The sequence below is a fragment of the Ipomoea nil genome, unplaced genomic scaffold (genome assembly GCF_001879475.1).
Source record: "Ipomoea nil cultivar Tokyo-kokei standard unplaced genomic scaffold, Asagao_1.1 scaffold2826, whole genome shotgun sequence".
Taxonomy (NCBI): domain Eukaryota; kingdom Viridiplantae; phylum Streptophyta; class Magnoliopsida; order Solanales; family Convolvulaceae; genus Ipomoea; species Ipomoea nil.
Window position 1 is genome coordinate 1333798 of NW_017619254.1, and position 275355 is coordinate 1609152.

Consider the following 275355-nt stretch of genomic DNA (forward strand, 5'->3'; position numbering starts at 1 on the left):
TGAATAATTATGGAAAGTAATTTTGTATTGTTGAGTCTGAGTACAAGATTTTTCACTTTGTCCCCCCTCTTGCTAAATGGGGTCAGTTTTATAATAGGCATTAGCTAACGGTTACAAGGCTACCTAATAACTACAACGACTCCTCTCAATATGTCCATGCTCCATAGTAATTGAGGCGCTCTCATCCATAAGTGTGCTGGCCCTACATACCTCTTATTATTTTATGAAGCAATGCTCTTAATAATTAAATGCATGAGCTCTCCTTTAAGTGTATTATATTGTTGCACCTCCTTTGACTATGATCGCCTTCATTGCTCTAACGTCTTAAACCAATAGCGTCGGATCAGGTCAGGTGCATTGTCCAAGTATCATGTCAATTAGTGTTTGGAGAATACTTATACTATTGACCATAGTTTGCGTAGGAAGATGGGCTCTTAATACATTATCAGTTGTAGTAGAGTCTCATGTATTATTCAATTGCAATACGCGCCTTCACAACAATGCGTCCGCATCTGTAAAATTGCACATAAATTTAGGATCAAAAAATAAATTAACATTTAGAACTGAATAGACTGAATTGCCATTATATTTAACGCACTTTAAATATGTTTGTTGACAATATACAAAAAGTGATTATGTCACAATGGTAATAGAATCAATATGAGATGTTTTGAAAAAAAAAAGACTAAAAATGAAATATCATATATAAATGTAGGACAAAAATAAAATTAACTATTTATTTTAACATATAATCTACTAAAAATAACACATGTAATACAACCTTTGCATGTCGTGGCATGTTGTATGTGGTCTAATTATTCAACTTGCAATTTCTATTTTTATATGAATAAAATATTTAAACTTGAACATATTCTTGATTGAAAAATAAAAATAGGATTTAAAAATTTAAAACAATTTATTGTTACTAAACAAACCTTACACATGCAATTTACAAGAAGCGCCAATACGAACTGTTCGGCTGTTCGTTTTTTTTTTTTTTTTTTTTTAAATAATAATAAAATTTAGGCGCCAATGAATATATCCGGCGCGCGAAAACGTACGCTCGAGCACCCACAACACTTTCCCATTTTTGAAACTCTCTTTCTCTCAGGGTGAGGTGAAGAGCATAGTAGCAGAGAGCGATACCCGTAATTCAATTTCATGGGAAGCTTGTTAGGGTTTCGTCCCCCTCAATTCTCAGAGGTAAGACCGTTTCTTTCTCCATTAATTTGATACAATGTGCCTGGAGATCAATGCAACCGAATGCCCTCCGTTGAAACAAAATATTCTTAAATTATTGTTTAATTGGTGCGGAAAGCTGATTTTCAAGTTTTGGAATTTTATAATTACTTCGCGTATCATTGAGAAGTTGATAGGAGTTGATCAGACAAAAAAAAAAAAGTAGAAGAGAGGAGAAATTTGGGTATTCTAGTAACTGCAACTAATGAAGTATTGAAGTTTTGTGAATGTCTGGTACAGGATGGCGCTTGGCTACCTTGTTGGCTTCAACCAGAGGACAATGGAGTTGAAACATCTGATGAGGGGTCCGAGGGAGGGCAATCTTCCTCTGAGCAATGTGTTGAGGTAGCACTTTGAACCATTTATTTTGTAAGCTGAATGTTATGCTTATTATTTTTTGAGGTAAGTGTTGAAAAAAGAGAGAGAACTAATAGCATTATAGGATTTTTGGTTTGATAAATGATATGAAGGGTGCTATTTCAGTATGTTTTGTTGCCTCAAAGTCAGAAAATAGGGATCCTCTGAATGCTCAAGTTATAAATATATTGCAATTTATAATCTAAATACATCAGGAATGCATCAACATCTTGTCAAGGTTCCCTATAGGTCTTGACTCCCAAAATTGCAGGATGGTTGCATCTTGTGCCCTGTAGTATCATTTAATCACCTTTTGATAACTTCTCTTTACATATTTTATTATAAAGGCTATATGCTAGGGTTACTCCTTGTTGTATTTATGCTTAAATAAAAATAACTCTTAGCTGAGTTAGCTCCTATCTGATTTAAAAATGTGTTCCTTTCCTCCCTAGATCTATGGCAAGAGGTACTTATATGGTAATACTTCTATGTTATACAGGAATATCATAATTTTCGGAAAAATATCAGCAATGTCAGTGCTGGTCAACTGTCAGGGGAGGAAGTTGGATATAAGAGTTGCCATTTATACTTATCTGGAGATGACAGTTCACTGCTTAGTTTCACTCCATCCATTGATAATGTAAGTCTGTACTTGCTTTATGGACAAGATTATCCTTGAATTGCATTGAACATATTGTGTCCTTTTTCAATGCATATTATATCTTGACTGTAGATTTATGGTTGATAATGTATTGGGTGTGATGTAGCTCTGGACTAGTCCGAACACTAAAATAATGTTGATAGGGGCTGCTTTAGAGTTTTTAGGAGCTTAAACAAATTTGGTCTTTCTTTATTCTTACATCAACATTTCTCTTGTAAAAGGAACTGGACTTTTATTTATTTGTGTCAGACTGTCAGACTGTTTGGTAACTAACCATTCTCTGAGTCTAACAGTCTGGTTTCCCCATGTGTTTACCATCAACTAGGATTTATCTTTAGATTGCTTGAGAAAGTGAGATCTTAGTAATGCTTCTAATGTTTCTTGAAAAAAAGTTGTTCGTTAATTATGCTTGGTCCTCTACCATAATAATTGCTATAGAAATGCTTCTAAAATGTTTTATCATTAATACACTTAAGGTTTCTACAAATCCATTGCCAGGACTAATTGATTGCTCTATAGGATTCTCTGGTGAAAGATCATGATCCATCATGGACAATGGCAGATGCCTAAGTAGCCATAGCAACAACCATTGACTCATTGAAACTGAATTTATGGTTAGAACAGCCTTAAGCTTCTCTTATAGAGTTATAGTTAGGAAAGTTCGGGGAGAGGATGGATCTTTTATCTTGAAGCTAGTAGAAAAGAAGATTAAAATTTTACCTGTAAAGAAACCTTCTTAGATTGGATGACCATATCTGGACAAACAGCTAATTCTGGGAAGATCAGGAATGATCTAAAAATTCAAATTTGGCATCAAAAGTTTGGTCTTACCTTAAGAAGCCATATCCTTCTTTGGGGGCATTAGGGTGGGAACTGGGAATAGAGAGTAACATTTCTTTATTGCACACTTGTATACTAGATTGTTATGTTTTTCATCAGTCTGTTCTATTTTAACATGTGTGACCTCTTTTTTGAAGGTGGTTCAATTTCATCTTCATCTATCACTGGGTTGTAATTCAGAGGACATGCCAAATTCATCTAATGATACATCCCAGGTGGAGAGAAATGAAATAAACTGTAATATAAATGTGCAACGTTTTGAAGTTTCAGGAGAACCAGAAGTAAAGGCCAGTCAATTATATATGGATCACAACATCGATGTAATTAACTGTTCTCTAATTCCTGAACTTGGAGGAACAGATGAAGATAAGAGATTAAAGGGGCTTGAAGAAAATGCCAGACCATTAGATGTTGAACAAATGTTTGAAGCTAGTCAATTAAATGTGGACCAAAATATTGATGTAATTAACTGTTCTTTAGTTCCTGAATGTGCTGGAACAGATAAAGATAAGAACTCAAAGGTTCTTGAGAAAAATACCAGACTATTAGAAGTTGAGCAAATGAATGATGCAGTTGAAATGTCTATCTCAGCTTCTGAAGCACTGGTAATTCATGAAGTTTTGAGAACTATGTCCTGTTCAAAATCTTTGCCAGCTGCAGCTGTGTTGGAAGCTGCACTTCAGGTGAAACAAGCTCGTTTAGAAGTCTGGAAAGAGTCTGATGAGACCTACTGCAATTGGTTAACTAAGGAAATTAGTGAAACTGATTTTCAGTCTCAGTCAGAAGATCTAAATATGGAAGATACAGATCATGATGTGGGCATATCTGCCTCTCAATATAGTTTACAAGGTGATCACTTAAGTGTTTCTCAAGTTAAAGACACTCTTGACTCTGAAAACTGTGGATGTGATGGAAAATCAAAATCTGAGGAAGTTCTGCCACCTAATATTAGCCATCCTCAATGTATTGATAATTTTGTAAACCAAGAGAATGATCTGCAGTTGGAACAGAGCATCATAATTGAATCTTCTCATACTGACTGGCAAAATAAAGTGATCAAGGAGTCATCTATGGGGCTGGATACCACCAGCATATTATGTGACAACAATCCCATGCTGCATCTTTTAGGGAAAGTAAGTCCTAATGTTTCAGCTAAATTAGAAGTTAGATTGCTGGTGATTTTGATTGAATTAACCACAGAACATATTTGCTACTCAATCTACTTAGCTTTCTCAGGAATAAATAGTTATAACACTTCATCTGCCATTATGTCATTTAAATGATTGCATTATCCATTGAAGAAATTATAGTTTGTCTTTTGTGTGTGTGTGTGTGTGTTTTTTTTTTTTTTAATTTATATATATTTGCAACAACAATGTAACTAATTCCACTTCCTTTCCTATATAGACAGTAGAACATAATCCTGAGGAACATCATTCTTTGCAAGCTACAGTTGAGTCTCCTATTGCAAAGAGTTTTGAAATTGCTGGTGATGCTGCAATCTCTATGCCCAATATTTCTTTAGCATCCTTTATTGAAAGAATGTTAGCATGATTCTCTCTTCACTTTCTTTCCTTAGGACAATTGTATGGAGTATCAAATACAGTTCCAAACAGATTTCAGAGTCGCTGGTTTGGAGGTTGGACTGGCGTAAGTACTGCACTTTTATCTTTCCTATCACCGTGTTCCATGTTATTTACAATGACTGCATATTTCATTAGAAATGTGAAATCAATAATTTGAAGATGAAGAAAGCTACTTATACTGCATGATATTTCTATGATTTTATTTTTTTGCCTTCTTTTTAAAAGATAATTAGAACTTGATTTTGCTCTGATAGAAATATGAATTTTCCTCCCCCTTCTCCTATATGTATATTGTAGTTCATAATCTTCAATTGCATTTCAATTATTAAATTCAATTGTCTAAACATTAATACCAGATGTAATTTTCTTAGGAAATTGGAGAGATGTTTCTAAGTATTTATTGAATTAATATACTAATTTTCATGAACTTAGGATTTTGGCTTTGAAGGCTGTATGCCACTTGCTTTTATCTTAAGTGCACATGCTTGTATATTGCTTGTTCACTTCTCTTAATTTGACCAATATATTACTAACAGCTTACTCGGATATTATTTTCATAAAGTGTGAAAGAAATTTTTTTTAGGCTTCATATGGTATGGTAGAAACACAAAAACATGGGAGTGGAATGTGGAATGAACCTTGGGAAGGATTGCCAAAGGATACTGACACACACACACACACACACGATCCACAAAAAAAAGAAGAAAAGTCTTAATCCCGTTATGTGGCAGCCACTATTTCTTCAATCTAGTAAAAGAAGAAATTTGCATAGAATGGAGTGGGAATTCCGCAAGAATCACGAGTAGATGAACATATACACAGGAAAGGAACTGGAGTTTTGGACCACATTTATGATTCCAACCTGATTCTTGTGTACAATAGACGGCCTTTAGCTTTTATTTCTTCAGTTTTGCATTAGTTATTGTGAATAGACTGTGGTGAATGTTTAATATAAAAATCAGTTTGTCTACCTATTTTTAGTTGATGGTCCTCATTTATTTATTTTATGAAGTTATTCCTCCACTTTCCAGGACACAAGCTTCTCCATTCCAATGGGACACAATAATAATAAAATCATAGGTGAACCTTTTGTTCGCGAGACAAGCTATTTGTCCGAATCAGCAGATATTGCTCCAGATGAAAACTCCTTTGTGGGACCAAAACAGGACGATAGGGCCAATTTTGCTTCTCAATCAACCATACCTTCTGAAGGTTTATATATGGCGGGGAATAACAGAGTATTTCCCTCTCAGGATGTCTTTATATCTTCAAGTCCATCCTTTGTTGATCCACTTTGCTCTGTTGTTCCTTGCAGTATTCCATCCCAAAATATGCCTTCTCCTTTAGCATTGTGTGATGAACAGGTTAATATGGAAAAGTGCTTCATTCCTGGTACTGAAAATGTTATAGAAAGTGCTTCATTACTGGAAAAGTGCATTCTGGACAACAAGGCTCTTCCGGCACAACTTTCCATTTCAGAGGCTAGTGCTGATAGATCAGAGCATCCTGTTCGTAGGAAATTGACCTCACTTAGAAGTTTTAGCATGATACTGCCTGGAAATGGGTCATTATTAGAGAAAGGAAGTCGCAATAAAACATTTCTTCTGGAAAGGAGTGATACATTGCAATATTTGCCACAGCAAAACCTATATGGTTCAGCAAACAATGCGCATGAATTACCATCTGGCCGTCAAGAAGAAACAAATTCACACCTTATGTTGAAGTCCAAGACAAAAGGACCTATGCAGCATTCAAATTGTTTTCCATCTGACTATACTGCAGAAGCAAATAGAAAACAGATGGAAGGAGGTGAAACTTTAGCAGGGATTGCACCAAACCTGAACCTCCTGAAGCTACATTCTATACATGAACATCAAAATACTGCTTCACTAGGAACAAGAAAGCGTGTTCGGTTTGCGGAAACTGAAACTAAGGCTCCACACAGAGAAAAACGACAAAAGCAACAGATAACATCCTACACTCGTAACACTCGTAAGAGTTACAAACATGTTTTTGGTTTTTAAGTACAAAACATAAAGAAGGATGTACATTTCATTGTTTATATACTTGCAGGCCATACTATGACAGCTGCCAAATGTTTGAGACTTTCAAATTCAGAGTCAAGAGCTCAAAATCTTAAAGGGTGTCTAACTAATTGTCAAGGCAAGTTTGAGAAGAAATTGTTATTCCAATCTATGAAGTTCTTGCTTACTGGATTTCCAAAGCAGAAGGAAAAAAGAATTGAAGACCTGATTAGGAAGTATGGTGGAACAGTGCTCTCTGATATCCCTTCTTCAGAAAACCAGAGAAAGAGGAGTTCAAGACTTAGAGCTCAGGGGCTTCCTGTTGTTTTGTGTTCAAAGAAGGTTAGTCATGGGGAACTGAACAAACTTCCTTATGATGATTACAATTTGGATGGTCTTAAATTGATCTTAGATGATTGTTTGATGTTGTATCAGTTACAAACATTGAAGTTCTTATACGGCTGTGCAGTAAGTGCCATGATGGTAAAAGCTAAATGGCTCACTGATTCAATTGTAGCAAGCTCCCTCTTACCACCTGAACGGTATGTCCTATTAATGTGTAAATCTATGTTTGATATTAATGAGTTTTTGCTCAGAGTAAAGTCCTGAATTCATAATCTCAGGTATAAGTTTGGACTCCTATTAAATTTGAGCTGAAAAATTTAATCCTTTGAAGAAAGAGTGATGAAATTAAAATAGAAGGGATTTGAGAATTTCTGCCATATAGCTTCTTTAAACAAGGTATCAACCTTCTGACCTACTGTGTAAGAAGTCAGTGACTTAAACTTCATGGAACTTAATGGCTTTTTCTATCAGTTTTAAATATGAACCTTGTTTTCATAAATTTCGATTTTGGCATTTTCCCTCTCTTGTACTCACAGAGGATACTTTTCCCCATGAAATTTGCCACTGGGTATTCAAACATGAGAGGCAATAAAGTTGGGTTGTCCACTGCAAACTTATTTCCATGTGATATAATGAATCTGCTTCTGTTGGAAATGCAGTTTATGTATAGATATCACATTCTTGATGGCTTCTAAAGTTTAGATGAACTTTACCAGATATAAGTAAAAGTTTAGGATATTTTTCGACAATTGTTTATCAGAAAGTCTTTAATGCACTCAAAATATTAATGGCTGTCTGGCTGGTTAACTATTCATTTAAGATAAGTTTTATATGGATTTTATTTTGCTTGTCATAGTACTTGTTGTTCAACTTCATACAGCAGAAGAAGCATTGATAATGGTGCTTTTCATGCATATTTCTTGACACATTCTCCACCTTCTTATAACTAGTTTATTTCACTGCCATTTTGACCCTATGCTAATTTTGTTTTCAGATATATGATTCTACAAAAATATATTGGTGAAGGGTCTATGCAAACTGAAATTCCTGTCAAACACAGTAGCTCTAACTCTATCTTTGATGGTGTTGGCATTATGCTTCATGGTGCAAAAATTTTTTGCGCTGAAATGGCAAAAATAGTCAAGGTAATGACCTGCTTTCTTTATCTTTATTTGAAGGATGACTTTTATTTATGTATACTATTTTTTTTTTTTCCAGATGCTAATTTCTCTCAGTCGACTATTCTCATGGTTTTAATATCTAAAGTGGGGGGGTTTGTCTTTTTTATAAAACTTGTGGTAATGTAAACAATTCCCGCAGCAAAGTACTTAGCTACACCTTTTACATTGGAGTCTATTGACTCCATATAATTCCAATATTGTGATATATGTAATAGAGAGCTTAAACAGATCTTCGAAAGTAGCTCAGCGATGTTGTAGGATTGGTTATTAATAGCTTCTGGTTAGCTTGCACCAAAGATGTCAGTAGTTTATTTCCTTTGATAAAGCTGATAGGGATCCCCCCATGCTCTTCCCTCCCCCCCCCCCAAACACACACCTTACGTGCTGCTCTTGCTTTAGTAAGAAAGGTAGTTCAGATCAAATTTGTATTTTTTGAAACTTGAAAGGTCATTTACTGATATGTTAACCAACTAAAATTTCATCGTGGTGACAAATTGTATTTTCTTCTCATCAAGCTTTTTAATGGTTCCAATGTTTTTGGTGCACTTGTATTTGCTGCAAAAATTTTGAGTATTTTTAGCTAAAAGTTGTTTCTAATAGTGCCTCACTAAGCACTCATCAGGATATACATTTGTCAGGAAGTTATGAAAACTGCCATAATTTATGTTCAACTGCATGCAGCTGTATATTCTGTTGCTTTATTTTATGATAGCAAAGTTGAATATATTGATTTGGAACTTCCTTTATCCTTCTCAACTGGTCAGCATGGTGGTGCAAGAGTTTTCAAAACGCTCCAGAACTTAGTGTTAAGTCTTGATGCTGCAAAGATTACCATTGGGGTTGTTGTGACTGAAGATGGCAGCTGGGAGTCAAGACACTTGAAGAAGTGCACCTTAGAGAAGAAAATACCTATCATGGTCAGTAGTTTGATTTTCTAATTTGGTTCTTTTGTTAAGGATCAAGTTATTAAGATCTGTTTGATAAAAGTGATATCTCGACCTACTGATAATTATGAAATTTCTGATGCAGCCAGTTAACTGGATAGTAAATAGTTTACATGCACAGAAGCTTCTTCCCTTTACAGAAAAGGACAATACTTTCTATTCACATTCCGTTGAGCTTCCAGATACTTCTGGTTCAATTGAATGTAGTCAAGAAATTTAAGTGTTCTTGTTGCATATCCACTAATGAAGAGCTTCGTTGTAAGTATTTCTTGTATGAAGTTGTTAAATGCAAAGAAAAATTGACACAATATTTTAAGTCATTTATACAGTGTCATGAATATGACCTCAGGTACCATCTTTGAGGCCCTTCTGAGCTCCTTAATTGCACCATTGTTTGGTAACCTCAAGAGCAATCTTTGGAGACTGCACTTTAGTTGTGGCGAACAAGCTACATCAACGTGAAATGATAGTTCATGTTCTTCTGGTAAGTTAAACACGACGTTCCTCTTTTCTATGTTTGGTTCATTCACAACCCCAGTTACTGCAATTTGAGTAATGAATCCGGTACATCTCAGTACAATATTCGAGTGCAGATTCAACTGCAGAAACCGAACCTGCTGTAGCATAAGATTGTGCAAAAGGAAGGAATTTGGATCAAGAAATTAACAATTTTCAATTGGCAAAACATGCCTGGAATAACGAGTGTTGGTTCTTTGGTTTTGATACCGATAGAGAAGCTTGAGCATTCTGGTAAGGGTTGCTTATTTAAAAAGCTGAATACAGGGTGTCCGCACAACACAAATGAAGTTGGCACAACTACATTCCCCTCCCTGTATAGGTTGCCCCGTTAAATAGCCGGATTCAAAAAATTATTATTATAGTTGATTGATAGATAGTGGTTTTAAATAATTTATAGTTGTAACTATGATTCTTTTTTATTTTTATTTTATTTATTTTATTTTTATTGTATTGTATTCATTATTGAGTAAGGTTTTAATAAATATATTTCTCTTCATTAAAAAAAAAAAAAAAGCACAAGACATCTCCTATTCATATTTAGAAGAATGCTTCACTTTTGTTTTAAAAAGGGTGGTTAAGTGGGTGAAATTAGTTGTGGAATTAAAATTTCACAATAAATTACAATTTTATTATTATTATACAAGTGTATTTTAATTTTTATTCACTTCTTTTCTTTCAATCATGACAATTTTATTCCTACTTACCAAAAAATAGAATTTGAATTTTCATGTTATTTTATTATTATTATTATTATTATTATTATTATTATTATTATTATTATTATTATTTTTACAGAATTACAATTTTTTTTTCTTTTAATTTTCTCATTCCAATCAAATGCCACAAGTGGGAGAAACTTTGAAGTTTGTGGGGTACGTAGAGCTAACTAGCTAAGGTTTTATGTATTTATTTATTTATTTTACAAGAGTTTAAAGATTTTGTTATAGACCATAAAGACTAAAGATACTGTAAATGGTAAAGCTCGGGAAGCTTGCTAAACTTTTAAGTTTTTGCTAAAAAGTAGAATTATTTATTTAAAATATTAGCCAATCTTCCAAAAACCAATAATAAAATAAAATTGATATGTAGGAGAGAAATACCCTCACTTATAGCTTTTAAACTTTATATCTAAAGCTTAAAATAACAAAGTATGTTCATATTTTTATAGGTTGTTTTACATGCAATAAATTAAAGGCAAAAAATTGTGTGAGATCATTTCACGGATCATTGTTAGTGAGACGGGTCATGTCAAAATCAAATGTAATACTTATATTAGAAAATATGATACTAATAAGGAATACAATTTTTATTATGAGAAAATGCAATAATACTTTTGAAGAAAAAATGTAATACTTTTACATTTTGATTTAAAAGTATTACATTTTCTCTTATAACAAATACTTACCAACATTCGGATCTATTCGGATTGTCAGAAGTTGGCGATCTATTTGGATTGTCAATTGGTTTGCAAGATGTTGGAGAACTCTTCACTGAATTATTCTTATATTGGATGTGTTCTCCATGACTGTTATAATCTAAAACGACACTTTATTAATGTGTCGTTTCATTACGTTTCTAGATCAGCGAATACGTTAGCTCATGTGTTAGTTAGAGTAGCGACTTCTCAGTCTGGTCCTAGTACTTGGTTTTTTTCTTATCCTGATGAACTTGATTGTATTCAACATTTACGTTTGAGTGATTAATAAATCTCGTTTTCCTTGATTTTCAAAAAAAAAAAAAAAAATACTTACCAACGTTATTTATAAGGAAAAATGTAATACTTTTACATCAAAATATAAATATATTACATTTGTCATAAAAAATATTACATTTTCTCTTATAAGTAACAAACATTTTATTCTTAATTAAATGTTTGTTACTCCTTGTGCGCAGTGAGCACCGGTCTAGCCTCTATGGTTCATGTTCAGTTGAGTCACCATGATTTACATCCTCCCAAATGGCAATTTATATCCTACACCATGGCGCGGCGCGCATTGCACTATGCGCCCAGATGCAAAACGACGTCGTTTTTTTTTTTTTTTGAAATTTCCCGCCCCAGTGAATGGCAGTAGTTTTTTCTTTAAAAAAAAAAAAACCGCTGTTCAAGAATGTACATAATGTTATACTAGAATACACATAATTGTATACATGAATGTACATAATTATATAACAAAATATACATACTCTTTTTAAAAGATAATACACATAATCTAACATAATACATAATAAACATAAACTTTTAACATAATACACATCAACTATTAACATAATACACACAAATTTTCTGATTCGGATGTACATAATTGTATAAAAAATGTACATAACTGTATGAACCAATACACATAACTGTATGAACAAATACACATAACTGTGTGAATAAATACACATAATCCCAGCAACTTCCTACCGCGCCTCCCAAAACGACCCCAAAACGACGTCGTTTTGGGAGGCGTGCGGCGCATAGTACTATATGCGCCGTGGCGTAGGGTATAACGATTGCTCCCAAATGCTCTGCCGGGTCGGGGTGTGGGGGGCCCTAAGGGTTGGGGTTCAGCCTTGGAAGAATAATTACGTACGGAATCAATTTGCTAAGTTTTAACTAATACAATTTCAGTACTACTAAGATAATTATAATATGCATTATGAGCTGCCCTATTAATTGCAGTCAATTTTCCCCCCTTGAATTTGCTCTTCCCTGCAAACTCACCATTCACATAGACATCATGAATCTCTCCAGTCTCCTCCCACACATCCCCATTCCACCCCTCCTTCTGTGTTGAGCATATAATACATAAAGTAAATGTGCAATTCAACTATCGACTTAAACTTTTAGTTGAGATGGATCACATGTTTTAATTTGATATAATAGTCAGTCTCATGTGAAAGGTCATGATTTCAAATCTCCGCGTCACCCGATAAAAAAGAAACTATATATGATCCATGTGTTTCCACCCCTTCTTTTGTGTTGAACATATAATATATAAAGTCAAGGTTGAAAAATCCGCTAGGCGCTCAGGGGCGCCTAGGGCACCCGTTTTTATTTTTATTTTTAAAATTTTAATTTAAAATATTTTTTTTTAAAAAAAATTATTTAAGACTTTGTAATTATAACTATTTAATTGTAAATTATATAAATATTTAAAGAATCAAAACACAACACAAAGTCACAACTCAAGTTATTATTAGAGTAACTGATTCCAAATAATTTTGTATTACATTTTTTTGGGTTTGCGACCGATTTAAACAATTTAGAGTTATTTCACTAAAAAAGGCGTTTGTTTGAGTGAAATAATCCATTTAAAAAATACAGAAAAATAACGTATCAGCAACCTAAACTCCCGCCTAGTCTGCGGCGACCTAGGGCGGCCGACCGCCTAGAACGACGATTTTGCCGAATTTCTAGGCGGCGGGCCGCCACCTAGCGCCTAGACGCGATTTTTGTAACCTTAATAAAATAAATGTGCAATTGAATATATAATATATAAAGTAAATATGCAATTCAACTATTAATTTAGACTTTTAGTTTAGATGCATCACATGCTTCAATTTTCTGGTATATGTGGTAGGCACTTTTATTCTAACTTGAGAGTCGCCCCAATGCCAATTTTTGCCAAAATTTTCAACCTCCAAAACCTTAGAACGAAACTTCTATTCTAACGTGAAAGTCGCCCCAAATTAGTCAACTAGTTCACATATTTATTTTTTCTTGTATATTATTTAAATTGATGAGAGGATGAACAATAGGCCACTAATATAAGCCCCTCTTGAATTATTAAGGTTTGATTTTTCTTAATATAATTGTGATGGCATTTTCCTTTCCTGTTCAAGTAATTAAGGTCGTGATGCATAGCATTTTCCTTATATTTTTTTAGGAGTGTTGCTAAATATCATTGTTAAGTATATCAAATCATTAATTATGATTAATAATTGTTGTGTATTAATTAGTGAATTTGTTATAATTAATTGGATACTCATTATTACCAGCCCAAAAGGTCATTACATTATTATTACATGCGATAACATTGTTACGTTGATATGTATATTATGATGTATGTGGCAAATGACCATAGGCAAACGGTGCAATACAACTATTTATTCCGTGAGTATTTGTTTTATACTTTTTCTATCTTACAGATCATGGGAGTTTGATACTATAACTTTCCCTTAAGGAAAGTCACAAAAGTGTTAACTGAGCATAAAATGCTTGATAAATTATAGAGAGAATTAGGATTATAATACTCCGTAATATATAAAAGCCAAAGAATCTGTGTACATGCATGTCTCATCATACTCACATACATACATAGCTAGATACAATATTTGAGAAGGTGTTTACTCTTTGTTACCATTTTCCAAACTCAACTTCTCCATAAGATAATTATAATAAGCATTATGAGCTGCCCTATTATGTGCAGTCAATTTTTTCCCCTTGAATTTGCTCTTTCCTGCAAACTCACCATTCACATAGACATGAATCTCTCCAGTCTCCTCCCACACATCCACTGTTTCCACTTTCCACCCTCTCTTCTGGCATATCTCGTAGAACTTGGACACCGGATGCTGTTCAAGATTCGTCGGGGTAATCATAGGCTGCAACAAACTCTTCACTATCTGTATATATATGTCATCAAACAAATAAAAAAACCAGACATTATATTAAGAACACTTGCTGTTTAGAACATCATGGTAATGACAGCCTAGGATCGAGAAGAGCAGAACGAACCGGCCATGTTGTGTCCGTTGAGCAGCCTGAGTCGATGTATACTGCTCCCAACAATGACTCAACTATGTCTGCTAGGGCCTTGGGAGGATCGATTAGCCCTGCTGAATGAAAGGGGTACTCTGATGCAGCCTTTTTAAAGGTGTTAACCTATAATGATTCAATATTTAGAGTTAGAGAAGATGAAGTTGGGATTCATAACCCCAGGCCAGGCTGCCATCCATGAATCAATGACATAATTAAGTGTTGTTTCTGGAAGATGGTACATGATAAATTTTCTGGTGGCCTGGGATTCATGCATATAACCCCATCTAGCTAGGATTCAATCAAAAGTTCATGACATTTTGGTCTTTTGGAAGATCATACATTATATACATGTGGGGTTCATAACCCCATCTAAGATTCCATGACATCTGATCTTGTTTTGGGAAGATCTATCATACACACAGGCCAGGTGATTAGATTGTGAACCTAAATTACTTAATTAAAACATTAATTAATATCTTAACAAATTAAACAAGCAAAAACCCAAGGTGTTATTATGCCTAAAGGCTATACATCCATAACCCAAAAATTGTATCTAGCTATTTTCAGATGCACAATACATTTACACACACACAAAGATAAATATGAAGAAAAATGATTGGATATCTCGTGATAAGTGTTATGTATAGTACTATTTAGATACCCATAACTTTGTCAAGCTTATCTCAATCAAATTTTTTTCATTGAAGTCTTAATCAATATGAAATACCTAACTATAGAATAAACACATAATATTTTTAAAACACCTATAATTTTTACTTAGCCTACAACATGCACTATCCGTGAGATATGCATTGCATAAACCCTGCCTTATAACTACAAAGTGTTAAATTCATAAGTCCACGGTTACGTTGCAGGTTTGATCAATGATCAATGGGTGATAATAATGAAATTACAAGAGGGCAAGTCCAAACCTTAGACTTTGTGACTTTGTCTATGTGGAGTGTAGACCTAGAAAATTATAATATTATTCTTACGTTGTAGCTTTGTGTTGGAATATTTTAAGGACAAATTAAATTGAATAAACAAGAAAGAAGCAATTAAGTAGACAATGAAAAATTAAATTGACAAATTAATTAAAATGGACTTACTTGACCCTCAAGAAGGGGCTTCCTATGGCGTAAATACTTGTGCAAATTATATTTGATAGCCACGCGCGCTAACTTCTCGGTATCGACGTTAAAGGCGCGTAGGGGAGTCAACTTCCCCGGCGGGAGCTCCGGGTAGAGAAAATAATGCTCCTTCGTGATCAACATATTCAACACCGAATCTCCCATGTATTCCAACCTCTCGTACGACCACGAACACTCGCTCCGGTACGATGAATGCGTGAAGGCTTGTCGCAGCAACTTCGGATCGTTGAATTTGTAACCTATGATTTCCTCCACCTCTTCTAGATTGTTCTTCCAAGCCTCCTCCTCCTCCTCGTCTTTCTCGCCGCCGCCGCGGCTTGCGGCGGAGGCGGCTACTTGTAGCTTCTCTTCGGCGACTACTGTTTCGTCTTCACCGGATGATTGAAGCCCTAGAGAAGAGTCGTCGACGGGAGCTTCTTCTCGTTTGAGTTCTTGTGCCTCCATGGAAGACAACCTCGTTCTCGCAGAAAGACTGTAGAAGACTAGAGAAGTTACGTTGAGTTTTCAGGATTCTGGTTTCGGGTATTGTCGTGAACGAACTTCTCATGTCATATAGAGTTTATTTATAGGGTAGGCGGCGAGCATGGGGACAAATTTATATAATTAAACATTGATTATTTGCAATTTGCTAAATTTTCCAAAAAGGAAAGCGTGTATATATAATTTGCAATTTTTCAAATTTCAAATAATAATTATTATGTTAACTTTTTTACTGTGATTAAATTTAAGAAAATCTAAAACAATAAATAAAATTTTAAAATACTTGGGGATCGGATGTTTGGTAATATTGAAATCATAATTATGATTGGAGTAGGTTTTAAGAACAACAATCTTTTTGTTTGATTTGATAGTAAATCCAAAGCTAAAACATAAAGACTAAAATCCTAAATAGTAAAAAGTAAATTTTTGGACCAAATTTAAAAAATTAAATTACAAATTTTAAAAGGTGAAATCCCTGAGTGCAATTAACGTTCACATTCCGTGCAATTAATGATATCGTTAGGTGCATTTTCGTGCAATTAGTGATATCATTAGGTGCATTTTTATACTATTGTTGGGTATACTTTTTATAATTATTAAAAAAATTTAAAGCAGAGTTCATTTGATAAGAGGAGGTGTTTTAGGGTTAATGACAGAAATAGGTAAAAAATAAAAAAAAAAATTGACAAAAATAAAAAGCTTTCGAAAGTTGGACAAAAATAGGTAAAATTGACTTGCCAAATGCATTTCTTGTAATCTAGGTATGTATACACTACGAGACATGCAAGTCCCACTTGCGTGTCTCCTTTACCGACAAACTGTCGTTGGTTAGGAGAGACGCAAGTGAGACTTGCGTGACTCAGTACAGCAGGGAGGGACTCTCATTTGCCTTATAAAAAAAACACTCTGCCCAGGAGGATTGTAGAAGCATATCCCCAAGCTTTGCAACCAAAGGGGAGGGCTATGTGAAGGTTTGAATCAAAATATATTATTGAAAGAAAAATACAGCAGAATATATAGAGCTATACACCAAAATTTTAAGGGGACTAAGGGGTGCTGGAATAATAATTTCTTCGTCTTTATCATTGGGTATTAGTTGGGTGTCGACTACGTCGGGTGTGCCCGGCTTCTTCTCCCATTTGAATGGAACTTTGTCCTTCGACTCTCCAGCAGTAAACGTTGGACGACCGCCCTGCACCTGACTCTGCCGCCTCAAGTAGTACAACTCCTCTCCTTTCCTTGCTTTATTTTGGTAATCATCACCTTCTGGACCATTTTTGACATCCATTATCTAAAAACATAATAAGCTTCAATCCAAGTTATACCCCTGGTTTATGTCCGTTATTTCTGTTAAATTTTTTTGTACCTTATGCTATAAAAGTTGTACTACATAAATTTTTGGACAAAAATATCCCTACAGTTATAACTTCTGTTATCTTTCTACATTATTATTACCATGTACATGCATACATAATATTATTTCTTACACATCCTTCCATGGTAAGTTGTAATTCATTTAGGTTTTAATTAAAATGTTACCATAGTTATATTTAATAATTTATCATTTCTATAATTTTTACCTAAAAAATATTAATATGAATTATACAATTATACACACACACACACACACACACACACACACACACACACAATTATTTTTTAATATAACTAAGATTTTAATATTTAGTTTTAATATTGGGCATATATTTTTTGCGCATCGCGGATATAAAATACTAGTATTATATATATTTTTCAATTCCCGCTCGTTATGACTTGTGGCAGTGGCCAGCATCTGGCGATGCCCACTTCAGCCCTTGCTTGGTTGTGCACATCCAAAAATTCTTGGGCAGATTGTTTTTTTTTTTTTTTTTTCCAAAAGGCAAAGGAGAGACGCAAGTGGGACTTGCGTCTCTCCTGCCATACTGAGAGACATAGGTCTCACTTGCATCTCTCCTGACCGGCGAAAGTTTGCCGTACGTAGACTACAAGAAACGCATTTGGCAAATGAATTTTAACTATTTTTGTCCAATTTTTAAAAGTTTTCTATCTTTATCAAAAAAAAAAAAAAAAAATTTAATCTATTTCTGTCATTAACCCGGTGTTTTCATTTTGGGTGTGAATGTGTCTCCAAAGATTACAATTGGGTGTTGCTATTTGCACCACCCTTTGACTAAAATGAAGTATAAAGTACATTGAAAGTATAAAAAGGTGGTAATTTATAATAAATACATAGGTGGTGCAATTGGGTGTTGCTATTTGCACCACCCATTTGGCTATTTGCACCACCTTAATAAAACTGCATTTATTGGATTTAAGTAATAATTAATTAATTCAAAATGTAATTCATTAAAATTAAAAAAAAAAAAAAAACAATGAAACGTCGCCTTCTCCGGTGAGAAGGCAGCCCAGTGGTCGCCTTCTCACTGGAGAAGGCGACCCAGGTAGGCTTCTACCTGGGTTGCCACAGTTGGTTGCCTTCTCGTCGGAGAAGGCAACCTAGGTAGAAGCCTACCTGGGTGGCAAATTATGCTGTGCATCCGTATGCACCATGCATGGTGCATACGGATGCAAAAACGACGTCGTTTTAATAAAACGCGCATCTCTCCTTAAAAAAAAAAATCAGGTTCGATTCCCAGCAACAACATATGAACTAAAATTCCATAATCGATGAACTATAATTCCATAATCTAATCTATGAACTAAAAATTCCAGAATGAATGAACTAAAATTCCATAATCTATAAACTAAAATTTCAGAATCGATGAACTACAATTCCATAATCGATGAACTATAATTCCATAATCAATGAACTATAATTCCATAATCTATGAACTAAAATTTCAGAATGAATGAACAATAAAATGTTGTTGCTGGGAATCGAACCTGAATTTTTTTTAAAGGGGAGACGCGCGTTTTTTAATAAAACGACGTCGTTTTGGCATCCATATGCACCATGCATGGTGCATACAGATGCACAGCATAACGATTGTACTTGGGTCGCCTTCTCCAGTGAGAAGGCAGTTCGTCGCCTTCTCACCGGAGAAGGTGACAGATCTCTTTTTTTTTTTTTTTTTTTAAATATGTTGATTTCTTTAAAAAAAATAATAAATATTACTTTTTGACCACATTTATTAATGGTGGTCAAATAGCACTTTGATATTTGCACCACCTGTAAAGTTATTTGACCTATTATATAAGTGGTGTGAATTGAATTTTCCTTACAATTATATTCCACTTTTTGACGAGATCAAGACACAAGGGAGTAATATTTTTTGTTTTCAAAAAAAAAGGGAGTAATATTTTTGAAAGTGCATGCATTATGCATTTATGCATCGCATTTTTTCCAGAAATGAAGTACTTTCTTTCTTCTTTATGGGGATGTCGATCTGCGTGTTTGGAAAACGGTGAATGACTGTGACTTGAGTGTAAAGAAACAGATAGTCTGTCTTCAAATCTGCCGTATCTTGTGCACCAACAACAAATAGTCAATCGTCATCAATGTACAATGAACAATGCTCCTGCAGGTTGCGTTGGAAACAGGAAAGGTTCCGTCCTTGGCTGCTAACATAATCATCTTAATATTGACAATTCTTGTTAACTCTGTATTCAGCTGAGTTATCATGATTTATATTCTCCCAGATACTCTGTCAGATTGGAACGTGAGTGTCCTTGGCATTGGAGATTCAACCTTTTAGGAACAAATCTTAATATTAACAATCACAAGAGTGTAAAGTTCACTTTCCTGCCGAGTGCAAGAGTATATAATAACCTAATGTACAAGAATTTTTGAAAAACTTGTAAGTTGTTGAAAGACAATTTACCAACAAGAAAAGACTCACTCTCTCTTTCATGCATGGCTTGTTAGTGAACTCCCAAAGAATTACCATTGCCAAATGCCAAATACATTTTGATCATAAGGTCCAATCTTCAGGATATGCAGTAACTTTGTTAGATTTTGACTAATACACATGCGAATCGTTCTATTTAGTTTCATGTTACACTCCATTAATCTGATAGAAAATTCGAGACAGATCAGGACTTGATACCTAGAACATTAACAACTTCATTGTACACCTCGCTTGCTGCTCTATTCAGAGCAACTTCTTTCTTTTGAAGGCACTTCCCTCTTCCTCTAAACTGATTGTCAACAACTACTTCACAAGTTTTGTTTTGTGCCCATAGATCTATGAGCTGTACTTTAAGCTTGTGCTTCTGGCAGATTTCAAACAGCTTTCTCACAGGATTTGCTTCAAGCATCTCTGGGGTAATTATTGGCTCCAACAGTGTCTTTGTTACCTGTGAGCCCAAAAATGGTTCAACATCAGTGGTTGTACACTGGATATTTATAGCAATCTCCATCCCATAGGCCACACCCATGCTTTCACCATAAAGGGAATAGTATCTTCTTTAGTCAAAATTGGAATCTTCCTATTTTTGTCATTCAGATTCATATTAAAGCTATTTATGAATATATTCAGACAGATATCATCATGGCAATGCTGGCACAGCTAGGCGGTCTTTTCCCTTTATCGAGGAGAAATAAGGAAACAGAAGATTCATTTGCTTAGATTGCCACCCAGGACAAGAGTTTATGTGCAGTTATATTATCTCAAAGAAAATGAAAATAAAGAGTCCAGAGAAAGGAAAGACCTCCCAGGTTTTATCAAGTGAAGCATTGCTGTCAATGAACACAGCTCCAACTGTTGATTCAACAACATCGGCAAGCACCTTTGGAGCAGCGATCATGCCATGGGAGTGCAAAGGGTAGTTTGGAAGAACATCAATAAAAATATTAATCTGGGATTACAAAACAATTGCAGGTTAAAAAAAGGGAATCAAGATTCAAGACCTAATATAAGGGGGAAAAAAAGTAAAAAACAGAAAAACTAATTGAAGGAATGCAGAAACAAGTGATAAATACTTTTTTTTTTCCTTATTATATCAACCTGTAATATTTAGCTTTTGGTTTGCAGTTGAGAAGGAAATTACTTAATATTACATTATTGACATGTTTGGTCAACCCAACTCAAGTAAGCATGAAACAAATGGGACACATGAACTGTTCAAAATGATATTTCAACAACCGCCCATTTCCTCACGAAAACCAGATAGAAGAAGAAATCATAGAATCGCAGTTCAAACTATCTTCTCAACTGAATGGAGTCTTCTTCCTCCATTACATGCAATCTAGGGTAAAATACTAAAATCATACTTGTACTACAAGTTATTATGTCAAGAGACTAAACATTCTTGTCTGTAAAGTGTAAGCATTTCCTAAATAAAATGTGAGCTGTGAGCAACTGTAGGGGAAGACTGTGGTTGCCTACTCTAATCTTCTGTAACAGAATTTTAGTGGGACAACTACAGCAGCAATAAAAGGCATTTAAACTCTTGAATACCAATTTCAAAAGCAATAAGCCAATAACAGGGAGAAGTAAATTAAGTAACCAAAAGTGCTACCAATTTCATTAATGCAGCAAATTAGATGCTTATACAATGCTAACACAGGTTGCCTACTCTAATTTTCCGTAACAAAACTGTGGTGGAACATCTACAGAAAAAGACGTTAAAACTCTCATATACCAATTTCAAAAGCAATAAGCCAATAACAGGGAGAAGTGATGAGTAAAAGTGCTACCAATTTTTATGGACATAGAATACCTAGCTAGTAACTCTATTTTCTAAATACTGAATAGAAATGAGCATTCCCTAATCCTCCATAGAGAAATATAATTATAAAGAGATAAACATACATAGAGCTACGCCTGACACTGGATAAATCCAGGATATGGAAATTGTGACAGAGTTACATGCATACATGAGCTACAGATGATACTGATGGAATAGAATCAACTGATACAACGCTGCTTCTTTGCGGCATAATATCTTACCAACAGTATGCAAACAGTACTGATAAAACATGGGGACTTACCCGTTTCTTTATATTTGGCTGTTTATAACGTAAAAATTTATGGAATTTATGTTTCACAGCAACACGTGCAAGCTTCTCTGTGTCAACATTGGCAGCACGTAGAGGTGACAACAGCCCTGGTGGGAGATCGGGGTACGTTGAAATTTGTTGTTTTGTGATCATGAAGTTGAGTACTGAGTCACCCAAATACTCAAGCCGTTCATATGATACACAGTTAGGATGATAAGATAAATGTGTAAATGCTTGGCATAGTAAACTCTTATCGTTGAAATTGTATCCTATAATCTTCTCTACTTCTTCAATATTTGGTATTGACTCTCCTGGCTCCTGTAATGATTCTTCGAGTTCCCATCGATTTCCTTTAGTACCGAGGAAATCATTGAAAATGGAACCTAGCCAAGATAGAGCCAAGTCAAACCAGATCTTCAGATCAAATGCATACACTCACATTAATACTAATTTGTGTGTTCCAATAGATCACTTACGAACACAATGTACGTCCTCAAATGTTTTAATAGTAACGACAGATTTAGCAAATAGAAGTAGCATTTCTCCTATTTCAATCAAGGCAACCCTAAACTTCAACCAGGTTTGTAAACGCTAAGTAAAGCCTGCCACAGAATGCGGAGAACGACATAGTTGTTCATCCGCTGGGTGCTCTTTCTCATTCCCATGAATCAGTATCACATCTTAACAGAACATCGGATTTCGAAATTAAATACAAGCTGGTATCAAATTCTGATAGAACAGAAAATAGCGATTTCACATTGGATGGTCAGTGAATAGAAATTTTGCATTTCTTGCATAAACGCTTGTGCTTCAATTCCCTAATCCTCATAAGTTACCATAGCATAGAGACAGCTGACACACACACACATATATAGAGAGAGAAAGAGGGGGAGAGAGGGAGAGAGAGAGAGAGAGAGTTAACCATAAGAGGCGAGCCACTTCTTGGCTGGAGACCAGCAGGACTGTAACCAAGACGCCCTTCGTATTTGGGAAGACGACATCTATGAATTTTAGGCCGATACAGGACGTACATTTCTAAAAGTAGGAAGTAATTAGCCCAAAAAAATATTGGCAAGTTGGGTTTGTAACTTTCCATACGGGCCCGGCCCACAAAAAATACTGATACCAGCATATACCTCCAACTCAAATTATATTGTAGGCCAAGTGGTCCGCATTATAAAATGAAGGAATAAGGGTCAAATAGGTAATTTAATTACGCACCAAATTGAAATTAGATTATTAAACTAAACAAGAATACAATTGAATCATTAAACAACACAAAAACATATAATTTAGCCCAAAATAACTTGTTTACCTGATGTAACAAGTTACCAATTTTAAAATTAATTTTAATAAATAATTAATTAAAATATTTAAAAAAAAAAAAAAAAAAAAAAACAGAAACTCCCGGCTGGAGATGAACCTCCATCTCCAGCCACGGAGACGAGGTCCCTTCGTCTCCGTAGCCATGGAGACGAAGACCCTTCATCTCCGGCGACGAAGGTCTCTTCCTTTCCATGGCCAGAGATGAAGGGTCTTTGTCTCCGGCCATGGAGACGAAGAGACCTTCGTCTCCAAGGCCAGGGAGACGAATATCCGGCCGCAGTTTTTTTTTTTTAATATTTTAATTATTTATTTATTAAAAATTATTTTAAAAAATTAATTTTAAAATCAGTAACTTGCAACATCAGGTAAATAAGTCATTTTGGGCTAAATTGCATGTTTTTGTGTTGTTCAATGGCTCAATTGCATTCTTTTTTAGTTCAATGGCCTAATTGCAATTTGGTGTGCAGTTGAGTGGCTTATTTAACCCTTATTCCTAAAATGAATCACATATAAATATAATTTTTATAAAATTATCAAAAAATATATACTAATTATTAAATCTCGGAAAAAGGGGTTAAATAAGCCTCTAAATTTTACTCAATAAGTCAATTAAACACTTAAACTTTCAAAAGTTGTAATTAAATTCACAAATATGTTATTTTCGAGCAATGAAATCCACAAATCTATTGGTGACCTGTAATTGCAGGTCAACTAGGATTCTGATTGGTGCAAAACACTTCTTCTTAGCTGATACCAACGAAGTTGGGACGACTAGAATTAGATAAGGCGCTTACGGCTTAAGCGCCTTAAATGTAGCAAAAGAAAATATAATCGAATAAAGATGAATTATTTAATTAGATATTGAAATCTATTGATTATGACAATTGAAGAAAGCGATTAATTCATGCGCTCGTTAGTCAAAGAAAGAGGATTTGTGGGTGAGCTTCTTCTTCAAAACTGTTAATAATTGCGTTTGAACAATATTTCGAATTCTTCAAATCTTCAATTTACTAAAATAAACACTTCATCATAATAATATTAAAATTTTGTATGATACATTAAAATATTATATTATTGTATAGTTTATACTGAATAAATAAAGTTATATAAATATATCAATGTGGCAAACAATATAATTATATAAAACTTTTTACGAGGTTGATAGTGTTAAATATCACGTTGGAAAAACCAATAATAATTATTATAACAAAAAATAACATATATAATTATATCTGGTATTATCGTGGACTTTTTATATAATTATAATATTATACTTTGTATAACACTTCAATTTTAAATTATTTGTATACTTTATTCGTTGTATAAGGCAATGTATTAAGTTGTCAAAATAATACTACGACAAAATGTTAGAAGAACATCTAGAATATACATATGAGATCCCAATAAAGAGAAAGCTACATCTTATATGGTGGTCACGTCTTGAAAAATTGTTGGTAGTAGTCTAGAAGCTGAGTTTTTCGTAAACTATATCACATTTTCCTGTATATAGAAGTGCATCATACTATTTAAAAAGAAAATATATATATATCTAATTTAATAATTACTGGATCAAGATTTGACAATCATAATATAAAAGTTACACCTAATGTGGTGGACACCTTGTGGATACAAGGCATTAGTCCTATCACCTAAAGGCTAAGAGCTCATTGAGTCACCACTATGCCGGCCTGGATGTGAGATCATATCCTTGGAGTCAGGGAATAATGAGGGATCATCTCACCTTTTGTGGAGAAAATATCTAAGTTTTTTTTAATGTTACTAGCTCTATTACAAGTTAATAATCACAAAAATTTTAAAACAATAATTTAATGTTGTAATTAATAGCAACGGGGAGGTATTATTGTGGCATGACCATTTTAGTCCTCAATTAATAAAATCGTTGAAATGTTGTTAAATATAAAAATATTTCAATCTTTTTATACAAAGTATGTTGAATCGTTATATTTTTTATAATTTTTTTTGAATAAATCTATAATTGAAGACTGAAATATCAGTGTATTTAACAATATTTAAACTATTTTATTGATAAAAATAGTCATGCCACAATAATATTATGGTCGGAAGTAAATATTTTGATCAAAAAAAAATCCTTAAATAAACTACCACTTATAAATCTAAGACAAACAACGGAATTAACTCGAAAAATAAACGAAAATAAAAAATATCGTGGTCTATCGCTTGTGCGCCTATGAGACTCTTCTTGTATTTACATAGTCACATGACTAATGAGTGCGTCGGCATTTGACTTTGACTTTATCCTATGACGGTGATACCCTCAGTATGCGTTTGGTCATTTAACGCACTAAACTAACCCAATCGGCCAATCCTAAACACGGCTTAATATTCAGAGTTGAATGGCATTTTGGTCCTTTCAGGAGTTCAAAGTCTCATTGGTTCACTTCCACTCCAAGTTAATAAGCTGTGTCTCCCTTTCATTGTCAAATGTCACCGTCCCAATTAAATTGTGATTCCCACCACCACTCCCAACCGTCCCAATTACTCCCCCTATATAATGTTTCTATATAATTTTTTTTAAAAAAAATTAGCCCATTTAAATGGGTTGAGATCCAACCGATGTCCTTGTAGTCTAATGTCATGAAATAATTCTCCTAAATGGAAGATTATTGGTTTGAGTCTCAGTGTCGGCGATATTAACTCTTTGTGCTTGAACAGATTTTTATTCAAAGTAAATGTCGAATAAAAGTGACATCCACTGAGGCAGTCACTACATGTCATCTGAGTATAATGTGTTATTGTTTCGTTGGTTTACCTCATTCAGCATAATGTGTTATTGTTTTCGTTGGTTTACTTCATTGTGATCATTTACCGTCCTGCCGACTCCACAAGACAAGATTCACCGAGAATATATAGTAGTGATTGTGAACTTTCTCATAAATCAAAGTATAATAGCCATCCATTGATAAGAACTTGATATATATACACATCATCACCATGGATCCCATGGTGCCAAAAAAAAAAAAAGTAATATATGCTAGCTCCCCATTTCCCACAAGGGCGGGGGAGTGAGATCCAATGGGCGAAGATTTGAAAAATGTTGTGATGATAGCAGGCGGAGACTATGACCAAAGTACAACATTAACAACAACAACACAAGACATTAGACCCATGGACCAACCAATATACATAACATGTCCATATAAAACCATAGTAAATGCCCACCACCTTTATTTGCCTAAATAACATAATATTCTCTTCACATCATTCTACACATACATACAACCCAAAACATGCATCGCTTTCACATCTCCTTCCTCATTGCTCTCCTCCTAACCAGCTCCCCCGGAATCCATGCCGCCCGTCACCCGCCGCCCCTCGCCGGCGGCCCTTCCCCTGGGAGCGCGCAGCTCTTTCGTCCTCGTGCTAGTGCTCCGGCGGCCAGAGATTTCGAGTCCGATAAGAGAAGAGTCCCCACCGGCTCTAATCCACTCCACAACAAGAGATAATATAATAGTCTACTATACGCGCTTGGAATCATGTTTATTTTGTCGTAGGTAACAGGCCGGAAGATTCGTTGTACATTTGATTGGTTTTGTTGTATGTTGTTTAATTGATCGAGATACTAGAATGTTAGAATTGGTGACTCAAAATTTGTTTCAAGATAAGTTTTGTTTCACCATCTTCATCTTTTTTCTTTTTTTTTTTTTTCTTCTCAAAACTCGAGTTACTATTTGAAAGTATACGGTGGGTAAACTACCATCATCTTTATTAGTAGAGATATTGTACAGATCGAAAGTTGGTAAAATCAAACCAACCTTAATTTACTTAGCTTGTGTCTACATGACTACATATATATTTCTAGAGGAAAGCAAGCTAAGCTAAGTCTGATCTGCCGTATTTTTATTTTTATTTTTATATATTTTTTGTTTGATTATTCTCATGTATTTGATCGAGATTTGATCATGATTTATATTGTAGCTAGTATAGACTTGAGATATATATGATGTAATGCATTTAATTAAGAATTTTTGTATTATACTTTGCTTTAATATAATGTTGTAGTAAAATAATATGTTCAAACTACTAATTTCACTTTGTGAGAAATGATTTTCTTCGTTTGCAGTATTTACCTATTGTATTCTTTAATAGGTATTCGTTTCTTAAGATTTTTGGAGTGTTCGTGTTTGTTTGTTAAGATTTTTGAAAATCGATGTTCGTTTTCGTTTGTTAAGCGTTCATTAGTGTTGGTTAATGTTTGCGAACACTTGTTATTAAATGAACATTAAACGAACTTGTTCATGAACACGAACACAAACGAGTTTGTTCACGAGCTCTTAACAAACGAGTCTACAAATGTTCAAACTTTGTTCATTTATGTTCGTTTACCTTAATAAACGAACATTTATCAAACACGAACATGAATAGTTACTTATCAAACACGAACACGAGTAGTTTATGAAAAACTTGTCCGCTAATCTTTATGTTCTTTAAAGATAAATAGCACCCGTATCATATATGCTGTTCTTTAAAGATAAATAGCACCCGTATCATATATGCGAAAGTCTTCATTATTTATTTATTTTTATTATTATGATTTTGCATAAGTTTTTGGTGGTTAAAAAAAAAAACGAAGTGAAAAGGAAAAAGTTAAGTTTATTTAGTTTGTGCTCCATTTCTGCTCGATCAACATACAGTCCATTATATTGAGTGGGAAAACCTCTATTCCCACTTACGGTTTGATCCTGCAGAGATATATCCAACTGAAGTTTGTAATAATTAGTCTCTGAAAAAATTAATGAAATTTAATTTATTTATTTAAAAAAAAAAGAAAGATAGAAATATTAGTGTGTAATTTTCTTTTCCCGGACGAAACATTTGAGAGGATGTAAATCACGATGACTCAATAACTCAGCAGACAAGACCAAATGTCGGTGCGCACAAAAGATCTGTCCACTTTGAGCATAATTCCCACATTGGCACTATCACTGCTGAGATTAAAATATTAATCTCTTCTTCTAAATACTGTCTATAAAGTATTGGGAGTGGAATAAATAGGTGATATTAGCTGTAATAAGGAATGTACAGAGGGAGTTGATTGAGGCTGCAGCGAGGCATTATCGGCAGGGACCCAAAGTTTAAATGGGTGTAAATACCCATTACTTCATGCAACCACCATGCACTTAAAGAATATATCCCACCACCTTAGCTAGCTTTCACACACACCTGCAAATTAATTAAAGAATGAATAATTATATGATTGCTGATTTGGGAGCCTTATTGGCCCTCACTCCCTTCACTGCTTCACACACCTTTTCTTCCCAGTTGTAGTTGCACTGATGCCTACGTGTGCTTTGTTTTACTCGATCTCTCAAATCGAGATCCACAAATATTCATTGAGAAGTAAATTTGTATAAATTGGTTTAATTTGTGGCATGCCAATGCACCATATATAGTTAAGTGTATGAAAATTAGGATCTGATCGGTGAGTTAATTATACTACTAACTATTTATCTTTGCAATAACTTTAAGAGTGAGGTTTTTGGGACAAAGTTAAAGAGATATGGAATAACTCATTTTAACTTGACTTGATTTTAAAATTTAACAATTTTAATTTCAAATTGATTGTCCAACAAAATGACTTGATCTTTGTTATGATGACTTGTGAATCCCAAAGCCATGTTTAGAACTGAACTTGGAGGGTTACTCCCACAAAATGACAAAGGGTTGCTATATGTGTGTTATACCAATTATCAAGTGATATAGTGTTGTAATTAGAATTTACCTATTAAAAATATTGTGTTTAGACATTAGCTAGTTTATCAAGGCTTTGAAATTATATTAAGCTAAGATATGAGGTTTTCGTCCAATTGAATTGAAAAATAATTTTTTTAATGATCTTATTGATAGAATAATTACGAATAGATATGGAACGGAATAATATATAGCAAATCAAACCTGAGACACCGGACAAACCCACACCGAGATCGGCCGAGCAGACCATGGGATGGTCTTCCACCCTATGGTTTGCCATGCCACAGTCGGCCGCGCCTGAGTGTCGGGCACCCCGAAGGTCGGCCACCTCAAGGGTCGCCAGGTAAGCCACCTCGTGGTCGGCCACCCCACCAAGAGGGTCGCCCACTTGGCCGTGCTCTATGCTCGGCCAAGGGGCAGGGTCTCCGCGTTACCCGAGTCTCGTGGTGCGTGCTACGGTTCAAGACGTTGAGGGAACCTCCATTGATTTCTCCAGGGTTGTAGGGGCGACATACACGGGGTATAAAAACCCTCATTTGTGTGTCTTGTTCAGACATCTCTTGTCCTAATTCCGTACTTGTCTTGTTATTACATATATAATTCTTACCTTTGTAATAACACTTTATACACAATTAATGCAATATTCGTCCACGTGACTTATAATTGTATCAATATTCGTCCTTAATTCGTTTAATCCTATACTTGTCACGTTCATTTATATATTCGGGTTAATAAATTCGGACCACCGTACCGGGTTATTAGTGCGTCATGGTCTAGATTCATATAAATTTATTTTGTTATTTGATTCATTGTAGGATTAAAAAAAAAAAATACTTAGCATAATACATATTTTTAACATTTGACATTGTTTTAATGAAATAATATTTTAAATGAGTCATATTTATGTTCCTATTATACAATATAGTTAAGATTTTATAATTGTAATATAATAGTTTACAAGTAAGAGCAAAATGAATAACATCTATTCATTTTCAATGAACCAAAAAATATAGACACAAGTGTTAAATAGGTTCATCTATTACTTCGAAGTGCTCAATTCCACCCATCAATTAAAACATAATGTAATTAGACACGCTTACCTCTAAAAATTTGTCGATTAGCATTTTCTGCAGGTTACCTCCGGCTTGCCACTTCACACTGCTGACATGTAATTATATTTATATAAAAATGGTGATGATGTAGAAAAAGCCAATAACCTTAGTCCAAGCCAAAAACATTCGTCGACATCTTCACATCGACACTGCTGACATCCGTTCATTCTTTTTAATTAAATAACTGCTATTATATGGGTTCAATTATATCATATTGTTGGAATTACTCTGACAATAATTCCTTAAAAGTGGATTTCACTTTCAATGGCTTCATTGTGCAGAGACGTTCTTCTTTGGAGGAATGGATGACAAAATTACTATCTGATATTGATTAATCAAGGAGTGTTGCAACAGCATCCTTTCTTGAACTCGAAGCAGCTGCTAGATCTTGTATGTCTCACAAGTGTGGGAATTTATTTTTAACTCTGTTTCATCAGTGATAAGTTATGAGAATGAACGGATGTCAGCAGTGTCTATATGAAGATGTCGACGAATATTTTTGGCTTGGAACAGGGCTCGGCTTCTCGTTGGAGATTTAGAAGTGAATTCCACATTATCACCATTTTTATTTAAATACAATTACATGTCAGCAGTGTAGAGTGGTAACCCGTAGGTAACGTGTAAAAAATGCTAATTGACAAATTTTTAGAGGTAAGTGTGTCTAATTACATTATGTTTTAGTTGAGGGGTGGAATTGAGCACTTCGAAGTAGTAGATGAGCCTATTTGACACTTGTGTCAAAAATATATATAGAGAGAGTATATTAGTAGTCAAAAATGTTACACAATTAACGAATTCGTTGGCTCACGCTTTAGTCAATGTCGCGAGTTCTCAACCTTATTCGATATAGTGAACGCATTCACCAGTCTCATGTATTGTTCAATTTCGTTAATGCAGTTTGATTAGTTTTTGACTTTCAAAATATACAGAGAGCATATTAAATATTTAATTATTTATTCAAAAAGTGAAATGTGAAATTATACAAAAATTCATATAATAATTTTTGTTTTGTTTTATTTTGTTGGAGAAAACAATTCTATAAATAAATAAAATAGAGAGAATTTTATCGCTGGCAGTAGCCAGTAGGCACCAAAGAGGTTATTTTATCAACTCACGCTTCCTGTAGGCTGTAGATAAACCTCTGCAAGTCTCAGGGTTTAAGACCCGTATTTCACTCGGGTCTGCTCAAAAGCTGAAGCCATTTCATCAAGAATTGAAAGGGGTAAGCAATTCTACTTCTTCGTACATGTTCTCGTGTAAGAGTTTAGAATTTCGTACCAGTTTTCTTTGTATTGAATTGAACATCTGCTCTGCTCGAGATACTTCTGCTTATGGGACTAAGTTTGGATTGAAATTAGGTGCAAATTCTGGTGTAATCTACAAATATTTGTACAAATTCTTGAATGCGTTGATGAATCCTTCTGTTAAAATGGTTAGGGCTCTCTGAAGGATTCAAAATAGCATAAAATGGGTTGGTTTCTAAAGAGGTAGAAAGCACACTTGGTTAGAGGAAACAATTTTCACACTTCTGAATTTCTTTCGAAGTGTTCTTTAAAGCATTCATGCGGTTACTATCTCATAGTTTGAGCACATTTATGTATATATTATATGCCTAACACGCCCCCCTCGTGTGCCTTTTTGACGGGCTCCAAGCAACCCATGGACTATCGTCTATTTGAACCCATAACCTCTTGTACGAGGTTGGGTCGTATGTGCTCTGTCTCAATTAAAAGCATAAGCTCACATTTATGTTTATATATTATATGCTCAACAACTACTGTCTTTGCTTTCATACATACTTCTGTAGTGAGATTATTGTCAGGAAGGCACATGAAAGTTCCTCTCTTGTGGTTCAAAATATGTACCGTGCCAACTCAAAAGAATGTTTCTAAACAGATGATGTATTTGCAATGGAAGAATATAATTGGGGACTTCAATGTATGATCTTTCCTTTGATTACTTAGTATCATATGGAGCCAAATGGATAATTTGATAGAGAATGCTTCAAACAAGAGTAAATTAGAACACTAGGTGAAAATCCTGTCCTTGGGGGAGTAGCATCATGGCATTGGTTAAGGTGAAGTAGTTTCTGCTAAATTTCTTTTGGGAGGAGAATCAGAAAACTTTAAAGAACATGAGTAATATTTGTTTTGGTTCTGTTTATGAATGATGGATCATATCCTAAAAGCGTGCATTTGTGTTTTTGTTCTATGATCTTGCATTCAACTGGACCAATTGTATATCTGGGGTTCTTATGTTCTTATTCTATGATGATCTTGCATGGTATTGGACCAATAGAAATATTTGTCTGCTGAAGAAATTGTGTGGGTGAATCTCTGTTTTTTCTCGTGCTAGCTAGGCAGATCAAACTGCAAGAGATGGCAAGTTTTGTGATAAATCCAACTTTGAGTAGCTTCAATACCCTTAACTGCCGCAACCCAAATCATAAATCCTCTAGAAGATCCCTAGGTGTTCGGGCAATGAGGATAGAGAAACCAATGGAAGAGTTGTACAATATCAGTGTCGAGAGGAATGTGTCAAAAGAAAGATTGCAGGAGCTTGGTGTTTCACGATGGTCAATGTGGAAGACGGGCGAATGCAAGCTTCCTTGGGACTGGCATGTGGATCAGTTGGTCTATATCGAAGAAGGAGAGGTAAAAGTGGTGCCAGATGGGAGTGAACGCCATATGCGTTTTGTTGCTGGTGACTTGGTTCGCTATCCCAAATGGTTCGAGGCTGATCTCTACTTCGACGGCTTCTACCAAGAACGCTATAGCTTTCGAGCATATGGCGATGACTAGTGAACGCCATATGCGTTTTGTCTTATTTATTCTCATGTAAGACTTTATATTACTGTTAATGTTACTCTTAGGTGCTAGATATTGTCTCTCCAAATATGATTTGGAACTTGGGAATCTTGTGCATTCAGTTGTGAACTTTTACTTACCATCTTGTGCAGCAGAGCTTTTGTTAAGAATGGGCTTGGATGTAAAAAACTGGCATAATTAGAATAGTTCTGTGGATCGAAATTTGAACCGGATCAATGTTAAATATATTTATAAATGTAGGGGGCAAAAATTAAACTAATTATAAAGTGAGGGTCGTGAACATCATTTGGATAGTCAAAAGTCAAAAGTTGCGTGTTTATAAGGTGATTAGTCTATTCCTTCAGCGAACCAAGCGATAGAATATAATTCATGTTCTATTCTTTACTTATTTTATCCCTTATGGAATAATATTCATATTTTTTCCAAATTCATTCTGTGAACTAAACGTGTTGTAAATGTAATTTTTATAATTTGCTTTACGGTTTACGGTTTGCTCATCGAATATAATAATGATATTAATTAAATTGATTGTGCAATATAATGCAACTGTATATTCAATGTATTGAGCAAAAGAAACAAAAATCTTTATAATTTGTAAAGCATTTTCACATATCTGGGAATAAATTCTTTCGAATCTTGTTTTTTAAATGCACTAATATGCTTTTTATTTTCCTTTTTCAATGAAATATTTCTCTAAAATCTCAAGTCAAGTACAAATAATTGTGCATTGAGATATACATTTTTTACATAAATTAAAAAAAAAAAAAAAAAAAAAAAAAAAAAAAAACTACTCTAGTTAGATCTATGCCGAATCTATCGGCAATGCCCTCAACTAAAAGTCTAAGCTTACACATTTATGTTTAAGCCCATCAAATGTTCAGGCCGATTACTTTTTTATGTGCTCTAAGCAACAGGTGGAACATAATCTCTTTTATTTGGGACTTTTGGCATGGGGTTGGCTACCAAATTGAAGCACGCTACATCTCAACTAAAAGCTTAAGTTGATAATCGGATTGCACATTTATGTTTATATATTATATATATATATATATATGGATAGAGACCATATGAGAGATGGTGCTTTAAGTTCTAAATAATGTTCTTTCTACAATTCATATTACATAGATGATGACAATATATCTATGTGTGTATGTGCAAAAATTTCTTATAATTAAAATTATAGGGGAATGTTTAACCCTACCAATCATATATATTCAAATTATATAAGTTGTGCAAATGCCTATATGTGCCACTTTATATTATAGACAAGTTTCTTAACGGTATACAAAGCTATATATATCATATATATTCAAATTATTAGCCGATATTATTTATCTTTTTATCATAATAATATATCGAAAGAGAAAAAAGAGGTAACTATTTAAGTTTGATCTTTTGCATGAGCAGATAATGGAGTAGATAAATTTCTTCCCCATAGAAATGAAATAAAGCTGAAATACAGAAAGGAATATTTGGTTTTGTCACAAAACCGAATAATATTTATCAAGATAGAGGTCACAAGAGAAATTATCTCTGCAACCAAGGATTGTTTTTTTATGGTACAGAAGAAGCCCATGGCCGGCGATGAAAAGATGATCCAGCCCCCACCCTCCCCCAACCCAAAATATAAATCAGACAAGCAACTTGGTATCAACAGAAGCTGACCTTAATCTCCATTCTTCATTATCCCTCCATCTGTCTGTTTCCGGGGATGTTGGCGCCAAGTAACGCATTACGGTTCTTGGGGTCAAAATCTCCGGTTCTACAACTCGCGCTGGAAATGGCTTTAATTTGGAGAAGTCAGTGGGACGTGCTGTCCTCGGGTGCCACAGGTGTCCGTGGATTAGTGCTGGTGGCAATGGCGACGGAAGAGGCAAACCGAGCAACGAGGACACCTTCGTGGCTCACGGCAGCATTGGACGCTGCTACGTTTTCTAATTGGTTCCAGATTGATTCCCGCCTCTTCTGTCTCTCCTCCTTTCGGTTTTCGTCCTCTTCAAAACATGATAAACACTGTTCAAACAGCATCGGATCGGCATCTGCGAAGATCTTCCTTACATTCAAAGTCAGGCTTTGAACAGCTTGATTCCAATGACCCCTGGTGTTTTTCTCCAAGTATGGAAAAACAATGGGTAATATCACTTCACGGTTCTGAAGAATCAGATTTCTTATATGATCATTATTCCATATGAACAATGCACGTTCTGCCACCTGCATGTTTCAAATGCCTTGACTATCTGAGAGAGGGAAATAAAAAAAACGAGCAAAAACAAAGTATCAAAGAATACAACAGTACTTATCACAACAAGCAAGTTTCAACAAAGTTCAAACTAATTACAACTTGGCTTTTGAAATTCATGTTGAAATCGATTGGGAAAGAAGGATGAAATATGGGACGTAGGCACGTAGCTGCTTGTTTTGGCTGATCTGGAAGGAAAGAAATCATTGTTTTTTGATGGTTTAAAGATGTCCCTAGTGAATATCAATGACCTTTATTTATGAAATTTTTTTAATCACTTCATAATGAAGAAATTTTGACAAAAATCCAAACAAACTACAAAACCAGCCTTTGACATACATGTTGATATTGATAAAAACGAAAAACACTTCACACACACACACACAAATTATGTATGGATGTATGTGTATTAGTCTCCCCAAACTTAAGGCTCAACTTATCTGAAGAGAAGAATTATGGATTCACCTTTTTTGTGTGTGCAAGAAAAAAAACCCATTAACTTAGTTATTATCTGCTAGTTGATTATTTTCTATTGGCCTAGCATATGAAACTCATGCTTCTTCGAGGTTTGGACACCCAGTTAAATACATGGATCAGCCTCATCTAAAGAAGCTGTTAGATGTGATGGAGCTACAAAGCAAGATGGTGATAATTTAACTAATCTATAGTCTATCTTTGAAAAGGAAATTTCACTTTCAGAAATTTAGCCGCCAAAAGGAACTAAACCACATGGATGCAGCTGAATAAAAGTACTGATAAAGACATGGGACAAGAGAACCCTAAAACCAGACAAAAGCCTAATACTAAACCAACGCAGAAATTTTGATCTCATTAAATACTCCAAACCATTCAATTCCAAACTACAATGAAATGCAACTTCCTCCCAGGTTCTGCAGCATCCATTAATCCTTGGAGTAGAATGAGTAGCCAATGAAACTAGAGAAATTGTGGTAGATAAGAGAAAATAATCATGGTTGCAAAAATCGCGCCTAGGCGCCGGTCGGCAGCCTAGATTTTCACTGTAATCGGTGTTCTAGGCAGCCTAGGTGCCGACTAGGCCGTGGTGGACTAGGCAGCCGATTAGCTATTGTTCCATTTCTTTTAATGGGTTATTCCGCTCAAACAACATCGGTTTGAGCAAAATAACCCTAAATCGTTCAAATCAATCGCAAACCCAAAAATTGTAATTTAAAAAAAAAAAAAAAAAATTGAAATCAACTACTCTAATATTGATACTTTGTGAGTTGTGACTTTGTGAAATTGTGTTTTGATTCTTTAAATCTTTATACAATTTACAATTCTAAATGTTTTTAGGTTAATATTTAATATTTTAGTATTAAATATTAAAGTATTAAATAGTCTACAATTATCAAGTCTCAAAAAAAAAAAAAGGGCGCCTAGGCGTCCAAGGAACGCCTAGCGATTTTTGCAACCTTGGAAATAATACAGAGAGGCAACAAGAGAGCTGGTCAGAATGAAGGTGGCACTGGATTTTGCAACAAGTGGTGACAAGGAAAGTGAGTGTGGGGTTCCTCAAAATGCCTCAAATAATGGCAATCAGTGAAGGTGGTGCAGCACTGGCCTCCGTAGGCAGTTGTGAAGGCTAAATTACATTTTTATAACTAAAGATTCCTTCACAACTGTCAAAATATTATTCCAGTTACCGGTTACCATTGATAATAAAAAGTCTCACGAGTTAATAGGTGATGAGAATTGGGATGCCAGTAACCACTTATGACTTACCACAAAAGCTAATATTAATGGGTTCGGTGATGGAAATCTAACGTTTTTTTTTTTTCCTTCTTTTAATAGTTAATCTTTTTTTTTCCTTTTGACCTATCCCCGAAAAGTATTGATTTTTTTTTTTATAGAAATTGTGAAACATACAAAATAGACTATAAAAGCACAGATGATAATTATTTTTCTAACTTGAAACAAAGAACTCAGAATTCAGAAATTATAGACAGGCAAGTTACTTCTAAAGCGAACACAATACTCAGGTCCATATAAATTTATAAGATGTGTACACAGCGCAATGCCTTTCTGGTTTATTATTAACTGATTTACAATTATCATTTCTCCCACCACTGTTCACAGAAAAACTCCAAGTAAAGGGTAAGTATAATTAACTAAAAGGGACAAGAGAAAGGAGAGAGAGAGACTGTCCTCATTGTTAGGTGCGGGAAGTTGATAGGTTAGATTGGAGAATATAAGTTCAGGCTGGAACTAAGGATCAAACTGAGGAATGAAGCTAGAATAAATGGGACAAGCAATGGGTGAAGGTTGTACCTGAAAATGTGAGCTGCTGAGGCAGCGACCAATCTGTCGTGTGAGAGGGACCATGCAACGTTGAAATTCAGCAGCCTGGGTTGCTTCAAGAACTTCCTCCAACTCACCAAGAAACATTACCTCCTTGCCACTATTAGTTAAAGGCCAATACTTCAAAAGACCTCTAATCACAGTGTCAGCCAACTTGTAGTCTTTCTCCACGAACTGGGTAATGCAATAAGAAAGTTGTGGGTGGTAGATGGATACGCATTTAGGTTTGTGAAGAGGAATTAATGCTCGCACAAGGAAGAGTTTGTGCTCTTCCTTGAGGGGCAAGGCAAATCCATTGATTATACTGCCCAAAATTTCCAGTAGCTCTGCAATCCCATTATGTTTCTCAGTCTCAAAAATAAAGCGGTAAAAGATATGATTGATAGCTTTCCTGATAAAAGGCCTATGCACCATGAACTTCCCATATATACGGTGAAGAATTGTCTTCAAGTACTCCCTCTCTCTTTGGTCTTCTGAGTCAAAGAGGTCAAGCAATCTCAAAACAAATGAATGGTCAATGTATCTTTTTGCAAGCTTAGCATCCATCTCAGGTGAAGCCACGAATCTCAAAAGTATCTCGTAGACAATCTGAATATGGGGCCACATGGGTTCCATAGCAGGTTCCTCCTCTTCTGGGTCAAACAAATCTGGCAGCTTATTATCAAGATTAGGTGAGTGAAACGTCCTAAATAAATTGACAGCCACCATCTTCGTAATTTCCTGCATTGTAACCTCATTGAACTTTGAATTTACAGATGAGATATAGTCAACCAGTTCAAGCAATGTCTGCCTCTTTACATCCTTCTCCTTCAGATTCTTTGTAGGGTCACTGAAATCGAATACCACACAACACATATTCAACTTCTTAACCAGAAGATTCTGCTTTTCAGAGTTGGGAACATCTCTAAAGCTTGGAAGGGCCTCATAAGGAGACACTAAGTTCATAGCAACAGGACCCATTTGAGCATCATGCCCCGTCTTCTTCCCCTGATTTGACTTCAATGGGGCATAATTCCCATTACTAGCAGACCGAGCCGGAGCAGAACTACTCGAATTTGCCGATTTACCCAAATTTGCATTACCCTTTGAGTTGTTTCCATTTGCAACAATACCATAGCTATTTGAATTCACATTAGCTGATGATAATGCTGAAACCTCACTGTTATTCGAGTCACCATAAGACGATGATTTAGACGAGGGCTTCCTTGGAAGCTTGCCGAATATCTGCTTAATCATATCCGACAAAACCCAGCCTAAACCTGACTAACAGAATCACAGAAACCCTAAATTACAACACAGACCAGAGTGACTAAAAGTTTCCACCTTTCAACTTGAAATAGGAACCCAGAACGAATACATTCTCAAGGGGAGTCCAGCTATGGCGACACAAGAAAGTATGAAATTAGAACAAAGCAAGATTACAAGGCCATACCTCGAAGAAGCACTGTAAATTCAAACTTTGGGTCAGAAGAATTACGGTTTTCGCTACTTGGTTTTCTCCCGTTTCAGCGATAAGAGACGATTGATAAATTGGGCCTTGGGAATTTGTCCAAAAAAACCCTAATTTAATAATTTTATTAAAAAAATATTTCATAGTAAGATTTCAACATGTAACTTTTCATTTGAAATGACCACCGTTTAACCATAAAGTCTTTTACTTATTATAAGTTTTTTTTTTTTTTTTTTTAAACTACTTATTATAAGTTTGGAGAGGGAAAAGAATCAAAAGTTGTAGCCTAAAAGGGAAAGTTTCCTTTGTTATGTTTGAGCATAAAATATTAGATAAATTTTTAATTATCCACCATAGTCCATAACCCCCCATATATTTTATATTTTTATTTTTATTTTATTTTATGCGGATATAATGAGATATTCATATTTGACTTGTGTATTCTTAGGGGGTGTTTGGTTGGATGGAAAATTTTTTCTATGGAAAATGTTTTCCTAAAAGTGAAGGAAAATGATGTTTTATGTTGTTTGGTTGGATGGAAAACATTTTCCATAGGAAAAAGTTTTCCTTAAGAACAAGGAAAACAAATTCCTAGCTTAGGCTAGGTATTTTGTTTTTCATGGAAAACCTTTTCCATTGAAAACTAATATGACAATTTTACCCTCACCATTCTTTATTAATTACTCTTATTATTATATTATTATTGTTGTGTAAGGTTATATTTGTCATTATACTCATTATTCCTTACCATTCCAAACTCAACCAAACAATGGAATTCATATTCCCAGTAATTTCTTTTCCACCAACCAAACAATGGAATTTGTTTTCTTGGAATTTATTTTCCATGAAATTCTAATTCCATTTCCCTTCAAATATTTTCCATCGAACCAAACGAGCTGTTATATCTTTTTATTTGAAAATTGTGCACAAATAACATCTTGTTTAGTTACAAATTTCTGATTTTTCTATTTTTATCTTTAATTTTTCAAATTTCATTTATTTATTTATTTTATATGGAAAGTATAAAATGTGTTCATGTGCAATCATTTTTCAATTTATAAAGTACGCAATTATTTGAAATTTAATTATCGATTTCTTTATATAAATAAATAAAGGGAAAATGGTGCTTTTTCCCCCTGAGTTATATACTTATAGCACTTTTCCCCCCTGAATTATTTAAGTGACTTTTTCCCCCCCTAAAATGTTAAATGGACATATTTACCCTTAAAATAAATATTTAAAATAAATATTTCATTTATTTTTCTTCTCCAATAAATTATTACTATAATTTGGTTCAAACCAAACAGATACGATAGCAACCAAACCAAAATATTCCAATTACAATTTAGAACCAAAACGCGATATTTAGAGTTTATTAAAATCGCAAATCGAAATGGCCGGTTCATGTTCCGAACTGAAAAAATAAAATACATTTATTGTTGAATTTAGACTATTTTAAAATAAAAATAAAATAAAATTTAAAATAAAGACGATTCAAAATCGCGAACCGGATCCGGAACTGCCGGTTCACGGTTCATGATCCAGTTTTTTTGGTTCATAAATTTAATAAATTGAAATCTAAATATTGGATTCTAGATCTGAATCATAACCGAAAATTTTTAATTCGATTGCTATAGTGTCCGGTTCAGTTCGAATCGAACCGTGGTCATTGCTACATATACACAATAATTTGTTGGAGAAGTAAAATAAATAAAATGTTTATTTTAAGGGTAGAAATGTCAATTTAATATATCAGGGGGAAAAACCACCACTTTTAAAATAATTGAGGGGGCTAATGTGCTTACATAAATAATTGAGGGGGAAAAAGTACTATAAGTATATAACTTAGGGGAAAAAAGTGCCATTTTCCCATAAATAAATGTAAGAAGCTAATATTAAATTGTGATGAGATACTAAAGTTGTTGAAGGAACAAATGTTCCTTGTGGTAAGACTATTGACAAAGAATGTTGGATAAAGCAAATGATAATTGTGATGAATGTAGATTCGGTAACCGGGCCAAGCACATTGTGCTCCGAAGACATGTCACTCTCCGACAGAGCCTCAGTGGAGATGTTGTTGACTCAGATAGGTTGATAAAGTATATTTAAACAGATATTACAATGTAATAGAGTCATAATTAGAGTTAATCTATTTTTTGTAATAAATGTATAGGTGACAGTCCACTTTTAGTTTTTTTTTTTATCATAACATACATTTTTTTATCTTATTATTATTGTGACATGACTAATTTTGGTCCTCTATCAAAAATATCATTGAAATTGCGTTAAATACAAGAGCATTTCGCTCTTCAATTATAAAATTTTTTAATAAATAAACATAAAATATATAACGGGTCAACACACTTTGTATTATAAAGATCAAAATGTCATTCTATTTAACGAAATTTCAACGATTTTATTGATAGAGAACTAAAATTGGTCATGTCACGATAATACTATGATCAAAAAGAGATATTTTGATTTTAAAAAAAATGACTAAAAGTAAACTGTCACCTATAAATCTATGACAAAAAATGAAACTAACTCATATAATTATTGTAAAGCGATTCAAATATGTGTGGACATCCAACTTTGCTATTGTCCTCAGATGGTGAAGCATGTGTGGCAATAATGAAGGTGAATAGGTGATGGTGAATATTTCAATGATCGTTATTACAATTAAAATTGGTACATGGATTGAAGTAGCAGCACATGATGGATAAAATTGAAGAGAATGTGGTGTTTGAGGGGAAAAAAAAGTAAGGAAATTAATTATTAATGTCAACTTTCATATAACAATTTATTATATCGCAATATGTCACCTAAATCAATTAACTATATATTATTACGCATAACTGCAATTTGAAGAGTTGCAAAATATTGTATATTTGATGGGTCATTTATTATTATTTTTTTTAATGAATTCAGTGGTATAATTGTATTATATCAAGTAATTAAGGCTAACCATATTAGTGTTTTTTTTTTTTTTTTTTTTTTTTACAAATTTTTAGGTAAACAATGCTGGTGTGGATGAGAGTGAAATTTTGAGCTCCTCATACAAATAGTGATTTTTTTTTTTGGAATTCGCAAGAGAGAGAAAGGGGAAGGGAAAGGCGCGGTGGCTTGCGTGGGGCGCACATATCACACCCAACTGCACGTGCCCGCTGGCACGTCATGCCCTTTGTTTTTTTATTTTCTTTGGTGTCAGCTGTCAAATATGTCTTTTTTCCTTTTTTATATTTTTCCTTACTCTCTCCCTCCTAATTAGCATCTCAAAAATCATTCCAGAAAACTGATTATTGATGATGCCCTAATAGACCTCCTTGATAATTTTCTCATAATATAATAATATATAAATTAAGTTTTTATTAAAAATATAGTTGTAGAAAATACATTAATCAACATCAATGAACCTTATTGCATATGTGGCGAATGTTTCCTTTATAATAATCACTTAAAGCATCCCTAAAAAAAAAAAAAAAAAAAAAAGAAAAAAAAGAGAGAGAGAGAATATAGTGTCAAGAAAAAAAAATGAATGATTTACGCGCCGATGCCCACATACGAATGATATTATATATATATCTTTCTTCTCCACTCTCACCTCAAGGCACTTTCTCTCTCATCTAACAATGCAACAACTCAAAAGACGACCCCTTTTGAAGTTTTGGGTTGCTCTTACATACGTAGTCTATATCGCTATTGGTGTTGGTATTATTATAATTGTTTTTTTAATTATCACTATCACTTGTGTAATTATGTACTCCGTAATAATTATCCATTTATTCTTATTATTGCATTTAATTTCAATGGAAATTATGTGTGATTTAAATGTGATACTTATATATATGATTGGTAAAACGGTTCAACATGTGAGGACCTATAATGATATTGGCGAGATATAAGAGTTGTGTGTTGTGCTTCTTGCAATGTATTCTGGTGATGCACAAATAATTATTGTCATGGTTTATCCCTCCTTATGATATATATATATATATATATATATATATATATATATATATATATATATATATATATATTGTGTGTGTGTGTGTGTGTGTTTATAGATGTATTCAATTCAATTACTTATTTGTCATTAATTATTACTGTATTTTTTATATATTAGGTATCCTAGCTTATGATAGACTAATCATAAATTATCGAGTCCTGTCCAAAAGTCGTTGGATGAGGTAAAGCATGGAACGCCCCGTCAATCCTCAAGTTTTAATGGATCTTTATCTCCTCTGATTGGTCAAGTTATCTTAATAACCTCCAAATTTATAATAGACTGATGAATAAGTCTTTAAGGTGATTAGTCGAACCAAATGAGATAACCCGTGATCGAAAATCAAGATGGAGGATTAAATGTGATAAGATTCAAATACTCATGATTCTTTACAATGTAGTATCTAATCTATATTTTAAAAAATCTAAACCTCCACCATTGAAGTTTAAATTTATGACCACCATTTAGAATGGTAACCGGAATTACATTAAACTACATGGTAATAATTGGCTACTATGAAAATAATATAATAATCCAGAAACAAAAATGAAACAAATTCAAATGATATATATTGAGTAAAGTTTTGCTACATGTACTCCTTATTTATACTCATTCATGTTTTATTTTTATGTGACTATTGATGGTTAGTTATCTTTATCACCTGAATAATAATGAAAATGTTAAAATTAAAATGTTGTGAACAAAGTAAAATTGACAGTAAAATTTGAGAGTATAATTAGTATTTTCGAGCAATAACGTGAAAAAGAAATTTCCAGATGGTCTCAACTTATCCGAATAGAGGTATAATATAAATATACGGAGTACTATACGCTACACTAGTACACTCAGCTTCTTCTTCACTGTCCCCTGTATACGGACGGGCGAAACCCTCTCCTCCCTAACCTTCTCTCTCCCCATTTCTCCAGCTAGGTATTCTGCTTCTCTGCGCCCAATTGGAAGTTCTATTCTTCATTTCCGTTCCGTCTTACTGTACTCTCATTCCATCACCTGATAGCTTTCTCTCTCTAGAAATTCCAGCTCCCATTCTCTCCCTAGATGTATATATATGTACCTCTAACGAGTTGTTTTGGGATTTTCTTTCAGTGCTGAGACCGAGCTACTGCCCAGAAAGTGTAGGAGGTTTGATGGCGAAGACCAAACCCGGGAAGAAGGATCTCGATTCGTACACAATCAAGGGCACCAACAAAGTCGTCAGGCGTAATGAGAATTTCTTCTCTCCTCTTTTTATCTCTCTCCGTGATGTGATAAATTTTGAATTTTGGTCTTAAAAGCTATCTGCGATTTCTTTTACAGATTTGGTGTACCTAAAATTTGATTTAAAAAATGCTACTTGGACTCTAGGTCATTTGCTTTCTCCTCAAGCGTCGAAAATTTTGTCGAATTTCTGGTTGTGAATGCTTGATTTTTAGGTTCAGCAGTGAATTTTCCTGTTGTTGTGCTAGAATTTATTGTGTTGTTTATTTAGTTACCCGAGTCGAGCTATATGGATATGTGTGCACTTGAGCTATGTTTACACATATTAGTCCATGTGTTAGTTAGTGTGTTAACACACTGATATGTTTGTACCTAAAGATGACAAGCTTCCTTTTTTAAAAAGAAAGTTATTTAGGTGATCTTAGTTACTCAAGGCATTAATGGGAAAGCTATGGATAAATATAAGTATGCTATGTGCATACATATGATCCATATGTATGCTTGCATTTGCTTCTTGTTTCCAGTAATGAATCTTATTTTCCATATGCATCATGTGTTGTTGCTTGGTATGTAAGCTGGCATGGCTTCTTTTGCATATATTGTAGATAAGTAGACTGTATTTTACTCCAAATGACTTTTGAATATTATTAGCTAAAATACTTCTTTGCAGCCGGTGATTGTGTCTTAATGAGACCATCAGATTCAAATAATCTCCCATACGTGGCAAGAGTTGAGAAGTTTGAAGCTGACCACCGGAACAATGTGAAGGTACGAGTGCGGTGGTATTACCGACCTGAGGAATCAAAGGGTGGCCGCAGACAGTTTCATGGGGCCAAGGAACTATTCTTGTCAGACCACTATGATATACAAAGTGCACAAACAATTGAAGGAAAGTGCATTGTGCATTCTTTTAAGAACTATACCAAGCTGGATAATGTGGGCGCTGAGGATTACTTCAGTCGATTTGAGTACAAAACTGCCACTGGAGGGTTTACTCCTGACCGTGTTGCTGTGTGAGTTTCTCTTCCTTTTTCTATATAACTATTTAGAATTAGTTACAATAATTGGAATTTGAGCAATATTAAGTTATTACTTGCCTACTGCAGTGACTAATCTTTTGTCTTTCTGAAGGTATTGCAAGTGTGAGATGCCCTATAATCCTGATGATCTCATGGTTCAGTGTGAAGGATGCACAGATTGGTATGTGCTTTGTCTCTATTATTTTATCTCTTTACATGTTTGAATTCCAGTTGCTCCTTTACCTATGGGCTTACAGGTTGGATTGGTTAAGCAATTCTGATAGCTAGGCATTCGTTGCTTGTGAGAGGAATTAGGGAAAAATTGATAGTGCAATGTCAAACCATTCTAAGAACAAAATGCAGTTTAATTAATTAAAAATAAAGAGGAAGCTTATCGTGTCATGCCTAATGGTGCTGAATGAGCCGGTTGTCTCTAGGTGAGTTGAGTAATAATTAGGGCCATCCATTTAATTAATGGCTTAATCAAGTTTAATGATAGATAGGTTTATGCGGGGTTTATGGTGTAGCTTGATGGCTAGTGATATATTAATGACCTAATAATATTTAAATGGATGTATCTATTTGTTACTCAACCTATCTTGGCTAGTCCATAACCAAGCCAATTGACCCATTAAGCACCTATGATCATACCCACTAACTCTAAATGGTCATAAAAATTAGAAGAACCTAGGAAAGTTCACCCCCCTCTTTACCACTTATTATTCTTTGAATTGACAGTTTCTGCTTTAAACACATGCTGAAGATTTCCTGAAATAAGTTATGGGGGATTGAGAGTATTCATGGAACTGTGTGACTATCTTTTTTGTTATAATAATGATTAGAAATTAATTGTTGTTTACCTTAATTGCATCAATGATTAATACAACTAACCAATTTATCAGAATGAAAGTTTTCCTTTCACAGTAGTGTGTTTTTAGATCCCCATCTTCTTCCATAAGAATCTTAGAACGTTGTATCATATGGAAGAGCAATATCCATAGCTACTTGTAGTTCTTAATGTGGCTAAAAGGAAATAGCTTTTCTGTGTCAACCATGTAGAAAATTACTACTCATCCTAAAATATAGGTAGGTCTTATGTTTGTTTGAACATTGAGTTCTACAATTATATGAATAGAAATAGACTTAAGTTGAGCCATGTACTGCCCCTAGTGTATATTATATAGCCTAAAAACGGTTATGTACATGTGAGATCTTTCAGCACGTATTCTCAATTATTACCTAAGCTATATCAGTGAAGTGCCACCATGAGAACTGTTATGGATCAATACATGCTGTTTAACTGATGAAAACTAAAGCTTGTAGGCATCCTAATTTTGAGGTGAATGGAAAACAAGAATTAACTTGGAAAAAAATCAAGTGTGTTTAAAACCAAATAAGAGCCCTGGTGCTAAATGTCATGCTTCTGACTTAGTTTATCTTGATATGTGGGATAAAATTCTTCTTAGATTTCCAATATTATATTACATAACTAAATTGTTGCTTGCAATTACATAATGCTATGATTCTTTAAAGATACTGTCATCTACTCACTTAGATTGTCCTGCTGTATGGGGTTACAGTCTTATTAGGTTTCCAGTGCTATATCACTTAACCAGATTTTGCATTGCGATTACCAATTTAATAGTCTACATTTATGCTAACAAATTTATTGGTAGACAATTGGTCAAACTATTTTCTCCATCCTCCCAAAGTCTCTAGGTCAAATTTAAAAATGAGAAACTTCTAATGCCTGAGATGCTTTGGAGCAGATACGCTAGGTGGGGACTGCTGGTTTTAAGGGATCCTAATTCAGAAATGAATTGCATATCCATTAGGCATCCGTTAGAAATACATGACACCTTTACCAAGTTAAAAGAACAGAATAGGAGACTGTACCTTTTCTGGAAAGAAGATATGAGATCTCATGCGAATTTTATTTTTGTTTTGGAAAGTTAGAATGTATTGCAATTTTATTACAGAGTAATATATTGTATCTTTAAATTCCAAGTTTCATGACTATAGAGTTCTTTTCTACCTAATTGTGCAGAATAGCAGATGCACTTTTTTTTTTTCTCCTCACATTTGATTTAGTACAATTAATAAAATTGCAGGTTTCATCCTTCCTGTATGGGGATGACCATTGATGAAATAAAGAAGTTAGAGCATTTTGTGTGTTCAGACTGCTCAGGTGAAGAGGAGGCTAAAGTGCAAATGGACTCATTTCGTGTACCTCGGGAGGTGAGTGCAGTTTTCCCTTATGTTCATCATCATCTCTTTTGAGAAGCCAAAACTTACAATAAAATTTTAATTTAATTGGTGAAATAATGGTAATTTTCGTATTCATTTTTTGACTACCTTGTGCTGTTTGTCAAGTCCTATCCCTACTCCCTAGTGCTGTTTCAGTAATGAGCCAAGCCCACATATATATAAATAGGGTGTCCTAAGTGTATTCGAGACACAAATAGCTATAAACTATAAAGCATTTCTTTTGTTGAGAATGAGAGAGCTGAAACAGTGGAGATAAAATCATACGCCACTGTTTGCTTGCTTGCACCGACTGGACTTGAGTTAAAAAAGTGAATGAGAAACTAAATTTGTTGAGACTCATGCTTCTAACTCTTCATTATTTGTGTTCTTTATTCCATCTATTGTTTCATGCTAGGGGGAGACAAAGCGCCGAAAGAGAACTGGTTGAGCTTTGTGCAGCGGTGGGGGTGCCGGGAGGGAAGGTTTTTCTCTTGGCCAAAGCTCAGCATTGTTGTTGTGTTGTAAAATTGTACAGTGCTGATGATGCTGAGCTTTTCAACCAACTAGTAACTATTGCTTAATTTTGTGTACTAGTTTTGTAATTATGTATGTTATGTGTGTACTAGACTGAGATGGTAGCAAACTGATAAACTCCAGTTCTCTGCCATGTTGTGACCTAAAAAGGATAATATAATAGCTGGAGACTTTAGAATCCATTTCAAAATAAATTTTTAAAAAAAATGGAAACCACTGACCGGACTTAATTGTGGGTTCCGGGTGGTAGATTGTGGAAGACATAGGATCGAGTTTCGTTTTTTTTTTTTTTTTTTTTTGGTGGGTATCGGACATTGGTTTTCTCACTTAATGGATCAGTGAGTTACCTTTATTTATTCATGTTGGGGGTGTGGAGGTTCTAGGGGTGAGGAAACTTGCCTTTTGTAGGCAAAAAATAGAAATCACACTAAATCTGACTATAATATGTGGGTCAATAGCACTCTTTTGACAACTGAGTGAAGATCAACATTAATATAATATAATATAAATGTGATATAGCATTAGATTGTGATCACAATATTGCACCTTCACTGCACAAACAGTGCACGCACTACAAATCAAATTCTAAAAAGTTGTATAATTTGCACACGGGATACAAAAATCAATTTTGAACTCTGTAATTTACACGCAAAATAGAAAAATAAAAAATAAAAACATATTTGTTATTTACTGAGCAACTAAACCCACACCTCACGCGTTTAGCGTCACTGGCTTTCATTTGTTTTCACTTTCAACCCTCTCTGTTGGCTTTCTAAATTAATTATAAATTCTGTAATTTTAAAAAATAAATATATTTGTCCATTATAAAATTTGATTGAATTTTAAAATATTTTTCTTTTTTTAATATTTGCTTTCCTTAGTAGATTGCATTTGATATTTATATCACCAATACAGATTCTCAAAAAACAATGTATATATTAACAGTTTTCAAAAAAAAAAAAAAAGTTTTCAAAAAAAAAAAAAACAATTAACAATCAATACAAATTTAATAATGGTATCGGGAATAAAAAGAGTTGGTACACAACTTACTGCCATTGTTACTTCACTATTAATTGTAATTATTAATACAGTGTGAATGCAATTAGATTCAAAGCTAACTCATGGCATTAACACCTTGGTTAATAATAAATAATCAATGCATCAATGCACAACGGAAATGACAATATCGGCTATAATCCAAAATGACGTCGCGTGATTTGGGCGGGAAAATGTAATGATTTCATTGGTCAAAAGTTATGACTTTATTATATAGAAAGGAGTTAATACTCAAAATGGTCCCTCGACTATGCCATAATTACCAATTTGGTCCTCAACTACCATTCTTACTCAATTAAGTCCTCAACTATGTAACTTTTACTCAATTAAGTCCTCAACTATACAATTCTTACCCAATTTAGTCCTCAACTATACAATTCTTATCCAATTTAGTCCTCTGTATTAATTTGACTGTTTGTTGACTGTCAAAAGTCGGGATAAAATTATAATTTTACAAGATTTCTCCTTTCTCTCCATTTAGCAGCGCCAAACCATGCAGCAATACACTCCGATTAGATTTCGATCGTCAAAAAATCGTTGGAAATCAAATTCATAGGCTATCCGATGCATAACCACTACTTCGATACTGACAGGTTTAGAACCCAACCAGAGCTTATTGCTACATGGTTTGGCGCTGCTAAATGAGGAGGAAGGAGAAAACTTATAAAATTACAACTTTATTTTCACTTTTGACAGTCAACAAACAGTCAAATTGACAAAGGACTAAATTAGGTAAAAATTGTATAGTTGAGGACTTAATTGGGTAAGAATGATAGTCGATGACCAAATTGGTAATTATGACATAGTCGAGGGATTATTTTGGGTATTAACTCTATAGAAAGATAGTAAGATGTCTCAAGTTTTGTCAATATAGGTTCTTCATGTATATATGTGCAGAATATGTGCAACAAGTAGCATTTTTCATTAATATGTATATGAACTGAAATTGAATGATTGAATTGCATATATACAAATGCAACAGACAATGGGTTTTGGAATTTTGGCACTTCATCTACCCGAAAGCAATGAATCTGCAGAGATAGAAGTGTCGATCGCCTGCTACAAGAAGAAAACACAGAAGGAAAGGAATACCTCACAAACCTCCACATACATGAATTGATAATGAAAAGAGTCTGTTTGCCTGTGTTGTTAGATTGTGAATGTATATAAACCCGATTTTTTGTGTTGTTAAACAAATTTGGAGAGTATAAATTAGGATATGTTTGAGCTTTTATCTTCACACTAAACATGTTTAGTGTGACAGTGCTCTAAGCTGAAGCTCGTCATCGCTGCTCTGGTTTGTGGTTGTTGTTTAGCTAGGTTGCCTCGCCGGCGAGATTTGTGAAGACGAAGCTCATCGCCGCGGCTCTAGTTTGTGTTTGCTCTTTACCTAGGTCGCTGGTGGTGAACACAAATTAAAAGCTACTCCGTATTATTTTTTAATTCATACTTGGGGCTTGTTTGGTTATCAGCGGTAGCGGGTTGTGTTAGCGGTTATCAGATAGCGGATTGTATTAGCAGGTTTGACCAGCAGATTGTATTAGCGATTTATAAAAAAGTATTTAGTAAAATTATCTATTTAGATTAGCGGTTAACATGTAAAATGACCATAAGGATATACATTATAATTTATAATTTATAATTCATAATAATAATTAAAAAAAAAAAAGAACGAAAGAAGGGAGCAGCACAAGCTGCTCCCCTCTTGTATTCCCACTTTTCCTACCGTCCCACATCGGTGGGAAAAGTGAGAATGGAGCCTTGAGGCGCCTCAAGGCTCCACAAATTTGTTGCCCATCCCAGATGGGCAACATTGAGGAGCTGTTTTGGCTCCTCAAATTAAGGAGCCATTTCGGCTCCTCATTAAGTTTTAAGTTTTTTTTTTTTTTTTTTTAAAAATATATATATATATATATAAACAGGGGCGTTTTGGAGAAAATTTAATTTTTTCCAAAATGCCAACTGCAAACGCTGCAAAGTGCAGCGTTTGCAAAAGTAGCGGTTTGGAGCAAACCGCTGCTAACCAAATGATTTTTTTTGGCGGTTTGACCATGTCAAACTGCCAAAAACGGCGGATCCGTCAAAAAATGACGGATCCGCCAATAACCAAACATGGCCTTGGATTGGGAAAATAATTCTAGATATTACTGTCCATGCTAATTTTGAACAAATAAGCAAGTTTTACAGTGGAGAAGAGAGTAAAATATAGAAAAGTTGAAGAAAATAAGGTGAAATATGCATGTGAAAGCTTAAATATTTTAATTTCCGTCCAGCAACAACAATGTTGGACGGTATTTAATACTACCTACCATTTTGCTATTCACCTACTAGTCAATTCTGTTTTCCGTCCAACGAGTAACCGTTGGGTGGAACGTTTAGCGTCAGTCGAAACTTCCATCCAACGTTTAGCGTTGGATGAAAATACCGTCCAACTTTTCGTTCATTCCTTTTTTGTGATTAAAAATTGTAATATTTTACAAATTACCGATCAATATGATTATTGGACGAAAATAGTGAAATTTACATCAATGTAACTTCTTCTAACCATTCAGGGTTGTGAAAGTTCATTCACATTTGAAATTTCTAAAATGTTATATGAACTATTTGTTTTTGGCACAATTGCGTAAAAATTGTGTAGAAATCACAATCTCACGTTGTTTATTAAATATGGTGACAGAAAGCATATATTTGACAGGTTCCCAACCATCTACACATTCTATGGTGGAAAGATGATCTCATCCCATCGCATCGGTGATTGCATTACTGATTGAGCCACTTTTCAAGATTTTATTCACATGCCTATTGGCTTCCCCACCGACACAACCACCACCCTCCCCAACTACATGTGTTATATGCCTTTGTACTACTTAAAAAAATATAACATAAACCACACAAATTTAGCTTAATAGTTCAGTAGACAGTATTTGAAAGAAGGGATCAAAGTTCGAATTTCAACAACAACAAAGTAAGAATTATGTTTAAAGTGGACAAATCTTCTATGCGCACTAACATTTGGCACTATTTGCTGAGTCATTATGCTTCCTAAATGTTTTATCGAGTTGAATGTGGAACCTTTGGGGTTGAGAATTTAATCTTTTAGAAGAAGACAAATATAACATATCAATTCATATCAAAGTATTAAAAGTGCTTTTAACTTTTCTATGATACATTAGACATCTTAATTTTAAGTTTTCAATGTTAATGGGATAGAAAGTGATGGAAAATGTTATATTTTATAATGATAAGTTGAAATCTTGAATATTGATTTGATCTATTGCCATAATTCCATCCATATTCGAGTATTTTTATAAGTATATTGGCTTTTTCTGTTTTTAGATTGAGGCGATTAAGCTATGATTGTTTAAGAAAATCAGCTTTGCAAAAACGCCGACGAGCGGTGCGGTGTTGTATGTACACGCCTCAGTCTGCATATAATTCCCTCTCCGATCATCAAAGTTATCTCGTCGGCCTGGTCCTCCGACAAGCGCCCCGTAAAGCACGTTCGGGTTGGGCGCGTTGCGGCCGTACCAATTATCATACCCCTGAGTGCACCCGATAAAACCCTGGTTCTCCCTGAACGACACGATGGAGGCGGATCTGTGGTGGACCCGCTTTGGGTAATTTGGGCCGAAGCCCACAAGATAGCTCATGTTATTCGGGTTGGAGCCCAATATGTAGTCCACTTGCGATCTCACGAACCCGAGAATCTCTTCGCCGTCGGCCTCTCCGGCGGGACACCTCAGCTTTTCGCCGGAGCTCCTGAGGAGATCCGAGTACAATGTTAGCAGGAACGACGCCGACGAGACGTACTGCATGTTGTTCCATTGGCGGACGTATAGGAGGCCGGCCGGCGTCCGCTCGACGTTGCCGCCGGCGCCGTTCTTGTTCAGGCACGAACACACGTAGTGTTCGGCTTTGGACCGGTACTGCTCCAGAACGTCACGGTGGTGGTGGTTCCGGTGCCTTCCTTCTTGGAGCATCTGTACTTGCCAAACATGTAACAAAACCAAAAAAAAAAAAAAAAACAATAAGAATAACTATAACATTTATACCAACGATCGTGTAGTGTGATAGCATCCTATTACTATTCCAATTAGATGATCATAAATTCAAACTTCGGTGGTTGAACTTAGATTTTTTAGACTGAAATAGTTTAAAAAAGTATAGAACACATATTACCTTGTAAAGAATCACGAGTATTTCAAAAACTATAATATTTATCCCTTGCCACAACGTTGGAGAACATATAGTGTGAGTAATGTTAATTCCCAAAATATTGGGGGTCCCCTTATGAACGTACCATGTGGTTCTAGCGACTGGCTTGTCATATCAATTAAGACACTGCTCCCTCTAGATCTACTTATATTTTTTAAAATCTATCAATAATATCATAACTTACAAAAACTAAGTACAAGAAAATTTCATACAAGTTGCTCATACAGTCAGACATTGACTTGAGAGTTATAAAATTATAAATTCATTTTTTTTAGTTTAAATTGATTAACAGACAATTTAGACTAGTTTAATTTATGATGATCTTTCACCGACTAAATTTAACATACACACTATCAATGATTGTGCATTTTTTCTTGTCACTAAATATTGAATGCAAATTTTTTGGTAATCCAAAAAAATATTGGGTTTAATGGTATGGAGAATTTGATGGGTCTCTTTTAAAGGCTGTCATGGTACGGTATGAAAGCACGTGCCTGGTTGCAGCCATGCAGTGTGATTTTATGCAAATTCGATACCTTAATTTACGCATACTTCATCAGCCACGTTAGACTACAGCCTTAATTATTTTTTATATTTTATAACATAATAAAGTGGGATTATAATTTCGAATTTGACTGAAAGAGAAAAAGCAGATTTGACGGAGACCAACGTCGGCATTACCTTTTATTTTTTATTTTTGGAGGGAGGGGAACAAAACGCCCTTTGATCACGGTTTTATTTTACTTAATTCATTTTCAAACTTCTAATCCCTAATTTCACTCTTACTCTCATCTAAAGAAACGAAAAGTATTACCCTAATTCTAGACATATCAATCAATCAAAAAAGGTGACCGACGAAACATGATTATCCTAAATGAAAGTCCAAAATTTTTCATACACAATTTTCTTAATGTGATTTATCTCTCTTATATGATGATAAGAACAGTAATCACATTTGCCCCCTAATTACACTATTCACTCGAACAACTAAGGCCTTGTTTGGTAAATGACTGGTATCTGTTAGCTGATTTAGTTAATTAGAAAATATAACTAATTGATAACATTAGCTGATTGTAGAGAGGTGTTTGGTAAACTAGCGGTTAACTGATAGCTGTTTGGTATAATTTCTATTTATATGCAAACAGTTATACTACTCACTCAAGTCAACAACTAATTTAAACTTTTCCAGTTTCACGATACTGCCATGCCGCAGTCATATTTGAAAATGAACACCATAATAGAGAGAGAGAGAGATTGATAATTTAAAAATAAAAAAATATAATTTGAATTTACCTGGGAAGCAATAATTTGAAGGCCAGCATATTTAACGTCCCAGCTGAACTCAGTAATGGCCCAGGTGGTGCCACCAAAGGAGTGACCCTGCTTTATTGCATAATCCAAATACTCTTCATTGTCGGTGGCTCTGTATAGCCACATCGCTGCCCACAATAACTCGTCCCCATACCCACTCAACGATGCATAATAGTTTTTCGCCACTCCCACGCTGCTATCATACTTCCCCCTATACTTCTCCCCAAACTCGAACAACTGCGCGTCCACATACACACACATTAATATCTCACAATACCCTAGCCCGACTTGACAGAACATGCGAAATGACAGTAACTCAATAACTAAACAGATAAGAGTTAAATATGCCGATATGCACAAAGGATCTACTCACTTTAAGTATAATCCTCACACTGTCAGTGTCGAGTTTCAGATTTTAAATTTTCTCGTAAATACTACCTACTGGTTACTAAGTTAAACTAATCTCGGTATGACATTGACTCTCTGTGTTGATATATTACTTCATTGAAATAGAGTCAATAGTATTAAACAAAAAAAGGTTTAATTATTTTCTCATGATTAATAAAATTATTAATTTTGATTTAATTTATAATCTTGACAACTACAAGTCAACAATTTTTCCACGAAGGAGCTAACAATCGGTGGACTCGTGTACGAGTAAGACCAGTCGATAATGTTGCGATGATTGTGGTCGTAAAAGGTTTTCTTATCATGCGGATTTACGGGGCAATTAGATTTCATGTCGGTTACCAATCTTGTCATTGAATGACATAATTATGGCTTAATTCAACTTTTCACAGATCTTAAATATTTTTAGCATGGGGAATATATTTAAATAGAAAATTAGAGGAAAATATCAATTTTCAATAGGAAATTGTTTTTTGTCAGTTTTGGTAGTACTTTGTAGTTTGTGATAATGAAATTAAAATGTTTTAATTTAGTGCGTACCTGCTGGGCATGGTGCAACAAGAGGTGAGAATAATGCGGATTAGTTTTGCGGAACACGATCGAGGCGGCGGCCATGGCGGCGGCTGTCTCTCCGGCGAGATCCGACCCGGGATTATTCTCGTCGATCTTGAAAGCTCGCCGGGACGTCGTCATGTCCTCCGCCCGCTGCCAGCAGTAGTGATCGGTGTCGCCATCGCCGACCTGCAAAAATCTCGGCATTTTATCGCCTGCAAAAAAGTATGTATAAAAGGGAAGAGAAAGCGAAATTACGGAAATGTTCGTTAATCGTTATACCTCAGCCCATAACACATTGGGGCTAGTATGGGCTTTGATGAAGTAATCAGTGCCCCATTTTATGGCCTCAAAGGCGTGCTCCAGTTCCCCTGCACCCGCAATCTCCGCGCCGTACTCTATCACTCCCCATGACAGCATTGTCGCCGTGAACGCCATCGGCAGCCCAAACTTCACATGGTCGCCGGCGTCGTAGTACCCGCCGACCAAGTCCACCTTCTGTTCCAGGCCGTCGGTCAGGCCGGAATGGTGCCGCCACGTCACTCTCTGGTTGTACGGCAGCCGGCCGGACCTCTGCGCCTCGAAGTACAGGAGAGACTTGGAGAGGGCGTCGGCGTAGTCGAAATTGGGCTCGCCGGCGGCGAGAACTGGGGAGAGAGACAGGAAAACAGAGAAGAGTCTGAGAAATTCGGAGAAATGGAGATAATGTGGGGCCTGATTCCTCTCCTTTCTCTTCCTCTTCACCATCGCCATAGCCATTCGCCTTCTTCTCCTAAAGACGTTTTAGGAGTGAATTTGAATCGAAGGACTAAAAGTACAGAGAGAGAGAGGGAAGAGCAATGGACAGGCTTGTTTTCATAAAGTTTATTAAAGAGACCTCACTCTCGTACCCATATTTTAAATTTGGACAGTCTATCATTCTTGATTAGGAAAAAATGATATTAACATTGATTACAAGTTTATTTGTGATTAAATTGTTATAATCTCAACCTAATAATTTGGAGGCAGTTTGGTCAAGGAGAGAATTAGGAAAAAAATTACTGTGAGAACAAAGTAATAATCAAATTTTATTGTTTGGTAAGCATGGATATAATTACTAAAATTTTCGTCCCTTTTTTGCATGTTACCATATTATCAGTTTCTTTTCGTCCCTTTTTTGCAGGTGTGAGCGTGACAGGTCTCTTGATTTAGCACCAATTGCTGAGGACAAGAAATTATCCAGAATTGAGTTTCTTAGCCTTACACGAAGAGCCTCCAGTGAGAAAGTTAAGAAAGCGGTGTTTGGCATAAAGAAGTTTGGTAGTCCGGGGCCCGATGGGATTCCGGCAGCCTTTTATCAACACTTCTGGGAAGACATGGGACTGGCCCTAACGACTATGGTCAATCATGCTTTTAATTCCGGAGAAGTTCATAAATCTCTTTTGCAGGCATTCGTGTCTCTTATACCTAAGAAAGAAGCTCCCGAATCGGCTGCGGATTTTAGACCGATTACTCTGCTAAATGTGGCTTTCAAAATTATTTCCAAAACGTTGGTAAATAGGATGAGACCTATTATGTGCAGGATCATCGGCCCTCATCAGAATAATTTCTTACCTGGACGTTCGACGCTGGACAACGTGGTTCTCACCCAGGAAGTTATTCATTCCATGAACAAGAAACAGGGAAAAAAAGGTCTCATGATTGTCAAAGTTGACCTGCATAAAGCTTATGACAGCGTGGACTGGGGTTTCCTTGAGGACACGTTAGAGAAGTTTGGATTCCCGGGAAATCTTATCAACCTAATTCTTTTTGCTTTACGTGAGAGTGATATCTCCATTCTTTGGAACGGTGGCCGGCTTCCGTCCTTCGCACCGGGGCGGGGCATCCGTCAAGGTGACCCGCTTGCCCCCTACTTATTTAATCTCATCATGGAGCGTCTGGCTTACGATATTCAGGACATGGTAACTGTAAAAACTTGGAAGCCGTTACATGTGACCCGAGGAGGGATTGGTCTCTCTCATATCTTCTTTGCGGATGACTTGCTGCTCTTTGGAGAAGCTTCGGATAACCAAGCAGAGGCAGTTATGAGCTGTCTTGACAAGTTTAGTAAGGTCTCTGGCCTCAAGGTAAATTACTCTAAATCCTTTATCTTCTGCTCTCCAAACACTTCTGCAGGTGTAAAAAGAAGGATCGACGAAAAGACAGGTATTCCAGTGGGAGATCATCTAGGCACTTATCTGGGTATTCCCATGCTTCATAAGCGTGTCTCTAAACACACTTTCTCTTCTGTCATCGATAAAATGAGGAAAAAGCTATCAATGTGAAAAGCAAGTGCGCTAAGTATGGCAGGTAGGAGAACTTTGGTCCAAGCTTCTCTTGCCACGGTCCCAACGTACACCATGCAATCTTTGGCCATCCCGGCAAGTACTACTAAGGATATTGACAAGCTTTGCAGGAATTTTCTCTGGGGACATGCCAAAGACACGAGGAAAATCCACACAATCAACTGGGGGGAAATCTGTAAACCCCGGGACGCTGGGGGCCTTGGTATTCGAAGATCTATTGATTTCAACATGGCGTTTCTCACCAAATTGGCCTGGCAAGTCTCGACCAATCAAAGCAAACTTTGGGCTAAAGTCATACGCGAGAAGTATATTAAAAATGGGGACTTCTGGACTGCCTCCAACACTGGCAATCCCTCTTGGGGCTGGCGTAGCATCTTGAAAGGCAGACAAATTCTTAAAGATGGGGTGCGTTGGAAGATTGGCACTGGTTCCTCAATTAGCTTTTGGCATGACCAGTGGATGGGAGATAAAGAGCTTTCGTCTCTTATTCCCCTCCCCATACCTGATACAGAATATCATAAAACGGTTAGTCACTTCATCTCAGATAGCAACGATTGGAAGGTGGCTGAATTGGAGATACTTCTACCGGCTTCTATGGTGGACTGCATTCGCGCTATCCCCATCCCCGTCTCAAGCGGCTCTGACGACATAATCTTTTGGCCTCACTCAGGTACTGGCATTGTCACCGTTAGTTCTGCTTTTTCCTTTATTTCAGGTACAGGGGACGAGTCAGACTCCTATGATTGGCTATGGCGCATCAAGTGTCCGGAGAAGATAAAAATTTTCATGTGGAAGATTGCTAAGGATGGTCTCCTAGTGAACAGCGAACGGGTAAGGCGTGGCCTCGCAGTTGACGGAATCTGCCCGATTTGTGGCACTGGTGACGAGTCTCTTGACCACCTTTTTAGACAGTGTGAAAGGACGATCGACTGTTGGCACCTTGTTGCTTCTCCACCTGGGTTCAACACCATCAACCATCTTCCTCTCTTCAACTGGATGAGGTTGGCCTGTACGGATGGTCTCCAAGGTGCTACTAATGACCCCTGGCGGCATCTCTTCCCCTTCATCTTGTGGCATATTTGGAAGGCTAGGAATACAGCTATATTCAACAACCTTTGGGCGTCCGCTTTGGACATTCTCAACTCAGCAAAAGCAGAAGCGGAAGGATACCAATGCGCCCTCAGGAAATTCAATGGCCCGTTGGTAGCTAAGCAAACATGGGTTCACTGGCTACCACCACAACCGGGGATAGTGAAACTGAATACAGATGGGGCGAAACGTTCCTCCACTGGCGTCGCTAGCGCGGGGGGCGTCCTACGAGATCACCAGGGTAGATGGATCACGGGTTTCACTACTAAAATTGGTAATACAGATAGCTTCGTTGCTGAGTTATGGGGTCTCCGGCAAGGTCTTTGCCTCGCAAAAGATCTTGGTTTACACTCTTTGTTGGCAGAAGTGGACTCTTTGGCAGTTGTGCAAGTTCTAAAGGGAGATACAAGTTCTTCTCCGGAGGCGGACACGCTTATTTCTGATTGTAAAACGCTTATGCGGTTCTTCCCAGTCTTTGACATTGTTCACACTCTCCGAGAAGGCAACCAGTGTGCGGATTTTCTAGCGAACTTAGGATAAAGTTTTCCGTGGGGGGTTACTATCCTTCCCCATCCTCCCGACGGGCTCACCCACATCCTGGATCGCGATGCGAATGGCGTAGCTACGAGACGTGTTATTTAGTTCCCTTGGGGCCTTGGCCCCTTCCCTCTACCAAAAAATAATAATAATAATTACTAAAATTTTTGATTATAGTACTTCAATTATAGTCCATGAAAAAAGGCAACCAGTGGTCGTTCTCTCTAGTTGGGTCACCTTTTCCGACAAGATGCGACCTTTGGTCGTATTATCTGACGAGATGCGACCTAGATGTGGTTGTTTGCTTCTGAAGTCGTCGGGGTGCCGGAATTTGAATGACCTGCAAGTAACCTACTATTGTAGCTCATTAATCAATTTTAGGGTTTCATTGCATTAAAATAGTTAGTTGAAGTGTTTAATTGCAATTTTTAGAAGTTTAGGGAGCCAATTACACTTTCATGTAAAGTTTTATGGCTTATTTCACCATTTTCCCAAAGAAATAAGTAGTATTAATATCAAAATGCTCATGCAATTTCAATTCCTAAGAAAAGATGTAGACTGGAGGACAATTTAATCCTTACACTCTAATCTTTATTCCCCATGCATTATGGGATTTGCAATTTCTCAAATTTGATGAATTGCAATTTCATAGAATTGACGCAATTCCTCCTAACTACTTCTAAAATTGTCCAGTTTTCGGAATCAAGTGAAAATGAATTGCAATATCTTTACACCAAACACCTCATAAGGTCACAAATTAAATTCTATAAGCGTGACCTGCATCAAATTTTAATTAATCTCATGTTATATTCTTAAAATAAAAAATTAGACTTTGAATCTGACTATTGAATCCACATTATTTCTCTTTCCTCAATGGTAAAAAAAAGAAAAAAAAAAAAAAGGGAGGAAATAAAGATGTATAAGTATAGTTAAGTACGTAAAGTAGTTAAACATGCATTATTTTCTATATTAAAAATATGATGTTTTTTGTTTTTACTAATAACTAGTATTTGCGCCCGTGCGATGCACGGAATGAATTTGTTGTAATATATTAAGAATATTTAGATTGATATATAATTATTTAAATTAGAATATCAAATATTATTTTGTGCAATTAAAAATATGATTTGGATCGTTTATATGTTTTGATGTTATCATTGCTTGAATTTGAGCAAATAATTGTTCAAATTAATAGCTAATGTGTAGATGTACGCATGCGGTGCTGTAACTTTGAAGATTTTATTTATCATTGATTAGTATTTTTATAAATTAGGCAAACGTGCTCATTCTTTAACAACTCAGTTATAGGAATGAATTGCTATCCTAATTCATTTGTATGGAAAATATTTTTTTTTGTCTATATATATATATATATATATATATATATATATATATATATATATATATATATATATATATATATATATATATATATATATATATATATATATATATATATAGCAATTTTGTCATTTAAAAAAATATAATATCATCGATTGTATTTAAACATTATTGAAACCTCATTGTATACGACATTGGTAGTAGCAAAAAATCTTGCCAATCCTCGTCTATAGTTAACATCTTCAGTCCATTACAATGGGTGACTCGGGCGAAAATATATATTCATAGAATATCAGTCAATTAGTGATCCTTTTATATTTTCAGTCAATTAGTAATATCATATTCATTTTCAGCCAATTATTCTTTCTTTTTTTTTTTTAAAAAATTTTCTGTCAATTAGTCAATTAGAATATCAGATGTAGTGATATTTTTACCTAATTTTCGTTCTATTTTTAATTGATGATGTAGAATATTATTGTTGAAATATTTCTATTCCATTTTTAATTTACCTTTACTATAATTTAAAATATGCATTTACTATTGATGATGTAGAATATTATTATTGAAATATTTCCGTCCAATTTTTAGTTAAAATGCAATGATCTGACCATTTTTAAAATTTTTTTTTTCACTTTAGTCAATTATGAATAATTTTTATTTGTAGTCAATCTTTTTATATTTTCAGTCAATTAGTAATATCATATTCATTTTCAGCCAATTATTTTTTCTTTTTCAGTCAATGAGTCAATTAGAAATCAGATGCAGTAATATTTTTACATAATTTTCATTCCATTTTTAACTGATGATGTAAAATATTATTATTGAAATATTTTTGTATGCCATGTAATACTAAAGTTGTTAGGTAAAATTTTTATAATTAAGGTATAATATTATTAAATCGAAATTATTAAAAATATATAGATCCACATTAAGAAAAATCTTATTAATTTCGGATATTAAAACTATATATTAGGATTAAAGTTGAAGTTATAAATAATTAAGTTTTAATAAATTTATTTATTTCTTAAGTTATATATGGTTAATAATAAATATTTTTTTATATTAGATTATGCTTATATATGGTTAATAATGAATATTTTTCTATATTAGATTATGCTTATATATGGTTTACCGTATTAACCATTACTATATTAGATTAATATATAATTTATTTAATATAATATGTTATTAAATCTAAACATATGATTAATATTTATTCAATATTATTATGAAAGTATTACAATTATAAATTTTATTATATTTTAAATGACTTAGCATATCAAAGCAAACATGGTAAGTCAATAACATTATTTCACATTAGAAAAGTGATTTGAATAAGAGAAGTCAGCTAAAGAATAAAATCAAAATAATACTCTATTCAAACTAAGCTACAGTACTTCATAATTTTTTTGTCCCCAAAAAAAAGTTTAAATGGCAAGAAAAACCTCTTGAAGGGAAAGACAAAGGCCCTGTTTGGTAAAAAGTTGGCCTATAGGCCAATTTGGCTTATTTGACCACAATTAATTGTTTGATTTAGTTAAAATATCAATATAAATGTTTGGTTAATTAGCTTTTTACAGCTTCAAAAGGCTAAAATTGAAAAAGCTACCCCAAGCAACTTTTTCAATTAGCTTTTTGAGAAAAGAAATTATACCAAACAGCTAATAGCTAATTTACCAAACACTTTTCTACAATCAGCTAATGTTATCAATCATTTATACCCTCTAATTAACACAATCAGCTAACAACTAACAGCTATCAGCTAACAACCATTTTACCAAACAGGGCCAAAGTACTCTCTTATTACAAAAAAAAATGCACACTTTAAAGACGAAGAGATTGAATTGAAACAAAGCTCAAAACTTTGATATATTGAAAACTAAAAAATGCTTTGAATTTCATTTTGGTTTTACTGTATTCTTATCAGGCTTCCCTCTATATCTCTTTACATATACACAGAATCCGTCCCTTCTCAAACCTTATCCACTTGATGAGCAACGAACTCTAGTGCTTCCCGATCAATCTTTCTAGATCGATCTGTATCTTCTCCACAAAAAAAAAAAAAAAAAAAAAAAAAAAAAAAAGAAGAATATATCAACATTTTTTTTTTATTACAAACCACTTTTCTTATTTAAATATCAGAAACCCAAAAAAAAAAAAAAAAACAAAACAAATTATCTATGTGACGTGTGGACGAATTCAAAGAACCAATATATGAAAACAGTTCCTGCATGCACACAACCAGATTATCTATGTGTATGAATAAATTTGAAATAAGAATTAAAAAAATACACCGGAGAGAATGTGCAAAAATATTGTTGTTCGAAACTTCATTCCCAAGTTGGATACATAAAGCTTTGTCCAACGTCATGAGAAAATTTCTATTTGCTTTTGAAATGTCTGCACATGAAAGACATGTTGATAAACATACACATACATGTAGAAAACTCAGAAATTGAAAAAAAAAAAATCGAGAGAGAATACATACGAAAGGAAATCCACCATTCTTGAAAAACCCTTAGAGAGAGAATCTGATTCTTGAATCTCTAATCCAGTAGTACAGGGAGAGGCAAATCCTATTATTTTATAGCCACAAAAAATTGACCATATATAAAATTAATACTCTGTAAATATTTTACAATTAAAATTAAAATTAAAAAATATAAACGGATACTGATTTTATATATATACACTGTCTTGATTATGGTATTGCATAGGATTCACATAGGGTGTTATTATATTTCCAACTTTTACACCAACTTCACACCACCACCAACATCATCAACACCATACCACCACCACCTCACTACCACCATCACCATCACTACTGCAACCGCCACCACTACTATACCACCGCAACTACCGCCACCACACCACCACAACTACCACCACCAACACCATACCACCGCAACCACCAACACCATACCACCGCCACCATCACTACCACCACCGTTGTCGCCACTACCACCACCTTACCACCGCAACCACCGCCGTCGCCACCACCACCATCACCGCCATATCACCGCCACCACTACCACCATCACACCACCATACCACTGCCACCACACCACCGCTACCACCACCACCCCCATACCACCGCCACTACCACCACCATACCACCCCAACCACCGCCACCACCACCATCTCACCGCCGCCGCCGCCACCACCACCATACCACCGCTACCACACCACCACCACTACCACCATCGCCGCCGCCATACCACCGCAACCACCGTCACCGCCACCACCACCATACCACCGCAACCACCGTCACCACCACCATACCACCGCAACCATCGCCGCCACCACCACCATCACACCACCGACGCTGCCACCACCACGACCATACCACCGCAACCACCGTCGCCACCACCACCACCATACCACCGCAACCACCGCCACCACACCATCACCACCACCACTACTACCACCGTCATACCACCACCAGTTATTATTATTATTATTATTATTATTATTATTATTATTATTATTATTATTATATAACAAATAACACCACCACCACCATAATATTTTTGATATATTATTAGTTATTTTTTTTAATATATTTAAAATTATTATTATTATCTAATCTAAAAACATAATAAGTGTGAATGAAAGTTATACCCCTGATTTATGTCCGTTTTTTCCGTTAAGTTTTTTTGTACATTATACTCTAAAGGTTGTACATTAAAATATTTTGGACAAACATACCCCGACCGTTATAACTTCCGTTATCTTTTCCACTGTTGTTACCATGCACATGCATCCACCATATATTTTCTTATCTTCTTCATTAATAATAATATATACACATTAAGTATTTGAGTTATATGTTAATTATTACATAAATATAAATATCAAATTTATAAAAATAATTTACATTATTATTATTATTTAGAATAATTTAAATATCTAAAATCTAAATAAATTTAAAATTTTAATATAATGTATTAATATTGGGCACCTATTTTTTGCGCATCGCACATAAAAAATATTAGTATTATTATACATGTTGTAATATTCTAAATAAAATAATAAAAATATTTAATTATACAATTCTACTCATTTTTAAGAAAATGAATTAAACACACAAAAACAGTTTTCAGAATACAACCAAACACGAAAAAGAAAAATATTTTCCAAAAAATAACTCATTTTTCAGAAGTCATTTTCCTGCTTTCCAAACGGACCATTAGTTTAGCGTTCATCTAATATTTGCTATTGGCTCAGTGTCAAGAACAAAAGTTTGATTTGTATTGAGGTGTCGGTGGAGTTAAATGTCGTTAGTCGAAGAAAATACCCGAACCCGTCGGGTGGGGAAAGTTAAGTGCGACATCTTACGCGCTGACCCGACTGCTAAAATGTCCCCCATACATTCTAACGATATTTTTAAAAAAATATTATATATTATATTATTTCTAATCAATCCCTGAGAAAAAGAAAAAAGAAAAAAGAAAAAAGAAAAAGAAGAGAAGCTGGCCAGAAGTCTCATCACTTTCGTTGGTGGATCGCATGCCATTGTTGACGCCGTCTGGGAGAGGAAATTATAATCGAATTATCGATAATTAGGCTTAGGAATAAGCACAATGACGGCAGGGGAGTCGATGAACGGCGGGATCGTCGCCGGAGGGGACGGAGACATCGAGGGCGGGCAGTTGGTGGAGCTGGTGGAGACGTCCATGTTGCCTACTGACGCAACATCTGATCCTCCTTCCGATGCCGAGGCTCCCGCAGATGATGCTCCGGTTGCCATTACCGATGACCAAATCACTCCATTATTGCCCAAAACGGAGAGGCCGAAGATCAACATCTTCACTATCTCGTATCCTAGGCGAAAGTCTAATAAGGTGATTTTTTATTTTATTTAATTTCAAACTGGAAATATCGTTTTGAAACAATTGTTATTGAAATAAGATATATACAATAATGTAATTTGAAGTCCAATGGTCATTTGATGCTGAAATTGTTGAAGACGTCATAATTGGAGAATATCACGCAGGATTTTTTTAATCATATACTGCTCTTATGTGGTGGGATCACTTTTAGTGCGACTAGTTTTGAATTGGATTTCTTTAAGCAGAGCCTTGCTATATTAATTCATAGTTTGTCTAACATATTAAGAGAAAAATGAGCAACATTGCTTTCTTGCCAAACTTTACTACTGATATATCTTCTATTAACCAGTTAAACAAAGTTTACTTCACCATGCTGTATCAGTAAGAAAACTTCTCTATATATCCTCTGCCTGTTACAATATATTTTACATTTCTTTTTGGAATATTCTTAAATGAATTAGTCATTCTATTAGATTTGGACCTCACAGGAGCAAGTAATAAGAACATCAGAATCCGATACATCACCATTTACGCAGTTTATAATATGGGCATGGAGTGGATCAAGGTACTCTGGTCTGGTATGCATGGCCATCTCATCTGTAATCTATTGTACTATGGATGTTGTTTCAGAATTTTTTACAGGTCAGTAATTCTCAATCCATATATGTATATACAAGTAATGTAAACTGTTGCTATATGTCCATGCCTCTTCAGTATTCCTCTCTTTTTGCTAGATAGCTGCTAAATAAATTTTAGCCTGCATCAATTCTTTATATTTCTTCTCATATTTCTTAACGTTATTTTATTTCTTTTGTTATTTATACTTGCAGGTCAATCAATTCCTCTTTTTGAGATGGTGTTTACAAGATGTACATTGCTCTTGATTCTGTCATTTGTGTGGTTGAAGAGAACTGGACAGCCAATTTTTGGCCCAAAGAATGTCAATACACTTATGGCTTTAAGAGCTGTGATTGGATATTTCTCATTATTAAGTTTCATTTACTGGTAAGAGGTGCTACCTTGGATAAACCCAACCCACACACGCACACACAAAACAATAAGAATAAGGAAAGATTTGTACATGCTACAAATTAAGTATTGGTTTTAAGGTTTACCATTCTGGAACATGATTTACTAGTGACAATGAGACAGTTGATTCTTTCAGCATTCAAAGATTGCCATTGTCCCAGGCTATTGTATTGAGTTTTACCACTCCAATCATGGCTTCAATTGTTGCTCGATTTATATTGCATGAAAAGTTGAAAATCACAGAAATTGGAGGTATATTCCTTTGTGTCATTACAATCTGTAGTATACTTCCATGAAAAAATTATGGTCAAGATGTACTGTGTGCATGTAGGAACTAACATTATATGGCAAGCATAACTAGAAATGAGGCATTCCAAGCATATACTAGTGGCCAAATTTGTGTGTCTTTAAATTTTGAACCTTAGATCAATGCTAGAAAAACACATGTTTCTTTTTCTCATTGAGAATGTAAGTGTACTTAGTGCTTGTTTGGCTTGGTTTTAGTTTATTGAAAATCAGGCTTTTTTGAAAAGTCTCAAACTCTAGCTTCTTGAAAAAGTGACTTTTACCTATTTAGCTGCAAAAGGCTTTCTCCTCTCAGTGTTTTTGCTTTTTAGAGTAGATAGGCTCTGAAATAACTTGGGTCAAACAAACACATAATGTTTACCTATAAAGAGAAGCCATGAAGTTATTGGCTTGAAAATATTTAGATTTTCTTTGTGACTTTGTTACATATGTTGCTTGACCTTGGAGTAATGTTGTGAATTCATATCAATAAAGATCTTTCTTCCCATCTTCTTTTTTTTTTTTTTTTTTTTTTTCAATATTAGCATTATATATTTGTGATACCGGAGGTGCACTTTACCTTCTCTGTTTGTCATCATTGTTTTGTCACCTATGCAGGTCTAGCCACCAGTTTCTTTGGTGTGCTCTTTCTTTTTCAACCAATGGTCATCACAAAAGGTACATAAATTTGTTAAAGAATTACACATAATGCTATATGGGCCTGACACCTTCAACTTTTGGGGCCCATTATTCCCATAAAAGTTGGAAATATATCGAGCAAAAATACTGAAATTCACAATCAGTGTTTAAAGACTCATAAATTTCATAGAGTTGTAGGTTCAAATTTAATTATGCTGAGAAAATCATGTATGCTTCTGGGATCATAACTAATTTTCCTAACCAATCTTCCACATTCCTGATTTATCTTTTTTATTTTTATTTTTTAAATATGACTTTGCTATGTAATCATACTGGAATATGGAATGATTATGTTAACACTCTGCTTCTAATACAGGCAGTCACCCTTCTGTTGAGGGGAATGAAAGGAAATGGTTAGATTAGAAGTAGAAGACAAAAAAGGATTGTAAAAACATGAAACGTTGGCATTTATGGTCTGTTAAAGTAAAACACTGAAATAAAATTGTCTTTGGTTTGTAGAATGTAGCCATGTAGGTCTGTTAAAGACTTTCATGTCTTTTTTGCCAAGGGAAATATGGTTCATCACTTCATCCGCATTCCAATCACACAGTTATTTTATGTGAATTCTTGTGCATATTACATACTTAATTATGTACTTCCAGGAGCTGTGCCAAATGCTGTAGGCAATAATGAATATCTCCGTGGAAGCCATCATATTTATGCAGTTTTGGTTGGTCTATGTTCATCTATTTTTGGTGGAGTTAGCTACTGTCTTACAAAGGCAGGAGCCAAGACAACTGATCAACCAGTGTAAGATAACTGGCTATCTTCTCTGATACTATACACTGCTTGGTCATGTGTTTTGATTCTTTGATCTGGAGTTTTCCATATATTAAGACTAGCACCATCAGCTTGCTTCCTGCATAGTTAAAACATGTTTCTTTTTAGCTTTTAATGTGCTTTACATTTCCTAAAACATTCATGTTTATAGAAATATTTGTTACCTAGTAATCAGGTTTTTCTTCAATATATTCGACTCAATAGCCTGAGAGCTCCTTTACGGCTGTTTCCTCAATAGTCAATATACATCAATCATCACACATTGAAAGAGAGTGAAAATCTTATGTCTGAGTCTCTGTTTAACTGTTTGTAGTTTAACACGCTTGGTTAACAGTGGTGTTTTTTTAAAACAACTGCTTGTTTCTGTTTCTGGATATTAAATTTCAGGCTCACAGTTTTTGCATTTGGTCTATTTGCAAGTCCTGCTGCTGGAATATGTACCTTTGCTTTCCAGGTAAGATCTTTGTTTTACCCTGTGCTACCATGTAATATGCTGACTGTAAAACAAAATTAACAATTTTTAGTTAACTGCTTTGAAGAAAAGGTGAAAAAGGTGCATTTGCATGCATATGAATCTTGTAGTGAACATGTCATTAATTTCGTTATATGATCTCGGTTTTGACTAAAGCCTTCCACTGTTATGAATATATTTAAGAAACTTTAGTTTATCTGATGTTATTTTGTACACTGAAGCTCAATGAAGTATACTGCGTCATGTATCTTTACTACTTAATCTGATTTAGGAAAAAGATTGTCACGTTATCTTAATACGGAGTATTAGTTTGAGTTCCTAGATTTCCATGAATGACAACTAGGCCATCTATGCTTAGAGTGTACAAGATACTGTGTTAGTTTGTACTTGGGAATTTATCTTCTTCTCCCTAAATTGGCTCTCATTTAGCATATTCAATAGCTTACAATGGAAAGCCATAATTTATTACATTTGCGAAAAACAAGGTGGTTGTAACTATGGGCTGCTTGCTGTTAGAACTTTTTGCCCCTTTTCACCCGGCCTTTTGTATTAGCATGTTGATGCCGCTGCTTCTTTCTTAATTCCTTTAATTATTCCATGCAGAACTTTGTACTTCCCAGTTTCTATTCTCTGCTTCTTATGATTGTCCTTGGGGTACTGGCTTTCTTCGCAGAGGTTCTAACCTGACCTTGTCCTCTGATCTACGCATTTATGTAACCCAACAATTTCTATCCGAATATGGACTTACAACTCTTTGTGTTCACAGATAACTCTAGCAAGAGGGCTTCAGCTTGAGAAAACAAGCAGAGTTGCCAATGTCCTGTATCTTGAGGTACGGAGCTCATGTAATTTATTGCATCAAGTATACAAATTTCAATAACTTGCAAATAAATAGAGAATTATCATTGGCATGACCATGAAACTAAAATGTATGTATAAAACTAAAAAGCTTCCATAAAATATGCATGGCATGAAATGGTCTTTTCTGCGTGTGAAAGCTAAAGGAGATCCACAGGATATTCTGAGAACACAAATGTTGATTGTACCATACAATTAAAATCGCCCAAAATGCCCCTATCATTGATATTAGGGAAAATTGCACTCGGGTAATTGTAAGATGTGTTCTTGTTGGTTTTGCTCACTTCTCATCCATAAAATATAATTGACGTTGCAAATTTCATCATTTTTCTAACAAAACATTAGTGACAAAATTTGTAACTTCAATTATAGCTTAGAGACGAAAAGTAAGCACGACCTGGTAGAATGTTACAACGTTAGGGAAGATGAGAAGTGAGCATGACCAACGTTGTGACAGTATTATAGAAGAGAGTGGTGATATGTTTGCCTTCCCATTTCAGGCAGCCCTATCTCAGTTGTTGAGAATGGGTACTTCAAGAATCGCATCCTTTAGTAGGTTAGTGGGATGTTCACTAATTTTAATTTCAGCAAGTTGCACAATGTATTTTGGACATGAAAGAGATTGAAGGACAGCAGGCAAGTTCACCTTTGGTGCTACTAATCATTGGGTTGATTCCTGAAGTGAGATACAGAACTTACGCGATGCTTGTTTTGGTAGCATTAATTTGATGAATCTGCTTCTGTACTGTACATTCTGTCCAATTTTTGAGTTGTGAAGTGTGTAAATATTGAGGCCAAAGTTTATTTTGTTCAAAACAGCATCCATCCAAAGGGAAAATAAATTAAATCAGCAAATGGCAAACCTACACTGCCGCGTTTTCAGATCCTAGAAAAAAAAAAAAAACAAAACCCTACTGGCTACTATGTGTTCACAGATAACTCTGTTTCTTCGGAAAAAAAAATGAATTTTCACTTTAGTTCCGATTCTTTGTTCAAATTAATCTGTGCAGATTTTGTTCAGTACATCAGATATGCATTTAGGCCATCGCCACTGCCAAATTTCTCTACCATAATTAAAATAGACTCACGCCAATTACACCAAACATTCTACACTAAAATAATTTGAGTCCGTATAAAATTAGTTTAAAATTAATTAGTTGAATACTCCGTATAAAGCATAATTTGTGACAAAAATAAATTCAGTTAGTAACATTATTATAAAACGAATTTAAGTAAAATATATATATATATATATATTCAATATTAGTCTATAATAGAAAAAAAACTTAAGAATACAAATTCAGTATTTTATTTAAGTAAATAAAATAATACAAATATAAAACAAATAAATGATACATTTGACATTATATACAAATATAGACAAGGGCAAAAAGGGAAAAAAAACCCCCACTGGCGCCACATTATTCATTTCCGCTATTTCTTTTCGCATTCGATGCTCCATTTACCGCAGGAAAACATGAAGGAATGGTGATTTGATGATGCCATTTGCCTTTATCCCTTGGAGACGCTTTTATAACATTCAAAGTCTACTCTGCTGAAAATGTATCTTCAACCCATAAGGATACAAGAGAAAAAAGAATATAATTTGACCCCCATCTATCAGAACAAATAGCCTCTGTTGAACCACTTTTATATAAAAACATTCTCAACAAGAATATTTTAGACAAGTTTATCAGCAAAAGATTAAACACGCTTTTTCAGAAGGATTGGGGGGTGGGGGGCGGAGATTTTAGTTGGTATTTATTCTAGCAAATTCAGAACTGTTATGTCATTAATGCAAATTAAACGACTAGCAAATGATGTGTTATTGGGTAATTAGAGTGAAGCCTCAGATAGTCGATCTGACATCAGGGTGAATTCAGACGGTAATTCCAAATATGTTAATTACAATCCTCATCGGCAAATCTTAATTAAAAGTCTACTCCGCTCAAACCTTCAACCCATTATAAGATACATGATAAATAAGAAAATTATAAAACAGTAATGGGGTCATTAATGCAAATTAAAGGACTAGCAATTGATGTGTTATTGGGTAAAATTAGAGAGAAGCCTCAGATAGTCGATTTGACATCAGGGTGAATTCAGACGGTAATTCCAAATATGTTAATTACAATCCTCATCGGCATTCTCAAAATAAATAAAAAATCAAAAAAAAAAAACTTTTTTTAAAAATGTAATCGCACAAAACGGCTCTATGAAGGAATGGAGAATCCATACATAGGTTCCTATATAATGCGAAATTGAATCGATTTCGGTTCAATCATAGCATCGCCGGTCACTGCTACAATATGCTATCGGCGACGTGGCATCGAACCTTTCCCCTACAATCTTAAAAGATATAAAATCATCAAAATTCAAAAAATCAAATTGAAGAAAGACCTCAGAGACCCGTTCCAAATCACACACACAGCCGTGGTGACAAAGCCAACGAGCCGCCCAAACTTTCCCGACCAGATGAACCAATTCTCGCCGTGAAACGGCGAAAACATGGGCAAAAGGTGGATGGGAAAAGATGGACGGAGCGGAGCCACACCACCACCGCTGCTGTTTAGAGCGTCATACGGCACTTCCTATTCTTTGGGAATTCTTCCTCATCGGCAACAATCAAACAACTACGATAGAAATAATCAATCAAAACCATAAAACCTTAAAAACAGAGAATGTTAGCCACAGCGCGGATAGCCTCCCCTGAGATAATTACAGGAGACTCGAAAGACGAGGTGGCTAATCAATATAGCTTATGAATTAATGTTAAGTGCTGCTGTATGTTAAGCTGAGCGGCACTTGACCGTCCATAAGCACAACCTAATTAGCTCAAAATCTGCAACACGAAATAAAGAACATTAAAAATTCAAATCACAGCAAAATCGAACCACGAATTCAGATATATTTTGCTCTTAAACTAGAAAAACAAAGATAAAATAAGGCCTCAGAATTGCAGAATGACAGCAAGGCCTTTCGGCCATTCAGTCCCGAAAGATGGTGTATTTTAATGAATATTTCCTCACAGGCCAAATCAGAAATGAATTTCAAATTTCTAGGGACAAAATGCACATATATAGATGTTTTGAAGAACGTATGTATTTCTCATGGCCAAGCCCAAGAGGTCACCGCAGAGACTCCGCTCTCCAAGACGATAGGATATGAGATCGCTCCCTTCGGACTGTAGAAGAGGATGAAACGGTACGAACCGCCTCATCCACTCCCCCTCAAAGAGGCATCAACAAAGGAAGCTCGATCTGTGACAATTTTTACACACACGGGTTATACAAGCACTCCGATTGCTCGCCCCAATAACAGTGAATCGTCACTTCTATGCAGAGAAAAAACAATTGCAATACATCATGATTACACAAAACTAAAAAGAGAGAATCCTCAGATAGTCGATCTAACATCAATGGTAAATTCAGACGGTAATTCCAGATATTTTAATTACAATCCTCATTGGCATTCTCAAAATAAATAAATAAAAAGTTCAAAATGTAATCACACAAAACGGCTCTATGAAGGAATGGAGAATCCATCCATAGGTTCCTATATAATGCGAAATTGAATCGATATCGGTTCAATCATAGCATCGCCGGTCACTGCTACGATATGCTATCGGCGACGTGGCATCGAACCTTTACCCTACATTCCCTAATGATACAATGAATCATCGAAATTGAAAAGCGTAATTGAAGAAATACCTCAGAGTCCCGTTCCAAATCACACACACAGCAGTGGTGCGAAAGCTGAGCAGCCCAAACTTTCCCGACCAGTTGAACCAAGGCTCGCCGTGAAACGGCGAAAACATGGGCAAAAGGTGGATGGGAAAAGATGGACGGAGCGGAGCAGCACAACCACCGCTGCTGTTTAGAGTGTCATACGGCACTTCCTATTCTTTGGGAATTCTTCCTCATCGGCATCAATCAAACAACTAACCAATTAAACCCATAAACCCATAAACCCATAAACCCATAAACCCATAAACCCAGAGCCGTTCTCCATATTGTATTGATATTGTATTGATATAAGAAAAGATGCCTATAGGAGTTTATATAGATATGAGGATAATGTGAAACCCTAATTTTGCGCCCACAGAGTTGTTGTTGGGCTTTTTCTTGGGCCCTTCTTCAAGAATGGGTCAGCTATAAAATTGGTCGCGGCAAGCAACCTCGCATTTCTAGGATTCTACACTATTAAATTATAATTAATTTTAACCAGCTTAGTTGGCCTTAAAGACCGTTCACTCTCGTTCCTTGAGATATCGAGAGTTTAATCTGATTAACATATTGTTCCTTAATGGGTCGGGCAAGTGCTAACGGGGATTAATATGAGAATTTAATATGATTAACATATTGTTCTTTAATGGGCCGGGTAGGTGCTAACGAGGATTAATCTGAGTATGAGAGTATGGTACAAGCTTAAATGTGTCTCCTACAATTAGGGTCATGCTCAGGACACATTTAAATGTGTCTTCTATAGTTAGGGTCCTACTCAGGACACATCGTGGTTTGACTCCAAAAAATTAGAATTAATTTGACAAAATATATTGAAAACAGGGATTCACATGGGGCCAAAGACTTTATGGTCAAGCTGGCGTAGGTTGAGAAAGTAAATATTAACAAAAACTACATGTAAACAGGGTGAATAATACTACAAAAAAAAAAAAAAAAAAAAAAAAAACTCAACATGATAATTTAGATGTAGGTCTCGATATATATATATATATATATATATATATATATATATATATATATATATATATATAATTATAATAAGAGCCAATAATGTTAGGCCCTTAACTGGAATAAAAAAAAAATGTCGGTACTACTTGTTTCTTAAAGTGAATGGTTCATAGTATTTTGATTTTAGTATTTTTAATGATTTTCCTTATTTACCCTTTATTATATTATTTTCTTTCCTTAAATTCCGTTAGTATAAACTTTATTAACGGAATATTCCGTTAACTATTTATTATTCTTAACTTACTCATTATAATTTCTATAAGAAAGGTCTTAGGTTCGAACCTCATTCCAATTAGAGTTAGCATAATTGTTAAACATATACTACGAATATGTTAAAATGTATTAAAAAAATAAAATATAAAATTTAACATAAACTTTGGTCAAATAATTAGCCCGACTAAATACATAGCATTCAATGATTATAAATCAGAAACTTTGATAATCATTTGATTTTATTTCATTAAAAAATAATAAATTTAAGTTCAATTTCTTTTTTGGTTTAATTAATCTTCTTTTGATTATTGAGAACAAAACTTAATATTTCAATTATGCTTTTATCAATGCATGAAAACTTCTAAAGAAATTTGTAAGTTAATTTTTACTATATTATTATAACAATATCTATTGTAACCTTATATTTTGAATTATTTATTATCATCATCTATTGACAGCAATTGTCATTGACAAACTCTCAAAACAATTTGTGTCACAAACAAATGAAAATTTAAAAAAAAAATCAATAATTTCATTATTGTGAATGAAAAGTATGTACGCCACTTTATTCAATCGTTATGCCGTGGAACTGTGTCCACCTTGCAATGTGGACACAGTTCTATGTTCATAATTACTGAACTATATGTTCATAATTATAAAGCTATATATTCATAATTTTTTAACTTCATATTCATAATTATTGAACTCTATATTCACAATTACAGAACTCTATGTTCATAATTATTGAACTATATGTTCATAATTATAAAGCTATATATTCATAATTTTTTAACTTCATATTCACAATTATTGAATCTTTATATTCATAATTACAGAACTATATGTTCATAATTATGTTCACAACTTTATGTTCATAATTTTTGAACGATATATTCATAATTATGAACAATTTTGGAACCGTGTCCACCTTTATCCACCTTGCAAGGTGGACACGGTTCCACATCATAATTTTCCCACTTTATTGCTCTTATTACTTAAATTAAAAAATAAATTGGTAGCTACAACAAAAAATAATATATATATATATATATATATATATATATATATGTGTGTGTGTGTGTGTGTGTGTGTGTGTGTGTGTGTGTGTGTGCATTTAATTAATTTAGAATTAGATGTCTCACAACACATGAAACATGTAGGGAAAACTACCACTACCAAATATCAACATGTGCTTGTAAGATAAAGAGTTCATAGCACAACTAAGATCTCAATCATATACACGACAAGACAAATCTAAAACTTCATACACCATAATCTCATTGCATGATGAATCCCTCTATGATACTACCAATAAACCAATTGCACATGACACACTCCTAATAACACACAAAAAAAAAAAAAAAAAAGACATGTACTAAAAATGAAAACAATAACATGCTACCTAAAAGAGAATTAGAAACATTTAAACCAAAAATAGTATTTATTTAGACTATCGCTTTTAGACTTAGTACTTAGATTAACGTTATTACAAAGTTGTAAACATTTATTTTTGTGACAGTTATATATAATCAATCCCTCATATATTATCTTGCATTTATATACTTTAAATTACTGATTTAAGTAAACAAATTCAACATTTATTTACATATGCATGAACATCTTCTATACAATATTACATTGATATACTTTGAAATATTTATTTAAAAGTAAGTATTGGGCATTATCCTATTCGCGCAAAGCGCGCAGAGAAACTAGTATATATATATATATATATATATATATATATATATATATATATATATATATATATATATATATACTAATAAGAGCTCAAGAGAGTTAGGCCTATAATGGGTAGAAAAAATGGCGGTCATTTTTTTTAATCAAATGAATGGCTCAGATTGATCAGATTTAAATTTTTCCTTAAGATTTCCTAATTTATCATTAATGAATATGATTTTCTGTTAACTTTTCCGTTAAATATTATGTTTTCCGTTAATTTCTGTTAGTTCACCGTTAACTTACTCATTGATTTCAGTAAGAAAGGTCTTAGGTTCGAACCTCATGCCAATTAAAGTTGACATAATTAGTACTCTATTTTACTCTTATTAAATTTAAATAATAATTTATTAGTTACAACAAAAATTAATACATATGCATTTGTTTAATTTAGAATTATGTGTCTACAATGTCTTTATTCAAAAATTTTTATTCATGATCAATAAATTAAATAAGAGAAATAATTTCATTAGTTATATTGTCTTTGTTTTTCTCCAATATAAAAATTCTTTACATTCAATTTCATCAATTGATTATATTCGCTACATTATCCCTACAATGTATTTATTAAAAAAAAAATCATTATCAATAAATTAATTAAGTGAAATAATTTTATTAGTTATATTGTCTTTATATTTCTCCAATGTAAAAATTCTTTACATTCAAATTCATCAATTGATTATATTGACAAATGACAACATTGTCTATTATATTTTTGTGCACTATTTTTTAATTAAATATCAAAGTTATAATACAAAATAATGCTATATATTTATTTACCAAGTATTTTATTAATACCATGAAAAAATTAAAAAAAAATTAATTAATAAAGTCAATCATATTAACTACTTGAGAGATTTGTTGACAAAGAGGGTATTCAAATCACACAACAAAAAGTGAGAACTACCTCGCAATGTCTTTGTTTGACAATCAGCAGATAGCGGTTAGCGTTAGCGGATTATATTAGCGGATTTGACCAGCGAATTATATCAACGATTGGTAAAAAGATATTTGAAAAAATTAGCTGTTTAGATTAACATGTAAAATGACCTAATGGTATACATATATTTAATAATAATAATAATAATAATAATAATAATAATAATAGTTTTAAAAAATAAACAAATTTAAAAAATATAATTAAGCCAATCATATTAACTACTTTTGAGATTTATTGACAAAAAAAAAAAAAAGTATTCAAATCACACACCAAATTAAAGTGGGAAATTATCTCGCAATGTCCTTGTTTGGCAATCAGCAGTTAGCTCTTCAATATTAGTATATATTTAATATTTTATGCCTTAATTTTTATTTCCTCTCCCTTATGTCCCGTATTTAGTTCCAATCATACCTATACAATTATTTTATTGACAATTATAATCAATCTTGACTATATTTTGTTGCATTTGTAAACTTTGAATTACCTATTTAAATATGCAAATTCAACATTCAATTATCTATGCATGAACAATCCAATATAATCTTGCATTTATATACTTTAAAGTACTCATTTAAAAAAATATTGGGCATTATCCCAATCGCGCAATGCGCGTCAAAAACTAGTATATATATATATACACACACAAATAAAACATACCAGCTTATATATATATTAATAAGAATCAAATGACGAATATAAATTTGTACGAGAGAAAACCAAATACAATAAAAACCAGTATGAGAAAACATGCCTAATTAGGGCTTGACAGTGAGATATGATGCATCCTACATATGAGATATTATAAGATGATTTGTTGAGAAGATTGCAAACTTTGAGACAATTCATCTCAATCTTGAAATGTTTCGTCTTAACTAAAAGTCTAAGTCAATAGTTAGACTACAAATATATATTAGATGCTCAACACATTTTATTACGTGCACATGTTGGTCACTTCGTAAACATGGCATTTTGAATAAGTTAATACCAAATCAAAATATGTGTTACATTTAATTACAACTTTGATTACATAATTATGTTTATATTAGAGTAAATACCCAAAATGGTCCCTCGACTATACTTAAATTCACAAATTGGTCCTCAACTTTTAATTTCAACCAATTAAGTCTTTAACTTTGTCATTTTAACACAATTTGGTCCTCTGTATATTTGACCGTTTGTTGACTGTGATTTTTTAGGATATATATATGTAATTTCATGGTCCATCGTCGGTTTTTTAAGGTTCCGACTGCATTTCCAGACCGCACTGTTACATTTGAATCCACTGCTGAAAGCAATCTACCAACTCCGGTTGCCTTTCTTCATCCTCCATTTGGATTCAATGTAGTTGAATTCGTACCAGAGTGAAGAAGACGACGTGTTTCCGAACCGGTGCAACGTCATCCTGGAGGCCTCCACGTGAGCTTGAGCTTTGCACGTAAAATTACATATATATCCTCAAAGATCACGATCAACAAACGGTCAAATAGATGGGGGACCAAATCGTGTCAAAATTACAAAGTTAAGGACTTAATTAGTTGAAATTGAAAGTCGAAGACCAATTTGTGAATTTAGCTATAGTCGATGGACCATTTTGAGTATTTACTCTTTATATTATATAACATATATAATATGATATATAATATTGTCCAAAAAGATATTGAAAAAATCAAATTAAAAACCTTTATGTACATAAATTATGTTCCACCCCTTTCAAGGCGTCTCAAAATTTATTTGAATATCTATATGCCCTTGTTACAATAATAAGTATTTTACGCCAAAGTCGCACACAAGACTTGTTTATCCATGAATGCATAACATAGACATATACTCTATTTAATATGATTTATTTTAAGATGTGTAATTTTACACACATTCTCATTTTATACTCTATATATATGATGTGTCATGCTTTGATTGTTTAATAAAAATAAGATGAATCATGATTTATATTATTTTTTTTCATCATTCAATAAAACTGGAACATTTGGTTAGAGATAGAGTATATTTATCATTTTCGTTTTAAGACATTATTAAGATATAAGTTTTGCATGATTAAATATGAAAAAGCCTTCCTTCCAATAATAATAAAAAAATATGAAAAAGTTTTTAAACTAGCTTAATTGGTATAAGTGATCACACATTATGGTCCAACAAAAAAAAAGAAAAATTTTAAATAATATTTGATTGAATCAGTAGCATTTTGTGGCAGTAACCATAAGGATAACCTCCATGCAAAATTGAGTGACGCACGCTTCTTTTCTCTTCTCCTCCATTCCCACCTTGCATCAACTTCAATTACCAATTTATTGACCTCGTAAATCTCTGCAACCAAAAACAACAAATCTTCTTACGACCTCACTCACATACATGCCGTAGTTGCTTCATTCTCCGATGCAATCGCCGCCCGATAACGACATATGATCACCGTCGGTTACTCTCCGATCCCTCTCTTCTCCTTCTTCTTCTCGCGGTATTGAATGCAGGAGTTTCGCGCCGTATCAATCGTCTCATCTCCTCTTCTTCTCAAGTCTTATGGAATTCCCTTGATCGCGAATTTTCGGTTTCAGGTAATGCTAATAATAATAATAATAATAATAATAATAATAAGAAATATTAGTGCACGTTCCGTGTTCGTTTAATTGTGCCGGATAAATATTCATAATATGTTTGTTTGGATTTTGATGGAGCAGTGGTCGGTGGCGAGAATTTGAGAGTCCATCAAGGATTAGTGTCATTTTGACGTTGATGGAGAACTGCGACAATGGCCGCTGCGTCTTCCCCTTGACAAGTTTGCAAATTGGGTAAGATATTTATTGTACGTGTCTGCAGTTATGCTTTGAATGTGAATAAAATTTGCAAGATTTTTTTAGCCTAGAAAATGTTCTTTTATTTGTTACCGAGTAAAGCTCATATTTTCCTTCCTTTTCATAGAAAAGGAAAATTGAACCATTGCCCTGCAAAAAGGGATTCATTGTTAATTTGCAATTTTTGATTCTTTATAATTCGTAGTAGTTGAATGCATGCAGCTTAAAGGGAATAGTACGTGAATGGAGATCACTAAATACTGGGATCATCATGCAACATTATCAGTAGCTTTAATTTGATATATATAGAGCCCCTTGACTGATGAGATAGTATTTAGCCTAGCATGAAATAAATCCACATAAAGATTTTGCCTGTTTTAGGCAACAGGATGAAGGGCTGGCTTTAATCACATATGCTCTGTGTCTTATCTTAGATTATGCTTTCATCCTTTACAGGGATTTGCAGTCCTATCTATCACACTGGTCCATTTACCTAGCCCCTGAGAGTAAGAAATTCTATATCTTAGTGGACAACCGGCCATGGTTGCAAGATCTCATCTCCCACCCGGCACACTTATGGCAATTGATGGTCACTAAGGTAGCTAAACATATATTCTGTGTTTCATTTAAGTGTTGCAACTGATTTAGTGAGTCCAAGAAAGCAGTCATGTGTTTGATTGGTACTATCTTTAAACATAATAGTCCAGAATGTCCCCCTTTGCAAATACCAGAGGGCAGAAGGATAAAAGAGAGGCTGAAGATATCCAAACTAAAGCAGAACCAAATTCAAGTAATTCAGAAGCAGTCAAAAAATGGTTTTCTCTGGTTGATGCTGCAACCTCATCTAGTACAAGCGCCTTATCACCTGTGAAGAAATTTAGGATTTCTTTTTTAAATAGCAACCTGAATAGGACGTTATATGGCTTCATTGTATTTGAAGTTGCATGGAGTGATGTTCGTGGTATAAACTATTTTAATGAACTTCAGGTACCTTTTTTTACCATACCCTTCCTCTGTTAATTTTTAATGAATTTGCATGGAGTGATGTTCATGGTATAAACTATTTTAATGGACAGACAGATACCACATTTGCTTTAGAGGCTAAATTCATGAGAAGATGGGAATTTGATAGTATGGCACAAGCAGCTAGATGTATAAGTTCATGGTTCTCTGGAACAGATGATGAGAGGAGTACTTTGCTAGAATATTTGGACCCTACAATTGGTAAGCCTTTGTTCAAATGGTCTGTCTTTGTGAAAGAAAGTAATCTGTATTTATATACTATTTATTTTCTTGAGCCCAAGCATTGTTCAGCTCTTCTAGTGATTGAAAAGTTATTACACATAAAGACTCAGAAATTACATTGAGCAAAAGCAAAACTATATTCCTCTGTGTTTCGTATGTCCTAAACTCCATAAGTGTATGGGATTTCTTTCCTGTGTGTCTATAGCAGAGGCAAACTAATAAGAAGAAACAAGAAAAGAAAAATCCTACTTCCATCTTTAGCTTTATGCCATATGCAGATACACAAAAATAAGCATGTGTGGATATTTGCTAGATTCTTTATTTTCATGCAGGAAGCTTGCTGTTTAATTTATTCTAGTTTCATTTACTTATTCAGTGAATTGTTTTTCAAGATGTCAGCATACTTAGAAACACTTTCAATTTCTGAATTCTGGGCAAATAAAGGTTATCAAGGATGTCAGTCTCCTAATACCCTAATTTGCTGTAGTGATTGAATTGAGTTTCTATACTACCTATGCAAAGCCTTATTCCTTGTGTTTGTTATTGAGATTTCTGCAGGAGAGGCATTTTTTGATGCTGAAGTAAAATTTTCAAGTACTAGTGTTGCAGATGGCAATGATCCTACTATTGATGATTTATTATATAATGATAATAAATATGCTGCTCTCACTCCAAGTAAAAGTTTCCGCAGTATGCACCCAGAAACCATAACAACCAGCAAAACTTCAAGTTGTAGACCATATATAGGTAGTGGACTTTATAAGAGAAGAAAGTCTATTAGCAACGGGGACATGTTTTCTGAAGATTCTTGCAGTAGTACAACTGGAGAACCACAACATTCTCCGAAGTCCTGCTCATCTGAGTGTGAGAATGATGTAGTTGAAGCTACCAAGCTCAAGGATATTTTGATTTTGTTTCGGTTTAATGATCGTGATCTCCCCTTTAAATTAAGGGACACTATTATGTCTGATCTGCGGTTGCTTACACTGTTGGAATGTGGGCTGCCAGCATGGGTGATCTTCCTTCAGTCCTACCCAGGACTTTGCCATATTTATCGCCCATGGATGTGCCCCCTAGCCAGATTTTTATATGTACTTATCTCAATCGTTACTGTCCTTATAGGATTTTACGATCTGTACAAAAATGTACCACTCGTCAAAGCAACTGCATCTCATTTGTTTGGACCCTTCTTTGATTGGATAGAAACATGGGAAATGATATCAAGAATTAGGTACCTGGGGACAATGTTATTTCTTCACAATTTTCAGAAGGCACTTAAGTGTTTCCTATCAGCAACACGTGCTATTCGGTCATGTTTGTCATTTGTCACACAGCCATTTGCAGGACCATTTTTTGAGTTAATGGAATTATTCCTTCCTCTCTGGAGCTTGTGTGCACAGTTAGCAGAGAGTTTATTTTCAATAATATGGTTAATTTTGGAGACTTCTTGGAATCTGGCAGGAGACTTTATTGAGATTCTGCTATTGCCATTGTGGTGTCTCCTTTCAGTTTTCATGAGAATTGGTAAGTATAGTTGATACAGCATTTAAATATATTGATTTCTATTTGATTACACTGCATAAAATCTGTACTGTGGTTCACATTGGTAATGGCTTTTCCTTCCACCAAATCCTTGATTGCAGTGACATCTGTATTATACCCTATATTTTGGATATTCTGGGGAACACTCTATACTCCCATTCGCTTGGTCATGGGTTGCTCTGGTGTTATTGCCCGTGTATTCAGCGCTATATCTGAAGTGATTCATGACACGTGGGAATTTTCAAGTGGCATTCTCCGACTCACTTCAGAGGTGGAGTCAACAGTAACTGCAGCTGAGGTTTCCATGTGGCGTGCTCTTTGGAATGACCTTTTCTCCCAGGTTGATTAGCTCCTTTCCATTTACTTCTCTTACTAGGTTTCCAATTAGACTTCTTTCTCATCTTGTTTCCCTTGCCTCTTTCCCAACCCCTATTTGGTTAACAGGTTTTTCGTGCTCTTCGAAGCATACTTAATGGTTTAGTTGCCTTCTTCATGGCCTGCAACAGGCATCGCCTAAGGTATGGTTGTCGACTTGTTATTTTGCCAAATTATTTGTCATATATACCTTGCAATTCTGCTCTGTCTGCTCACACTTTGCATTTGCAGTATATATAATCATACAAAAGAGTTCATTCAAAAGCTATTTCAACCCGCTGAGAGGGGCCAGCTTACAGTCTACACTGGCAGTGAACAACTATCAGTAATACAGAAGAAGGTGAGTCTCATTTGATTGTAGTACAGTGTTAATTACTTCAAGTTTCTACTGCTACTAAATGCACTTTTTGTCAGTGGGATTTAATGTTTGATAGTCATCTCTTTAAGTGTTTAGCAGAGAAAGCAAGCAATTGTTTAGTTAATGACATATTTTGGATGTTCTTTTAATGGGGGAATGTTTGCTGGACTGCAGTTGGAAGACGAGTATGAATATCACCGCCAAAGAAAGCTCAAAAAAGTCACCCCATTGATGTGAAAACGTGCAATGGATCTTCAAAGTAGTAAGCAGGGAGTTTTGATCACATTGTCTGACTTGTAGGAGACACGGTTGAAGTCCATAATGAAGAAATTGTACACCAAATTTCTTCACTGTCTACCCTAGAACCCAGGGTTTTAGACTGCTCTCTTGTAACATATGTAAATGATGTAAATAGTCATCTTCTAAGTGGATAAATGCATATATTTCTTTCCATTCCTTTTGTCATCAGTTATAGTTTCTTCAACTCTCTTTGGAATGGTTGGATGTTTTTTCTTTAGTGACGAAAGAAACTTGTAGTCACTGCTCGAGGGTCTGCAATAAATAAACATCACCTTGTAATCAACTCAAACCAAGAAAACCAATTAGGAGCTGGGAGTCAAACTTGTAACTTAGGAGTGGTTTGATTTACGGAATGTTAGATTACCATAGGAAATGTCATATTGTTAAAAATGTTATATTTCTATGTTTGATTAAAATTGAGGTATTGTAATATAAACCTGTTTGGTTGAAGAGTTGTTTATGTTATACGGGGTAATGATTATTTTACTTTAATACCTTTAACATATATCATGTATATGAAGTTCAAAAGGCGTTATTTTAATTCCTTTGTCCACTGATTTAAGATGACAAAGTAAAAACGTCAAGGAAATCTCACATTGCGAAGGAAGATGAGGAAAAATCTAACGTGGAAGCTATCTTTGATTTGGTTTATTTGCGTGGCCCCCGATGGATGCTATTTTCACTGACACAGTTGAATTTGAATATGCAAAAAGAAGTGCAACATAGGATACCTTTGAGGATATCTTATATCTAAAAGTTTTATCCATAGAAGAAGCTTATGATGCATCCACATAATGGATTATAAATTGGGATAATCGCATTAAAAGTGCTGTTTAAGTTTAATTGAGCAGAAGCAAGTTGAGCATACAGTATCTATCATATGTTCAAAAAAAAAACTCTATGATCACAACTTAATAGTTCATTGATGTCCACCGAACTTGGAAGGTTAAAACCGTGGTATCTTTCCATGGAATAGAAAGAGCTTAAATACTTGCTCCTCCAGTTTGGTGTAGCATTGCATCAATCTCATCACCATCTTCCATCTCTAGCTGAAAATCGCCAAAAAGGGGAGCGGGGAATGGGAAGGTGGTAAGATGTCAATAAGTAGACAAGGCAAGTAAGCGTAGATATTTTTCTCGTATGTCTTTGTGTGTGCGAGGGTGTTTAGCAGAGAGAGAGAAAGAGAGAGACCTCATCTGGAGTCTGCTCCCCTCGAAGACGGCGACCATCAAACAGGAAAGCTATTGAATTAAGATCCACTGATTGGCGATCACAGTATGCATTCATGAGTTTCTTCAGTTGGGTGCTTCTTTTGATCCTGAAAAACACTTCATTGCCATCCTGCATTATATTAATATTTCAAACAACCTAAGTCATTTGCTCCCAACATCGTTCCTCTCCAATGGAAAGGATGTTTTAGAATCAATAGCTCACACAGAAATATATATTCACTTTCTAAAGAACTTGAAGGAAGTATCAAAAGGACTCCACAGAAATAAGGGCACGTAAAAAGGCAGAGCTAATACAAACAGCATTTCCAAACCTACTTGATGCAATACCTATACGGACAGAAAATATATGCACATTTTAAAGTATCATCTCCTAACTTTGCAATAAAAAAAGGGATCAAAACACACAACTAAGGTTCAACTCAAAGTTGCTATTAAGTTAATTGGGCAAAAGAAAAACGCTCTATTGAATTACAAACTCACATCACAATCAGTTTACCAAAGAAAAAAATAGTACACATCTTATATTGTGTAGAATTTATAAATAGGTCAACTTCCATTACCAGCTCAATGTAAACCACTTACATCACATCACTTTTAGAGACCATTGGTAACTAGGAAAGTTTAAAGTTTAAACGTTAAACTTTCGTGGCTGGCAATTTAAAAAGATAGAACTACAACCCAGGGAAAGCTTGGGTCAAGAATGTAATTCCTCGAAAAGTTGAGAAGTTATACCAAGCTAGGGGTGGCATAATTTTCCCAGGTTAGAAATAACCTTCTTATATTTATAGGATAAAACAAAACATGTTAACTAATTTTCAAAAACATCCCAAAGTACCAAAGGATTCTTAGTATTATATGTTTTTTATTTTAAAAGTAATAGAGCGAATGGTTATGAAATTTTTCACCAATTGAGGGTTTCTCAGATTCTCTATAGGCCAACACTAATGGAGACTCCAAATTAGTAAGCAACAGAGCAGTAAATAATCAATTAACCGAACAACATACAATCATTAACTTCAATTTCATTAACATCAAACCCTACTCCTAGACAAGTATATATATATATACACACACTCGTATATACAGACGCACATGTATACGCATACAAATAGAGATAGATAGAGAGAGAGAAGCGAGGAGAAACCTGTCCTTTGACTTTAAGGTTGATATGAGCGCCCTGATCGCCGCCGACGGGCTTCTTGTCTTCCTCTGCTCCGGCTGACATCTCTCTTTTGTCTTCGTGCACAATAAAGGTCGCTGCGAATCTGCAAAGCCGATTAATTGATTTGATTCTCTTTTTGTGCTTAAAAGCCACCCTACTTTTTAGATTTCATCATTTCACCCCGGGAATTTTTAATTTTTACACACTTGATCAAATCTTGAAACATTGTTGGCCCATTTTGATTTTTGGATCAAAATTTATCCAATCAATCAATGATCGATAGTGTTGAGGATTGCTCGACAAATTTAAGCTTGTAATTTTACAATTTTATCAAAATTAAATTACAAAATGTATATTGATGGGCTGGTTACTAGTTGTTAACCGTTCATTCTTGTCTTAATTGGTTAGTTTAAATTCAATTCAACTTAAAATGGGGGATTACTTTTTTTTTTTCCTGGTAATTAATTTGTAATTAACAACGTGTAATTTGTGAGATTTATCTTCCTAATTTAAGCGGAGTACATTAGACGATTGGTCAGCTTTATAAATGGTTTTGATGTAGTAAATACGAGGATTTCTACTAATCCGTAAGATACTGTGATCGGTTTCGATTTTGGTGGTTTAAGAGTTTATGCTCAGTTAATGGCGTGTGGCTAGACGTTCCTGAGCTAAATAAAGCTGTATAGGAAGCGTGATGGGCACATGCTGGGTTCTCGACATTAATGACATGTGGAGTGCATGCATAAAGGTAGCTCAACGGCACAACTAATCCCTCCACGTGCTGTGAGATTCTTGACTCCTAGGGACCCACAATTGTGACATTTCATTGAAGGAACTAGGTTTGAGTCTCCAAATATTTCAAGTCGAATGGTCGAGCTGGGTCTTGTATTTATTTTGACATTAATTTATAAAATTTATAATCATTGAGAGATCCAATATAGATAGAACTCTATTACACTGTATGATTTTAAAATATATATTTTTACTAAGATCACTTCTTAATTATTTTTGGAATAAAGGTGAACTGTACACCAAACCGAAATTAGGCCATCGAATTCAAACAAACAAAAAAAAAAAGAGTAATTGAATCCCTGACAACACAAACTCATGCAATTTAATCCAAAATGACTTATTTACCTAAACATATGTTGACGTGGCAGTTATCAAATTGATTTTTTTTAAAAAAAGAAAAAAGGTACAAATATGCTATTAAACTATTTGGATTGCATGTTATGAATGTTCTTTTAATGGGGAATGTTTGCTCAACTGCAGTTGGAAGACGAGTATGAATATCACCGCCAAAGAAAACTAAAAAAAAGTCCCCCATTAATGTGAAGACGTGCACCTGGACATACTTCGCCAACATGACTTTTATTTCCGAGGCAATCTCAGATAGAATGGTTTGTGCAAATGTGCAATAGATTTACCATCTATGATCTATGACGGTGGCTTGATGATCTGATCCTGATGACATTGCTGCTGCTCAAAGTACTTGGTAAATGAGAGAAATTGGGATTGTTGAACAGAAAATTAACATAATCATCAATCTCACATAAGAACATACATACTGAAAAGTGAAAACAATCAAAACATGAATATGCAAGCACAAAGATCTAACACATCCAGTACATATATATTTCCAACCTTAAGCTACACATTACTTACAGGTCTAACCTCTGTGGTTCAGCTGAGTTACCACGATTTACATCCTCCCAGATGCTCTGTTGGGCCGAGGTGTGGGAACCCTTAGGTTAGGGATTCAACCTTTCGGGAAGAATATTTATCTTAAAATGACGAAAAAGTCACCACATAAATAATTTAGAAAAGATCAATAAATCATTGGATCAGATTCGATGTGGTGTGCTCTTTATAATGACCTTTTCTCCCAGGCTGGTTAGCACCTTTCCGTTTACTTCTCTAACCAGGTTTCCAATTAGACTTCTTTATCATATCGTTTCCCTTGCCTCTTTCCCAACCCCTATTTGGTTGGCAGGTTTTCCGTGCTCTTCGAAGCATACTTAATGGTTTTGTTGCCTTCTTCACGGCCTGCAACAGGCATAGCCTAAGGTATGGTTGTCGACTTGTTATTTTGGCAAATTATTTGTCATATATACCTTGCAATTCTACTTTGTCTGCTCACACTTTGCATTTGCAGTATATATAATCATACAAAAGAGTTCATTCAAAAGCAATTTCAACCCGCTGAGAGGGGACAGCTTACAGTCTACACTGGCAGTGAACAACTATCAGTAATACAGAAGAAGGTGAGTCTCATGGTTTTAGACAGCATTTCATACCTGCTCTCTTGTAACATATGTAAATGATGTAAATAGTCATCTTCTCAGTGGATAAATGCATATATTCCTTTCCATTCTCAGTGGATTTTTTTTGGTAACATTGTATCAATCTCATCACCATCTTCCATCTCTAGCTGAAAATCGCAAAAAAGGGGAGCGGGGGATGGGAAGGTGGTAAGATGTCAATAAGTAGACAAGGCAAGCAAGCTTAGATATTTTTATCCTATGTCTGTGTGTGCAAGGGTGTGTCTGTGTGTGCAAGGGTGTTTTGCACACACACACACACAGAGAGAGAGAGAGAGAGAGAGAGAGAGAGAGAGAGAGAGAGACCTCATCTGGAGTCTGCTCCCATCGAAGAAAGCGACCATGAAACAGGAAAGCTGTTGAATTAAGATCCATTGATTTGTGATCACAGTATGATTTCATGAGTCTCTTCAGTCGGGTGCTTCTTTTCATCCGAAAATCAGTTCCTCCCTTCGTCGTTTCTTTCCAACAGAAAGGAGGTGTTAGAATCAATAGCTCACACAGAAATATATATTCACTTTCTAAAGAACTAGAAGGAAGTATCAAAAGGACTCCACATAGACCACAGAAATAAGGGCACGTGAAAAGGCAGAGCTAATACATACAAACCACATTTCCAACCTACGTGATGCAATACCTATACGGACAGAAAATATATGCACATTTTAAAGTATCATCTCCTAACTTTGCAATAAAAAGGGGATCAAAACACACATTTGCATTTGGCGGAATCAAAAAATGCATTGATTATTCAAAGAGAGAGCAAGTCACAAGAATCCAACTCCACAAGGTTTTATTAACTTCAAATGTAACCATACAACTAACATTCAAATCAAAGTTGCAACTAAGTTAATTGGACAGAAGAAAAATGCTCCATTGAATTACAAACTCACAACACAATCAGTTTAGCAAAGAAAAAAAAAAAAAAAAACACATCTTATATTCTTAAGCAGAATTTATAAATAGGTCAACTTCCATTACCAGCTTAATATAAACCACTTACATCAAATTACTTTTAGAGACCATTTGGTAACTAGGAAGTTTAAAGTTTAAAAGTTTAAACTTTTGTGGATGGCAACTTAAAAAGATAGAACTACAACCCAGGGAAAGCTTGCTTGGGTCAACAATGTAATTCCTCGAAAAGTTGAGAAGTTATACCAAGCTAGGGGTGGCATAAGTTTCCAAGGTAGCTGTTTACAAACCAAATGTTAGAAATAACTTTCTTATGTTTATAGGATAACCCAAAACATGTTAGCTAATTTTCAAGAACATCCCAAAGTACCAAAGGATTCTTACTATTACACAGTTCTTTTTATAGTAATAGAGTGAATGGTTATCAAGTTTTTCACCAGTTGAGGGTTTCTCAGCTTCTCTATAGGCCAAAACTAATGGAGAATCCAAATTAATAATCAAAAGAGCAGTAAATAATCAATTAACCGAACAACATACAATCATCAAATTTAACTTCAATTTCATGAACATCAAACCCTACTCCTAGGCAAGTATATACATAAACATGCACATATATACATACATACATACATACACGTATATATAAAGGCACATGTATACACATTCAAATAGAGATAGATAAAGAGAGAGAAGCGAGGAGAAACCTGTCCTTTGACTTTAAGGTTGATATGAGCGGCCTGGTCGCCGCAGACGGGCATCTTGTCTTCCTCTGCTCCGGCCGACATCTCTCTTCTGTCTTTGTGCACAATAAATTGCTTATGCACAGTTTGGTGTAGCATTGCATCAATCTCATCACCATCTTCCATCTCCAGCTGAAAATCGCCAAAAAGGGGAGCGGGGGATGGGAAGGTGGTAAGATGTCAATAAGTAGACAAGGCAAGCGAGATTAGATATTTTTATCCTATGTCTTTGTGTGTGCAAGGGTGTTTTGCACAGAGAGAGAGAGAGAGAGAGAGAGAGAGACCTCATCCGGAGTCTGCTCCCATCGAAGACGGCGACCATGAAACAGGAAAGCTGTTGAATTAAGATCCACTGATTTGTGATCACAGTATGATTTCATGAGTTTCTTCAGTCGGGTGCTTCTTCTCATCCTGAAAATCAGTTCCTCCCTTCGTCGTTTCTTTCCAACGGAAAGGAGGTGTTAGAATCAATAGCTCACACAAAAATATATATTCACTTTCTAAAGAACTTGAAGGAAGTATCAAAAGGACTCCACATGGGCACGTGAAAAGGCAGAGCTAATACAAACCACATTTCCAACCTACTTGATGCAATACCTATACGGACAGAAAATATATGCACATTTTAAAGTATCATCTCCTAACTTTGCAATAAAAAAGGGATCAAAACACACATTTGCATTTGACGGAATCAAAAACTGCATTGATTATTCAAAGAGAGAGTAAGCTTCACAAGAATCCAACTCCACCATGTTATATGAACTTCAAATATAACCATACAACTAAGGTTCAACTCAAAGTTGCAACTAAGTTAATTGGAGAAAAGAAAAATGCTCCATTGAATTACAAACTCACAACACAATCGGTTTAGCAAAGAAAAAAAATAGAACAAACACCTTATATTCTTAAGCAGAATTTATAAATAGGTCAACTTCCATTACAAGCTTAATATAAACCACTTACATCACATTACTTTTAGAGACCATTGGGTAACTAGGAAGTTTAAAGTTTTAACGTTAAACTTTTGTGGATGGCAATTTAAAAAGATAGAACTACAACCCAGGGAAAGCTTGGGTCAAGAATGTAATTCCTCGAAAAGTTGAGAAGTTAAACCAAGCTAGGGGTGGCATAAGTTTCCAAGGTAACTGTTTACAAACCAAATGTTAGAAATAACTTTCTTATGTTTTTAGGATAACCCAAACCATATTAACTAGATTTCAAGAACATCCCAAAGTACCAAAGGATTCATAGTATTATATGTTTTTTTTTTTTTAGTAATAGAATGAATGGTTATCAAGTTTTTCACCAATTAAGGGTTTCTCAGCTTCTCTATAGGCCAAAACTAATGGAGAATCCAAATTAGTAAGCAACAGAGTAGTAAATAATCAATTAACCGAACAACATACAATCATCAAATTTAACTTCAATTTCATTAACATCAAACCCTACTCCTAGGCAAGTATATATATAAACATGCACATATATACATACTTACACACACGTATATATAGAGGCACATGTACACACATTCAAATAGAGATAGATAGAGAGAGAGAAGCGGGGAGAAACCTGTCCTTTGACTTTAAGGTTGATATGAGTGGCCTGGTTGCTGCAGACAGACATCTTGTCTTCCTCTGCTCCGGCCGACATCTCTCTTCTGAATTGCTTATGCACAGTTTGGTGTAGCATTGCATCAATCTCATCACCATCTTCCATCTCCAGCTGAAAATCCCCAAAAAGGGGAACGGGGGATGGGAAGGTGGTAAGATGTCAATAAGTAGACAAGGCAAGCAAGCTTAGATATTTTTATCCTATGTCTTTGTGTGTGCAAGGGTGTTTTGCACAGAGAGAGAGAGAGAGAGAGACCTCATCTGGAGTCTGCTCCCATCGAAGACGGCGACCATGAAACAGGAAAGCTGTTGAATTAAGATCCATTGATTTGCGATCGCAGTATGATTTCATGAGTCTCTTCAGTCGGGTGCTTCTTTTCATCCTGAAAATCAGTTCCTCCCTTCGTCGTTTCTTTCCAATGGAAAGGAGGTGTTAGAATCAATAGCTCACACCGAAATATATATATTCACTTTCTAAAGAACTTGAAGGAAGTATCAAAAGGACTCCACATAGACCACATAAATAAGGGCACGTTAAAAGGCAGAGCTAATACATACAAACCACATTTCCAACCTACTTGATGCAATACCTATACGGACAGAAAATATATGCACATTTTAAAGTATCATCTCCTAACTTTGCAATAAAAAGGGGATCAAAACACACTTTTGCATTTTACGGAATCAGAAACTGCATTGATTATTCAAAGATAGAGTAAGCTTCACAAGAATCCAACTCCACAAGGTTTTATGAACTTCAAATGTAACCATACAACTAAGGTTCAACTCAAAGATGCAACTAAGTTAATTGGACAAAAGAAAAATGCTCCATAGAATTACAAACTCACAACACAATCAGTTTAGCAAAGAAAAAAAAAATTAGCACACATCTTATATTCTTATGTAGAATTTATAAATAGGTCAGCTTCCATTACCAGCTTAATATAAACCACTTACATCACATTACTTCTAGAGACCATTTGGTAACTCGGAAAGTTTAAAGTTTAAACTTTAAACTATTGTGGCTGGCAATTTAAAAAGATAGAACTACAACCCAGGGAAAGCTTGGGTCAACAATGTAATTCCTCGAAAAGTTGAGAAGTTATACCAAGCTAGGGGAGGAATAAGTTTACAAGGCAACTGTTTACAAACCAAATGTTAGAAATAACTTTCTTATGTTTATAGGATAACCCAAAACATATTAACTAATTTTCAAGAACATCCCAACGTACCAAAGGATTCATAGTATTATATGTTTTTTTTATAGTAATAGAGTGAATGGTTATCAAGTTTTTAACCAATTGAGGGTTTCTCAGCTTCTCTATAGGCCAAAACTAATGGAGAATCCAAATTAGTAAGCAACAGAGCAGTAAATAATCAATTAACCGAACAACATACAATCATCAAATTTAACATCAAACCCTACTCCTAGGCAAGTATATATATAAACATGCACATATATACATACTTACACACACGTATATATAGAGGCACGTGTACACACATTCAAATAGAGATAGATAGAGAGAGAGAAGCGGGGAGAAACCTGTCCTTTGACTTTAAGGTTGATATGAGTGGCCTGGTTGCTGCAGACGGACATCTTGTCTTCCTCTGCTCTGGCCGACATCTCTCTTCTGTCTTCGTGCACAATAAATTGCTTATGCACAGTTTGGTGTAGCATTGCATCAATCTCATCACCATCTTCCATCTCCAGCTGAAAATCCCCCAAAAGGGGAACGGGGGATGGGAAGGTGGTAAGATGTCAATAAGTAGACAAGGCAAGCAAGCTTAGATATTTTTATCCTATGTCTTTGTGTGTGCAAGGGTGTTTTGCACAGAGAGAGAGAGAGAGACCTCATCTGGAGTCTGCTCCCATCGAAGACGGCGACCATGAAACAGGAAAGCTGTTGAATTAAGATCCATTGATTTGCGATCACAGTACGATTTCATGAGTCTCTTCAGTCGGGTGCTTCTTTTCATCCTGAAAATCAGTTCCTCCCTTCGTCGTTTCTTTCCAATGGAAAGGAGGTGTTAGAATCAATAGCTCACACAGAAATATATATATTCACTTTCTAAAGAACTTGAAGGAAGTATCAAAAGGACTCCACATAGACCACATAAATAAGGGCACGTGAAAAGGCAGAGCTAATACATACAAACCACATTTCCAACCTACTTGATGCAATACCTATACGGACAGAAAATATATGCACATTTTAAAGTATCATCTCCTAACTTTGCAATAAAAAGGGGATCAAAATACACTTTTGTATTTTATAGAATCAGAAACTGCATTGATTATTCAAAGAGAGAGTAAGCTTCACAAGAATCCAACTCCACAAGGTTTTATGAACTTCAAATGTAACCATACAACTAAGGTTCAACTCAAAGATGCAACTAAGTTAATTGGACAAAAGAAAAATGCTCCATAGAATTACAAACTCACAACACAATCAGTTTAGCAAAGAAAAAAAAATTTAGTACACATCTTATATTCTTATGTAGAATTTATAAATAGGTCAGCTTCCATTACCAGCTTAATATAAACCACTTACATCACATTACTTCTAGAGACCATTTGGTAACTAGGAAAGTTTAAACTTTAAACTTTAAACTTTTGTGGCTGGCAATTTAAAAAGATAGAACTATAACCCTGGGAAAGCTTGGGTTCCTCGAAAAGTTGATAAGTTATACCAAGCTAGGGGTGGCATAATTTTCCCAGGTAACAGTTCACAAACCAAATGTTAGAAATAACTTTCTTATGTTTATAGGATAACCCAAAACATATTAACTAATTTTCAAAGAACATCCCAAAGTACCAAAGGATTCATAGTATTATATGTTTTTTTTATAGTAATAGAGTGAATGGTTATCAAGTTTTTCACCAATTGAGGGTTTCTCAGCTTCTCTATAGGCCAAAACTAATGGAGAATCCAAATTAGTAAGCAACAGAGCAGTAAATAATCAATTAACCGAACAACATACAATCATCAAATTTAACTTCAATTTCATTAACATCAAACCCTACTCCTAGGCAATTATATATATAAACATGCACATACATACATACATACATACACACACGTATATATAGAGGCACATGTATACACATTCAAATAGAGAGAGATAGAGAGAGAGAGAGAAGCAAGGAGAAACCTGTCCTCTGACTTTAAGGTTGATATGAGCGGCCAGATCGCCGCCGACGGGCATCTTGTCTTCCTCTGCTCCGGCCGACATCTCACTTCTGTCTTCGTGCACAATAATGGCGGCTGCGAATCTGCAAAGCCGATTAATTGATTTAATTTTCTTTTTGTGCTTAAAAGCCACCCTACTTTTTAGATTTCATCATTTCACCCCGGGGATCTTTAATTTTTACACACTTGATCGAATCTTGAAACATTGTTACAATTATGCCCATTTTGATTTTTGGATCAAAATTTATCCAATGAATCAATGATTGATAGTGTTGAGGATTGCTCGACAAGTTTAAGCTTGTAATTTTACAATTTTTTTTTCAAAAATACAAAATGTATATTGGTGGGTTGGTTACTAGTTATCAACTATTTTATGTGGTTAGTTTAGACTCAATTCAACTTATAAGGTTGAGATTATCCCAATAAAAATAACATTGACAAACTGATGTGAAAATTTAAAAAAGTATTGTTTATTTTGTTGAGTTGTCTATGTGTCTAGTAAATTGCTATGCAGCCTTTGCAGCCAAAATGACAGCAAAAGCTGTCGCCACAATACTTTTTTTAAATAATTTTTTATTATTATTTTTTTATTATATTTATAATATAAAAATGGAATTCTTTTTAGAGCGAGAGAGATTTGCAGGATATAGAACAAATTGTGAAAATTTTGTAAAATTAATGATGTGAGAGTGTACCCAATTTTCAAAGTTAGAGAGATTTGTATGGATAATAATAGCCTAGCTAACTGTGGGATTACTTTTTTTCCCTTTAGACAATTTTTTTTTTTTTTTTGAAAACATTAATTTGTAATTAATAACATGTGATTCTAGAGATTACCTTCCTAATTTAGGTTGAGTACAGTAGTTGATTGTTGAGCTTTATAAATGGTTCAAAAATACTTTTTGCTCTAGTAAATAATACATTTACTACAATTCTTTTGATTTTCTTAATAAATTCTTTATTTTAATTTGTAGTGCTGGTCAATCATATATTGCTTAGGTTGTAAAACCAACACGTATATTAAATTCCTTATAATTGATGGGCATTTTATATCTACCATACAAGGTGTCATTACATGTTTTTTATACAATGTGCTATTCAAAATTTACAAATTGCATTAGACACATTATAGGAAGGGAGATTATATTTGATAAAATCATACAAACTAATGCCAAAATATGGCAACTATTTATCAATGAATAAATATAAAAATAAAATAAAAACCCACTAAAGTTGACCACTAACCATACTATTAACTCAGTAGTATTGGCAATATTAACTTGGGGAAGCAAACATAAAGATCAATGGTAATTTAGTTGGCGACTTGTTGTATATGACTGAGAATTTGATACTTATTATTATTATGTTTATTTGCCTACTGTTATCATCTTAATATTTGATTCAAATTTTATAGTTAGTAGTCAAGTAGTCATAAAACACATTATCATTTTTCTTCCTTACTTTTAAACAATGTGGTCAAAATGATGAAGAAAAAAAAAACAAATAAAAATGTCATTGTTTGTCTTTTGATTACAATGTCTATTTACTACCCCACACACACACCAAAAAAACAAAAACAACAAAAAACAAAAACAAAAAAAAAAAAAAAAACAAAAACAAAAACAAAAACAAAAACAAAAAAAAAAAAACAAAAACAAAAACAAAAAAGAAATAAAACTTTAACTCATTACAATTATAAAAATTTGATTCTAGTTCTAATGTTTGAACCAAACACCCCCAAGTGCTCTCAAACTTTAAAAATACAACAAATTAAGAGTTAAATCCACTTTTGGTCCTACATTTATTGTGCATGGGACACATTTTGCCCGCTTTTATTAATTTTGCCACATATTGCCTAGACTTTCTAAAAGTTGGACAATTTTAGTCCGTTGTTACATTTAGAGTTTAACAGCCGTGAAGTAGGAGGACATTTATGTCCTTTCATGTCCATTTCGTTTTATATTTGTTTGGATGGGGAGAGAAGAATGGGTTATTGATTTTTTACCTGGGAAGAAGCTTTGGTTTTCAGGATGGATGTTTGTAATCTCTGCATTGACTATTCTTCATGATTTTTCAGATTTTCTGCCCATCTGAGCCGAGTGGATTGTTTTCTTTAGCATGGAAAAGCATTGGAATCTTGAGTCTGCCGTACACCATTGTTGATAATCTTGTTGTCTGCATAGAAATTTGTTGAGGAGAACAAAAATGGCGACTACCCAGGTCCAAACTTCTCCCTCTAAGAGTGTGCTGAGAAAGAAGAGCCATTTTCACAAGAATCTCAAGGTTTTGGTGAGTTCTTGTGGTTCCGATCGGCGGGGGGAACGATTCAGATTCCAATGAAAACGGTATTGTGATTGACATTACAGACCTTTGGGTTCATAAACCCCAATATCTGGACAAAACGCGTAGGAATGATGAGAGGAATACGAGTATTGAGGATTCTGGTAATTGGGATAAAGTCGGAGAAATTGTGTTTTCTAGGGAGGGGAAAAACGCAGGCGAGAATAAATCGGAGAACTTGCCGTCTAGGTCGGATGCCTCGGCGGTGAGGTTTCTAATTTCGGCGGCGTCTCCTCCCTCGTGCGGCAGTGGAGAAAATTCGGAGTGGTTGCAAAAATCGTCAATTCCGATGTCGCCGCCGCCAACACCAATAACAACTCGTCTATCAACATCTCCATAAGCTATTCCACCGCCTCTACACTGTGCGATGATTCTTCAATCGAAGGAAGGCGCGTGCAATCGTCCTCCAGTGACGGGGAATCCGACAGGACGACGCCTCCTTTGCACGACAAAGACTCCGATGCATCGGAGAGAGAGAGAGGCTAAAGGTCGTCGGTATCATAAAAAAACTTACCTGCAACATCAGCGAAGAAAATCACAGTGATCACGGAGGCATTGAATCCCCATCGCCGCGAGTTAGAACTCCGTCCGATCACTCCCCGCTGCTGTGAAATTGCCTCGCTTCATCAGAGGCCGCAAGGCATTTGTTGATTTGCTTATGTAAATGGAGCGCGAGAGGGTTAGGAAGATTGAAGCACTTATGAAACGCAAAACTGTCTCAAAGTTCTAGCACAAAGGGCGCATGGACATGAAAGGACATAAATGTCCTTATACTTCACGGTTGTTTAACGCCAAATATAACGGTGGACTAAAATTGTCCAACTTTTATAAAGTCTAGGCAAAATGTGACAAAATTAATAAAAGCGGACAAAATATGTCCAATGTGCAATAAATGTAGGATCAAAAGTGGATTTAACAACATGCAATTTAAATTAAAAAAAAAAGGAATTTGATATCTTTTAAAAATTAGCTTTACGATGCTTGTGTAATTAAATTAACCTTTGCATTTATGACCCTCATGCAACTTTTTTTTTTTTTTTTAAATCAAAATTATTGAAGCTATGCAATGAAAATAGATAGTTATACAACAATTGCAGTTTTATAGTAAGTTGGAAGATATTTATGTCATTTTATTCACACTTATAAGTTTAAAATATATAATTAAGAATATATGAATAATATTTACTCAAAATGTGCAGTTATTCTCTACTTGTAATCTGTATTATCTTTTATTGAAAAAAACAAACTATCTTGGGTATGACACCAAGAAGACTTCAAAGATTAGATGTTTTAAATTAAATGAAAATATTAGATTGGGAAATTAAAAATAAATGCATTAAAAAATCAATTACAATTTTATTATATTAGAAAAGGCCTATGATCGGCTCTCGTGGAATTTTAGTAATGACATTTTTTTTATGCAGGTTTCAATGAAGCTACTTCACACATTATAATGGAATGTGTACAAACGACGTCTATGTCTATCACATAGAATAGGGAACGCTTAGCACAGTTTAAACCGGGAAGGGGAATTCGGCAGGGCGACGCTATGTCACCCGCTCTGTTTGTCCTATGCATGGAGCGGTTAAGCCAAAACATCATAACGGAAGTAGCGAATGGAAGATGGACGGGAATCAAGTTATCACAGGCTGGTCCATCTTTGTCACATTTGTGCTTCGCGGATGACATGTCATTTTCTCAGAAGCGTCTTTGGACCAGGTAAGGGTGATACAACAATGTCTGACGCAGTTCTGCGAGGCGTCTGGGTAAAACATCAGCCTGAGTAAATCCCATGTGTTCTTTTCGGGCAATACAAGCATAGATGTTGCGAATGAGATTCCGCAAAGCCTAAACATCCCAGCGACCAAGGACTTGGGCAGGTACTTGGGGATGCCGTCCGTGCATGGTAGAGTTACCCAGGCAACTTTCTCAGGGTTAATTGATCGCGTGACGGCAAGACTCGAAGGGTGGCGCAACAAACTTCTGTCTTTCGCAGGTAGAGTCACCTTGGCCAAGTCTGTTCTCGGCGTGATACCCACGTACTCGATGCAAACTGCGTACTTGCCGAAGGGGGTGTGCAATAAACTGGAGATGATTACTAGACGCTTCATTTGGGGAGGCAACGAGGACTCGCGGAAGATTAGCCTTGTCAGGTGGGATACAGTGACTGCCCCTAAGGAAGTAGGGGGCCTAGGAATGCGGAACCTTCAACATGTGAATTCGGCGTTTATGGCAAAGCTTGGGTGGCGGCTTCTCACGGAGCGGAATAGCCTGTGGGCACAGGTTTTGCGAACCAAGTATAGCCTCGGAGAGGGCCGTTGGAGAGCTACTAGCAACAGGAACGCGTCGAATACTTGGTGAGGGATTAGTAGTGCTTCCGACCTGTTGAAGAGGGGTCTGACAAGAGTGGTGCGCAATGGATGGGAGACTCAGTTTTGGATGGATCGATGGGTACAGGGGCAACGGCTTTATGACTTTATGCAAAAACCAGTCTCTCTACCGGAGCTATATGCTCCGGTAGCTGATTATTGGGAGACGGGGCGGGGCTGGAAGTGGGAAATGATGGATGGCGTTTTGGATGAAGATTGGAGACGGAAGTTGCATGTGTACGCCGTTCTGGACGGAGATGAGGCGAGGGATGATTGGGGATGGAGTATGGAGTTGAGTGGCAGCTTCTCTATCAAATCAGCTTATGCTGCCCTGCGCGGAACAAATAGCGAAGAATCTGGAAGCTGAGAGTCCCTAACAAAATCAATCACTTTTTGTGGCTGGTCAAACAAGGGAGGCTTATGTCTAATGTTGAACGTACTAAACGGGGCTTTACAACTGATTCTTTTTGCTCATCTTGTGTAGGAATACCAGAGAATTTGGAGCATATTTTCAGATCATGCACGGAAGTGACGCGGTTATGGGAGGTGCTAATGCCCCACAATGCTAGACGGATGCTCCGCGGAAGTGACTGGCGAACCTGGCTGTCCAAAAACCTCCAGTCTGATCAGCGTTTTGGCTTTGATGAGGACTGGCCAGAGTTGTTTGGGCTAGCTATGTGGTGGTGTTGGAGGTGGAGAAACGCCAGAGTCTTTGATGAGAACCATCTGAGCACGGAGCAAAAGGTGGCGTGGACTCGGACTCAACAGAGCCAAACGAATGCGGCCTTCAAGACAGCATGGGTGGTTAACGCTGGACCTCGAAATGACACGGCCTGTATCGCCTGGACGAAGCCTCCAACGGGGTGGTTGAAATTGAATGTCGATGGGTGCTGCAAAGGTGTCGAGCAACGGGCAGGGTGTGGGGGGTGTTTTGCGTGATCACATGGGAAGATGGATCCACGGAGTGACGCACAATATCGACTCCTGTACAGCTGAAGAGGCAGAGGCGTGGGTAGTGCTTGTGGGGATCCGTATGGCGTTAGGTTGCCGTGCTCGGAGAGTCCTGGTGGAGAGCGATTCGCTAGCCACTATTAAGAACATCACCGCATGTTTCGACACAGGCATGGGAAGCAATGTCGTGCGACTTTGTGTGCGGGAGGCACGTGCGTTCCAAGATGTGCAATTCGCCCATGTGGTGAGCGGAGGAAACAAAGTGGCAAATAGGCTAGCATTGATCGCTTTAGATCATGAACTTGGGACTCGGCTCACGGTTAATCACCCTCAATGCATAGAGGATATCCTATGGGAGGACAGGGTCGGGGCTTACGCGGTCCGTAGGGTACCCCCACAATGATAAGAAGAAGCTGTTTTTTTAGTGTTCTTACCCTGGCTTAAACCCTCTTATTGTAACCCAAAAAAAAAAAAAATGGTTGGAAGATAAAATATGAGATTTAATATAAAATAATTTATATGTATGTTTGCACTAATTTAATAAAATAATTTATGTATATTGTTCATATGAGAGATTTGAGGAAATAAGAGAGGTAAATCAATATAGGAATTTGAACTTATAGCTTTTGTAATTACTAAGACCCTAACAAACTTTGTTAGAGTTGTCCCTATAACAACATTAATTGTTATACACTATTATTGTAAAAATTTTTTTTAAAAAAAAAACACTTTGTTTACAATCACAACAAATGCAAATAAATAAAGAATTAAGACCTTACAACTTCTTCAATAAATCAAGACGATTCCTCATTATATTTATTTTAAAATGATGAAAAAGTCACCTCATAAATAATTTAATTAGAAATAAAAATAAAAAATAAGAATAAAGATCAAATAAATCATTGAACCAGATTCGAAAAATATGATTATGCTATCAAACTATAAAAATACAACTAAACATTTGGTTGGGTATTCAAAATCATAGAATATGTCTCAATACAACTAAACGTTTGGGTATTCAAAATCATAGAATATGTCTCAAATAACGGATTGTCATGTAGAAATGTCTATGAAAAGTTAACATGACATATTATGCAAAAACAAAATATTAGAAAAATTAGAAAAACAAAAAATTTAAATGGTTATTGACTACTTCCAAAGATCTACATATAGAAACCATTGACATTCGCCTCCAAGCGGAGACAAAGATTTTCTTTTATAGAATCATCATTTTTGTAGGCAAATGTCTCCATACCATTATACCAATAGTCTTCAGTCGAGGATTGGGTCTTGAATTCGTGATCGAAGACCTTCAACGATTAGTTAATTTTGAAAATTTATTTATTTATTTTTTTGAAAGGGAATTTATTTTTTAAAAATTTTAAAAAATAGTAATATAAAGTATCATATCGTGTTTATTGGCATTTTATGGTTCAAAAATACACTCTTATATACAGTACAAAATAAGGACCAAAAATGTTGTTTTCGTTGATTTGTATTGAAATTGTGCAATACCAAAAAGGTTGTTTTCCCTCATTTGTATTCAAATTGCGCAATACCAAAAATGTAGTTTTCGTTCATTTGTGTTGAAATTGTGCAATACCATTATACCAAAAATGTTGTTTTCCGTCATTTGTATTCAAATTGTTCAAACCCTTTTTTTTTTTCGAAAATTTAGTGAAGTTCAAAATATGGAATATGCGACAGCAGTGAAATAAATGTGAACTGCATGTGCTCCCCTATGCAACCAAAACTCCAAAAGCTTTTTCCTTTTGTCGTCAACTTCTGATCAACGGGCCCCACGCACCCACCACCACCTCCTCGTTCTCCTCAACGTCCTCACATACTCACCACTCATTCTTCCATTTATTTATTTTTTATAAATTTAGTACTCTTCTCAAAAGGTTGAATCCCTAATTCCGAAGCCTCCTAATAACATACCGGGCACAATGAATCCCTCATTTTGAAAGATAGCTCTAGTGAAACTCAATTTCTTATCAATCTTTATAAATTTTACCCAATAACTAATTGAGCTGTCCATACGGACTCTGTAAATTTATTATTGAGTATATGATAGACTAAGCTTAAGTCCTTATAACCTTGTTCATGATTCTTATTAACTTTGTGACCCAATCAATAGAGTGATAACTTTAAATAAAGTGTTATACCACATGAACTCGTCCCTTTATTTATTTACTTTTATAAGTCAAGATTTTCAAATTCATCATTTTTTTTTTTTTTTTTTTGGAGAAAAAGTACCATTTCATTAACTCAAATCATGATACATATTATTGACAATAAAAGGAAGATACTATCAATCATCCACACCTTAGGTACATACATAGAACATGCTTCCCTAGCTAATAAATGAGCAACTATGTTCGTAGTACATTTAACATGAGAGATAATTACATGTAACAAATAAGCTAACATATCTTTAATATCTAAACCTAAGAGACTAAAAGAAGAAACACCTTCATTCTCACTACGCCTTTTATCAATTATATCTTAGATCGCATGCATGAATCAATCTCCAGGCCTATGACTCCATGAGAAGTTAAATAAAGTCAAATTAATTTGTAAACTCAACATTAAATTATACACAAACAATAAAGAAAAGTTAATTCAAATCCATATCATATATTCCATCTGTCCTATTTTATCTGTCTTATTTATTATTCATTAGTCAAATCAATTATTTATACTTTGTTTATTTTCTTTAATATAGTTTTTAAATATATATTTTGTATATTAATACTAAAGAGTAAATACCCAAAATGGTCCATCGACTATAGCTAAATTCACAAATTGGTCATCAACTTTCAATTTCAACCAATTAAGTCCTTAACTTTGTAATTTTGACACGATTTGGTCCTTCATTTATTTCACCGTTTGTTGACCGTGATCGACGATCTCCAGAAGAACCTTCAGCTATTGTCGGAGCACGTGGAAGCCTCCAGGATGACATTGCACTGGTTGGGAAACATGTCGTCTTCTTTACTCTGGTACAAACTCAACTACATTGAATCCAAAGGGATGATGAAGAAAGGCGACCAGATTTGGTAGATTGCTTTCGGCAGTGGATTCAAATGTAACAGTGTGGTCTGGAAATGCAACCAGAACCTTAAAAAATCGACGATGGACCATGAAATTACACATATATCTTCAAAAATCACAGTCAACAAACGGTCAAATAGACAGAGGACCAAATTGTGTTAAAATAACAAAGTTAAGGACTTAATTGGTTGAAATTGAAAATTGAGGACCAATTTATGAATTTAGCTATAGTCGAGGGACCATTTTAGGTATTTACTCAATACTAAACTTTAATATTAAGAAGGGTTGAAGTGATATTTCTCCACCACAACCTAAGTCCCGGTACACTACTCCATTTATTAACTTCACTCCCTTCTCCCACTATTTCTGCTCTGTAATTCTCTCTCTTTTTCGTGCTCTGCTTCTGTGTCTGTAGAACCAGAGCGCGCATGGAGTACTTCTCCTTCCTCCCTCTCCTCCTCATTTCCGTTTCCGCCGTTACTTTTGCAGACGGTGGCTCGATAGGAGTGAACTACGGCAGGGTTGCTAACAACCTGCCGTCGGCTGTGAAGGTGGTGGAGCTTCTTAAGTCGCAGGGGTTGGATCGGGTCAAGGTTTACGACACCGACCCGGCTGTTCTCAAGGCGTTTTCCGGATCCGGTATAAAGCTCACCGTCAACCTCCCCAACGAGCAGCTCTACAATGCGGCTAAACGGGAGTCGTTTGCGTACGCCTGGGTCCAGCGTAATGTCGCCGCCCACCACCCGGATACCAGGATCGAGGCCATCGCCGTCGGGAATGAGGTGTTTGTTGACCCGCATAATACGACCCGGTTTCTTATCCCCGCCATGAAAAACATCCACGAAGCTCTTGTCAAGTTCAATCTCCATGGAGATATTAAGGTTTCATCCCCAATCGCGCTCAGTGCGTTGCATAACTCGTACCCCTCCTCAGCCGGGTCGTTTCGGCCGGAGTTTGTTGAATCCGTGATGAAACCCTTGCTGGACTTCCTCCGTCAAACCGGGTCGTACATGATGGTGAACTGTTACCCGTTCTTCGCCTACGAGTCGAACTCCGACGTCATCCCGCTCGATTACGCGCTCTTCAGGGAGAATCCCGGCGTCGTAGACGCCGGAAACGGCCTCCGTTACTTCAACCTCTTCGACGCCCAAATTGACGCCGTTTTCGCGGCCATGACGGCGTTGAAGTACGACGACATCAAATTGGTCGTCACCGAAACCGGATGGCCATCCAAAGGAGATTCCAACGAGCTCGGCGCCAGTATAGAAAATGCAGCGGCGTACAACGGCAACATGGTCCGGAGAATCCTCACCGGCGGCGGGACCCCACTGAGACCCAACGAGGACCTCACGGTGTACCTTTTCGCCCTCTTCAACGAGAACAAGAAATTCGGCCCAACCTCGGAGAGAAACTTCGGACTATTCTACCCCGACCAACGGAAAGTCTACGACATTCCGTTCACAACGGAAGGTCTGAAGACCTACCGGGAAGTCCGGCCGCCGGTCGCCGGAAATCAGAGGATTTCAAAGCGGGGAAAGGGTAACGCATCGGGAAACGTTTCAGGACAGACGTGGTGCGTGGCGAACGGGGAAGCGGGAAAAGAAAGGCTGCAGGCGGGTCTAGACTACGCTTGCGGTGAGGGCGGGGCGGACTGCCGTTCGATCCAGCCGGGATCCACGTGCTACAATCCTAACACTCTAGAGGCGCACGCTTCGTTCGCTTTCAACAGTTACTATCAGAGGAAGGGGCGTGCCGGCGGCACGTGCTACTTCGGCGGGGCCGCCTACGTTGTCATGCAACAACCTAGTATGCACTCTGATTCCTTCTTAATCCCCTCGTTTTACCTTACCACAGTAAATTTTGTTTTAACCCTGAACTTAATTATGCCTAAATTAGCTTAATTGTTGACTTTAGTCAGAAACATAAATTTCTGGGATATCCCGATATCCCACGCCAGTTTATATCGGCGTATTTTACGGGGTAAAACGGCGCTCTAGCTAACGTGCGCGGGAATCAAATGGCTTCATGGGCCACACAAGTATGGAAAGTGGGTGGACTGTAGGCAACCAGCCAATTAGGTGATTGGGTAGCACGTGATTGACGGAGACATGCTCAGTTTGTCCCCATTAATTAGTGAAAAATGAAAAATACTATATGAATTTTCATTTTTAACTCATAATTTTTATTTTTATACACAAAATCTTGATGCATATATTTTTATTATAATGAAAACGTGTGCTCTATCTCAACTAAAAGTTTGATTACTTTTTGAGGTCTCTTTTTTGAATTCTAATATCAAATTGAAGCATGTGCTCCATTTCAACTAGAAGGTTAAGCTGATAGTTGAATTGCACATTAATGGTTATATGCTCAACCATTAAGACTTGATAAAAGTAGCCGCACCCACCACATCAGAAAGTAAAATTTAATAAGTAAAATTTGAGAATCCATATAGTGAAACTCTTAATTAGTAGTATTGTTTTTGTGCCTGGATATTTATGCCTTCGATTTAGAATTTGTTACATAAAGTAATTATCTTAAGTTATTTATAGATGATCGGCTCAAAATAAAGAAGATCAATAAAATTAGAGGTTAAAACTTATAATTTAGTGATTATCAAATTAATAATCTAATTGGGTGGGTTGCTTTTTGGTCTGTTCATAGGGTCATAGCTTGATTTCATTCTTCTTTTTCTAATTCCTTGGTAATTTTGCTTTTTGTCTTTTCAGAATTTGGGAACTGTGAATTACCCACTGAAGATTGAACACCCCCATAGGCCATAGCAGACTTTGATGACCAAAAAGTCCAAAACTTTATTGGATTTTGAATGAAGTGTAGTGCATAGATGCTACTACTAGAGTGTCTATGGAAATTACTGCGCTTATCTATCCAGGAATCACCATAGTTACTGTTGGGTTTAGTGAATTCATTTTTGTGATTGTGGGGGGGAAAACTAATGTAATGTGTATTAAGTTGTTACATAGTACTCTGTAATTTCTTTTCCCTTTTCATTGTCTACTGCTAGTACTACTTACAGCTTATAATGTTGATTAATCTCTGTAGTGCATTCAGTTGATGAAAGCTAATGGGAATAATATAGTACCACTTCAAAATTATCTCTCATGTCTTTCTGTTTTTTCGTACTTGTTTGGTTTAGGTTGTGTATATTTTACAGGGTAAAAGAATTTGCGTTATATTAGTTTTTAAGAATCTCTTTCCACAATTTAACATTTTGAGGACTTTCTAAAGGCAAATTTAAGAGTACCAAAAGGGTTCAAAAGTTCCATAGGATCCTTCACTGCACAACCTTTAGTACTTGCCTTTGTTTGGAGATATAGAGGGAATATGTACTGTGCAATGGGTATCCATTATCCATATGGACCATGTCCAACTTTCCAACTCTTTGGCCTAACATTGTTCCCAAAAAGTTGAAATTTCACCTTTGTGATCAATTGAGCTGTCCATGCGGGCAACTCTCCGACTTAACATGTCTTTGAATTATATGATGTCATCCAAAACCAATATTAACCACTATTCTTGTAGCAAAACTTTAAACTAATCAGTCGAATTAACTGAACTAACTCTGCAGAGCCAAGTAAATCTTATTTTAGGTACTATTTCATACTAATTAGGAATTTTTTTCAAGTTGAAAATCAAACTTGTGATCAGATTTATAAAGTTGAACCACAAGGTATTTAGCATTACTAAGCTTCATGCTTTGATGCTTGACTTGTCAGACTTGTATTGGTATTTATATCATACAGACATCATATCTAATCATCTATGTTTATTTATATTCAGAATAATGGTTGAAATGATTAATGTAGGACATTTTAATCTAGATCTTACATGTTATGATTTCTAATTTAAAAAAAGTGGAAAATTATTACTCCTACCACAATAAAGGATACATGTACTACAACCCCACAAAGAGAGAGAGAGAGAGATGAGGTATAAAGAAAGGAGGATGTAGTGGTTAAAGTAAAGAGGGTGAACCAACCACCACATGTTGCAATGTAGATCTGATCTATAAGAAATTAATTTTTTTCTTAGGAAATTGAATGGTGTAGTGGAAATTTGAGTGTGGGAGTGTGGGACTCCTTGCCCCTTCTTCCCCCATATGATCATCTATCTGTCTATCATCTTCTGCTTCTGCTCACCAGCTCACATGGTCGCTACTGTATATAAAATTGCGTCATTCATCTGTTTATGAGATTGTTGTCCATTTCGCTTTCGCCAAACGTACTCATTGGAGTCGGTTCTGACTTATGTTCTGCTACTGTCTCTACATAATTGACTAATCACAGAGATTTGTGTGATGTTCTACACACTGGACCTCAGGTGAATTTTTAAAGTTCATCAGACTTAATTTTTAAGTGTCCCAATTCCACAATGCAATAGTTATGCTGTGCAACCGAATGTACCATGCGCATGGTGCATACGGTTCAAAACGACGTCGTTTTGATTAAAAACGCGCGTCCCACTTTAAAAAAAAAAATCAGGTTCGACTCTCAGCAATAGCATTATTGTGGATATATAGTTATGAAATTGTGGTTATATAGTTATGAATTTATGGATATTTAGTTCATTCATTGTGGATATTTAGTTCAATCATATATTGTGGATATTTAGTTCATTCATTGTGGATTTTTACTTCATTCATTCATTCATTGTGGATTTTTACTTCATTCATTCACTGTGGATATATAGTTATGAAATTGTGGATATATAGTTATGAAATTGTGGTTATATAGTTATGAATTTCTGGATATATAAAAATGCTATTGTCGGGAATCGAACCTGATTTCTTCTTTAAGTGGGACGCGCGTTTTTTTAACCAAAACGGCACCGTTTTGCAACCGTATGCACCTTGCAAGGTGCATTCGGTTGCACAGCATAATTTGCGTCCACAATCTTGTCCGGCTAAGTTTTAGGGCCTTTTGGGCCAGAAATTTCATCTTTTATGGCTCATTCTTAAGTTATGAGGAAAACTTATATTATTTATGTGAAGGTCTGCATCGAGTAAACTTCATATTCTGATTTTAGCGGACAAAAGATCACAATAAATTATTCTAGTCTCCTAAAGTCTTAGATTATTCATAACTAACTTGCTCAAACTAAGAAAACTTGTATTATGACTCTAGGCAGCAAAAGGACCACATCGAAGTAAACCAACCTAGGTTGTTCATAATTGGCCGACTAAAATCAAGAAGGATAATAGGCAGATCTCGCTAAGAGTCGAACTTTTTAGAAAATTAATTAGTTAAAAGTGACATGTAAAATGATTATTTGAGTTCTTCCAAATGATAAGTTTAATTCGATATATTATTCACTCAAAACAAATAATAAGTAAATAAAAAATTAATTCTCAAAGTGTACAAACCTGAGTTTTGGAAAAATGAAACTAAAAAGACTTATGAGGAACATTTGTCTCAAATTGGAAAATGGGATTGTGTTTGCAATATTATATACATTCTTCATTTCTTTAAAGGCCCCTCACACCCCGATCCGATAGAACAAGTTGAACTGCCGCTAGTGAGACTTAATCCATAGTCATTCTTTCAAACTTTCACCTATGTGATCAGTTGAGTTGTCAATGCGGGTGCAATACTATATACATAATTATATATTATAGAGTTTCCCTTTTAGGTATAAAGAATGCAAATCAAATAGCAAAATAAGCCATAAATCATTAGTCTAACCAATTTGGTTAATTTTAAATTTTTAAATAAATAATTATTGCAATAACATTTCTAAAGTATATTTTTTTCACTCAACCAAACAATAGAATATAATTTTTATTCTTTTTATTCCGGGAACCAACGTGCTTTAAAAGAAGAAGAAAAGCTTAATGTGCGGTAGACGGTAGTATTGAATTTGCGTGTTTAATGCGAAACCTGAGATTAGAAGAAAAACATCCTAGTCTCATGTTCTGATCTGATGGTACGCTACAATTTCAAACTAACAACATTCTCAGAGCGAGGGGCGTAACTCTAGGCTTCTCTCTCATTCTACATAATCAACGACAAAAGCAAATTTCACAACAAAATAACATGCAAACCAACCCTCAAATTCATTCAGACATTTTCACAAACACATAATGCCCAGCAAGTTGAAGAAGGCTATCGGGGCAGTGAAGGACCAAACCAGCATCGGCATCGCCAAGGTCGCCAGCAACAACTCCTCCAACCTCGAGGTCGCCGTCCTCAAAGCCACCACCCATGACGATCTCCCCATGGAGGACCGCTACGTCCAGGAGGTCCTCCAGCTGGTGTCCTCCGACAAGGCGTACGCCGCCGCCTGCGCCCGCGCCATTAGCAAGCGGATTGGGCGGACGCGGAACTGGATCGTGACCTTGAAGTCTCTGGTCCTGGTGCTCCGGATTTTCCAGGACGGCGATCCTTATTTCCCGCGGGAAGTCCTGCACGCCATGAAACGCGGCGCCAAGATCCTCAACCTCTCCAGCTTCCGAGACGACTCCAATTCCAGCCCCTGGGATTTCACCGCCTTCGTCCGGACGTTCGCGCTCTACTTGGACGAGCGTTTGGATTGCTTCCTCACCGGGAAGCTGCAGCGGCGGTTCACGCACAACGCGGCTCACCTGACCCGGCGCCCCGACGAGCCGGTCCGGGAAATGAAACCGGTGATGTTGCTGGACCGGATCGGGCACTGGCAACGGTTGTTGGAGAGGGCGATGGCCACCAGGCCGACGGGGGCGGCGAAGACTGACCGCCTCGTGCAAATCGCGCTCTACGCGGTGGTGGAAGAGAGTTTCGATCTGTACAAAGATATCTCCGACGGACTTTCTCTCATCCTCGATAATTTCTTCCACTTAGAGCACCAATCCGGCGTGGTTGCCTTCCAAACCTGCATGAGAGCGGCGAAACAGTACGAGGAGCTATCGGAATATTATGATCTCTGTAAGAGCATGGGAGTCGGGAGATCGCCGGAGTATCCAAGCATTCAGAAATTCTCCGAGGAGCTGATTGAAACCCTACAGGAGTTCCTCAAAGATCAATCGTCGTTTCCGGTCCACGCAAAGTCGCCTAACAATCACCCCTCGTTTCTTCTCCTCCCTTCACCGACCACTCCCCACCGCACACGCCACAATAGCTTCGACGCACTATACGATCAAATCTGCGCTTCTCGTAGCTCGAGGCGCGGTAGCTATGGCGGACAATCCGAATTTTCCGTTGCAACTGACGGATCCTCGGAAACCGGGTCGGAAATCGGGGTAGATGATCTTCTCAGCGCTACTCTAACCACCGGGAAAAACCCTGCCATTAATGACTTGGAGACGTGTTCAGAAAGAGACGATAACTACATGCTGAGTGAATCGGGATCGGCGAAGTCATTGCCGGCTTCAAATTCATTCGCCGATCTTTTATCATTGGACGATTGGAACGGAGACGACGAATACGGAGACGGAGAAGAGGCGGCGACGCCGCCTAGTTCTTCCAAAGCCGCAACTACAAACAATTTTGCCGAGTTTGAACTAAATAATGATGCAGCCGCCGCCGGCTGGGACCTTGTGTTATTCGAAACACCGCCGCAAGAGGCGGCGGCGACACCACCGTCGAAATTTGATTTCGAAAGCTTGTTTGATCCGGTTTCCTTGCCATTACCGCCGGCTAATAAAAGTCTAGACTCATCATCGTTAGACGCGTTGTACAATCAAAGCCAAGTTGGCCAACCAATGTCGGCACCTCCTCCTCATCGTCACTATAATCCTTTTCTTCAAGAAGAATTTCCGACGACCACAGCACCTCTGGACATGTTTTCCGTGGCTCCGACGACATTCCCAGCCACGCCGGAAACTTCATCGCAAAATCAATCCATCGCACCGACGTTTTCTGCACCAAGTCCACCCGCAACCGCCGGACATAATACCGATTTTTCATCACCGCCTACCTTCCATGCAACTTCGACATTGCAAAACGACGAATTTTCTCCGGCGCCTACCTTCCATGCAACTCCGGTCTTCTCTGCACAAAGCCAGGAATCGTCGGCAATGCATAGTGCCTATTCTCCGGCGCCTACCTTCCAAACTCCGACATTTCCGGCACAAAGTCCAACATCTAGGGCATTGCATAATGACTTCTCTCCGGCGCCGGCGCCGGCGCAAAGTCCAACATTTCAGGCATCCCTAGCGGAAACAGCAACAATGCAGATGCAGATGCAGAAGGAGATGGACCCTTTGGCGTCACTGATCGACGACCAAATGTTTAGTAGTTCAAACATGAGTACGCAGAACATGGTGCAAGAACAACAACTTTGGTTGCAGAACCAAAACAAGATCATTGCAAAGCATATGTCCTAAACTAAACATACTAACATAACATATACAGTATATATATATTTATATGATATGATTCGTGTTTACTTTTTGTTTTTTGTTTTTTAAATTTCTTTTTGGGTTATGATGATTAGCTAGCAGTGCAGGACTAGCTGTTTTGTTTAATCAACATTTTTGAAGCCAAAACTATCACATTATTATTTCAGTATAAATATTTATAATTCATTACAGTTAATTGAACAAAATATTCTCAAAATCCATGGTTTTGTGTAGCACAACTAGCTTACAAGCTAAGTAGCTATAAACTCAACCAATTTCATGATATTGTGGTTATAAATTTGTTTCTTAGTTATTCTGGCTGGGTTACCTGAAGGTTGAATTATTGATTGAATACAATGAACCATGGGATCCAAAAATCTCTGAGCTAGGCTTGTAGTTGCTCTGGGCCATAAAGGAATTTAATTTGCATGTGATTGGGCCTTTTGCTGCACATTCCAAACTGAATTGTCCAGTGTAAGCCCAATAACCTTGTAGGAAGGCTTTGTGTGGGTGAATTATATTGCAATAGTAGTTGAAGGGCTTGAGGTTCCAAGAACTCGTTTACGGGCTTATGAGAAGGTAAATGAGTCAATTTAATTTTGAGATTTAATACTGAATTGTACATTTTTATATGAGTTAATACCCAAAATCGTCCTCGACTATAGTGGTTTTTCTCAATTTCGTCCTAAACGACTTTGGTGACCTAATATCGTCCTAGACTTTTGTGTTTCGCTCAATTTAGTCCTCCATTTGTTATTCCGTCAAATTGGTGTTAAATAAAGGGACAATTCAGTAATGTCAATATTGATCTCTCTTTACTTTCAACTTGTGAAGTGCGAAATTCATCTTTCTTGTACGAATTACACCCAGAATTACTCCCGGACATGCAAATCAAATTTTATATTCGCAGTTTTAGGAGTAATTTGTAAAAAAAAAAAAAAATCGCAGTTCACATGTCTATGAGTAAAGAGATGCCAATATTAAAATTACGGAATTGTCTATTTATTTAACACCAAATGGACAGAATAACAAATGAGGGACTAAATTGAGCGAAATACAAAAGTCTGGGACGATATTAGGTCACCAAAGTCGTTTAGGACGAAATTGAGAAAAACCACTATAGTTGAGGACGATTTTGGGTATTAACTCATTTTTATACACAACGAATCAAATCCAAATCCAAACTTTAAATGTCTGTGGTTGGAATTGAACTCTTACTTTGCTGTTGCAAGTAAGTTTTAAATAAAAAATTTCATCAATTATACCAAGGTCTTGGATGCATCTTTTGCTTTTTTAATGCTACTAACTCAATTACATTGTAGTATCTGTTCAAATATATTTTTTCAACCCAATGAAGCACACAGAGTCAACAACGCATCCACTGAGGCTCGATCTCATGACCTCCAACATGGGAGAAGTCACTACATGCCATCTGAGTACAAGGTGCCTGGTGTTGGTTTTTGGGTTTTTGGGCCCAGGGAGGTCCAACACAACCTTGGTCGGTGGATTCACCTTTCACGTGCGGCTTATAGAAAAATAAGTAGAACAAATATAACTCAATGTTTTTTGTACGTGGAAACCGAAAGGAAAACCACGAACCTTTTTGGGCGGTGCCGAGTCTAACTCCACTATGCATTTTGTAGGTGTCTTTGTACATATTGTAGAGCTATTTTGTACATGTAGTATGAAAATATTGTGTAGTGAAAGAGCTATACTTTGTATATAGAGATGAGGTATGCTTCTTTGTGGTAGAATGGAGTCTTCTTGATAGTCTTCTTGTTGTGTATGTGAATTGCCTTCTCTTGGGAGAGTGGTGTCGGAAGAGTGCTTGTATGTATGAATGAATGATATGTCTCTTTGAGGAGAAAGAATAGTGAGTGGGAGAATAGTACTTGGGAGAGTCCTCCCATATGTAGATGAATGAATGGAATCCCCATCCTTGTGCTCTTCTTCTCCTTCTTATAGCTAGCCCATCCCAAAAGTGTCTGTTGGACCATTAGTGGGGTATTGATGGGTGATAATTAGGGGGTTAAAGATAATAATAATAATTGGGTAATAAGTGGGAGGTTAGGAATTGTGGGGTAGATTAATAGGGTAGTAAATAGAACTTTAAGGGTAGATAATTAGGAGTTTAATAGGGGCTAACGGCTAGTTTTAAGCCGACCTTCTACCCGTGCCGATTCCACACCCGCGCCGACTCCTGGGCCAAGCCGACTCCTGCGTATCTCTTTTGGGCTTACTCCATTTTCCTCTTGGGCTTCTCTTCTTCTTCTTGGGCTTGATCTAATTTCTTCTTGGGCCCCGAGCCAACGGGGTACACACCCCATCACTTGGCACTAAGGCTGTATTTGGAAACCCATAAAATGATTTTTGGAAATCGTTTTTCGGATTTCTAGTGTTTGGATGTAATTGAAAAATCCAGTCAACGGAAAATATTTTTCCATTGACTGGGCAAAATCAAGTCATTTTGGCAGAAAACGACTTATGTCAAAATTTGGTGAAAGTCATTTTTTGCAACACTCGGAACAAGGTTTTCGATGGAAACAAGTGTTTTTTTTTTTTTTTTTTAAATATTTGATAAATAATATTATTTTTAATATTATTAAAAATATTTTTATATTATAAATTAAATATTTGAAATGTTTAAGTATACAAATCTATTCATTTTTTCCAAAAATGAACCAAACACACAAAAATAGTTTTCTGTTGTGTAGCCAAACACGAAAATATTTTTTTGGAAAATGAGTCATTTTCCAGAAAACATTTTCTGTAAGTTATTCTTCTGCTTTTCAAACGGATCCTAAATTAAAATGCATGATAACCAACTATCATGTAATCTGACAATATATCAATTACTATTCTAAATGAATGGTCATATATTCAAACTTCCATCGTTCCAGATGTTTCATTACTCGGGATATGTAGGGGTGTTAGCGAACAGAGCTTTCGGCAAACTACTCGTGTTCGTGTTCGGTAAGCGTTCGTTTATGTTCGTTTGTTAAGGTAAACGAACATTAACAAACAAAATTTAGAACTCGGTTAATAAACGAACAGAGCTTGAACAGTTGTAAGCTCGTTTTCTAAGAGATCGTGAACAAGCTCATTTGTGTTCGTGAACAAGCTTGTTTATGTTCGTTTAATAATGTTCGTGAACAAACTCGTTTGTGTTCGTTTAATAATGTTCACGAACATGTTCACAAACATATATATTATATTATATTAGTTATGTAGTTGTATTGTTTGTTTGATAATTGTTCGTGAACGTAGATTATTTATTGTTCACGAACGAATTGTGATCATGAACATGTGCATGTGTTTGTTTATTAAGTGTTCATGAATGTAAATAAATACGTTCATAAATGTGTTTGTTAATGAACATGTTTGTGAACGTGTTTGCTAACGTTAACGAACACGTTTGCAAATGCGTTCACGAACGTTAACAAATACGTTCGCGAACATGTTCGTTAACGTTAACGAACACGTTCGTGAACGTGTTCGCGAACGTTAACAAACACTAACGAACGCTTAATAAACGAACACGAACAGGATTTTCAAAAACCTTAACAAACGAACACGAACACGAACACTCCAAATTCCTTAACAAACGAACACGAACAACCTCCGCTCGTTTATGTTCGGTTCGTTAACAGCCCTAGGGATATGGGAGGTCATTTGGATAGGGGATTCAATCTTTATAAAGAAGAAAATTTATGAGTATCTCAAAAAGAAAGTGCATGATATAAATATTAGTTGAAGGGCTTGAGGTTCCAAGAAAATGAGTGTCTGTCTCTTAACTTTCATTGATAATGGATGAATTAAATGAACCAATGGACCATATTTTGGGTACTGTGAGAGTGTGAGATGGCGACAGCCTTGCAAGCACCAAGAAAAATAATCTCTTCTAGAGGAATACATATATAATCTCATTAATGTAGCTGTCTGTGGCAACGGGCTTGGGGTTCACAAAAACTACAAAAATCTTTCCTAAATTTCACCATATTACGATTTATTTACTCCGTATTTATTTATTTTTTGGTGGGGGTTTACCTTGGTTTTTTTTTTTTTTTTTTTTTTTTTTTTTTTTTTTTTTTTTTTTTTGTCTAACATGCATATTAATATCACAATAAAAGAATAATTCCGCTAGAGTAGTTCAAGTGGTGTCCTGTTGAAGTAGCTTAAGTGGTCGTCCAATTAACGTTTAACTAGTGGTGATGTTATAAACTTAAAGTGAAGTGATACGTAGTCTTGGTTAAAAAAAAAAAAAAAATTTACCGGAAACAAAGAATTGGTCCTCGTCTCCATGCAAATGAGGTTCTTTATTTATTTATTTATTTAAAATTTTTTTGTCATCCATCGAACAACTGGTACCACATCTCACTTTAGGTTGAATTGCATAATTTTTTATTGTTTAGGGACTTAATTGCATAAAATTGTGACATTATCTATTTTAAAGCTACATATTTTGTTTATAAATGTTTGTTATTATAACCCTCCAATATTTGACAATAAATTCAAAAATTTAGAGCTTATGTGCTATTAGATATAATTTCAAGAAAGAAACTAATTCATTATATCATAATTTAAAACGTTTACAATGAAGTTGGTGGAATGGTAAGCCATTCCGTACAGCTTGGCACATAAACAACTTCCTTAGCATTCTAGCAATGCTAAAGGCAACTTGATTCCCAAACTGTTTTACAAATTGGAAGCTAAGATCATTGAAGTAACTTTCTTTAGAGCTATGTGCTATTGGATGTAATTTTGAAAAGGTGTTTCGATAATTGCAGCATAAGGATTGAACCCAAAAATATATATATACTGAATTCTTTGTATGATGAGCTGCACATCTGTTAAAGTGATATAAATGTAGATATGGTGCTAAATATAATGCTGCATTTCCACATTTTAATTAGTCAAACTAGTCTAGTTTGAATGAAAGGATAAGGATGAGTGTAAGTAGAGATTATGGAAGATTAGAAGATATAGTTGAATTGAATAGAATAGAATGAAAGACAGAGCATGTGAGTATGTATGTAGACTAACGATATTATGTTTGATTTAGAGAAAAAAAAAAAACATTAAAAAAAGTCGCCTTGTAATCTTGTATCCATCTGTCATCCCAACATCCACAAGGAATAAATGAATAATGCAGGTTCGAAAAAAGTGATCAAATGAAGAGAACATAATTCTTGTGCTTAAATAATTACGAGTTTAATTTTTATTAACATTCTCTCAATTAAGCCCGCTGCACAAGATATGATTTTTTTTTTTTTTTTGTACAGTTTACTTATTTTGTGTGATTTACTTGATGTAAATTTTTGAGTAGTAATTGTGGAAGGGTTTCCCTGCCTAATATACCCAAAAAAAAAAAAAGAAAAGAAATGGAACATTTTTCCAAAATGCCAAGTGGTGCCAGTTTGCTGTGATTCTGGGCATGCTTGAAAAGAAGATTCCGGGCAGCAAATGTGAGCAGGAATTTATGTTCATTCTTGAATTTGAAGTTAGCCTAGTAAGCTAGCTTTTTACCCCATAAAAGTTGCAAGTCAACAAAATTGTCATTCTTACCCTGCAAGTTTTAGCGGGAAGGGAGGGTGGGAGCACAGGTGGGGAAACCATTCTGAGAAGAATCATGACTACTCACCATAGCCTATGCAACTTTACAGCTTGCTATTGCATGCACACCCCCAAAAGTTCCTCCCTTTTTCCTCTCTTTACCACCATCACCTTCATTCACTATAAAGAAAGAGAGATGGGGTAGGAGGGGGTGGCAGAGTGGGTTGGAAGTGTTCGATTTTTGTCAACACCTTCTAATGGATATCAGCAATGCACTACCTATCATGTGACTATTGTAAATTAAGTACGCTTTTAAGTACAGAGTTCTTGGGCTATCTAGTTGTCAAATCCTATTTAAAACTGATCGGTGATAAATAAGTGGACATTAACCATTTAACTACATCCCTCTATTATATGTCACAACACCACGTCTCGAATCGAGCAAAGATTGAACTCAACCAACTCGACCGACGCCCAACACCTTCTCAATTAAACCTGTCTCATGAGGTCTAGTTTATCCCTATATGTCATCTCGATGAAATCCCCAAAGGGTTGGTTTAGTTTAATTTATCCAGTGCACACCATCATTTAGTAGTTAGATTTTTAATATTGATTTGACCCAAATGTATGATGACACAATTTGTTCATATACATAATTCTTGCTTCTTGGACATATTCTCAATTCTAGCGTAGACTAGTGTCAATGAGACATAAACAGGGAGGCATGTGAAGTGGTATTGTGACCCGGAGAGGAGAATGAAATAAGACCTACCACTTTATGTACAATCTAACCACATAATATACGACCCACCAAATACATATATCTAACCTAACAACCTTTCGCAGCATGTGATGTCGCTATAAACGCACCCTCACCAGCACCAAACTAGGCCCCCTACCCTATTAACTTTATTTCTACTGTCCTTTGCTTCCCAACATCATCCTTCCCCCCACCCCTGCTGCTTCCTCTTCACTTTTTTACTTTTCATCTTTCCAGATTCTCACCATTTCCTTCCATCCCCAAATATCAACTTCATAACAATCATGTTCACAACTCATCCTATGGTTCATCGCAAGACCAAAACAATTTTAAGGTGTTGATTAGGGTTCAACATAAGCCCAAAACAACTTTAAGGTGTCGATCAGCACGGGTGCCTCTTGCGAATACAACTATGTATGTTTTTGGAGTTGTACCGGATACTGTGGGAACAGGAGTTTATAGTATCCGGTTCAACTCCAAAAACATACCTGGTAATTGACATCTCCATAAATAAGTCAAACCAATTTTAAGGTGTCGATCAACACTGGTGCCTCTTGTGAATACAACTATGTATGTTTATGGAGTTGTACCGGATACTGTGGGAACACGAGTTTATAGTATCTGGTTCAACTCCAAAAACATACCTGGTTGTACCGGTGCAAAAGACATGATTGACATCTCCACGAATAAGACATTCATTAAAGTGAAGACCTTCAGCTTGATATTAAAGCTTATGCCCTAGCTTACCTCAAGGTGGAGCTCAGCACATGGAAACTGCTTCCAATTATGAATGACAGACTGAAGAAGGACCCCACCCACCATTAGCTAAATTGCTGATAACAGTGTGTTATAGTCAGTACTCAATAGTGCTCAATTCTCCTCTAATCATTGGAATCAATTCCTGTTACCAGCTAACACTAGTTTGGTATCTAAAGAAAAACCAACAAAGAGCCAACTGGGCCTTTAATATTTTAGATTCTTGGAGGCTGCTATGCTACCCCTTCAGCCTAGCCATTATTATATTATATAATATAAAAATCAAACACAATCATTTGAAAGTCGTCACCAGAAATTGGCTAGAAATAGAATAATAATATGACTAGATGAATGTGCATTAGAGGTATAAGCATATATTTCACCACAATATAGACAAAAAGAGAGAGATTTTAGAAGAGAGTTGCACACATCTAATTAGAGCTTGGTTATTACATTAGAAAGAAAGCAACAGTGGATGTACATTATCAAACAAGACTAGAGAATTAAAAGTGGGGGAAAACCCCAGCATCACTCACTTACACGCTTCACATAATTTAATAATTTAAACATTACATAATAAAGTAATAAAGGTAAAAAAGAAAATAAACAAGGATACTCCCTAAAAACCGCATCCATGCCATTATCATGTGATTTAGAATAAATTAATTTTTTAAAATTATTTTTCTAATTTTATAATATAGTACTGTATAAGGTAAAATTTAGTGTATACCAAGTGTGTATTTCATCTGCTTGTGCAGGAAAAGTGGTGGTTTCCTAGTAGAGAGTTAGGAAATCCAAATGAACCCCTGCACATAATACCGTGGTAACACTAATGTTAGGAGAGAAGAGTTCTGTAAAAAATATGAAACCAAAAGCAAAAAAGAAAGGGAAAACATTGAATGAAATGAGTACAAACTGTAATGCGCATCATGTGTAATTTTGTCAGTTAATCAATCAATACTATACCTAACAAAAAGGTATGTTAAGATCATGAGTTATCAATCTATACCATGGTTGGTAGTTACAGTTTTGCTTAACAGTAACTTTTCCAAAAAAAAGTTGAGTTAAAGTAGGACTCTAAAGTCATGCATCCTATGCAAAATCTTGACCAAATTATAAGCATTAATCTTCAAGACTTCTTCAGAAAGATAGATATGGTACCTTTTTAGGACACAGCCTTCAACTTTAAGGGTAGTTTAGTTATAGATATATAAATAATGGACTGCCCTACTTTACTTAATATGAACGGATTGGAAGAGTTGTCACTCTTCTATTAGTCTAACAAGGTAGCATTTGGATACTTAAGATTGCCCTCAGCAAATTCCATTACTAGTAACTGCATCATTGCAACAACACATAGAACTAATTATCTCATGCTCCTTAAAATTATAGATGAAATACACTCCTTTTATGTAATTTTTGCTTCTTAAAGACAAGTTATTGTGTTAATAACAGCTGGTTCAAAGGAAACGAAAACTAAAACATCATCTTATTGTTTTCAAGGTTAGAGGAGAAAATAACAAGGATGGCATCTCACTAAACGTTTGAAGAAACAGGCTATAGAATCATAAAAGAAGAACTATTTGTTTGTTTGTTTTGATCGGGAAGAACTCAGCAGCTGGAATGTAACAGTAATTTCTAATGAAAATATCATTATATAAAGAATTAATTACCTTCAATGGTGGTTGTTAGATGCATTATTATCATTCACTCCTCCATGTCCGGGTGAGTATGCTCTTCAGCCGACTCATGGAGAGTCTCTGCAAGGCCTTTTTGGCCCCAACAACCTCCATCTCTGTCAGAGTTTGCAAATGTCCATTAACTCCAGCTGCCACAAGCAGCTTGCGGCAGCCCTTGCTCCCTCCAGCCATGATTGCCACCACCACTGCCACCGGGAACTTCTTTGAAACCAAATCGTTCTTTGGATCCAGCATCTGGGAAAGCTTCATTACACTCTTCTCATCCCTCACCAAGTCCTTACGATTGGACTTCACAGTCAACAAGGAAACCAAGGCATTTGCTGCCACCTCCTGCAGCCCATCAGGCTTTGCAGACTCCATTAACTTCACCAAAGCACCCATACACGGGGCAATTGCCCTCTTATCACTCTCACTTATGGATAAATTCGCGAGCAATGAAGCAGAAATGTACTGTATCATCGTGTTTCCATGCTTTATAATCTCTGCTAACTGGATAATAAAAGTGGTGGATGATGAAAGATGTTTTGAAGTTAACTCACAGGTAGAAAGCGAATGAATTGCCCTCAAAACATGCTCTAATGTATCAGAGCTGCCAGATTCATGTAGCAACTGAAGCAACCTCTGCAACCCCTTTTCCTTAAGTAACAAATCACGGTAATATTTGCCGGAAGAAGCTAGTATTGCTATGCAGTTTGCCGCCTTTTCTTGGGCTGAGGCCTTGCCTGATACCAGTAATTGCACTAGAACAGGAATAGCCCCTTCATCTGCTAATGCAATCCGAACATCTTCGTTGACTGATACGTTTCGAATTGCCCCGACACCATGAATTTGAGCTGAAGCGGACCCGGATTTACAGAGTTCAACTAGGACAGGGACACCTCCATAGGCAGAGATTGCCCAGGCATTTTCGGGATCAGTCGTGATGCATTCCACAGCCATGGCGGCTCTTTCCTTGACGGTGACCGAACCGGACTCGATTACCCTCAGTAGCGGCCCCAGCCCGCCCTCTTCAAACACGCACTTCCTCGCCTGATCGCTAGTCGAAACAAGCATCGACACGGCCAGAACAGCCAGCTCGCGAGTTGCGGGATCCGCGTTAAGGTCCAGAAGATTGATTAAGTAGCCGACATGCCCTTCTTTACCCACGAGCCCCGCCGATTTCTCGTCCTCAGCGAGAAGCTGAACGAGCGACTCCAAGGCCTTCTTCTTAAACTCGACGCCGCCGATCTGGAGGCGCGTGAAGAGGTCTCTGATGAAGAGGATTAAATCCTCTTTGGTGGAGGTGGAGGTAGGGTGTGAAAGGACAATAGCCGTGGACTGCCGGAGGACGCCGGAGCGGCAGAGGAGGTCAAGGTGGTTAATCTGCTTGGAGAGCCAGCCGGAGGCCATGTCGAGGTCGGACTGCATCAGAAGCTTGCCGGGAGTAAAAGAAGGATCTCCGCACTGGCGGCAGAGCGTATCCACCCGGAGGAGAGTCGAAAGCAGGTCAGGAAGAAGCGTAGGGAGGAGCGCATTGTCAGACCAGTGCGGCGACTCGGAGATTTCACTGAGAAGTGACTTTATACTACCGAGCTTCGACCGGAGAACCTGCCAGCGCGAGGTGAACGACTTAATCGACAGAGAAGACGGCAGCAGTTGCGAAAGAAGGACGTTGATTCGGTCAAGGGTTTCCGCCGGAGACGGCGACTGCTCGGTGCCGGAGTGCTGCATTTGCTCTTCTTTTCTTACCGAACAATCACAGACTATTCCTCAAGCTCTTCAACAATCAATCTCCATAAAAGAAAGACGAAGCTCTTGGCTATGGAGATCGGTTAAGCAAGAAGAGATTGCGTAGAGTGAAAGGTAAAGAGGGAAAATGGCCCGGCAACGACGGCTTGGGAACTTGGAACCGATACAAAAAGCGGTGAAAACTGGGAAATGATATCAAGAGATCGTTAGATAGCGGTGAGCATTAACCGGTAAAGCCAACCGAATTTTATTCAACTTTAAAAACAGATGGATGTACTCTCACAATTTTATATTAGAAAAAAAAATAAATAAATTATTTATATTTGTAAATTTTAAATATAAATTTGGCCCGACTTGATATAATAATACTTTTTCGACTTGATATAATAATACTTTTTTAAAACTCATTTTTTTATAGGTCGTTATCATATAAAATTTGTATTTCTAAAAAGCAAGAAGTACCCTTCTTAAAATTAAGGGAAAACGATCAAATAGGCCCTCAAATTTACCTAGAAAGTCAATTAGACCCTCAAACTTTTTAAAGTAGCAATTAGGTATATAAACATATTAATTTAATTCATCAAGCCCCAATTACCTGTTAGTAACCTGTAATACCAGGTTACTGAAATTCCGACGATTGTCCGGCAATAAAAATGAACGGAAAACGACCGCCGAAATAAAAATCAACGGAAAACAAGGCGTCTCTCGACGGAGACGGAAAAGCGACCATTTTGGCTGTCAGTTCGTGGATCTTGAATCTTACTTTTTTTTTTTTTTTTTTTTTTTTTAGTTTCATGCTGGTGATTATAATTGCTTGGTAGATCTCCCTTGTCATTTGGTGTTGTTTGCTCGGATTCTGTGTTTTGAGCAATGGAGCTCTCCTCGGCGGCCGCGGCAGCCGTCTGAGTCTCCAGTTTCTCTTGCTCGTATTCCTATGCAACTGCGTCGTCTCCGCCGTCCCTTTCACGCTCCTGCTTGGCTTCTCCACTGCCATGTCTTCTATTTTTGGTTTCTTAATACTACTAATCCTACTACTAGTACTCTCCAAATCGCCGCTCTCTTGCTCTGCCAACGATGCCGCTTCTTTGTTCCTACGGTCGTCGTTTTGTGTCTCAAGATCCTTCACGTTGGACGGTGATTCGTCTTTTTCCTCTCCGGAGGCTTCTCTTCCTCGTTATAGCAGTCCATTGGCTTGATGGCATTGTCCAGGAGGTCGCCCGAGTGGTCATCTAACGACGCCCCCCTTAGGATTTGTGGCGGTTGAACTGGGAGATGGCTATTTTCTGTCCATTTTTATTTCAACGGTTATTTTCCGTTCATTTTTATTGCCGGACAATCGCCGGAATTTCAGTGACTTGGTATTGCAGGTCATTAACAGGTAATTTGGGGCTTGATGAACTAAATTAATATGTTTGTGTACCTAATTGCAACTTTAAAAAGTTTGAGGGCCTAATTGACTTTCTAGATAAAGTTCAAGGGTCTATTTGACCCTTTTCCCTAAAATTAATATCATCAGTCAAGTTGATCAGGTTGTTAACTTAATAACTACAATATTATAAGTTTCCTTGAATAGTGACTGCGAATTTCTATTGTCACTCAAGTTAAAAACATTTGGAAAGATGATATTTGTGTTCAGTGATATATGGCCTGATAACTTATTTAGATTTTAAATTATTTGCATAGGATTTTTCGTCCTTAAATTGTTACTATGATAAATATTTTCACTCAATATTTGATAGAATTCTTAAAACGTCATAAAAATTTTATAAAACTTAAAATAAGAGAGATACTTATAACTTTACTGTTGTTCACCGCCATGGACCACCGTTAACCTTTGTTGACTGCCGCTAAATCGCCACAATTCAAACAACAACAAAAATGATTGGTGGTCGCCTTCGCTAGAGAAGCGACCGAATGGTAGCCTTCTTCTTCAATAGCGAACGTCGTTCACCGGAATTGTTGATGGAATCTTAATGATTGATTATTCCAGGTGAATAACTAACTATTGAGTTTATTAAATACATCTAAATGATAAGTTCAAACATTTAATTGCATATTTTTAAAGTTCATGAGCTTAATTACACTTTCGGGTAAAATTCAATTACATATTTGACCATTTTGCCTCTAATTTTTGCCATCAAACCTAAATACATGACACGAACTTTTTATTTAATACTCCGTACTACTTATCTATCGTATTTCTTTATTTACATGTTATATAGTTATGTAACACCAAGCAATGTAGTACTGTAAAGTTTTATTATTTCATAAATTTATATTATTAAAATTAAAAATAAAGATATACAATGGTTTATATAAATATTTATGATATCCATTAATATTTATGGTGGGAGGTTGGGCTTGTGAACCGTGAACGGTGACTGGATGCAAGTCATGCAGCCCACCTCTCAATAAAGGCATATAAGTGCATAGCCCATACAGAGTCAAAAAAATATTTTAACCTAACCTTTATAAAATAAAATAAAATCAAGTAATATTGTTATTGTTAAAATTGTACACAAGATTTAATACACTTTGCATTTTAACCTCAAATCCTCAAGTAATATTATATTTACCTTATTTCTCACTTTTTTTATTTGTATTTTTTGCTACGATGTGTACTAATTGATCGAATTATAAATTTAACATTAACTCATTTGATTCACGAGAAACAATACAATATATAATAAATGAAATTTCAATTTCATGAAAAATAATATAATAAAATTCCATACTCTATTAGTTGGTATGTGTGATAACAATAAGTTGGTTGGGGTTATATTAGATAACCAGGGTTATATTAGGTTAGTTATATAACATGCCTTTGTTTGGTTGAGGTTATACCACATTCCCTTGGAATCTAACATCACCTCCACGTCAGATTTTTTTCTTTTTATGAGGGAATGTGATTCCCTTGTAAATCTTAGGTTATCTTGGATTCCCTTGGCCATTTTACATTGTTTGCCCTCAACATCATCGCACCCTCCACGCTCCACTCTGTCTCAGCGACTTTGTCTTCATCTTTCTTCTACGGGATTTCAGTCTACGAACCAGAGTAATCACCTTTCATTTTCATTTCTAGATCCATCAACAAATCAATTTTCAGTTTTTAATTCTAGATTCCCTTGCAAAAAGCCAGAAACGCAGACAACTCGCACTCTTCATATTCTCCAAGTCTCAATTTAGGGTTCCGATTTTCTCAATCTCACAGGTAATACTCACATCTCTTTCATCTTTTGTTTCTTATTTCTTCATAAATTTGCCTGAGGGAGAGGCTTTCTTCAATTTTCAATTTCTTCATTTGATTTCTATTGGAATCTTGTATTTATATTTGTGTTTAGTTATCATCTTTTTCATTCGTCTTCTTGCACTGTTCGTGTTTTTTTTTTTTTTTTTTTTTGGGTTTATCTTTCATTGGTTGAGTCGGCCTATCTAATTGTGATTGAGTCCAGGACGACCATTTTTATCTGGCTTGGTTGAGTCTAGCATGTCCAAACAATTGTTTTGCAGGTTTCTCTATAGTTGTAGGTAAATTTTCTCCGACGAGGTTTTTTGTTTGTTCTACGGCAGAATAAGAAGTAGCACATGGGAGAAAGAAGAAGGACACATTTTTAGGAATCTAAAATGAAAATTCAATTACTGCCCTACATCACTTAATAAGTATAGAAAAATAAGTATAGAAAATAGGAGGAGAAAAGCTATAGAAGAACTAGTATGCATAGTTATGTAGGGATACAATTGTATCAAAATGTGATGGTCAAAATCAATATTCAAGATACAATGCTATATAATTCTATATAGTAATACACTCTTGCTTGTTGCCATTTATATGTTCAATTTCTATATGAAAGCATGCTGACATAAATATAAAAAAAAAAAAAAAGCAGTGAAGTTATTCCCAGAAATTGAACTTTTTTTCTTAGGTTAAAAACAATGTTCTTACTTTTCCCATTGAATTCTCTATTTTGTGCTCTTACGCATCAAATTATTTCTCCAACTTTGTGCCTAAAGTTTCAATTGATTTTACTATTAAATTTGTGATTTACTTGGGGGTTAATATATAAAAAAATTGAGGGTGATTTACTAGAAATATTTCAATGGTTTTTAAGTTGTCTGCTTGCTGCCATTTATATGTTTAAATTCTGTATTGATATTAGTTGAAGTTATTATTTGTATTTGATTTTCTTCCAACTATATGTTGCACGGTAATGAACTTACAATAATGAAATTATTTGATTTTTTTAATGAAATTATTTACAGCAACTAAATATTAGTTTAATTTGTTACACATTTCATTCTTATAGGGTGGGTGATATGGCTCGGTTGCCATTAAGGCAAAAGATGAGATTGCAAGCTGTTGTCCTTATTTTGCGCATAAGGATCATGGAAAGCATGTTTAATATGCTTATGTTTCTTGCTATGACATTAGTACTTAGACGAAGAAAGTTTAGGATAACTATGACATCGATCAAACAGCATCTAGACATAATATTAGATCTTTGAATTTACAAAAGATGGTCTTTGAAAGTGATGTGCAATGTGTTGATAATTGTAGAATGGATAGGAGAGCTTTAGCTAAATTATGTGATTTGCTAAGGACTCATGGTAACTTGAAAGATAGTAGGAATGCAACAATCGATGAGATGGTGATTTCTTTTCTTCATATAGTTGCACATAATATAAAGAACAGAGTACTTAAACGTCAAACAGCTAGATCTGGTGAGATTATTAGTAGACAATTTCATGCTGTTTTGAATTCTATTTTGAGACTACACAACATGTTGCTTAGAAAACCAGAACCGATACCAGATAATTCAACCGATGAGAGGTGGAAGTGGTTTAAGGTACTCCTATACTCTTTTAAAAAAAGAGTAAATTTATTATCTAATTATAACTAAATCATTTATTAACAAATGTTTATATTTCGTTGGGATTTAGGGTTGCTTGGGTGCATTAGATGGAACCTTTATAAAAGTGAATGTTGAAACAGTTGACAGACCTAGGTATCGAACCAGAAAAGGTGAAATTGCTACAAATGTCTTAGGTGCTTGCACACCAGATATGCAATTCATCTATGTATTGCCAGGTTGGGAAGGATCTGCAGCAGATGGTAGAATTTTGAGGGATGCTATTAGTAGAAGGAATGGTTTAAAGGTTCCTCAAGGTAATAATTTTTAAAAATATAAATATCATAAGATTTTAATTCGATTTGTTGTTATTGTTTGGTTTTATTTTCACAGTGGTAATGGAAGGGAAAAATACTGCAATAAGAAAAAGGAACTCTACAACTAAGAGACAATGGACAAAACAATAAGATGCAGCACTAGTCGATTGCCTTGTTGAAATAGCAAATGACCCCACGTTAAAGGGAGAAAATGGATTCAAGACGGGATATTTGTTGCGCTTGGAAAAGATGCTACATCTAAGGTGTCCAGGAACAAATATCAAGGCAACCCCCCACATTGAATCTAGGTATAAGCTATTGAGGAAGCATTTCCTTGCCATTCAAGAGATGCTTAACAAAGGTAGTGGATTCGGCTGGAATGATGTTGAGAAATGTGTTACTGTCAGCAAAGATGTCTTTGATGAATGGGTTAAAGTTAAGTGAAATCTAAATCATTTTAATTTGCTTACCTAAAATTGCTTACATTGAGAAATGTGGTACAATTGCTGTTAACTAATTTATCTTTCCTTTTTATTTTATTTTAGAGTCACCCTACTGCAGCTGGTTTAAGAAACAAAGAATTTCCTCACCTTGATAGCTTGATGCATGTTTGGGGAAGTGATTATGCAACAGGAACTGCTGCAGAAACTCCAGCGGATGCAGTGGAGGAAATAGAGAAAGAAAAAGATGATGAAGTTGATCTTACTGATGGTAATCATGAGGAATGGGAGGAGGAAAGAGGAGAAAAAGAAGTTGATCAAACTGAGTCATCTGTTTGCCCATCTACTAAAATCAATCAAGGCAAAAAACAAGCTAGTAACAGGAAAAGGTCTAGAAGTGAAGATGGATTGAATGACTTAGTAGCTGAGATGCATGAGTATGTAGGTGCTTACAAGGAAGCTAATGAGCAAATCAAAGACATAGCAACCTACTTTAAGAAAGAAGCTGAGAACACAGATAGAAAGATGAAGATATTTGAAGAAATCATCAAACTACCTGGATTTTCAAGGCAAGAAGTCATAGAAGATGGTGAGCATATTTTAAAGGATGCACACAAGATTGATACCTTCTTTGCTTTGCCTAATGAGTTCAGGAGGGATTATGTAATGAAGCAGTTGTATGAGGTTAGTCCATACACACCAAGCTTTGACTTTCATGGTGGAAACAATGCATAAGAAGTACGATGAAGGTTGTTTGGGGTTTTTTTGACTCGATGCATGACTTTGATGGTGGCATTGTTATTTTTGGGAATTGGCTACCATTAGAATGTTGATATTATCTAATGTAAATGGTTGGAAGTTAGGCTTGTTTTGTGACTGAAAAACAGGGCTGCCAATTATATTTTTGGTTTAGCATTGGTAGCAATATATGTATAGAAAACATGGGACTATATGAGTCCATCTTTTGAAACTCATCCCTACTATAAAAATGGTATTTAGCTGTTAATGGGAATATGTGTTTTTTGGGTTTAGTGATAGTTTTGTTTTAAACAGGCAATAATAACAATTGCAGATGAGGATGAAAATTACTTAGAGGATGCATGGGAACATATATTCACATGTGCTTCTCGGTTTGAGCATTTGCATCTCATATGGGAGGGTGGTGCTCCAGATGCCATATTATTTGCACTTCCTCAGAATGATATTGACCAGTCGAAACAAGGCAAATCAGTTTTTATATATATATATATATATATATATATATATATATATATATATATATATATATATATATATATATATATATATGATCAGTTTTGCTTTTGCTTAAATTGTAGATTTCTTTCTTTGATTTAATGTACTTGTTGCATGAAGCTTAGCTGTGTTTTTTAATTTTATTTCATATTCTCTTTTCAAAAATTTTAATGCAGTATTTGTGACTTGTGAGAAATGCAAACATTTTTGTCAATTATTTCATCATCAATGCAATTTGAATAAGTTGTTTCTACTCTAGTATCATCAAATCAATTTGGCACATTTTCTTGTTTGTAAGGTAATTTGCAATAGGAGGGTATTATGGTAAATCAACCATTATAACCTAATCAATAATTCATCAACCAAACAGGTTTATATTACATAACCCTGTTTTTATCAAACACAGTAATCTAACATTCACAGCAATCTAACATTCTCTAAGGTAATCTGACATTCCGTGAACCAAACGGCCCCTTAGGCTTTAGACATCTAAAACTACTCAGAGGACTTTCTTTTCCTCTGTTATATGAATTGAAATTTTAAAGAAGTATCATAGTCTCCCACTAATTAAATATAACAATTCATAGTATTTGAGTTATTATTTATACAGAGTAACGCTAATTTTTGGTGTGACTTATCATTCAAGCTTGACTATGTAATCTATTGTATATAAGTCATTTAGTTATTATAAATGGTTAAAATTATAATATATAAGTTGGCTATGCGGGGTCTTGCTAGTAAGAATACAGTTCAAATAAACACAAGCTAACCAAAAAAAAAAAAAAAAATCACTTAAGCAAGCGAGCAATACATACAAAGATAGTGGGCACAAGTGCCAAGCGCACGAGTCGAAAGTCGTGTTTGGCTATGTTGCTCCGAAGTTATAACATTCTTTTGACTTTAGTGTTGTTAAGAAGTACAATCTAACAAAAAAAAAAAAGACACGTGTCACATAAGCAACTGAGCAATACGCACAAATGTAGTGGGTGCAAGACCCAAGTGCACATAGGGCATGCTTGGCTATGTCGTCCCAAAATTATAACATTCCTTTAACTTTTAGCGTTGCCAAAAAAATACAATTAAACAACTCCCACGAAAAGTCAAATTTAAAATGTTATGATTACCAAACTAATTATCTAACAAATACTATACATAATTTTCTAACCAAAAACACAAAGTGCACTAGTATTTCCTTTAGCATTGTTGAGAGTTAATTACATAAATGGTCTATTGACTATAGCGAAATTACCGATTTGATTATTAACTATTTTTACAAATTAAGTTCCTCAACTTTAAAAATCTTAACTAATATGATCCTCCGTTTGTTTTGTCATTAGACATCCGTTAACTCACAATCAAATTGATAATTTTGCTATAGTCAATGAACCATTTCGATAATTAACTTTTGAAAAGAATGGTGCATATGATGACTGAAATAGTCCAATGATTATAATAAAATTACCAATTTGGTCTGAGTGAACGAATGTCTAATGACAAAATAAACAAAAAATCAAATTGATTAAGATTTTTAAAGTTGAGGGACTTAATTGATAAAAAAATAATTAAGAGCTAAATCAATAATTTCGTTATAATCAGGGATGATTTCGTCAATTAACTCTATTTTTGATGTCCCTGTGTTTGTCCCGCCACGTGAATGAGTATTTTCCGTTAAAGATATCACAACTCCGTCGGTCATCGACCGTCTTTGCTCTAGCCTCTAGATTCTTCTTCGGTTACGCCAGCGCATGCGTGTCACGCATCCCCTCATCTTCAATTCTTCAAATCAAATGCCCCGCTTCTGCAAAATTTCAACTTTTCGATTAAATTAGCTGTTCCGGAGATCATTCAAACCTATTCTTTTCAGTCGATCACCCAAAGTCAAGGTAAAGTTATCTTAATTTCCCTAATTTCAACAACCATTTGCTGAATTTTGAACCGGGAAATTAACTTTTTGGGCTCTAGGTATGGGGTGTGAATTTATGTTTTCCCGTGAAATTAAGGTCTCGTTTCTTCTAAACTTGCTATGAGGGTTATAGAACTGGATACGGGATTGATCGTTATTACTAATGAAGTTGAAAGTGATTAACAGTCCACGTTGAGGTAGCATTTATCGGAAATAAGAAGGAATTGCCTCTGAAAATTGTGGTGTCTGAATTGAATTTGTAATGATATTATTGAATTATCAGTTGAAGTGAAAGGTTCGCACCATATTGTGGAAAAAGGGGCAACTTTCCTTGTCACATTGACAATTTTAAAGGGAAAAAATGGTTTGGTGTAGTGATCATATTGTTATATTGTATCAGAACTGACCTAGATGTCTGAAATCCTGAAAGAACTAACACAGCACAGAGTCCATTCCCCACCCCAGGCGAATTATTAGATATTAATGCTGTTGGTGCAAAATTTATTACTAAATTGAAAGGCAATCTAGATCAGTAAAATTATTGTTGATATTACTATACCTTTTTGGGAACAGCAATTTATTTATTTTTCATTTCCATAGCTGTTCTGTTTATGTGTTACTATTTAATTTAATGAAGCAGGCTATGGATCAGCAACAACAAGTGCTTAATTTCTCTGTTACATGGAGAGGCAAGAAGTTCACTCTGGAAATGGAGCCTGGAACTACACTTAAAGCATTGGGTGATGAGTTGCGGAAGCTTACCAATGTTGAGGATGATACCATGCGACTAATTGTGCCCATCAATAAAAGTTCAAAGCTGATATATCCTTTCTCTAAGGAGCACTCCTACTTGAAATTGGACGAGGCATCTATTCTTCAGGTGCTGGGTTTTGTTTCCTACCTTAGTTAATTAATCGTATGAATAATGTCTCTCAAATTTTCTAGTTTATATGAAATGTTGGGGGGAGCATGGTTTGGACTATGCATTATAAATTTATGTTTCTATGTGCCTTGTGGAATTTCTTTTTCTGGGTATTATCGGTTTTCACTTGTCAAATAAGTTTGTGCCTTTTTCATATTTTTTAAATTATAAAAAGACTTCCTTTCCTATAAGCCGGTGCAGTGGTTATATCAACCATGAGTCAGCTTCTCCTTATTCTGTTATTCACACAGTTTAAAATTGTCTGCATTACTTTTCTGTATTTTTTGATTTAATGATTTTATGACTTTTTGAAACTTACATCAGCTGGTAACTTTGTCTGTTTGTAGACATCATATTTTCACAAGTAATTTTCTATTGATTCTGTTGTCTTGCCATAGCATCATATATGAGTTACTTAATAATGCTGTCAAATCTTTTGAACATTAGGATATTATTTCATTAATATATATTTGTGAATATATTTCAAATCCAGATAACTTCTTAAAAGCAAAAGTAAGATTGTATATGTTTTAGTTCATTAGACATTGCATGGTGCTGGCATCTTGAGCACAGGGTCTGACCTTTATTCTTGTTCATGATAGAATAAGTGTCCTTCATTCACAGAAAGCTGCTTTCATCATAGTATAAGTTTCCTTCCCTCAGAAGAATCAATTTCGACTTGTTCATTCATTTCCCTTATTGCACAATGCAGAGTGAGCCTCAGTGAATACACTAAAATGGGCCTTTCAGGGTTGCTTACAATATTGTTATCTGGAAATCCTTTATTTCAGGGAAAATCTCTTAGGATGTTGGGAGTTCCCAGAGATGAGGTGGATGAAGTCCTAGAAAGAGCAAATGAAGACCTCAGAATTGCTGGTTTTGAAGAAGAAGAAAAAAGGCAGAGGCAGAGAATACCTGATAGGCTTGGGACCTCACTAAAACTTCCACAGGGGCCTTATATCTTCTGTGATTTTAGAACACTCCATCTTCCAGGAATAGAGGTATTTCTCAGTCGAATATTAGTTCTATTACCTCCTTTCTTCATTATAATGAACTTGGTGTGCTTGTTTGATTACTGATTTATGAACCTCAATTAATGTCATTGTTCCTTTTCTCCCTTCTTTTCTGATGTGTGCTCATGTATCAAATGAATAGATCATAGATTGTCAGATTGATATGAATGAATTCATGATCATAGAAAACATGGCATTTTACAGTAATTCATACTTCTATACAATTTTGACTACATGCTTTCTCTGCTTATTTAGAATCCCTTAAATCAGCCTTCATTTTTACTCTGATTTCTCAACTTCCTTTCTGAACTTGAGCAAATATTTGAAGGGGACTTTTGAGGTTAAAATCATGTATTGTATTTGTACTTATGACTTATGAGGGTTTCATAGAACTGTCACCATCCAGAAGGAAGGAATAGATGGGCAGCATATTTATAGATAACTGATGATTGACCTAGTCATGACTTGTTTGCAGCTGAACCCTCCCACTTCTGAAGCTCTAAAACTAATGCATAAGCTTGCTGCAGATCCAGGAATTGTTGCAATTATGAATAAGGTAACATTATATGAGATTATTTTTCCGCTTAAATGGCTTTACATAGCTTATAGAATATGCTACATCAGTAGTGGTAAATTATAGTTTTGGGCTTTTAAAGCATCGTTGGCGTGTCGGACTCATGTCAGAGATGGCTCCTGTCGGATATGTAGGGGTGAGCCCAAAATGTCTCCTTGGTTTAAACAAGGTAAGAACATACCTTTACTAGCTTTTGTCCACAAGGTTCTTGTTCTTTTCTTTTTGAAAATATCTTTGTTCTGTTGTGAAAAATCATATATAGAATCAAGGAGAAGAGATATCGTTACGTCTACGCACAGATGACCTTAAGGGTTTCAGGAAGTATCAGAGCATCAAGAAGACTCTCTTGCATGAACTGGTAAGTTCCTCTTTCAATTTAGTTGGCTGTCGACATGTCAAATTCAAAACGAAGCGAAGCAAAACTATTTGTTTGACCTTGCAAGTGCCTGCCTCAATGCATTTCTCTATCCAACCATATAATGAACACAATGTCTAAAAGGAATGTATATGGTTGTATTTTAGTACTTAAGTTCTGTGCAAGGAAATTCTAACTTCAACTTTATATTCCTTTTCAGGCTCACATGATATATTCTGATCATGACGCAAACTTTTATGCTTTGGATAAGCAGGTACTCATCTGCCCATTTATTGATTTGTCTCTTCTTTATGTGTTGGGTAGGGTCTATTGGATTATGAAATCAAACACTTAGGGGTGCTGCTTTCTTTGGGCCATAAATTAGTGTATCCACTTAAACCTTATGCGGATCATTTACTATTTGTCTCTGTTGTGCAACCCCATCAGGGGTTTTAATGACATTTTGCTTACTTTGATGAGAGAGGAGATTTTTGAGTTAAGGTTAAGAGTGGGGGTTTTCCTCCTTTTTCACCAAAAAAAAAAAAAAAAAAAAAAAAAAAAGAGCTGGTTTGGCAGCCACCCTGACCACATGTTCCTGATAAAAGCCCAAAATTGTCAGCAACAATTGTGGTTGCTCTTAGTCAGATAAGATTTTGATGTAAAATCTTTTATTGCAGCTCAATGAAGAAGCTGCTACACTAGATTGGACTAAATCAAGAAGCCACACTTTAAGTGGCTTGCAACATTTGGAAAATAATGAAGATGATGTCTTTGATAATTATGTTTCTTCATCACAAAAACTTGGTGGGAAATCATCGTTTTCCAGTGCTCGTGTCTCTTCAGTGGCTGCTGCCTATCGTCGTTTTGCGGACACATCTGCCAACCACTATAGAGAAACTGAGTTGCATCAGGAACCTGATCCTGATGATCATGAGCTTTTAATTCATCACATGGATGTTGATCAAGAGAATGACCTGACCAATACAAAATTAGACTCTCTGCAGGAATACACTGGGATGCTGGATATTACCGAGTCTTGTGATCAGAACTGCTGTGAACCCGATCCTGATGAGGCAACTTCCATGAAGTCTGAGGCTTCTATAGAATCAAACTCGAAAATTGTCACTGCACATAAAAACTCTGATTATCATGAGACAATAAGTTCTTTACCTCCATTGGAAGCTATGGAACATGAAGAACCTGATCCTGATGATTCTGAAAAAGTTACAGTAAAAACAGATTTCGCTGAAGCAAGGGAAGAGAATCAGATCTGCAGGATCTCTGATTCAGATGAACCTCTACAGAAAAGTGATAGTTTGACAGCACTAGATCTCAATGATAAAGATGCAACTTTAAAAACAATTTCATGCACTCACATTGATGAGCCAGATCCTGATGACCAGGAATTGCGGAGGATACAAGATCCTGTGGTCACTCTTTGCAGCAATTTGCAAAGAACAGTTGAACTGCTGAAAGCTCAAGCTAGTCCCTTGGATGCTGCTAGAGTACTGCAAACTCTGATCAAAATCATCAAGTAAACTATCAAATAACTTCATTTTGTTTCCTTTTACGTATCAAATGAAAAGAAAACGAAAACTGTTCTTGATGAATTCTTAACCCAGGCTTCTGATCCTACTGCTTGCAGGAATGTGATTGAACATCCGGATGAAGTAAAATTCAAAAAGCTAAAAAAGGTGCATAATTTTTGTATGTAAACTAATAATAATGATTGTGTTTTTTTCAGAGATATTTCTTATCCTCTTAAATTAATTATGTGATGTGCAGGCCAATCCTATAATTAAGAGAGATGTATTGAACTATAAAGGTACGCTGTTTACATGGTTTTCTAGATTTGAGTCAACCATCATTCACTGTTTTGCTTTTGTTCCTTGGTTGTGTGTATTTTATCCAAGTTTACATCTTGATCAAAGGTATTCAATGATGGGTCCTATTTTAGTATATTTTCCCAAAGCAGTAGACCTCATTTCGTGAACTCTGCCTTTTTGGTCTCTAACACCATTAATCCATTATTGCCTGCTAGTCAAGATAAAAGTATGAAACTTCATAATTTTATGGGTTTACCCCCGTAAGTTGTGGAATCTTTTGTCTACCAAGACTTATCCTGTCTCATTTTTGCTTTCCCCCGTGGCTGCAGCTGCAATGGATGTCCTAGCTTTGATTGGATTCAGCGAGGACGTTTTGTTTGATGAAACAGGGAGAACAGAGAATTACTTGGTCCTGAAAAGAAACGACCCGGGCCTGCTGTGGCTTGCCAAGTCGTCGCTTGAAACATACATTGCATAGTGGAAACAATTGTACTGTTGTGTGTATTGGACTATACCTTACACACGACAAGAACTAATGAAGTCTGCAATTTGGCGAAATGTGCATTCTATTTGTGCCGTATGTATGTAAATGTAAAAAGTATAAGCAAGCGTGTATCAAGATATTGTTAAAACATGTAATAATTGAGTCATTCAAAAGGTAAAGTTTTCATCTTTTAAAATCTCTTGTCATCTGAATTCCTGCATTTAGTTGATCTAGATTCTTGGAAAGGTTGGGAACTTAACAAACTTTGTTGGACAATTAATTTAGGAGTAAATACCCAAAATGTCCCTTAATTATAGCTAAATTCACAAATTGGTCCTTGACTTTTAATTTCAACAAATTAAGTCCTTAACTTTGCAATTTTGACACGATTTAGTCCTCCATCTATTTGACTGTTTGTTGACCGTGATCTTTGAGGATATATATGTAATTTCACTTGCAAAGCTCAAGCTCACGTGGAGCCCTCCAGGAATAACGTTGCACCGGTTCGGAAACACGTCGCCTTCTTCACTCTGGTACGAACTCAACTACATTGAATCCAAAGAGAGGATGAATAAAGGCGACCGGAGTTTTCTTCACTCTGGTACGAACTCAACTACATTGAATCCAAAGAGAGGATGAATAAAGGCGACCGGAGTTGGTAGATTGCTTTCGACAGTGGATTCAAATGTAACTGTGCGGTCTGAAAATGCAGCCGGAACCTAAAAAAAAACAGACGATGGACCATGAAATTACATATATATCGTCAAAAAATCACAGTCAACAAACGATCAAATAGACAGAGGACTAAATTGTGTTTAAATGGCAAAGTTAAGGACTTAATTGGTTGAAATTGAAAGTCGAGGACCAATTTGTGAATTTAGCTATAGTCGAGGGACCATTTTGGGTATTTCCTCTTAATTTAGTAACCACAAAGTTTAATGTTTGATTTTCTAGGAACTGCCTATTAGCTTTTGGTTTAAGCCATTTAAAAATGTTGTCATCTGAATTCCTAATTCCTAAAGACCGATACTGCATTGTAACAAAGTCAGTAGTACTCAAAAAAAAGATTTTTGGAAAGACCCAAACAAAATTGGTCAGGTAGCACAATAAGTTTAGTAACTACAAGGTTAAGTTTGATTCTTTGTGAACATTGTCTATTAGCGGTTTTAAGTTTGATTCTTTGTGAAAATTGTCTTATTAGCTTTTGGTTTAAGCCAATCAATTATTGGATAATTTAAATTGGTTTACCTTGTAATTTTTTGTTAACTGAGGACGCATTGACTATTTGAGTTGCAACGATTGTGAATTTTTCTGCAAATTATAACTCTTGAAAAGGTAACGTTTGAGTGTAAAAAGAAATAATTCTCTCTTATTTTTAAGCAAAAAAAGTTAATTACACCACAAAATGTTGGTTGGGCTCAATTCTTAGTTTAAATACAATGTATTTTGATAACACTTTTAGATGGTTAATGGTTTATTTCATTGGTCTTGTACTAATTGATCATTAAATTTATATTCTAATTACAAAAGCATAAATACAATTACATTAAACATAATGTTACTTTCCTACCCATTTAAAGAGCTGAGATATGGTTATACATGATATATATATTATCAATATTGATGATGGTAAAATTTACCTTATAATTTCTATATATTGTATGGAGGATAGTTACGTTCCAATTACAAAATAGAAGTAACATATAAAAAAAAAAAAAAAAAAGGCAAATGAGACCTAAGAGTTGTTTTTGGCCATCTTTATTATGAAACATGAATACAATAATTTATTTCATTTCAAATGAACAACTCTTTTTAATAAACTTAATTATTGTAATAAATAAGGAATTAAGAGTAAAGATGAATAATATAATGGCAAATTGAAGCAGATAAATGATTTAGTGTCCTTGAACAAAGACATCCGACGAGAAATCTGACATCTCCTCCCCTCCCGACGAATCATTGTCACCGTCGTCGACGTCCTTGGCGATGATGGGGGCATCTGCAACCTGAGACGCTGATGGCGGTGCTCCCGGTATCGGAATAGCTTCCTGGGCGTTGACCAAGACACTGGTGCAGATGAGAAGTGTGACGATAAAAGTTAAAAGAATTGAAGATGATGATGTTCTGGAGATGCCCATTTTCAATTCGTGGTTAGTTATTGAGCCTGAGAAAAGTATTATATATATATGTGTGTGTGTTTTCTGGGATAATATAAATATATATGTACCCTTCTAGTAGTGGGATATTTATATATAGAGAGGAATTTGCATGGGATTGTTTTAGGGAAGTGAATTTAAAGGGAATGTGAAAGCACCCTGCAGGAAGGATTGTGCGTTCATGGAGGATGCAGAAATGAAATTTTTTGATGAGCTAGTCTTGAGGCGATAGTTTAGGGTTGTGTATGGATATTATTAAGCATTCTTTAATTTGATTTAGGGTCACAAATTAATTAACATGCACCACATATATATGTCTGCTTCACATAAATTCATTATCAAATATGTCAATAATATATATATATCACTATTGAAAATTATGAAATTTTCGACCACCTGAAAGTGATCTTAAATCAAGTCGAAAGCAAAAAGTGGTCGGAAATAACAATAAAGATTTTTTCGAATACCAAAAGTGGTCGGAATAAGGCTTTCGACTTGATTATTTAAGATCATTTTCGGTGATCGGAATGAGAACAACCTCATATAAAAATTGATAACTGACTAATCTAATGGTTAATCAATAGTTGAGGAATTTAATAAAATAAATATTTGGTGAATTTTATGAATATTGTAAATTTAATTACAGTAATTATAAAATTAACCCTGATTTCACCTTTTGTCTCTTTATTTTCCAGCAACAATCAACCATTTATTTACTCAAATGGACGGATCATATTAAATTATCAATTTTACCTAGAGCATGTTCTTACTTGAACCCTCCAATATAAATAACAAGGGATCTGACCACTTTGGGTATAATCCCCTCATTATTGTTGCTATCAAGATTCAAACTTTGATCTCTTCTCAGAATAATATCTACTGAACCAGTAAGTTAAGTCTGTGTGGGCTATACTTATATTTATATTTATTGTTGTTGTTCCCTATATTTATATTTATTTATGAGATAGTTGGGTGAGAGGCAAATTGGGTACTAAGAAGTAAGAATACAACAAAGTCAGTGTTAGTAAATGGGAATAGATCCGATGAGATTCGGTAGTTGCAAACTTTGAGATTGTGTTGCCAACTTTGTTAGTTGCAAGTCAGATTCTCACACACCCTATTCCATGCATCCTATTAATATGCACCAAAATGTCAGTACGGTGTCACATTTGGATATTATTGATTAGGTTTTTAATCTTATCCCACTTCAAACTTGAATACATTTAAAATTATCTGAATACGAATGAATAATAGACAAAAATTAGTATGAGATCGTACCATTTTATAAATCTTTATATGTAAGATAGATCAAATCTAAATAAAAATATATGTAGTATTTAGTATTACATTTGCATATTGATCTAACCTTTCTCACGAATAAAGATTCATTAGACCGTCTCACACAAGTGTGACGATCCATATTATTTATACCGATCATAAATTTATTTGACACATTTCATATGGTCCCTGAGCGTACGCATCCCAAAATTCATTATACACACACAAAAGCAAAATCATATATGTAGGAGTTTTTAGTATTACATGCAGACACAAAAACAAAATTATCTAAGTTGCATCGAGAGTTAAAAATTAAAAATAAAAAACATTTTTGTAATTGCGTAAATATGGAAATGCTTGATAGTGCTTTGTTGAACCAATATAATAGTACACAAATGTGAGTGTATTAATATAGATCCTTATTGCACTGTGATCAGTTTCATAACATGTGACATTAGTCCACACGTTTTCACGTGGTTATTAATTCTCATCGGGTCATATGTGTGTGTGTTCTGGTGAGAACATCTCCCCCGTCAAATGTGTGGACACACACACACCATCTATCTTAAAAAATCAAATACTAAGATCTTATCGTTACTAAACTTTCAAGTTTACAATAATTATAGAAGAATCCCGTTTTAAAAAGTTTTCAATAATTATAAAATTAACCCTGTATTTTTTTTTACTAAAACTTTCAATTAACCATTAATGATCCATGATGGACGGCTGAGATCAGTAATCACTTTTTACAAGAAGACCTTATATGCACACCATCTATCCTGGAATAAATGGTGTACATTCATGTTGGTTCTCACGTTCTTACCTAAGAGGTTGTTCTTATTTTATTCTTATTTAAATGCATATATATATATATATATATATATATATATATATATATATATATATATAGAGAGAGAGAGAGAGAGAGAGAGAGAGAGAGAGAGAGACATACATGCATGCATGTCGTTGAGTTATTACTTATTAGAGGAAGAAATTGGTTGGAGAGATAGGATGATGGGAATTGAGAGTAATAAATAAAAGTGTGTAGCACCTCCATTTTTGGTCATCAAAGGTTACACAAGAATTAATGGCCGACCGGCCGGAAACCTTCTTTCGGTCAGTGGTCGGTCGTATGTATATATTTCACTTGTCATTTCTCATGCCACACGTTAATATTGTGAATGTAATTAGGAATATATATGTGGTTAGTATTGTTTGACTTAATCTGTAACCTATTGTATAGGATAGTCTACGTTACTTGTATTAGGTAACTATCTATTGTAATATTGGATATTGAATCAATAACAAATTCCCTCTCATCAATATTAGCCTTTTTTACTCTGCATATATAATTCCTCTTAAAAATTATATTGTATATATAAATATTGATAGCCATATTATATTTTACAAAAACATTGTGATTTTTGTCTTTCGAACAATGAAATCGTGAACTTTTGTCATGATTTATCTCGTATTTTATGTCTAATTAACATGTAATTTATATAAATTCCAAATTTTCAGGTTTTCTTTTGGCTAATTAAAATTTTGAAATTTTAAATTTAAGTTGGTTTCTACCTTTGTCATGGTTGATGGCAAATGAATTAGCATTGCTCGAAATCGCTAGTTGTTAGTGTTGATTAAATTGTCAAAAAAATTTGATAACTTTTGTAGGTGATCGATATGTATTACCATATACTTTTTTAAATGGTTAGTATTACTAAGGGTGAATCAACGATTTGGTCCCTCAGTTATTTACGACTTGTCAATGTTGCCCCTCAATCGCGTATTCATCGATTTAGTCCCCGAAAATAATTGTTTTTCGTCAATTTAGTCCCTATGGCCGTATTCCGTCAAGACTCAGGTGAGAGCTCCGATTTGCCCTGGGCATTTTGGTCTTTTCACGCCTTCCTCTTCATTAACTCTGACCAAGCTTCGCCGGAGAAGCTCAAGCTCGCCGGAGGGAGCTCCATCAGCTTTAGTCATTTCATGTCTTTAGTCTCTTCCATCAGCTTCATCTCTCTCTTTTGCCCTCTTCGTGTGTCAGCAACCGTTACTCCTCCCTCCCTCTTTGTCAACAACGGCTAGGCAGTAGTTGCGGTGCACCAACGGCAACACCGGCGGACTTGCGAACTTCTGTTAGCAAGAAACTCCGACGGAGCAGCAGCGGGACCAACAACAGTGTCATCCATCTCCAGTGAACAGAACAACGACTGGGCAGTAGCAGATCAAAGTGGCGACGAGGTCCGGTGGTGGCTCTCCCTCTCATCAATAATGGCGGTTGCGAGCGGGGTGGGAGCTTCGACGGTGGACTTTTTTAGTGGCACGGCGGTGGCAGAACAGAGACCTTCATCTCCTTCGTCCCCTATTTCTCCAGCGTGATAGAGGTCAAAGGTGGTGGTTCGGTGGCTGTGCTCGGTGGCGGTTTCTGCAATGGCAAACAAGAACAACAGCTACAGGTCGTGGTCCATCCTTCTCGTCTGACCGCAACGAGGAGCAGCAAGTCAGCAGCGACGAACCTTCCCTCCGGCGAGCTTGAGCTTCTCCGATCCGGCGAAGCTTGGTCAGAGTTAATGAAGAAGAAGGCGTGAAAAGACCAAAATGCTCAGGGCAAATCGGAGCTCTCGCCTGAGTCTTGACGGAATACGGCCATAGGGACTAAATTGACGAAAAACAATTATTTTCGGGGACTAAATCGATGAATATGCGATTGAGGGGCAACATTGACCAATCGCAAATAACTGAGGGACCAAATCGTTGATTCACCCTATTACTAATGAATTTCTATTTTTTATTTTTTGAATTTTAAAAGTGATCAAAAAATTTTCATTTTCAATAGTGAATCTTAAATTTTCAACTATTTTAGGTGATTTAAAGATAGCGACCGTTGCGATGAATTGTTTTAGTTTTTCATAATTCATAAAGAATAAAAGACAGGAATCATAAAACATTATATTGGTGTATGAGTGTGAAAGAGTGCATGAGAAATTGGGTGCAAATGCCAAATTAAATGATATGTTTGTGAGTAGGATATATATGAGTACGGTGGGATCAAGCTCAGAATATATGATGCTGTACTGGACTGGTATAAAAAATTAATTATGGACATATATATTTGGAATTTAATTGGAATGAACAACTTGATAGATCATTTAATATCCATGTGCCTAAGCTCAAGAGTTTGACTTCTATGGATGTTGAGTCACAACACACAAATCTAGATTTAATTTATTTTATTAATTTCATTTTGTGATTAAGAAAATTCGTGATCACTATTTATTTGAAAGTATGTATATAGTAAACTCCGTTCATATGCGACATAGGAGAGATATGTAAACCACATATTAAGAAGACTCAGTATAAGAAGCTCGAATAGAATTTATAACCATCAGATACGAGAATCATGAGAAGAGACTCAGAAAACGATAATAAATATGAAATTTTAAATAAATGTAATAACGATGAGCAGAAAAACTACCACATTTAAAACAATTGAGGAAATTAAATAATGTGCCTTCAATAATAATTGAAGCATGAGTTAATTATTAACATACAAATTAGAGAGAAAGTGTCATTTTCTCTAAAAGTAATGATTGTTTTTTTTTTTTTTTTTTGAGTGTAAAAGTAATGATTGTTTAATTATATAAGTATCATAATATTTTCATGATTATCTCAATTTATTTGTTACTATAACATCACTAACAAAATGAATATGAGTTCCAATATCATCATCTAAAAGTTTATACTACTATTGGAGAAATGACACTTTTTTCCTCTGAGTTATATACTTATAGTATTTTTTCCCCTAAATTATTTAAGTGGCTGTTTTTCCCCTAAAATGTTAAATAAACATATTTACCCTTAAAATAACTATTTCATTTATTTTTCTTCTCCAACAACTTATAATCACAATTTGGTTCAAACCAAACAGAAATATTCTAATTACAATTTAGAATTGAAACCCGATATTTAGAGTTTATTAAAATCGTGAACCGGGACGGCTGGTTCATGTTCCGAACTGAAAAAAATGAAATACATTTATTGTTGAATTTAGACTATTATAAAATAAAAAAATAAAATTTTAAAATAAAGACGGTTCAAAATCGCGAACCGGATCCTGAACCGCCGGTTCACGGTTCAGGATTAAGTTTTTTCGATTCATGATTTTAATAAACTGAAATCCAAATATTGGATTCTGGATCTAAATCATAACCGGAAACTTTTTATTCGATTGCTATAATGTTCGGTTCAATTCAAATCGAACCGTGGTCATCCCTACGTATACACAATAATTTGTTGGAGAAGAAAAATAAATAAAATATTTATTTTAAGGGTCAATGTCAATTTAATATATCAAGGTGAAAAATTACCACTTTTAAAATAATTGAGAGGGCTAATATGCTTACATGAATAATTCAGAAAAAAAAAAGTACTATAAATATATAACACTGAGAAAAAAAGTGTAATTTTCTCTACTACTATAATATATTTTTATTAGGTTTTAGTTGGCTATTAAATGCAAATGCAACCATATTTAAAAATGACACTGACAACAACGTAACATAAACATAGGTCATAGTTCCTACTTCCTAGTATCCTACACCCACCTCTGCGGTGCAATTAACTGGTTTAGAGAGAAAAGAAAAAAAAAAGAAAGATTTAAAAAAAAAGAGTAAAATATTCATACTTCTTAATTCATACTTAAACAAAAGATTACTTATTTGCCAAGTATGATTTTGTGGTCTAGTGACACCAAGTTGCTCTTTTATATGAGAGGTTACGGATTCGAGTCTCAATATGTTGAGAAAGTAGTTATGAATCGAGCCAGTACTTTGATTCCTAGTGAGAGCAGCCTATTGACCTTTTTTATTGGAGTCAATCAATTATAAATAACATAGAACTCTAGAAAATTAATTTAATAATTTACCCTTTAAAGTATAAAATATGATTTATTTAGTGTACACTTTCAAATAGTGATTAGTGATGGAGAGTTTTATCCTTAACAAAAAAAAAAAAAAGGCGCTTCTAGAAGAAAAATGCATGCATGATGCATGGTTGGAGTTGGATCCATGCATTTTGGGTTATTCAAAAAGTCGCTCTTAATTTATTGTTACCAACTATAACCATAACAGAAAGTTGTGTCATTTATTTTGCCCAAAAAATCCCATTGCAACCCCCCTCCCTCCACACAAAATGTGATATGATATTTAATGTTTTTAAGTTTAAAAAAAAAAATACACTATAAAAAATTTAATATATTTTCCTTCAACACTGTTTACTTAAGTTCAATTCCTTGGCTGTCTCTCACTATATATATTTATGACAGACACTTATATTGTTCCCATACTCGCAAGAAAATGTATGACTATAGGGTATGGCTCTTCACAGCACCATTATTATTTCTTCTGGTGCAACTATTTTCAGGCGTCCAAGCTAAAGTTCCGGCCATAATTGTGTTCGGAGACTCGTCGGTGGACGCCGGGAATAACAACCAGATCCCGACGGTGGCACGGAGCAACTTCGGGCCGTACGGTCGAGATTTCGAGGGAGGGCGGGCCACCGGGCGGTTCTCCAACGGCAGGATTCCGACGGACTTCATCTCCGAGTCGTTTGGTTTGAGGCCCACCGTTCCGGCGTATTTGGATCCAAGCTATAACATTTCTGATTTTGCCGTCGGAGTTAGTTTTGCTTCCGCTGGGTCTGGCTACGATAATGCTACCTCTGATGTTCTTGTAAGTCACCTTTTCTACTTTGCAATAAGTATTGCATAATAGCGGAGTGCGTTTAGGAGTGTTGCAAAAATTCCGTCTATGCACTGATTAATTGACACCTAAGCACTAGACAGTGACCGCCTAGTGTATCACCATAATTGATGGTTGCATAGTGTATCACCATAATTGGTGGTTTAGACGGTCGGCGATCGATTAGATAGCTTAATCGCTACCTAGGGCGTTGACCGTCTAGACCTCTTAGGAGCTGACTAGGTCACCTAATTGGCTGATTACCTATTGTTTCATTCTTTTTTTAAATGAGTTATTTTACTCAAAATCATATCATTTTGAGGCGGAATAACCCTAAATTGTTCCAACTCTATGTTTTTTAAGTTAATATTTAATATTTTAGTATTAAATAGCTTATAATTATTGAGTCTTAAAAAATTTTAAAAATTTTAAAAAATAAAAAATATACAGGCGCATGATTAATCGACGCCTAGGCGCCCCTAGTGATTTTTTCAACAATAGGTGGAGCAGAACTCTTGTAACTAAAATGTCAGGATTTAGAAGTTTGATTCTTAATATCACCTTCTTAATTGGTTGATATATAATACCTTTCCATTTAAGAGAGTTACAGTTATGCCGTTTGACCAAAAGGTTTTTTACTAATATAGATTATGATTACTTATTAAATTGACAGCGCGTGATTCCGTTGTGGAAAGAGTTGGAATACTACAAACAGTATCAAAAGAAGCTAAGAGAGTACTTAGGCGACGAAAAAGCGGAGGAAATTATAGAGGAAGCACTATACGTGACGAGTATGGGAACCAACGACTTCCTGGAGAACTACTACGCCATCCCCGGCGGGAGGCAGTCGCAGTTCACGATCGACGAGTACCAGGATTTCCTCGCCGGAATAGCCAGGAAATTCGTCACGGATCTGTACGGCCTGGGGGCCAGAAAGATCTCCCTCGGCGGCGTCCCTCCGATGGGGTGCATGCCCTTGGAGAGGACCACCAACTTCGCCGACGGCCAGCGCTGCATCAAGAGCTACAACGACATCGCCTTCAGCTTTAATGGCAAGCTGAAATCGCTGACGGTGGAGCTCAACAATCAACTCCCAGGGCTGCAACTCGTGAACTCCAATCCCTATGGCATTCTCATGCAAATCATCCGCAAGCCTTCCTTATATGGTATGTTCATTTATAACTCTCATACTTTCTTGTGACATAAAGGTGGAATTACCCACCCGAGACGCCCCCCACATCCCGACTTGACAGCTTGTGGAGGGATAAATCACGGTGACTTACACATACAAATCTGACCATTAATTTATTATTGCATCCCTTTTATTAAGTGTGGGGATCCTCTTTAGGAGTCACTTCGTAGCCCTAAGGGTCCAGTGGCCGAGCACTCTCTCCAAAACCTGCCAAGTGCTAACCGGGCTAACCCGTCTAATACCTGATCCATCACTTATATACACATACAAATAAAACAGTTTAAGAGAACATATATGAAAATAATCTCTTTGGCTCTTTGCATTAAAAAGTGTCATAAAATTCATATCACATTATCGGACTTGACTTGGCTCGATTGCTCATAGGTTTCGAGGCGGTAGGAGTGGCGTGTTGTGCGACAGGGATGTTCGAGATGGGATATGGGTGCGACCAATACAATCCACTCACATGCAAGGACGCTAAGAAGTATGTATTCTGGGATGCTTTTCATCCCACTGAGAAAACCAATCAAATAATCGTAGATCATTTGATGAAGACTACCTTACTCAAGTTTCTCTAGGCATCATGTCCCAGGGATGATTATATTGTATGATATGATGTAATGGATGTTGCACGTGCTTAAATATTTATATATATGTAATGTTTGTACTGCCTTCGTTACTAGTTATCATTGTGTATAAATATTCATTGTATGTTGTTGGCCCTACAAATGCAATTATCTATTTCCTACATGAGCTAGTACAGCTAATGCATTTGAACAAATTTTTTTTTTTTTTCTTTTTTAGTTCCGTCGACTCTATTATAAGGTAATATCTATTCAATATACTTTCTCTATTTGTTGTAACCTCACCATCAGAGTTTGATTTTGTGACCTTCCGTGAAGGAGAATCACAGAAGTGCCAACAGAGCACAAGGTGCTTGGCAAAAGAGAAAAATATTTTTTATCCTTCAATCATTTATGATGTTTTCTGTCTATAAAATACGCTAAACTCAAATATTTTACCATAATCTAATAAACGAAAAATAATATAAGGACCAAAAGTGTCATTTTCTCTTTAAAATAAGTTGATTTGATGAACCAAAATAGTTTAAGAGATTTTAGAGAATTTATAATGTAACCCGGTTCCTAACATGAAATCACATGTAGAATTTATTTAAGCTTTACATGATAGAATGAAAAGCAATGTAATAGTAATGTTGAATAGTAATGTTGAAGAAGAAAATGCCTTGAGTAGTTTGGAGCTCTCAAAGCTAAGAATGAAAATGTATTCAAATTGTTTTCCCTTTGTCAGGTTACAAAAAATAATATTTATACTAAGGTAACTTATATGTGTCCTCTTTCCCCTCATGCTTTCGGCGATCCTCTTCGATATAGCATCAAAGCAAAATCCTCTAAGCACAATTATCTCTAACGTCATCATGACCATTAGATATATTTAGACAGAGCCGAGCTACTAGTTTGGCTATTCACCCTTTCTTGATATTAGTTTAGTCAAGCTCCTAGATCAGTTGCCAATGGTCATTTCCCTCAACACCAGTAAAATATGCAGAATGGCCTCACAATAAGTATGCAACTATGTATGAATAGACCAATTTACATTCCTCTTAACTGGCATCTAGGTCCATATGAAAAAATATTTTGTGCTTCACAACCTAATATTTCCAGTTGTTAGAATAGCTAAGAATGTTTTGCAATGGTTGCCTATAGTCAAGTTAGAAATCTTATAAGTATTGGGAATTTACTTGAGTACTATACTAGGCCAGTAAGTGGCATGGCATCTTGGTAAAGCCACCGCCATCTTTGGATCTGCATACTGCCTAGGCTGATGTCTCTGGAGCCTTAGCAGCACTTCCTTGCAGCTTTAGCCTGGATATGGATAGCGGTAATCTAAGAGGCCACCTTCTAGGTTTTACTTGTCCCAACAGTTTCATCTGTTCCCTTTTGAACTTTTTGTTTGCATACCACTTTCCACCTCGCCAACCTAAGCCATAGCTACAAATAAAAGGTTTTTTCCAGTTCATTACAGAGAATATATACAAAAGCCAAATGTAAACGGGTCAATAGCTAAGACACAAGTGAGGAATTAAATTATGAAAAACAAGTATAGCATGTGGACCACAATGGTTTTCACTGGACATATATATAGTGTACTATGGGAATTTTTGTATCCAAATATATATATATACATCAGGATAGAGATGAGCAGATACCTCCTACTAAAACCATTGAAATCAACTAATGAAATTATGTTCCAAAACTACCTGGGCTTTAGCATTCAATTTCAACATAATTAAAAAAAATTGCATAAAAGTAAATTGTAAGTCTAGATGCAAGTCAAGTTTGATATCCAAATCCTAAAGAAAAATATAGAAATGTGATATGGTTCAGCAACAATGCCTTTTTCCTATTCTTATCCTTTTTTATTATCAATTTAACATCTTCCCCTTTCCTTCACCACCTATCCTTCCCTTTTAGGGCTTATCATTGGGAGAATGTTTATTATTAGAAAACTATTTCGATCTTATTAATGAGTTTTTTTTTTTTTTGGTATTGTTTGATGGTATATGTATATATACATGACAAGGACAACAGAACCACATTAAATATGAAACGTAAACCATTAAGTAAAAAAAAAAAAACATATAGTGGGATTCTAAATACACAAACCCAATAAGCAAAGTAGTTCCAGCAGTTGCAACACAAGCTGGCATGCTTATGCCACCTGAAACAAGCTTCTTAAACTCAGGATCTTCAACATCATACTTCTTATTCATCTGTAATAAATAAAATAACGTTACATTTTATAATGTAAAAAGCCCAATATTTCAGTACTTATCAAGAAAAATAACATAATTCAGAGTGTATAAACACAGTCAATTCCTCTTATTTAGAGGACTACATCAATTTACAGTTCACCAAAAATGTATTCTCTTGAAGCATCCTAAAAATAACGTAGGACATTGAGATTATGAAGGAGCACTACTAAGCATGATATGCTGCCTTTTCTTTTTTAATAGTTATAAAGATCTCTTCCTTTATATCATCTTTTGGGGAAGATGCATGCCTTCAAATTTTAAATATCAGAAATAGTGGGAAATGGCATGCAATTGTGAGGCAAAGTGATGCCCTTATGGAAAGAAAAGACTCTTTTTTATTTTGCCCTTCTTGTGCTTTATTCTGTTTCTTCCATCTTGGATAGGACTGCAGCAATAGGGAGGCTATTTAAGACTTAAGTAGGATGAAACCTATGTCAGTGAACATTGCCAAAAGAGATTCTGACTGGTTTACTATAGCTGTCTGTACTCTTCCAACTACGAAAACAAATGTTTCCTCCGTTCTTCCATACAAACAAGAGATGACAAAGCATAAAACGCCTTGCACTTTCCAGCAAAACAAATATAGAAAATGAAAGGAGCCAAAAAAAATTTCCATATGTTCACTAGCAAGAATAATGAAGTAACGACTAGAACTGGTATTCCCTCAATTCAATCTGTATTTTAAATTTGACATGTTCTTTTTTCATCTAAGCAATATTCAGCTTCAAGTTTAGAAATGGAAGCATACATGGCAATGGATTATTAATTCAGGCAATGCACAAGCATGTTTACATGGATTCTAGCATTAGCACAGCCATTTTCAGAATAATTTATTTAGGCCAATATTTAATTGGGTGCTTCACAAGAGCAAACAGATACTATCAGGCTGCTACAGATACTTACAGCTTTTTCTATTGATTCAAGCCGTTGGTCAACTCTTGATTCATGATGGTGCCGTAATAAATAACCTGTGCATAAGCTCAAAATATCTTCAGTATCTCAACCCAGAAGACAAAAGAAAATAAAAAATAACAGGATAAAATAATACAAAATAATATTTATAAAACACACAAAGTGAGCTAGGCAAATTGTTTTATCCCACATGCATGGCATACAATAGAAGTAGAGCACAAGTTTTATCAAGCAAATTGTAGATTTATTTGGTCTTGACCACAAAAGGAGATGAGATAAAGAAACAAAAAATATAAAATGAATCTACAATGAGTAAGATGCATTATCAATTCAGAAGGCAGGGTGTACAACAAAACAAAGAGACAAACTAAGACTATAGTAATTTGTAGTATCCTATCTTTTGATTGCCACCTTGACTTAACCAAACAATACCTATAAAGATTCTCCAAAAAAAAAAAAAAAAAAAAAAAGATGAACGTGTGGCTTGTTAATATCAATTTAATAGATAGATCAAATGTACCTTAGCAAAAGGCAAAAGGAAGTTCATTTATGCTCCATAAAAAGTTTGACCTAGTTATCACAAATTTACAGTGGCACCAATAAGGGCGCTTATCCTTTTGAAAACTAGATTATCTTCTCACCTATAACAAATCCTGATATGTTTATACTCCAATAGGACCAAGGCAAGAACTATTTCAAAATGATGCAGAATTTTCACCAAGGATGAGACAACTCATGATCTCGAAACAAATTTGGAGAATACCATAATAAATCGGTAGTCTGTGATATACATACCACCCCACGCCGTTGCAACGGATGCGATCGAAGTCGATAACGTAAACACCACTCTGTGCCTCTCAAATATGTCCTAAGCAACAATAACATCAACAGAAACATTTTAAGGAATTCCTTCACTGCAAACTACCTGACTTAAATTCGGGAAAAAACAAAGCCTAACTTGTTCCAGTGTGGGAAAAAGAATGCATATTTAAAATCAGTATTTATAGTAGCAGCACCTTGGTAGAATAGAAGGTATCCTGAACAGCAGACCATGAATTCTGAGCTTTTCTTCTCAGCTGAGGAGCTGCCAAATAGCTTAGAATCGAGGAGCCCGTGGTCCTGAACCGCTGCGGCAAACGCAAACTTCGGTATATCGGAATTCGATTATACATAATGTTTTGGTTTATTTGATTATGGATCAATATCGAATGAAGGATCTGATCGATATCGATGATGGCAGTATTGTTTGCGATTGAACCTCCGCGGGTGCGGGGGATTTTGTGCGGTGAAAGCGGTTTCAGTTATCTCAATTTAAGCCTTTCCAGGGTTCAGATGAAAATGGAATTTTACGTTGAACACTTGTCCCCCTAGGTGAAAGCGGTTTCAGTAATATGACCCAATTTATAATAAGGGGAATTTTATAGGTGGTGAGCTTTACAAATTTGTAATTTGCAATTCTACCCTTTAGCTACCTACTTCTTAACAAAACATGGTATTGTATATCACAACTCTCTTGTGTAATTTGTGAGATAGTACACATAAATAAAGCTTATTTAGATCAAGTATTTTGTGCTTAGATGACATGTAGTGACTTCTCCCATTTGAAAGGTCATGAGATCAAGCTTCAGTATTACAATCTAATAGAGTTAGTAACATTGTACAGTGTACACATTTAAATAATAATTATGTATTTTATTGTCATTAAAAATGATATTGTATATTATAACGTACAATATTATAATTATTATTTTTTATTTTCTTTGGATTTTTGAGGCAACAATGTAAATTAGCTTGTAGGTTAATGACAAGTCTTGACATTTGTTGAGTTTGGTTTTGAACCAAAGATAGTTTTAGAACCAAGATTTATCCATCAATGCCAATTACCATGACGGGTTTTGTAGAGTCGAGTCACACTATTTAGAATTAGTATTGATTGCTCGTTCACGGGTTCAATAGGTAGTAATTGCGGGAAGAAGATTTAGTATTGATTTCCTATGTGGATTGCACATTGAAAAACTAATGTGTGTGGCTATATATATAGTTATATACATGAGCTTATAATGCTAGGCATTTAATTAATTAATTAGTTGAATTTAGCGTTTTAGTTTTAATTTAATTGAAATGCATTATGGTAAATTTACACGAAATTAGTTTACGATGATAGAGTTATATTAGCCAATTTTTTGTATTGGTTAAAATTGCTTTGTTTAATATTATTATTATTACTTTAATATATTTTGTAAACGTATGAATTATAACTGCTAACAATGAATTAATTAGTATAAAATTAAACTTGAATTAGAAACACGTTGCATTGTTGAGCCATTCCGATAACCAAAGAAAACGAGAAGTTTGATATTATGAAATGTTAATACAATAGTTTTTAACTCATTTAGTTATAAATAATTTGGACGGATAATAAATAATTTACAATACATAATTATATATAAATGAAGATTACCGCGCATATGACTGTACATGCTTCATTGTAGGATTCAACACCTTTTAAACTATATAAGAAATTTTGCCTAATTACAATATGTTATAATAGAATATATATATGATCTTTCACATGCCTTCTTTTACTGCCACTGTCCATTGGTTATTCTTCTTCTTGGTGAATATGTTTGTCCATTATAAAGGTTAGTGCCACTTTCCAACAACGAATCCAAACGCGCCACATCAGCGGATTAAAAGTTAATGCTTCTGTCTATATTATATATATATAATACCTCATCAGATGGTTTGATCTTGCAACCCTGATTTTTCATCTCCAGCCTCAGAAGGCTGATCATTGCCATCCTCTACAGACATGGTGGACATTTCAGCTGCCACCACAGTTTCGCCTGCAGTACTGCTTGCACTACTGCTTGCCGGGGATAAATCCTCTGGTTCAACACCTTTGTTCTGCAAACACCAGTACATGATGCTTGCCGTCAGAGTGAGCATCATCTTCTGGTTCACCTGTAGTGCCCAGTTGGGAGCAAGATAATACATGGAATGTAATGAAGTCAGTTTAAAGTGATAAGGCAATCAAGGTTTTAAAAGGCAAAGGCCCTGTTTGTTAAAATAGTTAGTCTATAAGCCAATTTTGACTTATTTGACCACTATTAGTTGTTTGACTTGGTTTAAAAATTAATATAAGTGTTTGGTTAATTAGCTTTTTGTACTCCAAAATGCTAAAATTCAAAAAGTTACTCAAAGCAACTTTTTCAATTAGTTTTTTGAAAAAAGAAATTATACCAAACAGCTATCAGCTATCAGCTAATTTACCAAACACTTTTTCTACAATCAGCTAATGTTATCAACTAGTTATGCTCTCTAATTGACCCAATCAGCTAACAGCTAGCAGCCATTTACCAAACAGGGCCAAAAGCTTCATGATCAAGAGCACAAGGTGGGTGGGGGTTATAATATTCATGCTGTTAATATCCAAATATATTGTCATTCTTCATTGAGGAAGCTAGCTTCCATTTAACAGGATAGAAGATAATGAAGTGTAAAGAAAATAATGACAGAGGGCTTCAATTAGTTGAGTTTGCTTTGATGGAAATGTGAGAACAGATCAAAGGGCTTAAATTAGTTCTCCTTGTCAGCTTTTGTAGTTTTGATGTCTTACCTCCATTATGTCCTCGGGCAATAAAAAAACTGAGCACCCAAGTTTGCGAGCAACACTGATTATGTAAGTTGCATTTAGCTTCTTATTATCATCTGCAATGGCAATCAGGAAGGTCATCATTTATAGCATTACCAAATGTTCAGTGGCAATCAAATTTGTTTTTAGAAGCACCACAGAGAAGTGGAATTATAACTAAAATATTCCACCTACATTACAATTACAAACTCACAGTATGCGTCTCTTCACAGTTGAGATGAGTGTGAATTGTGAAATTAGAGGAAACAAATTCTAATATATACCCTAAGAGGATGAAAACCCTAAAGAGCCTTACCTGTTTCCCCTTTGGTCACTATGCTCCAATTTACAAGCCTTGGTTCGACAGCACTCAGAAGTTCAAGAAAGAAAGTTCCTTTTGAAATGCTTTTATCCTGAAACCATAATGAAAATACAACACCTTCAGGTAATGGAATCATAATTCTAACATAGAAACCACGGTAAAAAAATTGCATAGAACCTTGAAGCTCTCAATCTGAGATTTTCTGTCAGCACTTCTCACTTTCTTGTTTGCCCAATTTAGTATGTCAGTATCTGATATCTCCCTTCCATGGGAATGAAATCTCAAGTGTTTCAACAATTTGATCATAGAAAACCTCATCAACTGCCACAAAAAAGCTGGAAGAAAGAAATTTGAATACTTCCTCAAGAATACTGTCACTAGGAGCGAGATAAGGTAAACTTACCTAATATGAGCTTTTTGTTTCCTTGCATAATATCATTTCCATCCACATTCACAAGTGAGAAATTTAATTCTTTTCCAATTTCTACAATTTGGTTGCAATTCTCAACTTTTCGAAAAGGCATCTTAATTGGAGGTTTTGTAGCTTGCTTCCAATTTACTATTCCAGGGGAAACTTTGTCAAGGGCTTCCAAGAGAACCCACCTGTGCACAAGATGGTCATCATTGAGTAGCATTTAGAAAGTCAAAATATCTCCAGAAAATATCCAACCTTACCCAGTACGAACATCCTCAAATAAATTGTTGACATATGTATCAATTCCAAGGCTGTTAAGCCACAATCGGAAGCATCTTTCTTCTTTACAAGTTTGAGCATCATAAGCTATCATCTCTGCGAAAGATAACTTTTTGTTGTCAACGGATAATCCAATCCTGTAATACAAGCGCATGTCACCTATTGGAGGGGCATTAAGTAAAAAACAAACTGTGACAAGCACAAGAGTTATAAATACATGTCAGCAATCAAGTGATGTCAAAAGGGTAAAGCCCGTATCATTTCCATATGTATGATCATCAAAACAGGTGAAAGACATATTGCTCCATGACAGAAATATCACTTATTAACAGCCTCCTTTCATTCATTTTTCTATTCTCTTTTTTCCCCTACTTATGCATTTATTTAGAACATTGTCAACAACATAATGGAAATTAAAATTGTATCTAAAGCAAAATGGCAACAATAAAATAATAAACATTTGTAGCAGATCCTAGTTAAGTAAATCATTTGTTGCCAGGCACTGTCAGAAGGATGTAGTTTGTAGCAATTTAATGTTTTGCCTTGTTATATCAAGACTGAGATATTTCTAAGTGATATGAAAGTTCAATAAGATACAATCAACTCTTGGTTGAAGAAAGGATTAACATGCTGCATCTGACCTCTGTTGGAATATTAGGGCAACAAATGCAAGATTGAGATTTGGTGACCCCTCGACAATGTCCTTTGGAGTGATATATCTTTTACAGCCTATTTTCACTGCATGCTCAAGAATCAAATTTGCTCTTTCCATAAGATCTTTTGTGTCAAGTGTGCTAGTTGAACCATATTCTGGTGCAAGAGTATTGAGCAAGTAGGCATAGGCCTCTCCATCCTGTAGGTAAAAGAGTTCATGATATTACCAGGACAGTATTTAGTGCTCCAACAATATAAGTTGAATAGCGGAACTTTAATCATGGATGCTAAACTTAAATATTCATTCATTTTCCTCTTAAGGTTGGACTTGGAGCAGGGTGCTTGATCATCTTGTGCTGACTGTTATGCCAGGGGTCCATACCCTGGAAACAAATCTAAGCTATATACATCATTTTTATACTTTGCATGATAGCATGATGTGATACTTTGCACACAGGTCCAACTTTTCCTTTAATTTATAGAATGATAGGTTGAAAATCTTAATGACTCTCTTAATTGCATTTTTTCCCTCAAAAAGTTTTTATTCCAATGTGGTGTTAACAAAAGTATCGAAAAGAGTTTGTTTATTCCACTTTTGGTCCTTGACTCTGATTTGTTTAACTTTTAGTTCTTGACTTTAAAAGACGTTTCACTTTTTGTCCAAAATGCCTCACAAAGTGAGAGCATTTAAAGTAAAAGTAGAACATTTTTTAAAAATTGAGGCCCAAAAGTGGACATTCCACTATAATCAAGGGACAAAAAGTGGGATAAACATTATCCGAAATTATCACAAAAAAATATGGGTAAAATCTTCTCTACAAGTAAAATTAGGAGCCACCCATTAATAAACAGTAGCTGTCTTGATTTTGGAGAGTTTCAAGGCCATGAAGTCCTGGAGTTAGATTTTCAGGGAAAAAACAGAAATACACACTCTGCATCTAAATTTTGCAATCGATGTTTAGGGATAATGTGTGTTCTACAAGTTAAAATAGGAAGCATTTATGCTTTTCCAATTACTAACCTGAGGATAAGAGAGATATTAAGACCAGGAAGCTCTGAAGTAAGATTTAAACAGACATTATGTGTATCAAACTATCCATACTACATGTAAAATTTTTTCCAATAAACAAAATACAAGGTCAGGATCAGTGTGCAAGGCATTGTGAAAACCTCACCTTCACATCAGTAGAAAAATTTGTAACCTGCTTCTTGTATCCTGCTCTTTTAAGATGAAAATTCATCCATTTCAGCAGAATCTTTTCAGGAGATAAGCTAATGAGCTCCTCCATGTCCTGCAAATTTCATTACAAAAATTTAGATTTAGCACGACAGCAATGTGTTATCAAACTAGTTGTACTATAAACCACAGGAAAATCAATCAGGGTCCACTAACCTTACTATCATCCACCAGTTCAATAAGTTGAGGAGTTTTCTTCAGGTTGAGGTCAGCTAACAATTGTATCTGATTGCCAACAAAGAAAATCAGCATTATTGACAAAACACATCTTAAGTTAATTTTTTTTCCTGAAACAATTAGGAGGAGGAAAATACCTTGATAATTTGAGAAATCAACCCAAGGATGAGATGTGGCTGATAAGGACAAAAAAACAGTAAAAAAAAAAAAAAAATTAAAGGGGGAAATTTAGCAACTTCCATATTGATGATGTACTCCGTAAATTATAACACAACTCTAATGGATAAATTACATAGACTACTAAACATACTCTTCCTTCAACTAGATCTTCTGTACCAATGTTGACCACTGTGCAGCCAATAGCCTTTGCGGAATTAAGGCAAAGTGTATGATTCTCATTTCTTTCCCAAGGATTAAGAACTTTCTTGGTATTAATAGCTCGCTCATCTATTGTTCCAGAGACAGCAACATTAATGAGTTTACTGCATGACACCAAAATATGAAGTGATCAAAACATGCATGCTATGAGGTAGTAAGGATGGGATGGGATGTTAAAATGGCACATTGTCTAAGAAACCAAATGATTGCAAAATCATTTATGCTCACCACAGAAGAACACCATCCCTTGCTAGATCAAATAATGCATTTGAATATGGATCTATAGGAAGAAATTGCTTCAAGAATTTATCATCTCTTAGAAAGGTGTTGATATGTGAAACATAAGAAGCCTTTTCTGATTCGATAATCGTATCGCGAAGGTTTGAAGCGGTAGCCTTGAGAAAAGGAGAGGAACTTTTAATTTTTGTACTATCAGAATTCGCAGGGGCCTGTGATTGTAGATTGAGAAATGCCTACACAAAAAGAGTCATTCTTATGTTACCTCACAGCCTCAGGTTAACTAAATATGGAAGCACATGGAAAGATGCCTAAATTAAAATGACATTGTAGCATACAAACCACTCATAAAACATTAAAGTGATTCAAGGTGATGGCACTACATATGACCAGAGTAAATATAATTATTGTTTTTTGGTACATAATATAGCTACAGTGATGACCAAATAAAAAAGCTTTTTATATCAAGTATATCAAAGTATAGAGGGAGGGAGAAAGAAGGTAAAATCAAAAGTCGATGCTATACTCACCCGCAGGAAGGATTCAAAATCAATTTCTTCATTCAAGTCAGAAGATGACTCACTCAATATGGCCTTAATCTCATCTTCACTCAAAACCCCATTGAATGCCTTCAGTTGCGACATAACCCGTGGCAAATCTCCCAACTTGACATTTCCAGATTGATTTCTTGCAGAAAGAAACTGTGACAACAAATGTAGCCTACTACGTTGCAATCAATAATAACCAACACGTATACAGAATGCTTTACATGTCATCTATTGCAATCATTAGGACTATAACACAAAACCATGCTCAAAACACGACGACTAGAGAAATGTAATCCTGAGAAATGAACAGAACAGTAAACAAAACATCAATGCAGTTGACATACTCTCGTGTTGAGGCCACGCAACTCGAGTTGAGTAAATTGAGCACGAAGCTCCGGATCGGAAACCATAACACCATCAAAGCCAGACATGTTTCTCCCCCTTCGTCCTTCTCCCAACGAATATTAATCAATGTATCAAACTATATATCAATAAGCCCCTATTATGAGAAGGAGACATTACATCTCATGTAGACTTGGATCAAACACAATCTGCCCAGATTCAAAGATCCTATCATTGCAAAAACAAGCAAATACTCCGTAAATAACAACACCAAATTATAACAGCAATTTACACCTCTCTAGCTCCTAATCCTGCTATTCATAAAAACTCTGTTACGTTCTAACTTCAACACTACTTTATACAATTGAGCCACATGATATCATCTCAGGAACAAAAACACATTCAACATAATCACAGATAACGTTCAAATGGAAAATTATCATCAGAGAATCGTAAATTCATATCGTTCGTACATGATAATATGAACAGCACAGCAAACTTACCTCAAAGGAATCATCATTGTGGGCGGGGATTATGGCGGATCATCTCCTCTTCCGCTAAGAGAGATGGAAATGAGAGAGAGAACGAAAAAGGAAGAGAGAAAGGGAGCAAGGGAGAAAGGAGAAAAACGGTTTTGCCGATCAGACCCGCGAAATACCGGCATGATATATATGAAATATCGGTGGTTTTCAGCTTCACGATGGTTAGTTTTCCAACCTTACAAAATATGTATTCCCTATTTGGCTATTTCCCTCCCGTCTCGTCATGCCATCTTGGCATCTTCTTTTACTCCGTATATGAAAATAGGAAAAAAAAAAAAACAATTTATTTTTATATATGAATTAATTTCGTACTCCGTATTATTTAATATACTACATCATTTATACGGAGTGTCGGAGTATATATTTAAAAACTAATTTGGTACGTGTAGAATTTAAAATTTAAAATTGACTGGAAAAAAAAAGTGTTTTAATTGTGATGGTGTAAATTAGACTGAGTTAGGCTCACGTATAATGAGATTGGGAAATTGGTTGAAATGGAAGAAGTATGATATGGTAGAATAGAGTCCATATGTAGTGAATTTATCTTGTATATGCCATGATAATATCTTACAATTTGCCTACCTCGTATCATTTGATTGTGGTTTTCAAAAGGTTGAATTTTCAACTCCAATAATCTCCCACGATATTTACGTTTCAACCTGACAGAGTATATGAGAATATGTAAATTATGGTAACCCCGAGTCATTGTTCCTAAACTTCACTTCTGTAATCAATTGAGTTGTCTATGCGGATATGATATCATTTGATTAGTAGTGGTGATTGGCCGATTAGGTCACACAATAATACACATATAACAACATATGTCAATAGTGTTACCGATGTATATTAGCAACTCAATAACTGTCTAAACTCGTCGATTACGCTCAAATAAATCCTTTAAAAAACTCAACTGGATTGCATTATCTACAAACTTAACCAATAAAGTTGGGCCTCTAAACGGGAACAAAAAAAATGTTGTTTTAATTGTTAGTTGGAATGAATTGTTCATATTATTTTGATTTTAGTATTTTATTATTATTTTTCCTACTTGACCATCTATTATATCATTTACTTTTCTTAAGTATTCCTGCATTATGTTAGTGTAAACTTTAGTAACGAAATATTCCATTAACTATTTATTATTATTGACTTACCTATTGATTTTCATAAGGAAGGTCTTACGTTCGAACCTCATCCTAATTAGAATTGGCATATAACTATGAATATGTTAAAGTTTATTAAAGAAATACAATATAAAATTTAACATGAACTTTGGTTAATTAATCAAGAATTCATTTTTGTCGGGAGTGACAACAAGAGAAAACATTGATCATGCCAAACTAGTAAAATTAATAGAGTTATGTGTTGTAAAAACAATGCTTGGGTACTATCCAATGAAGACATTTCCCTCTAAACCTGCTATTGCACCCGTTAATCAAACATTTCTGTCACATGTTATATTTATGGATTCTTGAAATATTTATTTTTATAAAATTTTTGATAATATTGAATTCATATATGATAGGATACTGAATGATTCTTTGGTAAATTTTGAAACATTATTTAATAATACACATTGAACATTAAATTATTCGCACAATGCACGTCTCGTAACTAATAATTTTATAAAATGAAGCTCAAATAAAAAATATGACGGTTGTTGAAAAGGATCCTATATGATTTTGACCCAACATATCAATTCAGAAAAATACTAGTGTAACATTTAAACTATTGTGCTATCATGTTATATTTTTCTTTCAAAATTATCTATTAATTTGTAAAAGGTGTTATTATTATAGTAGACTTTTTAACATTTGATTATTGTGTAAATATTTTAATTATATTTTTATTTAATTAACTTATATTAGTTATATATGATATAATAATGAGGTAATTCATGGGTACTTTAAAAAAAATGATGGTTGTTAAAAAGAGGTCTATATAATTTTGACGACCCAACCTAACCAATTCTAAAAATACTAGTGTAGCATTAATAAACTATTGAGTTATCATGCCATTTTTTTTTTTTCAAAATTATCTTTCATTTCTTATGTCTCCATGTGTTATTATTATATAAGTTTTTAAATATTTGATTATTATGTAGATATTTTAATCTATTTGTTTTACTTAATTAACTTATATGATATAATGAAGTGATTCATAGAATCATGGGTAGTACTTAATAAAATAAATATACAAGGTAAATTTAAAAAAAAAAAAGTATTTCTTTTAAAAACTATATATTTAGGGAGCAACTATTATATGCTTTATTTTCAATTGCAACCTTGTTGAGTAGAGATAATCCCTCAACTTTGATACAATCATCACAACTCAATAATAATGTAGTAAAAATATTTAAATTGTTTTCATTTATAAGTAAATCTATATAATCTATATAATAGCATTATTACATAGATTCTAAAGTGGCGGGACAATAACTAAAATAAAAAATAAAAAATAAAAAATGGCGGGACAATAGGCCAGCCTTTGTTGGTTATACGTACGACTAGTAGGCCCCAACAGTTATTTATTTATACAGTACAGTACTGATACCGGCCGGTATTTTCTACTTATGGACAGAGCAAGCCGCTGGGACGACTTTTCCGATGATGGAAGGCTTGACGTTGGTGCATTTAGAGACTGCCGATCCATCCTTTCCCTTGTAAATCAAATTGATATCGTTCATCACTACACCCTGGCACGGTACCGCCGGGCTGCAATCTATCTTCATCGCCATCTTGCTCGACGACGTCCCCTTTATGTTCTTGAATCCGATGCCGCTCAGCTTCACTTTCGACGCAAGCTTCACAAAGCAAAAACAAGTTTCAGTCCATACTGCTAAATAGCTGATAGCTGATTGGGTCAAATTAATAAGATCAGTTGGGACCTGAAATTCAAGTTTCAGTCTATACTACTAAAAAACTGATAGCTGTCAAATCAATAAAATAAGTTGGGGCCTGAAATTCAAGTTTCAGTCTATATTGTTAAATACCTGATAGCTGATTGGGTCAAATCAATAAGACCAGTTGAGGCCTCTCTGATTGAAATTGTAACGTTTATAGTTATCAAGTTAACAGTCTAAGTGATACGTACCCCGGCTTTGCATTGATTCCATGGGCAATATTGTTGATCGATGAGGATAGGATTGGAGACGTTGTTCATGATGATGTCTTCGAAGTGCATGTTGGTGGCGCTGCCGACCGGGGAGCCGGGCCACGTCTTGATCCGGGCGCCGTTCAGTGTATTGGTGAGGGTGCAGTTCTTGACGGTGACTCCCAAGACGGGTTTCTCGTTGGGGTACTTGCCCAGGCTTCCGATGGCCAGCCCGTGGCCGGGACCGCAGGTCACCTTCTCCACGTGCACATCCTGGACGCCGTCGCCCAAGGACACGCAGTCATCGCCGGTTTTTATGGTGGCGCCGATGATGCTTACTTTGCTGGTTTGCCCGATGTGGACTCCGTCCGTGTTCGGGCTGTTCCCCGGCGCGTCGACGGTGTAGCGCTCTATTGTCACGTCCTTGGAAGACCCAATCCTCAAGTGGAATTGCTTGCTGTTCCGATTCGTGAGTCCGATGAGTCTCAGACCCGTCACCGCATTAAATTGCAGATTCTGCATGCATGTAGTATCAAATGAAATGAAGAAAGTAATTAATAATGATAAGTTTATAAATACAGATTTTTCATTAGTTTACTTACAGCGGGAAGAGGACAGATATGGCCATTTTTGCCGCAGTCGGGTAGGTTCCAGGTGGTGGCGCCATTGCCGTCGAAAATGCCGCCGTTGATAGTCACTCCGATGACCTGGGAGAAGGTGACCCATCCGCCGTGCCCTTTGAACGCAAAGGGATCCGGTAAAGCCAACAGATTCATCTTTTGAGCATCAATGGTGATGGGACCTTTGCAAGGTCCCTGAAACCAAATCGGCCCGGCCATGAATTTGCCGGCCGCCGTAATCGTGTTCGCCCCCGGTGCTTTGCATGCCGCGCCCCACGCACCCGTAAACGCCTACGTTTGACAAAACCAGTAAACCACCTTAAACATTTTAGTTGACCGACAAGTAAACCAAGAAAGACAATAAATCTTCTACTTAGAATTGAACTTGTAAACTAGTCTTGAATTGTCCCACAACCTTAAACATTTCAAATTATATACAAAATTTTTTAAAAATTCATCACACTATTGTCTATATATCGTCACAACTAAAAAGATAAATTAATTCAGAAGTGTACCTTACTATCATCTGCTTTTCCATCGCCCTTGGCGCCAAATTTCATAACGTCGAAAAAGGCGGCATGCAAGCCTGTTACAAAAGACGCCAGCAAAATGCAGAACCATGCAGCTTGAATCAGTATGGATTTCATGTCTTCTCTTTATTGGTTAGAAGTATTTCCCCTTTTGTTTTTGTTTTTTTTTTTTTTGGGTTTTTACTGTTTTTTGTTTCTTCTATGTTTTGGTGTTGTGAATGGATGCGTTGTTGGATTTTATAGTGTGAGAGGTGAAGTTGGAGACGACATTTACATTCAATCAGTTATTCTGCCTAAACTTTTTTAGCTAATTGTCTCTTCCGATTGAGACTTTTAATTTATTGCCTAATTTGAGTTAGTTAATCGTTTAGTTTGAAATTTATGCTGGTTTAATTTTGTTTTCACCCAACTCAACATTTATTATTTTCACTTTTAATTTTTACCTATATATTTTGATCATTCTGGCAAAAAGAAAATAAAATTTTTATGGTTGTGGAAGTGGAATACTTAGAATGGATAATTTGGAGTTGAGTTATGCTACATGTATTTTTAATTTTTACTCTTAATGGAGACAATCTCAGTCAAGTTGGTCAGGTTATTGACTTGGTAATTATAAGATTACAAATGCGAGTCTTAACATTAATTAGCAGCTTATTGGCATATTCTTGGTTTGAGTCGATGCAACTAGGCTAGTTTAATTATTTGTGATCATTTGTCGACTAGGCTCACAAGATAATGCTTCTTGATTTGAATCGGTCAATAATTCATACAAAATTTGAGAGTATATAATAAAGTGTTTTACCAATTACGTACTAACCTATGTTTTTTATAAACCATCGTCTCGACTAGGTCACTACAACTCCTTTCGTAAAGAGATACCCCTTCTCCCAAAGTTATAGGACTATTTTTTGAGTTTCTTAGAGAAAGTTATCTCTAAGTATTTTCTATGAAAAATACTACTTGTACTTTCAAATTATACCCCAAATCTTTTACCCCCACTCAATAATCTTGTATGTAGACAACTTTTTTTAAATCCACCAAATAAAAATATCTTATCGATATTTACCATTAAAAAATATAATTAATAAAGTAAAATTTAAGAATCCCCATAATAGAACTCATTTTTTATCTACCTATCTGCACCAAACAGATTGTTGTAGGTTTTTCCCACTTGAAAAAATTGAGTTGGGGATATTTTAAGTGATTAATTAATAAATAAAAGTCATGATAGCTTAGCTTGGTTAGTTAATTAGTTGCATTGGTTATGTGGCTCTTTCCTCTCCATGTAGCACTCCACACTCCACATGCTTGGTTAAAATGGCAATGACCTTCATGCGTGAATCTGTAATTATTTAATTTGTTTAGTAATCACAAATTAAGTCAGCCACGTACTTATTAATAAATATCAATAACGAAGGGGAAAAAATCATGTTCAGCTGTATTTCATTTTGTTTGCAAATGTGGATAATAGAGTTTTGCTCAAATGCGGTCACGTATTAACGTGCACCGCTTAAAAAAAGTATCAATAGTGTTAGGAAAATGTACAATAATGAAATGTACAAATACACCACAAAATTCACAACACACTCAAAAAAAAATATTTCCACACACCTAATTGTGCATTTCTGAACACTGTGCAGTGCTTTTATGCATACCTAATGGTGCGTTTTTTGTAATGAGTATCTAATGATATGTTTTTTGTGATGACATATGTAAGGGTATGGATGAGTAGGACCCACAAAAAAGAGAGAAAATAAGAAAATACTACTACTATCAAATTCTACTCTCAATTTTTACTTTCCTCTCACAAAATTTTGATTTTGACATTTTACTTCTTTTTTTTTTAATACTTCTAACTCTAATACAATGCAGTATATGTTCATAACTACTTTCTCAACCAATTAAAGCAAAATGAGTCAATAACGCCTCTATTGAGGCTCAAATTCACAACCTAGCTCCTACATAAGGGAGCAATTTGGTGTTATTGAACCACAAAGTCCTTGACATTTTGACATTTTACTTGGGACTCATAAGACGAAGATAACTTCTTCGCCATATAATGGAGTAAAAGTGATTGAGTAGAAATAGAAACTATAGTATAACTCAAGAAAATATGACAGAAGATTATATGGTGATGTGATGAAGAGATAAGAGGAGAATGGTTGTGGATACCCTAACAGCTAGAACTTGGTGTCTATTTAAACCGGTTGACGCCATGTCAAAACCAGCCTGATCTATCAAAATGATGATATTTCGTGAAGAACCAGATAATTCTGTACATGTTTTTCGGCTATTTCACGTTTATATAAACGCATAACACAGCGAGTTCGACAGTCAAAGGTATACACTTCAAAAGAATGTTCTGTTCTCAATTGCATTCTTGGCTTCTCTGATGAAGTCATCAATCTGCATGGTCCCTAATTCACCACCAAATCTTGATCTGATTGTCACTGCATCACTTTCCACTTCTTTTGGCCCGACGACAGCCATCAATGGGATCTTCTGCTTCTCTGCGTTTCTAATGAGCTTTGGCAAACGCTCACCGCTGCAAACCTCGGCACGAATGCCGCTCGCCTTTAGTCTCTTCTCCACCTTGTTGCAAAACTCAAGCTGCAAGTATGTGTGTAATAAAGATTTCAATTCATAATAAAATTACGACATCAATTATGGCACAAGTTCCATCCTCTTCTAGACTGTTGTAAAAATCGGCCGAGGGGTTTTTACCCTTAGGCGGACATTAGTTGGCCGTGTTGAGCATATAACCATTAATGTGCAATCCAACTATCAGCTTAGGCTTTTAATTGAGATGGAGCAAATGCTTCAATTTGGTATCAGAGCCAGACCAAAGGTCGTGAGGGGGTGTTACCATTAATGTGCAATCCAACTATTAGAGGCAGCCTAGGTGCCCAAGTCAACCAACTTCTTATTACTATTACTCGCCCGCCTAGCGCCTTCTACAACATTGCTCTTCTATAAGCTGAAAGTTCTAATTTTACGGAGATTTATTACTGTTATGGTGACGAATGGCATTGCAAACAATTATTGCATATACAATGGGCCAGCAAGCAGCAGCATTGGGTTGGAAGTTATGGTAAAATGTAAGGGTAAATGAAAATATATCTGATTGATTTCTATATAAAATATAAATTGATAGAAAAACCCAAACTTGCGAATAAGGAAGCAGGTGTATACCTGTGTGTCAGTCACGGGTATAAGTCTTGTTTGGATTGGAGAAAGCCATAAAGGAAAATCGCCGGCATAATGCTCTATTAGGACTCCAAAGAACCGCTCCAGAGATCCAAGAACAGCTCGGTGGATTAAGATTGGGCGCTTCTTCTCTTGGTCCGAGTCAACATATGTCATGTCAAAACGCTCCGGTAAATTAAAATCCACCTGTACACAACAGTATCAGGAGTTTCAGGGTCGATCTTATTTTGCAAGAAAGGATCGCACGGGGCACTTTTGAAGTCATATTTTATTTTCTTAAAGGATACTTTATCATTGTAAAACGAGTGACAAGGGAAAGCCGGAAAAGGTGAAAGTACCTGTATGGTTGAGCATTGCCACTTTCTTCCTAGAGCATCCTCGATTTTGAGATCGATCTTAGGACCATAAAAGGCACCACCTCCTTCATCTATCTGATAAGTCCAACATTTGTCGTTCAAAGCATCCTTAAGTGCAGAAGTTGCTTTTTCCCATATATCATCATTTCCCACGGATTTCTCTGGCCTTGTTGAAAGGTTGACCTCATAATTATCAAAACCAAATTGTTGCAAAATTCCCTCTGTAAGATCTAGTACACCCCGGATTTCATCTTTAATTTGATCCTCTAAGCAAAATATGTGTGCATCATCCTTCAAACAAAAAAGAATGTGACATTAGTATTGAGCAAAGAGAAGGGCAGGCATGAAACAAAATTCCCATCTTTGAATAGCCGAGCACAAGATTCCAACATTGATGGGTAAATTATCCGCAGTATAGATTCACAAGAAATAATCATACCTGTGTAAAGCCTCTTACACGGAAAAGGCCATGTAAGCTCCCAGACAACTCGTATCTGTACACCGTTCCCAGCTCTGCTACCCGGATTGGGAAATCCCGATATGAGTGTAGCTTCCTTTTGTAAACCAAAATATGGTAAGGGCAATTCATTGGTCGAAGCTGATAACGCTCATTCTCAATCTCCATTTGATCGAACATATTCTCTTTGTAGAAATCCAGATGGCCACTTATCTTCCAAAGATCTGCCTTTGCCACGTGTGGAGTATATAGCAGATCATATCCACGCTCTATATGGATCCTTTTCCACGCATCTTCTATTATGTGCCTCACAACAGCTCCCTTGGGATGCCAGAATACTAAACCTCCACCAGCTTCATCCTGCGAGTTCATGAGTTTGAGTTTCAGTTCATCTTAGCAAAACAAAATCGGTGCACTTAAGGTGTAACTGCTAATATTCACCAGTCATTGCTCGATATGTTTCTTGTTAGACTTGCCTGAATAGAGAAGAGATCGAGATCTTGGCCAAGTCGGCGGTGATCCCGGCGCTTAGCTTCTTCTTTGAAGTGAATAAATGCCTTTAATTGGTCTTCAGTCTCCCATGCTGTACCATAAATCCTTTGGAGCATCGGCTTACTTACATCTCCCCTCCAGTAAGCACCAGCAACGGATTCAAGTGCAACAGCTTTCCTGTCAATATTTCCAGTAGATTCAACATGAGGCCCAGCACAAAGATCCCACCATTCATCACCTAAAACAAGTGTAACATGTTATGAGAATCAAAGGCTCCCACACCATGTAGATTAGATGCATAAATATTTACACAACCGTTACATCATTTTGAAAGAGATTAATTCCAAGCTTTGAACCATAACCAAAGGGTAATTGAAGCATGTGCTCCATCTCAACTAAAAGTCTAAGCTGATAGTTGGATTGCACATTAATGGTTATATGCTCAACACGCCCCCTCACGTGTGCGGTGGGTTCGGTCTGGCTGTGATACCAAATTGAAGCATGTGCTCCATCTCAACTAAAAGCCTAAGCTGGTTATATGCAACAAAAGGGTGTACACCCGTCGTTACATGAAGCTCAACCCTTCACAACTTCAGTTATTATGAATTAAAATAAAGTATTCAGTTCATAGAACTGGATATCAGCATAATTTAACATCAATTTACAGGCAATATTGTACATAGACACATAGTCGAACACAATATGAGAAAGAGAATTTGGTATATTATTCAATTTCAAACAAGCAATGTCAAGTCATACCAATATGATAGATGGTTATGGGATCCTCCTTGATACTATCCAAAATCTCAATCTTGTAAGGTTCATTCACAGCCATAATTCTTCTCTGAGCTTCATCTCTGCTGACTTCTTCCCTAATTAGGGGCAAATTTCTCCTGATGATACGATCCTACAGATGATTCATATAAATTCTGTATGTAGAAACCATAGCCCATGAAATTTTTCTAACATGTACTCATCTACCACATTTTTCAATTAACAAAGTCAAAAATAGAAAGTAATTAGGAACTAAGTCCACTCACCATCTCCTGCTTAATCCTCTTGAGGTCCTTGTCAGTCAGAGGCTCCATATCAAAATCATAGTAAAACCCATTCTCAATCCACGGCCCAATAGTTACTTTTGCATTTGGATAGATCTTTTGAACAGCCATGGCCATCACATGAGCACACTGCACCAATACATTAAGTATTAAAGAAAACTATTAATATTCTAAGGATTTTCAATTACCAATCAAGACAATTTCAACAGAAGAATCCAAAAGGTTGGGTTTTGCATAATCTTTGGCAATGCAATAAATTCCTATAGGGCCAATACCTTTACTAGATTCATCTCAATGATCAAAGCACACAACTTTTTGAGAAACTGAGAAGTGAAATTGAACCATTTCCTTCACTAATTTACATCATTTTTTTTCACATGAGTGTATGAATTATTCCTCCACTGGAGACCATTTCAACTCTAATCTCGCAAGATTCAATTTTTATCCCATAACAACATAAACACCGCCTAATTGAAAAAAGGGGAGAAACGAAGTTACCGTGTGGCGGATTCTGAGGAGCCTCTCAGACGACTCATTAGTAGGGAGAACAACTCTCTCCTTCTGGGCGCTATTCTCATCAACATCATCAGCAAGAGGCTTCACTTGTGTGTCTGGAGAATCAGTGGCGACGGCGGAGGAAGCGGCGGAGATGCACCTGAAACTGCTTCGCCTGGTGGCAGTGGAGCTGGAGGGGTGGAATACGAATAGGGCAGTGGGAAATTGGCGGCGTTTGGTGAGGGAAGAGAAAGTGGAATTGGAATTGGAATTGGGAGAAAGCGCGAAGAGAGAGCGGGAAGTGGGTAGCGATAAGGTGGCCATCCTTTGCAGGATGGTGAGGTTCTTCATTGATCTTCTTCCTCGTCTCTACATTTCACTTCTGTGGTGGAGGTTTTCGTTTAAAAGCCCCGACTCAAATAATAATAATAATAATAATAACGATTTTTTTTTTTTTTTAAGAATAACGATATTATTATTATTATTTGAATTTGAATTATATTCTTTTTTGTTATGCTTATACATTATATTAAAAATATTGTGCTTTAATATTTTTTTTTTCTGATCAAATTATCTTTACATTGTTTATATTTACATACATTTACTTTTATTACATTTTTTTTAATGTTACTGACTTTATTATATTGTAGTATCTGTTCAAACATACTTTCTACATAAGAGAGATCACTACATGTCATTTGAGCATAAGGTGTTTGGCTAGCTCTATTACATTAATATACCTAATTATTAAATATTATATTAAACCAAATATTTTTTCTTATAAAGTGTTCTTTACCTATTTACCAATTAAAAAATATAACTAATCAACACAAATATATTTAAACAAAATTATCACAAATAAATCAACCATTTACAATATTTTACCTAACAACTATTTGAATATATATAATCATAATTTTAACATTAGACAATTAATCATGTGCGTTATGCATGTAAATGACTAATTATTATTATTATAATGCTCAAATATACTAATTTGGCCACTCAAAAAACTGCAATTGGCTATCCCCACCTCCATTAAAATTTATTTTTTAAAATTTATTTTAATAAGTTTAAATTCAATTATTTAAAAAAAAAAATCTCAGCATTCCCCCTTTCTATTGAATGGGATACGAATAAAAGTTCAATTGGAAGCTACCTATTAACATTTTTAAATTGAGTAAGTTAATCAAATTTTGTCTAAATTATTTTACATTCATGATCATGATCTTTAGCATGCTAAGACCACCGGGCCGGGATGGACTTCATCCCATGTATATACACTTTCGGAGTTGCAAAGTTTCTCGTAAAACAAATATTAAGAGGTAATAAAATAAAAGTAAAGCAATGTAGTGCAACTCTTTGGTTATTATCAGAGTTAATTTCACTAGAGCTTCATTATCTTTGGTGATAATTCTAAATTTAACCCTAGACTATTATTTTTTGACACTTTTAATTAGTTATTCTTATGATTTTTCATACTTTTAGTAAAGACATTTTTGTCTCTTCATATTTTTTCTTTTGTTATCTTTTCGATTTCAACCGGTTTAATTGGTTTAATACTTTACTAAAAATCGGTTGAAAATATAGTTACTAAAAATCATAGGTTACCTAAAGTTCTAAACCGATAAACTGGTTAAAATCAGAAAACTAACAAAATAAAAATATAAAAAGACAAAAATGTCTTTACAAAAAAATAGAAAAAATCATGAGAAGAAAAAAAATAATAGTCTGAAATGTTAAATGACAAAAACAATAATTTGGAACTAAATTTAAAATTTTAATTTCAAAAATAAGGGACCTCTTGTGAAATTAACTCGTTATCATATTCCAATTCATATCATAATATATATGTAAACCCAAAGTCCGAAACCAGGCCATAATGTATGTTCGTATACATTATGTATATAATGCATACAAAATGAAATACAGCATCGAATCTCACCTCGCAAGACTATCAATGCATTACCTTTTACCTCCTTGTGGTCTGTTGTGAGTTACAGTAGTTACGAGTTTCTCATTCTCAACCAAAAATGGCAAAAAAAGCCATCTATCCATGCATTCCAATATGAGTGCAATTAAGCATATCGGTGAGGATCGGATCGGAGCTAGACTAATTATATATCTAGCTAGGCAGCATGTCCACTATTATCGGCTTGATTGCTCTCATTATCATCATCAGAGCTTTTTCTGGCGAGGACAATCCGCCATGTGACGCCTTCCATGGTCACCACCACGGCGAGTAGGACGATGACGACGACGCTGTATAAAACCTTGGGACCGTCCAAAATATGAAGCCCCTCGAACACATTTAAGATGCTTAACAGAATGGTTGTGTACCCAATCGTATGGTGGTACACGTTCCAGTAAAATCTGAACTTGTGATTGGGTTTTGGCCGGAATATCACCGCCGACACCTGCACCCACACCGTACCCCCCACTGTTTCAATTTTAAAACATACAATAAATGTGTATATATTTTCCTTTGGATTTAACGTTCGATATATATATCTACCTGAAGGGTTGCGAGGCAGAAGAGGGTGATGCCGAGGTTCCTGTGCTGGCGATGTGTAATGCCGGGGGAATCATGGCCGAGTTTAAGGCCGGTGACCCATCCGGCGGCGCCGATGAGGTAGGCCGTCGTTTGGATTCCGACGTGTAGATAAAACCAGACTGGATCGATGGACTTGAACACCCTCACGTACCTGGCCGACATTGCACCAATCGGCATCATAACTCCCCAACTCAGGCCGTTCAGGATGCCGTGAACCTATGAACACCAGGAACTAATCGGTTAATAATTAGTTCGTGACCGGAAAGTAAAGAATACAAGATTTATGTGATTTGATAATATGTTAAGAACATTCATCATAAGATTTAAAGGGAAAAGATAATGACTCACGCGTTTTCGGCGTGACCAAGGATCGGATGAGTCGCCGGCGATTTCGGCGGCGGGACTGGATTCGCCGGAGACGGCGAAGTCCACGGATCCAGAAGACAGCAAATTGTCTCCGTACATAGCGTGCATACGAGGGGCGGAGCAGGCGACATAGCCGTCTTGCCAGACGTGGTTGAAGCGTGTCCGCCCGGCGGGGAGCTCCAAGGCGGCGAAGATGACAATCTCGTCGCCGGAAAAGTTGGCGGAAATCTTGGGCACCCGGAAGCTGAGCGGGCCAGGTCGAAGGCGAGTATTGAACCAGGACACAGGAGTGGTGTAAACGACGACGGCGCCGCTGGTGGAGTTGCGGAACGCCACCATAGCCTGCGACCCTATCATCCCGGATCCGTTCACATTCAGGCCCCACGCCACCCAGTCCGAGAAGGTGACGCCGCCGTGCCGGAAGGCAATATCCGCCGTGTGATTCTCCCGGTGGTAGTTCCAGTGCAGGACGGAGCTGAGCACGGGGAGAACGGTGCAGGAAGCGTAAACGGTATTGTTAGAGAACACAAAATCCAAACAACCTTCGCAGTAACATGAAGTGACTGTAGAAAGAAGCAAAACCGCAATCCCAAGAAGCTTCATTATATTCTAACCTTATATTCACAAATGAAGATTGTATAACTCTCTGCTCTGATCTGTAATTAGTATTATTATTTTTATTTTTTATTATAAAAATTATTGTGTGTAAAAACAAAATTGTGTTTTGAGATGAAGATTGAAGAAGACGAAAGATATGGAATCGAATGTCGGAAGGGGTGCTGACTGCTTCTTTAATATGTTTTGGTGGCTTTGCGGAGTTTTGGGTGATGTGTAATATGTTTTGTGGAAATTGTAACGAAAGTAGGCTGGAATTCTGGGAACAAAATTACTTATTATACTTATAAATATTCATTTGTTTATCACATTAATGATAACCTTTTTTTTGTTGTCTCATGCCAGCAGTCAATATCACTTTTGCCCACAAAAGCAAAATTTTGTCAATCCCGAACTTTCACGGTGAGTCAGTGACTGAGCAGCTCATTAGGTAGACGGACTATTGTCTAGTGTCTACAAGGAAATTAAACTCTCACACTATGACTACAAGGGCTCTATCACATCATATGTCATTGTTCGATCATAATTTACTACCTATGAACCAACTAAGTTACGCGTATGGTCTGTCGATTACACTTTCCACAAGTGATTGGTAAAAACGTACAAGTAGTTTTTTAATCTTAAAGTAGCTGAAGTTTAACCCTTTTTCAGTTACATAGGAATGTGATGGGTTCGATCGAGATAATGTTAATATATAAGAATTGTGACATTTAATTTAATTTTAAGTACGAAACTCATGCTCCATTCGCTCAATCACGTGCCCATTTCAAGGTTTTTTTTGTTTAATAATCAGGAAAACTAAATGTCCTGCCACTATAAAATAATTTGTACAAGATAAAATTAACTCATTTCAATGTAATAGTCTACAAATCATACAAAAGTTTCGAGTTAGTTGTCACATAATGGTTTGCATGAATGGGTGTGTGACTATATATGTAATTTGAGGTTGGAAAGGGTGTGAATGTGTGATAAAACTTCTCAACTACTCTCATAAAAAACCCATATTGCATGCATGACCTATTGCGACGACAGTCTCCTCTATACAAATTAAAACCCCGCAAAAGCGTCCCATTTTCTCCCAAAATTCCATACCTCCAAAAATGGCTTCAACGCTACACTACACCAATCTCCTATTCGTCACTGTTCTCTCCTCCGTCTTCCTCCTCTCCTCGTCGCTATCCTGCTCCAACTACACCTTCAATTCCAACCGAACCTTCTCATCGTGCGCCGATCTTCCCTACCTAGACGCCCACCTCCACTGGAACTACTTGCCGTCGGTGAGAATAGCCGCCATCGCCTACCGGGCACGGCAGGCGGCGAAAGGCTGGGTTGCGTGGGGCATCAACCCTAACGCGACGGGAATGGTCGGCTCGCAAGCGATCATCGCCTTCCGGGCCTCCAACGGCAGCATGATAGCTTATACGGCCCCGATAACCAGCTACGATCCGGCCATGGCGCCGGAGAGAGTATCGTTTCGCGTTTCCGGCTTGTCCGCCGAGTACGTGAACGAGGAAATGATCATTTTTGCGACGATTGGGCCGTTGAGAAACGGGAGCGTTGTGAATCAGGTGTGGCAAGCCGGAGATTCCGTCTACGAGAATAGTCCTCAGCCGCATTCTATTGCGCCGTCGAATCTTGAGTCAATGGGAGAAATTGATTTTCTCATGTATTTGTCGTAAATTTGAAAGGCAATATTTAAAGACATGTATGTCATGCTTCTTATTTAATGGAATAATGGATTTTGATTAGCCCACATAAATTATCACCGATCGTTATGCTATGTATCCGTATGCACTATGCATAGTGCATCCTGATGCAAAAATGATGTCGTTTTGACGTTTAACTTAAAAAAAAAAATTGCATAACTAAATATCTATAATTTCATAACTATAAATTCAGAATTGAGTAACTACACATCCATAACTTCATAATTATACATCCAGAATTGCATAACTACACATCCATAACTTCATAACTATAAATCCAAAATTGCATAACTAGACATCCATAACTTCATAACTATACATCCAGAATTGCATAGCTATACATCCAGAATGAATGAACTAAAAACTGAATAACATTATGTTGTTGTTGGGAATCGAAACTGATTTTTTTTTTAAGTGAGACGCACGTTTTAATGCAAAACGATGTTGTTTTTGCATCCGTATGCACCATAATTTGCCAATTTGCCAATTATCACAGTCCAATATGGATACTTCAGTCCAGTCTAAAGACATTGCCATCTAACTGTATGTCATAAAATTGTTATACGATGGACCATGGTCCACTTTGGAAAGTGAATCCTAATTCTGAAGGTTATAAATTGTGTGTTTTTATATCATTATTGGTCGATCTACTTTTTACTAGTCAACTAGCTAATAATGTGAAACAAGTCACATAAATTTAATTAAGTAAATAATTGTTATCCTATCATCTTTCATACCTTGTCACAATTGTGATACCGTTTCTCAAAAGAGCTTCCCCCCAATATGGCAATATGCCTTGTATTATATTCAAGAAATTCAAAGAATTAGAATAATAATGGTCAATCTCATATATATGAAAGGTGAAAATTGTGTAGGTTTTGTCCTTACATAATAATTAAGTAATGATGAAGTGATTTTTAGCACAAAAGGCAAAATTCTTTTGTCTTAGAATTATCATATCTCGGTCTAACAAGATAATGATGATAAGATAATGGAAAAAGTGTCAAATAGGTCCCCTAAGTCAAGCGGATAGTGCAATTGAATCTCCTAAGTAAAAAAAGCTCCATTTCAATCCCCTAAACCTGTAAAAAAGTTCAATTAGGTCCAAAGTTACCTGTTTAGCAGGTTAGTGTCTTCTAATGATGACATGTGTCTCTTTTTAATTATTATTATTATTATTATTATTATTATTATTATTAACTCTTCATACCACCACCGGCGGTAAAGTGGCTGTACTCATTCAAGGACAGCCATGGCTATCCGGCGACAACCACGGCTGTAAAAAATGATGGCCGTGGCTACCCGGCAGCCATAGCTGTCCTAAAAGACGGGCATGACTATCTGAGATAGCCATGGCCGTGTAAAAAAAATTCAAAAATTTTGAATTTTTTTTGACAACGACGCTGTCAAAAATGATGGCCATGGTTGTCTGAGACAGCCATGGCCATCTAAAAAAAATTCAAAAAATTTGATTTTTTTTTTTGACAGCCATGGCTGTCTCATTAGACATCCATTTTTGTCTTCATCCATCAATATTTATTCAAGATTCGCGGCACGGGGATAAATTTTACTGATTACAGTTCGAGACCACTCCAACCAACATCATTGTCGGACAGAACTGCCACCTTTCTCCTTTCTCCTTAATGCTCATTTCTTGACAGACTGATAGGTATTTTGATTTTTTTTATTTTTTTTTACATAGCGATGGGTGCCATGACAGTAAAAAAAAAATTCAAAAGTTTTAAATTTTTTTTTAGATGGCCATGGCTGTCTCAGACAGCCATGGCCGTATTTTAGGACAGCCATGGCTGCCGGATAGCCAGGGCTGTTGCCACAGCCATGGCTCTCCTTGAATGAGTACAGCCACCGGCTGCTATAGCCGGTGGCTGTATGAAGAATTTCTTTTTTTAAAAAAAATTAAAAATCTAATAATAATAATAATAATAATAAATTAAAAAGAGACACATGTCACCATTAGAAGACACTAACCTGCCAAACAGGTAACTTTAGACCTAATTGAACTTTTTTACAGGTTTAGGAGATTGAAATGAAGCTTTTTTCACTTAGGGGACTCAATTGCACTATCCGCTTGACTTAGGGGGCCAATTTGACACTTTTTTCCTAAGATAATAAAAGAATAAATCAGGGTGACTTGATAGTATATTAGATAGGAGAATCAATCTCGGGTGCCCACAAAGATCTCATGCACCACATTGTAAATAACTCTCACCCTACTATTGTCAAGCTCAATTCAGTATCCTTGTTCACAATCTCTCACCCAAGAATCAAAAGAATTACCTATGCGATGAAGTGATCTGTTCAATGGATGGCAAACAAAACCCGTTTCTGAATGGAAGAGGATTCTAGGAGGTTCTCAGGGTGTCTTTAATTTTCTGTATTCCACACTCGACACTAGAGCTAAATGAGAACTCAGATTTGACATTTCTGTCGCAAAAGACCAATGATATATGAAGATGAACAAATTCTCTCTTCTTCCTCCTTTCTGCTTCTCTTGTCACCAACCTCTAAAAATGAAGCAATTCACAGAATCCCTCGCAAAAATGAAGCTCCCTATGGACATTGAATGCGAGACAGATACCCAGATTCAAAAACCGGGAACACAGTTCAGACAGACATGGAAGAGCCTAAATGCAGCAAAAGCTCCCTAAAATGCACAGAAAATGATTATTCATCACCTGTACTTAATGCATTGTGCCTAAACTATACAGAAATGTATGGAGCTTTGCTTGTTTTTCTTACTATATGATATGTTATACAATACAAAGCAACACAGCACCACACTAATATCTCGAACTAACTAAAGAACAATGTGATCACTTAAACATCAAGCATATTAAAAAGAAAATCATAATTAACTTAAAAACATTGTGTGCCTAAAAAAAAAAAAAAAACACTAACCATGAAAATTCAACACGAAACAAGAGGGTATCTGGCGTAACAAGGTTTAAAAAGATGATCAGAAAACGTGGGAACTTATTTACGGGGAACCCTAAGTGGGTATTGGTAAATTGCATCACACCAGATCAAAACAAAAGCCCCGCAATTGGACCATACCATAAAGCAGAACATTTAGAAATCTGCAACTTTGCAGTCATTACAGTGAAAAAGACAAAGCACAAACTAAATTTTACTAGAAAAATTTCTAGTCTATTGTTTCTTATGTATCACTGCCTCACCGGAGATGCAAGATACATTTCTGACTATATGCCGCAATCTGATTTTACACCTCACTCTTGACAAAAATGGAACTCCTAAATAAAACTCAACTGGTTAACACAAAAATATCATGAAAAACTTACTATCTCTAGTCGTCCTTTAAAACAGGCAATCCAGTCAGCTCTTGGAATGATTCCCAACTATTTAATCACTGAACTTAAATATACTATGGAAGTATGCAAAATTCACGGTTCACTGCTACAAGAAGCTTTGTCAAGCATTAAATCCTGATTCCAAAAATTTCCTAGCCACCAATACCTGTGGATCCAAAAATTTTTTTAAAAAAATCAGCAGATTAATACTTCAGCTCGCAACATATTTGAAGAAAATGATAATGATGTTACAAAGAATAAACTGACTAAAAAGTTCAATTTGTTCAGAATGATCATCAGGGCTAGAGTCACTCTATTGGGCTATAATGCACATGGGCCAAACCACACTAAAAGATTGAATTCAACCAATTAGCTAGTCTAACCCATGACCTTATAAACCCATATGTTCTATCTTCTTTTATAGATGTGGGACTCTTAACAGCGTCCAAAAAAATAAAAGGGCACGCATCCTTTTATGTCCTTAACCACCAATATTGCACCTTTACACTCGGTAGAATTGAAGCATATGACAAGATAATATTGTTAACGAAGTATTGAATCATGTCCTTTAACTATCTACAAGAACATCACATAATAATCCTCGACAAATTTCCTCGGCTCAAACTAACATATGCATCTGCAAATTGCAACCCATCATGACTTCCTTAAAAGCCTTTAACAGAAAGATATTATAGAATACCTATAGTCGGGGAAAAAAAAATCTTGGATGCATTTTAAACACCAAAATATATTAATAACTGATTTAGGGCACCGACTCTTGCAGTCATAAATCATGAGGATTTCACAGCATACACTAATGAACTTGGGATTTTATTTTCTTGCCATTATATGGACCACACTCTTGAAACGTCAACTTATCACCCTTGGTACTCCAAATTCAATGAACTCCAAATCATAACCCTCCATTGGGGGGGGAGTCATAGGTATTTCAAATGAAGCGCACATTAATAAATAACAAACAGCTTTAATTTGAGAAGCAGTTAGGCTAGAAATCTCATGGCATCTCAACTCAAGTTACTCACACAACAATCTTGGTTAAAGTGATGAGTTCTTAACAACAATCTCAGTTGCCAGTGCAGTGAATATATATTTAAACCTTAAGTACTAGAAATTAAATTTGTCCTTTTCATTAATGGATGTCGCAATTGGTGAGAGATGATGTTCCAACAACCTCATAAAAGTTCATATATATCCTTGAATTTGAATAACATTTGGAAGAGATTTTATCAAGGCTGATCCACTTGGACTTTCATTATAGCAAAACACAATACTTATTTGTTAAAAGATGAAGGACAACAACATTCAATGGGGGTAGAAAAGACTAGTACTTGCACTTCTACATTTTCTATAAATAATTAACTAAAAGAACCTTCTTAGTGGCGAGTTTCTAAAAATAGATCTTTTTTTCTGAACATAGTCTAACCAAAAGTAAACAAAGATGGAAAGCACATAAATCAAGAGGAATGTGTAATCTCAGCAGTCAAGAAAAACTATTGTAAAGGGTTAACAAGAAGCTTACCTCGGCTATTCTGTCTATTTGTAACACCATAACTACAAACAGAAGCTGCAGAGCTTTGAGCAGGCATCTCAGAGGGTGGGTTGCCTGGACCATAACCAAATGAACCAGGTCCATCTCGCTCTGAATTTGCAGAACCCCAAGTCGGATCAGTATACTTGAAGTCATTATCATAAAAATCAGCAAAAGACCTGTCATAGCTACCATTGGACGCAGCATATGATGATGCAGGACCGCCATTCATCGCAACATTTCTACCATATGTTCCTCCAGTCAAACCATAAGGGTTATCAGCGCTTCCATAGCCAAGATTTCCACTTTGGCCAGAAACATTTCCTCCGCCTTGTGCAGAATAAGTAGATGAACCCCAAACTCCTCTGTTGTTCATCGCTCCCCCTCCGAGGTTACCATTCCCAGATCCCCCAAAATTGTTTGAGTTTATAGAGTTGGTTCCATAGTTCAATCCCCCATTACCCCACAAATCCCGAGTTGAACTAAAAAATGAAGAGTTTCCTCCATTTCCACCATCGAGTCCAACAAGACCACCAAACCTACTCGAGTTATTAACATAATATGGTCCACGCCCATAGTTCAAAGTACTATTGAAATTTGCACTTCCTCCATATCCCGGGCTCAATCCAGGTTCAAAGTTGAGGCCCATTCCATAACCAGAGGCAAATGGAGCAAAGTTACTTCTACCACCAACCATAGGGCTGAACCTATTATCCATCCTGACTCCATACCCTCCAACTGCATTTGGAGAGTATGTTTGTGTATAGCTATTAAGAAAGTTATTGATCCTACTTATTCCATAGTTGTATCCACCCAGTGGACTTCGGCTAGGACCAGGGGATAACTCCTTGGGAACTGCACGCTTGACCTCAACCATTTTGCCATTCAGCTCATGAAAAGTCTTCAGCAATACTTTGTCCACAGCATCCTCAGAATCATAAGTTATGAATCCAAAGCCTCTTGGCCGCTGAGTGTTGTGATCATACATTACCACTACATCTGTGATTGTTCCAAATTGTTCAAAATACTTCTTAAAGTCACTTTCTGTAACAGTGGATGCTAGGCCACCAATGAATATTTTTCTTGTGCGTCTTGGACCAGGAGACCCTTGAATGCTGTTACTGCTTCGACTCATTGTGCTCTGGTCATCCCTAGGAACAGCCTTCTTTGCCTCAACCTGTATAACGAAACCAGTAATGAATACAAAGTTCCTAAACTCCAAGCGATATTGACATTCAAAATTTAAGTAAGGGAAAAAGTTGTAAACTTGATAGGAAATCGCACATAGGTTAGATAGAAAGACTTCAATCACCCATAACAATTTCCTATCAAGAGCAAACTAAGAGAACATTTTCAATGGCTTACCATCCTGCCATCGATGTTGTGTTTCTCCTTAATAACTCTTTCAGCAACAGTAGGATCAGCAAACACTATAAAACCAAAACCACGGGCACGCCCAGTAGTCCTATCCTTCATAATTACAGCTTCCAAAACCTCCCCATAAGCACTAAAATACTCTTTGAGATGCTCTTCAGTTGTGTCCCACGAAATCCCACCAATGAATAACTTTCCAAGATCAGATTGCATTTTACTGCAAAATAAATGAATCCTATTACTCCAAGTCTCAAACCACAAAAATAAAGAATACACTCCACTTGGCAAAACAGAAATGCAGACAGATAGAGCAATCAATCAATAAAAATCACATCTTTACTATTAAGAAGTAAGCCTCACACATATCAGCTATAAAAATTAGGTACCAACAATAGATTAACAGATTCTAAACCATGATATCTAACATCACCGGATCTTGAGACGATCAATCTGGATTAGGATCGATAGACGTCCCAGAGAAACAATGAAATGTGTTCCTTTCAAATTCCTTGAAATCGATTCAATGGGTTCATCAACACAGAATCAAGAGTAAAAGGCATCAATACAATAAAATGTTGAAACTTTTAAACAAAAACAATAACAAAAGACAATAAAATCCAATACCCAGATAAAAAATTTGTCGATTGAACAAGAATCAGTGAGATCCGGAGAGGAGGCAGTAGTACGAGGTACTAGAATCCGAGGGCCTATTCTTCTTCCTCCTCTATATGCCCTCTGTTCTCTTTGTTGTTCTTTTCCAATTTGGAAAGTTTCAGATTTCAGTAGATGGAATGCCTACTTAGTCTGCAATTCCCTACAATTGTTGTCTATTTGTTGTTATGTATATTTATTTTTTGGATGCCTGAAATTGTATTTGTTTTTTTTTTTTTTTTTGGTAAGGAAGAGAAGAGTATGTGGTAAGCCTACAGAGAAAGAAGAACATAGGATTGGGATGACCAAAAAAACAACAAAAATAAAACCCAAAATTGCTTCTTCTAAATATCCTTAAATATTTATTGAAAATTATGGATCTCCAACCTCTTCTAACGTCATGCCCCATCATCTTTTGGCTGGCATGCAATAAGTTCGTTTTTTTATAGATATATTTATAATTTCCATTTTACTAGATATTTAATTTGTTGCCTTTTTAAAGTTAGTTTTGAGTTGATAATTTGACTTATTTTTATTATTGATTTTAATTCTTACTTAAGAGCATTCATAGTAGTTTAACTCCGGTGCAATTTTTGAGGGGTTTTGTAAGTGTGATTAGGAAAGAGATAAAAATGTTGATGAAAAAAAAGAAAAGGAAAAAATTAAACAAAATCTTAGATTTAAAAAAGAAAAGATGAAGTTACAAGTAGTGTAAAAGTTAAAGTGGCCGTCAGCTGGTGGCCACTCTGGCGCGCCTGGCGTGTGTAGCCCACGCGCCCGCCAACTGGCGGCCACTCTGACGTGCCTGGCGCATGTGGCACACGCGCCCCGTCAGCTGACAGCCACTCTGAAGCGCCTGGCGCGTGTGGCACACGCGCCTACAACGGCCGTTGTGGGCGCGAATTGCGCCTAACGCGCATTGTAGCGCTTCCTCTATTTTTTTTTTCTCTCACTCTCTCGCTTTTTTTTTTTTCGCCATTAACCCAACCTTTGTAATGGTATTCTTTTTATTAAAACATGTGCCTCCATCAATTGTTTTGCACAATACTGTTCCAATAACTAGGTATTCACTTCAGGTAGTGATGCTCTAAGGAGTATATAACATTAATAATTGAAGTGTAAGATATTATTTCATATTTTTTTTAAAATACTCATAATTCTTTATAATATAAGTATATGTTCTATATTTTTTTAAACATTTACAACTCAAACTTATGACCACCAATTTAAAATAATAACTGAAATATCATCATATTACATGATAGTTTACTTTTTTCATGTGTTATTAGTTCATTATTTAACCTCGTAAAATTTAATTTCAACTTACACCGATAATTTAATGCAAATTTATATATACTTAATCTTACTACAAAAATAAAATTAGTGATTAGCAAACTTTTTTTTTAATAAGTGATTAGCAAACTTTAAATTCAACAACTTGGTTGTTGGTAGAGAATTAAGAGGGAGACAACATCAAACAATCTAACCGCCTAATTAGACATTGTCCTTCACTATATGAGTCTTATACTTATATGATCTTCCCACAAATTTAGTGATTTAGTGATTAACAAACTTTAATGACACTCCGACTTTGCCTGATCAGTTTGACACATTTGGTTAGAAGATTCTTGGCGTTTCCCATAATTCAGTTTATTAATTTCATCGTACAATTGGCCTAGCTAGGATGTAAGAAAACCCAGCTATCCACTCTCCTGTATGTATGATCACGAAACAATTAAACCGCCCTCATGCCTGTCCTGTTCGCCCAACAATTTTCCATGCAAATTTAGCTTACAAATGGTGCTACGTACTGCTATTTGGCTGTGCGCAATTTGAAATATTTTTTTAAAAAAATGCCAGTAATGCGCAATTTGAGTTCATTGTGTACCAAATTTGCTTATTTTTTGTTGGGAATGCGGGAAGGGGTACACAGGTAGAAAGACTCCTAGCTCTCGTTGCACACAAGATTGAACGCCATATTCACTTTATCAACGTCAACAAGATCATTGACCTCCGTTGAAGGTTCCTAAACATATGCATATTTACAGATTGTGAATGAATTTTTCCCGTTACTCAAATTTTATAAATTGTTATATAAGAAATTTTAGAAGATCACATAATCAAATGTTGAAGTGATGTTTGGATTTTATTTTTTAGAGCTAAACAATCATAATGAATACCAAGAAAATAAAAGTATTACTCTCACATAGGTATCATTGAGATTTTGATTTAATAAATTGTTTTTTTAACTATATTATCATAATAATAACTTATAATGCTATTCAAATTCGAAGATTTCCCACTATCATACCATATGTAATACAGTTAAGATATTTATTATATGAAAATAAATGCTATTTTTTTTGGCTTTTCATTCACAAAATTGAGTTGCCTTTTCCTTTTCCCCTCCAAAATTCAAAGCCAAAAAAAATGGAGTTTCCCTCCAAATTTCGAAAACTCGGAATTTTGAATAGCGAACACCTTTTCATTCTCTCCTATAAAGCCGTAATTCTCGAGATCCAATATCCTCCATAGCCATCTACAGAGCAACATATTTTCTCTCTCATACGACTCTGCGATCATGTCGTCTGCTTCTGCCTCCTTCAACTGCCCCATTCCCGGATCCAATCCGATTCCGAAGGCGGGAGAAATCCACGTGATTCTCGGCCCCATGTTCGCCGGCAAGACCACCGCTCTCCTCCGCCGCGTCAATTCCGAGTCAAACTTGGGCAAGTACGTAATTTTTTTTTACCATCAATTTCCACATCAAACAGTTACTAAAAGTTAATATTCTGTTCCTGTAATTGTGTGTTGTATTGAAACTTGAAATTGGAAGCAGAAGCGTTGTGGTGATAAAGTCGAGCATAGATACAAGATATGCAATCGATGCAGTGGTCACGCACGACGGCACCAAATTCCCATGTATGGCGTTGCCTGATTTAACGTCTTTCAAGGATAGATTCGGATCCGATGCCTATGAAAAGGTGATTTTTGTGTTCCCTTTCACCTTTTTTGTTTTCTTCAAGAATTAACTGCAATTCTGTATTGGATCATGTGAATTTATACCCTGCTGCTCTCTTGTGCAATCTACGGATTCTGGGCTTTATAGCATATTTCCTGCCCCATAATCAGTTCCTTTCTGTGATAGGTGGATGTGATCGGCGTTGATGAAGCCCAGTTCTTTGATGACCTCTATGATTTCTGCTGTGAAGCTGCTGATCTTGATGGGAAAACCATAATTGTTGCTGGCCTGGATGGTGATTATCTTAGGTACCATGAATCTCAAATTGAAAATATGCATTGACACTCATAGTTACCTACTTACCATAAACTAGTGCATACCAGTTTTGTTGTCTGATAAAGGGCATTATTGCTTTTGGTCACAGGAGGAGATTTGGTTCAGTTCTTGACATAATCCCACTTGCCAATACTGTGCAAAAGTTGACAGCAAGATGTGAACTGTGTGGCAAACGGGCATTTTTCACCTACAGGAAGACTGGTGAAACCCAGACAGAGCTCATAGGTGGTTCGGATATGTACATGCCTCTCTGCCGCCAGCACTATGTAAACGGAAATGCTGTAGTTGCTGCTGCAAAGACTGTCCTAGCATCTCACAAGATGCAGTGTGGTACTCTGTTAGAATCCAAGAAAGCTGCAATTGTTGAGTAGCACCTATCTAACATTGTATATAACAAATCTTTGTGGTGGGGGGCTTTTGCTTGTCTAAAATGGTACGGAGTAGTATTCTACAAAGTCTGCTGGGTGAAACAACTCTTCAGATCATGTATGTGTAATCTAGTTTCCCATATTATATATATATACTCCTATAATGCAAATCAACTCTTCTCTGTATGCTTTTATAAGTTTAAAATTTGGGTTTTTGATGAAGTTCTAGAATGTGTAAATCTTACTAATATACATATAATCAAGGATGTAAGTCTGGAAGTCTAAAGTCTAAACAAACCAGCATTTTTTGTTTAGTCTTTCAGGGGTATTAGGTCTTGAACCTGTGTATTACTGCTTTTCTGCAAGCGCTGCAGCACTGCTATCTCACCAGTTAGTTGTTCAACTAGACCTGTAAGTAAAACAGATACAATTTATGAAGGATGAATAATCAAGCTTTTGGCTTTTAACACCCAAAGGCAGAGGCTGATCATAAATAATAGAATGCAAAGTGAAGTGAAGAATTTGCAGAAAATGTTGTTAAAGCAATTACCATTTACATAATTTCGACAATCATGATGGCTTATTGTCAAGTCAGTTTCCCAGCTTTCATTGAATTTGCTTGTGGCATAAACAGCATCCATCTCTGAGTACCCAACAAACCAGCATTTTTTGTTTGGTAGCTTCTTCAGTTTCCTCATACGAACAACACCTGACATGCATATGTTAATGGCAGAAGATACATAACTTTAAAAGAAAGTGCATCCATGCATCATTTTGACAAGAACACTTGCTATTTACTTATTTTCACTTGCACCAAATTTGACAGAGATAGAGAAAACTTATAGCATACCATTCTAATGTCAATATTTTCAGAAGGTTCAAGGGACTATGCAAAAATAAGGAAACCATATTCAATTTTTTTTCCTTCCCAAGGTCGTTCTTCCTTGATCTTTATTCACTCTAATGTTGTTTATGGAGGAGCACCATTATTAGTCCTTATTCCTTAGCTTAATGTTGCTCAGAATCATTTTTTCTCCTCAAGATTGTTCTTAATCCTTATTCATAACTCCATAGCTGCAATCAAAGAAAAGGGCCAAAAGATCAAAAGTGTCACCTGGTACTGGTCTACCAGACAGTGCAGCAACAGCCACTGGTATACTCTCTGGATCTTGAGGAAGAAAATCACAAACAATGGCCTAAAGAATACGATCAATACTGTAATTGGAGCAGCAGATTTTCCAAGCCATTGTTAACCTAAAATGTCCAACTAAACTAAATTGCATCTTTGTACTGTGAAAGAATTTACGCCAAACATTTCTCAATTTGCATACAAAAATATCAAATCGAGAATTCATAATCATCTAGAAAATAGAAACGGATAAGTGAGAAGAGGAACCTGAGAGTGAAGAGGCGAGGAGGATTTGACAATGACCATGAAATGCTGAAAATCCCACAAATTGAGAGAGTACGCAGCGGACATCAATAATTGCCCCGGCCCTCTGGTTGCTCTCAAAGGAACGGCCGATACATATACTTCATCTCGATGGCGACGGTTGCTCGCCGTCGTGGCGAAAACACTGCATCGCCGCTTCGCCGGAGTAGAAGGCGGTGGAGCCAGAAAATGGGTCGCATACATCCCGTGGTTGCTGTTAGTTACAGTGTAACGAATGCTTCATTTTATGTTTTGGGTTAATTTGAAATGGGCGTTCAGATTTCTAAAAATACTAATTGGAACCCCTTAGTTTCTAACATTATGAGAAACATCTTTAGTTCTTCATCCTATTTGGTAAAATAGTTACTAGTCAATTTTTGTTATAAACATATTAAGTGGACATCTGAACGCAGAGACTATTACGGATTATCTGGTTCCGTTCATTATAATGGTGGATGTAGAGCAAAATACTGATAACGTGTTGAAAGAATATACAGAATAGACAAGAGAGAAAAGAGGATCATCTCTTACTCATCATTTGTCTCATAATACAAGGTATATATATCTATATTTTATCTATATCTAATACAAGGTGTAAATATATATAATGAGCAATCAAAGCATCTGTTACGTCCGTTACAAATAATGTCCACTTAATATGTTTATAATAATTTTGACTTATTTATAATTAATATAAGTGTTTGATTAATTAATTTTTTATACTTTAAAATACTAAAATTCAAACAATTACTCAAAACAGCTTTTTCAATTAACTTTTTAAGAAAAGAAATCATACCAAACACCTATCAGCTAACAGTTAATTTATCAAACACATTTCTACAATTAACTAAATGTTATCAACTAATTATATTATCTAAAATTAACCCAATCAACTAACACCTAACAACCATTACCCAATGTATAGATAAATAAAAGGAAAAATGTTTAAATAAATCACACAAAGTATATCAAATCAAAGCAAACTTTTAATATTGGATATAATTCTAAATTTACAAGGGTCAAATTCGGCCAGCAAAATCATAAGAGATGAGCTCTATTATCGAAAAAAGAAAAGCTTACATCATCAATTAAGGTACATAAATTTGTCCATCGTTTACCAAACACTTACAAAGAATGCGATTACAAACTTATAATGGGAATTTTATCTTTTAACATAAATGCACCCCTCCTAACTGTGAATACAAACTCCTATAAAACTTGGTAGCAATGAGGTGCAGAGATAGATAGGATTTCAAGAGTCTAAGAGAAGAGGCATCACACACAAAGATCATTCTCATCATAGTTTAGGATATCATGAAAGAATGGGTCTTTCAGCAGGTCTGATGCTGAAGGCCTCTTTCTTGGCTGTCCAATGCACTTCTCGATGAAGCCCTTCAGTTGTGGATCTGTCACCTTAGTAAGAGCTCGGGGCTTCACCCCACTCGTTACCTTCTTGTATATTTTTGCGATGCTGTCACACTCGCTGTATGGTACTTCCAGAGTGACCATTTCCAGCAGGCACATCCCAAACGAATATATATCCACTAATTCGTTGTAGTTCTCTTCGTAAAGCTCAGGTGCCATGAATTCTGGCGTCCCTAGCAATGAGTGTGCCGCATGGCTCTTCCCCACGACTGCGGCCATGCCCAGATCCCCAATCTTTACCTGGTTCATCAAGAAAACAAAATACTTAACTAAGTAGCAAGCTTTTGTGTTGGGGTAGGCAAAACAGGTGGGCAATGAATGTAACAATGGATTTAAGAAAAAAAGGGCAGTTTGAAATCCAATCTGGCCAAAGTGAAGTTAGAAGACAGTAAAGGAAGTCCAACACTCCAAAGAGTTTTTTCCACTTTTGGTATTCCGATTTGTGTAGCATTTCCACCTATGAGTCCTTCACTATCATTTTTACCACTATTAATCTCTCGAGTTTGAATTTCTCACCACTTTTAATCCTTCCAATGAGTTTTCCAGCCAAAGACATGCACACATGCTGGTTTCAGGTGATATTTGGCTAGGAAACTCGTAGAAAGATTAAAAAGGGTAAGAAATTCAAAGTCAAAAGAGAGAGGCAGGAAAATTTTGATAGTTATAGGTGGAAATGACACAAAAGTCAAGAGATCAAAAGTGGAAAAAAAACTCAAAGTCCAACATATACCATTATGGATAAAATTAAACTATGGGCTAGATTATCTCATGCAACCCTTTTTTGACCTGTCCTTAAACCCATTTAGCCTTCTCTTAGTGCAGGTTGAAATCTAACATGTACAAGATGAACCCTACTGAGTCATTCAAGAGGGTTGAACAATGATTGGTTAACAAAGCTTGGACTCAAATTTACACCTTCAGCAATACTACTTGAAGATGTGCAAAATGAGATCGCTCCTTTAAAGTTGCATAACAAGTGTTATTTTTGTAACAGTTCATTGAGAGAGAGAATTTGCACCTTTCCAATGTTCCCGTTAATGAAAATGTTACTGCACTTGAGGTCTCGGTGGATGATACAGGGATCATGAGTATGGAGATAATCTAAACCCTGCAGTATCTGTCTTGACCACTTCTTCAAGGCCTTGATTGAAACACGGCGATGCTTGTTCCTGTAATCCCTTAGATTACCTGAGGCACACGCTTCAGTTATAAAATTCAAGGAGTTCCTTTCGTCGTCTTTCCAGAAATGATAGAGAACTATGATGTTCTCATGCTTTAAGGTGTTCAGCAACTCAATCTCAGAGTGGATTTTCTGTATTATGCATGGCCTGTCACTAAATTTTCCCAACTTAATTTGGTTCCACGCAACATCTCTGCCTTCTTCCAAATCAAACGCCTTGTACACGTTCTTCACAGAACCATGGCCAAGCAACTCCACATACCGACCAAACCTACCTGTTGGATCAACCTCAGCAAATGACTCACTCCCTTCTTCAGTTAAATCTGGATTTGCCGATGGCATTCTAAGCTGTAGAAAGAGAACTGAATTTGAGTGAGAAAAGCAGACAATTCAGAGAACAAACTTTCTAAAAATCTCAAATCCTGCCACTGAAATTGATCAAATGAGAAATAAATCCACAATATTATAGCAAGCAATAAGAATATCTTATTTTGCAACACAAATTATAGGCAAGGAGGTATTTACTATTTAGTGTATTACACTTTATCTACTTTTGGAGAGTACCAAAAAGTAATATGCAAAAGATTGAAGGAAGAGGAACTGAAAAGGAGGTATTTATAGATTAGTTGTAGACAATTAAAAACTAAAGAAGACTTTTCAAAGAGTAAAATTCAAGCTCCCAATCAATAATAAAGTTGGAATCATCCACAAAGGTAAACAATAAAGCCAATTGATATCTGGCAAGTAACTCCAGCACTGTAAGCCATGTGATTTTCATTAAAAGAAGTAATGACCCAACAGCTCCTGCATGATACCACGGAGTAAATGGCTGTGACCTGAAGGCTCCAAAGACCACAAGGATACACAAAGCATTAATTAGTAAATAGTAATTACCAGAGTCAGCTTGGGCAGATCAACTACTCCATAATATTTAAGCAAGTTTCCCACAGATGAAAGCAAGAACAATTTGAAGTCATAGAACACCTGTGATCAAATATCTACATGCATATAATCTAGACATCAAAACCAGCCACTTCCTTACCTAAAACTCTAAAAGCGATAAAGGTCCATTGCTTCTTAAACTCTACAAAATAGTAAAGGAAAAAGATAAATAGGCAACTCCCCTAAGAAAATACAAACTGAAATAAAATGGTCAAAGATGAAATGCCATGTATCAGAAATCAACAGCTGCCATCACGAGAATTGAGCTTTGAATGTCCATCAAAAGAGTACATAAGTACATAAAAGAAAATCATTTAATTTTCTTGAACATTTTCTTATAATTTTTAAGTTTGATTTTTTTGGGTGCATTTTAAATTTTAATGTAGTTTCTAAATATATAATTTTTATTCACTAATACTAAACCAAATACTACAAAAAAAAATGAACAATAAATAGTTTGAGTCAAACCCTTGTCAACACATAAATTGAGACAGAAAGCAATCAAACTGCAGACTGCCCCTAACACAATCTTCAGAGCAATGACCGTCAACCACTGTTACTAGAAATCTAGAACTATTTCCTTGCATATCCAGTTGGCAGATTAAATACACAAAATAACCTTTAAGCTAAAGCCATAATCAATTCAATTCAAGATTTTCATACAAAGAACAATTTGTTAGGGTAAAAGGTTAATCTTCATAAGTGTAGACATGAAGAGGTGCAACACCACCTCAAAAAGCATCATTATTTAACATCAAATGTAATGAAATCAATAAGCTCCAGTGCCTCATCATGGGGATTGAGTTTAATTAGATGCTAAAATAGATACTATATCAATCAATACAACTTTTATGAAATAAAACTAACATGTTTCAAACTTCATAACCATTGAAGTTGCAAGTAAGGCAAACTATAATACAGTCTGAAGGAAATTGCTGGATTAGTACATAAGGCATACAGTTACCAAGGAGGATTAGACCCCTCTCTAACAGAAGGTGACCTGGAAGCCAGACTACTGTCTCTTCCTAACCTTGACATACTCCTACCAGCTTTAGGAGTGCTCAAACCAGGACTTGAGCCACGATAACTAGCCCTTAGAGATTCATCTAAAGAGCGAGAAGACTTGGCAATAGCATTCCTCACAAACTTCTGTGCAGCTGGGGATAGAGTACGTGCACTTGGACTAGCACTTCCCCCTCGAACTGGTGAGGGCAGTGGTGGTTTCTGAAACATCTTTGACCTCTCTCTAAGTTTACGGGAAGCTTCCCGAGATAAAGAATGGGCCTTGATATCTCTGGAAGGTGGCATTGGTATGTTATAGTGAGGCCCCTCTCCATTACCCCCAATATCAACTGGAGTGTCTTCTGGTTCCAACCTCAATGGAGTCCCTTCAATTTCACCCCATGTAATAAAAGGGGACTCATCCACACCTGGTGCAGGGGAAGGAGTCATAACAAAACTGTATCCATTCTCAGCTTTCTTCCCAGACTCTGCATAAAACTGATTTGGTGTCTTCCTCAGGTCCTCCAGATCATATTTCTTCGCCTTGTCCCCACTTCTATCAAGGAAAGGAATAGGTGTAGCTCCAGGAACAGGTGAATAAAGCACAGCCACCGTCTCATCCTCTTTCAGTTGAGCATCTGTCATTTTACCATGAAAACGGGTATTTGACATATTAATCTCCTTTGTCAAGCCCTTGAGCCTCTCAGCCCTCTCTTCTTCTGTCAATGGTGCCTCCCCTCTATCAGAGGGATGGTACATGAGCAAATTCTTGGCAGTATACTTCCAACCTCCCAATGTGGCCACCGGTTGATCTGATGTTCCATATCCATCAGTAGATACCCTCTCTCTTTTTGCACCCTCAATCAGCTTCACATCATCCTCATCTTCTCCCTCCAACAAATACCCGTATCTCTCCTTCCTCTTCCTATTCACTTTCTCTATAATCTTCGAAAAACTCTCATTATCCTCGCTGGTATATCTCCTCATAAAATCATCTAATGACAATGACTCAAACACTTCACCCTCACCACCATTGCCAATATTAACAGCATTATCATTACTATTATTAGCATTATCGGCTACACTTGGAGTATGGGTCTTGTAAGCATCATCAAAGGGGGTGGCAGAGTTTCTGAAAAATGTCGAGCCGGGGGTTCGAAATTTACCTACACTGTCGGAACCGAGGATCTTGCCGCGGCGGCGCTCAATAATTTTCAGCTGCGCATCGCGAATTTGAAGCGGGTCGCCCGTGCGGACGGCCTCGAGCCAGTCGAGTCGATCCCGTAGCTTAGGAATGTCAGGGAAGAAATCCCGCTCGATGATCTTCTCTATGGCGGCGACATAGGTATCTTCATCGAGGACTCTGGTCATGCGATTTCTCGGGGCTGAATCTGTAATCGAAGAAGAACTGCTGTCGTTTTTCTTGTGGATAGCGGAAGAATTAGGGTTAGGGATTTGGTCGGTAAGGGCTGGGGACGGTGACGGAGTCGACAGGTGGCGCGGGGAGTGGCCCGGCGATAACAACATATCGATAAAAGGAAAAGATCGGAGAAGAACGTCGTCTAGGTTCTCGGCCGTAAATTTATGAGAAATTGATCGGAGATTTGAAATCGGATGGAGCAGACTAGCAGAGGATCGCTTTATAGGAATATATATACGGCGGTGCTGAATTGGGAATGTCGGCTCTACGCGTTATTGGTGATTTTAGGTCTAAAATTCTAAGTCCCAATAAACGAAGGGCTTGTGTGCAAAATATAATATGTGCTGATTTATATTGGAAAAATCGTCAAATATGTCCCTAAACATAACACTAAGAGGGCGTTTGGTTCACGGAATCTTAGATTACCCCAGGTAATAGGATTACCTCCAGAAAGTCAATGTGAAATTTTGAAAATGTAAGATTATCTTATGTGTTTTGTTTGGATTGTGGAATATAATATTATCTTGTTTGGTTAAGGGGTATATTTTAAGTTATATGGATTAATTTATAATAATATCCTCAATAATATTTTAATCTGAGATGACCTGAATCAAAAGTCCCCAAAAGTCAACTAGGTACCTAAACTTTTAAAAAGTAAATTAAATCCTCAAACATAAGGGTGAGCGTAAATCGAATTATCCAAACTAACACCCAAAACTCGAACCAGATTTTAAACTTCGGGTGAACTCGAATAGTTATCGGTTTGGATATTTTAAATTTTGATATATCCGAATATAAATTCGATTCAAATATCAAGTATTAAAAATGTATTCACGATCGACCCGAAACCCGAACAAACTAAAATTTTATTATAAATATAATAATAATAATTATATATTTAGTTTTAAATATATTTCATAATTAATACGGAGTAATACATAAAATTTTAAAAGTATATTGGTTAATTTATTAGTATTAGTAGTTGTCTCATTTTTAGTTTGATACTATATAAAAAAAATATAAATAATAAAATAATAAAATCATTAAAAAAAATTCAAAATTGATAAAAGTAAGTTTTTTGGGGTATATCCAAACTAACCTGAAATAATTTTCACCCGAACCAAACATAACCGAATTAAAATTAGTTCGGATATCGGATGTCAAAAATATCACTCAAAATAAAATGTGGGTATCACCCAAACCGAACCGATGCCCACCCCTACTCAAACAAGTTATTTTTGGTCAAATAAGTCAAATTTACGTGTAAAATTACACGATTGACTATATTTTTTGCTGTTCACCGACAAAATCTTACCGGATAACATCGTCATCGACCAAAAGGTCGCCTTCTCTGGTAGATGATAACCGGCAACGGCTTGTCGAAATTTCGTCGGGCTTTCGCTGGACCGAAGTTTGAACTAAAATGACCTATAATAACAAGTCATTTACCGGTTCTTGGTCTTCGTCGCCTCAAATTGATATGTTAAATGGTTTAATTGTACTTTTTAAAAATTTATGTACCTAATTAACTTTTGGTATCAAGTTTATGGCCTTATTTGACCATTTTTCCATTTATATTTAATCCTCATTTTAGATGTGTAAAAGAAATTAAAAATTGTTGGCGAGTCCATTTTCAATCTGCTAAGTAACCATAATTTATATCAAAATTGGACTAATTTTTTAATTAAATTTTTAATAAACTATATTAAATAAGATATAATATTGTGAATATTTTTTTTTTAAATAGTGAATTAGTTGTTTTTAGTACAACTTACTCAATTACAATGCAGTATCTGTTCATAACTACTTTATTAACACACTGAAGCAGACCACAAGGTCCTTGACAGTTGGAATTAGTTAAATTTCATATTATTAACTTTTTTTGAAAGATGTGTAAAAGTGCGGAGAGGGCATCATACGATCTGAAACTAATCATCACATGACGGATCTACAATAGGGGGCAGTGGGGCAGCTATCCGCCTCCTCCCATCCCCAACTCATATATAACCCTGTATGTATATATAGTACCAGATTTAGTATAAGTATAATAAAATAGATAAAAGTTAATAAGAGATGGTTAGATAAGTTGGAAAAACATACGTTTAGTCTTCGGCAGTTTCTTTATGACTTTTAAATATTAATTAATGGTGAGATTTACACACACATGTAACATTCTTTTACATTAATAATGAGATATGTAATTTATAATGTGTTTTTTATTCGAATTATTTTATCAAATTAATTATGTTTCATATTTTGTTATGAATATTTTTTTATAAAATTTTGATGCGTTTTATTTTTCGCCTATATCCAATAATATTTATGACTATATTTTTAAGTGTTTCATTTTTTTATCAAACTATCTTTTTTTTATTTGAGAAAATGGTCAAATAAGCCCTTGAACTTTATACAACAAGTCAATTAGGCCCATGAACTTTTAAAAGTAGCAATTAAACACATTAACTTCTGATTTTTGTACATTTAAACCCACAAACTGGATGTTTATCTGTAAATGTAGGTAACCTCTTATGTGGCATCATCTGAGCTTGCCACATATGCAAACTTAAAAAAAAATATTTATTAAAATTAAAAATCAAAATAAATATTTTATAATATATAATAATAATAATAATAATAATAATAATAAACTTTTTTTGTTTCTAGCCGCTCACCGTTCGCTTCCACCGGCCGGCGTTGCCATAGAAGAAGAAGAAGGCAGCCATGGCCATGGCTGCCTTCAACCTCCTCTCTCTCTCTCTCTCTCTCTCTCTTGTATTTAATATCTTTCCCTTCAGGCTGAAGGGAATGATTTTTTTTTTTTTTAATAAAGTTAAAGTTTGAAGGCAGTCATGGCCGACGGCCATAGCTGCTTTATTCTTGGTTCCTTATTCGTCTCTAAATCTAGAGATGAAGAAGGTTCCTATTTCACTTCTTCTTCTCCCGATCTGGAGACGAAGAAGGGAAATATTTGAAAAAAAAAAAAAAGAGGTTGATGGCAGCCATGCGTGCCTTCTACTTCTTCGACTCCAAATCTAAGAAGGGAAAGATATTTTTTTTTTTAAAGAGAGAGTGAGAAGAGGTTGACGGCAGCCATGGCCATGGCTGCCTTCTTCTTATCTTGCAGCGTCGGCCGGCCGGCGGAAGCGAACGGCAAGCGGCGGAAAATTATTTTTATTATTATTATTATTATTATAGATTATTTATTTTGATGTTTAATTTTTTTTTTTTTTTATAAAAGATTACCTGCAATTACAGGTAAACATTCAGTTTTTGGGTCTAAATGTACCAAAGTCAAAAATTTATGTGTTTAATTGCTACTTTTAAATGTTCAGGGGCCTAATTGACTTCTCATATAAAGTTCAGGGACTTATTTGACCATTTTCCCTTTTTATTTTAATGTGTTTCGCCCGGTCGCCCCACGCCCCCACTGGAAAAAGTTTCTCAATCGGCCCTGATCACATATATATGAAACGATGCATGGCCATGATATGCCGCCTTTTAGGGCTGTGGCGATGCAATGATATGATTGGTCATATTAGTGGTAATTGAGCATAAAATGTCTGATACATTTGTCTGATCAGCCGCAGTCGGGGCGGCGGGCGACCTATGTTGTGGTGGAGGCCGGTGGCAGTCTTGTCGGCCACCGACGCAATGAATTGAATTCCAGGCCAGACAAACAAAAATGGTTGTCAGTGTCTCTCCATTTCCATGTAAAAAATCCTTGTGAAGATCGATCAGTCAAAGGCTGCAACCACATAAATAAAATCTCATTTCACCTCAAAATCCGTGCCTATCTTGTTTCTCCTCATCAGATCCCCCATTACTGGAATGGGAGTCACCGGAAGTGAGTCTACCATTATTATTACCAAATATTTGTAGAGGGATAATTGGATATAAGTTACTGGGATCTAGGACACAAAACAATACTCCTTAGTTAACTTGATTGATACCGGAGAAAGAAATTTTAACTTGATTAAGATGAATTGAAGCAGAATACAGTGCCAAGAAACCCATGGTTTTAATGATTATGAACATTAGCCATTACAGAGGGCAGAAAAAGAGACACAGAAAACAGGGTTGATGGTTTTCAGTTTTCACTTCCAGGCACAGGAAGCAACCAAATCTCTGTTCATCCAACCAAGATAAAGGGCTCCATTTCTCTCTTCAAGCCTGTATTTCTCAGAATAGCTTTCCAACAGTTTCTTGATTGTGGCATTCACCACTGAACTCAAGGGGTACGGGCTAAAACCGGCCATTCTGAACCGAGACATCCACTTCCCAAGAAGCTCGTGTCGCTCCACCCTTTCAATCCCCTCGCACGCCACAATGTTCACCACGTCTCTAGCCAGACAGTGCTGCTCCACGTTGATCCGCTCCTTGTGGTCCCGAGGGAGAGTGACGTCAATCGATTCGAACATTGCAGTGTAGTAGTCCAAGGTCTCGAGGAATCGCGGGAAGAATGCAGAGGTGTTGGTATTAGACTCTTGCTCTACGAGAGTAACCACCTTGGGATTCAGGCTTTTCACCAGCCTCAATAGCTCGTCCCGATGGTTTTGGGTGCTCACGCTCTCGTCGGGTATGTGGTGCAGCATATACGCAAAGTTCACAGCCAGTGCTTCCCCGGGTTGAATTTGAATCCCCGGGTTCTCGAGCTGAACATCATTCCCGGGTATGGCTGCAGCATGGAATTCGAAGGGCACCTTGAAGGACTCCGCGAGTTTAGATAGCCTTTTGCCTACAAGACTCAATCCTCCACCGTGTGCATGAGATAAACTCGAGTCATCTATACCCGTAATTCGAATGTGGGGTGGACCGCCAGGCCGAGCAGCAAAAGCTTGGATTAGAGTAATCCACTGGCTGCCTTGAGCGATTTGGAAGTCTATGATATGAACTCGATTTTCATCTTTCATTGCTTCAGCAATGGCACCGTTAGCTGACATGTAACCGAATTTGAAGTAAGGGCAAACCTCGTAGAGGATATGCATATAAGAAAGCAGCTCGAAACTCGTGGGCTCCTTGCACCGCAAGGATTTGTAGATGGAACTCCCCGAGGCAGCCAATCGAGCAACGAGCCCTTCCAACATGTATGCTCCCAGGCGTTGGATTGGTTCGCCCGATACAGATACCATTTCCCGGAGCTCAGACATCAACCACTGTGCTGTCAGTAGGTCATTATCTGATACCGCCTTTGCACAAGCAATAAGCACCTGTTTCAAATCCCCTCGGGGTATCGCCTCCATCATTTGTCTCCAGCTGTCTATTTCCGGGGACGCAATACTGCTCGGGAATGTGTTATCGTGACTCTCCAGAACATCTGAATCGGGTCCAAGCATTGCAGTTTCTAATTCCTTTAGTTTGTGGATGAAACTACTCATATCATCTGTAATGCAAGACCCGCTAATAGGGGAACCATAGTTGTTGTCTGATGGGTATGAACGAGAACCCTGCTGGGACATGGGGCTTCCATATAGAGCACGGCTCTCGCTCACCGAGGATGATTCCAGAGTGCAATAAAGGTTACGAGAAGCATGAACGGGGTTAGCCACATTCGTGTTGTTGTAGCTCAGCTCGTGGTCTAAAATTTGAAACTGAGGCAGACAATAAGGGTCAGCCTTTTGCACAGGTGGATAGCATAACACGTTAGACATGCCCGTTCTCCTGAGACGTTGTGCTGCTTGCATCGAGAACCAGTCTTTTTCAATGCCACTCAACTCAGCAGATTGAATCGAAGCACTAGGGATAACTCATAAAACGAGTGCCTCCTTTTCACTCCTCGACAGTAAGAGAAGCCTCTCTGCTGAGAAACGGAAAGTATACTATATAGACGAAGGATCTCTAGTAGTAAATGGCAATGACCTACAGAAGAACACACATAAACTAGTTAACTTCCTTCCATCGAAAGGAGCAGAAGAACAAATAAATGGGCGCAACTGCGTAAGCAAATTCAACCTTCATAATCCCAAAGACAACAAGCGAGACAACACAACTTTCTCCTAGAATCCAAAACGCAAAAAACTCATGAAAATCAAATGTTGTGATGATTCAAATCTATGTATTCAGAATTCCCAACCACATTAAAGAGAATTAAAGCGTGTGCTCCATCTCGGGCTCTCCTCACGCCTTATCGGGTGACGTAGAGATTGGAACCCATGACTTTTGGTCTGGCTCTGATACCAAATTAAAGCATGTGCTCCATCTCTCAACTAAAAGCGTAAGCTGATATTTGGATTGCACATTAATGACTATATGTTCAACATGGATCCCACCATCATCCTAAAGGACAGAATTGAGGGCAACGGGACGCGTTTACATAAGTACTGCCAGCTAAAAAGAAACCATGCCTTAACAGGTTAGTCAGCACTTAACACAAATTAGACAAAGTTACAGTTACAGATAATGCCCTTGACCAAGAACACCTTAACATATATATAATGTCACAATATCTTTTCTTTGTCTTCATATTCAAACTTTCTTCTATGTCAAATAACAGTAACCCAGGAATCAAGGACATTTCTACAGTGTAAAGCACAAGGCCTCAATTCCTTTCATTAGCAAGACACAATTACTCAATAACCAATAATCAATATCATAGCATGAATGCAACCAACACCAAAAAACAACAAAAAAGTTGCAGAGAAAAAGGTATTCTTGGATGGGTATCTGTGAAAAGCTCAAAAACACTTAACCTCAACCCAAGTACCCAACCAAATCAAAGGCTCAAAGAATAGAAGACTACTACAAGGAAAAAGAAGCAGTCTTTGTCTGATAAATGGACCAGAAAGCAAAAACAAGTGGGAATGATAAAGCTCCAACCTTTGGCAGATCTATGAAGAACCAATTTTCAGAAGAAGAATATCAGATAAACAAAATTAAAGTGAGAAAACCCAAAATCAGAGCAAATACTGTATAGGATAGGAGAGAATGAAGGGGAAATTGAAGGAGAAACAGAGCATATGATAACAGCAACTGTGATTGGAAAGATTAAGGTACAGTTTAGTTAAACAGTTTCATATTGCTAACCTTAAAATGGAGAATCTCCATCTCTTTGCAAGCTGCTTCTTTGACTCTTCATGACACTGCAAACCAAAACTCTGTAATGAGGGAAGAGAGAGTGGAGAGCAGAGCAGATGACCCTATCGGTCCTACAGACAGATGGGAAATTCTGTGAATTAATTATAAAAAGGGATTGGTTATAGAAAATGCCCTTCAAGTTGGCCGGAAATACAGAAATGCCATTTTGGCTAATTACTTAGTAAATACCCAAAATGGTCCCTCGACTATAGCTAAATTCACAAATTGATCATCCACTTTCAATTTCAACCAATTAAGTCCGTACCAATTTCAACCAACCAATTTGCCCTTAAGGACTTAATTGGTTGAAATTGAAAGTCGAGTACCAATTTGTGAATTTAGCTATAGCCGAGGGACCATTTTGAATATTTACTCTTACTTTAATCTAGTTACATCATGCATGAGATTACCTACTTGGATCCAATTAATTACATCTCTATGAAGAAAACTAAAAATGAATGAGCATGCACCTATGAAGCTTAATAAATAAATGTATAAGTTAAAAATAGTAATTTGTTTACACAAAGGAATCAATCTTTAATAGACTTATAATACTGTGCAATTGACCTAATTCCCCAAACAATAAGCTTATTAGAGTAGGACTCTTCTTATATACTCAAATGATTTTTTTTACTCGGTATTACTACGGGGTGTTTGGTAAATAGCTGTTAGCTGATTTGGTTAGTGGGTTTGACTAGTTGATATCATTAGCTGATTGTAGAAAATTGTTTGGTAAATTAGCTGATAGCTGATTACATGCAAAATGATTTTATAAAAAAATTGATTGAAAAAACTACTTTGAACAGCTTTTTGAATTTTACCATTTTAGAGAAATAATTTGTTACAAAAAGCTAATCAAGTAAAACAGCTAATAGTAATTAAATAAACAAAAATTGATTGATAAACTAACTATATTATCATACAGAGCCTATATGTTTCAAAACTTTTACAAAAGATTGATTGGAGTTATTCGACCACTTAAGACCGACTAATTTTCAACTACATATACATTGTACTCATTTACTCAATATATTATCATTTCATATTCTCTAATCTAATTTACTTGATCAAAATCGTAAATTTATACTACTAATTATTATTAATTTTTTTTGCAAAAACAATTAGTTATTACGTGGCAATATAATTAAGAATGAATACAGAAAAGTAATCATTAAAGTTTGTTCTGAAATCGGCATGAAATTAATAAAATATTAGTAATATAAAATAAAAAATGCCAAATGGTCATTCTTAATTTAGACAAATTCTCCTTAATATTAAAGTCATGAAATCAAATCAAGGAGGATGAGAATGAAATATATATTATATGATTGTTAAATATTTAACTCTACCCCACCATGCATATAAAAAGTAAAATAAAATAAATTCTGAATGTTCCATAATGGACGTATATGACATATTGACATGTTATTTTAAGATTAACGTGACAATAAGTGAGGGAAAAAAAAAAGAATAAAAGAGATAGAGAGATAATTAAAACATCTTTTAATAAAGAAAAACTACAGATTTGAATTTAATTCTCAAGAATATAGTATCGTGGCATTATATTCTAGATTTAGTTTTGCAATTTTTTTTTTCATGCAAATGCAACATTTTGTGGATCCAATTTAAATATTAACTAGGCTAGTTCGATCCAGGTCAAATAGTAATTCGACAGCATTGTGTACACCATGTGTGGCCAACTCATTTGACACTCAGTTGTTATACAGTCGATCGTGTCCATAGTCAAATATGGTGCATGCCTAGAGGTATCAAATGGATGAGCTAGTCCAAAGTCTAGGCTCAGCCCAACTCGATCCATTTGCTATAATTGGCAGACTAGGACTAACCCGTTTTATACTACAGACTTTAGTTTTAGACCCGATTCGATTCGATATGTTAGACTCAAACGATCTGCTCTAGAGCAGTCGATCTAATAGCCCCAAAGAGAGTGCTCGGCACTGAACCCTCGGGTTAGGTGGTAAAAGGGACGGATTTACATAATCAAAGAGATTAATGGCCATGATTTAGGGAGATTTATGGCCTTAATAAATTACTTTCATTTTCTGAATTAAGAAAGAAATATGTTATTTTAAGAAACTTGTTGGCAACAAATTCAAGTGGTCACATAAAAAGGGAAATTTGTTTCCTTATTTAGCTGTCTCTTGTATATTATCGCATAAAAAAAGTTTTCCACTTTTGTTCTTGGACTTTATTATTATTATTATTATTTTGTTATTCTTTGCATAATCCGATTGACGGATCAGTGGTGTTAGTTAGCCGATTACCATTCAAAAGTCATAAAATTAATAATTTTAATATAATTATAATTTTAACTCTGAGTACTAATATTAGATATTAATGTTAATTTGTACATTGCGCATAAAGAGATACGGAGTATGTATTAATATAAAAATGTAGATACATTATGGTGGGCTCACCTAAATGCCTATTTGTTTAACTGTAATTGTACACTTTATTAACTTTGGATTGTACGTAGGACAGCTGTATTATACATTTGTACGCCACGTAGTATACTTCTTCTTTGGATGCGTGGTCCCATGCACTTTTGCCCTTTGTTTAATTAATGGCAACAGTACAGTAATTAAGTTTGTAATAATACTGATAAGCACTGCCTATCCTGTTTGTACACTTCACTTATTGCCCTTTAATTACTCTCTCTTCCGTCTGTTAATGCTAAAAGATGTGTAGGACTTTCTTGCCATTAATTTCAACACCAAATTATATTTAAATTAGGAAAAATGGCACTTTTTACCCATGAGTTATATACTTATAACACTTTTTCCTCCTCAATTATTTAAGTAAGCACATTAGCCCCCTTAATTATTCTAAAAGTGGTGCATTTTCTCCCTAATATATTAAATTGACATTTATACCCTTAAAGTAAACATTTTATTTATTTTATTACTCCATCAAATTATTGCGTATACGTAGGGATGATCACGGTTCGGTTCGAATTGAACCGGATACTAAAGCAATCGAATTAATAGTTTATGGTTATAATTCAGATCTAGAACCCAATATTTAAATGTCAATTTATTAAAATTATGTATAAAAAAAATTGAATCTTGAACCGTGAACCGGCGGTTCCGGATCTGATTCGCGATTTTGAACCGTCTTTATTTTAAAATTTTATTTTTTATTTTAAAATAGTCTAAATTCAACAATAAATGTATTTTATTTTTTCAGTTCGGAACATGAACCGTCCGTTCCGGTTCACGATTTTAATAAATTCTAAATATAAAATTTCGATTCTAAATTGTAATTGGAATATTTCGGTTTGGTTGCTATAGTGTTTGTTTAGTTTGAACCAAATTATGGTCATAATTTGTTGGAAAAAATAAAGTAAATATTTAGTTTAAGGGTAAATATGTCCATTTAACATTTCAGGGAGAAAAACAGTCACTTCAATAATTTAAGGAGAAAAAAATGCTATAAGTATATAACTCTGGAGGAAAAAGTGTCATTTTCCCTTTAAATTAATATTCTGTTTGGGCAAAATTTTACATGGTCGAAAAGACATTGTATTTACAACTATTTATATAAAAAAATGGTAATTATTTTATAGATAAAATTATAATTGTTTACAGAAATGTCATAATTATTTTTTTGGGTAATAGTAAGTACCTCATGATCTCTTACTATGTTCTGACAGCTCAGTTGGTCACAGTGGCAAAGTTTGGAAAGAATGATAAGGGATTGAGTCCCACCAGTGATCTATTGAGAGCAATCTCTCAAATTGAGGGGGATTCCATTCTTTGTGCGCAGTAAGCAAAGTCTAGTCCTCCCAGATGCTTCAACCTTTTGAGAAGAATGATGCACGAACACATTGAGAGGGTAGTATTCCACATTTTCACTGTTTCAAAAAATAAAATAAAAATCATTTTCGAATTTTGTTTTGAAATGGTTTCATGTGTTTATTATTATTATTTTTTAAATAATCAAAATATTCAGAAAAATTTGGAGTCTTTTCCTAATTAATTGACAGTTTATAAATGTGTTTGTTGTTTGCTCAAAGTTTTTTATTTGAGTTAATTCCATTTTTTGTTATAGATTTATAGGTATTAGTTCACTTTTGTTCCTTTTTTTTTTTCAAAACATCAATCTTTGGTAAAAATTAAAAAAAAAACAAAAAATTAAAAAAAAAGAGAAAAGAATTGACACATATAAATTTAGGACTATGACAAAAAAGGAAAAAGAATGAACTGAATAGACTGAAATTCACTTATATTTAAGTTGACGGGGGACAACAAATTTGTCAGGTCACAATAATACTAAGACTAAGCTTTGAAAAAAAAAAAAAAAAGACTAAAAATGATGGAGGTGACACCTATAAATCTAGAACCAAAAATTAAATTAATTTTTTTTTATTTTTATATTTAAATCACAAGTCAACAATTGAATATCTGAAAAATGAAATTAAAACCCAATAGGCTAGCTAGTTCTTCAATTCTTTACATTTTTGCTGTCAACGCTTCACAATTATTCTTTTTAATATGTTTTTGTCTTCTCCAATCTTCGATGAACAACTCTTAGGGTGATGAATCTGATGAAGCAATGAGATTTATTTAAGGGTTTTCTCTTCCTTTTTTTTTTTTTTTTTTTTTTTTTTCTTCTTCCCTTTTTTGGTCGTTTGCTTGAATGTTAACAGCATGAGATTTTGAAATAGAAATTTCAATCACTATTTCAAATTTCTGATTGTAATTGAGCTTTGTAGTATGGCACTAATGTGCAGCTATAATCCAAAAGTTGGTAAATTAATTGAATTGTGTTAAGATGTTAATAAAAATATAAACAATATAATTAGAATGTTTAGTTTTAAAATTATTTTAAAGTTTGAATATCGTGTTTTTATTTTTAATGATTCTTTGGTAATTGTTATTTAATATTATGAATCATGATAAAAGTCCATATGAAAATCACTATATCATCATTCTGTGGTAATTTTTAATAAATTAAAATTTGAAATAAACTATTTAAATAACCACACACAAATTAAAATTTGATGAAATAAAATATCACATTTTCTTTTTTCTTTTCTTTCAAATACTACCAACTGAACCATTGAGCTAAGTCTACGGGGACACATTTTCCTTTTTCCGTTTCTATAGTACGTAGCACTTAGCGATCTGAACCGGCCGGACGGATTGGTTATATTGAGATAGGCAAAGTGAGATCTGATCAAAAGTTATTGGAGGGGCAAAGATGAGAATTTACGGAGGATGGTGACCCCACACGGTTCAGGAGTCAGGAGCCAGACCACCGTTCGTTTTTCAAACTTTTACACGTCACCAACAACAAATCTATTCCTTTCGCCTTTCTTTGCTCCTCCCATTCCGCTTTTGTTTTCGTTATTATTACGCGGGAAAATAATAACCGCATTTTTATAAATTAAAAAAGAAGTTGCCACATATTTTATTTTTATTAAATAAATAAATAAAATGTGTGATTTATATTTTTCTTGAAATAAATTCAATTCCAAAAACACATCTTGAGTATTGATATTTATCAATTTGTATTTACGACTTTCAATTAAATCATAAATGGTACATACTATTGACATTATTAATTTTCATTCTCGACTTTCAATTTAACCATCAATTTAGTAAACATTAACTTTAACGGTAATAATGTAAAAACTTTATTTTTCACATTCTCACTAATGATAACCCAAATGTATTATGTTTATGAATTCAATTTGTCCATTTCAACAAGAAGTCAATTTTTACATTATTATTCTTAAATTTAATTTTTTAAAAAAAAAAATAGATACATAAATGTAGTACCAAATCTGGAACGAAATCAATAGTTAATATATTATTTATAAATAAATTGCAAGTCGATGATGGAAATTGTTAAATATCAATAGTCAATGAACCATTTATGATCAAATTGAACGTCGATGAAAAATTGATAAGCGTCAATAGTCAAGAGACCATTCATGAAATTAACTCTAAATAAGAGCATATTATGTTAACATTATATAAAAAGTGAAGAAGTTTTTAAAGAGATGATTGAGTGGGTATGGTGAAACATGATTATCGTATCAAAAGATCATAACTTTGATTATTGCTAACATATTATTGGTTGAGCTCACTGCACATGATTTTCTTGGTGCAGAAGACCCTCTCGGTTGAATTCATCACACATAGTTTTCCTAGTGTGATCAACAAAATATTACAAAGAAATGAGAGTTACCCCGTGCACATTCTTGAATAGTGGTTGTGAGTTTCCTTTGCCATTCAAAAAAAAAAAAAGAGTGAAAAGCTCATATAGTGTTACATGTTATTATTTGATTAATTTTATAATACATTAATTAGAATTGAACTAATAATTTCTTTTTAATTTTAACGAGATTATTTATTGAATAAAAAATAAAAATTGGAATAAATTAATAAAATTGAATTCTATTTGAGTTATTTAATCGAATTGATTGAAATTTAAAGAGTTAATATTACCTGATTAATTAATATATGAAATTGAAAATCCAAAAAACATACATGTAATCATATTTTATAATTTTATTCATTTTTTTTTTTGGTGAGGAAAAAAAAAAAAAAAGAGGTTAAGAGGCCGACATAATTTAATTATACACTTCAAATTTAATGGTTAGTTCATACATATATGCCTTCTAGATGATTGTCCAAGGTGCTAATCATGGTGACTATTGGTGATTAAAAATAATGGTCATGATTAATAATACATAATTTCACCAATAATCACTCACTGATTGTGATTCCTTAGCTTGTCTCTTTGAGAACGTGTGTTTTGGAATGAAGATACAACGAATTAGATAAACCGATAATTTTGTTCCCCATTTGTCTTTACCTTGTCCCCCCTCACAATATTTTTTTGAATACACTGACTCCATTATAATGTAGTATCTGGAGCGAGTCAATATCGCATCCACTGAGACTCAAATTCACAATCCACAATCTCCCCTATGAGGGAGCAACTTGGTGTCATTAGACCATATCTAATTATAATACTACATTAAAAATAACATTCTCAAAAAGCTAATTAAAATAATTGTTTTGAACAACTTTTTGAATTTTAGCGTTTTAAAGCAATAAACTGTTACAAAAAGCTAATTAATCAAACACTTATATTGACTATTTACCAAGTCAAACAGCTAATAGTGATCAAATAAGTTAAAATTAATTGATAAGCTAACTATGTTACCAAACACGGTCATAGTTTTTTTTTTTTAATGTAGTTCACCTCTTTTGTGTGATTTGTAATAAGTTATTGCACATGAACGAATTTTATTCAACACACGCATTTTTTGAAATATGTGACGAGTTATTACTAAACTGATCTTTAAAAAAAATTCCAGTGCCACCAATTATAAGATGTGGTCCAGTGACCTGTGTATGAGTGTAAGATAGAACAGTCGAAAGTCAAAGCAACAGATAAGGATCTCCCACATTCCAATAATGTAGGGCAAAAACATTGAAAGAAAAATTATATGTCCATGCAAATTGGGTCAAAGATAAGTATTTTAAATCATCCCAATTGAGTGGCTTACCATTTGCAAAGGGCCTACGTATCAATTGAATTGCATGCGCATACCATTGAATTAATTAAATTATATTCGGTCCGTCCCAAAAACAATGCATATATGATACAAATAAGTGAATAATATGTATGATTTTTGCCAACAATCTGTGGGTCTAACTTATTACATGGAATTTTTTAATGTAATTCACCTCTTATATATGATTTACGAGTTATTATATAAGAACAAGATTTATCACCTGCATATATTTAGATAATGACCGTAAGTTTCTCTTGTCACTTAAATAAGTAAATAACTAATTTTAACTATTATTTATATTGGCTAAACATTTTGTACTCAGATAGCATGTAGTGATATGTGGTAGGTCATGAGATCGAACCTTAGTGGAGTGTGTTTCATTTCATTAGATTGAGAAAATATATTTAAACAGATGCTACAATGTAATAGAGCCAGTAACATTAAAAAAACTATTATTTATTGGATTATTAAAGTAATGAAGAAACAAAACAATAGAATAGGACGATAGAAAAGAGTTTAAATTGGTAAGTAGTGTTGTGTCGAGCTGTCTGCGCACGCGTGCATGCACAATTTTGCAAACCTCTTTTGTTTTAGTGTCCCTAGAAAGCCATTGCATGGGTCCAATTTCCCTAACTCCTTTCATTGTACTACCTTCCCCCACTAATATAATGATCTCTTGTTTAATTACAAATTCAACCAAATTTCAATGAGAGCTTTCCATTCATGAATTTCCCCCCTTAATATTTGAGGTAAATGTGCTGATTTGGAATGGAGAGGTGATAGAAGAAAGAATTAAAGAAATTTTTAGTTAAAATAAATTTGTATGATTTTTGAGAAGTTTTTTTTCTTTTAAAGAAAAAAAAAAAACATCGTGCATTGTATTTGGTGCATGAAGCGCCGTCAGTTGCGAGTGTCGAGTGGTACCAACTGGTCACCACCAACCTTTTTCTTCAGTAGAGCACAAATGAACTTATTATTTGGGCTATTAGGTCAATTGCAAGGTATTATAACTACATTGGGATTATTAGTGGGTGGCAGTATTGACTCTTTGTGCTTCAGTAGGTTGAAAAAGTAATTATGAACAGATACTATTGTAACAAAGTTATGAAAAAAAAAGGAGTTAATTCCAGTAATGGTCCTCTGACTATTGCAATTTTCCAAAATTGGTCCCTGACTTTTAATTTGGACGAAAAAGACACTTAACTTTCGAAGTTGTTTCAGCAATAGTCCTTCCGTTATCCATCTGTCCCTTCACCGTTAGTTTAGGGGCCAAAATAGTCTTTTCATCTGCTTGCTCTCTTCTCCCTCATTTTCGATTTGACGCAGAAAAGCAATAGGAAGAACTAAACACAATTGAAGTCCTCTCCGGATCTGGGAAGAAGAAATCGAGAGTATTGGAGTGCTGATGGCGATTCTGATGAACCTGTACTTGGAACAGGAACTCGACAAGCAGTTCAAGCTCTTCCGCTTATGGAATTTCTCGCAGAAGAAGGAATTCCTTAGGGAGAACGCCAACGCGATCCACGCTGTCGCCCAAAACGCCTCTGTCGGGGCTGATGCGAAGCTGATTGACGCGCTCCCCAAGCTGGAGATAGTCTCCAGTTTCAGCGTTAGCTTGGATAAGATCGACTTGGCCAAGTGCGGGGAGAAGGGAATTCAGGTTACCAATACCCCCGACGTGTTGACGGAGGACGTCGCCGACTTGGCAATCGGGTTGATACTAGTTGTGCTCCGAAGGATTTGCGAGTGTGATCGATTTGTGAGGACATGGTTGTGGAAGACGGGTGACTTCAAGTTGACTACCAAGGTTCAATCGCTTCTTTTTTATGTCATTTTCTATAGACAAGGTACAAAAATCGAATTTTTAGCTACAGAGAACAAAACTGTGCTGGTTAAAATAGTTTAATTTTGGTCATCTCTGCTTTATTTCCCCCCTATATGCCTTCTAAGTGCTTGGTGAAATACTCTGAAATAATCTACATTCAGGACTAGAATTTTACGAAAGAATGTTAGAAGTTTGTTTAAAAGTATCGAGCTTGTATTCATTTAAGGATGGATAGTTTCATATTCATTCTAACCTTATTTGTTGCCACCATACTTTGTAGTTTAGTGGCAAAACTGTTGGAATTATAGGGCTTCGAAGAATTAGTTTAGCAGTTGCCAAGAGAGCAAAGGCTTTTGATTGTTCAATCTGCTATCATGCCAGATCAGAGAAACAATGGAGTTCTTCCTATTGCTTCTCTGCGTCACATATACGGACGAAAATGAGGGAGAAGAGAGCAAGCAGATGAAAAGACTATTTAGGCCCCTAAACTAACGGTTAAGAGACGGATGGATAACGGAAGGACTATTGCTGAAACAAATTCGAAAGTCAAGTGTCTTTTTCGTCCAAATTAAAAGTCGAGGATTAATTTTGGAAAATCGCAATAGTCAGAGGACCGTTGATGGAATTAACTTGAAAAAAAAGTTAGAATTTACCCTACTAAAATTTGGGCGGGCAACCTCATAGTGTTAGGAGGCAATTGAGAAATGAGAGTGTCGCAAAGCACGAGATTACCATATAAGGAGACATTGGTTTGCTTCCTATGTTGTTTCGCTGTTAGCCTGTCCACCGACGCCAAAGATGTTTCAGCCGCTTCATGTTTCCTTTGATTTGACCCATGCAATTTTTATTTGCACATGATCCAAGAATTCATTCTTTCTGATCGCACGTGGGGACCCATTTAGTGAGTTTGCTTCTTATAAATTAATTCCCATATTTATTGAGTTTGACTAACATTATTCTTTATTCTCCATAAATAATTTCATTTATTTATATTATATCCTAATAAAATGAACTAATTTTCTCTTAACATTTATATCTTTTACGAAATAAAATTGACAGTTACTAATCGAGTGTTACTCCATCTTATATAATGATTCATAAATTATACTTCATTCTTTCTTATTTTATATGTCTTATTATTCATTATTTAAACTAATTTTTTCTTCTTTATTTATTTCTATTAGCATTTTCTTTTAATTTTATTTTTTTTTACTTGTTTAATAGTACTTTTAATCTATTTTCTAAATATATAAATTTTACATACTATTTCTAACCTTAATATTATAAAAAAATTAAATTGTAAAAAATTTCAGTCAAGTCTCATTAATCGAATCCGACACATAAAATGAATGGAGGGTGTACTAAAAAAATTATAGGCTGCGAGCTCAATTGAGATGGTGTTACGTTGGCAATAACTGAATTTGTGACATTCTAATATGAGAATTATGTTCCATTCATTCGGCGAATTATTTTATTTATATTATTTTATTAATGGGAGGGAGAAAGGATGATAATTTAATTTATTTTATGAGCATTATCATTACTATTCAATTTGTGTAGAATTACAAGTTGATTGTGTAACTAGAAGAATTGATCGAATTATAAATTTTATTTTACACTCATTTGTCAATTTAATACAATAACTTGTCACGGATATTTTGAATATATAATATACAATATTTTTTATGCAAAAATTATATTTTATACATATTTGAATTGACAATAGTAACAAATTAAAATCAATTTAACTGAATTAGACTTTATTGATGCAATAATCTAAATAATTACATATAATAAGAAATTAACATATCGGACTTCCAAAATTTTGGAAGACCAACTAATATAATCAATTTTCCCTATATAAATTTATTTATTCTATAAATGTACACAAACTTCTTAAACTTTAAATACATTTTTTTAAAAGATATAATGAATCGTACTCACTTACCCATATTGATTCCAATCAAACTTCTATGAAAAATCAGAATTCATAGGAAATTCTCCTTTGGCAAAGTAGAAACCATCAGTCTTCACTTGCCAATTGCAATATCTTTCATCATCACAATCATGATTCTTCTCTCCTAATCTTTTCTGGAGCTTTTATAGCTCCTCTTTCTCTACCAAAAAAAACAATCATGATTCTTCGCATTGAATACTTCAAAGTTTTGGACACGATTTCTCCACGTAAAATCACACAAAAATCGAGTAGTTTCCTTAAAGTTAACACGAAATGAAACTCCATATTTTGATATTCGACTAAGTGCACAATCTTAAGATCATCATCTGTAGACTGACAATGTGTATACAACAGAGATGGAGGTTGGATAGGGTTGCTTAGCTTGTTGGATAAAATCATAGATTCGGACAACCTTTCTTGGACCATCAAAAATCCCTGTTTGCACTTGTATTACAACAAAGCATAAGGTTGTGAGTAAATAAAAAGCTATTTTTGTGTAGGGAAAACTCATGTTGATTGGAATGGGGTGAAGTGAGAAGGGGATGGTTTGGTGTAAATGAAGGACAATATATAATTTTCTCATGAGGTAATTAAGATAGAATCAATTGGAATTAAATTAGATTAATTTTATCTTGAAAGATACCGATATTAATATAATATAAAAAAATATATGATCTAAATAATAAGAATAATTTTATATCTTAATCGTGAAATTATGGAAATTATTTTACATATAAGGAAATACATCAATCATTAGCTAAACAATTGTATTGTTCTAATTAGACCTGGCAATTCGTGTATATGGGTTCGTTAATGGGTCGACACGATTATGACACGAACACGATAAGGCTAAACACGAACATGACACGATAAGGTTAACGGGTTCAAATTTATAACACGTACACGAACACGATTTGTTAACGGGTTAAACGGGTTGACACGATAGGTACATTTTGTTAATAGGTTTCGGGTCCTGTCGACACGATATGACACGAAACACGTTTAAAACACTAAACCTATTAATATATTAAAATAAAATTAAAATTTAAAGTTAAGTTATATATAAAAGAAATAAAACCTACAATTCAATCCATCAAACAAACTAAAAAAATATTCAATTTATAACATTTATAAAATGATAAAATAACATCCAAAAATCATAATTAAAGAAGTTCATGCTAGTTTTAGAATAAAATTGAACACAATAAAAATTCAAACTTCATATTGTTGAACATCAATAATTGGTGTAGGATTTTAGCCTAATGTAATAAATTCATCCTTAGTCATGTACTCATGTTCATAATATCTTTTGTAATCTCATTCATGACAATGGTTCTTAGCGGGTTCTAAACGGGTTCGTGTAAACGGGTTAACACGATAATATTAACGGGTTAAACGGGTTCTTAATAGGTTTAACAGGTTGACCCGTTAAGACACGAAACATAACGGGTCCTTAACAGGTCAACCCGTTAACGACTCGGGACATGTTAAGGCTAAACACTAACCCGTTATTTTCGTGTCCGATTTCGTGTCGTGTTAACGGGTCGTGTCCATAATTGCCAGGTGTAGTTCTAATGATGCAAATATCTCTTATCGTTTTGTTTATTAGTTAAACAAAAATAAATAAAGCAACTTGTTACACAACTACTAATCTATTCCAACTACAGAGTTCATATTCTTAAGGTACATAATTTAATAACACAAGACACAAAAACTCTCAACACAAGACATATACACATGTTATATATTTACTTATTCACAAATCTAATTTAGGTAAATAATATATGTTCTATAGACGCGAAATTTCACAACTTAATTAAGACATAAATTTAGAACATAAAACACACAATATGTTGTGTGTTACACAACTACTAATAATATGTTCCAGATACAAAATTCATATTCTTAAATCTTAATATACAAAATTTCATAACAAAAGATATAAAAATTCACACCACAAAACACATATACATGCTTTATAGTAATAACAACCGCAACATAAATTCGACAATCAAGCAATCGCTGTCAAAATTAAATAAATTGACATTTGAAAACGACGTCATACATAACTAGAATTCACAGTGCATTGTGGACCATGGTTCACGTATAAAGATTGTCCATCACACTTGGTAAGGTGACTTGGTTGGAAAGAGGCCTTTCAAAAGCGCTCTTCAATCTTGGACTGATATTTTGTGTGTGTACAAATTGAAGTTGTGTGGGCTATGATTTCTTTACTGTTGTTGATGGCTTGATGTGGTTCCTGGCTGAATGATACGACCCAATACAACTTAAGGTTTGTTTTTTAATTAAAAACTAGTATTTTCAATCCATGCGTGGTATAAAATAGATTTGTTATAATATTTTAAGAATATTTAGATCAATATATAATTATATATATATTATAACAACAAATATTATATAGTATAATTGATTAAATGAGTTGGATAAATTATTTTTTTTTTCTAATATTATTTATGATTGATTTCGATTTATACAATTTATACGATTAAAATTTATAAACTTAGTTGACAAATAGGCCTAAAATTTTTCATCCGGTCGACTTAAATAATACAAATGTCCAATAGTTTGTCTCAATATTTTCATGAATTCATTATTAATACTATTGAACACCATGAACTGTTCAATGGTTATTGTATTGAACATCATGAGCTGTTTTTATAAATGCATAACATTAACTCCACAAATTAAGCTAAACAAATATCTCAAATGATACACGTCAAACATAATTATTATATTGTGTGTGTGTATATATATATATATATATATATATATATAAGTAAAACATATTCATACTTTTTAAAAGGGACAAGGGTCAAATAAGTCATCGTACTACACACCAAAACGCAACTAGACTATTGAACTTAAAAAACATGCAACTGGGTACCTAAACTAACCAATTTCATGCAATTAGTCCAATTTACAAGTTTTTCAAGTTTCTATCATGTCATCTCAAATTTAAAAGATTTTTTAAAAATAATTATTTAAAATTAATTATTTAAAATTTAAATTTAAATAAATAAAAAAAAAAAAACGTCTCCGTGATGGAAACAAAGAAGTTTCTCCGTCTCCGGCCATGGAGACGAAGAATAAGAAGACATTTTTTTTAAATTTTAAATAATTATTTTTTAAAAAATATTTTAAATTTAGGATAACCGGTTAGAAAACTGAAAAATCTGCAAATTGGATAATTGCTTGTTTTTGGTTGATTTAGGGATCTAATTGCATGTTTTTTGAGTTCAATGACTTAATTGCATTTTAGTGTGTAGTTCCATAGTCTATTTGACCCTTATTCCTTTTAAAAAGATTCTACTAACAAAAAACTAAATTTTAAATACATTAAAAAAATAACTCTTTTTTTTTTTTCTTTTGAAAACAAAAATAACTTTTTAATATACTAAAAATGAACATTTATATATTATTCTAAAAGGAAGAACTCCATCTCTAAGGGCCCCCACACCCATTGGGAATTTGCTCCTATATTGTCGCGGGGGAAACCTGATCCCTGATCATTCTTCTAAAGTTTCACCTCTGTGACCAATTGAACTGTCCATACAGGTATAAACATTTATATATTCTTCCCACAATTGGAGGTCTAAGGTATAACTTGGGTAACGAAGAAATTCAAAATTACTATCCAAAAATGTACATTAAAATAAATCTTATTTTTTAATACCTCAAAACTACTATTCGAGAATGTACATTAATAAATCTTGTTTTGTAATATAAAATATAACAGGAAAGTAAATTAATTTAGTCTCCTTATAGTTACCAAGAGGAAAGTCGAAGTAGGCGGGGTTGCCAGCTGCCACAACACGGCCATTCATCTCCGATGTGCCGCGTCCCCTTCACCCAACAGTCAACTTTGCCATTACTTTACTAAATTTTTCGTCAATTACCATTTCAGAAATCTTAATACGTCTACAGTTCCATGAATGTGATATACAGACACATACACAAGAAAGCAATGCATGCATACACGTAGTTGAGGACGCCGTCTACTGGAACGACGTCGGTGACGGTGACGGAGACATTTCCGTTGGTTGTTTTATTAGGGTGACTCCAACAGTTCCAGTGCTCCTTCATATTAGTGCGGGAAAAATAAAATAATAATTTTCAGAGGAAATGGACATGCGGCGTACTGATTTGCAGAACAAACCCTAAACCCCGGTGAGTGGGAGAAAAAGCAAAACTATTGCAGAATATGAATCTTTATGACTTTATCTTCATGGAATTTCCCAGTACAGATTGATTTTTTTTTTTTTCTGTCTTTTTTTGATGAAGTGAAAAGTAATTGTACAATTTGAGTCAATTATTTCATAATAAACTCCATACTCAATATAAATACTTAATACACTGTAATCTATATTTTGCATTTATGGATTTAATCAAAGAGTTTTTTGTTCATTTTTGTTTTTTAATGTTTGAAGGTTATATGGTACATCAAATATTTGAATTCCACTGAGCTAGTAGTACTGCTAATGCTTCAATTTCAATGTGTTCTGTTGCCTGTTGGCCTTTTTCAAGCTTTTCCACTAAATTATGAGATAATGGCAGCATAAACTCCTCATCATCCTGGAGGTGGGGGGTGGGTGGGGTAGTGGACTAGTGGTTAAGGGGGAAAAGACAGGTACCTCTTTTATCCCCACATTCTGTTCAACGATTCTGATTAGTTTGTGGTGAAACCACTTGGGTGGGTTAATGGAGATTAGATATTCTTGAGAAAAGCTTTGATCTTTATGCTCCTCCTTTCTTTTGCTTTGCTGCTATCTACAGAGTCGCTCTTAGTGTTGGAAATAAATGGGCTTCTTTTCCTGTTATGTTCTGTTCTATGATTCCAACCAATCACATCTGGTGTTCAATCAACTTGTGTTTATCACAACTATCCTGACTTCCTGTGTGCTTTACATGGGTAAAGCTTTGATGGGATCAGTTGGTGAGAATAGACAACACCAGGAGCAGCGATTTTTTGTGCTTGCTGTGGCCCATGCTCTTGTTGAAGTCACTAATCGGTGCTTTGTTTGCTCAAGAATCAATGTGATTGTGTACTTGGCATTTGTTTATTCGCCTTTGTGGTCCAGCCATCCCTTGTGGGTTTATTTACAGGAGAGCCTGCAAAATTGGAATCAAGATTTCACCTTTTTTTTTTTATTGAAGTTTTGAAATTGGTCTACTGAAGAATTGAGTGAATTTGAGACAAACTTTTGGAGAATAACTTACTGATTTCTTGATGAACTTCTCTGCTTTGAACGAGTTAGGTTTCAGTTTTTTAAGGCCTTTTCTGAAAATATGTAGGTGGGCTTTAAAGAAGATGTCTTGGAACTGCAAAAACCTTGGCATGAAGGGAAGCCTCTCTTCCAATTTCAGGCTGAGGAAGTTACTAAGTGGTGGGTGGAGATGGAGGAGAAAATATTTGATTTTGTGTCTCATATTTGTTGCCATTGGATTAATTGTGTTGCTGATTAGTTTGAATAATGGGCTTATGAGGAGGAAGGTAGAAGCTCCGGACTTGGATGAAGATAGTACTAACCTTTTGCTTGAACATTTTAATGTGAGCAAGGAACACATTCAGGTGAGCTGTTTCATTCCATATTCTAGACCCAATATATTTCCACATATCAATACGCTTTTCCCTTTTAATTTATTTGACAAGGAACCTTTTGTTTAAAATTTTGAGGGAAACATGGTAAGATAATACTTTTCTGAAACCTCTTTCATAAACTTTAGTAGATATTCAGAGTAGGAATATGTTCCTTCGTATTATCTTCCCGGATTTACTCTTCATGTAATGAAATTATGGACTAATAGATCCATGACTTTTAATTTTAGGCATTCAGTTCATGTAATGAGATGCTGTAATATGCGATCGTACTGGAAATTTGAAATTAGATAGTTAGTGATACATTGTGACATGGAGATGCAGGGCCACCAATAAAATAATTGCTAAATTCCAAGATTAAGTATTGGAGTTATGAAGCTTCTATTGATTTTGTGATTATGCTTTTATCAATTTTTGGAACGTCAAATCTCAGCATAATGTACTTATTCAGTTATTCTTGTTAATTCAACTGCAATATTTCATTATTAAAGTGTAGCAGAAGTCCCAGACATGAAATAACACTGTCATTTGTGTTGTTAAGGTGCTAAGTGCAAAGAATGTTGTGTACCAGAAGCAATATGAACTGGCAATCGAGAAATTAGAAGCAAATGGCCAGTGTCCTGTTCCAGATGAAAACACTCTTACGAACCTTGACATTGTAGTGCAACAGATACCTTTACCAATTTCACATTGTGCATCGTTGGCAACTTCATCAGATCACCAGTTCTGTGAAAAGGTAGAGTTCTTTTTGGATGGATAAGGCCCGTTCTGGTATCATCCTCCATGAAAGAATCATCTGTGTCATTTTGGTTGGTTATTTCTGTGAAAACTAACCTCTTTACAGATCTTAAATTAAAAAGATTATCAACAAATTCTTAAATCAGGAACCGGTTCAAGTGAGGGCACTTGGAGATCAGTGCAAGGATGCAGCCTTCTATTTCACAAAAGTATGCTGGTGGATCCTTCTTGGGATTGCTATCAGCTGGAAAGTATGGTGGTTATGTGGAGAATCTGGGGGAAATGACCGGCAGAAACAAGTTCAGCAGCAAGAATTGCCTCAACAACCTCAGCTACTTCAACACTTGCAGCAGCAACAAGCTCAGGCATCCTCAAGAATTGCTCGGAAGTGGTGGGAAAAACTTCTTGTTATTTTTGTCTCAATTGGAGTAATGGGATCCATCTGGTTATTCTCACACCTGAATGAAGAATTCACAGTGAGGAGAAAAGAAACAATAGCAAGCATGTGTGATGAAAGAGCCCGAATGCTACAGGATCAATTTAATGTCAGCTTGAACCACGTTCATGCATTGGCTTTTCTAGTCTCAACGTTTCACCATGGAAAGCAACCTTCAGCTATAGATCAGGTTATGTTGGGTTTTTTCATTTCTGGGTTTATTTCAATCAATTGGTATATGTTGAGCATATAACCATTAATGTGCAATCCAACTATCAGCTTAGGCTTTTAGTTGAGATGGAGCACATGCTTTAATTTGGTATCAGAGTCAGCCCTCACGTGAGGGGGTGCCATTAATATGCAATCCAACTATCAGCTTAGGCTTTTAATTGAGATGGAGCACATGCTTCAATTGTATAGTCTGTTTCTGTCAAAAGTTCAAATGCAATCTGATCCTCCCACCCCATCTAATCCCCTCCGCCCCCTCGCTTCCCCCCAAAACCTTAAAACGAGGGAGGGAGGGAGTTTCTGTGGCAACTCTGATAGTATTTCATTACAAGTTGCAGAAAACTTTTGAAGAATATGCTGACAGAACAGCTTTTGAGAGGCCACTTACCAGTGGGGTTGCCTATGCTATAAAACTTTGCCACTCAGAAAGGGAAAATTTTGAGAAGCGGCAAGGATGGACCATAAAGAAAATGGAATCCGAGGATCAAAGTTTGGCCCAAGAGTATATATCTGGGAACTTGGATCCTGCTCCAATTCAAGATGAATATGCACCTGTTATATTTTCTCAGCAAACAATCTCCCATATCGTGTCCATTGATATGATGTCTGGAAAGGTGTGCTCTATCTTCTCCCCTCCTTGCAAAATGATGATAAAAAAAATAATACTGGATGTAGGTTTGAGGTAGCTTTTTGACCGATTAGTGTTTATCGGATATTAGATCCTTGCAAAATTGCTCACAGTTTTATACCCTTTTGTAGCTATTCTTTGTGTAAAGGCCACCTTCCCTCTCTCTTTCCATGAATTATTGAAAAACTTAGATCTTGAGGCTTATTACTGGTCTTAGCTTACAGTTACTGCTGTTTCTGCTTTACAGGAAGACCGTGAAAACATATTGAGGGCAAGAGCTTCTGGAAAAGGAGTCTTGACATCACCTTTTAAGTTATTGAAGTCCAATAATGTCGGGGTTATACTTACTTTTGCAGTGTATAACACTGATCTTCCTCCTGATGCTACACCAGAGCATCGTATTAATGCTACTCTTGGGTAGATCATCTGCTTGGATTTCTTAGATGAAGTAATTTAGCTTGCATTATGTTTTCACCTTCTTTGACTAAATTTCTCCTCTTTTTTTTTTTTTTTTTTTTTTTTTTTTTTTTGCTGTTGTCATCTTTGATAAAAGGTATTTTGGTGGTGCTTATGATTTCCCCTCATTAGTTGAAAAGCTTCTCCACCAGCTAGCAAGCAAGCACACCATTGTTGTAAATGTTTACGATACAACGAATGCATCTGCTCCGATTAGAATGTATGGAATGGAAGAAGCTGATTTGGATGAGACTGATAGAGAATTAGTTCATGTTAGCAATCTTGATTTTGGAGATCCAGCTAGGAGGCACGAGATGCATTGCAGGTAAGATTGGTCTAGCGTTTGGATGTATAAAACAGCTGTATCCATGAATCCGTTAAATTTAATTCCTGCCTTGCTCACAGGTTTAAGCAGAAACGTCCTCCACCCTGGACAGCAATAGCAGCATCCATTGGAGTCCTCGTAATCACTTTGCTCCTTGGTCATATTTTCCATGCAGCCATAAATCGGATTGCAAAATTTGAGCGTGATTATCAGAAGATGATGGATCTCAAACATCGTGCTGAGGCTGCAGATATTGCAAAATCTCAGGTTCGGATTGGTAGTGTGATATTCCGCTTCCACTCTGACATCTCTTCTAATTTAATTGAGAAGCTTTCAACTTCCTTTACCTTCTCCTTTACCCATATATTGTTTATTCCTAATGTTAGATTTTTCGTATTTGTATCATCCTTTTTAACCTCCTAAACGGTTATCTGCAGTTTCTTGCAACAGTTTCTCATGAAATCAGGACCCCAATGAATGGTGTTTTAGGTATTATAAGATTTTATGGGTGCAGCTCTTACTGCATTGATAGTAAACTGATATAACATGCTCCGCTTCTATCAGGCATGCTTCAGATGCTCATGGATACAAATCTCGATGCTACACAACTGGAATACGCACAGACTGCCCATGCTAGTGGGAAAGATCTGATATCACTAATCAACGAGGTGTTGGATCAGGCTAAGATTGAATCAGGCAGGCTAGAATTGGAGGCTGTAGCTTTTGACCTACGAGCTGTACTTGATAAAGTTTTATCACTCTGCTCCGGAAGATCTCATGAAAAACGGATTGAGGTACTAAACGAACTTGCTTCTGATACATTATTCCAGGTAGTTGAAATGCCCATTCTTACCATGGTTTTTATAATTTTTTTGGTGGAGAGAAGTTGGCCGTTTATGTCTCTGATCAGGTCCCAGAAGTCGTTATTGGAGATCCAGGAAGGTTCAGGCAAATAATTACCAATCTTGTTGGAAACTCAATCAAGGTTGGTCACTTTCATCAAACTATTAATGGGAATAAAAGATGAAACTTGTGGTACTATGTAGATCTATTGCCAAAAGTATACCTTTAAAGGGCTACTCTATTTTATATTTGTGGGCACTAGTGCTTATTTACTCTTGTACGTATTGCAGTTCACAAAGGAAAAGGGGCATGTGTTTGTTTCAGTGCATTTAGCAGATGAAGTGAAGAGCCCAAATGATGTGAAGGATGAAGTCCTGAGACAAAGCTTAACCCTTGTTCAAGACCGGCCAAACACGTGTTTCAATACATTGAGTGGGTTCCCCATAGTTGACAGATGGCGAAGTTGGCAGAACTTTAAGAAGCTCGGTGAGGAAAAAACTGAAAATATCAAGTTGTTAGTGACTGTTGAAGATGCTGGTGTTGGGATTCCTCTTGAAGCACAGGGTCGTATCTTCATGCCATTTATGCAAGCGGATAGTTCAACGTCTCGTACATATGGTGGGACGGGAATAGGACTAAGCATTAGTAAACGTTTGGTTGAGCTTATGGGCGGGGAAATTGGATTCTTCAGTGAACCTGGCACTGGCAGTACTTTTTCTTTCACAGCAGCCTTTGCCAGAGCGGAAGAAGGTTTGCTAGAAAGCAAGAGGCAACGGTATGATCCAGCTGTTTCAGAACTTCGGGGGTTAAGAGCATTGGTCATAGATGATAAAAGCATTAGAGCAGAGGTCACTCGATACCATCTTCAAAGATTGGGATTAAACGTGAAGATAATTTCCAAAATGGATTGTTCTTGCTCACATCTGTCTACTCGTTTAGAAGCAAGGTAACATATTCTTTTGTTATAGTCATATGTTTCAGGATTATACATCTTAATGAAGGGAAAATTGCATGCACAAATCTTATGAATGATTCTTTATTATTCTATTTCTGCAGTCCATTGGAGCATTTAGCTCTGATTTTCATCGATAAAGATAATTGGGATGATGAGACTTCTATTACACTCTCCAAGATTCTGAAAGAGCTGAGAGCCAACAGCTCCAACGTAGTTTCTGGAGTCATTCCAAAATTTGTTCTGTTGGCAACAAACATGAGTGCCACCAATCGCAACGAGCTTAGATCGGCTGGGCTTGTAGATAGCGTATTAATAAAGCCTCTTCGCTTGAGTGCATTAGTTTCATGCATTCAGGAAGCCACGGGCTTTATGAATAAGCGGCATATAACACGTAGGAAACCATCATCTCTTGGAAGTCTGCTGAAAGACAAAAGGATTCTGGTGGTGGACGATAATGTTGTGAATAGAAGAGTAGCAGAAGGGGCCATAAGGAAGTATGGTGCAATTGTGAGCTGTGTAGATAGTGGGAAGGCGGCATTGGCACTACTTAAACCACCTCACAAGTTTGATGCTTGCTTCATGGACCTCCAAATGCCAGAAATGGATGGGTATTCTACTATATATAAACACTCTCTTTGTTGAGCATATAGCCATTGATGTGCAATCCAACTATTAGCTTATGCTTTTAGTTGAGATGGAGCACATGCTTCAATTTGGTATCAGAGCTGGAGCGACTACGGTCCACGTGTTGCTTGGAACCCACCGCACACGTGAGGGGGGGCGTAGCCATTGATGTGCAATCCAACTATTAGCTTAGGCTTTTAGTTGAGATGGAGCATGCTTCAATTCTCTTGAACTATAGATTTTTGTTATAGTTTCTTTCTTGAACATAGATTTTTGTTCTTGATGTTATTCCTTTTGTAGGTTTGAGGCTACTCGACAGATCCGCTGTCTAGAAAGAAAATATAATGAGAATATGAATTCAGGAGAGGTGTTGATTGAAATGAACGGAAAAGTGTGTCATTGGCACACACCAATATTAGCAACGACAGCAGATGTTATTCAAGCAACAAACGAGAAGTGCTTGCAATGCGGGATGGATGATTACATTTCAAAGCCGTTTGATGAATGGCAACTTTATTCAGCAGTGGCACGGTTCTTTGAGTCTGGTTGATTTGGTCATTTCGATTGACATTTGGCTGTTCTCACTTCTCAGTAGGTCGTTCTATCAATGCACATTTATTTATTGAGCAGATTAATCAATCAATGTGAATTGTTGTCTTTTATTCTGTCCTGTAATGTAATGAATTGATTATTTTTGGCAGGTTTGGAAAGACCCAGACAACATTTTCATTGTAGTTTCCAGCACCTTCATTAATTATCATCCCTTGTTCCTTGTTAATGTCTGCTTATTTTCTGTCTATGGACTACAGTAAAGAAAGTCAATCCAAGAAGCAGAAGTGCAGGTCCGGTGAGAATCACCCGAGAGATGATATGGCTTCTCTACCCCGAGAAGTTTCCCTTGACATAATTTCCAGGCTTCCCATTACATCTCTGATGCGATTCAGGTCAGTCTGCAAATCCTGGCACAACTTGTCTCATGATCATCAGCTTGTTCATTTGCACCTGTCTCGAACATCAAACGACAATCCATGCCTCATATTTCACTGCAACTATCCCATCAGAAACTGGCTTTACTTTGTTTTGTTGTCCGGTCATGATGATGATGATGAACAAGTAGTCAGAAGAATCGATCCCCCTTTTGCAGCATCTATGTCAGACTTTAATGTGGTAGGATCATGTGCTGGCCTGTTATGTCTATCTGATTCTTTGTTCCACTCTTCTCTGTTCATATATAATCCTTTTACTGGGAACCACAAAGAACTGCCAAAATCCATTACATTTCAGCACCGGGAACAAAGGGTGGTTTCTGGATTCGGATTTCACTCGATTTCTAAGCAGTACAAGGTGGTCAAGATTGTCTACTATGCCACCGACCCGAGGTACTACCGGCCTTCTGGTAGGGTCGGGACTCACTGCTTCAACCAATCAGATGTTCAAGTGCTCAGCCTTGACAGCACCAATTGGAGAAGCATTGGAGAAGCCCCTTACTGGCTGGAGTTCGGGTCAACCGGAGTGCTGGTGAATGGAAGGCTGCACTGGTTAAGAAGAAACGCTGGGTATTATCTCGACGGGAGCATTGCATCCTTTGATCTAGCCGAGGAGCGGTTTCAGGACATCCCAAAACCTTATTTTGGTGAGATCATCAGCCTTATGGTTCTACAAGGTTGTCTTTCTGGTGTGACATTCAATAATAGGTGTTTCAAGATTTGGGTCATGAAAGAATATGAGAGGAAAGAGTCCTGGGTGAAACAGTTCACAATTGAGTCTTCACTAATGCCCAGATTTAGCTATCCAAAGCTACCATATAAGCTGTGGAAAGATGTTTTATGCATCCCAGTAGTGAGAGTTCTGTGCCTTATGAAAAATGGTGAGTTGCTGATACAGTGCAAAGGTGTTGGCCTGATTGCATATAATCCTCAGAGTGGTGTGTTTAGGCATCTAGACTTTCCTGGGCTGCCTAATATCTTTCTCACAATTGTTCATCTTGCTAGCCTTAATTGGATTGATATTGCTATTTAATTAGATCACAGACAAAATCTATCATACTATGCGGCAATTTGTTCTTAGGAAATGGAGAATTTTGTGTAAAATTACTTAGTTGCCCTTGACAATTTTTGTAATATAGATTTTTTTTGTCAAATACAATAGATTATGTTGGTGGTTTGGTTAAAGTCATCACCTTTGTAAATAATTAAAGTGGAAGATTATGAGTTCGAGCCTCTCAGTAGGTTGAGAAAGTATATGAACAGATACTACAATGTAATAGAGATACTTTAAGGACCGAGTTTATAATATGAACATAATTAAATGACTAAAATAATCTATATATATATATATATATATATATATATATATATATATATATATATATATATATATAAAAGTAAAATCCTCCTACATCATTTTCCTGTCCAAACTTTAATTTGGTATATAATATTGCATATTTATGGTATTGCCTATGTGAATACTATGCAATACCATAATTATGAAATATCACAATTAAGACAAGAGTATATATATAGAATCAGTATCTGTTTATTATTTTTTCAATTATATATTTAATTAATTTTAATTTTAATTATAAAAATATTTACAGAATATTAATTTCATATATGGTCAATTTTTTGTGGCTATAAAATGATAGGATTTGCCTCTCCCTGTACTACTAGAGATTCAAGAATCAAATTCTCTCTCTAAAGTTTTTTCAAGAATGGTGGTTGCCGTCATCGTTCCCGGTCCCAGCACAAGAGAGTGTCTCATCCTGGTCGGCATTAACATTTCCTTTCGTATGTATTCTCTCTCGGTTTTCTTTTCAAATTCTAAGTTTCCCACGCGTAAGTGTATGTTTATCAACACGTCTTCCGTGTGCAGGTATTTCAAAAACGAATCGAAATTGTGTCATAACGTTGGACAAAGCTTTATGTATCCAACTTGGGGGATGAAGTTTCGAACAACAATATTTTTGTAAATTCTCTCCAGTGTATTTTTTTAATTCTTATTTCAAATTTATTCATACACATAGATAATCTGGGTGTGTGCATGCAGGAATTGTTTTCATATATTGGTTATTTGAATTCGTCCACACTCCACATAGAGAATTTGTTTGTTTGTTTGTTTTTTTTTTTTTTTTTTTGGATTTTCCAATATTTAAATAAGAAAAGTGGTTTGTAATAAAAAATGTTGATATATTCTTCTTTTTTTTTTTTTTTTTTTTTTTTTTTTTTGTGGAGAAGATATGGATCTAGAAAGATTGATCGGGAAGCAATAGAGTTCGTTGTTCATCAAGTGGATAAAGTTTGGGGAGGGACGGATTCTGTGTATATGTAAAGAGATATAGAGGGAAGCATGATAAGAATACAGTAAAACCAAAATGAAATTCAAAGCATTTTTAGTTGTCAATATATTAGTTGAGCTTTGTTTCGATTCAATCTCTTCGTCTTTAAAGTGTGCATTTTCTGTAATAAGAGAGTAGTTTGTCTCTCCCTTCAAGAGGTTTTTCTTGCCATTAACACTTTTTTTTGGGGACAAAAAAATTATGAAGTACTGTAGCTTAGTTTGAATAGAGTATTATTTTGATTTTATTCTTTAGCTGACTTCCCTTGATTCAAATCACTTTTCTAATGTGAAATGATGTTATTGACTTACCATGTTTGCTTCGATATTCTAAGTCATTTAAAATATAATAAAATTTATAATTGTAATACTTCCATAATAATAATATTGAATAGATATTAACCATATGTTTAGAGTTAATAATATATTATATTAAAAGATTAATATCTAATATAGTGATGGTTAATACGGATAAACCATATATAAGCATAATCTAATATAGAAAAATATTCATTATTAACCATATATAACTTAGGAATAAATAAACTTATTGAAACTTAATTATTTATAACTTCAACTTTAATCTAAATATATGACTTTAAATATATAGTTTTAATATCCAAAATTAATAAGATTTTTCTTAATGTGAATCTATATATTTTTAATAATTTCAATTTAATAATATTATACCTTAATTATAAAAATTCTACCTAACAACTTTAGTATTACATGACATACAATAATTACCATAAATAATATTTAATAATTTACAATTTGTATTAGGCAATAAAAATTAATAGTTAATTATTATGTCAATTATAAAAAAATTTGTACTGTGAACAAATTATTTTTTATTATTTTGATTTAATAATATGTTTATTATATCTTATTTATAAAAATTAAAAGTAATACTTTTATTAGTACTATAAATGTGACTAATAATTAACTTAATTATTAAGGCAGTTAATATATATTTAATTTTAAATATCTTCAAATATATGAATTATAGTAGCATGGAATCAATTAGTGGGACAATTATATTATTACAAGTTGCATTAATAATTGACTTTTTAAATTATATTCCATTTTTAATAATGAGCATTTTCCTAAAGTATATACATACACAAATTATGCTTATCAAATATAGAATTAGAAGTGTGTGTGTGTATAATTAATGAAATTATTTTATAGAAATTTCCATATAATTATATATAAGAAAAATCCTCATATTTAATTTTTCCTGTCTAAATTTTTGTAGTCAAATAATTAAATATTTTATTGGTCAAATAATTAATAAGGCTTATCTGGTAAGAAAATGTAAAATGGAAGTTAACTAAAATATATTAATTGGTAATATTATGTATGGTATTATTTTTTATAATATAATTAGTAATATTATTGTTTAAGTATAATAAAAATCCTAATTTTAATTCGTAATATAATAAAAATTATAATCATGACCAGCCCTCTTAATTTATAATCTATACTATAATTAGAAATAAAATCCTATTTACCAGATTTTCAACATAAACAATAGTAAATAGTAAAGGTAAATTAACAAAAAAAAAACCGAAATTAAAAAGGAACATGAATATTTCACAATAATATTCTACATTATCAAATAAAAATGGAACAAAAATTAGGTAAATGGGAAAATTAAATGAATATTAATAATTGACTCAAATTAAAAATTAAAAATAGAACGAAAATTAGGTTAATTGAAAAAAAATAAATATTAATAATTGGCTGAAAAAAATGATCCATAATTGACTAAAATGGAAAAGGAAATGGTCAGATTATTACTTTTTAATTTTTCACTATAATATTACACTATAGAATAAATCAAATCACAATTATATCATAAATATTTTACAAATTTAAACAATGGAACATAAATTAAAAATAGAACGAAAATATTTCAATAATAATATTCTACATCATCAAGTAAAGGTAAATTTAAAATGAAAACAAAATATTTCAATAAGAATATTGTACATCATCAATAGTAAAGACATATTTTAAACAATAATAAAGGTAAATTAAAAATAGAACAAAAATATTTCAATAATAATATTCTACATCATCAGTTAAAAATGGAATGAAAATTATGTAAAAATATCATTGCATCTGATTTCTAATTGACTCATTGACTGAAAAAGAAAAAATAATTGACTGGAAATGAATATGATATTACTAATTGACTGAAAATATAAAAAGATTGACTACAAATAAAAAATGATTCATAATTGACTAAAGTGAAAAAAATGATTAGATCATTGCATTTTAATTAAAAATTGGACGGAAATATTTCAATAATAATATTCTACATCATCAATAGTAAATGCATATTAAAAACAATAGTAAAGGTAAATTAAAAATGGAATAGAAATATTTCAATAATAATATTCTACATCATCAATTAAAAATAGAATGAAAATTAGGTAAAAATATCACTACATCTAATATTCTAATTGACATAAAATAAAAAAATGACAATTGGCTGAAAATGAATATGATATTACTAATTGACTGAAAATATAATAGGATCACTAATTGACTGATATTCTACGATTATATATTTTCACCCGAGTCACCCATCGTAATGGACTGAAGATGTTAACTATAGACGAGGATTGACAAGATTGTGTTGCTACTACCAATGTCGTATACAATGAGGTTTTAATAATGTGTAAATACAATCGGTGATATTATGCTCTTTTAAATGACAAAATTGCTATATATCTAGACAAAAAATATATTTTCCATACAAATGAATTAGGATAGCAATTCATTCCTATAACTAAGTTGCTAAAGAATGAGCACGTTTGCCTAATTTATAAAAATACTAAACAATGATAAATAAAATCTTCAAAGTTACAGCACTGCATGCGTACATCTACACATTAGCTATTAATTTGAGCAATTATTTGCTCAAATTCAAGCAATGATAACATCAAAACATATAAACGATCCAAATCATATTTTCAATTGCACTGTACAATATAATATTTGATATTCTAATTTAAATAATTATATATCAATTTAAATATTCTTAGGGGGGTGTATTCAATCATGATTTTTGTAGAGTTTTAAAGACTTTAAAATTATAGATTTTAATAAACTTTGATTGACTTTCATAGAGTCGTTCAAAACTTTTTAAAACTTTATAAGACTCTATAGAAGTTAATATAAAAAATATTTATAGACTTTTATCAACTTTTTATTTTAAAAAGTCTACAAAAGTCATTAAAATTCTAAATTGAATACATCCTTAAAAAACTTCCAATGATTTTGATTCTTATCATTTATAATTTTCTTACAAAACATTTATAATATATCATAAAAGTCTTCTATTATATAGTTCTTCACCAACATCAACATTCTCAACATTATTATTTTTATCCATAGTATACTGAGATTTCTATGCTAATTACTTATTCTTCAAAAAAAAAAATGCTAATTACTTATATATATATATATATATATATATATATATATATATTATTAATAAACATCAACAAAAAAAATCATTTCATTAGAAATTCATAACAATATTAAACAATAAAATTTATAATAAAAGAATTGATCAAATAAAATATTTAAAAATATAATTACTTGCATAAAATAAAAAAATAAAAATCTAATATTAATAATATGTATATAAATTATACTTGATATATTGCTAGGCATCACACAAAGTACTATTATTTGCAATAGCAATTTGAGACTGCAAACAACAACAAGGTGCTACTGTTTGCAACCCCAAATTGTTGTTGCGAACAGTAGTTCGCTATTCGTAGTAACCTGTTGTTAAAAAAATGAAAAATATATATCATGAATATAAACATAAAAAGAATAAAAATCAAAATATATAAGTATTTATATGAATATTATGAAACATATACTAAAATTTGATGATGAAAAATTTGCTTTGTTCATGTATTTAGGGAGAATTAGAGAAAGTTAGGGATAAAAAATTCATAGAAAAAATAAAAATCAATATAAACAAGCAATAATGAAGTAAAAATAATATTATTTCGAATTTTTAGATGAAGATGGTAAAGTTTAGGAGAGAGAAAAATTAGTAGAGTTTAGATATGAGGAAAATATAGGATAATGAAGAAAAAAAATAATTTTATTGTATTTAGATAGGTTTATAAACGCATTCAAAAAAAAAAAGAAAGATAGGTTTATAAACTTTAAGTAGGGAGAAAAAAATAGAGTTTAAATAGAAAAAAAACGTTGAGAAAGTATATGAACAGATACTACAATGTAATAGAGCCAGTAGCTTTCAAAAAAAAAATAGAAAAAGAACGTTCAAAGTTGTTAGAAAGAAAATTTTGAAATCTTGGGATTGATGGTTGGATTTTAACTATTTATATTTGAGAAAGAAAAGTCTACAAAAGTCTTAAAATTAAAAAGTCTACAAAAGTTCATAACTTTTTGAATACCACATGAATTTTAAAGACTCTTTAAAAGTCTTAATCGAATACTATACGATTTTTAAAAACTCTTTAAAAATCTTGATTGAATACCGCCTAACTTTTAAAGACTCTCTAAAAGTTTGAATTGAATATCTCTAAACTTTTAAAGTTCATAAAAGTCTTTAAAACTCTATGAAAGTCATGATTGAATACACCCCCTTTAATATATATTATAACAAATCCATTCCGTGCATCGCACGGGCGCAAATACTAGTATTTTTTTTAAAAAATGATCTTTTTTTCCTAATTTTTTTAATTAACATATGCCCTAAGATTACGGCAGATTCCTTATATCTTATTAAATTTGTAAAACACAATGGGTTCATCACAAAAAGCAGGCTTCATTACTGCCATCTCTTTGGATTTATATGCCAATGCCATACATGTGAATCCCACCAAAAAAAAAAAAAAAACTTTCAGACAAGTGTGAAGCTTTTTAAGAACCAAGAGACCTAAGAGATAGCCTTATCATCCCTCCAAAACCTTAGCCTGAACAAAGAAATATGGCAATGAATAATACTATGCTAAGGTTTCTGCTTCCTCTGCTTCTTGTCACCCTCATTCCCATGAAATCAGGTAAGTAAGACCATTAAGGAATGTTGTTTTAACCAATCTACTCGATCAATGCCAGAATGCCTGCAGCCTCATGAATCTGTTTGTGTGTAAAATATTTGTCAGATGGGCAGATGTTTGAGGAGTGGTGCATTGCTGATGATCAGGCACCAGACAGCGATCTGCAAATCGCGCTGGACTGGGCTTGTGGCAAAGGGGGAGCAGATTGCAGCAAGATTCAAAAGGGCCAGGCTTGCTTCTTCCCAGACACTGTGAGGGATCATGCTTCTTATGCCTTCAACAATTACTATCAGAAGTACAAACACAAAGGGGGAAGCTGCTACTTCAATGCTGCTGCCATGGTTACTGCCCTTGATCCAAGTAAGCATGCATTTATACTCATCTTTAGAGATCACTCAACTCATCATCTACCATTCTTGTTACTTCTGCTCATCAAGGTCAGTCCATGTTGGAGAGATAATTATTAGCGTGAAACAAACAATAGTTATAGCAAGTAAAATGAACATATGACACACAATGATCAGTAATTGAACATGCAGCATCAAGGAGTCAAGAGAGGGATTCTATTGTTTTGGTCCCCGACTATTAATTTTTTCACATAGACAATTTTGTTATTCGAGATAAGTCACTTGCCTGAAATTTAGTCACTAGTGACCAGAAACTTGGTCAGAGGGGCCAAATGTAGCAAGGATTTAAAAGTCATGGGACAGAGACTGAATGTGAAAGTTGTCTTATAGGCGAGGGACCAAAAGTGGAAAAATTTATCTTAAAAAATAGGATGAGAAGAAAACATGTGACACCCTTTTTCTCAGTGTTATCTTTAAGCAAGGCATCTTATATCAATCTGTCTCTATATTAAAATGTGCTGCTTAGTGGCTAGATGCTCTCTTTGCAGTCTTTTACTTTTTGTGCTTTATAATATGGCATTTGATAATCTATCTGCAGGTCACACCTCATGCCACTATGAGTATATGCCTTAGTTCAGAAGAGGCTCTTCAAACCACAGATGCTATTTTCTGACTCCAACTGGCTGATTAGAAGCTTTCATTTTGTTCTTGTCTGCTCTTTTTTTTTTTTTTTTTTTTGGTCTTCAGTGATTCCCATATCCATGATTGATAAACTACAAAGTAAAGTAGCTAGCTTGATGTTGCTTTTACTTGTCTTCTTCTACTCCTGAGTCTTGTCAGGCATTGCAATTCTGCAATAAGATTCAATCAATCCCAAAATTCAAACCGAGCAAGACATTCGTTTATGTTAGATCCAGCAAATATTATCTACATTCATTAAGTGACTATCAGAATAGCAAAATCAGTCTGGAACATATGATCAATTTATATTCAAGAATCATGAGGGTTGCAACAATGCCGATTTGGTTTACATAGCTTAAGGAGGAGAACAAGATAGTTTTAGTGTAGCAATGACTGCAAAAGAAATTCCACAAGTATGTGATGTAACGATATTCATTTGGCCAGATCAGAGTTTCTAGTATCGATCGACCATAAGTAGCAACTGCAATACTGCATCAAAAAGTCCAACCTTTAAACCAACAAACTTCCCCAAGCAGCAATAAGTGCAAAACCACCAAATGGTGCTATCTTAGAATACTTTCTGTCTTCGAGATATGCAACTGCATAACACCTGCAAGAGTAGACCTCTAATCAACGAGAGTATACACATGGCGCCATGGCAGATTAGTCTAAGTTCAAGTAGCAAAGTATTTTATGCCTATTATAAACGAAAATACTGAAACTTGTAAAAGGCTGCCATGGACTATTTTACAGCCCCAAGGAAAACATCAATGGAGCAGGCTTGAAAACCAACATTTTTTAATTCTTTTTTCCGGAAACTGCCTTTCATTTCCTTCTGAGAAGTGAAACAATAGTCCTTAGCTAATCTGTTAAGGCACTGAGTTTATGCACGACTTACACCAAAGGGCTCTAAGTCATGCTTCAACCCGACATAAAACCTTCCTTACAAAAGCAACACTTGCTTTTATTACTTCCCCTGATATTATTCTACAAACTTAAAAGCTACCTTGTCCATTCCCGACTTTTAATAGGTGCTACACCCCATTCAAACGACAACATTGCCAACAATCATCCTAGAGAAAGGAGTCAAGGAAATAATTACTTACGTTCCAGAAAATGCAACTATTCCAGCAGTTAAAAGCCCTCCAAACTACAACCAAACACACAAGCATAAAAAAGATAGTTATATTTCCACGGGCAAGAGAAACATATACATCAACCCAGTAAAAAATAGACTAAAAAAAAAGGAAAAATTGCATTTTTTTGGTTCTCCAGTTATACCACTGGTACAAACATAGTCGGGGTTATATGTGCCACCATCTTTAACCCCTAAATTATGTGCAAAGTCTGAAACACTTTATTAAGTCACATATTCGTGCAGAAATAGTCCTTGGCACATAACTTAGGGTTGAAGAAAGTCACAAATATAACTCAGGACTTAACACGGGTATAACTGAAAAACAAAAAATGATTTTCCCTTAAAAATTATGGAAAGAAAGAGTCCAATGAACTGACAATGTGAGGTCGTTTGGTAATAGGAGAAGCAAGAAGAGCTGCTGTGTGAACCAAGTGATATAGTGATGCAGTTCGCCAGACCTTCCCTCGTATCCAATCACCAAAAAAAAAATTATAAATTTAGGATTTTCCTCACATTCATTCAATCACAATCAAGATTCGTTAGACATGTATTGAAAAACTGACTGTGACAATGAAATCAGGACTGAGACTACCTCTGTGTAAGCGGGATTCTTTGGCTTGAATGCGTGCGCGCCGTAAGTGCCCAATCCAAGAGCAGCCACACCTGTTATTCGTTGATTCATGTCTCAGGATTTTGTTTTTGAGCCAAAAAAATCATGAACACGTTTGTACAGAAAGTGAATTAAGAGGGTAAAAGTTGAAGACTTTTGCAAGAAATGATATGATTTCTGCAAGTGTTTTAGTGTTACAAGTGTAGGGCGTACCAGAAATTCCAGCAATTTTATGCCACATATAAGGATCCATTGCCACTCTCTTCATTGAATTCTTTCTTTTCTCTTCTCTTGCTGGGTTTTTTGCCTTCTCGCCTTCTCATATTTTGTAGTAGCAGTGGCCAGTTGGGGGAGCAGGAAACCTCTCGACCAACAAACGACGTCGTTTCTCCGTAAACTCCCTGATGACTTCATATATTTTAGAACACCAACAAAGTCCTTGCTGACAGTTGAATTCTTGAATTTGGACCAACTTTCTAAAGAAAAATCATTTTACCAAATCAATTGCACAACAATTTGGTTTACTTTTTCTTTAGATTTTTTTATCCAACAAGGAAAGAAAATGAGATAGGAAAAAAAAAATTACTTAAGGTGGTCGCCAATTGACAACCACTCTAACGCGTCAACAGACGTTGCTAGTGCACATATAAGTTAGTTCTACTGTGCTTTTTACCATCTAATTTTATTTTTCTGCAAGAATCTCGCCTTCTTTCTTGTATTGTCTCTCTCAGTCGCCTTACAAAAATTTTGCAAAAAATCTTTATTGGACAAGGGTGTGATTGAAAAGGCAAAACAAGGATAATAGACTTAAGGTGTGATTGAAAAGGCAAAACAAGGATAATAGACGATTGAGAAAGTAATGAAAACGGTTGGAATAGGCACAATTTGCTTCTCTCATTTTTATTTTTTTTTTTAATATTGTTTCTTGAGTTAAATAATCTTTAAAAAAGGAACAATTTCGCCGCTTCATATTTAATCTTTCAAATATTTCTATTACCAATAATCTTTTTGTGGCAAGGGTTATATAAACTAATCCCGGATTAGTATAATCCCTTCTCACCTGAATTTTTGTTTATCAAAAAGAAAACATAATAATTAAGAAAAAGTAATGGTCATTTCTCCTTGAAGAAGGTGAAGACTGAAGATGCAGTCACAAAATCATATTTCAAACATCAAGATCACCAACTCTGAACATGTATGACAGTAAATGTTAAACCTGCTGCAATTCAATAGTACAAGGAATTCTTCATATCATCTTAAACCCCAGTAAACTGTAAAAGTGCAGTCCCAACAAGATTGCATAAAGCAAAAAAGCACAAAGGTAATGGTTCATTCTACATTAATCCGTACATAATAACTACTGTAGCATTTATGTAAAAGAAAGGGTAAATATGAATAACTATTACAAAGTTGCACATACAGATATGGAGCCACCTCAAACAATGGGGCTCCATATGCTATAGATCGCATCACTTACGATCCTCCCAGCTATCTAATGTTTCGAGGATTCATCCTTGGCTGTGTGTTCAAATCTGTACAACTTGATCTCAATCGTGTTAGACTAATGATAAAATGAGACCTCAGAACTTAATCACCTGTTTCCATTCTCCTTTGCTTTGAGCTATACCTTGGTTACAGTATGGAGATGCTCACCAGGGCCTGGAGTAGAACTGAAATGTTCTGTTTGGCAAGGTTTTTCTCTGTTATGCACATCTGTTGCAAATCGAGGAACCTCATTGGGTGGTTTTAATTGGTTTTCTTCTTGGTTTGAGATATCTTGAACCTGTAGTCCAATTGTAGCCACCTCATAGGACTTATCTGAAATAGCAGAGTTCTTTTGTTGCCCAAGATCTGTTGTGGCACATTGTTCCATTTTATTCTCAGAGGGTTCTTCTGCTGAATTGTTTCTGGGAGAATTTTCTGGTTGTGCAGATCCTTCATGCTCTATGTTATCTACTCCCTGGAGAAGTTCATCTGGAGTAGCAGCAGGGTCAAGATCCCAGCATCCCTCTGGTGTGTTGGTGCCATCCCCTTTGAGTAAACAAGATGGAACCATATGTGAAAATCGCAACATCTCTCTTCTTTGAATCCACCGAATGGCTTCCTTGTTACTGTTCCTTTTATAAACAGTCTTATATCCATCCACTTTGACCAAAGGAACAACACAGACACCAAGTTCTTCAGAGTAGTCATCAAGGACCTCCACCATCTCATACTGGTGTCGAACTTCATCTGGGGTTGATCTATTCCAATCTGGTGACCAGTTCTGGTATACAGCCCAAATATCCCCACTTTTGGGAAAGATTCTAACACAACCTCCCCTACCAGCCTTCTCCCTACTAAGAAGATGAGAGAAAATGTTAACCTGCTCAACAATTTCAGAGTTGAATGCCCTAAAATGTCCACAGGATTTGGTAAAACCAGAACACAACCAATTCACTGACCCAAATTCAGTGTCTGATTTTGAGCTTAAGTAGCTTATATGAATCTTGAATGGTTTTAGAGAGATAACTTGCCGAATCAGACAATACAAGCGTGGCATTCCATCTTCTTCATCATATAGAGCCCATATTTGCTTCGGTTTAAAGCATTCCTCAGCTCTATCTTTGTCAAAATCATGGAAGTCAGAATCTGGGACTGTTATTGCCATGGAGCCTGTTTTCCTTAGCTCTGATTGATGTCCTGCACTGGCCCGACCTTCTCTTTTAGGTCTTTTACTGGACTCCCCATTTTCAGCAAGGGCCTTTTTCTTCTCCTCTACCAGCTTTATCTCTTCCAGCTTCTTACAAATTACTGCTCTTGCCTTGTTAATTAATAACTGTCTTGTATCCAAAGCAGGGGCAGGAGGACGTTTGAAACAAGTCTCAGACGCAGTACAAAGCTTAGAATTATGCTTTGGATTCACATTACCATTGGCAACTCCCACTTCCACAGCAGTCTGAGAAGGCACTTCACAATTATTAGCTCCTTCAAATTCAACTTTCCTCTTCTTAGCAGGCCTACCACGTTTGGCCCCCTGATGTGGATTATGAATAGCATTCCCATCAACTGGAACATAATCAGCTGTCACCTTTTTCATGTGTTGTTTCCAATGACCTCTTTGTCTAGTGCCCTTTACTTTCTCCTTTTGGGAAACAGTGACAGAAGACAATCCACTGGGATCCAAGACACTAGAGGAATTTCCAGGAATCCACTGAAAGGATAAATTGGAAGCATAGTCTGAGCCATGTCCAGAATGACGTCCGGAGACCACATTATTTGCACAATAGACAGATGCTCCTGGAACATATGTGACGCCACTTCCATGGCTCCGATGCCCATTCTCAGGCCTATAGGACCAGGAGCAGTATGGATAGGAACCATCCACTGGGGCCAACCCTGTCTCAACAGCAATAAAAACGCCACGGCAATTCTTACAAGAAAGCCTTTTGTTTACATACTTTCTGAGATACTCATACTGAACATGACAGGTGGTGCACACAGTCCAAAATGTATCAAGTCTGTTATGAGGGGCTGAAGACTTGAGGTTATCAAAATTGCCAGATGTAGTAGTGTGCATAGAGTACATATTTCTCCTGTGATCATAAGAGCTTCTTTTACCATTATCAGACAGTACAGTCCATGCCTCAGAAACAAGCTTAAATGCCCCATCAGCTCCAACACTTTTGTTCTTGTCAGGGTGAAGTAACACGGCCATCTTTCTATACTGTTTTTTCACATGAGACTTATCTGCAGATGGGTCCAATCCTAGGATTGCATAGAAATCAATCTCCCCATTAATTTTCATCTCAGCAGCACTGTGAACTCCAAAAGTTACCACCATTTGAGCTATGCCCTCTAAATCAGGGCACAACATTTGAGCTTTCAAAGCATAATTCTTTGCACCCAAAAAGTCCTTCTCAGCAAATCTCTTTTCAGCATTTACCTTAGCTCTAAGAGCCTCATCCACATTGGGTTCCATCTAAAAAATCCAGATCTGACAGCAAATTTCCAAAGGTAGCTGGGAAGCCAATCAGCAGCCAAATGGAGGAAGTTGTTGAATCCCACTTCTTAAGACAGTCATATTATCCCTGCAATCAAACACCAACTGCATAAATTAACAATCACTCATTTTACATTTCTTTCCCTAATCAAGAATACCTAATTTCATTTATTAAAAAAAATTGAAATTCTGGCACCCAAGCAAATGATCTTCATTCCTCAGTTATATTCCATAATTAAGTAATAAAAGTCTGATTAATACAACATAATTATCATTTTAGCATTTTCTTCTCAATTTACAATTAACAATACCAAAACCCAGAATTCATATAAATTATCAAGGTAAAAATCGTAATACTCAAAAACCCAGGCCAAGAGGATATTTCTTTAAAGGGATGAAAGGTAAATTTACATCTATACCTTTCAAAGGCAGCTTAAAGCTCAGCCACACAATTGCGCAACAAATTCAAACTAAGTCAAAAAAAAAAATTCAACTCTGATTCGAATTCAACTCGACCAGATACACAGACATATCCATTAAATAATAAATCCAAATCACCAAGATATATCCATAATTATCAACGTAAACACCGAGATCCAAGCTAAACTTCCATAATTAAACACCAAAAATCAAAATTCGTTCACAATACCAAACATCCAACACCAGCCGTAGAGTGAGCTTAAACTAAAAACTACTCACCTATATAAGAAGTTAATCAGACCCGACCCGGATCATCAGGAGCTCCGGTTGATCCCGAACTTTGCTGCTGCTGTCCAGATCTAAACCAAGCCTACAGAGTGATTTGTGTTAGGGCACATCTTAAAGTAAACCCATCTGAGAAAAAAAGCAAAAATAATAAATTTAATAAATAAATAAATGTTTAACTCTAAAATAAGAAAAGTGCTTGTAATAATAATAATTATTATTATAATAACCGTGCTGAGTTTCGGAATTACAGTTCCGGCAGTTGACGGCGGCGGCGGAACGGCGAGAGATCCCGTCGGAAACGCAGAGTGGGTAAGTATTTTTTTTTTTTTTTTTGGACTCAACTATTACTTCAACTACACTGAAATTGCACTGTGTTTTGTGAATGGGTGTAGTTAAAAATAAATAAAAATATGAAATATACAATAAATGAAAAATAAATGCTAATTATAGAGTTAAACTTTGTGCGGTTAAGATTTTAAATAATAATAAAAATAAATTTGTATTTAATGCTAATGAAAACTAACCACAATGTGGAGCCCACGAAAATAAAATGGCATTTTCCATGATAATTATTTTGGGATTTTTAAATAATAATAATAATAATGACAATGCAAAACTTTACTTTTCAAAGTATCATTATTGTTATCAAATTAAATTAAGATTTTGCACTACCAAAAGAATTTGCATCACACCATTTTATATAGAATTAATAAACATTACTTATGTCATTGATGTTTGTACTATCAAGTCTCTATTTTTATTTTTTTATATAATAGAAGAAAATATGAAGAAAATAAATTATATAAAATGAGATATTGAGAGCACAAGATCCTTACGTTGTTTGTCAGCGATAAACGAGGGATGCATGCACAAAAATTTATTAACGAGCATCAAATACTTTAAGGGTTATAACGCTAATTATTTATTATTAATTTATTCAAAAGTTCACGTCTTCGTAGATACGATGAAAATAATGCTTCAATCTCAATTTATAAGTTGCTTAATGCATTTACTAACTAGAAAAATGAGAAAGAAAAGTATAGAATACAATAGTGAATACTATTTAAACTGTACTAATAATGTATTTTAAAAAAATACTAACAATGTACACCACCAAAATACCAAATTTTCTTTTTAAAAAATGACAAATTTATTCACAAGGAAATTGAAAGTAGCTAGGTCAAACGTGGTACTAGATTTGCATTTTGTTCATTCAAACATTATCTTCAATAAAGAGAGATTCCATTCCCCTTTATTTCCTTTGGATTGTCCAAATAATATAAAGTTGTATATGATTCTTAGATGATGCATAGAGTACAAAGTATGATGTTGAAAATTATACATTTTTAATTAATTATAAGTTATATAAAGGTGTAGATTAGTAGATTAAGATGATTCGAATATATATAGCGTCAAATAAAAGTAGTGGAAATATATAAAAAGAAGTAAATGTATTTAAAGTAGTATGCTTTGAGCAATAAGTTGTAATTGGTGAATAAATTTTTAAAAATAAATAAAAGTAAAATATAATTTGGAAGATAAGTTCTAATTCTACAATAATGATGAATTCAAATTGTTTGGATAATATGAAATTCAAATATATCAAATATGAAACTTGACTTAAAATGTCTATGCCTTAACAATCAATTTTATTGTCAACTAAATTATCATATGAGGTCAAGCACTTTGTGCTCAGATGGTATGTATTGACTTCTTCTATGTGGGGGTCATGAAATTGAGCCTTATTGGAGGCGTTGTTGACTCATTGTGCTTCATTACGTTGAGAAAGTATATTTAACTCTTTGTGCTTCATTCCGTTGAGAAAGTATATTTGAACAGCTACTTGTCATATTGAGCATTAATTTGTAATCAAATGATTTTTATATTAAAAAATTGATGGAGTAATTAGGTGTAGGCCCAATAAGTGGAGGTACACAAATACTAATAATGTATACATACTATGTGGGCTTGGTGGGCCCCCGCCGTCCCACCAAGTCCGTCCTACCAAAGCTTGTTTGGCATGTCTTCTACGTGTCCCTTAGGGGTCGTTTGGTTCACGGAATGTCAGATTACCTAAGGAATGTCAGATTACCTAAGGAATGTTAGATTGCTGGGAATGTTAGATTACTGGGAATGTTAGATTCCTGTGTTTGGTTAAAATTGGAGTATGTAATATAATCATGTTTGGTTTAGGGTTATCTTTTATACACACTATAATATCCTTAACATATTTTCATATACTTTAATAAATTTAAAAATTAAAATAAATAAATAAGATAACGGTATCATATATAATTACATGATTTTAAAATATTAACTCTAAAATCTTGAACTTGATAAACAAAATTATTTTATATGCTAACATAACATAATAAAAATAAAAAAATATATAATTACAAAAATAATTATATATATATATATAAACTAACATATATATATATATATATATATATATATATATATATATATATATATATATATATATATATATAAACTAACATAACCAATGTTATCTTACATTACCTAAGATTTTGAAGGGAATCACATTCCCTTCAAAATCCTATGTGGGGGGAATGTGACATTCCTTGGGAATGTTAGATTTCCTAAGATAATATGAACCAAACACCGAAATGTGAGTTTTGGAATGTCACATTCCCTTGGTTATGTTATATAACCTGAACCAAACGTCCCCTAGAGGTTTGACCATATGATAGGACATTTGGTGAGCGTTGTGTGATTGTTAACGGTGTCGGTTGGGAAATATACTAACAAGGCGATCGTGATGTCTACTGATAGGGTGACTGTAGAGGTCTATTAACAGGGCGATTAGGAGGTCTATTGACAGGGCGCTCGGGAAGTCTGTTAATAATGCGAATGGTAATAAATAGACATACACTACTCGAGTCGAAAAATACACTATAAATCATCATGAAGTCGAGAAGTGCACTTGTGAGCATGAGGAACATGGTAACTGTAGGGGGCCTTGTCCCCCCCCCCCCTCCCCTCCCAACCCAACCCAACCCAACCCAACCCATAAAAAAAAATAGTGGAAGAACATGGTAATTATATATTAATATTGTTTTTTTTGTGGGCTCCCTTGTTGAGCATATAGCCATTAATGTTCAATCCAATTATCAGCTTAGGCTTTTAGTTAAGATGAAGCATATGTTTCAATTTGAGACACGTGTGCAATCTAACTATCAGCTTAGGCCTACTAGCTGTGGCTTATGTAATTTTTGCCGCTCACAGTTCAAATGGTTTGCTATCTAGGTTTGTCTCTCTCAAGTCTCAAACTTTTGATTTCTCTTTCTATTATTATTACCCAATTTCATTTTAATTAGTTGAAAGTTTCTTTCCAAAAATATGATTTCTTCCTTGCAATACTTTGCAATTGGCTCTTGCCAAAAATATGATTTCTTTCCTACAAAGTGCAAAATCATCATCCCTGCCCGGTGACCGACCTTCTTAAAATATCTACTTATATATAACTCACAATTTAAATGATATAATAATTGTACAGTGTGATTGGTTAATACAACTAACATAAATAATGAAATAATAAATACAATGAGAAGACAACTGTACAAATTGTATAGAAAAGTTAAGTTCGAACCCATGTTTAAAGTGTTGAACATACACAATCACATATTTCTTGTTCTTTTTTGGTTTCCCAGATTCATTTTTCTAAAGTTAATGACTTTTTTTTTTATTGGTCCACACTTTTGATTTAAATTTGTTTAAATGGTTTTAACAATGTTTATAGGTGAACAATTCATATTTAGGAAATGTTTGCTCTTTGGTGAACGGTGATTCATTGTGGACTGATGACTCACAATTCTTGATCATTGGTCACAACAAGTGAGATTTTTTATCTCTTTGATATAGTAGCATTTGACCTGTAATTATGTAAAATTGTTGGTTACCCTTTGATTCTTTGAAGTATAAATGGTAATGTGATGTACTGATGTATTAGAAAATAATGTAAAAGGGAGGAAACATGCAGTGGTCAACCGAAATAGAATCTGAGAATTTTCTGGAGAGAACTAAATTTTATAGGCTTGTGTTTTGAGTCACTGCTTTCATAACTCTTCATGGAGTTATTTTTTCCTCTATTCTTTGATTCCAAAAGTATTTCAAAAATGAGTGTAATCAGTCTTAGGCTCCAATTAGCCATTTGAATTTCATATTATTTTAACAGCATTAGTTTGGCATATACTATGTTTCATTCATTCTTATGATTTGTAAAGACTACCTGCCATATTTGAAGGTTAAAGTGTACATACCTTAATTGAATTGTCAATTTGTAAAGATTTGCAAATTGAATTTATGTTCTGTGGATACTGTACAATGAATTGCTATCTAGTTAACTTTTTAATTTGCAAATGAAATACATTGCAACGGTGCTTATTATAATAATATAATAAAATGTTATTTTACTACCAATATTCAGAATTGATGACGTTTGCAAGTTGGTAGAGAAGTTTTACCCTCAAGACTTTGAAGATTATGAGATTTTACAATTGAGAATGCAACTTGAACATTTTGAACATGTGCAACAACTTCCTGATTTCAGAGCAGTAGAAAGTATTTCTGATCTATGACAATAGTGGTGAAAACTAGAAAATTGAACATATAGCATCTTGTGTTCAGAGTAGTAACTCTCATTCTCACACCTCCAGTACCTATAGCTACTACAGAATGATATTTTTCTGTCATGAATATAATAAAGACTACACTTCGTAACAAGATGGAAGATGAATTTCTTAATGATTATTTGTTAGTATACATTGAAAAACAATTTAGTATAGGTTCAATTATAGATGATTGTCGTGACATGCAAGAAAAACGTTCTAAATTTTAGTAGATTTGTAATATAATGATGTATTTTGAAATATATTAAATGAATATTAATATATTTTATTATTCTCTCTCAAATTGTGATAGCCCCCCCCCACCCCCCACACCTACAAATCCTGGCTCTGCCCCTACTTGTGAGTCTTCCTAAACCGGAAAGTGCAATTTTGGAACTCTTGAGGGCGAGGAGTGCACTTGTGAATCCCGTAGGGCAAGTAGGGTTGTCCTATAACGGAACGTTATGCTGTGGAATCATGCCCCAAGGTGGGCACGGTTCCATATCCAAAATTTATGTACTGTAGATTTATAATTTATATACTGTAGATTCATAATTTCTATACTGTAGATCCATAAAATCTATACTTTAGATTCATAATTTTTAAACCGTAGATTCATAATTTAAATACAGTAGATTTATAATTTCTATACAGTAGATTTATAATTTCTATACTGCAGATTTATAATATGTACTGTAGATTAATAATTTCTAAACTATATAGTTATCAAATTATGAACATATAGTTCTATGATTTGTGAAAACAGAGTTTAACAATTAGAAATATGAACATCGAAAATTATGAATATATAGCTCTATAATTATGAAAATATATTTATAAAATTGTAAACATATAGCTCTATAATTATGAATCTACAGACTACAATATAAAAATTATAAATATGAAACTGTGCTCACCTTGCAAAGTAGAACCTATCAAGAGTCACAAAAGCGATTCTATCCAAATTACACATTCAGATAGCTGCTGCAAGTCTGCAACCATTTTTGTAAATAAAATATTATTAAAAAAAGTATTGCCACCCAAAATAATTTGGATCCGGGCTAAATCTTACTCGATACACACAGTATCCAATTGTCCATTTTGTAATGGGCCTAAAGAATTAAACTTTATTCAAGCTTATGGCCCAATACTGTCGGATAAGCAAAAAGGCTTTCGTCTTCTTCCTCACTTCCCACGATCTGGGAAACAAATTGATTTGCAGAAGCTTAAGCAATGATGCTGAAGGTCTGAACTGTGATCGATGTATAGCCTTCAGCTTCGCAGGTTTTCAATACTTGTCGATTCTGCCAAGAATTTCCACCAAAATATAGTACAATCGATTGCTTCCGCGAACTCGAAGCGAAGGAATCGGACCCAAATTCCGTTGCCGCACAGAACGATTCCGGAACCCATAGGTCAAGACCTTGATTTCGTGAATGTAGCTCACAGTCACCTCACTCACTCCGACTGGGCCAAGCTCGAATCTTTAGCCTCCCGGTTAACGCCGTTCAGAGTCAAGCACGTTCTGCTGAAAGCCCAGAAGGATTACGTGCTTTCCCTCGAGTTCTTCAGATGGGTTGAGCTTAAAAGCCCCAAATTGCATACCCTCGAGACTCGTTCGATAATTCTCCATGTTCTTACTAAGAACCGGAAGTTTAAATCGGCGGAGTCCATTGTAAGGAAGTCGTTTGAACCGGGTTCTTTCGACATTGATCTCCCAGGTAAGCTCTTCGATGCCGTGCTATATTCATATAGGGTTTGTGATTCTTCGCCCCGCGTTTTCGATTTGTTGTTTAAAACATGTGCGCATATGAAGAAGTTTAGGAATGCTACGGACATGTTTTGTAGTATGAAGGAATATGGGTTTCTCCCCACCGTTGAGTCTTGCAATGCGTACATTAGCTCGTTGATGAGTTTGAACCGCCCCGATATTGCGTTGGCGTTTTACAGGGAAATGCAGAGGTCTAGGATCTCGCCTAATGTATATACTGTGAATATGGTTATTGGAGCATTTTGCAAGTCAGGGAAACTGGAAAAGGCTGTTGAAGTGTTTAGGGAAATGGAGAACATAAATTTGAAGCCTAATGTTGTGTCTTATAACACTTTGATCTCTGGGCACTGTAATAATGGCCTGTTCAATATTGCTATGAAGCTCAAGAATACAATGGAGCGGAATGGGGTTTGCCCCGACGATGTTACTTTTGGTACACTTATCCATGGGTTATGCAAGGAAGGGAAACTGCACGAGGCTAATAAGCTTTTCAGCGAGATGAAAAGAGTTGGTGTGGCTCCGAGTGTTGTTACTTACAATACGATGATCAATGGGTACAGCCAAGTTGGTAACAGTGAGATGGGCAATCGATTTTATGAAGAGATGTCGAGTAATGGAGTTAAGGCTGATATCTTAACTTATAATGCGTTGATTTTGGGATTTTGCCGGGAGGGGAAAACAAAGAAAGCGGCGTATTTGGTTAAGGAACTTGATAAGGTAGGCCTTGTACCGAATTCCTCTACCTTCTCTGCCCTCATTATTGGACAGTGTGTGAGGAAGAACTTGGATCGTGCCTTTCAACTCTACAAAAGTATGGTCAGAGCTGGTTGTCACCCAAATGAATCGATTTTCAATATGTTAGTATCCACATTCGTCAAGAATGAGGATTATGATGGAGTACTGCAAGTATTGAAGGAGATGCAAGGAAGATCTGTTACTATTGACTCAGTTATCTTGACTGAGATTCTTGATGGATTTCGTAAATGTGGTGAAGAGGAAGTAGTCAGAAAGGTGTTCCAGGAGATTGAAGCAAGATGCCTCATGCCCAAAGGTTTTGACCAAACTCGAATCTTTGGCTCTTGGTGAAATGCTGTCCAACTCATATTTTCACTCTGAAAGCTCACGAGTACAATCGTACAATGGTAAGTTGGAATTTTGTTAAAAAAAATTTCTGACAAAGTATATTACTGCTTCATCACTGTCACTAATATGTACAAATTAAAAGCCATCTGAGAATTGTACATGGCCTGTTGGTCTATGTACTGTTTGTTTTCTTTGTGAACTTGACATATTTCATGGCAGTACTCAAGATTGCATTATATCAAGATTTAGTTATTTATATTTTCGATAATGACCATACAAACTGAAGGAAAATTTAGAAGAAAAATTATTGGTCAACATGTTTACATGAACCTTTGAACAATAGCACTTGTTCTATAGATCTTGGCATGTGCTTCAATCGTAGCTTGTGAAGTCTTCATTTGCTTGTTTTAGGACTGATAAGCATGCTAGTTAAACTGTAAAAGTCATTTATCCATAGAGAAAATCAGAAAATATATAACTCATCCTTGAATCTCTCTGCATCTTTGGCTCGTTCTTTTGCAATGGTTTCATTTTAAGCTTCTTCTGCAACTGCCATATCAGGCTGATGTTTAGATTTGTCTTGACAGAGTCGAAGCAGCAGGAGAAATTCTTTGGGTCATTGAGCATGAAGCCAATCTTCGTTAGAGCTGTTTGGTGTAAGACTGTGGCTTTACGTCTCACCCTTTGATGATTGGGCGTCTAACGCTATGTCAATGCCCTCATTCTCCGCTCCAACAATTATTTGATGTTATAGCCATAGTCGGAGTGATTGGTAATCTTCATGTAGTCAACATTGTCACTACCAAGGTGTGTTCCCACCATATGGCTAACTTTTTGAATGACTTCCTGAGTCTTTGTCTTTTATATTCTCAATCCCCAGGTCCTTTTTGGACACATTCTGGACAGTTTTTTCCTGTGTAATCTGTTAGATACTGCATCGGGTATTCTCATCCACAAGATCTGTGAAGAAAATGAACCTGTAATCTCATTTTAGTCCTATTGAGGAAGGAAGATTTCTCAGACTGTTCTTTGCTTGATCGCTCACTTTCATTCTTTGAGTGACGATTACCCGAGAGTGTGTACTGACTACTGAGTGAACCTCGCATTGTGACCTAAGTCAGCAAAGGACTACAAGGTCGAACATGGCTCACTTTCATTCTTGTGGCATCAAAGCATGGAAGTTGAGGCAGTCCATTTCTGTTAGTCTGTTACCATTTGTTATACTCGCAATCTCTTGTACTATATTTGTTGTTGTATAATAAAAATGGGAGTTTTATGTATACAAAAATACACTTCCTATGTATTAGATTTGGCTAAACATATTTTGGGTTAAGTGGACTTATCCTTATTTGTACCTAAAACCAAACATACCTATGATTGCAAATGAAAGATAATGAGTTAATACCCAAAATGGTTATCGACAGCTCCTTTATCGCGGTTTCAGAGTCAAGAATAAAAATAATGCCTGCACGGATTTAACTTAGTGATTTAATAGGCGATATTTGAGAGAAGATATCAAGGTTCAGAATTTGACAGCAAGAGAATTATCACCGTTTATGACAGATATTGTTTGCGAACCAATGAATTACTGTGATTTACCTCAACTTCTTTGGGAGAAGAACAAAAATAATGAGAGAATCTCAGATTTGAAATTTAAATTTATTGTAATGTAATTATTATAATAAGTAATCTCATTATCACCGTCTTAAACCTGCTACTCTATGAAACGGAATTCCAAAAGTCATTTTTCGATTTTGTATTGGGGCCCATTTGTCTCTATGTCTATCTATCCCTTTCCTTTTTTCCACATTTGGCTTACCTTCTTTTGTCTTCAACCATCACCATTTAGGATTTAGCTTCAATACGTTACTATTACTTACTCTTTCGCCTTTACATACATCCCCATCATATATATACACACATACAATCATACATTTCTTTCTTTCATCATATATATGTCCTCTTCGTCTCCATCTGCTCGTTCTTCTTCTCCGGAAGGATTTGGAGGTGGAGACGGAAGCGGCGAGGAGGAGGAGTTTGATCCCGGTCCATCGTCGTCGTCGTCTCGAAGCCGCATGAAGGCGGCCAACGGCGTCTGGCCGGAGCCTTTCGTCGAAGCCTTAGCTTTTCAAGTCGCCATTGACGCTTCTCGTAGCTTTGGCCGCCTCGCCGCCGGCGCAGCGTTGGCCAATATGTTTCAGGTATTCTCCACACCGCCGTATTACGTGTTTGATTCAATTACTGTAAATCTAATCTAATCACATTAAATAATGTCCTTCTTCCCCTGGTATATGAGTCCTAGATTTGACTTGCATTGTTTATTTATTTATTTTTAATATTAATGTATGAAATTTATCTACTTGAAAATATCAATAAATACAAAAAATTTTAATTTTGAAATTATAAAAATATTTATTTGTTTTTTTTTTTTTTTTTAAATTTTTTGTTGTAACTGCTTTCCGATGAGTGGTCAAAGTAGTTATATCGTGTACGTATTAATTACTGTTTTAGTGTACAACAAATACTCAAAGAGAGAGAGAGGATGAGAAGTTTTGGTGAACAAATATCACATAAAAAGTGGGATTAGAACTAATGATTTTGCCAGGACTTGGGTTGGTGCGTATCTTTGACCAAATCCATGTCGGTCTCATTCTTACCAATCTTACGTATCAAACCCTACCTTACAATATTTTGAGGTCAATTATTAAATAAAAGAAAAAAAAATGAATATAGGAAATGTTGGAGCCCAAAAATGTTGTAGATGAAAATATAGGCGATTTGATGCCTTTTTCGCTCGTGATTTAGAGTTTTTTTCTTGGGATAGTATTGATTATGATGCCAAGGTTGCCTGGTCTCATTGCTTTTAATATTTTAGTTCGATAAAAGAAATATAATTTATTAAACATATATATCTAGGTAATTTTGATTTGAAGCTTTAAAAATGTTTGTAATGGAAAATATAGGTGATTAGATGACCTCCTATGCCTAGGATTCGAAGTTTAGTGTTCACGTTTTTTTTTAACTATTGGAATGATATGTATTTTTCAGTTATTTACTCTCAAGATTGTATGGTCTCATTTCCTCTAATATTTCATATTTTTATCTTTCCTTCATTGTATTTAAAAATAATAATAAGAGAAAATTAATTATCCAACATAATTAGGTAATTTTTGAGTAAAAAAAATGCTTGTTATTGCAAATCAGCTGGGTCATTTGAGGTGTATTTTGTCCAGGTACCTATCCTGTAAAGGGCAGTCCTGATTTTTGTATAACTCAGGATTGGTCTGAAACTGAGTCTGATCTTAAACTTGTCCCAAGCAGTTAGGGACAAGTCTAGTGAAGGACCGGTCAAAGTGTGGCTATCCTCATCTTGGAAAGGGTAAAATTTAATAAGATTCACAAGTAAAAAGAGATTGGCAGAGCACTGCTAGCTGAAGTGGGTCAAAAGAAGACAAATGAGAGAAATTTTGAGTGTGAGCTGGCTAGGTTTTAAAACATTATAATTATAAACCAGCTTGGTTAACACGTGAGTAGCTGTGCACTCTCATCTTTCAAGAAAAGTCGAGAGGTCGAATCTCTTCTCGTATGAAGAAGCCTTTCTAACCAGCACTTTATCTTTTAATTGGGTCGGCCTAGTGCGAGTGATGATTAATCTGAGTATGGTACAGGTTTAAAGATGTCTTAGTGTCAGCTCAAGACACTTATAATATGGGGTTATTTGAGAAAATTTAATATATTACTAGGCCAACTATTATATTTCATTCTCTTTTTTTTTTTTTGTAGTGTCCGGTGGTGGAACATATGAATTGACCGCCACCTTTCATTTTCATCAGAAAATGTCCATTTTTGGATTGCACATATTTGGATTTGCCCGTATTGGGAATATGTTTGAATCTTGAAGACAGGAAAAAAGGGGATGTTTGGTTCTCCATAGTTCCTTTCCCTTTGCTTTGCCTCGTCCTTTTTCAAGCTCTAGAAAAAAAATTCACAACTTTTTGACCCAAATTATATTACTTATCTCCTCTATCCTCCATTTCCGTTGCCATTGAGGTGCCTGCCCTTTTCGGGGCTCAGGGCTGCATATATATGCTCGCCGTATCAGACAAAACAGGGAAAAAAGTTCATAATAGCTAAGCTAGGTTTGATAGGGACCCTTGAGACTCTTGATAACATTGTACAGTAATGTGCAATTAGTTGGGGGATGTGGGGATGGGGAACAGCCATTACTTTTGGCTTTTTTGTTTTTAAGAATCCCCATTCATTGTCTGCGACGTTGGATCATCTATGGCTTGGGATGTGGGAATGGGGAACAGTGATTTGTTTTTCCTCATGTTTTGTTTTTTACGAATGCCAACTCTTATCTGGACATGTTTTGGCTTTATACTCCGTACATACTTCTATGTTTGACTTGAATGCCGTACAAGATCCAACTTTTCCGCTACTTAATCACCATGCTTTACACTCGGATATATAATTTATCTTATATCAAAGATTAATTTACTACTATAAAATAATTTCTTTGAGTCTGGGGAAATATGTAACTTTATATTAAGTAAAGTCTGCAACTCTGTATTGGGTGAAGTCTGTTTTGTAACCTTAAACTAAAAAGACTGATAATCAGCTTGGAGGGTTAGTTACTATGATATGGTTTGAATAGGTTTGCTCAACATGGAGAGCTGTGTCACGCTCCGATCTCCTATGGGAAAGCCTGACCGGCCGGGTATGGAAGCGGCGGCGTGGCATCCAACACAACACGTGGCGGGAGGAATACATATACTGGCATCAAACGGCTAATAATTTCCGCGTGGGAAGGTACATCTACACCAACCTCCGTTTCGATCCGCCACCGACGGACAACGACGTCAACGGCCTCCGCTGCTGCCGTCTGGTGCTCTCCGACCACCACCTGGCCGCGGGATTCTCCGATGGGTCTGTTCGGTTGTTCCATATTCCCAGTAGGTTTCACCTGTCCACGTTCCGGCCTCACTACCGAGATCGCCTGGGCCGGTTTTCCAGCGCCGTGTCGGGGATCATTTTGTCCGATACGCGCCTTGTGTTTGCCTCCCAGGACGGTGATATTCACGTGGTTGTTATCGGAAACCCCGGCCTCCCGCGCCGAGCCCATTTAGGCGACGTCGTCAATGACGGGGCTTTGGTTGACTTCTCCGGCTGTCACCAGTGGTGGGTTGGCCTTTATGCAGGTACTTTTAGTTTATCCATTTTATATTCCAAATTTGAAAACAGAATTATGCTAGGATCAAAAGCTTATCACTCAGACTTGGCTGTGATACCAAAAATTATAATTCAATGTAATTTTATTTTCTTATACCGCCACCATATTTTTGAGAGGCAGGATGCTGGATTTGACTGGGCTATATGAACTTGGCTACTAATGAAGATTTGAAAATTTTCAGGCGTTCCGGGACGTGCATTTCACGTATGGGATGGTGAGTCGGAGGAGTTAGTCTTCGTCGGCGGCACACTGACCGATCCAGAGGCGGTAATGGGTTGGCACCTCCTAACGGAGTTGACGGCGCCGGTGGGCAGAGTCCGGGTAACTAGCCAAGAAACGGTGGTGGCGTGCACCAGCCTCCGCCTCATCGTCTTCGACCTAAGAAACCAAGGCTTCATCATAGGGGAAGAAGAGTTTCCCGGAGGACTGATGGTGGGCTCCTTGGACGTCGATAACGAATCGTTCATGGTGGCGGAGGACCGCGGGGTGGCTAGCATTCGCCGGGCGGAGGACTTGGGAGAAACGTGCAGGTTAAACGTTAGGAGTGGTGGGTCTGGGGTGGTTGTTGCATGCATGAATGGGGGGTACGTGCTAATGTGCGCCGGGGGTGTGATTAGGGTTTTTGAGAGAGAGGGTGGAAGATATGTTTATAGTGTTAGGGAAAGATTAGGCGATTTGCATGTGATAGTAGGGGATGATAGACATGTAGCAGCTTGTAACAATGATGATGCCATTATTCATTTATGGGACTTTGGAGCTCAATAGCATTAAGACCCACCGGTACTACGTACGTTGGAATTAGCATTTGAAGATACATCAGAGGACAAATTAATGTTCGACATGAATAGAATATTGGTGGAGTTTAATTTCTCGGCTCCAAAGTGAACCAATTGAGGGATGGGATAAACCCGTTTAATTTCTTGGCTCCAAAGTAAACCAATTGATAGTTTGCACTTTGCATAGAGAGGGTATTGAATTGGCAAGATCTATCCGAATTGAACTTGTGAGTTTTAAGTAAAAATTATATTTCACACATTCACCTCTCTTACCAGTAATACTTTATAATGTTAGGAAGCTCAGCTCATAGTATTATTGCCAAATACTTTTTTTTAAAAAAATCATGTGTTAGGCATTGAACAACTCCATTAGGTCATGCCACTATATATATATATATATATATATATATATATATATATATATATATATATATTGTTTTTTTCTTATTTTTTCTTATTTTATTTTTTTAGTTTGGACTAAGACCTCAAGTTGACATATTCAGTCAAATCATAATATAAAAATATTTTTTTTGAAAAGATTATAGAGATAGATTATTGTAGTCAATCCATGAGATTCTTGCTTATATGTTATATGTACTCCCATTTTGTATTTCTAACTTGTACTCCCACACACAAAATTTTAATGAAAAAAATCATTTACTAGAATCCGCCACATCTGGAATCGAGTAAGATTAGGGAGTATATACTATAACTTTTCAAATAAAGGTGAGCTGGGACATTGATGAGACGGGCGGACAGTAGGAGGAGGGTGGTGGTTTTCTTCCTTGCTAATAAATGTGTGTTTCTGTTAGATGAGTGGTCAATATAATCTTGCAAAGGCCATGCCACTCTTTGCAGTGCAGTGCAGAATCTTTATTTGTGTGAGTTGTCTCCTTACTGATAGCACACTTTTAGGTGAAAGTACAAGCACTCACCCCACCACTGCCCTGTACTGGGGGTGGGGTCTACTCTCAAGTCTCAAGTGGAACCCAGAGAAAGAGAGCTGTGTGAAATGAAGAATCCAAAGGAAAATGACACCATGCCACCTACTACTGCACTCTCTTCTCTTCTCTTCTCTTCTTCTCTGCATGCAGGCAGGCAGCATGCTCGATCACGTGTTTTAAATCCTGGGACCCACTCTTAATATTCTTAAATCTTTGCCGCCCTAGCTGACTGATGAGTTTGTTTCTTATATGAATTAGGAATATGAGTTTGTCTTATACTAAGAATAGGAGTGAAACAGGTAGACTTATTGTACAGGAATTAGATGTCTATAAATATATTGATTGTATCCTTAAGGGATCGGTGTCACCACTATCACCATCACTATGAATATAAGAATTGTTTCACCTCCGGTGAACGTAGGCACATTGCCGGACCACGTAAATCTTGCTTTCTTTACCCTTCCTGCCACGTGAATATGTGTTTGCTAAATAGTTATTAGCTGATTGAGTTAGCGAGTTTGACTAGTTAATAATATTAATTGATTATTGTAGAAAGATATTTGATAAATTAGTTGTTAGCTGATGTCATCAAAAAATTAATCGATTGAATTTTAGTGTTTTGGAGCAATAAACTGTAACAGAAAATTAATTAATCAAACACTCATATTGATTGTTTAACCAAGTCAAACAGTTAATAGTGATCAACAAGTCAAAATTGGCTGCTAACTATTTTACCAAATATGGCCAATATTCAACTCACGGAAAATGTTAAAAATGGACTTCAAGGGAGTAAAATTATCACTACATGTATTGATTTTATTGGAGGGAGAATAAAAGAATGTAATAAAACCTATGGTCCACATTTTTTAAATGACTCATACTATGTTAAGTAAGCGAAAATGGAGTCCGAAGTGAGAATATGTATAGTTATATTACTTGTCCATTTTGAAAATACTTTTTTCTTTCTTTGGATGTCATTTAATCTAATTTTTAAAATACAAATCAAAATATTTTGATCATATCAAGTGGTTAAAAAAAAAAGTAAAAATGTAGTAGTTACTTGGTCTCATTTTTTTTTGTTTTGTTTTATTTTGTTCATTTAACGAGACTTAACATTTTAATTTTGTAAATATTTAAGTTAGTATTAGTATATAAAATTTATATATTTATAAATTATTAGTTGAATTCATATGTTATAAAAAATATTAAAGAAAATATGTGAGGAAGAAAAAGTTTGTTTTACTTTGTTGTTCCCAAAAAAGGGATCGTGTTAATATGTAAATATAATACTTATACTAGCAAATGTAATATTAAATCATGAATAAAATGTTTGTTACTTATAAGGGAAAACAAAATACTTTTAAGGATAAATGTAATACATTTATATTTTGATGTAAAAATATATTTTTTTTCATCAAAAGTATTATGTTTTCCCATATAAATAATAAACATTTTATTTCTAATTTAATATTACATTTGCTAATATAAGTATTACATTTCATCTCGACCGGACCCGTCTCGCGGATAAGGATCCGTGAGATGATCTCACACAAGTTTTTGCCATATTTTTTTATTTTTAATTAAAAGAAAAAAACTATAAATCACTGTTGCAAAAATCGCGCCTAGGCGCCCTAGGCGGTCCCCAGGCGCTTAGCGATTTTTTCAACATTGCTATAAATTGTAAATGAGAAAATCTATATTCTATATATATATATAAAAGTAAAATCCTCCTATGTAATTTTCCCGCTCAAATTTTTATAGTCAAATTAATGAAATATTTTATTGGTCAAATTAATAAAACTTATTTGGTAAAAAAATGTAAAATGGAAATGTTATAAAAGCTATTAATTGCTAATATTATGTAATACCAATATATCATTGTGAAATCTATATATATATATATATATATATATATATATATATATAAGTAAAATCCTCCTATGTAATTTTCCCGCTCAAATTTTTATAGTCAAATTAATGAAATATTTTATTGGTCAAATTAATAAAACTTATTTGGTAAAAAAATGTAAAATGGAAATGTTATAAAAGCTATTAATTGCTAATATTATGTAATACCAATATATCATTGTGAAATCCAGTAAAGATAAATTGAAAAAAGGAAACTAATATTATTAATTGATTGAAAATATAAAAGGATTCTAATGAAAAAGAAAACAGAAATTAGGCAAATTGAAAAAGAAAATGGATATTATTAATTTACTGAAAAGTATAAAGCCTAATTGATTGAAAATATAAAAAGAAATTAATTCTCACATTCTCTATCTCTACCTATAAATACAATGGATTAGTGACTAGAAAAATTATAACTCTTCCTTTTTGTACTGGGGTGAGTTCTGTATTGCGTCTTTCATTTTCCAATGGCATAATTCTTAATTTATGTTCTTATTTCTTTTTTTGCATCTTTTGCAAATATTGCAGGATACAAATATAGAGACAATTGAAATGGTTCTGGGCAACTATTTACATGCATTAAGGAGAGTTGATGACTTCCAACACCACTTGTGCTCACATTGTAGAAGGTACGCACAATAACTGGATAAACTAGAATGATGTTAAGCATTGGCAATTACAACGAATTTATAAATTTACATGTAATATGCATTATTATTATATAATAGTTGACACTACATTTATTTTTTTAAATTACTTCTCTTTTATTTTTTTCTATATTTATTTTAATAATAATATAATTGTCTAATTGTTGTAGCAGGAAGTCACAACGAAATTGTTGGTAGTCAACTTCATCCTACACTCATTTGGAATAGAATCAATGTTAGAGTGCTCCGTGTTGTTCATCTTTCAGAGGCAAGAGGTTTTGAAACAATAAACTCTATAGAGTGTGTAGTCCATAATAAAGAGTTTTTTTTTTTTTTTTTTTTTTTTTTTTTTTTTTTTATGGTACTATGATCTTAATTTTAAATTTTTAATAGTTTGTATTTCAAAACTTTTAGTTTATGCATATGGTTGTTTTATAACATTTTCTTTTTACATTACAAATTCATGGTACTTTTCTACATATGCATATTCTTCGAAAGAATGTGATTCAAATAATGATGGATATGTTAATAGCTCTAAAGATTGAAATAGTTATTTCAACATTCAACTTCACTTATGATTTTATATTTCGTTATTGTTATGTAATAGGAATTTCTCACTTCTCAATAAGAATATGTTTATGGTTTTGAGAATTTTGGGTAATATTTACCTTAATTTACTACTACTTTGCACTATTCTTTGAAATTTTTGAAATAGAATCACACAGGCTTTTACGAATCATTTACGAAATAGAATCAAATTTACGAATGTTGTTACATTTTTGCCAATTTTTTGTTAAGAGTTTTCCAATTTGTATCATTTAACAATTTAATCATTTTTAATTTATATATAACTTAGTAAAGCTTATTCCGTAACCTAGTATTTTGTAATATTTACGGTGTGTATATATATGTGTGTGTGTGACCTCACGATCAAAATAAATTATAAAACAATTTATGTATATAATTTTTTGCTCCTTATAATAAAATAATTCAATAAAGGTGTATATATAAGAAAATAACCCGTAATATTTACCTTTTAAGTATAATTTATCAATTTAATTACTTTTTATTTCATAAAGATTATTTTCTGACCAAACAATTGGTAATATTTACGAGTTATTGAACCAACCTTCATATTTCCGGTCAAATGAGTACACAAGATGAAATATATGTTCATTGCACGAAATCTTAATATTAATTGAGTTGCCAATTTGTATATTGCATAAGAATTATTCATACCATAATATGAATTGTAACCAATTTAATAAATCTAAATATTAACAAGTATGTATGGAAATATTATTTCATATGAACGTAATACCATAATATATATATATATATATATATTAAATGTAAAATCCTCCCACATCATTTTCACGTCCAAACTTTTGTACTAAATTAATTAAATATTTTATATTTTTTAGTCAAATAATTAATAAATCTTATTTGGTAAGCATATGTTTAATATAAATTAATTAAAATGTATTAATTGCTAATCAATTTATAGTAACGTGAATATTATGTATAGGAATAACAGATGAAACACGGATTTGGAAAAGGAAATTGAAATTATGCAAATCCAAAAAGGAAACGTATATTATTAATGGACTGAAAATTATAAAAATCCCTAATTGACTGAATAGAAAAGGAAATGGAAAATGAAACTTATATTATTAATTTATAATTCTCACATTCTCTACCTATAAATACAATCCATTGGTGACAAAAAAAAATGGAGAGATTTTTTTTTTTTTAAACTAGAAGTTTCAGATTCTATGTTTTTTCGTATACAAATTTATAATTGTAAATTTATATTAATAAATAATCATTAAGACAAGTATAATTTATTTTATATTTTGGACAGATTACTTTTAATAATTTTGATTTAGTAATATTATACCTTAATTATAAAAATTATACCTAATAATCTTAGTATTAAATGTCATACAATAATTACCATAAATAATGTTTAATAATTGACAAATTATATTAGGCAATAAAAATTACTATTATAAAATCTTTTGTAATATGCACACATTATTTTTAATTATTTGAATTTAATAATATTATATCTTATTTATAAAAATTCGAAGTAATACATTTAGTGGTATTGAATATTGATTGACTAAAAATTATCTTAATTATTAAGGTAATTAATAGGTATTTAGCTTTAAAAAAATTCAAATATATGAATTATACATAGTAGTATGAAATCAATTAGTAGGACAATTATATTAGGTAATCTAATTAATAATTTACTTTTGTAAAATTATATCCTCTTTTCTATAATTATATATATACTTAATGTATAATATTATTGGCATAAAATAAATTATACTTACCTTAATATATAATTAATTTTTAATATAATTTTCTAATTTTTATTAATGGTAATTATTCTAATAATTTTCTTTCTTTCTTTCGTGTAATTATTATGATAATTTTATGGTAAAGTGTTTAAATATTCGAAGAGAACAAATATTAGAATTAATATAATTAATGAAATTATTATGGTAATTGACACAATATTTATTAATTATAATTAATATAATTATTGAAATTGAGAAATATAAGATTTCTTCCCTAGAAATATTTGTGATAATTTCATTAAATTATAATTAATAAAATATGAAATATAATTAAAGAAATGAAAGTATAAAATTAACAAAACATGAATATTTATAATTTTTAAAAAATATATACATACAATTATACACTATAATAATCATAAACTATAATAACGACCTGGCATGGAAGATGCTTTGCTGGACCAAACCTCCGGATGGTATTCTCAAACTAAATATCGACGGAGCTGTTGTCAATGACTCGCATGTTGTAGGCTGTGGTGAGGTTTTTAGGGACTCGACGGGCACATGGAGGAAGGACTTCCTGGTGAAGCTAGGCACATGTACACCTTTTGAAGCTGAAGCTTGGGCAATCCTAAAAGGGTATTCTCTTTCCGACATATAAAAAAAATCTAAATGTAATTTTTTAATTATAAATCTATCAATATAAATTATAATTAATGAAATTATATTATAGAATTTTTCTATATACATATTAATAAATATTATCTGTATATACAATGTATTATACAATCATATAAGGTAATGCGTCCGATTAGAGTTTAAATTTATTCATACAGAATTTAGAATTTACATTTTTTTATTGATTTCTAAGTACAATTCTCTTAGTTAGTATTCATATTTTTAGAATTATAATATATATAAAATACAATTACGAATAAATCAACTTAATTATATGAATTCTTTCAATAAATTTATCTAAATATAAACATGATTAGAGATTATATTAACCATACAAAATTTAAATTTATGTGAATTTTTTTAATAAATTTTGTATGTTATGAAAATAGATACTTGACCAAATATATAAAAGTCCAACTATATTATTATATTGTACATTATAATGTATTTAATTGTTTTCTATTTTTAATTTTAAATTCATAATATAAAAAAAAAAATTCGTGCAACGCACCGGTAAAACACAATCGTTATACCCTGCACCACGCGCACAGCACTGTGCGTCCCGCGCCTCCCAAAACGACGTCGTTTTAGGAGGCGCGGAAGGGGGTTGACGTGATTATGTGTATTTGTTTATATCATTATGTGTATTTATTTATATAATTATGTGTATTTTTTATACAGTTATGTGTATTTGTTTATACAATTATGTGTATTTGTTTATACAATTATGTGTATTTTTTTATACAGTTATGTATTGCATCAGGGCGCACAATGCAATGCGCGCCCTGGTGCACGATATAAATTGCCGATAAAACACTATATTTTTAAAAAATACAATTTGATAAGTATCATAAATTAATTAGTACAATATCATTTATGTTTATAATAATTAAAGAAAAATAAATAATTCAAATATGTGAACCAATGATTTCAAAATAAAATTAATATACAGTTACAAATAAATATAGCATTATTAGATGTACTTTATTTAGTTTTAATTTTCTTAATAAAGTGACTTTTCTTTATCAATTTTTTATGAGAGACTAAGGGAGTGTGTGGGCCGCTGGAAAATATTTTAAAAATAAAAATACTTACTAATAAAAAATAATTTTAAAATATTTTTTAACCCCTCATAAAATGTGTAAATCTTATATTTTTAAAAAATACAATTTGATAAATATCATAAATTAATTAGTACATTATCATTTCTGTTTATAATAATTAAAGAAAAAAATAAATAATTCAAATATGTGAACCAATGATTTCAAAATGAAATTAATATACAGTTATAAATAAATATAGCATGATTAAATTTAATTTAATTAGTTTTAATTTTCTTAATGAAATGACTTTTCTTTATCCATTTTTTGATGGGATACTAACAGGGCGTTTGGTTGGAATGGCGGAATTACGTGGGAAATGAATTGCAATTTCACGAGAGATGAATTACTGGGAATAAAGTGGGAATTTAAATTCCAGTGTTTGGTATACGGGAATAGAATTACTGGGAATTTTAATTCCAATGTTTGGTATACATGGGAATTGAAAGGGAATAAATGGTATAAAGTCTAAGCCAATTATTGTTGTGGTATTAATTTTAGGTTAAAAAAAAAAGGAGCGATAATTTTATCTTATCACTAGCTTTTTTTCTTCCTAAAATTCCATGAATTAAAATACCAGGGGGGACATGGGATTTTAATTCCATGAAAATGGGGGAATTGCAATTCCATGGAATTGCAATTCCTTCCAACCAAACTAAGGAATTTTATGGCCTTTGGAATTAAGTGGGAATTAAGTGGGAATTAAGTGGGAAGGGAATTTAAACTCCCTCCAACCAAACGCCCTGTAAGGGAGTGTTTGGATTGCCGGAAAATCTATAATATAATTAAAAACAAAATTCTATTTACTTGATTTCCCGCTCAAACAATAGTAAATAGTAAAGGTAAATTAAAAAAAGAACATAAATATTTCACAATAATTCTCTACATCATCATCAATTAAAAATGGAACAAAAATTAGGTAAATTGAAAAATAAATGAATATTAATAATTGACTGAAAATTAAAAATAAAAAAAGAAACAGAAATTAGATTAATTGGAAAAGGAAATGAATATTAATAATTGACTAAAAATAAAAAATGATCCATAATTGACTAAAATGGAAAAGAAAATTGTCAGATTATTGAATTTTAATTTTTCACAATAATATTACATAGTAGAATAAATCAAATCACAATTATATCTTAAATCTTTCACAATTTTAAGCAATGCAACAAAAATTAAAAATGGAACGAAAATATTTCAATAATAATAATATTCTACATCATCAAGTAAAAGTAAATAAAAAATGGAAAGGAAATATTTCAATAATAATATTCTACATCATCAATAGTAAAGACATATTTTAAACAATGGTAAAGATAAACTAAAAATGAAACGGAAATATTTCAATAAAAATATTCTACATCATCAATTAAAAATGGTTCGGATAGGTAAAAATATCAATGCATCTAATATTCTATTGACTAAGTGACTAAAAATAAAAAAAAATAATAATTGGCTGAAAATGAATCTGATATTACTAATTGACTGAAAAATGAAAATAAAGGATCACTAATTGACTGAAATTATACCATTATATATTTTCACCCGAGTCACCCATCATTTTGGACTAAAGGTGTTAGCTCTAGACGAAGATATATAGACAAGATTGTGTTGTTACTACCAATGTTGTCTACAAAGAGGTTTTAATAGTATGTAAATACAATATGTGATATTATGTTTTTTAAAATGACAAAATTGTTATATATCTAGACAAAAAATTTATTTTCCATACAAATAAATTAGGATATCAATTCATTTTTATAACTGAGTTGCTAGAGAACGAGCACATTTGACTAATTTATAAAATAACTGAACAATGATAAATAAAATCTCCAAAGTTACAGCACCGCATGCGTACATCTACATATTAGCTATTAATTTGAGCAATTAATAACATAAAAACACATAAATGATCTAAACCATACCTTCAATTGCACTATATAATATTTGATGTTCTAATTTAAATAATTATATATCGATCCAAATATTCTTAATATATTACAACAAATCCATTCCGTGCATCGCACGGGCGCAAATACTAGTACAAAATAAAATTAAAAAACACAAAATGGTGACTGGGCTAAAAAACAAAATAAATCCAAAATATTTGACCCTTAATCTCCCTTTGCTTTGTCGTCCACAACGTCTAATAGCTCACCTTTGGTCTACCTTGCTTACAATTCGATTTGGCCCAATTAATGTTATGGGCTTTTTAGCCCAAGTGAAAGTTCGTACAAGTTTTTTTTTTTTTTTTTTTTTTTTTTTTTTTTTTTTTTTTTTTAATGTTACTAGCCCTATTACATTATAGTATCTGTTCATATACTTTCTCAACCTACTGAAACACAAAGAACCAATAACGCTTCCACTAAGGCTCAAACTCGTAACCTTCCAAATGGAAGTCCAACCCGGGTACCATTAGACTACATAGTCTTGGTTTCGTACAAGTTAATTCTGCATAAAAATCCATTTTATTGCTTGATTTTGAAAATTATACGGAGTATAAAATATGGTTAATGATGAAAAAAACAAAAAACCAACATATTTGTACCTTGTCATAATAACAATCAAACATTTTAACGTGATTTTTTGTATACTTCTATTTGTCCCGGGCAAACATAAATTTGGTAAGAATATTTGAAAAAAAAAAAAAAACGAATGGAAGGAATAATGGATAAACAAGATGTTGGATAGTTGAGAGTATTTTTCCAGACTGTAGTTGTATTATAAATTGAGTATAGGTCATGTTTGGTAACATAGTTAGCTTATTAGTCAATTTTGACTTATTTAACTATTATTAGTCACTATTAGTCATTTGACTTGGTTAAATAATTAATACGAGTGTTTGATTAATTAACTTTTCGTAACAGTTTATTGTTCCAAAATGCTAAAATTCAAAAAGCTGCTCAAAGCAGTTTTTTGATAAAGTCATTTTGCGTGTAATCAACTATAAACTAACAATCAATTTACTAAACATTTTTCTACAATCAACTAATACTATTAACTAGTCAAACCCACGAGTTAACACTCAATATAGTCATCGACTATAGTGTTTTTACTCAATTTAGTCTTAAATGACTTTTTTTGTGCTCAATTTAGTCATCGACTTTGATGGTTTTATACAATTTAATTATTTGTTAAAAATTCTTTTAGTTGACTGTTAGAAATAGAGTCATAATGGTAATTTATCATCCTTCACCCCATTTGGGATGATTCCTCCTTCTTCCCCTTATTAAGCTCCATTGCAGAAATGGAGATCTTCATCCTAGGGGTGTAAATGAACCGAGCGGCTCGCGAGCAGTTTGCGAGCCGCTCGGTCAAAGCTCGGCTTGAGCTCGGTCAAAATCGAGCTCGAGCCGAACTCGAGCGGCTTGTTTATTAAACGAGCCGTGCTCAAGCTCAAATATTCTATGCTCGTGGCTCGTCGAGCAGCTCGCGAGCTATAATTAAATAAATAGATAAATATTATATATATGGTAAGGATCAATGACTACTATTGACTTGTAATTAAAGTAGAGTTGTAAACTTGTTTTGAGTATTTGGAGTCTTTAAACATTGAATTTTGGACTTTTGAATTTTTTAAAGTTTTTATTATTTATGTATGGATAAAATAATTTTTATTATTAATTGAAATATGAATTCAAATAGATCAAAATCGAGCCCGAGCTCGAACAATCAAGCTGCTCGAGCGGCTCGAAAAATTGTCGAGCCGAGTTCGAGCATCATTTTTTGAGCTCGATCGAGCTCGATCTGAACCATGCTTATCGAGCTCAAGCTCAGCTCGGCTCGTTTACACCCCTACTTCATCCCCAAATCAACTTCAACCTAAATAAATAAATAAGGAGAAGAAGAAGGAATCATTTGAATTTTTGTGTGGATCTTAATAAGGGGAATAAGAAGGAGGACTATATTTCTAACAGTCAACTCACAGAATTTTTAACAAATGACTAAATTGTGTAAAACCATCAAAGTTGAAAACTAAATTGAACACAAAAAGTCATTTAAGACTAAATTGAGTAATCACTATAGTTGAAAATTAGGTATTATCTCTCACAAGGAAAGGAGGGTTTCGCGGCCATTAAGCTGGATATTAGCAAGGCTTACGACAGAGTTGAGTGGAATCTTGTGCGGGCTCTTTTGCATAAGATGGGTTTCGAAGCTCACTGGATCAATCTTATATATCATTGTATTTCGACTGTCTCTTACTCTATTTTACAGGAAAATGAAGAAGTTGGCCCTATCTATCCTTCGAGAGGTTTAAGGCAGGGCGATCCTCTATCGCCCTATCTCTTCATATTGCTCGCTGAAGGACTAAGTGCCATGTTAAGCAAGTTGGAAGTAGGGGGTTCTCTTCATGGAATTGCTATTGCTAGGGGGGCTCCGCAGATCTCACACTTGTTCTTCGCAGACGATAGTCTCATATTCATCAAGGCTAATCAACTCGAGAGCGCAACCCTCAAAGATACTCTAGAGGTTTATGGTAGAGCTGCTGGTCAGATCATAAATTATATTAAATCGACAGTTTCTTTCAGTTCTAATGTGAACAGGGCAACAAGAGAGCAACTTATGGGTATCCTCAACATCAATACAGAGGGAGCTGAAGGAAACTATTTGGGCTTGCCGGCTATTATTGGCAGAAATAAGAGAAGAATTCTGGGATTTATCAAGGATCGGATAATGGACAGAATGAACAGTTGGACGGACAGGTTTCTCTCAAGGGCCGGGAGGGAGCTTCTACTAAAAAACGTAATCTAAGTTATCCCCCTTCATGCGATGAGCTTATTTCTGCTGCCCAAGACTTTGATTACCCAGCTTGAAAGAGCCATGAACTCGTTTTGGTGGAGAGGAAAGTGTGCAAGCAGAGGCGGGATTAACTGGAAGGAATGGAATTCTATGGCTAAACCAAAATGGAGGGCTTCATTTTAGGAATTTGAGGAATTTCAACCTGGCAATGATCTCAAAGCAAACCTGGAGGATTTTACAAAATCCGGACTCCCTAGTTGCAAAGGTCTACAAAGCGAAATACTTTCCTGATTGTTCTATCCTATCTGCGAGCAAAGGTGGTAATCCCTCTTTCATTTGGAGTAGCATGTTCGAGACACTTGGGATGATCAGAAGACATTATAGATGGAGAACCGGAGATGGCAACTCAGTCAGAATTTGGGGGGACGACTGGCCTAATAGCGACAATGTGAAGATTATCACCCCTCCATTCCCCATTCTTCATGATGCGCCGGTTTCAGCACTCATTAAGGATGATCAGTCTGGTTGGGACGAAGGGGTTATTCATGGACATATTTGTGGATAGGGATGTGAATCTAATCCTAAGCATACCTCTGCACTCATTAAGGATGATCAGTCTGGTTGGGACGAAGGGGTTATTCGGGACATATTTGTGGATAGGGATGTGAATCTAATCCTAAGCATACCTCTACCCGCACTGAAGAGAAACAACAAGTTAATCTGGAATGATAACCGGAATGGATCCTTCACCATCAAAGCTTGTTACAGAGATATCTCCACTCAGTTTGACGAATCCCAACGTCTGACTTGGACAGCGATGTGGAAACTCAACATACCTCGTAAGATCAAGGCTTTTGTATGGCAAGCCTGTTCGGGGTGTCTCCCTACTGCTGACTGCTTGAGGAAAAAACAGGTTCAATGTCTGGCTCAATGTCAACTGTGCCAATCCAGAGATGAATCCACTCTTCACCTGCTGACAGAGTGTGCTTTTGCTAGAAACGTGTGGAATTTGAGTGGTCTGCATCTGTCTTGGAACGGCTTCAACACTTTCGCGCAATGGGTAGATTTCCATTTGCAGAACTTGGACAAAGATAAGTGCTTTTTGTTGCTGATGGTCTGTTGGAAAATCTGGTTAGCCCGAAACGATAGAGTTTGGAATGGAAAGATGCCAAATCCAGGGAGCTTGGTTGAAGGTTCAAAAAGCTATCTGGCTGACTGGAGAAATATTGTGGGGGGTGCTGAAGCCAACTCTGCCGGTGTTAGAAGGCAGGAGCAGAAGTGGGAGAAGCCGAAGCCAGGTCATCTCAAGTTAAACACGGACGCAACGGTAGATCAGTCTAGAAATCTCATGGGATTTGGCTGGGTTCTTAGAGACGAGCATGGTCAATTTATTGTAGCTGCCAGTATACCAGGAAATGAGTTTTCACACCTAAAGAGGCAGAAGCCATTGCATTACGAGAAGCCATTGCATTACGAGAAGCCCTTTCATGGATCAAGAGTCATGGACTTAGGAACATCCAAGTGGAATCTGATGCGTTACAGATTGTACAAAGCCTAAACCGTACTATTGATAACTCTTCTTATGATCTTGTCCTCCTTGATGTTAAAGATATTCTACTCTCACTAACTCAAGTAGATATTTCATGTTTACCGCACTGCAAATAGGGTTGCCCATAGCCTAGCTAGGGAAACCTGTTCTATGTCTGTGTGTCAGGAGTAGGTTACGACCCCTCCATCTTTTATTGTCAACGATCTGTACTTTGATTTGAATTAGTGAAGTTATGTTTTCCTAAAAAAAAAAAAAAAAAAAAAAAAAAAAAAAAAAAAAAAAAACTCTCAAACCCACTAACCCTATCAAATGTAAGGTATTTATGAAACACCCCCTAATCTATTTGGTTACAATGCTCCTCCAACTTTTTATATTCATGCCATTTATATAGCTAAAACCGGGGTTGTGTTCCGCTACCTTCCAATTTTCTTGTGCAAGTTTTCCCGTTTTGTAGCATCGTGTAATATTTACGTTGTTAACTTTGATTTTGTAATAAGCTGAAAATTGATTGTATTGATTGTTTCTCAACCACAGACCACAGTACATCACATCTGCAACAACCATATCTCTGATAACAGATCTTCAACCCATAATTCTTGCATCTGCACTCTGCAAAAGAGAACGAACATGGGATGAGAAAGGATCCACTTATATGAATGGGATTACAGAGGAAAATGAAAAAAAAAAAATGTCACTTTCAATGCAGGCAAATTTCACCTTGACATTCATTCATGGAGTAGAAACATTAACAATGGTGGCAGGGTGAAGCTGTTGTACTGAAATCTGGATATATCCAATTCCTGTTCTTTTCAGTCACTATAAAATGTTACATTCATTCTAATTGCATAGGGGAAGGGGGAGTTTCATGTAACAGGAAAGTTTTGGGGGAGTTCCCGACAACTTAATGAATGCGAAAACAGATGAACATTAGATTATTTCTGCTTCAGTCCATGCTCAAAGGTTAAGAATCAGGAAAGTCATATACAGGTTGCTGGTTTAACTCAATTACCAGCAGAAAATTCCTGATTCCAGGTAATACTGTACAAGGCAGAATGTTCGGTTGCTTTCAATGGAGGAACCACAAATGGGCCGAAACCCTTTGCTGCAGATGCAGATGCAACATTACTGCCATTTTGTTTATCAACTCGAGCCTGGTTTTGCACCACCTCATTCTTTATTATGGTTGTTGCTGAAGAGGACGAGGCAGATCGGGCAAGCCATGATGTTTGAGTACTCGTCTGCCATAATTAAGGTGCAGTTTCTCCCCAAGCAGGCGGTGAGCACACTGATGATTGAAGTTATTGATGGTCGCTTCTTAGAGATGCCGGAAATTCTAGTAATATTATGAATGATGACCTCTCTGCCTCTCGAAGATACTGTACAGTGCCATTCATAATTTTAATAAGTTTCTGGCTTATATACAACCCAAGACCTTCCCTCGACATGCTTTGTTTATAGTTGAACATTTCCTGGATTAGCTCTTCTGGAATTCCCGGGGCTGGATGTGTGATCCTGGAAGATAAACAGACCATTCAATAGAAGTAAAACAGCGGAGAACAATTCCTTGATGAAAAAGATAAGAGTGAGAAAATATTTAGTATTTAATCAAATTTCGGAGGGGAAAATGGTTGGTGGGCATTATTCATGCATCTGATTTCACTGCTGACTCAAAACAGACATTTAGAGGAATATTATTATGCTTGCCTATAATCTTCCCTGTTTTACTTAAATGTTAGAAATTCTTAAACCTGAACAACTTAACTGGGATCAGATTGGATATAATGACCGAAGATCTCAAAAGATCACACTACGTTAGAAATCTCTTCTCATAACTAAACAAGTTATATGGAGGTGATCATATGCTAAGCTGAGTATATAAATAGTATTACCGAAATTCAAGATGCACTACATGCATCTTGGCTCCAATCTGCTCCCTTCTTGCAATAATTCTGAATAGAACGGATGATTCTTCAAAAAGAGGTGTAAAGAGTACAGCAGTTGTCAAGAAGTCTGAGAGCACTTGTTGAATCCTCAAATTGTCTCCAAACAAGTACAAGGATGATGCTTCAACAGGTAAATCGCACATGATCTGCACCTGGATCTCCCGACTTGGAATCATAGCTTGATTTACGACTGCTTTAATAGCCTCACCAAGACTGAACTCGCAACAGTTCATTTCCGTATAGCTGAAAAGGTTTTCACAAGGATAAGCACCAGTACAAAACTGCCAAAGATGTAGCATCTAAACAGATATTGGCCATCCAGTTATTCAGACACCAAGGAGTTAAGCATATACAGGTTGCTTCACAAAGAATTAGAACCTAAATGCCATATATTGAAGGCAAATCCAGTAAATACCCCCCCCCCCCCCCACCCCCCACCCCACCCAAAAGAAGGGAGGAGGAGGAGAAGAAGAAGAATAGAGAGATGAAGAAATGAAAAGGCAAATAAACACATAGAAAAACACCCGGCCTATTGGCATAGCGTTTCTTTTAAGAGAGGCACATAGTAGAGCCAAAGCAGTGCAAAACATCATCTTATTTGCATGTATGTTATCAAGTAAATGCCCCTGGAAATCACAGAGATGAATAGAACAGTGGTCATGAGTCTGTAACACGTATATTAACAGATCTTCCAACCACAAATAAAATGGTGCAAGTTAGATTATCACACCTTTCTTCAATACTTTCAATATCGGTATCATCAATGATCTTAGCCAGCTGTTCTTGGCACATTGTACTGGTCTTCAGAAGTTGCATCTGATCCTTACTTAGGTCAGAAGATTTCATCAGATTCTGAATGCACTTTATACCATTTAACGGGTTTCTAACTTCTCGACGAACATAAGCCAACTTTTTAAGGCTATTTGCAGCTGCTTGTTCAGATAGTTTCTGTACATGTATTGCGTACTGAAGTTCTGGACTAGGAACATGTAAAAAGCACAGGACCCCAGTGATCCGCCCCACTGAATCAGTTCTTTTATTTGCTGATATTAATGCTTCAACATATTTATTCTGCTTATCAAAAAAACCAAATAACAATTCCTCTGCATCCTGCCCTGCAATTACTCCATTCAGTAATATCCTGAGTTTGGTTAATGTGTCACTATCTTTGACCTTGCAACCAAAGCTACTAACCGTAAAGACCTCACCGAGAATCATTTGATCAATGGCCTCTTCCCTCTTCAAACCAGACAACTTTTGCATTGCATCATTCCATTCCAAGCATCTACCATGCTCATCCATCAAAAAGATTGGAGGAATCATTGCGGAAGGGCTGCGCAAAATTCCAACGTAATCACCTTGAATACGGTTATATTTGTCCATAATCAACTTTTGTCCTGTAACATCTTGTCCTACAAAGCAAACTCCAATAATATTTCCTTTTACGTCCCGACTTGAACAGGCATTAGCTACCAGAATAACAGGATCATTGTTTTCTTGAGAACCAAACTTTTTAAGTTTGATTTCAACATTTTTCTCCTCTTTGCCTGCAGTCAATGTCATTGTAGATCAGTTTGTAGTATAGATACATTTCACGTAAAATATAACCCATAAATTTTTTTCAAAGAAACTATATATCAAGCTGCTGATGAGAGTGCTAATGTCAGTACTGTGAAGCATATAAACAGATTATTTCAAAATTCAAGAAGTTGAGATATCTGAGACAGTAAAAGCATGATGTTTGAAAGAAAAGAAAAAAAAAAGTATTTCCTATCATGTCCCATCCCCAAGATCCCTTGTGAGTTGTGACATGTGACATGTCCATCAAAATTGACAAAGAAACTGAAAGTTACAATGTTAAAATAACATGGGTTTGGTTAAGAAAAGGGAAATACTAAAAGTGACCGTAATGCCTCTAACCAGCTTTTTAATTTAGTTACTCTCTCTCTCCCTCCTTTATTTTAATTTGGACATGTGTAACTAATATTTTATCCTGACAAAGGTACGAAGATTTACAGCTGTACAGAATTTTTAAACATGCAATTAAGAGCAAGAAGATAGAATATAACCTTGCAAAGCGAGGGAGAGCACATTTTTAATGGTGCTGACAGCTTCACTGACAACCAAATCAACTAAGGGCACACCTATAGCTTGTTGTACAGCCAATCCAGTTAGCTCAGCCACTTTAGTGTTCCACCCATTGATACAGCCAGAAGTGTCAACAGCCAAAATGGGTATAGATGCTGTCTCAATAAGGCGAACCATTTCATTTGTCACAATTCGAAGTTCATCAACCCTCTGTATACTGGTGTCCACAGCAGGTACATTCACAATCATTTTAGAATTATCAACAACTTCGCCTTGCAAAGAGCCTCTGAGTATCAGCTGCAAGGAATGAATTGCATCCATCTCCACAACTTCCCAAGGTAGACTCCTCTTAACCACCTCCAGGAAAGCCTCGAAAGATGATCTTGGATGCATCTTTCTCCAGTCATCCTTGTCTCCAGGATCATGTTTTGCACCACCCCACTTAATCGCTTTTGCTGTGTGAGATCGAAACCAGAAGAGAAAATCTTTTGAAGTTATTTTGACAGCAGCCATTCCACAGACTGAATCACCAACAATGGAAGCATTTGGGTAGCCAGCTTCCATGAGGCTATCAGTGCTTAACCCTGTACTACTACTATGAGAATCAAGAAGCCATTGTGCTATATCTCTAATTTGGGGCTCTGTTGGCGTTGCACCAAGCAACCAAAATTTGTTCCTATAGTAAAGTGCAGCTCCATCACATCTGACAAGGTCCATAATATTAGGAGACTTGGTGACAATACCCACAGGAGATTCTCTGAGAAGCATGTCACAAAGTACAGTCTGGGTTCGCAATATATGCTTTTCTAGACGTTGAGCTGCCAACTCCACTTCCTTATTGATCTGAACGCTGAAAACTTGGACCAAGAACTCACATGCATACCTCAAGGGGAATGGAACAAACCTTGGGCTTGAATGATGGCAAACCACCAATCCCCAGAGTTTTCTTCCTTTTTGTTGATCACTATCCATCTCATCATCATCCTCATTGATTGTCACAGACATTGCCAAAGATGCAATGGACCCCATATTGGCCATGTATTGTGCATGACACCCATGGGGAGCTCTTAATGCGGATCCACAAAGGCTTAATGGTTGAGCCAATGTCTTGTCTTGGATTACTTTAACCGATGGAGCTAAGCAATCACATATCATTCTGACCTTGTTTTTCATAAAAAGAAATCTTGAAGCTTGTGGTATATCAGTAGCAGGGTAATGCAAGCCAAGATAAGGTTCAAGATCAGGCTTGCGGCATTCTGCAACAACTTCCCCATGCTCATCCTCATGGAATTTATAAACCATAACTCGGTCATAACCTGTCAAATCCCTTACTTCTCTAACTAACACATCACACAACAATGATATATCTCCACTTGGCAGTGATTGCAACTTCGAAATGGCTTTAGCTGCTAGTTTATATGATTTCAATGCTCCAGCAGCTGTCACTGGAACATCTGCTGGATTGACAGGCTCCAAATCTATAACTAATCCAACATCAATTCGGTGTAAAATTGCATAAAAAGGCTTACCCGAATTTTTGCAGTGCACCAGAATAGGATTAATCAAACTAACTTCCTCAAAACTTGCTGCTTTTTCAAGTGCAGCAGCACCAGTTGACCGAAACAGTGTCCTAACATTGGTGCCAATAGTCAGAGCTTCCTGCTGTTCAATGCTTGGAACTGCATGTGGTGCCAAATCCAGCATTTCTGGTGCATTTTCACTAAATCCAAGGACAGAAAAGTTCTGCTCATCAACGGCTATCAAGCAGCCAAATGGTTGTATAAGACTTCCTCTTTGAATCTTCTGGAGATAAGCAGACATAGTTGAAGAGGGGATATTGCTAGTTGAATTGGATAAATTAACAGAGGTAGAATAATCAAACTGTTCCTCAGACTCCTCAAACTCCACATGGAGCTTAGCATCAATAGATGTCTGAGCAACAACGCGAGCATCATGCCTCGACCGAGCAGAGCTGCTCATGGAGCAGTTTGTCCTGATTGTACCCGATCTAGATGACATTTTCCAAGACTCTTTCCCTTTGATTTCTTGAACTTGTGTTTTTTCACTCCAATTAATTCCTCAGTTGATCCCAGCCCATATAGCAGGAACCTAATACAAAAAAAAGACTCAATCCTTTGAGCATGGAATTTAATCAGATACCACTCATTGAAAGGTTGATGTGAAACTAAATGGACAGCAGCTTATATGAATATCCTCTTTATTAGAGAAGATTAACCAATAAGTTCACGTAAAACCCCAATCAAGCTTCAATTTCCAAATTGTAAATTGAGAACAAACCAATAGCAAGTTATTTAATCAAATAATGTCAAACAAATTCATGGAAACTTCAGGACAAAAGTGGAAAGGAGGCAATAGCCACCAACCAATCGTCCTACTCCACAGTAGGCATGGTTAAAGATAAATTCAGTTTCTTTTTATCAGTTAGAATATCTCAATTCAGGACAACAACATAAAGGGTGAAAAGCAGAATAACTGATACCCACATCAATTTGTAGATATTCCAAACAAAAGCAAAGCCCTTCTGGATTAGGAACCATGAAAGCTGGCAGAGATTCCACTTTTTACTCAATAGCCCGCCAAAGTGGAGAGAACCGTCGGTGAAAATCGATTCCCCAACACAATTCTTCAATTCAACTTGGTTAATTTCCTCCACAAATCATTTGTAACCCCTCAAACTCCAGAAATTCGAACTAGTTTAACCTGAACAAGAGGAACACACCACGCCAGAAAACCACGAGCCGCTATTCTCAGTACTAACAAAATTCACATTCATACAAGCCAATATATAATTCCAAACCCCCAAAATCCCGCCCCAGGAAGAATATTTACGAATACCTAAGTCGAATTTTATCTTTATCCTTAAATTAATCCCACAAGACAGACGAAAGAACTACTGCTACGGATAGATTGCATACAGGATACAGCTCAAGGAGAGAGCGGCGCGTGGTGAACTAACCGCTGAATTTACTACGTTGTCGGAGTGGGAGGCTATCAGTTTCGGACTTTCAGAGCTCGCCATGTGAACGAAGCTGACAGAATTGTTGAATCCTTTTCAATTTCCATGGAGTTTGGCGCAGTGGTCCAACTGCTCGCTTAACTGGGATCGTCTGCGTTTATTCTCTTTATATATATTTGTTTCTATTTTTGACGTCAAGTGTCAACTAATCCGTACAAAACAACTATAATCAGTGTTTGAAATTTAGGTTTGAAAGATAATAATGCCTGTTTACATGATATCGGATTCTGCAAATTATGCGCCAGCAGCTTTTCAGCTCTGTGAGTTACTGATTCCGAAAAATAATACGTCGCCGCCGCCCTCCGGTGGTGCTTTCACATACTTAATTTGTACGGAATGAACGAGTTTAGCTTAATAATTCAATAGGATAGAACACACCAATATTCAAACTTTGAATATGGAAATTATGTTTAAAGTGGACATATTGACACCAACATTTGACATCATTGAATTACATCCTCCCAAATGTTCTGTCCAGACCGGGAAACTCTCCCCTACTGAATTGGAGTAATATATATATATATATATATATATATATATATATATATATATTTAATCAATTTAACAAAATTATAAGTCATGCTATTTTTGTTAATGATACCATAATTCCTTTTATAACGTCCGTCTATTTAATTCAACTAAATTCGATGATAAGAGAAATATGCATGTAATATCTAAGAGTATGTATATACAGGATAAAGCACACTCTTCTGTAATAATTCATAAATCATACACAGAAGATAAAAACATATTAAGAAGATTGCATGTGACGACCTTGACCAAGAAGGTATTGATAATAATAATAATAATAATAATAATAATAATAATAATAATAATAATATTTTTCAAGTTTGAAATGACTTGTTAGAATAATAAAAATTTTAGAGTTTTCTTTTTCTTTAAAATTATATTTAATGTCCACTTTATAGTTTTATATGATAAATAAAAGGTTTTGCCAACATTTATATCGACTATTAAAAAGACATTTTTAAAGGTTATTAACATTATCATGGATATTAATTATACTTAAGATAGTAAGAAACTAAACTAGACAAAAACTTCAAATTTAATTTATATCTAAAATTTATTGACATCTTTTATTCGTATATATAGCCTTCATAGTGGTTTTGAATGTTGGAATAATTTAGAGTTGATGATGGGGGCCAAAGTATATTAGGTAGAGGATTTCCAATTTCCATCAACGCCTATAGACTTGCAAGCTTTTTTTTTTTTTTTTTTTTTTTTTTTTTTCATGAAAGTACAATTTTGGATAGAGACCAGCTTTTTTGATTGCCCTACCGAGTACAGGGTACTGAACCAAAGTGGAAAGATTTTGGTGGCTAATATTAAGCAGATTAGTTTGGTCATTGGTGCATTACAGATTTTTTGGGGTAGATGAGGGTGCATAGTTGGAGTGACATGGATTCTGCCAAACTCATACTTCTATAGGAAACAGTTAATTACCGAAATGATTCATTGACTATAGCGAAATTATTAATTTGGTCATTGGTTAATTTTTTTAACCAATTAAGTCTCTCAATTTTAAAAATTTTAACCAATTTGGTCCTCTATTTGTTTGACTGTTAGTCAACCGTTAACTTGGGACCAAATTGGTAATTTCACTATAGTCAAGGGACCATTTTGGTAATTAACTTTAGGGGTGGGTAATTCGGTTTAGTTTTCTCGAACTGAACCGCACCAAACCGAACCGAACTAATTTGGTTCGGTAATATACCGAACAACCGAACGGTATTGGATTCTTGTATACCAAACGGTTCGATAAAAAACCGATCCGAATTGTTCGGTAAAAAATTGAAATGAATCGAATATCGTTTGATTTAAAAAAAAAAAATAATAATAAAATGAATAAATAAATAAATAAAGAGTAAATCCAAGTCCCTTAGTGCTTGCTCTGCCGTTCAGTTCATATTCTCACGGGTATCTCTCGTAAATGTTTTATTTGATTTTTTTATGGTTTGTTATCAAAAGTTTTATATTGTGCGTTATGGTGTTTACATAGTCCATATCCAAAGTCTAATATATAACAAAATAACAATCCAAAGTTCAAATGATATTCAGTTCGGTTCAGTTTTTATCGAACAAATTCAGTTCGGTTCGAGTTTTTACCGAGCCGTTCAGTATATTACCGAATCTAACTAGTTAGGTCGTATGGTTCGGTTCGAGAAAACTGAACCGAATTGCCCACCCTTAAAGTTAATTACCAAAATGGTCCCTTGACTATAGCAAATTACCAATTTGGTCCTAAGTTAACGATTGACTAACAGTCAAACAAACGGAGGACCAAATTGATTAAGATTTTTAAAGTTGAGGGACTTAATTGGTCAAAAAAATAGTCAAGGACCAAATTGATAATCTCGCTATAGTCAAGGAACCAGTAATTAACTCTATAGGAAATGATATACGTAATTCGAGTTATACTATATGAACTCCTAAATTATACTGTACTTTATCATGTTATATTCTATAATGTGACAAATAAAGATATGCTATTTTTATCATGTAGGTGACATGAAAAATATCTACATCAAGAATTTGTGAGAAAGAGTATAAGTTGTAAATATGGATTCAACTGGCCTACATCAATATAAAGTGAACAATTGTGAGAAAGACTAGAAGTTGTAAAGTGATCT

General features: G+C 35.1%; 37 protein-coding genes and 2 long non-coding RNA genes across 74 annotated transcripts; 19 read left to right on the forward strand and 20 right to left on the reverse strand.

Annotated features, from left to right (window-relative positions):
* The first annotated feature begins 1049 nt into the window (after window positions 1-1049).
* LOC109159271 lies at window positions 1050-10070 on the forward strand. Of its 2 annotated transcripts, XM_019307373.1 has the most exons (14): window positions 1050-1203; window positions 1480-1584; window positions 2096-2236; window positions 3235-4230; window positions 4505-4586; window positions 4677-4747; window positions 5715-6675; window positions 6757-7049; window positions 7143-7249; window positions 8047-8197; window positions 8998-9150; window positions 9263-9435; window positions 9527-9661; window positions 9771-10070. In XM_019307373.1, exons 1-12 carry the CDS (start codon window positions 1162-1164, stop codon window positions 9395-9397), a joined length of 3237 nt encoding a protein of 1078 aa, XP_019162918.1. In that variant the 5' UTR covers window positions 1050-1161; the 3' UTR covers window positions 9398-9435; window positions 9527-9661; window positions 9771-10070. The 2 variants fall into 2 exon arrangements, with proteins under 2 accessions (XP_019162918.1, XP_019162919.1); XM_019307374.1 differs by lacking the exons at window positions 9527-9661; window positions 9771-10070 and having other exon boundaries at window positions 9267-9354.
* A 3892-nt stretch (window positions 10071-13962) lies between these two features.
* On the reverse strand, window positions 13963-16111 carry LOC109159272 (ribonuclease 3-like protein 3). The gene is made up of 3 exons (XM_019307375.1): window positions 15553-16111; window positions 14420-14566; window positions 13963-14307 (listed from the first exon to the last, which is right to left on the reverse strand). Exons 1-3 carry the CDS (start codon window positions 16036-16038, stop codon window positions 14029-14031), a joined length of 912 nt encoding a protein of 303 aa, XP_019162920.1. The 5' UTR covers window positions 16039-16111; the 3' UTR covers window positions 13963-14028.
* A 3779-nt stretch (window positions 16112-19890) lies between these two features.
* Window positions 19891-23033, reverse strand: LOC109159273 (ribonuclease 3-like protein 3). The gene is made up of 4 exons (XM_019307376.1): window positions 22938-23033; window positions 22007-22398; window positions 20725-20871; window positions 19891-20370 (listed from the first exon to the last, which is right to left on the reverse strand). The coding sequence occupies exons 1-4, from the start codon at window positions 23014-23016 to the stop codon at window positions 20107-20109; spliced, it is 882 nt and encodes a 293-aa protein (XP_019162921.1). The 5' UTR covers window positions 23017-23033; the 3' UTR covers window positions 19891-20106.
* Window positions 23034-31249: 8216 nt separating this feature from the next.
* On the forward strand, window positions 31250-33212 carry LOC109158923. Of its 4 annotated transcripts, none has more exons than XM_019306841.1 (2): window positions 31250-31405; window positions 32482-33212. In XM_019306841.1, the coding sequence occupies exon 2, from the start codon at window positions 32562-32564 to the stop codon at window positions 32982-32984; it is 423 nt and encodes a 140-aa protein (XP_019162386.1). In that variant the 5' UTR covers window positions 31250-31405; window positions 32482-32561; the 3' UTR covers window positions 32985-33212. The 4 variants fall into 4 exon arrangements, with proteins under 4 accessions (XP_019162386.1, XP_019162385.1, XP_019162384.1 ...); XM_019306840.1 differs by having other exon boundaries at window positions 32547-33212; XM_019306839.1 differs by having other exon boundaries at window positions 31251-31405; window positions 32539-33212.
* Window positions 33213-34422: 1210 nt separating this feature from the next.
* Window positions 34423-39145, reverse strand: LOC109158918 (serine/threonine protein phosphatase 2A 59 kDa regulatory subunit B' gamma isoform-like). Of its 2 annotated transcripts, XM_019306830.1 has the most exons (3): window positions 39002-39145; window positions 37540-38828; window positions 34423-35222 (listed from the first exon to the last, which is right to left on the reverse strand). In XM_019306830.1, exons 2-3 carry the CDS (start codon window positions 38803-38805, stop codon window positions 34812-34814), a joined length of 1677 nt encoding a protein of 558 aa, XP_019162375.1. In that variant the 5' UTR covers window positions 38806-38828; window positions 39002-39145; the 3' UTR covers window positions 34423-34811. The 2 variants fall into 2 exon arrangements, with proteins under 2 accessions (XP_019162375.1, XP_019162374.1); XM_019306829.1 differs by having other exon boundaries at window positions 37540-39145.
* Window positions 39146-43844: 4699 nt separating this feature from the next.
* Window positions 43845-48222, forward strand: LOC109158922 (chromatin remodeling protein EBS-like). 2 transcript variants are annotated; one of them, XM_019306836.1, is made up of 6 exons: window positions 43845-43952; window positions 44127-44240; window positions 44908-45250; window positions 45369-45437; window positions 47368-47494; window positions 47919-48222. In XM_019306836.1, the coding sequence occupies exons 2-6, from the start codon at window positions 44168-44170 to the stop codon at window positions 47949-47951; spliced, it is 645 nt and encodes a 214-aa protein (XP_019162381.1). In that variant the 5' UTR covers window positions 43845-43952; window positions 44127-44167; the 3' UTR covers window positions 47952-48222. The 2 variants fall into 2 exon arrangements, with proteins under 2 accessions (XP_019162381.1, XP_019162382.1); XM_019306837.1 differs by lacking the exon at window positions 43845-43952 and adding an exon at window positions 43993-44012.
* A 4115-nt stretch (window positions 48223-52337) lies between these two features.
* On the reverse strand, window positions 52338-56445 carry LOC109158919 (endoglucanase 11-like). Its single transcript, XM_019306832.1, has 4 exons — window positions 55862-56445; window positions 55568-55768; window positions 54602-54856; window positions 52338-53073 (listed from the first exon to the last, which is right to left on the reverse strand). The coding sequence occupies exons 1-4, from the start codon at window positions 56336-56338 to the stop codon at window positions 52426-52428; spliced, it is 1581 nt and encodes a 526-aa protein (XP_019162377.1). The 5' UTR covers window positions 56339-56445; the 3' UTR covers window positions 52338-52425.
* Window positions 56446-65310: 8865 nt separating this feature from the next.
* Window positions 65311-70710, forward strand: LOC109158920 (probable transport protein YPL264C). Of its 2 annotated transcripts, none has more exons than XM_019306833.1 (10): window positions 65311-65717; window positions 66179-66347; window positions 66536-66710; window positions 66871-66986; window positions 67638-67697; window positions 68321-68468; window positions 68886-68952; window positions 69574-69645; window positions 69737-69802; window positions 70329-70710. In XM_019306833.1, the coding sequence occupies exons 1-10, from the start codon at window positions 65457-65459 to the stop codon at window positions 70452-70454; spliced, it is 1260 nt and encodes a 419-aa protein (XP_019162378.1). In that variant the 5' UTR covers window positions 65311-65456; the 3' UTR covers window positions 70455-70710. The 2 variants fall into 2 exon arrangements, with proteins under 2 accessions (XP_019162378.1, XP_019162379.1); XM_019306834.1 differs by having other exon boundaries at window positions 66194-66347.
* Window positions 70711-80217: 9507 nt separating this feature from the next.
* LOC109158725 lies at window positions 80218-88999 on the forward strand. The gene is made up of 9 exons (XM_019306624.1): window positions 80218-80273; window positions 80733-80874; window positions 80979-81263; window positions 81353-81500; window positions 82080-83045; window positions 83165-83403; window positions 88484-88557; window positions 88646-88754; window positions 88922-88999. The coding sequence occupies exons 1-9, from the start codon at window positions 80218-80220 to the stop codon at window positions 88997-88999; spliced, it is 2097 nt and encodes a 698-aa protein (XP_019162169.1).
* On the reverse strand, window positions 88599-95366 carry LOC109158921. The gene is made up of 9 exons (XM_019306835.1): window positions 95230-95366; window positions 93928-94083; window positions 93620-93787; window positions 92330-92485; window positions 92033-92185; window positions 90748-90903; window positions 90428-90595; window positions 89118-89272; window positions 88599-88921 (listed from the first exon to the last, which is right to left on the reverse strand). The coding sequence occupies exons 1-8, from the start codon at window positions 95308-95310 to the stop codon at window positions 89240-89242; spliced, it is 1071 nt and encodes a 356-aa protein (XP_019162380.1). The 5' UTR covers window positions 95311-95366; the 3' UTR covers window positions 88599-88921; window positions 89118-89239.
* Window positions 95367-104281: 8915 nt separating this feature from the next.
* Window positions 104282-107100, forward strand: LOC109159323 (glucan endo-1,3-beta-glucosidase 12-like). Its single transcript, XM_019307453.1, has 2 exons — window positions 104282-105790; window positions 106714-107100. Exons 1-2 carry the CDS (start codon window positions 104413-104415, stop codon window positions 106746-106748), a joined length of 1413 nt encoding a protein of 470 aa, XP_019162998.1. The 5' UTR covers window positions 104282-104412; the 3' UTR covers window positions 106749-107100.
* A 2755-nt stretch (window positions 107101-109855) lies between these two features.
* Window positions 109856-112431, forward strand: LOC109158708 (clathrin coat assembly protein AP180-like). The gene has a single exon (XM_019306606.1). It carries the CDS (start codon window positions 110085-110087, stop codon window positions 112302-112304), a length of 2220 nt encoding a protein of 739 aa, XP_019162151.1. The 5' UTR covers window positions 109856-110084; the 3' UTR covers window positions 112305-112431.
* Window positions 112432-119746: 7315 nt separating this feature from the next.
* LOC109159258 (vacuolar protein 8-like) lies at window positions 119747-123108 on the reverse strand. The gene is made up of 2 exons (XM_019307351.1): window positions 121062-123108; window positions 119747-120194 (listed from the first exon to the last, which is right to left on the reverse strand). Exon 1 carries the CDS (start codon window positions 122796-122798, stop codon window positions 121092-121094), a length of 1707 nt encoding a protein of 568 aa, XP_019162896.1. The 5' UTR covers window positions 122799-123108; the 3' UTR covers window positions 119747-120194; window positions 121062-121091.
* Window positions 123109-125944: 2836 nt separating this feature from the next.
* On the forward strand, window positions 125945-129405 carry LOC109158855. Its single transcript, XM_019306746.1, has 3 exons — window positions 125945-126027; window positions 128057-128415; window positions 128526-129405. Exons 2-3 carry the CDS (start codon window positions 128230-128232, stop codon window positions 129153-129155), a joined length of 816 nt encoding a protein of 271 aa, XP_019162291.1. The 5' UTR covers window positions 125945-126027; window positions 128057-128229; the 3' UTR covers window positions 129156-129405.
* Window positions 127288-128130, forward strand: LOC109158726. The gene is made up of 3 exons (XM_019306625.1): window positions 127288-127660; window positions 127755-127980; window positions 128057-128130. Exons 1-3 carry the CDS (start codon window positions 127331-127333, stop codon window positions 128128-128130), a joined length of 630 nt encoding a protein of 209 aa, XP_019162170.1. The 5' UTR covers window positions 127288-127330.
* Window positions 129406-131332: 1927 nt separating the features above from the next.
* Window positions 131333-136947, forward strand: LOC109159096. 4 transcript variants are annotated; one of them, XM_019307115.1, is made up of 11 exons: window positions 131333-131557; window positions 132218-132457; window positions 133291-133500; window positions 133988-134068; window positions 134169-134255; window positions 134349-134444; window positions 134662-134715; window positions 135119-135975; window positions 136087-136135; window positions 136227-136266; window positions 136657-136947. In XM_019307115.1, the coding sequence occupies exons 2-11, from the start codon at window positions 132221-132223 to the stop codon at window positions 136743-136745; spliced, it is 1800 nt and encodes a 599-aa protein (XP_019162660.1). In that variant the 5' UTR covers window positions 131333-131557; window positions 132218-132220; the 3' UTR covers window positions 136746-136947. The 4 variants fall into 4 exon arrangements, with proteins under 4 accessions (XP_019162660.1, XP_019162662.1, XP_019162659.1 ...); XM_019307117.1 differs by lacking the exon at window positions 136657-136947 and adding an exon at window positions 136483-136552; XM_019307114.1 differs by having other exon boundaries at window positions 131334-131557; window positions 136597-136947.
* An 8525-nt stretch (window positions 136948-145472) lies between these two features.
* LOC109159097 (GDSL esterase/lipase At2g04570-like) lies at window positions 145473-147865 on the forward strand. Of its 2 annotated transcripts, XM_019307119.1 has the most exons (4): window positions 145473-145914; window positions 146597-147089; window positions 147500-147706; window positions 147737-147865. In XM_019307119.1, exons 1-3 carry the CDS (start codon window positions 145540-145542, stop codon window positions 147691-147693), a joined length of 1062 nt encoding a protein of 353 aa, XP_019162664.1. In that variant the 5' UTR covers window positions 145473-145539; the 3' UTR covers window positions 147694-147706; window positions 147737-147865. The 2 variants fall into 2 exon arrangements, with proteins under 2 accessions (XP_019162664.1, XP_019162663.1); XM_019307118.1 differs by having other exon boundaries at window positions 145474-145914; window positions 147500-147865.
* Window positions 147866-148300: 435 nt separating this feature from the next.
* On the reverse strand, window positions 148301-152238 carry LOC109159098. 2 transcript variants are annotated; one of them, XR_002050493.1, is made up of 6 exons: window positions 151880-152238; window positions 151659-151731; window positions 150855-150919; window positions 149803-149909; window positions 148878-149127; window positions 148304-148787 (listed from the first exon to the last, which is right to left on the reverse strand). XR_002050493.1 is itself a non-coding variant. In XM_019307120.1 (5 exons), the coding sequence occupies exons 1-5, from the start codon at window positions 152033-152035 to the stop codon at window positions 148953-148955; spliced, it is 576 nt and encodes a 191-aa protein (XP_019162665.1). In that variant the 5' UTR covers window positions 152036-152238; the 3' UTR covers window positions 148301-148952. The 2 variants fall into 2 exon arrangements, 1 of the variants encoding a protein (XP_019162665.1); XM_019307120.1 differs by having other exon boundaries at window positions 148301-149127.
* A 1007-nt stretch (window positions 152239-153245) lies between these two features.
* Window positions 153246-159746, reverse strand: LOC109158703 (fimbrin-5-like). Of its 2 annotated transcripts, none has more exons than XM_019306601.1 (15): window positions 159590-159746; window positions 159089-159295; window positions 158727-158897; window positions 158188-158432; window positions 157892-158063; window positions 157719-157757; window positions 157561-157629; window positions 157343-157459; window positions 156155-156366; window positions 155495-155650; window positions 155223-155422; window positions 154997-155154; window positions 154814-154910; window positions 154483-154574; window positions 153246-153827 (listed from the first exon to the last, which is right to left on the reverse strand). In XM_019306601.1, the coding sequence occupies exons 2-15, from the start codon at window positions 159173-159175 to the stop codon at window positions 153600-153602; spliced, it is 2043 nt and encodes a 680-aa protein (XP_019162146.1). In that variant the 5' UTR covers window positions 159176-159295; window positions 159590-159746; the 3' UTR covers window positions 153246-153599. The 2 variants fall into 2 exon arrangements, with proteins under 2 accessions (XP_019162146.1, XP_019162145.1); XM_019306600.1 differs by having other exon boundaries at window positions 159089-159314.
* Window positions 159747-161975: 2229 nt separating this feature from the next.
* LOC109159229 (exopolygalacturonase clone GBGA483-like) lies at window positions 161976-164078 on the reverse strand. The gene is made up of 4 exons (XM_019307318.1): window positions 163857-164078; window positions 163324-163632; window positions 162722-163237; window positions 161976-162431 (listed from the first exon to the last, which is right to left on the reverse strand). Exons 1-4 carry the CDS (start codon window positions 163986-163988, stop codon window positions 162195-162197), a joined length of 1194 nt encoding a protein of 397 aa, XP_019162863.1. The 5' UTR covers window positions 163989-164078; the 3' UTR covers window positions 161976-162194.
* Window positions 164079-165998: 1920 nt separating this feature from the next.
* LOC109159228 (threonine--tRNA ligase, chloroplastic/mitochondrial 2) lies at window positions 165999-170344 on the reverse strand. Its single transcript, XM_019307317.1, has 8 exons — window positions 169940-170344; window positions 169424-169570; window positions 169143-169290; window positions 168368-168621; window positions 167874-168251; window positions 167417-167725; window positions 167064-167264; window positions 165999-166481 (listed from the first exon to the last, which is right to left on the reverse strand). The coding sequence occupies exons 1-8, from the start codon at window positions 170285-170287 to the stop codon at window positions 166221-166223; spliced, it is 2046 nt and encodes a 681-aa protein (XP_019162862.1). The 5' UTR covers window positions 170288-170344; the 3' UTR covers window positions 165999-166220.
* A 1721-nt stretch (window positions 170345-172065) lies between these two features.
* On the reverse strand, window positions 172066-173459 carry LOC109158727 (cytochrome b561 and DOMON domain-containing protein At5g47530-like). Its single transcript, XM_019306626.1, has 3 exons — window positions 172800-173459; window positions 172452-172706; window positions 172066-172353 (listed from the first exon to the last, which is right to left on the reverse strand). The coding sequence occupies exons 1-3, from the start codon at window positions 173457-173459 to the stop codon at window positions 172066-172068; spliced, it is 1203 nt and encodes a 400-aa protein (XP_019162171.1).
* A 1112-nt stretch (window positions 173460-174571) lies between these two features.
* LOC109158728 (cytochrome b561 and DOMON domain-containing protein At5g47530-like) lies at window positions 174572-175150 on the forward strand. The gene has a single exon (XM_019306627.1). It carries the CDS (start codon window positions 174572-174574, stop codon window positions 175148-175150), a length of 579 nt encoding a protein of 192 aa, XP_019162172.1.
* A 3074-nt stretch (window positions 175151-178224) lies between these two features.
* Window positions 178225-182402, reverse strand: LOC109159301 (heterogeneous nuclear ribonucleoprotein 1). 2 transcript variants are annotated; one of them, XM_019307411.1, is made up of 5 exons: window positions 182054-182402; window positions 181820-181926; window positions 181421-181646; window positions 180047-181232; window positions 178225-178672 (listed from the first exon to the last, which is right to left on the reverse strand). In XM_019307411.1, exons 3-5 carry the CDS (start codon window positions 181640-181642, stop codon window positions 178659-178661), a joined length of 1422 nt encoding a protein of 473 aa, XP_019162956.1. In that variant the 5' UTR covers window positions 181643-181646; window positions 181820-181926; window positions 182054-182402; the 3' UTR covers window positions 178225-178658. The 2 variants fall into 2 exon arrangements, with proteins under 2 accessions (XP_019162956.1, XP_019162955.1); XM_019307410.1 differs by lacking the exon at window positions 181820-181926 and having other exon boundaries at window positions 182054-182401.
* Window positions 182403-184487: 2085 nt separating this feature from the next.
* Window positions 184488-185913, forward strand: LOC109159333 (thymidine kinase-like). Its single transcript, XM_019307468.1, has 4 exons — window positions 184488-184813; window positions 184920-185064; window positions 185229-185350; window positions 185467-185913. The coding sequence occupies exons 1-4, from the start codon at window positions 184662-184664 to the stop codon at window positions 185747-185749; spliced, it is 702 nt and encodes a 233-aa protein (XP_019163013.1). The 5' UTR covers window positions 184488-184661; the 3' UTR covers window positions 185750-185913.
* Window positions 184833-185506, reverse strand: LOC109159336. Its single transcript, XR_002050544.1, has 2 exons — window positions 185406-185506; window positions 184833-185330 (listed from the first exon to the last, which is right to left on the reverse strand). It is a non-coding gene; the product is annotated as an uncharacterized LOC109159336 (long non-coding RNA).
* LOC109159335 lies at window positions 185603-187473 on the reverse strand. 4 transcript variants are annotated; one of them, XM_019307469.1, is made up of 5 exons: window positions 187143-187473; window positions 186861-186942; window positions 186297-186455; window positions 186088-186155; window positions 185603-185713 (listed from the first exon to the last, which is right to left on the reverse strand). In XM_019307469.1, the coding sequence occupies exons 1-5, from the start codon at window positions 187380-187382 to the stop codon at window positions 185684-185686; spliced, it is 579 nt and encodes a 192-aa protein (XP_019163014.1). In that variant the 5' UTR covers window positions 187383-187473; the 3' UTR covers window positions 185603-185683. The 4 variants fall into 4 exon arrangements, 1 of the variants encoding a protein (XP_019163014.1); XR_002050541.1 differs by lacking the exon at window positions 185603-185713 and having other exon boundaries at window positions 185911-186155; window positions 186861-187000; window positions 187143-187470; XR_002050542.1 differs by lacking the exon at window positions 185603-185713 and having other exon boundaries at window positions 185911-186155; window positions 186861-186961; window positions 187143-187465.
* A 254-nt stretch (window positions 187474-187727) lies between these two features.
* Window positions 187728-191085, reverse strand: LOC109159144 (probable serine/threonine-protein kinase WNK11). 5 transcript variants are annotated; one of them, XM_019307179.1, is made up of 3 exons: window positions 189622-190656; window positions 188439-188843; window positions 187728-187849 (listed from the first exon to the last, which is right to left on the reverse strand). In XM_019307179.1, the coding sequence occupies exons 1-2, from the start codon at window positions 190123-190125 to the stop codon at window positions 188454-188456; spliced, it is 894 nt and encodes a 297-aa protein (XP_019162724.1). In that variant the 5' UTR covers window positions 190126-190656; the 3' UTR covers window positions 187728-187849; window positions 188439-188453. The 5 variants fall into 5 exon arrangements, with proteins under 5 accessions (XP_019162724.1, XP_019162727.1, XP_019162726.1 ...); XM_019307182.1 differs by lacking the exon at window positions 187728-187849 and adding an exon at window positions 190678-191085 and having other exon boundaries at window positions 188319-188843; window positions 189622-190131; XM_019307181.1 differs by lacking the exon at window positions 187728-187849 and having other exon boundaries at window positions 188319-188843; window positions 189622-190131; window positions 190324-190656.
* A 351-nt stretch (window positions 191086-191436) lies between these two features.
* Window positions 191437-193387, reverse strand: LOC109159143 (protein DGCR14). Its single transcript, XM_019307177.1, has one exon. It carries the CDS (start codon window positions 193252-193254, stop codon window positions 191686-191688), a length of 1569 nt encoding a protein of 522 aa, XP_019162722.1. The 5' UTR covers window positions 193255-193387; the 3' UTR covers window positions 191437-191685.
* Window positions 193388-197090: 3703 nt separating this feature from the next.
* LOC109159320 (scarecrow-like protein 21) lies at window positions 197091-200305 on the reverse strand. 2 transcript variants are annotated; one of them, XM_019307450.1, is made up of 3 exons: window positions 200168-200305; window positions 198750-199003; window positions 197091-198719 (listed from the first exon to the last, which is right to left on the reverse strand). In XM_019307450.1, exons 2-3 carry the CDS (start codon window positions 198826-198828, stop codon window positions 197242-197244), a joined length of 1557 nt encoding a protein of 518 aa, XP_019162995.1. In that variant the 5' UTR covers window positions 198829-199003; window positions 200168-200305; the 3' UTR covers window positions 197091-197241. The 2 variants fall into 2 exon arrangements, with proteins under 2 accessions (XP_019162995.1, XP_019162994.1); XM_019307449.1 differs by having other exon boundaries at window positions 197091-199003.
* An 8818-nt stretch (window positions 200306-209123) lies between these two features.
* On the forward strand, window positions 209124-210092 carry LOC109159176 (hydroxyphenylpyruvate reductase-like). The gene is made up of 2 exons (XM_019307236.1): window positions 209124-209580; window positions 209879-210092. Exons 1-2 carry the CDS (start codon window positions 209179-209181, stop codon window positions 210062-210064), a joined length of 588 nt encoding a protein of 195 aa, XP_019162781.1. The 5' UTR covers window positions 209124-209178; the 3' UTR covers window positions 210065-210092.
* A 6397-nt stretch (window positions 210093-216489) lies between these two features.
* On the forward strand, window positions 216490-223203 carry LOC109159174 (histidine kinase 2-like). Of its 3 annotated transcripts, XM_019307234.1 has the most exons (15): window positions 216880-216960; window positions 217040-217145; window positions 217714-217908; window positions 218057-218536; window positions 218913-219188; window positions 219450-219619; window positions 219756-219983; window positions 220064-220250; window positions 220421-220472; window positions 220548-220777; window positions 220870-220968; window positions 221117-221772; window positions 221883-222389; window positions 222706-223000; window positions 223107-223189. In XM_019307234.1, the coding sequence occupies exons 2-14, from the start codon at window positions 217056-217058 to the stop codon at window positions 222953-222955; spliced, it is 3420 nt and encodes a 1139-aa protein (XP_019162779.1). In that variant the 5' UTR covers window positions 216880-216960; window positions 217040-217055; the 3' UTR covers window positions 222956-223000; window positions 223107-223189. The 3 variants fall into 3 exon arrangements, with proteins under 3 accessions (XP_019162777.1, XP_019162776.1, XP_019162779.1); XM_019307232.1 differs by having other exon boundaries at window positions 216490-217145; window positions 222706-222996; window positions 223107-223203; XM_019307231.1 differs by having other exon boundaries at window positions 216490-217145.
* Window positions 223165-224531, forward strand: LOC109159175 (F-box protein At3g07870-like). Its single transcript, XM_019307235.1, has one exon. It carries the CDS (start codon window positions 223183-223185, stop codon window positions 224422-224424), a length of 1242 nt encoding a protein of 413 aa, XP_019162780.1. The 5' UTR covers window positions 223165-223182; the 3' UTR covers window positions 224425-224531.
* A 6513-nt stretch (window positions 224532-231044) lies between these two features.
* LOC109159178 lies at window positions 231045-231951 on the forward strand. The gene is made up of 2 exons (XR_002050522.1): window positions 231045-231155; window positions 231741-231951. It is a non-coding gene; the product is annotated as an uncharacterized LOC109159178 (long non-coding RNA).
* A 148-nt stretch (window positions 231952-232099) lies between these two features.
* Window positions 232100-233994, reverse strand: LOC109159177 (transmembrane protein 256 homolog). Of its 2 annotated transcripts, XM_019307238.1 has the most exons (5): window positions 233785-233994; window positions 233554-233624; window positions 233339-233419; window positions 232930-232973; window positions 232100-232433 (listed from the first exon to the last, which is right to left on the reverse strand). In XM_019307238.1, exons 1-5 carry the CDS (start codon window positions 233837-233839, stop codon window positions 232334-232336), a joined length of 351 nt encoding a protein of 116 aa, XP_019162783.1. In that variant the 5' UTR covers window positions 233840-233994; the 3' UTR covers window positions 232100-232333. The 2 variants fall into 2 exon arrangements, with proteins under 2 accessions (XP_019162783.1, XP_019162784.1); XM_019307239.1 differs by lacking the exon at window positions 233339-233419 and having other exon boundaries at window positions 233785-233918.
* Window positions 233995-234801: 807 nt separating this feature from the next.
* Window positions 234802-238653, reverse strand: LOC109159212. Of its 4 annotated transcripts, none has more exons than XM_019307290.1 (3): window positions 238510-238653; window positions 238253-238343; window positions 234802-237641 (listed from the first exon to the last, which is right to left on the reverse strand). In XM_019307290.1, exon 3 carries the CDS (start codon window positions 237530-237532, stop codon window positions 235193-235195), a length of 2340 nt encoding a protein of 779 aa, XP_019162835.1. In that variant the 5' UTR covers window positions 237533-237641; window positions 238253-238343; window positions 238510-238653; the 3' UTR covers window positions 234802-235192. The 4 variants fall into 4 exon arrangements, with proteins under 4 accessions (XP_019162835.1, XP_019162833.1, XP_019162836.1 ...); XM_019307288.1 differs by having other exon boundaries at window positions 238253-238387; XM_019307291.1 differs by having other exon boundaries at window positions 238489-238653.
* A 5415-nt stretch (window positions 238654-244068) lies between these two features.
* On the forward strand, window positions 244069-247084 carry LOC109159332 (pentatricopeptide repeat-containing protein At4g26680, mitochondrial). Of its 6 annotated transcripts, none has more exons than XM_019307463.1 (3): window positions 244070-245805; window positions 246334-246881; window positions 246928-247084. In XM_019307463.1, exon 1 carries the CDS (start codon window positions 244154-244156, stop codon window positions 245747-245749), a length of 1596 nt encoding a protein of 531 aa, XP_019163008.1. In that variant the 5' UTR covers window positions 244070-244153; the 3' UTR covers window positions 245750-245805; window positions 246334-246881; window positions 246928-247084. The 6 variants fall into 6 exon arrangements, with proteins under 6 accessions (XP_019163012.1, XP_019163008.1, XP_019163010.1 ...); XM_019307465.1 differs by having other exon boundaries at window positions 246334-246553; window positions 246627-247084; XM_019307464.1 differs by having other exon boundaries at window positions 246334-246553; window positions 246676-247084.
* Window positions 247085-247623: 539 nt separating this feature from the next.
* Window positions 247624-251884, forward strand: LOC109159181 (transcriptional regulator STERILE APETALA-like). The gene is made up of 3 exons (XM_019307243.1): window positions 247624-247947; window positions 250404-250947; window positions 251161-251884. The coding sequence occupies exons 1-3, from the start codon at window positions 247702-247704 to the stop codon at window positions 251742-251744; spliced, it is 1374 nt and encodes a 457-aa protein (XP_019162788.1). The 5' UTR covers window positions 247624-247701; the 3' UTR covers window positions 251745-251884.
* A 14526-nt stretch (window positions 251885-266410) lies between these two features.
* Window positions 266411-272973, reverse strand: LOC109159179 (phytochrome C). Of its 3 annotated transcripts, none has more exons than XM_019307241.1 (6): window positions 272645-272973; window positions 272172-272388; window positions 269649-271776; window positions 268310-269126; window positions 267526-267822; window positions 266411-267148 (listed from the first exon to the last, which is right to left on the reverse strand). In XM_019307241.1, exons 3-6 carry the CDS (start codon window positions 271684-271686, stop codon window positions 266935-266937), a joined length of 3366 nt encoding a protein of 1121 aa, XP_019162786.1. In that variant the 5' UTR covers window positions 271687-271776; window positions 272172-272388; window positions 272645-272973; the 3' UTR covers window positions 266411-266934. The 3 variants fall into 3 exon arrangements, with proteins under 3 accessions (XP_019162786.1, XP_019162787.1, XP_019162785.1); XM_019307242.1 differs by having other exon boundaries at window positions 272604-272973; XM_019307240.1 differs by having other exon boundaries at window positions 272524-272973.
* Window positions 272974-275355: the final 2382 nt, after the last annotated feature.

Coding starts and splice junctions, on each gene's coding strand:
- LOC109158919 (XM_019306832.1), bottom strand. CDS start 56,338: ATGGCTATGGCGATGGTGAAGAGGAAGAGAAAGGAGAGGAATCAGGCC. Junction 55,769..55,861: donor CCAATGTGTTATGGGCTGAG/GTATAACGATTA, acceptor AGATTTTTGCAG/GTCGGCGATGGCGACACCGA. Junction 53,074..54,601: donor TTCAAATTATTGCTTCCCAG/GTAAATTCAAAT, acceptor TGGCAAGTACAG/ATGCTCCAAGAAGGAAGGCA.
- LOC109159271 (XM_019307373.1), top strand. CDS start 1,162: ATGGGAAGCTTGTTAGGGTTTCGTCCCCCTCAATTCTCAGAG. Junction 4,231..4,504: donor TGCTGCATCTTTTAGGGAAA/GTAAGTCCTAAT, acceptor TTTCCTATATAG/ACAGTAGAACATAATCCTGA. Junction 7,050..7,142: donor TTGTTTTGTGTTCAAAGAAG/GTTAGTCATGGG, acceptor ATGTTGTATCAG/TTACAAACATTGAAGTTCTT.
- LOC109159181 (XM_019307243.1), top strand. CDS start 247,702: ATGTCCTCTTCGTCTCCATCTGCTCGTTCTTCTTCTCCGGAAGGATTT. Junction 247,948..250,403: donor CGTTGGCCAATATGTTTCAG/GTATTCTCCACA, acceptor TGGTTTGAATAG/GTTTGCTCAACATGGAGAGC. Junction 250,948..251,160: donor GTGGGTTGGCCTTTATGCAG/GTACTTTTAGTT, acceptor GAAAATTTTCAG/GCGTTCCGGGACGTGCATTT.
- LOC109158725 (XM_019306624.1), top strand. CDS start 80,218: ATGGAGAACTGCGACAATGGCCGCTGCGTCTTCCCCTTGACAAGTTTG. Junction 80,274..80,732: donor TTGACAAGTTTGCAAATTGG/GTAAGATATTTA, acceptor CATCCTTTACAG/GGATTTGCAGTCCTATCTAT. Junction 80,875..80,978: donor GGCAATTGATGGTCACTAAG/GTAGCTAAACAT, acceptor TAAACATAATAG/TCCAGAATGTCCCCCTTTGC.
- LOC109158921 (XM_019306835.1), bottom strand. CDS start 95,310: ATGTCGGCCGGAGCAGAGGAAGACAAGATGCCCGTCGGCGGCGATCTG. Junction 93,788..93,927: donor GGGAGCAGACTCCAGATGAG/GTCTCTCTCTCT, acceptor GGGGATTTTCAG/CTGGAGATGGAAGATGGTGA. Junction 92,186..92,329: donor GGGAGCAGACTCCAGATGAG/GTCTCTCTCTCT, acceptor GGGGATTTTCAG/CTGGAGATGGAAGATGGTGA.
- LOC109159272 (XM_019307375.1), bottom strand. CDS start 16,038: ATGGAGGCACAAGAACTCAAACGAGAAGAAGCTCCCGTCGACGACTCT. Junction 14,567..15,552: donor AGCCCCTTCTTGAGGGTCAA/GTAAGTCCATTT, acceptor GAATCATTATAG/GTTAACACCTTTAAAAAGGC. Junction 14,308..14,419: donor CAACGGACACAACATGGCCG/GTTCGTTCTGCT, acceptor ATATATATACAG/ATAGTGAAGAGTTTGTTGCA.
- LOC109158703 (XM_019306601.1), bottom strand. CDS start 159,175: ATGTCTGGCTTTGATGGTGTTATGGTTTCCGATCCGGAGCTTCGTGCT. Junction 157,460..157,560: donor AACTGGTGGATGATAGTAAG/GTTAGTGGACCC, acceptor TGAAATTTGCAG/GACATGGAGGAGCTCATTAG. Junction 154,575..154,813: donor AGTGACCAAAGGGGAAACAG/GTAAGGCTCTTT, acceptor TTGCCATTGCAG/ATGATAATAAGAAGCTAAAT.
- LOC109159179 (XM_019307241.1), bottom strand. CDS start 271,686: ATGTCATCTAGATCGGGTACAATCAGGACAAACTGCTCCATGAGCAGC. Junction 267,823..268,309: donor ATTGAAAGTATTGAAGAAAG/GTGTGATAATCT, acceptor AAACCTTTTCAG/CTATACGGAAATGAACTGTT. Junction 267,149..267,525: donor GTAGTGCATCTTGAATTTCG/GTAATACTATTT, acceptor TTTATCTTCCAG/GATCACACATCCAGCCCCGG.
- LOC109159212 (XM_019307290.1), bottom strand. CDS start 237,532: ATGGAACCCAATGTGGATGAGGCTCTTAGAGCTAAGGTAAATGCTGAA.
- LOC109159323 (XM_019307453.1), top strand. CDS start 104,413: ATGGAGTACTTCTCCTTCCTCCCTCTCCTCCTCATTTCCGTTTCCGCC. Junction 105,791..106,713: donor CGTTGTCATGCAACAACCTA/GTATGCACTCTG, acceptor TTGTCTTTTCAG/AATTTGGGAACTGTGAATTA.
- LOC109158920 (XM_019306833.1), top strand. CDS start 65,457: ATGACGGCAGGGGAGTCGATGAACGGCGGGATCGTCGCCGGAGGGGAC. Junction 66,987..67,637: donor GAAAATCACAGAAATTGGAG/GTATATTCCTTT, acceptor TCACCTATGCAG/GTCTAGCCACCAGTTTCTTT. Junction 69,646..69,736: donor TACTGGCTTTCTTCGCAGAG/GTTCTAACCTGA, acceptor TTGTGTTCACAG/ATAACTCTAGCAAGAGGGCT.
- LOC109158855 (XM_019306746.1), top strand. CDS start 128,230: ATGCTACATCTAAGGTGTCCAGGAACAAATATCAAGGCAACCCCCCAC. Junction 128,416..128,525: donor TCTTTGATGAATGGGTTAAA/GTTAAGTGAAAT, acceptor ATTTTATTTTAG/AGTCACCCTACTGCAGCTGG.
- LOC109159273 (XM_019307376.1), bottom strand. CDS start 23,016: ATGTCGTCTTCCCAAATACGAAGGGCGTCTTGGTTACAGTCCTGCTGG. Junction 20,872..22,006: donor AGCCAAATATAAAGAAACGG/GTAAGTCCCCAT, acceptor TTGTAATCCCAG/ATTAATATTTTTATTGATGT. Junction 20,371..20,724: donor CACTTGATAAAACCTGGGAG/GTCTTTCCTTTC, acceptor TTGGGCTCACAG/GTAACAAAGACACTGTTGGA.
- LOC109159228 (XM_019307317.1), bottom strand. CDS start 170,287: ATGAAGAACCTCACCATCCTGCAAAGGATGGCCACCTTATCGCTACCC. Junction 169,291..169,423: donor AGAGGATTAAGCAGGAGATG/GTGAGTGGACTT, acceptor AATCATCTGTAG/GATCGTATCATCAGGAGAAA. Junction 166,482..167,063: donor TACCCGTGACTGACACACAG/GTATACACCTGC, acceptor ACATACTTGCAG/CTTGAGTTTTGCAACAAGGT.
- LOC109159096 (XM_019307114.1), top strand. CDS start 132,221: ATGGATCAGCAACAACAAGTGCTTAATTTCTCTGTTACATGGAGAGGC. Junction 133,501..133,987: donor TCCATCTTCCAGGAATAGAG/GTATTTCTCAGT, acceptor ACTTGTTTGCAG/CTGAACCCTCCCACTTCTGA. Junction 134,069..134,168: donor TTGTTGCAATTATGAATAAG/GTAACATTATAT, acceptor GGGCTTTTAAAG/CATCGTTGGCGTGTCGGACT.
- LOC109159258 (XM_019307351.1), bottom strand. CDS start 122,798: ATGCAGCACTCCGGCACCGAGCAGTCGCCGTCTCCGGCGGAAACCCTT.
- LOC109159177 (XM_019307238.1), bottom strand. CDS start 233,839: ATGAAGAGAGTGGCAATGGATCCTTATATGTGGCATAAAATTGCTGGA. Junction 233,625..233,784: donor TAAAATTGCTGGAATTTCTG/GTACGCCCTACA, acceptor AACGAATAACAG/GTGTGGCTGCTCTTGGATTG. Junction 232,974..233,338: donor TTACCAAACGACCTCACATT/GTCAGTTCATTG, acceptor GTTTGGTTGTAG/TTTGGAGGGCTTTTAACTGC.
- LOC109159097 (XM_019307119.1), top strand. CDS start 145,540: ATGTATGACTATAGGGTATGGCTCTTCACAGCACCATTATTATTTCTT. Junction 145,915..146,596: donor ATGCTACCTCTGATGTTCTT/GTAAGTCACCTT, acceptor TTAAATTGACAG/CGCGTGATTCCGTTGTGGAA. Junction 147,090..147,499: donor CCGCAAGCCTTCCTTATATG/GTATGTTCATTT, acceptor GATTGCTCATAG/GTTTCGAGGCGGTAGGAGTG.
- LOC109159320 (XM_019307449.1), bottom strand. CDS start 198,828: ATGCAAGCAGCACAACGTCTCAGGAGAACGGGCATGTCTAACGTGTTA.
- LOC109158708 (XM_019306606.1), top strand. CDS start 110,085: ATGCCCAGCAAGTTGAAGAAGGCTATCGGGGCAGTGAAGGACCAAACC.
- LOC109158918 (XM_019306830.1), bottom strand. CDS start 38,805: ATGATTAAGCAGATATTCGGCAAGCTTCCAAGGAAGCCCTCGTCTAAA. Junction 35,223..37,539: donor TCAGCAGCTCACATTTTCAG/GTACAACCTTCA, acceptor TGAAACATGCAG/GTGGCAGAACGTGCATTGTT.
- LOC109159335 (XM_019307469.1), bottom strand. CDS start 187,382: ATGTATGCGACCCATTTTCTGGCTCCACCGCCTTCTACTCCGGCGAAG. Junction 186,943..187,142: donor CCTCGCCTCTTCACTCTCAG/GTTCCTCTTCTC, acceptor CGTATTCTTTAG/GCCATTGTTTGTGATTTTCT. Junction 186,456..186,860: donor GTCTGGTAGACCAGTACCAG/GTGACACTTTTG, acceptor TATGCATGTCAG/GTGTTGTTCGTATGAGGAAA.
- LOC109159098 (XM_019307120.1), bottom strand. CDS start 152,035: ATGTATAATCGAATTCCGATATACCGAAGTTTGCGTTTGCCGCAGCGG. Junction 151,732..151,879: donor ATACCTTCTATTCTACCAAG/GTGCTGCTACTA, acceptor ATTGTTGCTTAG/GACATATTTGAGAGGCACAG. Junction 149,128..149,802: donor GGAACTACTTTGCTTATTGG/GTTTGTGTATTT, acceptor TTTTATTTGTAG/CTATGGCTTAGGTTGGCGAG.
- LOC109159332 (XM_019307467.1), top strand. CDS start 244,154: ATGTATAGCCTTCAGCTTCGCAGGTTTTCAATACTTGTCGATTCTGCC.
- LOC109159174 (XM_019307232.1), top strand. CDS start 216,804: ATGAACTTCTCTGCTTTGAACGAGTTAGGTTTCAGTTTTTTAAGGCCT. Junction 220,969..221,116: donor TTGTTGGAAACTCAATCAAG/GTTGGTCACTTT, acceptor TACGTATTGCAG/TTCACAAAGGAAAAGGGGCA. Junction 221,773..221,882: donor TCTACTCGTTTAGAAGCAAG/GTAACATATTCT, acceptor CTATTTCTGCAG/TCCATTGGAGCATTTAGCTC.
- LOC109159175 (XM_019307235.1), top strand. CDS start 223,183: ATGTCTGCTTATTTTCTGTCTATGGACTACAGTAAAGAAAGTCAATCC.
- LOC109159333 (XM_019307468.1), top strand. CDS start 184,662: ATGTCGTCTGCTTCTGCCTCCTTCAACTGCCCCATTCCCGGATCCAAT. Junction 185,065..185,228: donor GATCCGATGCCTATGAAAAG/GTGATTTTTGTG, acceptor TTTCTGTGATAG/GTGGATGTGATCGGCGTTGA. Junction 185,351..185,466: donor CTGGATGGTGATTATCTTAG/GTACCATGAATC, acceptor TTTTGGTCACAG/GAGGAGATTTGGTTCAGTTC.
- LOC109158728 (XM_019306627.1), top strand. CDS start 174,572: ATGGCTTCAACGCTACACTACACCAATCTCCTATTCGTCACTGTTCTC.
- LOC109158922 (XM_019306836.1), top strand. CDS start 44,168: ATGGCGAAGACCAAACCCGGGAAGAAGGATCTCGATTCGTACACAATC. Junction 44,241..44,907: donor CACCAACAAAGTCGTCAGGC/GTAATGAGAATT, acceptor ACTTCTTTGCAG/CCGGTGATTGTGTCTTAATG. Junction 45,251..45,368: donor ACTCCTGACCGTGTTGCTGT/GTGAGTTTCTCT, acceptor GTCTTTCTGAAG/GTATTGCAAGTGTGAGATGC.
- LOC109159176 (XM_019307236.1), top strand. CDS start 209,179: ATGGCGATTCTGATGAACCTGTACTTGGAACAGGAACTCGACAAGCAG. Junction 209,581..209,878: donor ACTTCAAGTTGACTACCAAG/GTTCAATCGCTT, acceptor CATACTTTGTAG/TTTAGTGGCAAAACTGTTGG.
- LOC109158923 (XM_019306841.1), top strand. CDS start 32,562: ATGGCAAGTTTTGTGATAAATCCAACTTTGAGTAGCTTCAATACCCTT.
- LOC109158727 (XM_019306626.1), bottom strand. CDS start 173,459: ATGAAGCTTCTTGGGATTGCGGTTTTGCTTCTTTCTACAGTCACTTCA. Junction 172,707..172,799: donor CTTTAAATCTTATGATGAAT/GTTCTTAACATA, acceptor TGGTGTTCATAG/GTTCACGGCATCCTGAACGG. Junction 172,354..172,451: donor TCTGCCTCGCAACCCTTCAG/GTAGATATATAT, acceptor GTGTGGGTGCAG/GTGTCGGCGGTGATATTCCG.
- LOC109159301 (XM_019307411.1), bottom strand. CDS start 181,642: ATGCAATCTGATCTTGGAAAGTTATTCATTGGTGGGATTTCGTGGGAC. Junction 181,233..181,420: donor ACAACATCGATGGCAGGATG/GTAAGCCATTGA, acceptor TTCGTTATACAG/GTTGAGGCAAAGAAGGCTGT.
- LOC109159143 (XM_019307177.1), bottom strand. CDS start 193,254: ATGTTGTTATCGCCGGGCCACTCCCCGCGCCACCTGTCGACTCCGTCA.
- LOC109159144 (XM_019307179.1), bottom strand. CDS start 190,125: ATGCCATCGGCAAATCCAGATTTAACTGAAGAAGGGAGTGAGTCATTT. Junction 188,844..189,621: donor TTAACGGGAACATTGGAAAG/GTGCAAATTCTC, acceptor TTGATGAACCAG/GTAAAGATTGGGGATCTGGG.
- LOC109158726 (XM_019306625.1), top strand. CDS start 127,331: ATGGTCTTTGAAAGTGATGTGCAATGTGTTGATAATTGTAGAATGGAT. Junction 127,661..127,754: donor AGAGGTGGAAGTGGTTTAAG/GTACTCCTATAC, acceptor GTTGGGATTTAG/GGTTGCTTGGGTGCATTAGA. Junction 127,981..128,056: donor TGGTTTAAAGGTTCCTCAAG/GTAATAATTTTT, acceptor TTATTTTCACAG/TGGTAATGGAAGGGAAAAAT.
- LOC109159229 (XM_019307318.1), bottom strand. CDS start 163,988: ATGAAATCCATACTGATTCAAGCTGCATGGTTCTGCATTTTGCTGGCG. Junction 163,633..163,856: donor GAAAAGCAGATGATAGTAAG/GTACACTTCTGA, acceptor TGTCAAACGTAG/GCGTTTACGGGTGCGTGGGG. Junction 163,238..163,323: donor ATATCTGTCCTCTTCCCGCT/GTAAGTAAACTA, acceptor ACATGCATGCAG/AATCTGCAATTTAATGCGGT.